This window comes from Medicago sativa, chromosome 1 (assembly GCF_051527215.1).
Source record: "Medicago sativa cultivar Bolivia chromosome 1, Bolivia_mono, whole genome shotgun sequence".
NCBI lineage: Eukaryota > Viridiplantae > Streptophyta > Magnoliopsida > Fabales > Fabaceae > Medicago > Medicago sativa.
This window is the reverse complement of record NC_140749.1, coordinates 64394463-64682820: the sequence shown is the minus strand read 5'-3', so window position 1 is coordinate 64682820 and position 288358 is coordinate 64394463. Positions and strand designations below refer to the sequence as shown.

At 33.3% G+C, this 288358-nt stretch overlaps 20 protein-coding genes, 6 long non-coding RNA genes and 9 pseudogenes across 34 annotated transcripts in view; 25 read left to right on the top strand and 10 right to left on the bottom strand.

Moving 5' to 3' along the window:
* The window catches only part of LOC146956398 (alpha/beta-Hydrolases superfamily protein), a 5865-nt gene extending 3503 nt beyond the window's left edge, over positions 1–2362 (bottom strand). Inside the window, exons 1-2 of the mRNA XM_085728730.1 lie at positions 2164–2362; positions 201–506 (exon numbers count right to left, since the gene is read on the bottom strand). Coding sequence (XP_085584856.1) covers positions 201–506; positions 2164–2203 — 346 coding nt within the window. The 5' untranslated portion in view covers positions 2204–2362. The remainder of the gene's footprint in view (positions 1–200; positions 507–2163) is intronic.
* A 23375-nt stretch (positions 2363–25737) lies between these two features.
* On the top strand, positions 25738–32238 carry LOC146956396 (uncharacterized). Of its 2 annotated transcripts, none has more exons than XM_085728716.1 (5): positions 25738–26356; positions 30843–30957; positions 31471–31560; positions 31651–31749; positions 31839–32238. In XM_085728716.1, the coding sequence occupies exons 1-5, from the start codon at positions 26175–26177 to the stop codon at positions 31935–31937; spliced, it is 585 nt and encodes a 194-aa protein (XP_085584842.1). In that variant the 5' UTR covers positions 25738–26174; the 3' UTR covers positions 31938–32238. The 2 variants fall into 2 exon arrangements, with proteins under 2 accessions (XP_085584842.1, XP_085584844.1); XM_085728718.1 differs by lacking the exon at positions 25738–26356 and adding an exon at positions 28888–29055.
* LOC146956397 (uncharacterized) lies at positions 27317–28651 on the bottom strand. The gene is made up of 2 exons (XR_015020143.1): positions 28523–28651; positions 27317–28174 (listed from the first exon to the last, which is right to left on the bottom strand). It is a non-coding gene; the product is annotated as an uncharacterized LOC146956397 (long non-coding RNA).
* A 4817-nt stretch (positions 32239–37055) lies between the features above and the next one.
* On the top strand, positions 37056–40705 carry LOC146956395 (1-aminocyclopropane-1-carboxylate oxidase homolog 1-like). Its single transcript, XM_085728711.1, has 3 exons — positions 37056–38401; positions 39412–39733; positions 40361–40705. The coding sequence occupies exons 1-3, from the start codon at positions 37863–37865 to the stop codon at positions 40601–40603; spliced, it is 1104 nt and encodes a 367-aa protein (XP_085584837.1). The 5' UTR covers positions 37056–37862; the 3' UTR covers positions 40604–40705.
* A 944-nt stretch (positions 40706–41649) lies between these two features.
* On the bottom strand, positions 41650–47324 carry LOC146956394 (transcription factor EMB1444-like). The gene is made up of 9 exons (XM_085728709.1): positions 46505–47324; positions 45663–45833; positions 45484–45568; positions 45286–45345; positions 43502–44623; positions 43276–43383; positions 42465–42611; positions 42236–42361; positions 41650–42039 (listed from the first exon to the last, which is right to left on the bottom strand). The coding sequence occupies exons 1-9, from the start codon at positions 46597–46599 to the stop codon at positions 41953–41955; spliced, it is 2001 nt and encodes a 666-aa protein (XP_085584835.1). The 5' UTR covers positions 46600–47324; the 3' UTR covers positions 41650–41952.
* Positions 47325–55888: 8564 nt separating this feature from the next.
* On the top strand, positions 55889–59000 carry LOC146956393 (WAT1-related protein At1g44800-like; annotated as a pseudogene). The gene is made up of 7 exons (XR_015020142.1): positions 55889–56094; positions 56830–56892; positions 57010–57126; positions 57238–57466; positions 57928–58086; positions 58210–58361; positions 58440–59000. The product of XR_015020142.1 is annotated as a WAT1-related protein At1g44800-like (transcript).
* Positions 59001–59053: 53 nt separating this feature from the next.
* On the bottom strand, positions 59054–62233 carry CDT1A (CDT1-like protein A). The gene is made up of 7 exons (XM_085728697.1): positions 61857–62233; positions 61570–61689; positions 61245–61479; positions 59919–60713; positions 59627–59828; positions 59453–59543; positions 59054–59355 (listed from the first exon to the last, which is right to left on the bottom strand). Exons 1-7 carry the CDS (start codon positions 62183–62185, stop codon positions 59298–59300), a joined length of 1830 nt encoding a protein of 609 aa, XP_085584823.1. The 5' UTR covers positions 62186–62233; the 3' UTR covers positions 59054–59297.
* A 3068-nt stretch (positions 62234–65301) lies between these two features.
* LOC146956391 (autophagy-related protein 9-like) lies at positions 65302–72146 on the top strand. The gene is made up of 10 exons (XM_085728682.1): positions 65302–65494; positions 66398–67045; positions 67140–67460; positions 68927–69149; positions 69871–70050; positions 70179–70385; positions 70500–70577; positions 70682–70752; positions 70913–71023; positions 71141–72146. The coding sequence occupies exons 2-10, from the start codon at positions 66471–66473 to the stop codon at positions 71973–71975; spliced, it is 2601 nt and encodes an 866-aa protein (XP_085584808.1). The 5' UTR covers positions 65302–65494; positions 66398–66470; the 3' UTR covers positions 71976–72146.
* A 9874-nt stretch (positions 72147–82020) lies between these two features.
* On the top strand, positions 82021–83320 carry LOC146956390 (uncharacterized). The gene has a single exon (XM_085728687.1). It carries the CDS (start codon positions 82138–82140, stop codon positions 83281–83283), a length of 1146 nt encoding a protein of 381 aa, XP_085584813.1. The 5' UTR covers positions 82021–82137; the 3' UTR covers positions 83284–83320.
* A 7335-nt stretch (positions 83321–90655) lies between these two features.
* LOC146956389 (Tetratricopeptide repeat (TPR)-like superfamily protein) lies at positions 90656–94140 on the top strand. Its single transcript, XM_085728677.1, has 2 exons — positions 90656–92332; positions 93620–94140. Exons 1-2 carry the CDS (start codon positions 90732–90734, stop codon positions 93918–93920), a joined length of 1902 nt encoding a protein of 633 aa, XP_085584803.1. The 5' UTR covers positions 90656–90731; the 3' UTR covers positions 93921–94140.
* A 1889-nt stretch (positions 94141–96029) lies between these two features.
* Positions 96030–97457, bottom strand: LOC146956388 (RING-H2 finger protein ATL16 pseudogene; annotated as a pseudogene). Its single transcript, XR_015015506.1, has one exon. The product of XR_015015506.1 is annotated as an RING-H2 finger protein ATL16 pseudogene (transcript).
* A 1361-nt stretch (positions 97458–98818) lies between these two features.
* On the top strand, positions 98819–100764 carry LOC146956387 (hyoscyamine 6-beta-hydroxylase-like). 2 transcript variants are annotated; one of them, XM_085728667.1, is made up of 4 exons: positions 98819–99129; positions 99245–99495; positions 99654–99987; positions 100320–100764. In XM_085728667.1, exons 1-4 carry the CDS (start codon positions 98923–98925, stop codon positions 100569–100571), a joined length of 1044 nt encoding a protein of 347 aa, XP_085584793.1. In that variant the 5' UTR covers positions 98819–98922; the 3' UTR covers positions 100572–100764. The 2 variants fall into 2 exon arrangements, with proteins under 2 accessions (XP_085584793.1, XP_085584796.1); XM_085728670.1 differs by having other exon boundaries at positions 98822–99129; positions 99669–99987.
* A 4997-nt stretch (positions 100765–105761) lies between these two features.
* LOC146956386 (uncharacterized) lies at positions 105762–107051 on the top strand. Its single transcript, XM_085749319.1, has one exon. It carries the CDS (start codon positions 105762–105764, stop codon positions 107049–107051), a length of 1290 nt encoding a protein of 429 aa, XP_085605445.1.
* Positions 107052–112727: 5676 nt separating this feature from the next.
* LOC146956385 (hyoscyamine 6-beta-hydroxylase-like) lies at positions 112728–115358 on the top strand. The gene is made up of 4 exons (XM_085728636.1): positions 112728–113193; positions 113291–113541; positions 113776–114094; positions 114918–115358. Exons 1-4 carry the CDS (start codon positions 112987–112989, stop codon positions 115167–115169), a joined length of 1029 nt encoding a protein of 342 aa, XP_085584762.1. The 5' UTR covers positions 112728–112986; the 3' UTR covers positions 115170–115358.
* Positions 115359–117740: 2382 nt separating this feature from the next.
* On the top strand, positions 117741–122200 carry LOC146956384 (protein DOWNY MILDEW RESISTANCE 6-like). Its single transcript, XM_085728662.1, has 4 exons — positions 117741–118102; positions 119498–119748; positions 119896–120214; positions 121701–122200. Exons 1-4 carry the CDS (start codon positions 117899–117901, stop codon positions 121950–121952), a joined length of 1026 nt encoding a protein of 341 aa, XP_085584788.1. The 5' UTR covers positions 117741–117898; the 3' UTR covers positions 121953–122200.
* A 2122-nt stretch (positions 122201–124322) lies between these two features.
* LOC146956383 (uncharacterized) lies at positions 124323–127313 on the bottom strand (annotated as a pseudogene).
* Positions 127314–131474: 4161 nt separating this feature from the next.
* Positions 131475–133754, top strand: LOC146956382 (uncharacterized). The gene is made up of 2 exons (XR_015015482.1): positions 131475–131547; positions 133463–133754. It is a non-coding gene; the product is annotated as an uncharacterized LOC146956382 (long non-coding RNA).
* A 109-nt stretch (positions 133755–133863) lies between these two features.
* On the top strand, positions 133864–137588 carry LOC146956381 (uncharacterized; annotated as a pseudogene).
* A 13461-nt stretch (positions 137589–151049) lies between these two features.
* On the top strand, positions 151050–156053 carry LOC146956380 (hyoscyamine 6-beta-hydroxylase-like). The gene is made up of 4 exons (XM_085728656.1): positions 151050–151341; positions 153020–153270; positions 154975–155296; positions 155545–156053. The coding sequence occupies exons 1-4, from the start codon at positions 151138–151140 to the stop codon at positions 155800–155802; spliced, it is 1035 nt and encodes a 344-aa protein (XP_085584782.1). The 5' UTR covers positions 151050–151137; the 3' UTR covers positions 155803–156053.
* A 7829-nt stretch (positions 156054–163882) lies between these two features.
* Positions 163883–169306, top strand: LOC146956379 (hyoscyamine 6-beta-hydroxylase-like). Its single transcript, XM_085728652.1, has 4 exons — positions 163883–164140; positions 164691–164941; positions 167597–167918; positions 168918–169306. Exons 1-4 carry the CDS (start codon positions 163937–163939, stop codon positions 169173–169175), a joined length of 1035 nt encoding a protein of 344 aa, XP_085584778.1. The 5' UTR covers positions 163883–163936; the 3' UTR covers positions 169176–169306.
* A 4489-nt stretch (positions 169307–173795) lies between these two features.
* Positions 173796–177637, top strand: LOC146956378 (protein DMR6-LIKE OXYGENASE 2-like). Of its 3 annotated transcripts, XR_015020137.1 has the most exons (4): positions 173796–174050; positions 174231–174481; positions 176097–176406; positions 177223–177637. XR_015020137.1 is itself a non-coding variant. In XM_085728646.1 (3 exons), the coding sequence occupies exons 1-3, from the start codon at positions 173844–173846 to the stop codon at positions 177224–177226; spliced, it is 462 nt and encodes a 153-aa protein (XP_085584772.1). In that variant the 5' UTR covers positions 173796–173843; the 3' UTR covers positions 177227–177637. The 3 variants fall into 3 exon arrangements, 2 of the variants coding, with proteins under 2 accessions (XP_085584772.1, XP_085584767.1); XM_085728646.1 differs by lacking the exon at positions 176097–176406; XM_085728641.1 differs by lacking the exons at positions 173796–174050; positions 174231–174481 and having other exon boundaries at positions 176139–176406.
* A 7882-nt stretch (positions 177638–185519) lies between these two features.
* Positions 185520–186475, top strand: LOC146956377 (uncharacterized). Its single transcript, XM_085749303.1, has 2 exons — positions 185520–185702; positions 185831–186475. Exons 1-2 carry the CDS (start codon positions 185520–185522, stop codon positions 186473–186475), a joined length of 828 nt encoding a protein of 275 aa, XP_085605429.1.
* A 1968-nt stretch (positions 186476–188443) lies between these two features.
* LOC146956376 (ethylene-responsive transcription factor ERF098 pseudogene) lies at positions 188444–189056 on the top strand (annotated as a pseudogene).
* An 8196-nt stretch (positions 189057–197252) lies between these two features.
* Positions 197253–201711, top strand: LOC146956374 (uncharacterized). The gene is made up of 4 exons (XM_085749290.1): positions 197253–197776; positions 197922–198013; positions 199023–201286; positions 201363–201711. The coding sequence occupies exons 3-4, from the start codon at positions 200514–200516 to the stop codon at positions 201709–201711; spliced, it is 1122 nt and encodes a 373-aa protein (XP_085605416.1). The 5' UTR covers positions 197253–197776; positions 197922–198013; positions 199023–200513.
* Positions 199026–200411, top strand: LOC146956375 (uncharacterized). Its single transcript, XM_085749297.1, has one exon. The coding sequence runs from the start codon at positions 199026–199028 to the stop codon at positions 200409–200411; it is 1386 nt and encodes a 461-aa protein (XP_085605423.1).
* Positions 201712–207008: 5297 nt separating the features above from the next.
* Positions 207009–207719, top strand: LOC146956373 (ethylene-responsive transcription factor 1B pseudogene; annotated as a pseudogene).
* Positions 207720–214243: 6524 nt separating this feature from the next.
* LOC146956372 (ethylene-response factor C3 pseudogene) lies at positions 214244–215066 on the top strand (annotated as a pseudogene).
* Positions 215067–215258: 192 nt separating this feature from the next.
* LOC146956371 (uncharacterized) lies at positions 215259–220049 on the bottom strand. Its single transcript, XR_015020134.1, has 2 exons — positions 218224–220049; positions 215259–215566 (listed from the first exon to the last, which is right to left on the bottom strand). It is a non-coding gene; the product is annotated as an uncharacterized LOC146956371 (long non-coding RNA).
* A 13792-nt stretch (positions 220050–233841) lies between these two features.
* Positions 233842–242921, bottom strand: LOC146956369 (uncharacterized). Its single transcript, XR_015020132.1, has 4 exons — positions 242168–242921; positions 241967–242053; positions 235858–235911; positions 233842–234465 (listed from the first exon to the last, which is right to left on the bottom strand). It is a non-coding gene; the product is annotated as an uncharacterized LOC146956369 (long non-coding RNA).
* LOC146956370 (ethylene-responsive transcription factor 1B pseudogene) lies at positions 234893–235863 on the top strand (annotated as a pseudogene). Its single transcript, XR_015020131.1, has one exon. The product of XR_015020131.1 is annotated as an ethylene-responsive transcription factor 1B pseudogene (transcript).
* A 3587-nt stretch (positions 242922–246508) lies between the features above and the next one.
* Positions 246509–247075, top strand: LOC146956368 (uncharacterized). The gene is made up of 2 exons (XM_085718725.1): positions 246509–246714; positions 246815–247075. Exons 1-2 carry the CDS (start codon positions 246538–246540, stop codon positions 247073–247075), a joined length of 438 nt encoding a protein of 145 aa, XP_085574851.1. The 5' UTR covers positions 246509–246537.
* Positions 247076–247807: 732 nt separating this feature from the next.
* On the bottom strand, positions 247808–271505 carry LOC146956367 (uncharacterized). The gene is made up of 5 exons (XM_085728601.1): positions 271367–271505; positions 269833–271056; positions 249446–249780; positions 248184–249326; positions 247808–248088 (listed from the first exon to the last, which is right to left on the bottom strand). The coding sequence occupies exons 1-5, from the start codon at positions 271428–271430 to the stop codon at positions 247825–247827; spliced, it is 3030 nt and encodes a 1009-aa protein (XP_085584727.1). The 5' UTR covers positions 271431–271505; the 3' UTR covers positions 247808–247824.
* A 1187-nt stretch (positions 271506–272692) lies between these two features.
* On the top strand, positions 272693–273528 carry LOC146956366 (ethylene-responsive transcription factor 1B pseudogene; annotated as a pseudogene). The gene has a single exon (XR_015020127.1). The product of XR_015020127.1 is annotated as an ethylene-responsive transcription factor 1B pseudogene (transcript).
* A 4025-nt stretch (positions 273529–277553) lies between these two features.
* Positions 277554–280655, top strand: LOC146956365 (uncharacterized). The gene is made up of 2 exons (XR_015020130.1): positions 277554–277694; positions 277741–280655. It is a non-coding gene; the product is annotated as an uncharacterized LOC146956365 (long non-coding RNA).
* Positions 280656–281428: 773 nt separating this feature from the next.
* LOC146956364 (uncharacterized) lies at positions 281429–282684 on the bottom strand. The gene is made up of 2 exons (XR_015020129.1): positions 282538–282684; positions 281429–281695 (listed from the first exon to the last, which is right to left on the bottom strand). It is a non-coding gene; the product is annotated as an uncharacterized LOC146956364 (long non-coding RNA).
* Between the last annotated feature and the right edge of the window lie 5674 nt (positions 282685–288358).

The following is a 288358-nucleotide window of genomic DNA, read 5'->3' as shown; positions in this document are numbered from 1 at the left end:
GTTATTATAAAGAAAACTGGAACGTTATATGATCAAGTTTTTATGGAAAATGCAGAAAATTACATGCAAATGATCTAAATAAGTGTTCTATATAGCTTGTTTCTAACATGATTTAAAGAAAGGTGCTTGCAATTTGCAGTCATGCTGGCTGTGTCTAACTCCATCACATGAAACATGTTATGAAGTTAATATTAACAGACCTGTTGGCAAAGCCCACCTACAAAATTGCAGAGCTGGTTCAAGTGCCTTAGTGAGCCAAGCCAGCTCTAACTTCCACTTATTGTCTGATGGATCTTCCTCGTCAGAACTGTATTTGCTAATCCCATTATTGTCATCTGCTTTCTTAACATTTGACTTGAGAGAAAACTGACTTTTTCCTTGCTCATCTTTTAGCTTATCTTTTTCTACCTTGTCTGCTCTTGACCTTTGCAATTGAAGTCGGTTAAAAACACTATGAATATAGTTCCGATATGGTTCTTCTCTGTTGAGAAAATATTTAGTACAATCTGCACATTGAATAAAGAAAATAGATATGAATACTCGGATAGTATTTATTAGCAACACAATTGTATTAATGAGAATGACAAAAGTTAAAACTATCTATGGGAACCATTCAAATAAGACATTTGGTGATATCAGTTCTTCTTAAACCCTTGGGTAAGATATTACTGCATCAACTGTGACAAGATTTATACCAAAAAACTCATGTTGGAGACAAGCCATGAATCAGTTCTCTTGCATAAACGCCGAGAGGAAACTTAGTTAATAGAGTTGTGAAACATATAACTAGGAATTCATACCCCACATAACTAGAAATTCTTACCCCATATCTAGATATGGTTCAAACCCAATAATGCTGTCTCTACTTCTTTTCCCATCCCTTCTTCCTCCGTTATCATGGGGTCCCGAGGGCTTCCTCGAGGTCCAAAACAGTGGCAGACCCTCTCTTGAACAAAAGTTATTGACGTTCTACCACACCTAATAACTATGTGAAATGATTATTTGCAAAATGTTTGCAAGGATTAGTATTACAGCCAATGTTGTCAAATACTATGGAGCACAGACTCACGCGGACACCTGACACCAATGTAGTCAGGATCGAGTTCCTACGTAGGATCGGTCGGCCGGTGAAAGAACGTAAACACGAGGAACCTAACACGGTTCGTAAGTAGGATCGATAGGTTGTCGATAGAATTGAGAGAACCATCGTGACACGCCTAATCTTAGAGGTGTATATGCTACTCAAATATCTAGCCATGACGGCACCATTGCATATTGCGGTGGAGAATTTTTTTACAACCACCACGGCAAACTTTTGAAGGATAGCAGCGATGTGGCGTTTTATCAGTGTTGTCAATAGCGAATCGCAGAAAATAGCAGTTTGTTCAAACTCCTCTACTCAATAATGCTATATTGGCGCTATTTGACATCATTTGGTACTAAATAGCATATCGCATAACAAAAGTGATTTGTTCAAATTCCAATATGTATAGCATTGTTAAAGCCACTACTTAACAACAATGCATTTTATGGCAGAGATGGCAGGTTAAAATTGCGGGTTTTTGGCTTTCTGCCATCAATCCATAACACTAATCAAAACAACAAAAACAATAGTTTCACGTGGTAAGGTTAGCTACAAGATCAAACAATGTCAAATATCATATTCTAAGGGTGCGTTTGATCTGCTAAAAAACATGGGACAACTAAACAACTTCTTTTGTGCCTGTTTGATTTAGAAATTGGTCATGGACCGTACAAAAACATGAATTCTTGTCCCTCACTAAACCATGGGACAACTTTTTTGCCTAAAGTACAGACTATCAAAAATACCAAAATACCCTTTTTATGTTCCAACATGAGCCTCTCTATCTCTCTCAAGTACAGTTATGTCTTGTCTTGTATTATTCTGTCCAATACTTATTGTGTTTCGAATCAAACGCACCTAAGTCATCATATCTATAATACAATCCTATTTCACAAATCAAAACCAGTAATATTTGATACGAATCAGGGAAATGCAACAAGAGTAACACAATTTGACAGCAATTATGAACTACATCACAATTAAGAAATAACCAAATGGATTCAGTGGCAGCATTCCTACAAAATAAATTATGATGCAATTGAAAAGAAAAGAATGCATGAAGGAAATGGAGGAATTACAGATATTGCGGAGGAGTTGCTTGACGTAACGAGTGTTCATTGGGAAGAGAAACTGAAAAAGTTGATAGCGTAGTTCTCTTCTCACTCGGAAGTGATTGTTGTTCGAGTTGCAGAAATAAATAAGTCACCACCACCGCACCGACTCCAAAGGGAATATACTTGCCCTCTTCTCTTCTATATGGAACGATTCTTTCACTTCACACGCTTCTGCAAGTAACTAATCACTCTACCACATGTTACTAGTAAGGCTTAATTGGACTTTTGGTCCCCTAACTAATTTGTTGTTTTCATTTTAGTCCCATAAATTCTAAAATCAACGTTTTGGTCCCTCAACTTTTGCACCAGTTTTTAAAAACATCCTTTCCGTCAAATAAGTCACTGTTTCCGTCAAACATTGTTAAATTTTTTTTTTTAAAAAAACAAAAACATTAGAGAAAATAAAATAAATGAAAAACCAGATTACACCACCTACTTCCCTCTCATGTAAAAAACTCTTCTTCTCTCTCAAACACCACCACCACCTACTTCCAACCACCACCGCCACCATCATTATCCTCATCACCGCCACAACTACCAGCACCACCACCAAATCACAATGGGTTTGACAGAACCCAAAATCATCTTCACCAACACTAATTTATTCACTCCATCTTCTCATTTTTCACTACAACAACTCGTATGATTCCAGATCTGAAGCCAACAACATTTTTTTTAATCAACCCTTATTTATCTTTTAATTGCAAAGAGGATAAATACATTATGATTGTTGTTGCAATTCGTTGGTACGTGTGTGTGATAAATAAAGGGGATAAAGAGGATTTTGACTAAAACGAAAACTGCCCAGTTTTCCAGCGCGGCTGACAACTTTGTCGGCACGGTGGTCCGCCGGTGAAGTTACTGTAATTATGAAATAAATATAGGGCTTTTGTAGAGGTTATCATAGGGAACAAGATTGTCATTTTCGTTTCTCAAAAAGAGTTTCATGGTGGCCGAAATTTAGAGACAAAGTGGTGATTGGGGTATTTCAAATTCTCACCAATCTAAAAATAAGTTAATGGTTATTGAAGAGGAAGAAGACAGTGTTGGAACAAAATGTGTTTAACAATGAACCTTAAGGAGTTTTGATGATAACAAGATATTAAAAATTGTAAATTGGACTAGCTAATATTTGTTCAAGTGTACAGGACCATAATTAAAAAGTTATATCATTTATTGGTTCTGAATGAGCAAATAAAGAGCAAAAAGGATCAACAAAATTGAAGCTTAGACGCTCTTGAAGGCAACTTGCTCCTGAAGAGAATAAGCGCTCCTAAGGTAAAGCCGCTCCTGAAGTTAGTAAAGTGCTCCTGAAGAATAGTGCTCCTGAAGACAAGAGGTCCAGAAGCTGCATCATCAGAAGCTGCGTTATCAGAAGCTGCCTCATCAGAAGCCATTTCACCAGAAGCTGAAGATCAACTGAATTTGAGAAATTCAAGGATTCAAGAGTTGTGTCACGGATCGAAATTCATCAAAGGACAACAAAAGATCAGTGGAATTTTGCAACGGTCATTTCAAAGGTGTTTGAAGACATGTGCTTGCAATTTTGGACGAAAGCGTTGACATTGTACTTTGTACGAACTGTACAACCACCTTCTCCACTACTCTGTTTTGTGTCCACGCTACAAGACAAGAAAACAGCTCCAGAATACGGCTTCGCCTGCATAGATGTTCCTTTGGATAAGGAATGGATTTCAAATTGGTTCTTCATATGACAACAACCAAATCAGGCAAAAGATCATTGGTGAAAGATCAAGCTTCAACAACGACTCTTTGATGTGCTGGCAATTTCACAACGTCTCTTTCACACCTCTATATAAAGGAGTGAAGACTTAGAGAATTGGCAATGCTGAACGAAAGACTCACAACATTTTTACAAGTGTCAAACCTCTGCTGAAATTGTTCTGCATTCACTTAGAATTTCTGTGTCTCAAAGTTTTATCTTAGAAATTCTTAAGTTATTGAGTCTGTATCTGATTTGTATTGTGAGCACCTCTGATTGTATATCAAGTGTTCAACCTTGAACAATTTTCTGTGTAATTTTGTTTAGTTAGAAGTCTCTTGCAGTTGTGCTTGAGCAGGGAAGTCTCTTGATTGTGTTCTTGAGCAAAGGAAGACTCTTGCAAAGTGTGCTTGAGCAAAGGAAGTCTCTTGCAGGTGTGCTTGAGCAATTGTAATCAGATATTACTCTTAGTGAAATCTCCTTGGAAGTGCAAGGGGGACTGGACTACTTCCGTATTGTGAAGGAACCAGTATAATTGCTTTGTGTCGTTCTTCTTCTCTCTCTCTGTTTTATTCCGCTGCATTTAGATTCTGATTACCACTTCAGAAGCTGTCTCACTTAGCTTCTGACCAGTGTGTTCAGTTTTTAGGAGAAACGAAGAATTTCCCAAAAACACAATTCAACCCCCCTTCTTGTGTATTTCTCACCTTCAGACAGAAATTTAATGGTGGTGGTGGGGTTGCCAAAGGAGTCCGGACAGAGAAGTAATGGTGGCTGGAAGTGGGTGGTGGTGGTGGTTTTTGAGGAGAGAAGAAGAGATTCTGTTGCTGTTGTATACGTGAGTGTGAGAGAGAAGAAGAGTTTTTTCTATTTTGTTTTTGTTTTTTTGAAAATCAGAAAAATGGACACAAAAGGAAAATAATAGTAATAAAATTTATGTTTTTGATTAAGTATTGATGGTATACCATAAGATATCATGGACCTTCATGATCATCCAATCACTTTTTGATTAAAAAAGATCGAACGGTTAAAATTATAAGAATTAATAAGGTCTATAGTGGACCAACATTGTTTGTGTTTCACTTTAGACATTTAAAGTTAAAGTTAACAGCTAAGGACCTTTTTGACTAACAGAGCAAAAGCAAAGGGACCAAAACGTTGATTTTAGAACTTATGGGACCAAAATGAAAACAACAAATTAGTTAGGGGATCAAAAATCCAATTAAGCCTACTAGTAAGGTACCCATTTATGATCTGTTTGGCAAGACATGTCTTTTTTAGCTTTTCTTATAGTTTATAATTTATGTTTTATAAGTTTGTTTATCCAAAAGGATTTGTTTGATAATCGTCACTTGCTCACAAGATTATAACTTATTTTAAAAAACTTATCGCAATTTTTTATAAGCTTGTTAAAGTAGCTTATAGCTTATCATTTTTTTATCTCAATTTTAGCCCTATAATTTTAATTGAAAAAATTGAATCTTAATTAATATATCTTCTTTAGGTCATTGTAAGTTTATAAGCTAGTTCAACAACTAATATTATCAAACACTACAAATTCAATTAACTAGTTTAATTGTTATCAGCTATAGGCTAGCTTATAAGATCATTCATTTTTTTATAAGTTATAAGATCGTCCATACTTGAGTGTAAAACATGCGAAAATGTGTTCTTCATTTGGACAATACAACATATATGTAAAAAATAATACTAATTGGCAATCAATTTTAGCATTACTAGAGATCTTATTTTATCTTAAATCTTGAAGTTTAAGTTTGGATGTCAAAAAACGAGTTAGGTTGGATTGTTTGTGAATCAAATCCAACACTGATATTGACTCGATTAATTTGAAAATTCGGATCCGATAAATTACAAGTTCTAAGAAGAAGTACCAAGACAAGACCATGTTGGTCTCAAGACAAGTCACAATACATAAACTTTTTTTTCTTTGAAAAAGAATCAATCAACAATTTTTTTAATTTTAGGACAACAACGACATAATTCAAAAAAACGTAAGCTTTTTCATTACAGTTTTTTGGCTCATTTTTTATATATATATATAAAAACTGTTGCCGCTCCCTTTGTGATGGATTTTGTCGGCGTTGGTTGAGAATTCTTCCCCCCTGTACGTTTTGTCTTTGCCTTGTGTCATTCCTACTTCGGTATTCACTCTCGTATCTATGCTTGCATCCAAGTGTCACCATATATCTTTTGAATCAAGGTGTCATCCCTTCAATTACAGCTAATCGTAGAGTTCAAGGTTGGTGTGATGTTACCTTTTGCCTTCTGTAATTATATATCTCGTATCTTGATTAACTCAAATTGCCACAATCCATGTATTAATTCAAGGTATTGTTTCACTCGTGTATGCTATTGGGTTCTTTTTCATTACCATTGTTATTCGTGATTAAGGGTTATTGTTGGATGTATTGATACAATTAGTGGTGACTACTATGAATAGCCTTTTGCTTGATGAAATGGATATATTGCTACGAGTCTAATATGTAGGAACTGTTGAGGCTTAGGGAATCTGAGTGTAGTTTCAAGATTGAAGTACCTCGTTGGATTTATAAACCAGGTGTTTTCTTTCTTTGCGAGACATTAGCCTCTTCCGATAAAAATGAAGATTTTTGTTATGTGCTTGGTTTTGACGGTTGTTTTGCGATTAGTAGTTCCAGTAGATGTGGAGGATTGACACTATAATGGAATAATTCTTTCATTTGTTCTCTTGTAAATTATTCGTTCAATCATATTTTTGTTAATATTGTTGATCTAGACAAATGTCCTTCGTAATTTATAGGTTATTATGGGTTCTCGAAAATGGGACGACGAAGAGATGTCTGTAATTTTCTAAGAGGTCTTTATCGTGATATTGCTTTATCATGATGCATTAGTGGAGATTTTAATGATATACTATTTGATCAGGAGAAAAGGGGCACACACATGAAAGAGAGAGTTTGTTAACTAACGGTTTTCGTCAAGTAGTTTCAGCACGGGGTTAACAAATGTCTCTTTGATTGGTTACCAGTATACTTGGTGAAAGAGCTTGGGTACCGTACGAGAGGTGGAGGAGCATTTGGACATAGTTACGGCAAGAGAAAGCTGACACTCTATGTTTTCGAATGCACATGTGGAAAACTTAGTTGCTCCGGCATCTGATCAGTATCCCATATTGTTATCTCTGGAACCACGAATTAGAGGACGCTCGAGGTGGAATTTTAAAATATGAAAATGCTTGGTCAATGGAACCTGGTTTTTGTTATGTTGCAATTGATGGAACCTGGTTTTCGTTATGTTGCAATTGATTGTTTGTATAATAATAATAATAGTCATGCAGTGGTTCCTCGGTTGGAGTTACGCACATATGAGTTGAGTGCCTGGAGCAAGAGTGTTTGTAATAGGTTCAAGGTGGAGATCGTGGATTTTCATAAATTTGAATCGCTGTTGTGATTATGGTAGTGCTTGTGACTCCTAACAAGTTGCTGTCTTATGACAACAAATGAACAAGTTATTGATTCTGGAGGATAAGTATTGGAGGCAGCACGCTAAAGCAAATTGGTATCAGGATGGTCATCTCAACACAAAGTTCTTCCACGCATCTGCAACAACGCGGAAGAAAGTGAATTAAATTTTATCATTAGAATCAGCGGAAGTGACATGGGGTACAAATGAAACAGATATGTGTCAACTAGCCAGAGAGTGAATAGCACGTATGACCCGGTCATTTCAACCTTCGCACCAATCATTGATGATAATGATAACCACGAGCTTACGACACCGTTCCATGTCGAAGAATTCAAAGCAACTATGTTTTATATTAAGGGTGGCAATTGGATCCATGAAATTCATATCCATCCGATCCAACCACTACAGAATCCATCCAATCCATCCATAAAGCAAATTTCTTTTTTAATGGATTGTATCCAATCCATCCATTAAAAAATATGGATGGATCCAATCCATCCAATTGATTTTAAAGATCCAATGGATTACTCTTTATTGTTTATTTTTTTATCCAATGGATCACTTTAATTAAAAAAATAACAAATTAAAACAAAAGAAACAAACAATTAAAAGCTAAATAGTGAATAGCTTATTTCTTCCCCAATTAAAAACCCAACCCTAATTTCTTCCCCAAATTAAAAACTGAACCCTAATTTCTTCCCCAAATTTCTCTTCAAATCTGAAATTCGTTCTACACTTATCAACGATTATCCAACTGCAATTATCAGCGATTATCCAAGCATTCGTGTAGCAATCATCAGCGATTATATTGTCTCTTCCGACGATTCTTAAAATCTTCCGACGATTCTTCAACTCTTCTGACGATTCGACTGGAAGTTTCAATTATATTGGGAAGTTGTCTATAAAAGAAGATCAGTGTAGTCTAGGTGAAGGCATAAACTCGACTCCGACATGGCTAATGGGAAAGCTCGGAAATATTCAGGTACAACCATCCACTGTCAATCTAACATGTGCAGATGGATCAATCAAAAATTCAAATGGAGTGATGAACAACATAGTGGTGCAAGAAAATACTTCATCAAACATCGTAACATCAGAGACTCAAAACAAGACTCACTTGCTACAAAAGTCTCAGTGTCACGTGAGGAGGACGAGCACATATTCAACAAAACACCTGTAAAAATGACAAATATAACATAAAAAAAACATGTCATTCGTTAACTTGAACACGGTCATCTTGGTCACCTAACCATCCCTATCATACTCTCGCTCAACAGATATTCCAGTCATCAAATCAATTACATCTACACAAAAATAAACGAGGGATAACAAAAATAACTGTATAAAATCTATTCCAGTACCAAACAAAAGAAACTCACCAACCAAATAATCATAGTCAGTATTCTGAGAACATACTTCACTGATCTTGGTTGGAGACAGACCATGTTGTGGGATAAGGGAATTCTCAACCCTTGTCTTCATTTGAAAGATTAACTTGTAAGGATGAAGTATGGTACGGGATGCACAAAACCCTAGGGCAACAGAGAAGTATGGCATCTTGAAAACCTCCCCTTCCACCAGCTTCTTCTGGAAAACATACAACAGTTGTTTCCTAATAGTAGTAGGATTCTTGGCACCCTATCGTAAACAAAAAAAAAATAAAGGATTCAATCTGCCATTCGACAGTTAAAGCATCAACATAGCAATTTAAAAAAAAAAACCTTTTGATCAATCAAAACCGTCTCCAGTGAGTTAGTTTTATTAGGATTGAGAAATACCGTAAATTCCCACATCCTAAGCACACACACCTTGATTCCTCCATGTCTCTCGACCAGGAACAATGTCAGACAGACAATCAACTGATTTTTCCATCAAAGGATGATGAACCTAAAACTCAATTGAAGATCAAACTAACAAGCAAATACAACACACAATTTCAAATTTAAAGTCAGTGATAAGTAGATATCTAGTCAACTCGATTCCCAAATACATACTTATATAGAGTTCAAGCAAAGGGGGGAAACAGAGATATCAAAACAAATTATAATCTCCTTTAGACAATTTCTGAACAAAAACAACAAAATACTTAAAAGATAGAACCAGATTTGCTGAATACCACTGACACTACTACAAACAAACAAAAAATTTGAATTTTCTGTCAGATATCGACCCACCGCATACAAAAAAGAAACATCTCTGCACACATTACATCTTCTACCATCCATTCTCCAGGAAAACGCTAAATTAGAAACCCTTGCTCTGGGCTTACCTCGTCCTATCTCGACAGAGCTTGGAGGGATGATTTAATTTCAAAAAATAAATTGATCATATGCTTGAAGCATGCTCTACGTTTGAGCAATTATAATACAAGTTGCTTAGTGTTCAATTTCTTCATATACTTGACAGATGCAGAATTAATCATTGTTGTTGAAAGGTATCATCTTTTACTTACAATTTGTATGTCATGTAGGACAATATATTTCTCTTTTTCCTATCTCATTTTGTTCATCTCCTTAATTAATGAAAATTAAGGAGATGAACAAAATGAGATAGGAAAAAGAGAAGTATATTGTCCTACATGACATACAAATTGTAAGTAAAAGATGATACCTTTCAACAATGATGATTAATTATGCATCTGTCAAGTATATGAAGAAATTGAACACTAAGCAACTTGTATTATAATTGCTCAAACGTAGAGCATACTTCAAGCATATGATCAATTTATTTTTTGACATTAAATTATCCCTCCAAGCTCAGTCGAGATAGGACGAGGTATGCCCATAGCAAGGGGTTACGACAAATTGCATTCCATGATTTGCAAACCATGGAGACAACTGAAAGTTAAACAACATTAAGTTTTAAGAAATCTCTAATAAGGATATCATAGAACATATATTCAATGGAGATTCTACTAGCTGAATTGTTTTTCTTCATTGTTAACGTTTTAGACATTAATAAATATTGTTGTTGTAACCAATGTGCAACAGCTACCACTACACTTTCATGGTATGACGTGGAGAAATAGTTAATTCACATTGGATGTTAGTGTACATTATTAATTAATTAATACTCATAGAAATATAAAATCATATTTCTATCGATTCAAAGTTTGGTCTCATCCTTTAATTTTCGATTCCCTGCTGATTTTTTACCAAAACAAATTCCTTACGTGGAAAAGATAAATAATAAAATTAAATTTAGTAAAAAAAACCTAGACAATTGTCATTATATATAATCTCATTCACTATTCATTAGCCGCAACAGAGTGAGTGAGACATCACTTTATATTTTTCATTTTCATTTTTCATAAAATTTCCCAACCACTCCACTTCATCCCTCCCATGGTCCCGAATTCAGTTCTCTCAGCATGAAATTTCCTCAATTGCTTTGAAGGTAGTATATTATTATTTACATTTGTTCCCTTCATGTTACATATATTCTCTTAAATTTTTGTTACAGAGAGAAATGAATTCAGGACCTTGGGAGTGATGAAGTGGAGTGGATGGGAAATTCCAGAGAATATATGTAACATGAAGGGAACAAATGTAAATAATAATATATTACCTTCAAAGCAATTGAGGGGGGAAATTCATGCAGAGAGAAATGAATTCGGGACCATGGGAGTGATGAAGTGGAGTGGATGGGAAATTTTATGAAAAATGAAAATGAAAAATGTAAAATGATGTCTCACTCACTCTGCTGCGGCTAATTAATAGTGAATGAGATTATATATAATGACAATTACCTAGGTTTTTCTTACTAATTTTTATTTTATTATTTATCTTTTCCACCTAAGGAATTTGTTTTGGTAAAAATTCACCTAGGAATCGAAAATTAAATGATGAGACAAATATTTGATTCGATGGAAATATGATTTTATTTTTCTATGAGTATTATTTAATTAATAATTTACACTAACATGCAATGTTAATTAACTATTTCTCCACATCATACCATTAGAGTGTAGTGTAGTGGGGTGATTTTTCCACTTAAAATCTTTGTGTTAATAAGTGTTTTTTGTACTAGTGACATAACTCAATCTTAACAAAATATATTCATATAATTAATAATGAACAACATCAAAACTATCAACATTAGCTTAAATGATTCAAAACAGAAAGCAAATAATATGATATGTATATCAATTTATATTTATATAATGGAAAATGAATATAATTAAGATTGGATATTTGGTATTAATGACATACCTTTTGTACTTCGTTGTCTTGATAATAGACATTTAATCTCATTTTCATAACAGAATCGCCAACGTCATGTTCAACTTAATCTTAATTAATTGTAATTCAAACTGGGATTGATCGAGAGGACATAGAATCTTGACTAGAAACCAACCACATAACTAGGTCAAATAATCAGATCGAGAGTGCCGCCAACCCGATGTTGATTTATAAAATCAAATCCAAAATGGATTTAATAAATTCTACTTAAAAACCTAGTTTGCTTATGAGTTTGATTGAATATTAATACAGTAGTAATTGTCGGATTTATATGTTGTATTTTGTTTCTTGGTATCTCGATTGTTTCAAAAAATAAAAATAAAAAGCTTAGAACAATCGAGATACTAAAAAACAAAATACAAAATACAACATATATCAAGAAAAAAAATGAAGAAGAAACGAGGTATAAACATAGTGGGAGAAGAAACTGCGAAAACGAGATGCAGCGGCGTCTAATATATAGAACAATGGTGACTTTAGGGTTAGGAACAAGTTTGGGTCGGGTCTAGCAAACTCGATTTAACTATTACAGTTAAATATATGGGCTTGGAATTGGGCCTATAAATTGGATTTAATAAACTTATTTTATCGGCATCTTTTTAGATTTTCTCCTTCGAGATTTTACTAAAACTGCCATTATTTTTTAACTAAAAAGTTAAATTCTAGATAACAAATGTCTAGAAAAAGTGTTTGTAAAAAGTTATTTTAGTTTACCAATGAAAAATTGTTTGTAAAACTCACCAATGAAATGTTCGATGGTCTCATCAAGCACAATGGATGTTCATAATGAGGCTGATTTTACCAATTCCATTGAGATATTTTTCTTGGTTTTAAAAGTTTCTTCTTTTGATATTCATCTTTAATGATACGTTTCTTCTGGCGTGATTCCTCTCACTAACTTTCAAAAGCTTTCTCTCACTAACTTTCAAAAGCTCTGATCTCTCTCTAACTTTCACAGAACCGCCTCCCTCCCCTTTAATCCAAACCGTGTCCTTCCAAGATGTAGAGGTGGTCAGCAGTGGTGCGATGGGTGGCTTTATGTCCTCCGCACCACTCTTCTCCTCAATGGGCTTCTGTTTTCCAGATCGACGATGGCTAACTGGTTTTGACGGCGAAGCTCAGTCGTGGCTGCTCCGATACCGGCGGCGGCAGATTTCATGATTAATCCTCCTTCTCGCAACTTTCGGATCGTTCGTGTCGTATGGATCGTTGCGGATTGTGGTTGTGCCGGTGGGTGTGGTTTTGCCGGTGGCTGGGTTGCTTTTCAGATCCTGTTTCTCTGTTTTGCTTGTTGTGGTGGCAGAATCCCTCCGAGGTATTTGTGTGTTTTGTTTTTGCGGGATCGCTGTTTGTGTTTCAGTTTTGGTGGTCTCGGTGTGGGTCGGTTGTGCCGGTTGAGTCGTTGGTGGTGTTTGTGGGTGGCTGCCTTTCGTCGCTGTCGTCGTGTTGTTCGCTGTTTGGGTCTTCGTGAGTATGGTATGTGTTTTCTTAGCTCTTGTTCAATACAGGATGGGGTGGTTGCAGATCTGGTCTCCTTTTGCAGTGGTTGAGTTTCAAAAACCCGTAAGGGTCTGTTTGTTTAACCCGAAAGGGTCCGGTTCGTTTAACCCGTAAGGGTCTGGTGTAACAACCCAATTTTCGCTAGATTTATTTTATTATTTATTTATGTGTGTTATATGTGCTCGTATGTGAATATTTGCCTCTGTGTGTATTCTTGGTTGGGGATTGTAGAATTCGGTGTTAGAAGGGTATTTTAGTCACTTTGGACTTAGGGGCATGTTGGTCATTTCATGAGTGGGGGTAATTTTGTAATTTTTTTGAGAATTATTTTTAGTGCTTAGTGAGAGTTGTTATTTTACTAAGTTACTGGAGAGAGTAGTAATTATTTTATTTACCGGTAAATAACCGTTGTTATTACATTTTACCGATAAGTGAGTAGTAACATTTTGGGTTAGAATAGAAATGGGTTAAGCCCATTAAGGATTGTTAGTTGAGCCCAATTAAGTAAAGCCTATTTAAACACTAGAGTTACTAGAGGAATAGGGTTTTACCAACATTTTAACATTTGGGGAAGAGATAGAGACAAGAGGAGAGAAAGGGTTTGAAGGAGGAAAGCTAGAGAGAGCTAAAGGGAGGAAGAATTCAAGGGGATTGGAGCTAAAGTGAAGCCTTAGCTTGAGTTTGTGGATAATTAAGGTAAGGGGGTTAGTCTTTACTCATAATCACTTAGTTGTAGCTTCTACCCTAATTTCCTCTATAAGTGCTTATTTGAATAATTGATTATTTGTGAAATTAATGGTGAAATTCGTGTTTATGTTGTGATGCAATGTTTGGGTATGTAAATTGGATGTTAATTGAGTGGTTGTTGATGAAATCACAAGCTTAAATCATGTACATATGTATGCTTTGTGTTTTACCCAAAAATTGATGATATGAGATGTTGTTGTTGATGAATTGTGATGAATTCATGATTGGTTGTTGTTGTTGATGTTGTGAGGTGTTGTTGATGTTAGAAACCTTGGGTAACCATAATCTTTGATGTTGTTATGAATTTGTGTTGTTCATGAAGTTTTCATAAAAATGGGTCAAATGATGATTTTTGTTGTAAGGATGTTTTGATGCAAGTTTTACATGATTTTGAGTGTCTTTTCATGTTTAGAAATGTTTAAACAAACTTTGGGATCAAATTTGAGCTTTGGGAAGTCAAAATTGGGGTTTTGGGGTGAAAATGAGGTTTTTTCCCGAGACTGGACTATCATAACTCGCTGTTGCAAGTAAAGTTACTCGCAGTTGCGAGTTGCACAGGACAGCACCCCCTGTTTCGCATTCTTGCGTCTTTTTCTCCTGTTTCTGTTTTGAATTGGTTTTCGGTGTAAACATGAAAGTTGTAGATAATTTCGTTAGCTTTCCAATGACTTTGGTTTGACTTATGATGAAAATACTCCAAGGTGGTCTTGGTGAAATTTTACGAAAATTCCGTATAACTATTTCTAAGTCGACCCAAACCTTATGGATTGTTTCCAATCTTTGAAACTTGAGTTTTATGAGTTCAATTAAGGTGTTTAATGGCATTTAAACTATGATGTGGTGAATCTAACTTATTTTGATTTGAAAATGGAAATTTTCTCGAAAAGTGATAAAGTGAGACGAACTTTGTGATTTTTATGATTTCGTCGTGTTTGGCCGGTGAAACGCCAAGGTATCCGCCTGTTCTTACACGAAATCAGAAACAAAAGCTTAAGGTACAACACATCTTATCAAAGCAGCCATCCAAATCTCGTGCACGGGGTGACACTCAACCGTCTGATCAATGAATTTTCTCTCGAACTCTTCTTCCAGATGAGGTGAAGATTGGTTTTTTTAGGGTCAGATGTGGGTTACCTAATTATAGATTCCCTTAATCTATTTTTGGGTTGTTTTGTTGTTTTTGTTTCTTTTTCTGTTCTTAGCTGTTTTTTGGGAGGGTTTTGGTATAGTCCCCCCTCCTTTTGTAAATTTATTTTCCCCCTTTTTTAATAAATTTTTCGAGATTGGCGGCATAGGATGGAGGTATCTCGGGGTGCCAACCTAGTTGGGATGTCGATGATGTCTCCTGATGCCTGTCCTCTTTCCTTGCTTATCAAAGAAAAAAAACAAATTTGATACTTACTTTAGAGTTAATTAATATTTAAAAAAAAATCACATTATTTATTCGTACTAAAATCACATTATTACTAATTAGAGTAAAAAAAGTATATTTTGAATTGGGAGTTTCATTAATGTCTTTGGAGTGACGCAAAATGACTTTGGAATGACCTAAATGAAGATGTATATGTTTTAACCAAGTATTTAAATGGTTAATGAACTCTACAAATGACGAATGAATTGTTCAGTAGAACTTGAGTTTGATTATGAGTGAAATAATTTTTAATTAAACTTTACTAATGTAGATTACAAAGAAAGAGAGGATGTGAAAAATCGGATTTAGAAATCAGTAGCATGTTTGATTCTAACAACACGGGAATAGAATCCTTTTGTTTGAAGTATTTTATTACTTAGGACAGTGGTGTATATCTTTTTTCATAAAGAACATAAAAGAATATTTTATCACTATTTTTGAGTCAAAAAATAAATAAATTGTATAATTATTTACCTATAGCCAACATCATAACTCGTAGTAAAGTTTTTTAATAATTAAAAAATAGTAGTAAATCTCAATATCCATGATAATTTTGGTTTTTTTTAACAACAATTTTGGGTTATTGATCATGTTGTAAGGACATTTTAGGTGGAATACGTGTTTGAACTTGGGTCCTTTTATAACATATATTTTTATTTTTATTGCACAAGGAAAAGTTGCAAAATGTTAGATATCTTTTCTTTCTTCTTTTTTTAGGGAAAAATGTTAGATATCTAAGTGAACGAAAAATGGAGATTTGGAAGATACATTATTTTTGTCCTCTTTCTATTAAACTAATTCTCTAAAAAAATTGATCAGGTTGTAAGGACATTTTAGGTGGAATACGTGTTTGAACTCGGGTCCTTTTATAACATATATTTTTATTTTTATTGTACAAGGAAAAGTTGCAAAATGTTAGATATCTTTTCTTTCTTTCTATTTTTTAGGGAAAAATGTTAGATATCTAAGTGAACGAAATATGAAGATTTGGAAGATACATTATTTTTGTCCTCTTTCTATTAAATTAATTCTCTAAAAAAATTGATCAGGTTGTAAGGACATTTTAGGTGGAATACGTGTTTGAACTCGGGTCCTTTTATAACATATATTTTTATTTTTATTGTACAAGGAAAAGTTGCAAAATGTTAGATATCTTTTCTTTCTTTCTTTTTTTTTAGGGAAAAATGTTAGATATCTAAGTGAACGAAATATGGAGATTCGGAAGATACATTATTTTTGTCCTCTTTCTATTAAACTAATTCTCTAAAAAAAAATGGTATACTTAATTCATCTGTGTTCGTCATGAATTTGGAAGGAAGGAAAGGAAAGAATGAAAAAAAAAAAAGAGTAGAAAATTAATCATTCATTATAACTAATTGTCAAAAAAAAAAAAAATTACCTTTTAAAAAATAACAATTAAAACTAATCGGCAAAATTATTATTTGAGATTATTTCTTTCCTTTTTAGTTGATTCTATTTTTAATTGGCTTAATTAGATTATAGAGTTTTAACTACATTACCATAGTTAACCCATTTGGGGTTGACCCAGTGGTTGGCTTGGGATCTTCAAGTTTGCTCCTCTCAAGGTTTCAGGTTCGATTTCCGTGCAAATTTCGGTGGGCTAAGTCCATATAGACCTATGTTCTGGCTTTAAACGGGGCCCCCGCAAATGAGCGGTGGGATTGGTCTCTTCGAATTAGTCGATTCTCGAATCGGATACCGAGTTTTAAAAAAAAAAAACTATATTACCATAGTTTTTGTGTATAATTTTCAATTAATACCGTTGATTCTAAGTATACGTGTGAAAAAATGATAGTTTTGTCACTTGTCAAATATTCCTCCGATAATTTGATGCAGATTTCATCACTAATAGAAAATACTTATATGACTTTAATATTGGTTTTTTTTTTAATAATGACTATAATATTGGTAACTTTTTATAAGTGACAACTCGTTTAGCATGTTTGCTCAAAAAAAACTTGCCTGCTGTATGAAATTTAACTTTATCAGTGACAACTGATCACTTTTTTCATGCATTGTCGTTAAAGAGAGCTTAATATCGTCGTATAATAAAAGTTTATCAGAGTTAATTTCATTTGTGAAAACTTATCCCGTACATTTGAGTTATTTCTAAGATTTTATAAGTGACAACTTGTCTTTTCTATCTGAGTTAATTTCATTTGTGACAACTGATCCCGTACATTATAGTTATTTCTAAGATTTTATAAGTGACAACTGGTTTAGCGTATTAACTTCTAAAAAAAACGTGTACGTCGTATGAAATTTAACTTTATTAGTGACAACTTATCACTTTTTTCATGCATTTTAGTTAAAAAGAGCTTAATATCGTTGTATAATAAAAGTTTATCAGAGTTAATTTCATTTGTGACAACTGATCCCGTACTTTCGAGTTATTTCTAAGATTTAACTTTATTAGTGACAACTTATCACTTTTTTCATGCATTTTAGTATCAAAGATGTTTTTTTTACAATATGAAAACTTTTCTTGTTAGCAAAATAGTATCAAAGATTAGATCTGAAGCAAGTTTATTTTTAAGTTTTCTATCTTGTATTTTTTCCTACACTTTCTTGGATTTTATTAAAAAATATAAAAAAAAAATGTTGTTCTTGCTGCTATTGATTAAAAAGGCTTGTATTTGTTAGAATGACAACTTGTCATTCTAACAACTTATTTTAAAGATTTTATAAGTGACAACTTGTCTTCTTATTAGAGTTAATTCCTTTTGTGACGACTGATCCCGTACATTTGAGATATTTCTAAGATTTTATAAGTGACAACTCGTTTAGCGTGTTTGCTCCTAAAAAAAACTTGTCTGCTGTATGAAATTTAACTTTATTAGTGACAACTTATCACTTTTTCATGCATTTTAGTCAAAGAGAGCTTAATATCGTTGTATAATAAAAGTTTATCAGAGTTAATTACATTAGTGAAAACTTATCCCGTATATTTGAGTTATATCTAAGATTTTATAAGTGACAACTTGTCTTTTTTCTCTGAGTTAATTCCATTTGTGACAACTGATCCCGTACATTATAGTTATTTCTAAGATTTTATAACTGACAACTGGTTTAGCATATTAACTCCTAAAAAAACGTGTATGTCGTATGAAGTTTAACTTTATTAGTGACAACTTATCACTTTTTTCATGCATTTTAGTTAAAGAAGGCTTAATATCGTTCTATAATAAAAGTTTATCAGAGTTAATTTCATTTGTGAAAACTTATCCCGTGCATTTGAGTAATTTCTAAGATTTTATAAGTGACAACTTGTCTTTTTAATCTAAGTTAATTCCATTTGTGACAACTGATCCCGTACATTATAGTTATTTCTAAGATTTTATAAGTGACAACTGGTTTAGTGTATTAACTCTTACAAAAAACGTGTATATCGTATGAAATTTAACTTTATTAGTGACAACTTATCACTTTTTTCATTCATTTTAGTTAAAGAGAGCTTAATATCGTTGTATAATAAAAGTTTATCAGAGTTAATTTGATTTGTGAAAACTTATCCCGTACATTTGAGTTATTTTAAAGATTGTATAATAAAAGTTATGGTATAAATAATAGGAAAATTGTTACAGTGATATCATGTTTTGTTTTATATATCAGTGAAGAAGATATTTTACATTGAATAGTATTTAATATATCGATGAAAAATATTTTTTTATCAATGACCACTCAATAAAATTATTTTATCCGTGACAACTTGTCTCTTTTTATTGAAGTTAATTTAATTTGTGACAACTTATCCCGTGCATTTGATTTATTTCTATGATTTTATCAGTGACAACTTGCCTAGTGTATTTGTTCCGAAAATAAAAACTTGTCTTCTGTATGAAATTTGACTTTATCAGTTACAACTTATAACTTTTGTTTTGCATTTTAGTTAATGAGAGTTTAATATCATTGTATAATAACAATTATGGCTTAAATAATAGGAACTTCGTTTTTTTTTTCTTTCAAAAACTGTAATATATTTTGCCTCATAGAAATTATAGGAATTTCGTTATAGTGATATCATCTTTTTTTATATATCAATAAAAGAAGATATTCTACGCTGAATATTATGTGATATATCGATGAAAAATATTATTTTATTAATGACCACTCAACAAATATTATTTTATCAATGACAGTTTGTCTCTTTTGTCGGAGTTTATTTCAATTATGACAACTTATCCCGTGCATTTGAGTTATTTCTAAGATTTTATAGGTGACAACTTGCCTATCGTATTTGCTACTAAAAAAAACGTTTTTTATATATGAAATTTAACTTTATCAGTGACAACTTATCACTTTTTTTTACGCATTTTAGTTATATATGAAATTTAACTTTTTTTATATATGAAATTTAACTTTAAAGAGAGTTTAACATGGTTCTATAATAAAATTAATGGTCTAAATAAATGGAACAACTAAAGGGTGTGATATGTTTTTTTTATATATATATATTTTGAAAAAAGATACTCTATATTGAATTTAATATATCGATGAAAAATATTATTTTATCAATGACCACTCAACAAAAATTATTATATCAATGACAACTTTTCTCTTTTATCTGAGTTAATTTCATTTATAACAATTTATCCGTGTATTTGAGTTGTTTCTAAGATTTTATAAGTGACACCTTATCCAGAGTACTTGCTCCTCAAAAAAACATGTTTTCTGTATGAAATTTACCTTTATCAGTGACAACTTATCACTTTATTCATGCATTTTAGTTAAAGAGAGTTTAATATCGTTGTACAATAAACGTTATCGTCTAAATAATAGGAACATCGTTATAGTGATATAATTTTTGTATATATCAGTGAAAGAAGATGCTCTGCATTCAATATTATTTAATAATTCGATGAAAATATTATTTTTCAATGAGTACTCAACAAAAATTATTTTATCAATGAAAGATTTTCTCTTTTACCAGCGTTAATTTCATCTGTGACAATTTATCCGTGCATTTGATTTATTTATAAGATTTTATAAGTGACAAATGATTTAACGTATTGGCTCTTAAAAAAAAAGTTGTCTTCTATATAAATTTTAACTTTATTAGTGACAATTTATCACTTTTTTCATGCATTTTAGTTAAAGAGAGTTTAATATCGTTGTATAATAAAAGTTTATCAGAGTTAATTTCATTTGTGAAAACTTATCCCGTACATTTGAGTTATCTCTAAGATTTTATAAGTGACAACTTGTCTTTTCTATCTGAGTTAATTCCATTTGTGACAACCAATCCCGTACATTATAGTTATTTTTAAGATTTTATAAGTGACAACTGGTTTAGCGTATTAACTCCTAAGAAAAATGTGTACGTCGTATGAAATTTAACTTTATTAGTGAAAACTTATCACTTTTTTCATGCATTTTAGTTAAAGAGAGCTTAATATCGTTGTATAATAAAAGTTTATCAGAGTTAATTTCATTTGTGAAAACTTATCCCGTACATTTGAGTTATTTCTATGATTTTATAGTGACAACTTGACATTTTTATCTGAGTTAATTCCTTTTGTGACAACTGATCCCGTACTTTTGAGCTATTTCTAAGATTTTATAAGTGACAACTCGTTTAGCGTATTTCTTCCTAAACAAACTTGTCTGTTGTATGAAATTTAACTTTATTAGTGACAACTTGTCACTTTTTTCATGCATTTTAGTTAAAGAGAGCTTAATATCGTTGTATAATAATAGTTATTAGAGTTAATTTCATTTGTGAAAACTTATCCCGTACATTTGAGTTATTTCTCAGATTTTATAAGTGACAACTTGTCTTTTTTATCTGAGTTAATTCCTTTTGTGACAATTGATCCCGTTCATTTGAGCTATTTCTACGATTTTATAAGTGACAACTCGTTTAACGTGTTTGCTCCTAAAAAACTTGTATGCTATATGAAATTTAATTTTATTAGTGACAACTTATCATTTTTTTCATGCGTTATAGTTAAAGAGAGCTTAATATCGTTGTATAATAAAAGTTTATCAAAGTTAATTTCGTTTGTGAAAACTTATCCCATACATTTGTGTTATTTCTAAGATTTTATAGTGACAACTTGTCTTTTTTATCTGAGTTAATTCCTTAGGTGACAACTGACCCCGTACATTTGAGCTATTTCTACGATTTTATAAGTGACAACTCGTTTAGCGTGTTTGCTCCTAAAAAAAAACCTGTCTGCTGTATAAAATTTAATTTTATAGTGACAACTTATCATTTTTTTCATGCATTATACTTAAAGCGAGCTTAATATCGTTGTATAATAAAAGTTTATCACAGTTAATTTCGTTTGTGAAAACTTATCCCATACATTTGAGTAATTTCTAAGATTTTATAAGTGACAGCTTGTCTTTTTAATCTAAGTTAATTCCATTTGTGACAACTGATCCCGTACATTATAGTTATTGCTAAGATTTTATAAGTGACAACTGGTTTAGTGTATTAACTCTTACAAAAAACGTGTATATCGTATGAAATTTAACTTTATTAGTGACAACTTATCACTTTTTTCATTCATTTTAGTTAAAGAGAGCTTAATATCGTTGTATAATAAAAGTTTATCAGAGTTAATTTGATTTGTGAAAACTTATCCCGTACATCGAATATTATTTAATACATCGTTGAAAAATATAATTTTATCAATGAAAGCTCAACAAAAATAATTTTATAAATGCCTGCTTGTCTCTTTTATCATGGTTAATTTCATTTGTGACAATTTATCTAGCGTATTTGCCCTTAAAATAATCTTGTATTATGTATGAAATTTAGCTTTATGAGTGACAACTGAACACTTTTTTCATGCATTTTAGTTAAAGATAGTTTAATATCGTTGTATAATAAAAGTTATGATATAAATAATAGGAACATCGTTACAGTGATATCATATTTTTTTTATATATCAGTGAAAAGAGATACTCTACATTCAATGTTATTTAATAATTCGATGAAAAATATTATTTTATCAATGACCACGCAACAAAAATTATTTTATCAATGACCGCTTGTCTCTTTTATCATAGTTGTGACATCTTACCCCATGTATTTGAGTTTTTTTAAGATTTTATAAGTGAGACCTTATCCAACATATGTGCTCCTCGAAAAAACTTGTCTTATGTATAAAATTTTACTTTATTAGTGACAACTTATCACTTTATTCATGCATTTTAATTAAAGAGAGTTTAGTATCGTTGTAGAATAAAAATTATGGTCTAAATAACAGGAACATCGTTATAGTGATATTATATTATTTATATACCAGTGATAGAAGATACTCAACACTTAATATTATTTAATATAGACCTGATAGATCATTTGTTGGATAAATTTAAAAGATAATTTTTGTTTTGTAATTTTTTCTCTTATAATATGATAGAGAAAGAGTATGAGAATTTAAGAACAATCGTTTGTTTTTCCCCATGAAAAATCTTTTTTCACTATTTTTATTACCTCTCTCTCCTTTTTACCAAATCAACTAATTTTTTGTCTTTACTGCTGTCTCTCCCACGTGAAAACTGTCGTCTACACTTGCATCAATAATAACTCCTTCCAATATTATTAGTTTTTTTTTTTATTTTTTTGTGTTCAAACCAATATTATTATTTTTTGGTTACACTCCTTTCCTGTATTTTTTTTGGTTGCAACTCCTTCCAGTATTTAATTTCACATCGCATTTTATTTTTTAATTATTTTTTATAGTTATTTTTGAGAAGTGAAAAGTCTCATTTATCTTTGGCAGCTCTCTCTCACTCCCATCATCACTCTTTTTTAATTTTCATCTTTTAGTCTCTCTCTTATAATTGAAGAGAGTTATCTTTCTCCCTCTAAACCAGTCCCTATAGTTTGGGCCGGGTACAACAACATCTTTGTATAATAAAAGTTATGGTATAAATAATTGGAACATCTTTATAGTGATATCATGTTTTTTTATTTATATGTAAAAGAAGATATTCTACATTGAATATTATTTAATGTATCGATGGAAAATATTATTTTATCAATGACCGCTCAACAAAAATTATTTTATTAGTGACAACTTGTATCTTTTATCAGAGTTAATTTCATTTGTAACAACTTATTTCATCTATTTGAGTTACGTTATTTCTAAGATCTTATAAGTGACAATTTGTCTAGCGTGTTTGCTCCTAAAAAAACTTGTCTTCAGTATGAAATTTAACTCTATTAGTGATAACTTATCATTTGCATCTGAGTTATTTTTGTAATTGCACTAGTGTGTTAACCCGTGCAATGCACGGGCGCTAGGCTATTTTTTTATTCTCTTAAATATATTATATTTTTTCAAAGAAAAAAAAAAAACTGGTTACATTTTTTTTAGTCTGTAAAATAATTATATTTTTTGTTCTATTTTATTTTTGAAACAAAAAATTTAGAAATTTTTTGGCATATTCTTTGTTTGGTTCCCTTTTCTTTCTGATAATATTAACCTAGAATACATAAGAATAAGTTAGACTTGCCTAACTTTAGATTTAATTCTTTTTGAAAAGGTGTTGAACTATTTTCCATTTTCTTTCTTTGTATTTCTCATTTTTTTAATGAATTTTGATAATGAATCTTGCATTAGTTTGGTTCTAAAAAAAGTAATATTTATCAATGACAAATAGTTTCCCCGTATTTTTTCATGATTCAGTGATTAATTTTTTTTTGAAAGATGATTCAGGGGTTAATATTTGTGGCATATTTTTTTAATACTTATCACTCCTAAATATTTGTCCCGTGTTTTTATGTATCAATGAAAAATAACACATGTGTTTTTGTTCCGGTGATATATATTTCTTCAACATTTTATTGTGTATTAGGGGTAAATATTATACATGTACTTATTTATTTATTTATTGAAAATATATGTTTCATGTTTTTTATGTATAAGAGACGAATATTTGTCCTTTTTTTTTAATATTTACCAGTGATGAATATTTGTCTTGTATTTTGTTTAAAGTAATGATGGTAAAAAATATTTGTCTTGTGTTATTTTGATTCTTATATCTTGTTTTTCTTTTTATGTATCAATAACAATATTTTTCAGTTTTATTTTTTAAATATTTCTAAATGAATATATATATATATATATATATATTTGTATATAGCATTGGAAAATATTTATCCCTCCCTCAAAAAAAAAATATTTATCACGAGTTTTATTATGTATCAGTTACTAATTATCTTTGTTTTTTTATTACATGTATTTATCAGCTATAAGTATGTGTCCGGTACTTTTTAATATTTGTTAGTGAAAAATATTTGTCTCGGGTTTTTTTTAATATTAATTAGCAACAAAAAAAAATTGGTGTGGTCTTAGTCTTTTCTGTAAAGTTGAGACAATATATATGCGATGTTGTCATGACTTCTTGAATTTCATTGACACTGACTCGAAAATTATACATGATATAGACAAACTCTTCTTTCAAAGAAAGTTTTAACTTGTTAAAAAGTTTGCTTACAACCATTGCATGAATCTTGTGACCTTGCATGTGAAAATAATTAAAAAAATATTCATATAACATACCAATCTTTTATAAATTACGACAACTTAATAGTATCAAAATATAAATTCTAAAAAACTCACATAGTTATCCATTAAAATCAAATGGATGGTCAATGGTTTCTCAGAGTTCATCGAATCGGTTGATGTCCATAGATATTGTCATTTAAAAAAGGAAAAAAAGAATTAGATAAAAATGATTCTGTGAGTGGTACAACATTATTGAGTATGTCCCTAAAAAAAACATTATTGAGTATGAAAACTATTTATAGCCCGAGTGGTAGGCAAAATTCATTCTATGTTAATGTGAATTTATTAGGCTCAACGTCAATGATATGAATATGAATTGCTTTCTATAAATAAAAAATGAATTTGAATGGTTTATACAAAAATGAATTGCTTTCTATAAATAAATTCTTTTTGTGTGATTTGTTTTCTAATAATAGGACATGTGGCATTGAATTTGTTAGAGGATTTTGGATTTGCCATGTGGATTATTCATTTTGAACATTCTCAAATGTATGTATAGAGGATTGACAACTTGTTCCGCGCATCAAATTTAGTTATATTCAAAGATAACTTATCTCGTGCATTTGAATTAATTTTGAAATTTTATCAATGACAACTTGTCAAGCGCATGTCAAACTGAAGAAAAATATTTGAATGATTTTTTATGCTTGAGGTTTCCTACTCGTTATATGGACCCACTTTAATTTATAACATATGAAATAATAATAATTATTTGATCTTTATTCAAAAAAAAATAATTATTTGATCTTATAAGTTTGGCAAAAAATACCATATTAAACTTTGTTAATTCATAGAAAGATTGCCAAAAAAATACCAGGTTAGACTTTGTTAATTCATAGAATTTGTAAAATAACATATAATTTGGAACAATAAAATTTAATTAGAATTAGAATGAGATATAATTGAAGAAAGAAATAAATAACATTAAAAACAATTAATAAGTTGACAAAAAAATTTAAAAACAATTAGCTAACACTACTCTCACACGTGCAGACTCCACACCCACATACATTTATTTATTTATTTTTATTTTTTATTCCTTCAACTCACACCACATCTACAAACATTTCATTTCATTTTTCTCTCTCTTCTTCTTCACTTACCAGAGAAAGCTCTCTCTTCCCTTAAACAAACCCTAGCCGCCGCTCCGTCTCCTTCTGTTTGCGGTGGCCGCGCCTCCACCAACATATGACTTTCGACGTCCATTACAACACTACCAATCTAATGATATCATCATTTACTTTCTTCTTGTGATTATTTTTTCGAAATCTTCATGGTTGACACCGTAGATCTGATACTTTGGTCTCATTCATTTTCTTTAGCAGCAGATCTGACACTTCATCATGTTAGCCCTCTTTTTGATCTTTTTCATCCCACCAAATCGCAGACTTCTTTCAAACATGCAACAACAACAACTGCAAATCAAAGTTTACATCTCTTGCTATCATACATGCAACTTCAACAACAACAACAACAACAATCAAAAGATGAAGTTAGATGTGATTTTGTTGTATTTTCAAGAGATGTAAGCATAATTTTTGTTGATTAGTGAATCTGTTTTTGCTTTTATAGATCTGATACCAATGGTAGCCTTTTAGTAATCCTTCTATTAGATCTTTGATAGTAAAAGTTCCTTTTTTTGCATAATCATATAAAAAGAAACTACTTTTTAATTAAAATTTAGGACTTTTCTTGTTAGGAGTCAAGAAGTTTTTTTTGATAGATAAATGATATTTTTGTTATTCTTTATAAAAAAATGCAAGATTATTTTAGATCAATGAATCTGTTTTGGTATTCTTTGATAATACTTCTATTGGATCATTGATAAAAATATATTCCTTTGTTTTCTTTTCATGCAAATTCATTGAAGATGAAAAAATAGTATACACAGAAGACATAAAAATGAATCTGTTTTAACTTCTTAGATCTGATACTTACAATATTCTTTTGGTAATTCTTCTATTGAATTTTTTAGAATTTTTTTTTCTTCTCCTGCAAAATCATTGAAGAATTCTTTTCAAGTTTTTTTTTTCTTCATATGATAGAAGTCTTTTTTTTTTTTTTTTAACTTCAGAATAAGGACTTTTTTTGTCAAGTTTTTTTTTTTATTTTTATTTAAAGTATAAATAGATGACACTTTTCTTGAACCCAAATAATAAAGATTTGATTTTGATTTGATTTTTTATACAATAAAAATATATTATAAGATCTGGTGTATTTATTTTCTATTAACACATGTTTGTATTTATTTTATTTTCTCGTTTTTTTTAATACACTCTTTGTAAAAAAATTATTTTTGTTTCTATTAATTGTTTTAAGTTTTGACAAAAAAACATATCGTTTATTAATTGTAAAAAAAAAATATGTTCATAAAAAAATTCAATAAATCAAATTAAATGGACTTAAATTGGGTCTTCATATTTTTTAAATTGTAGAGAATTACAATACCATGAGTCCTAACAGTGTGATATTCTTTTCCATAACCTTTTTTTTGTAGAGGTATTCCATAACTTTTTATTACACATAATAATGATATTAAAATTTCCAAAAAAGAGGTAAATCTATAATTTGTTACCCATTGCTGTAATAAAAATTTCTTTCATGGTGATATTCAATTTAGAAAACTCTTAATTGTTACTTTTCCTATCCAGACTTGCACACTTGATACAATTACGAATCTATATTTTTTCCCTTTTATCTTGCTACTTCAATGATTCATTCATATAATCACAACAAATAAGTTTGCTATTTCTTTTGATATTTGTATTCATCTTCCTTCTCTTGTTGTTCTTACTCTTGCAAAACTATAAAGACATAACTTTGTTATAGTTTGAATATCAATGTTGTTTGGTATACTTTGAAGTACAGTTTGTTATGTTTGTGCAGTTGAAAAAAGTTATCTTTATTTAGATTAAGATGATGATATGAAGGACATAGAGAAGAAAGAAGAATTGTGTTCTTGTTACCTTACATTTTCTGCAAAAATAAGAAAATGATTAAAAAGATAGAGTAGATAATGAAACATAGATGATATACATGATATTCTATTGCAATTTATTGCCTCTTAATTTTCTCTTTTTTTGTAACTATTTCTTTGTCTTTCTGTTTTTCTTCCAATAAAAATAAGGAAAAAGTAATAGAAATACACATTATGAATGGAGTTTGTATACCTTGATGTAGATCATATAAGACAGAAAAAGCTGTAGTCAGTTTTACATGTTGATATGAACAAAAAATTATGAAAAAAATTACTATTTAGCAAAGTAAAAGAAGAGTTATTGGTACCTTTCCCATGTTCTCCTTTTCTTTTACACTGTCGGCAATCAAAAGAGGAAATTTATACCTGCATAATAAGAGAAGGAAATGAAGATTAGAAACAGAGAAAAGATTGAAATAAAAATAAGAAATGGTGAGAGAGAAAGATGATCAATGTGTGAAATAGACTATTGAATCTTGCATATAAAAGTGTGTTGAGAATAAAATGAGTTTTGAATTTGTATTTCTAATTAAAGAGCCAAAAGTTTGGAGTAGAGAGAGTGTGAATTTTGATTGAAAAAGTTCTGACTTTATTTTGCACTAAAGCAATAAGTTTAATATTTTATGTTTGGAATTTGAAATTCAAATTTTGAAGAATGAAGAAAGTGTGGGAAAAGTTTCAGGGAAGAGAAAGTTTTGCGTTTTTGAAACTCACATCAGAGAAAGACTTTTCTCCTTTTGAAGCCAATGTGAAAAACTAAATTGCACACGTGTCAATTAAAGGAGCTATTCACTTGTCAAGCAAAGCCGCAGCCAAATGGCACACATACACGCTGCCAGATGTCGCCTTGTGGTGCAGCGTGCACTCCTATCTTATATTATAAGAGAAAATAGCATAGTGTATTTTTTTGGCTGCAGACATTTTGTCGGGTATATGGGGCCCGATGGGCCATGTGGGACTTAAAGATGCCCAGTTGTCACCAAAGGAGATCTCGAGCTTTCAAAATCATACCATCATCATCCCTCTTTACTTTCAAAAAATATTACTATTTATTTCCTTTCTCTTCTTTCTCTCTTTCTATTCTATTCTATTCACAAAAAGAAACAACATTTTCACACTTCACCCTAGATTTCCTCTTCTTCTTAGCAACAAAGAGGAACAACAACAACAACAACAACAATGGCTTTCTCTTCCTTTCTCGGAAGAGTTCTCTTCGCTTCCATTTTCATTCTCTCTGCTTACCAAGAGTTAGTTCTTTCCTTCTTTATTGATTTCTATTTGTACCGTTTAATTTTCCCTTTTTTTTTTTATTTCTTTTTAAGAAATTAGACTTAGTTTTTGAATTCTGATTATGTTTTTTTTTCCTATAGATTTGGTTGTTGAAATAGTAACATTTGATATGAAAAATGTCACTAAACAAAAACATAGATCTAATCAAATAGTTTAAACCTTAAAAACATAACGGATCCAACAACCTTAACAAGTTATGTTTTTACTCAGTTAAAGTGTAAGGAAACAGATTCATGCTTTTTATTTCTTTTCGAAACATCTTAGTAACACGAAATCAAACGATTGATTTCGTTGTGGGTTGACCCGGTGGTGTAGACTAGGGATATGCTCCTCTATAGGTATTGGGTCAGTCCATACAAGGCTTTACTCTAGTTTCAATTGGGCCTGCTAGTGGACGCTAGGATTAATCCCGGATTAGATGGTACTTGAGCAGCGATTAAGTTGCTTTTCTAGGTTGTTGATTTATTTGCTTTCGTTTAATTTTTTATGGTATTGAATTTTATAGGAAATGTATGAAACTGTTGCAAATCTTTTGTAGGAAATCTAACCTTGCATTTTCTTCTGTATTGAATTTTAATAATTTTGCTATAGCTGCTGGTTATTCTTTCTTGTCTGGATATGGTATGTGGTTCGTTGGATTGACTATATGGTTATTATCGGCTAACATGTTAGCTTGGCATAGTGTGATAATGCTATTCATATTATTAAACAACGGGTAACATTGAATTCAGGGGTGGTTAAATTCATAATTCATCTCTGTCATTATGTTATTGTGCATGAATGTTTTTGAGGAGGATCAATATTGTTGCATGAATTGTAAATGCATGGATATGATGGACCACAAACTCCTCAGTTCCTAATAACAAAGTTGCTTTGGTGCCCGCTAACACTAAATCACCGCACAATGAACCAATTGTAGTACACTATGTTTAATCATTCACTGTTTTTCATTGAAAACCTTCCCCTACATCACATTCAATATTTCTAGCAGTCTATTGGTCAAACCACCTTGGCACTAGGTCCATAAGCTATTTCCTAACAATATATGTAAATTGTTTTTAAATAGTAATGTTTTTTTGGATAAGCATAAAACATGCAATAACTACTTATGGAGAATGCTATTGAGTCCATTCAGAACACTAATTATGGAAACAAAAGTAGGTAGTATTTAATGAAATGGAAAACACTGTATATATGGAATCACAATCATATTAAATACTTGCCATTTTAAGTGATTGAAAACTTTGATGTAGTGATTTATATGTTTCTTAACCAGTGCATTTGGACATCTATTAGCAAGACCATTCTTTTATATAAGAAGCATGATGTTAGCCTGGTAAACTTTTTCTATTGTTGAATTTTTGAGCTGGAAGGCTTATGTCATTATGTGGATTACTGCCTCATCCGTTCTATGTAATGTGCTATTATACATTGCCTTGGCCATGTTTTAATTCTTACTGAATTAGATTACTTTGAATTTTTGTGTAAACATCTTCATGATAACGATACTTTCTATTGCACTTGATTTAAGAACCATTATCTGTGTCTGCAAAAGTTGATGTTGTTAGCATTGCACTTTATAAGCTGGATTAAGAGCTATAAGCTAAAAGTTTCTTCCATTTGATATTATAATTGTTCAAACACTCCTTATTTAATAATCCTGACAGCGGTTCTCTCTTCATCCCCTATTTTTATGCTTTAGTGAAGTTTCTTGCTTATGTATCTTCTGTTCTTTGCTATATAGATATAACGAATTTGGAGTTGAGGGGGGACCTTCTGCAACAGCACTGAAACCAAAGCTTGATTCCTTTGCACATCGAATCCATTCTCAAGTTGGCTTTCAACTTCCAGAGATTGATGTTAGTCTCTCTCTCTCTCTCTCTCTCTCTCTCTCTCTCTCTCTCTCTCTCTCTGTGTGTGTGTGTGTGTGTGTGTTTGTACGAATGTTTATGTTGTGTTAATTTTTTAAGAAAAACATGATCTGTCCTTCAGGTAACACTGGATTAGTTTTTAATTTAAAATTCATAAAACTCCACAATAAATATTTGTGCCATACAATTTCATCACAAATTAATTTTTTTTGAATGATGACTGTACCCTTCAATAAAGTACAAGAGCTGTGCCTCGTTCGGAAAAGAATAATAAGGACAAGGTGGTTAAGTTAAATTGAAAAGACCGGTATGCCAGTGGATATTACATGTCCATTTGTTAACTTTTTTGCATTTTTCTGTTATTATGCTAAATTGCCGATCTGGCATAAAAAATGAAATTGTCTGCTGATGAAATTATGAACATTACATGCAGAGTTTTCCTCCCTTTTGCTCGTTATTTTCTATGCCAGTGTTCCCTAATATAACTGATGTGATGTGCAGATTAAACTTGTAATTACTGGGGCTATTGCTCTGAAGGGCCTTGGAGGGGTTCTTTTCATATTCGGAAACTCTTTCGGAGCTTTGCTGCTGGTTTGTCAGATTCTCTATTGGATTCCATATTCATCTCATTTGCTCAGTTTTTTTAGTTACGATCTTTTTTTTTTTTTTGTTTTGTTGTAGCTTCTGCATCAGTTGATTGCTACTCCAATTCGTTATGATTTTTACAATTATGACAACGAGGACAAAGAATTTACTCAACTTTTCATCAAATTTACACAGGTCAGAGCAGTGAATTATTTTTTATTTGAGAATTAGTTTAAGCCTGTGCGCCATTGTTGCAATTGCTTATTGAATATCACTCCTTGCAGAACATGGCTCTTTTTGGAGCTTTGTTGTTTTTCATTGGGATGAAAAACTCCATTCCTAGAAGACAACCAAAGAAGGCTCCAAAAACAAAAACATATTAGATGCAGCACTGTACGACCTCTCTTCAAAGAGTGTCTTGGGTTGTTTCCCGGTTCTTCATTGTATCCGTTCTTCGATCATCCAGGTTTCGACTTGGTATACTCTCTGGTTCAGAATTAGTCTCTCTTTGTTTGAGTTTTGTAATTTTGTCTTCACTCAGATTAAATTATTGGCTAGTAAGTATTATTGTTTTATAATTATTTTTGTATGAATGTTAGCACGGCTTTAGGAACTATCTTTAAATTGCTAAACTTGTGTTTCAAGTGGTGAAAACAAAAGGATCAGAGCCTTTGCGTTCTTAAACTTCAGAGAGCCAATTTCATTACAGTTGAAGTTACCATTTCACTTAATTAGACTTTGGCCCAAGGCTTTTTTTTTTCTCTGTTTAATGCCTTCCATGAAAATGGCTGCTTTCCAAGTTGCTCACAGAATGTTTATGGAGTAATTGGTGTGTTAAAATATAGAGTGGTAAGACTAGATAGAATAATATTTGTATATTTAGATAATTTATATTTATATTTTAAATATAAAATGCATTTGATGCGAAAAGCTGTTAAAAATGACAATACAGACCTTAGTAGTGGAAGAATGGGATATCAATTTAATGCGAAAAGTCACCAAATCTCAAAGTCACTCACGTATTTTCCCAATTGTGTGATTTTATACGATGTTATGTTAACCGGGCAATGAAAAACGGTGCGACAATGCAAAAGTTTAATGATTGTGACATGGTGGAAAAGACACCAAGAGGATGAACTGAGAAGTGATACCTTGACATCAAAATTCCGATGTGCTTATATAAGATAAAGAGTATGAGATGAAGATAAACAAACATAGTCACGTTAATTGTTTGTATTTTGATGTTTAAATAACACGATTGTATAAAGGTATGGACGTTTGCATTTGAATGATAGATATCAATCAGCCTTTTAAAATTTGACAATTTTTATCCGTCTATTTTTACCATTTTTTGGATTTGGTTCCCCTATTTTAAAAATTGGCGATTTCATATATTTTAAACGATGTGATATATGTTTTAAATTAATGGAAAGTTCCTTATAAATGTCATATCACTATATTTTAGATTAATTACTTGATAGAAAAACCAAAATTTTCAAATTTTAATATAAGGGAACCAATTCCGTGAAATGGTTAAGTATCTGTTTGCTTTAGCGGAGGGAAAGTAAAAAACATACGTTTGGATTTAATATAAGGGAACCAATTCCGTGAAATGGTTAAGTATCTGTTTGCTTTAGCGGTGGGAAAGTAAAAAACGTACGTTGGAGAGAAGTTGAAAATTTGAGCTTCAGAAAGTCACGCTTTAACGCCAAACCAAACACACTATAAATATTTGCCATTCAAAAAAAAAAAAACACTATAAATAGAATACCATAACTACGATAAAAGAATCATATACACTTTACTTCTGTGGAGAATGTTGGAACAAAATGTGTTTAACAATGAACCTTAAAGAGTTTTGATGATAACAAGGTATTAAAAATTGTAAATTGGACTAGCTAATATTTGTTCAAGTGTACAGGACCATAGTTAAAAATTTACATCATATAAAGGTTTTGAAGAACAAATAGAGAGTTATGGACTAAAGAAAAGGAAGCTTGAAAGCATCTGAAAAGAAGTGCATCTGAAGTCATAAGTGCTATTGAAGAATGATGACGTCATCAGAAGCTGAAGATCATTAGAAGCTGAAAGTCATCAGAAGCTGAAGGTCATAAGAAGTTGAAGGTCGACAGAAGCGTATAGCCATCAGAAGCAGATAGTTCAGAAGCAACTTCATCAAAAGCTGAAGCTCATCAGAAGCTGATTATCACCACAAGCTGAAGATTCAAAGATCAACACTTCAAAAGCTGTCTATTGGATTCGAAAACACTGCAGAAGATTAGTGGATGGTTGCAACGGTCATTTTGGTGAAGATTTGAAGGCCTTGGAACCTTATCTTCAAAAAGCGTTGACATTGTACTTTGTACGAACTGTACAACCACCTTCTCCACTACTCTGTTTTGTGTCCACGCTACAGGACAAGAAAACAGCTCCAGAATAACAGCTATGCCTGTAAAGATGTTCCTTCACAATGGGAATGGATTTCAAATTAGTTCTTCATAGGACAACAACTAAATCAGGCAAAAGATCATTGGTGAAAGATCAAGCTTCAACAACGACTCTTTGATGTGCTGGCAATTTCACAACGTCTCTTTCACACCTCTATATAAAGGAGTGAAGACTTAGAGATTTGGTAATGCTGAACGAAAGACTCACAACATTTTTACAAGTGCCAAACCTCTGCTGAAATTGTTCTGCATTCACTTAGAATTTCTGTGTCTCAAAGTTTCATCTTAGAAATTCTTAAGTTATTGAGTCTGTATCTGATCTGTATTGTGAGCACCTCTGATTGTATATCAAGTGTTCAACCTTAAACAATTTTCTGTGTAATTTTGTTTAGTTAGAAGTCTCTTGCAGTTGTGCTTGAGCAGGGAAGTCTCTTGATTGTGTTCTTGAGCATAGGAAGACTCTTGCAAAGTGTGCTTGAGCAAAGGAAGTCTCTTGCAGGTGTGCTTGAGCAATTGTAATCAGATATTACTCTTAGTGAAATCTCCTTGGAAGTGCAAGGGGGATTGGACTACTTCCGGATTGTGGAAGGAACCAGTATAATTGCTTTGTGTCGTTCCTCTTCTCTCTCTGTTTTATTCCGCTGCATTTAGATTCTGATTACCACTTCAGAAGCTGTCTCACATAGCTTCTGACCAGTGTGTTCAGTTTTTAGGAGAAACGAAGAATTTTCTAAAACACAATTCAACCCCCCCTTCTTGTGTTTTTCTCACCTTCAGAGAATCCCCAGACCAATGCGCTAGCTAATACTTTCTCCGTCTCAAAATATAAGCAAAAATTGGTCAACAAAAGTTAATGTATTTGGTTCAAAATTTATACCAAATACATCAACTTATGTTGACTCATTTTTGCTTACATTTTGGGACGGAGGGAGTACAACTAATATGTTTTTCCTCTATGGTTTGATTCAAAGAGAATGTGTGGACAATAAGAATGACCAACAAGGATATTATTTATACTCCCATCATTTCAATTAACTACTTGCCTTGAATATTTGATATTTTCAAAATCTATCAAAGACAGTAAAAGTTGTCTCATCAAGTGTGTGGCAAAACAAACGTAATTAAATTCACAAAGGACACCACAAATACAGACAAAAAAAGTACTCCAAACTCTCAATCAAAACACTTCACAACCAAGCAATTTTCAAGTAAAGAAATGAAATCCGAATCATTGGCAATTATGAAAGTAAAGAAATATTTGTTTTTTCAATTTTATGCTTTGTTTATTAATCTGAATCTGGTGCTCTTCATCATTGAGGTTGGAGATTTGATTTCTTTTGTAAAAACACAAATATCATGCACAAAATAATAAAAACATGCCCATTGTCCTTGTGTGGGATAATTTAAAAGCTAAAATTGAAATTTGGTGTCATAATTTAATTAATCTAAAAAGAAACACATCGTTTTATCCTTCTTTTTTTTTCCTCCAAATACTCTTGAGTGGGAGAGGCTATTTCCTTTTCGAACAAAAAAAGCATCGAAGTCTGGAAAGAAAAAACAACTATTAAATTAATCAAAATATTTGTGTAAACTTCAATAATATCATCTAAAAGTAAATGACGAATATGAGCCGGACATTACTCAAATAATCAGAGAAGGATCATCAAACTCGTTTCAAACTTGTCAGGGCATCACAATAAGATTGACAAACCTGAATTTCTTAACCCATCTTCAACATAGGAATACGTTGAATTATCTGTTTCCTTGCGTAACTACCACCAAATTGAAGCCTTAACATATTCACCACCACAATCGAATCCACATGAAGCTCGGCCCAAGTAAATCCATGAACCCAAGTAGGGGTGGACATGGTTCAGTTCGGAATGAAAACTGAACCGAACCAAACTGAACTGTTTGCTAAATTTAAAATAACTGAACTGAACCGTTTTCATTTCGAATTGAACTGAACTGTTTCAAACCGAACTAAACTGTTTCGAACTGTTGTTATTGACACCTTCAAAAAAAATATGAAAAAAAACAAAGGAAATCGAATTTTAGTTTTTTTTTTTTTTTGACAAAAAAGGAAATCGAATTTTAGTTACCGAACTGAACGGAACTGTTTCAAACTGAACCGAACCGTTTTGAATCGAACTGAATTGTTTTGAACCGAACTGAACTGTTTCAATTCAGTTTCAGAATTGTTACTAATAGTTAAGTTTTTGCTGGTTCAGTTCAGTTCAGTTCGATTTTTTGGTTTTTTGCTTACTCCTAGACCCTCCAAAACTTTCCAAAGCTAAGCCGCATCAGCACTACAAATACAATCAACCAAATATTTTGTATACGTTCAACAACCAACTACAATCATTCATTACCAATTTGTGCCGTATTTTAATAATTTACACGCTAGTTTTAATAATGTGGAAACAAATAGCGTTATCCACATATCATTCTAATTCTTTTACACATAAACCATACCTCATAAATATGTTAATTAAAAAATAAAAACCAGACAATTAAGAATAGTTAATGTCGTCCACAAGTTCAAGATCAATGATAAAAATGTCAAAATTATTAAGTTGGATATCATAATCAAGACTACTATCCTCCATAAAACCTAATTTAACCGACGATATTATTAGACTAGACGTTTCGATTTCAAAACGTTGCAGTTATGAGTTTCGACTTTCCGTATAGCTTGTCACTTCTTCTACCGACAAATAAAAAAACTAGCCACTATTGAATACACATAATCAGACATGACATTCCACAAATAGTTGTAAACTCAAGTCATGATCAGTTCAACGATCATTCACGTGGGTACGGAATAAATGAATCCAAAATATCATTAATGTTTGACATTGATGAAGGGATACCATTTGCTATTGATATGCCAATACATTGAACATGAAAGTACGTCAAAGATTCCAGTTGGTGAAAGTGAATGGCATTGCCCAATTTGCAGCTTTGTATAGGACAAAAATTCAGAAATGGCAAAATGTTTTGAAAGCATCTCCCTACAATTTAAGCTAAACAACATCAATGCCTATGTTTATTATATTATATTGTAGTGTTATGGGTGGATACATGCCAAAAGTGGGTATCTCATAACATTGGCCTTTCATTGCAGCTTTTATACACCTTCTCTTAATATAATCTTTTTATTCATAATGATTATATTCTTTTCAATAACCATGTTATTCGTATAAAATTGTTTAATCTCCGTCAGAAAACCCTATTAGACACGTAAGTGAGTCGTCTTTTTCTCCAATTTGATTTTCTTCATACACAAGAAACAAAGATTAAGCTCATGTTTGTGTTTGCGGTGAATACAAGCTTAACGTGCGTTTTCTCTAAAGCTACAAAATGCAGCTTCTTCATTTTACGTTAAATATGCCTCAGGACGTGAGAAATGCAAATCTACCGCTATTCCAAACAAGCAATAAACATATAATCTCATGTTTAAAGTGTTTGAGTCTCTATTGGACACACAAGTGAGTCGTCCTTTTCTCCGATTGAATTTTTTTCATACACAAGAAAAAAAGATTAAACATATAACAACTTGCTTTTGACCATTGATATTTTTTCTTTTTATGAATCAAAAGCGAAGGAAGGCATCAAAAGATAATTAGACATCCCAACTAGATTGGCACCCCAAGGATACCCCATCCTCTACCACTTTGACCATTGATATATTGGCATTCATAATAAAATTATAAGCATCTTGTTGTCACGTTTCTTTATATTTGTATTATTATTTGCTACATTCAAGGTTAGGCATCTTGTACCATTCTATATATAATGGCCACCACGTTTCAACTTTGAAGCAAACCCTTTTTCAGTCACTATCTGAGCCAAGAGAAAATGTCTAGAATCATGAAAGAACAAATGTTTCCCTTTGGTGAAGATGTTAACTATGATAGAGCCAAAGAAGTGAAAGAATTTGATGAATCTAAAACTGGAGTGAAAGGACTACTAGACTCTGGAATTACCAAGCTTCCAAGATTCTTTATCCATCCAAAAGAGTCTGTTCCAAAGCATGATGCAACTTCTTCATGCTTATTTCATGTTCCTGTGATAGATTTCACAGGATATGAAAAGTGTAGAAGGTTAGAGATACTTAATGAGATTAAGGAAGCATCAGAAACATGGGGTTTCTTTCAAATGGTGAATCATGGTGTTCCAGTTTGTGTTATGGATGACATGTTAAAGGCTATAAAAGAGTTTCATGAGCAACCTAGTGAGGTGAAGAAAAAATGGTATTCACGTGATCATAAGCTGAAAGTTAGATACTTTAGTAATGGTGATCTTCTTGTTGCTAAAGCAGCTAATTGGAGGGATACCATTATGTTTGACTTTCATGATGGTCCTCTTCATCCACAAGCATATCCCTTAGTGTGCAGGTAGGAAGCATTTCTTACTAGTATCAAAGTTTTAACTCCTTCGAGTCGCGATTATTGATGTTGCGTAGAATCACGGTCAAATACAATTAATATAGTCTTAGTGGCATGCCTTTTTTTTTTCTTTCTAAAACCTCCTAATGTCTTATTTAATTAATGTTTTAAAAATCTGACTGAATCAACCGATTCAATCGATTGAATAAGGAATCGTCCAATTCATCGGTAGGTATGGTTTTGATTACATTGCAGTCTGGTTGAACTAGATTGAATTAGGTTTGAAGCGCGGTTGGATATACCAGTTCAACCATGGTTTGAACTGATTGAACCAATTTAACTATAACTTGAAGATCTCACTCGCTCGAGTCGAACACAACTAGTATCAAAGTTTTAACTCGCTCGAGTCGCGATCATTGATGTTACGTAGAATCACAGTCAAATACAACTGGTATACTATATTCTTAGTGGCATACCTTCTTTTCTTCTTTCTAAAACCTTCTTATGTCTGTTTTAATCAATGTTTTAAAAACTGGTTGAATCGACAAGTTCAATCGATTGAATAAGGAATCGTCCATTTTGTCGGTAGGTTTGGTTTTGATTACATTGTAGTCTGGTTGAACCAGGGTTGAATTAGGTTTAAACTACGGTTGGGTATACCAGCTCAACCATGGTTGAACCGATTGAACAAATTTAACTATAACATGAAGATCTCACTTCGGTCCGACTTTCAAAACATCGATTTTAATGTTTGAATATTTTTAAATGACTTTTGTGTTTTATTTTATTCTAATAAATATTATTGTGTGGGATTGTATCCTCTCTAACAATTGCACAAATTAGCAACAACCATAGAACATTGAATCTAAGTACAAGATCAAACTGCACCATTTGTACTTAGATCGAATGGTTCTATGGTTGCTGCATATGATCTATATAATAATTTGTTTGTAGATTAAACTATGTTAAATACCTTTAGAATAGGAGAGTAATGAAAGTTGTTTGTCTTTTTCCTGCAGGGAAGCAGTGATAAAATTCATGGAACATATTCTAAAACTAAGGGAAATATTATCAGAATTAATGTCGGAAGCATTAGGGCTAAAAAGGGACTATCTTGCAAATATAGAGTGCATGAAAAGTGAAACAGTAGTGTGTCACTATTACCCTACGTGTCCTGAACCAGAACTGACATTTGGTGCCACAAAGCATTCAGATCCATCATCCCTCACAATTCTCCTCCAAGATACTATTGGTGGCCTACAGGTTCTCCATCAAAATCATTGGGTTGATATTAACCCAATTCATGGTGCATTAGTGGCAAACATAGGTGACTTCATGCAGGTACTACTAACATTTGATTTGATGAGATTCTTTTATACTTATTCTCACTTTTTTTTTATAAATAAAAAATTAGATTAGGGGAGGCCCACTCTCATGTAAAGTCAGAGAGAACCACCAATCTCATTAAAGATTTACAATGAAATTTACGTATAATTTACCAATTATAGAATTTCGGACTAAAACTCAAATCACAGGTAGTGTAAACTGAAAGTCAAACCATCTCTGCTAACCAAAATGGATTCATTTATATCTCTTCTCTTCAGATTTGATTATAAGAAAAAAAAAGTATTCATAATTTTTGTCTAAAATATAAGTAACTATTATATTGAATGCTTACTATTTCTAGAAATACTCTCCTTTTAATCAAATTTTATTTTGCAATACCCTTTAAACATTCAATAACATAAAGTTTACTTTTGAAAACAAGTTTTTTTTTTTAGATTAAGAAGATTAATTTTATTTCACTAAACTTTATAACAAATATGATATTAAAAATTATTGTTTATAATTGAGATCGGATGAAGTATATGTTTTACTGACAAATGAGAATCTTTCATTTTAGTTTTGGAGTGAAAGTGAGCATAAACTAAGTGATTGATTATAGTTCCATGTCATTTTCTTGTGTAGCTTATCAGCAATGACAAGTTCAAAAGTGTTGAGCATAGAGTACTTGCTGGAAGTGTTGGGCCAAGGGCATCAGTTGCTTGCCACGTGTACCCCAACGCAAGCAAAAAATATAGACCTATAGAGGAGTTCATATCTGATGAAAATCCACCAAAATACAGGGAAACAGATATTACTGAATATCTTACTCACTTTAGGTCTAAAGGGCTTGATGGATGTAAAGCTCTCCCTTATTTTAGGCTATAACATTAACATGCATGAGTGGTGATAGTATTTAACTATGTATAATAATGAGTGTTACTTTCTTAATCAATAATAAAAATGAAAAATCCCTTATGTTTTAGAAAATGTGGATTCAAACTATGCAAATTATTCTGAAGTACACATCCAGACCGCACAAATTTGATAGTTTTTTTGGATGCATACATCTGGATAAGGAATGTTATGATATGAACACTCTCTTTTCAATACTCCATCTAACTTTCCCTCTCTTATTAGATGAAATCAATGTATGTCTCACCACTTTATGTAGTTTCATTTCTAAAATGTAGAACTCACATTGATTTACCTAATAAATTTAACCTAATAAGAAAGTGAGTGTCTGAGATAGTATTCAAAAGAGAGTATTACAAGCGATACTCTGCATCTGATTAAATGTATGCATTCAGGCCACTCAAACTTGATAGTTTTTCTTGATGCATACGTCCAGACTAATGTTGAGGGTGAGAATAGTAATGCCTTAATAAAGAGACAAAATATATGTTGCACAAGTCTTCTCCACCATTCAATACTCGACAGAGCTCTGGTTGTGCTAACTAGTACTAGTAGTAGGACTGAAACATAATGTGTCTCATTAGGCTCTGGTCATGTCAGTCCTATATTTTAACTTACTAGATTTTAAATTCATGCAAATCTATCCAATTTTTTGTTTTGATTCATGTAATGCATCCAGTTTTTTTGTTTTTTTGTTGAATATTATTTTAGAATTATTCTAGTAATATTTTTAGTCTAACTTAATCTGTTTTGTTTTAGTCTATGCAATTTGTTTTAACCCTAAAATATTTGGTTCATGTATAAGTATTTAAGTACTCTCTATAACTTAGATATTGGTATAATCTCAGAAAATGTTAGACTAAAATGAAACGAAAAAATATATATTATAGAGACAACTATGAAACAAAAATTATATCAAGGAGCAAAACAAAAAAGTATATTACAAAAGTTAAAAACATTTAAACAGCAGATTACTATATAGTTTTAAACTCACTAAAGACTTGGTAAACACAACAATATGGTTGGAACATTATAAGTATTTTCATTTTCAAGCACTTACACATAAGATAAAAACATACACAGTCCAATATAAACACAAAAAGACAAAATAATGGAGAACTCACACACTTAAAGCCTCCATGAAATTGGTATCAAAATGCTAAGGATTTTTTTTCCTAAGCTCCCAACAAGTTTCCTTCTCCCAAGACTTCTTTGCTTGGGGAAAGCAGGGAGGAAGGGAAGAAACATAAGCTTAATTTCAAATATCAAGTAACAGCAATCGAAGAAGCAGCGTATAGAACTTTCTGAGAATGAAACATTTATCATGAATGTGTGGTGCTCTTGGACTGCAATAATTGAACAAGCGGCCATAAGATGTCCAGTCTATGTACATTTCTGTTGTTTTGGCCCTGTGACAGACAATTCATCGATCAATATCTAAAGTTTTCAGTCATGAATAACCATAATGCATAATAGTTTTACGACATATTTTTATTTTATTTAAAGAACATGATGTCATTACTTCTATGTTATTATTACGAAAACAAAAACAGTGCAATGAGCTGATTTAACTGAATAAGAAACGAATCTAACTTCTGATCCTACCTCAACCACAAAACACATGCATGTCTTCTCACCACGAGCTTCACTTGCACCGTTCAAAATCGTCAGTCCCAAGCTTCTTACGGCTTCTGCTATCTCAAGAAAATGGCTGCACTCCTCACAGAGCATCTGTAGCATGATTCATGATAATGAGCGTAAGGGATAAGTACTCAATGTAAGTGTATTCTAGAAAGAGTATATGTAAAGGTTGCAATTTTCAACTTCTACATACCTCAACAAGCATCTGCCCATTCTTACTAAGATTTTCTACTAATACTGAATGAATTTTCAGATGGCCTCCTACCTCCATTGCCCAACTTGAACCCTGTTGTTGTTGATAATCAGAGGATCCATGAATGTCATTTTCCATATGATGCAACTGCGCAGTTGTAGGTAGTATTAAAAAAATGAAGATAATATATAATAAAATATAATATAATGTCCTCATTGTAAAATTGTTGTAGGGAGCAAATCAACATTTACTGAATTGCTCATATGATGCTAAAAAACTTGCTTTAGTTAATACTTTCCATTTCATACTTATTGATGTTTATAAAATTAAGGGTCCGTTTGTTTCTATTTTCACTGATAAAATAAATATTAGAGAATACATTGTAGAAATTTCTGAAAATGCACTTTAAAAATAGATTGAAAATTTTCAAAACATTGTTTTCGGTATCTCCAAAAATGCATTTTCTCTAACTAGCTTCCATATTCTCTATCACAGTTAAGAAAAATCAATAACCAAATGAAATTCCAGCTACCCTGGGTTACAATGGCATAGGTGTGAGGTATCCATTGGCTTCAGTGATAACTAATGTTCATCAAGGAACCTGGCTATTCACAAAGCTTAAACTCTGAGATCTAACTTAACCGATCAAAGCCTAATTCCACTCAAATCAATGTATGTAATAAATAAATACAATTTAATTGTTTCTTAATAAATGCCATTATTTTATTATTGGGAAGACATTCTTGATGCATAAGCCTAAATAGCAATTGAACAAGCAAGCATAACCATCTCAAAGCCAATAAGACGTTACCTTTGTCTTTGTTTTAGAAAATTTATTTATCTTGTCAGCATGCTTAGTTACGCTTTGGAGAAAGAGCATGTGCTTTATTGTGCACTCCAACAGTGAATCAATACTGCACTGTTAAAAGTTAAAATAAAACCTTCAGCCACAAGAATTGGAACTACAAGTTGACCGCTATCAAAAAACCAAAGCCTACTGAGACAGGATTAGAAAAATAAATATTTGAGCAAGATACCTTTGCTCCGTTTGGCACCAGTTCTCTTAACTCCTTAATACGGTCTTGGATCAGTTGTCTGTCCCTTGGTCTAGGCCTACAACTTTCACCTGGCCTAGCCCTCTTTTTGCTGTTTTTAGATGGTTCAGAAGACCTCTCAAACTGGTTACTACACGAGCTAGGACATGTAGAAGAAAAACTTTTGGGGGATATCACACCGCAGATCCCTGACAAACTCAAACTATGATGGTGCATATCCTCTTTAATATGAGATGGTTGATCAATTGAATAGCCTTCTGAATTAATATTTCGGTCATTATGAACAGAAACTTCAGGTTTTCTTCCAGAGACCATTGTGTCCTGCACTGATGTAGAAAATGATACCTCATTATCTACAATATCATTATTACTATGGCAAACTTTGGTCACCACTGCTTCCAAAAGATGTTCCGGACGAGATTCAAAAGTCAATTGGCTGCAGCTAATCTCATCTGACATCTCAGAAGCTTTACTATCTTGATTTCCTTGTACCGTCCAATCAAAATATTTACTCTCTTTGAGAAAACCTGGTCCAAGTGCTTCATGTAACTCATAACCAGCAGGAAATTTCAATGTGTATGAGGTATCCTCGTAAAAAGACTCGGTCTGAAACTTTGACATCTCAGTATCAGCTTCTACATTTTCTGATGGACTTGTTAAATCTTTGGTACTATTATAATCCATGACTGAATTGTGTAAAAACGATGAGACATTTTTGTCTGGTTTCAAACTAGTATCTTTGCAGCCATTATTGTTCCCTTCACACATCCTTTCATTTGAAGGTTTCATCCCTACTTGTTTCGTATTCTCTGCAGTCATCATATTTGACATCGATTGAAGCAAGATGGAACCTTGATCGCTGTCAATTTCAAGCCCCTCGTGTTTGGCCACATCAATAGTCATTTTCTGATAAACAGTAGGAGATGAATAGCTTTTCCCAGGACATTGGAAGGGCGTTACCATATCAAGTGTTTCACCCGTCATGGTTTTCTGTGTGTTACGTTTCACGCTTTGGATTTGACTAGGAAGGCAACCTAATGTGTGATCACGAATAGACAAAAAGAGACTTCTTATGTGAGTTACAAACCCCATGTCTTCACCAACCTGCATTCACAGATGACAGAAAAGGAACGAATCATTAACATTTTGCTAACAAATGGACTTCTGCATAAAAGATTCTACGTATGTCCAAACTATTATACAATCCGTCAAATTTATTCAACTACATTTTAAGCAGAACACCGAGCACAATAATTACATGCTAACTAAACATTTGCCTGTCAACATGTAAGGCTTGGTAAGTCAGGGTCATGATGCGAGAAATTGTATTTGCATACTCACCACTAAAAATTATATGCCTTTGTATTTTATGTCAAATATATTAGTTTTGGAGACTAATTTAGTAAATTAAATTAATATGCTTTCAGTCTTGCATTGACTATTAAGCTCTCATTGATTTCTCTTGAAGATTTTTTATTTGCTTATTATGTATAATAAGGACTGACAGGGATTTAATTTAACCAATGCTTCAATCACCACCAAGCAATTACCGAAATTAGGAGATTATATAAATGGGATGTCATATTATCTGAATATATTAAAGTAGCAAAAGAGTGAAAATAATCTTCAAAATGCTGAAGAAGTTGAAAAGAAAAACATTATAAAGAATAATGGATTCTCTTTTGAACCGCATTGGCAACAACATTCACAAGAAGCAAGAAATTTAAGCATTAAAAGGGACAAGGAGAAGACTATAGTCAGCATACTTTATTTAAGGAGCCAAGTTGAACAACTCCAAGTGGTAGTACTGCTACGACAACAATTGTCTGTAAATGCAAGGCAAAGCTCTATTAATGAAAAATGTGATTGCAAAGAAGTCATATTTTCAAACCAATTACACGCCTTCAAATCTTACTATACAGGACCAAATGCAAGTTGCATCATTGAAGAATAAGGATCCTCACCTTAAAAGATGGACTAGAAATTGTAACTTGATTATCTGCACAGATCCACTGATGTTTTCCAGTAACAGCTACCTGTCCAACCATACTGTAGAAACAGGACATTAGGCTAAAAGTTATACAAAAGATAAATTTAATCTTAAACTGCATCTAGGTTCATTAGTTTATTCATAGTTTCATACCCTTCCCCTAACGAATATACATGATACGGCATCTTCGCAACAGATAATCCTAGAGGGTCATGTGAAAAATCTCCAACATAGATCTGCTCCAAGGTGTTCTGAGAGCACATACTTTGGGAAGAATCACAATTATCAGGGTTGTCATAGTAAGCATCCTCCCATGTCAAGATCCTGCAAGCAATTGCCACACCAATAAAACATGTTAAGATAAGACATATGAAATTTAACTCATTGGGCTAAATACAATTGAAACCTAACAACATAACAAATGCAAGTCTCAACAAATTTATGTCAAGACTTGACATCTGGAGGGTGACCCTGGAGGGTGACCCAGGTGATCTGATAGCAGTGGCCCAACAGATATTGAATAGGCTCTGATACCAACTAAAAATTTGGGTTGGCCTAACTCAACCCCACAAAACCAACTTGTAAGGTGAGACACCCCGTTTCTAAACTCATTTTGACGTCATATCTGATTGGAACTCTCAACAATTACATATTGCACTCTTACTAGAAAGATTATACTCCAAACAAAATGCTTGTAGAACAAACTAATTTTCCTTAAAACCAAATCTAAAATTGATTCTTGACATACAAGCCATGCCCTTCTTAATTCAATATCTAAAAGGAGTTATTGAAACAAGCATCATACATATGTTCTAATCCAATCACCAAGAAACCTCTATAACATGAAAATCAGCAAACATTATGGAAATTAGAAAGGAAAAAAATAAACTTAAGAATAGTGACAAATAACTTCAACACTAAAAGTAATACATCATCATCACATAAATAAATTTGAAAGACAAAATCAAATAAGAAAATGAAAACACAAACCATACATTCTAGCACAACGTTGTAGCTTCCAAAAGATAGCATACTTCCAATCAGTATCCAAACAAAGGCTTCTTAGTAGTTGATGCAAATTGGTACCCATCTTCTTCACCTTCTTCCACAAAAACCAAAACTTTAACACCCTCCAAATAAAGGGTTATTATAAATCACTCTCCCTAGTCCCTAGTCCCTAGTCTCTCTCCCACCACCACCCCCTCAAAAAAAGAAACCAACAACAAAAAAAGCAACAAAAACCCTTTGCTTTAGCTTCCTCTATAAGACCCTCTTCCAGCTTGTTTCCTCCTCAACCCTGCTCGCCGTTTTAATGGCGGTCCGACCGTTGCCAATAACAACCTATCCCTACCCATCACACCTCTCACTCACTTCCTCCCAACCTTCGAACCTCAAATTCTTCAAAAAATTCTACAATGATTCACAATTGCAACAAACATAAACAGAACCAATAAAACTATCACAAGCATTGAAATTGCAAGCTTCCATGGATTAAAAATACAATTTTTTTAGCTTATATCTGAAGACATGGATGACCCAGATGAGAATTTTCAAAAATATGTATGAAATTGAGTGTTTAAGGGAAAGTGAAGATGAAAAAATTGTGAACTGAGTAAAAGGGGTGTGAAAGAAAGTGTAAAGTTTAAGGCTTTATTTAGAAGCTAAAAATGTGAAACCAGAAAATTTATATAATCTTTGAGCTACATTTGTCAACAAAATTGAAAGAAAAGCTCACTGTTTTGGTTTGCTTTTTTCTGCTTTCTCTTGCTTTCGGCAGTAGAGAAGAAAGAGAGTGTGTTTTGTCAGCTGTTGAATGCAAGAGAGGAAGTGGGAGGACTATTTTATACTGCAAATTTGGAATGTAACCATGAGGGGCATTTTAGTAACAATGGTGTTATTTATGCCGCTGTTTTTAAAACCGGACCGAACCGGTTGGTTCAATCGGATGAGCCGTGGAAGATCAATATAGCGATTGATTTGATCTCGGTTGTATTGTAGCCAATGTTTGTATTGGCGGTAGATGTGTTGTAAACGTGCGTTTGGAGAGATCCTACCATTTGTAGCTTTTGTATTATCACATCTCAAGGCTCTCGAACGCACTGTGGCAGTGGTGAAACGCCAAAACAAACACGTGGTTGGTTTAACGATTTTCATTTTTATCTGGTTTAACTATGATTGAATTTGAAGCAATTAAACAATGATTTAAAGGTTTTACTTATTTGATCTCATGTCTTATTTTAAAACGTTGATTTCATTTTCGTAAATCTTATATATGTGAATCTTTTATAAGCATACGTCTATGGTAAATGTGGGCATGATTAGAAGAGAAAGAGACCAATTAAACACAATTGTATGAATGTGGGTTTCGATCAGTTTATGAACAAGAAATTTCTCGTCCCAATGTTATCTTAACGTGAAAATGAAGAAGCTACAAAACCAAGCTTCTATCAAACTCACCGCAAAAATGATAAAAGTCATTGGTAAACCAAAGAATAATTAATCATATGTTATCAACAATACTTAAGTCTAAAAAATTTCATTTTTGTTTGACTAAGAAGGACTTGGATTCTTTGTCATCATACATAATTATTGGAAATAGATAAGGTAATTCATATTGTAATTTTAATTAAATGAAAACTCGAAATCTCAATTGTTTAACGGGTCTTGTTAACGAGTATCCCCGAGACATTTTTTAAGCATTCTAAAATAATCAATTATTCTTTAAAAAAGTCAAATATTTCGATTTCCAATACATTGATTACACACATGTTGATAAATAATTACTATTTATGGTCCTTAAAGAGTGCTTCGGGGGTAGTCGTTAACATTTTCCTTCTTTAATGTTGATCAATAGTTGAAATGATTGACTAGATGTCAATTAACCATAGATAAATCTATTTCCCTCACAATATGAAGGGTTATTAGAGGTTAATTTGTGTTTACATGACTTTAACAAATAACGACCCTTCAAGAGAACAAAGGAGATGAAATAATGAGAAAATGGAACAATCCAATTAAGCAATGAGTAGTGTCAAATGATGTGGCCAACAACATCATATCATATAGTGGAAATGCATTCCTATCTTTTCAGCCCTCAAAATTTTCCAATCCATTTTTGAAACCAATGTGAAGTTTACTCACTCTTAAGGTCGTTTTCAACAATGATCTTATTGCCCTAAAGTTGTGACACCCACAATTCATCACTTTAAATCTTTTTTCCTATTTTATTATATACTCCTACCTCATTATAATTCATAATATTCTTTGAGGATACCATATCTTAATAATAATTCACATTTTTCTTAAGGGTTCTATTTGGGCCAACCCTATATGTCATATTGTTTAGGGCAACTTCAATTTGATCCTTGCTCTCATTTCAAATGGGTTAAGTCAAGCACATCAATGAATTAATTTTGTTCCAAGATGTTTCTTGTCCTACCACCAGCTTAAAATAAGTACGTTCCCTTGCCCCGTACCAACTCAACATCATTTTTGGAATCCCATTATTTGTTTTTGGACTGCAATATTCAAGAGTGATTATTGCCACTGATTTCTAATCACTTTTTTCTTTTTTTATTGCTTCATTTTTTATTATATTTTTTTGTAATTTAGAGTAAAGTCTCAAGGGTACGTTACGTAGCATTAGTAGCATGTATATGCTATCTAAATTAGTCATTATTATTTACAAAAAAAATAAAAAAAAAATAGTCATTGTTTTAATAACTCATAAAGGACAAATTAGGATAACAAAATAACTAATAAGGTTAAAAGAGAAGAGAGGTGACCCTATTGTTCCTTCTTTCATTGAAGAGGCCCTATTGTTTCATTAGGGTAAATTATTGAATGTTGTTGATTTGATGGTAATGTGATGATTTCAACTGCTATCCTAAAGACTATAGCAATATTAAGGCACAAAGCAACCTTGTATTTAATTTGTTGCTTAAATAGTCCTAAGATAGTAGTACTATCCCACTAGTCATGGGTTTCATCAATAATCTATCACTACAAATCCTAATAATGATCTACCTGGCTACTATCTATCATCCCATATTTTGCTTGAAACTAGTCTTATCTTGGGTCAAAACCCACAAACAAAGTAATCATATTGGTCTCTAAAATATAGAAATAAATTCAAGGCATAAAATAAAGAAAAATGGATTATTACTACTATTCAATCGCCGAATGAAAAAATCTTAAATAGCTGTTATGAAGTCAACTTGATGCATGAATTTGATAAGTTACCGATAAAGGAATGGCCGTTATCATGAATACAATGAGACAAAAAACAATGATTTATTTCTCTTGTTTTTTCTCCATGTTACTATTACATTAGACTAATGACAGGTTTTTACTTTTTCATTCGTGTTTACTATTAGACTATATATATTTTAAACTCGATACCCGTCGTAAGGACCGACTAATCTGAACGATCAATTCAATCCTCCACTAGCAAATGTTAATTGAAGTGAGTCATAGCAAATCTTTGTATGGATTGACTAAATCACAAAAATTATTGGGGTATGCGGGATTCAAATCTAAGGTCTAATATTGAGGAGACTCTCAAGTTTCAAACCTTCATTGCCCGGTAAAGGTTCGTGGGTTATATATTGGAGTATATTAGATTGTCTACCCATGCAATGCAATTGCATGTAAAAATTATATTTTAATATTATTATTTACATTTTAAAATAAAAATAATAAAGCCTTCAAAACAAAAAATAAAATAAAATAATTAGAAGCATGAGGAGACATTCATGGTGTTAAAGTGTTGCGGTGGAGCAGCGCTCCTGACACATCTTTTATTTGTTGATGATTTTTTTTTTTTCTGAGACCAAAGAGAGTGAAGTTAGAGATTTACTTGATACTCTGTGCATTTATGAGGAGATATTAGGTGACGCCATTAATATGCAAAAATCCGAAAATTATTTCATCAAAAGTACTAGTGCTCGGAAGAAGGAACAACTGCAAGGTGTATTTTTCAAGTGACTGAATGTGTGGGCTCAAGAAAGTATCTTGATCTTCCCTCCATTATTTGATAGAAGAAGGCTATTTTAACTTGGAAAATGTTAACTTGTACCCTAAAGACACAAGTTAATGAATCAAAAGTAGAAATAGTTTATTGTAATGTGTGCATTTCATTTAATCTTTAACTTTTTAATGGATTGAATGCACAAAATTTTATAGAATATTTCTTCTTTTGAGTTTCTTAACATGTGCCCTAAGGGCACAAGTTAACACTACCTTTTTAACTTTATATGTGATCATACTTAGAAACGGATACAAAGTTGGTTAAATAAACATTTTTCAAAAATGGACATAGATGTACGCATTAAATAATTTCCTCAATCAATTCCAATGTATTCCATGAGTTCTTTTCTTATAGTGTCTAATTTAGGAGATGAGATTCAATGTATGTTAAATTCATCCTGGTGGGGTTCGAATAGAAACAATGGAAGAGGTATCAACTAGTTAAGTTAAGATAAATTAACCATGAGAATGAAACATAATCTAAGTTTTATATGGCGCAGTATCCATACTTCACAGGTAGTGGTAAAGGGGGGAGGAGATGTGCGGAAAACTAAGGTGTTGAGTGATGCTTGGCTAAGGGAGTAAAATAACTCCCATGTGACTAGTCCAAAAAATCTGTTTTTTCAAAGTTTGTATGTTTCAGACCTTATTGAACTAAATAGAAAGGAATAGAGAAGGATTTTCATTGAGGAAAATTTATTGCAACTTGCAAGGGATGGTTCTAGCATATTGTCGATATCACTCTATGATGAAGAACAAGAAGATGTAGTGAATTGGAAACTTACTCCCACCAGAGTATATAGTGTTAAATCTGGATGTGCTATATTATGGAGCATTTGATGGATAATAGTGAGTATCGAGTGGTTGATAATTGGAAAAATTTATGGGGTTTGAAGATTCCTTAAAGAATGAAGGTGTTTCTTTGGAGGGAAGCAAGAAGGTGTTCATCCACATGCAACAATATCAACAGAGGATTAAACTACACTGATAAATGTGTGTGTTTTTTAGGCTCTAACATGTGTAAATAGGGTTCAGGCCCTCTCCTGGTTCTTTATTGCATTTTCTTTGCTTTGATTAAAAAAAAAACAAGTATATTATATCTTGTATTATGACAATTTTGATTAATGAAATGAGTTAACTTTATCATGTAAAAAATAAAAGTGAATATGAGTAAAATTTGGTCGTTATATCACGGTCAACGTCAACGTTGACTAACCATTGACCAGCTGTTCTTTAACATAAGAACCCAATTGAAAAAAAAAATATAGTAGTTCAAATATCTAATTACAACTTTTTATAGTTCATGGATTTATTTAAAAATTCTGGAATAGTTTCATGGACCTACAAATTAATTCAATTTATTTTGGAATTATGCTCTTTACCCAACAGTTATTGCTCGCTCCCAACTGAACTTTCCAAAATACCCCTGCGTGAGTTAACTAACGCAAGTGTTAATTTCCAGCGTGAGTTAACTCAGGCAAGTGTTAATTCCAGCGTAAGTTAAGTTGAGCAGCACATGTTAAGATGCGCAGATTTTAACACTTGCGTTACTTAACTAACGCATATGTATTTTCGGTATTTCAGTTGGGCACGAACATTTGTGTTGGGAGAAGAGCAGAATTTTTTATTTTGAAGGATTCATTTCTAACATGTTTAAATGGATCATTATATGAATCTTCCTACCATGTTCAAATGTCAAAATGGGAGCCAAAATCTTCTCAATAGATCTCGTAGTTGAGCTTTTTACTAACACGTCATTTAAGGATGACACCATAGCCTCTAAAGCCATGAGTACTAGTTTGATATCCTCCAAAGCCATGGGGAGTAGTCAATATTGATGGGCGTGAAATTAATGGAACACCCATATATAAGAAAATTCAATCTGGTCAACAAAATTCCAATTTTAAATGTGACAAACAAGTTTATTCAAAGAAAAAATATGACGAATAAGTAACCTCAGTGTCCACTACTCGAATGAATTATATATTAGCTACAAGTTAAGCAACACCAAGATTTACACTAATAATGTTTAGGAAGATTTTCTTTACTTTAACTTGCTTGGAGATTTGCCATGGTACATTAGTTAAATAATATTAATTATTGTTTTGAATTTTTATTTGGAAGTGACCATCAAATGATAAAACAAGGAATCCAAAGATGTCTTTAATTAAATTATTTTTCTTTTCACTATATAATTTTGTAATAGTGATATTATTTCTTTCATAAAAAATAATATAATATAGATTTCAATCTTAAATGTATATTGACCACTCAAAAAATAATCCTAAGTGTAAATAAGGAATTCTAAAAAAGATGAGTCTATATAGGAGTAAAAAAAACTCATAATTATATGTGCAAATTTTGTAGTCCATTTTTGGATCATTAATAATTACTTAATGGTTTATGATTATGATGATAACGACAACTATGTAAATGTGGTCCGAAATCTAGTTGATCACTTTCGACAAAGTTAAATTTCAGGTAGAATTATGGAGTGCCATTGATTTCTATGGGGATATGTACAAGAAGATATTGACCATATCTAACAGCATTTAATCTTCAATGATACTGTTACAAGGAAAAGTCAAGCATGATGTTTTAATTAAAAGGTTATTCCTACCACCATTATGAAAACCCTACATGATCAATTTCTAACCACACGTAATTTAGGTAAGATAATTAGAGTGTTTAATTTAAATCTATGCCATTGGAGATAAGGTAGCTAGGTTTAATTAGTGGCAATCGTCATTCAGTTAGCTCTCACCCACATTGTATCCATGAATCAAAAGCTATTAATGTAATTTTGTTATTCAAGATTTCAATTAGTATAATATAATTTTGGGGCTGTTTACTTTTTAAAAGTATTGAATTTTTCTTTACCTAAAATTTGTGTTTATCATAAATTCCTAATAAGAAGATAAAAAAACTCTTGTAGTAAACAAAAAAGAGTATAATTTTTAGTGCAAGAAAACATAAGAAATGAGAGAATTTGAATTGTTTCGAACAAAATTTTTTTGTGCTTGACTAAAATTAACAAATACTGAAATTGTGGTCAGACTAAGACATCAACCAAACACCTTCTCCATTTTACTGAAAAATTCATTTGCATCATAAAATCATGTGGTTGACCTAAATCTATCGAATCATAGACTTTTCTAGACATGGCAAAAAAACCCGTCCTCGCTCAGACCCGGCCGCTCCCGCTCCGAATTTAATGGGGAAAAGCCGATTTAACTGGGTGCGGGTGCGGGTGTGGGGGAAATTTGGGTTTTTAGTACAGGGGCGGGGCCGAGGGCGGGGGATGCTTATACCCGTCCCACACCCGCCCCTTCCCCGCACCCATTTTTGAAATTTACTTTATTGAATTTTATAATCTTATTTCCATAAGCACCAACCTATTTTAATATATTATTACTCTTTAGAAACATGTTTCTTATAATTATTTTGTTCTTTTGAAAAAGTTTATTAGATATTTAATTATTGGGTCATGCTACCTTGCGCCCTAAGGGCACAAGTTATGGAGCTTAAAATGGAAATTAAAAATAAATTTTATATTAAAAGTATAACTTTTGCAACTTTTAAGACATTGAATGTACAAGTTTCAAGATTTATTTGGTCTTATTTAGATATTTTTGGTATCCTAAGCAACTACAAAGATAATTTTGTTAACAATAAAAAGTATTGCAAAATTATCTTTTAAGACATTGAATGTACATGTTCAACTGCCACATTAAATTTTTAGCTTCACAAGTTCACGTTGAGTATTGCCTTGGAAAGTGAAAACGACATGTTTGACGTCAGTGGCAAAGCTGGCCAACTTTTTATGAGGGTGACCAAATAAAATGAAATTGAATAAAATAATTTTTTTTGATGGAAAGATAATTTTTTTTTGACAAGAAATAAAATTTATTTTTAAAATTAATATATTAAATTTAATCCTTAAGGAAAAAGCACAACAATTTTACTTATGTGAAATGCAAGTTAAAGATGCATTTTACTTAAATAAAATCACAACTAAGAGTCAATTACAAGAAATTCATTGTTCATTTTATATTTAAGTTTTGTCTTTATAAATTTTATTGTTAACAAAATTATCTTTGTAGTTGCTTAGGATACCAAAAATATCTAAATAAGACCAAATAAATCTATCAAATAAGTGATAATCATTTCAGTATCAATTTTAAATGTAAATTCTCCACCCACACAAGTTTTGGGGCCTTAAACAAAACAAAAAACCCTGTTCTATACAGTTGAATTTCATTACGGTCTCAAATGTCCTATAGTCAAAGTCTTAATTTAATTTTATCGTTATTATACCTCATTTACAACATAAACAATTTTACTAGGAGTATTAGTCAATGGTTGTATGTTTTCTGCAACTTTTGCCCCGAGGCAGTACAAAGAGTTCTCAGACTATTTGCACTTTTTTTCTTTTGAAGAAGCTAAATTAACCCATCAAAATTGTCCTTACTTGAATTATCTTATTTTTGATGAATAAAAAGGGCCAAGAAACCTCTAGGAAAGCCAATACACGGCATCTCTATACGTATAGAAAGTGAATAATAGTATGATTTTTGTGTGTGTGTAAGTAATCAACCATGGTTCATAGCCTCATAGGCATAGGCAAGTAATGAAGTGAAAATAAAGTATTTATTGCGAGTGAAGCTATTGGTTCGATTTCTATCCAGACAAATCAACCTGCCCAATTTTGTGCAATGCCTTTTAAGTAAGCTTTTCCATTTTGAGGTAGCTAGAAAGGATCAAATTCCTAATGGGAACTAAGTTATTTATTTAGGAAGATTGAGACTTATACTAGAGACATATATATAGGGTAGGATGACTACTTCAACAGCTGGATTATGCAAAAGTTGATTTGTATTAAGCCAAAAACAAGGTCCATAAGGTTATTAAAGGGTCACATTTGATCTTAATGGAACAAACAAAGATCTAATATGATTTTTGTTCCTTTATTTATTCTGTTATATGACTTATGATTTGTAAAACACATGAGTTTCGTGTAAGTAAATACTTGGACCTTCTCATTTCAAGTACATGTTATGTTAGCCATATGAATGTATTTTTTTTTGTTACAATTAGCCATATGAAAAAAAAAATTAAGATATAGGTAAGTGTAATGAAGCTGTCAATATTCTATGATGATAATATATTGTCGAAGAATTACTTTCAATTCTTTGATAGACCATTTAATCAAATTAGTTTTCACCTTTCAAATCAATTTCCATTAGGAATTTGATGCAAGCATGCATGTATATATAAATAAGTCTATAACTTTTGTCTTTTGCACACAAATAATCAAGGTGAACTTAAGTTCAGCACAAAATTTTAAAGCCATGACTAACAATGAACACACATTTTGGAGGATGTATGAGAAATTTAAGCCTCACCTTTTTATGGTTCTTGTTCAGGTGGCTCTTGTGCTTCAATATTTCCTAGTAGAGGCTTCATTTAATAATGGAATGGACCCTCATGTCTTTGTTACTTATCGTCATGCTATTGGGGGCATAGTAGTGCTTCCTTTTGCTTATTTTCTTGAAAGGTGAATTACTTATCCATCTATTGTGTCATGCCTTCAATAAATTTGATAAATTAAGATCTTTATTGGATAAATAACTTAGTTAAGCGCTTATAACATAAATGTTTATTATATAAGTTCTTATTTATAAACTATTTTTATAACAAAAGATATAATAAGGTAAACTATTTTCATGAGTTATTTTGAAAAGCTTACGAAAATAAGCTGATAACTGTGAAGCATGGACACCAGATACAACACAGGCACCGATACACTGACAACAATAATAATTTGAGAAAATGACATAATTCAATGTAATCATATGTGTTGGTGTCGTGTCAGTGTCAGACACCAACGTGTGTCCGACATTGGGACACACCTAATCTGAGGAGTATTTGTGCTTCATAGGCTGAGAATAGCTTATGAACATGACATAAGTTGTTTTCACAAGCTCTCTCTGAGAGTCTCACATTTGCTTAAGTCGGTAGATAAACTAAAATAAGTCAATTCAAACTGACTTTGAGTCCTGTTGATAATACAAATCAAATATGTCAAAATCAACACCCCCTAAGTCATGTTGATACTTGCAAAAACACTCATGTTAAACCTATGACATTATGTGTGTTCATAAAAAGAATACATATTTTGATATCCTTCATTGAGTTATGATCTAGAGCATGAACTTTTGTGAGAAAAATCATTCTCATATTATAAGTGCTAACTTTCATCCATACCTATTTTTTTTTCTTTTCTTTGTAGAGAAGCAAGGCCAAAGTTGACAATGACAATGTTCACGGGGCTCTTTCTTCTTCCCCTATTCGGGTACTGTTGTAAAATGATGATACTTTTTCTTAAACAGAAACACATTCATTTAGTTCTAATAACCAAATCTTGAAGAAACTCACATCTATCTTTGTTTACTTTCACTACGAAGAACAGAATCGGTCTTACCCTGAACATGTTTTTCGCAAGCTTGAAATATACCACTCCTTCCTTTGCAACATCAATGATCAACACGATCTCATCAATTACATTTATATTTGCAATTGCATTCAGGTGAGTAATTGAGTTTCTAATGTTATTTTTCAACACTGGTTCTATTTTTCTTCTTCTATGAATCAATGTTCATTTCTTGTTGATTATTTTGTTCATGATTCATTTTAATAGGCTAGAGGCTATTGATGTTAAGAGCCCTCGTGGGCTGGCGAAAATCGTTGGAACTGTATTATCTTTGACTGGTGCTTAGGTAATGATTTTGTATAAAGGACATACGATACAAAGCTTAAAGGGTGCCCCATTCCATCTTGGAGGCAAAATGGCTCATAATAACTGGATTAAAGGAACAATTTGGACTGTTGTGAGCTGCATATCATGGTCTTTATGGTACATACTGCAGGTACATTCATCCATAATCAAGTACACATATACTTTCTATTTCCTGTTTTTCAATGTTACCATGATGAAGAATTTAGGCCCAGATTGAATGTGGTTAGAGTATGGTGCATTTGTTAAGAAAACATGATGGATGAAGATCGAGCTGTTTATATTTTAAACTCGGTAAATTGGATTTAAAAAGTAGACTGTGAACATGAGTCGTTGAATTTTGATATTGTGACTGCATGAAATCTATTTCCAAGGAATTCCCCTATAATATTCTTTACCTTAGCTAGGGATCAACAATTCTTTTGGTTTGATTTGATAATTTTGTTTCCAATTTTAAAACACGATGTCAAAAATGAAATTGTTTTTCACGAAACTGAATCAAACTTGCACATTGAGAGATTTTGTAATGGTACAAACAAAAAGGAAAACAAACCACATACATCAAAGCTCATAGTTATTTTGCTTGCCTTGTAGGCAATCATCGTGAAGAAATATCCAGCAAAACTGTCACTAACAGCATGGATAAATTGCATTGGTGCAGCACAATCGGCTGTTTTTACAGTAATCATGCAACGCAAACCTAGAGCATGGTTCATAACATCAACTACTGAACTCTGCTGCATTTTATACGCAGTGAGTAAAGCTTTTATATGGTTTATCAACACACAAAAAAGAGTAAAGCATTTAGATGCTGAAACTTTAATATAAGTCAACTTAAACAAAAATTTGAATTCAATCATGTATGAGTGATGACAGGGAGTTATATGTGGTGGTTTGCTTATCTACATTCAAATCTGGACCATGGTACAAAAAGGGCCAGTCTTTGTGAGTATGTTTAATCCCCTTGGAACAATTTTGGTGTCAATGCTAGCATATTTTGTTTTGGGGGAACAACTTCACATTGGCAGGTAAATGCATTTGACTGTCTAAGCACATTATAATTTTTATGTCCATGTTTCAAAGGTTTTAAAGTTTGGTTGTTTCAGTATATTGGGAGTGCTCATTGTTATCATGGGTCTTTACTTACTGTTGTGGGGAAAAGAAAGTGATAGATATTACAAGTCACAGGAGTCCTTTCCAGCACATGTTGAGGAGAAAGATAGCAAGACACAGATACAGACTTCAGTAACAGAGGAAGCATAAAAGAACCAAGCACAGAACTCAAATTAACAAATGTTGAAAAGTGCACCTATTATTTACTGTGACGGACTAATCAGTCTCTCTATGCTGTGAATAACTGAAGGATATATAGGAATAGAGTGCATGGCTAGCATTACTTTCACTGTATGCTGCTTGTTTAGATTATGAATTGATATAAGAACTCAGCAGTATTTGGTTGTAGGTATAGATATCAGAATTTAGTTGCTGAAGTAAATTTTGTCTGGTGTTATTGTAAAAGAAATTTCCCTCAACATTCTAAAAAGGTGGAAAGAATCTTTGAAATGCATTTTAACAGAAATTAAGAAAAAGAGAGCATCAGCTACCATGATCCATTAGTCACTTGTGACTAGTAAGGATAAAAGAATATATTTTCTATTTTGCTTTTACATGGATATGAAAAAGATAATTGATCATCAGTTACTAAGCATATGGATTCTTCTGCAACAAGAAATATTTCCGGTCCATTCTTAATTAATTTCATGGTCTAGTTGTATTCTGATTACACCATTTGCCCAAAAAGATGAATTGATCTACCAAATTTACCTCTCCTAAATATCCAATAAGAAAGTAGATCAAACCAACTACGCGGAATGTCAAAAAAAAATAGATCGAACATTTACAAGCAGCCCAAAAGAAAAAAACGATATACTTTTAAGCTCCAATGTGTCTAAGCTCCTCCTTACTCATTTTGCTTTTTCAAGTGATGCTCTTAAGGATTCAGGGTTCAGCATTTTGTTTACACTACAAAAAAACATAATATAATCAATACAATGGCAAATGGTATATTGTTGGAATTGTAATTTCAGAACGGGCTATATTTTTTAAAAAAGAAACTTACGAGACTAGCATATCTCCACTGGAGGCCGCCTTCTCAGAAATCCATTCGGGAACTAATTCTAACAACAAATGCAACTGTTCGTCAACTTCACCTATGAAAACAAACAAGAAAGGTTTAATATTCAGAAGATTATAAAATAGCCAGTCAATTTTTTTTTATAGAAATGTGTCTTACTTCTATCAACAATATCACGGTGGCTTGAGATTATCTTGCTCATCAGCTCCTCTTTTGTGATAACAGAACGGTTTATTGAATGAAACATCATGTGAATCATGTTAAAGAGCTTAGGGAGGCTGGCAATAATTTTCTTCCGCTTCTTAGCTTGTGAGATAGCTGGATCCCTTTCCTCCATTGCTATTCTTTCTTTTTCCTGAATCTGCAGAAGGAATGGTTAATCTTGATTTCACTCAAAAAATAAATAAAGGATCTTAAAAGTTTTCTTCAGGTAGCAAAAGAAAGGCCATACCGAATGGAGAAGATTATCCGGGAGGATATCAAAAATGTCATCATCAATTGACAAACCACCAGCATCATTTTCATTTTTCATAGGAGTGTCAAATTTCAATGACCTTGAACGAGGTGGGCGCTTAACCAATTTGTCCGGCGAGCTGGTAGAGTTGTCATCTGGGGTCATAAAACTTCTTTTAGGTGGCTTCAATGCAGGTGTAGCTGACATCAGCCTGGCTGGAGTAGATACAAATTTAGCTGGAGTTGACATAGCATCAACGGTTTTGAAGGACCCATCTTTGCTTTCTGTATACTCAATGGTTTTGCTAGGTGTAGCTAGTGTAACTCTGGATGGTGTGAAGCAGTCTGAAGAACCATGAATCGCAGGATGTGCTTCACTACTGGATGATTCTGTAACCAACTCGGATGGGGATATTTTAGGGACCTCAGAGGTGGAATTTATCCTCAAGATTGACTCTGAAAGAGGCACAACTGAGGGTTGGACTGAATCAGATGGAAGTAGTGGCTGTACATTTTCCTTTAATTTCTGAGAAAACCGCCTTCTGAAGGATTGAGGCATAAGAGAGGCAACTGCCGGCTTCTGGTTAAGAGCTTCAACTGATGTCTCAGCAGGCACTGACACATGACTTTCTGAGTTAGCAGGGTCTGTATTATCCGCAATGTCACTAGAAGCACGTGCAACAGATAATTTCACTGCAGAGAATGATGAGGGAGGTTTCATCATGTGTACAAGAGGATCATGCTTTGGACGACTGAATGGCTCAGGCAGCATTTCCTCTGGAACTTCATCAGCCTATACATAAAAGCATCATTTAGACTAAATAATATGCAATTTCTAAAAGGACTCACAATTGTGCTAGCATTAGCCTCAACTCATCATCAAAAGTTAACATCATTGCTTAAAATTATCATTCCTTAGACTTTAAGTTACTTTCACACTGTTGAACTTGAACAAAGTGTCCTACAGACTTGGCCTTTTACTCAGAATTAGCATTAAAGCAAATTTCATAAAATAATTTTCAAATAGCAAATATCATACCATCAAAATCTCATAGTGACAAACTAAATGGAAATTGAACATTAACTGTTTAGTATGACACCCACCACAGCTGACTATTCTTTCTACCAAACCAATCAACATAATAAGTGGAACCACCAATCAATGTATGAAATTTCTCTTGTCCCACAAATAAAATGCAAAACTAGATAATCATTGATAACACAAAGCAAATCCACAAGCAAAATGAAATATCAAATAGTATTGCTTCATAATAAATCTATCAAACAGATAAGCAAAACTTAAAATTCATGCACACTATCATACCTCTGGGTGGGATTTCCAAAACTCATTGAGTCGCGCACGAAACAACTTCCTCAGAGACATAGTCCCAGATTCAGACAACAACTTAGCATCAAACTCTACTGCATCAGGGTTTATACTAACATGAAGATCCGGCTTCATACAACTAGTTCGCTCATCAAACACCAACAACTTCTTAATAGCAATCGCTTCGGGTAAGATAAACTTCAACTGAGCCAAATGAGCATGAGTAAACCTCCTAAAAACTCATTCAAAACCACAATCAGAAAAAAAATCCAAAATATCAAATTTTGAAGTAAATTGAAATTAAATCTATTATAAAACAAACCTATCAGTTAAAGTTTCAATCTTTGGCCTGATATTATTAAACGACGTCATCGATCCTTTTAATCGCAACAATCTAATCGAACTATCCAAGCTATCAAAAAACTCCCCCAAATTCTCATACCTGCAACAAAAAAAACCCATTAAATAAATCAACAAAAAATTCAAAATTTCCAAAAACCTAGATCCAAAATTTCAAAATGCTTAAGAAATTTATAAACCACATCAAACAAATCATAAAAAAAATCACAATTACCAAAAACCCTAGATCTGAAAATTCAAAATGCTTACTTTTCAGGAAGATTAGATGATTCATTGCTCTTCCGAGGAGAAGCCAATGTGATTTGCCTTCTAGCAGATTTTCCCTTCAACGACGTCATTTCATTGCTTTGTTTTTTCTGATCTTGAAGACCCTTAGCAACTTTTCTAATATCCGATATCGAAAGCGCAACGCCGCGGTTGCGGGTTCGCATGGGTGGTGGCTTCTCCAGTGATTTTTCTGGGGTTTTTGAGGTTAGTTCAATTGGATCTTTGAATAAAGATTTTGAGCTACGAAGATTGGGTTTTTTGGATCTGGTGTTGTGTGAGGATTGTGAAGGAGTTTCTGAAGAAGTTTTCATGGTTATGGATCTGAGAATGAGTGAAGAAGAAGAATTTTGGGTGAATGTAAGAGAAATTGGGGGTGGATTTTATTTATTAGGGTTTAATAGCGCGGGAAAATTGAGGGGTATTTCTCGCGTGCGATGATAGTGACGTTGCTTCCCGCCAAATAGACCCGTTGGGTGCCGCGATTGTGAGTTTGGGCCTAATGGGCTTTCTTGATATGACCCAGTTCGATTTTTTGGGCCTTGTGGGTTTTCTTGATGTGGCCCAGTTCGATTTGTTGGGCCTAGTGGGTTTTCTTGATGTGGCCCAATTCGATTAAAAGTGGAATATTCGCTTTGAGTCATTGCTTCTTCTAAATATAATCTGAAATTGGAAACTTGTGGGACAGGTTACCTATAGAGACTTATATCCATATAAGGAACTGACCGTCAACTTTGATTAGGCATTATAGACTATACTAAAAAAATATTGTAATTATAATAATAAATGAAATTTTATATTTTAAGTTTTGATAGATAGGTCATGATTCGTTCCACTTTTAAGCACGTCACACCGTGTTTTGAGGTATTGTCCGTTTTAGATATGAGTCTTCACGGTTTTGTCTTTTTGTAAAAGATGTCTTGTTGATTTGAGGAGTGTGAATATTGTGTATAAACTATCATTGATTTTGACTCCAAAGCTTTGTGAGACTTTTAAATACACCGGAACATTTCATATTTTATGAAGTATCTATGACTTTATTTTTAATTTATAATTTTTTTTTTGACGTTAAAGACAATTTCAATAACCAAAGTCTGGCAATAAATCAAATGTCAAGACTGTAGAAATACAAAGCGGAGTTTCTTCTACCCATATGCAATCTAAATTCTTAAGAGCATATTTAGCTAAATAATGAGCAGCTTGGTTGGCTTCACGCCGAACATGCAAAAAATTTAAACTACGAAAACTACCCTTAAAACTAATACAATCTCGAATAATAGAGCTAACATAGTTGGAAGATTGTTGGTGAGCATTCAACGCTAAAACCACATTAGAAGCATCTGATTCTGCGATAAGATTCAGAAAAGACATGTCTTTTGCAAATTCCAAACCCTTCCGCATAGCTAAAGCTTCTGCAACCTCTGAATCTGGTAATGAACAAACTTGCCAACAACTAGCACCAACGACAACACCTTCATTATCTCTCACCACAACACCAATACCCCACTTGTCACCCTCTATCGGACCTGCCGCGTCAACATTAAGCTTATAGAAACCACTAAACGGAGGTGTCCAATGAACATCAGATATTGGCATAATTGGACCGCTACTCAGTGTCTCCACTAACATCGTACTAGCACTCTTAAAATTCACAATAGATCTTTGTGCCTTTTGAGTAATGGCAATCACATCAACATCAGTCCCCTCAAAACATTTCTTATTTCTAACACACCATATCTCATAACACAAGGCCAAAACATGGACTATAATATCCTCATCGACATCAACAATATTTTTCTCTAACCACTTATGAAAAGGAACATGCCTGAATTCATGCGAATCAAATACCACCCCTAAAGAGGAAGCAAACCATATCTGCTTTGACCAATGACATTCCATAAAGAGATGTGAAATTGTCTCATTATGTTCCCCACAAAGAACACACAATGGGTCACTGCTTATTCCTCTTTTAAACAGATCATTTTTTAGTGCTTATAATTTAAAATATACAATAGATAGAATTTATAATTTTTTATTTATTTTAAGAATATAAGTAACATATTAATTATTTTAATAAATAACTAAGTAATAAATTTTGTAATTATTATTTCGATTTATATTAAAATAAAATTGGCATAAAAATGAAAAATAATAATAAACAAGAGAACAACCATGGGCACTAGTTGTTTCAAAAATAAAAATCATGGGACTAGTGTCTTGGAGAGTATCATGGATCATGATAGATTTTCGTATATATTTTTTTTTCGTATATATTTTATTTATTTTTCATAATCATTGGATTGATATGATTTTAATCGAAGTTTATGAATATTACCTATTTTATATATTATAACATTTTAATTTTGATTTGGTCCAATATACTTTCTATTAATCTATATTTTTGATGGAGTTTTTTTTTTTTTTTCAAGTAGTTTAGTGGCTAGAATTCACCTTTTCCAAGGTGAATAAGTGGGTGTCTGGGGTTCGAACCCCAGCCTCTGCATATAATAATGCATGTCCCTGCCAACTGAGCTATGCTCACAGAGTTTTTTTAGCGTTTGTATGATTATCTTTACGGAAATTATATGAAATATATCGTATGTAGAATCTCTTTGAAAACTTTTATTTACTGTCCTATATATAGAGCAGTAAATAAAATAAATATTTTATTTTTACAAAAGATATAAAATAATTCTTAAATATTTTAAATGTAAATATTTTTTTGGGTTTACATTTTAAATATAAATTATAATGATATCTTATTTTACATCTAAAATATTTTTTTGAGAGGATCTAAGATATACTTAAATATTAAATATTTAAAACAAATATATAACATTCTCCTAAAAAAAATGTGACATTATTCTAAACATTTTTTTCGGTGGGCCTTATTAAATTGGGTTGGACTCTAGTTTTTTTTAGGGTCAATAAGCCTAATAGTGAAAATAAGAAAACATCACATTATAATATGAATAAGTCAGAAATCGAAGATTCAAATCCGCGTTTCTAACTTTTTACAGTTAAATATCTTGACTGCTATCAAGTGAAAACAAAAGGACCCGAGTTTTATAACCCTTCTATTTATGCCATAAACATTATTTGTACAATATAGTTTATTAAATCGACGTATTAGGCGATGTCATCGATAAAAAATATATATGAAATTATTAGAGAAAATTATTATTTAAATCTTAAAAAAATAAAAATAAAAATAAAAATGTAGCCCTTGTTTATGACGTTTGGGAGTCATACATACCCTACCCAATGGTTCCTTCCTCTCCTCTCTTCCTAAATCCTATAATCCTATTTTGGCAATAACTCTGCAAAAAAGATAAAAAGATTGAAAAATCGAATAGAATAAAAAAAAATCCCATAATTTTCGTACGAATTTGTTCTTCTTCTTCTCACTCCAATTTCATTCCTCTTCTCCACGCAACAAAACTACAAATACAAAACCCTGTTTTCTTCTTCTTCTTCTTCTTTTCGCCCCTTTCCTCCTTTGTCCCCTTATACTCAATCATCACTCCCAATAACAAATTTCTTAACTTTCACTGCTTTTTCCCCCAAATTCCTTTCTGGGTATCCTTAATTTCCTTTCTCCCATGTTTTCTTCTTAGTCCAAGGTAACTTTTTTTTTTTTTATCCCTTTTCACCCCTCTTTTGTTTTTCTGCTGAAAAACCTTTCTTTTAACTCTTGTATTTATTCTGCTTTTTGTTGAAACGCCGTTTTTCAATACTATTTTGTTTTTATTAGTGTTTGTTGTTGCCAAAACTGGGTTTTTTTTTTTTTTTACCTGTGAAATTCTGCTTATTAGCAATACACTGTGTTATTGCAATGTAATTGTTCTGTGATGCCACACTGGATTATTCAGCTCAATTTCAGATTATGATTCTTGTTTGTTTTTAATGTGCAAACAAAAAAAATCATTGCTTTTTCACCTGTTTCTTTTAAAGAAGTATAAAAAGTAAAGGAATTTTTTATCATGTGCTTACTTAGTTAAATTTGTTGCTTACTGAAATTGAAAATTGAATTCTTTACCTGTCTCTTGGAGTTTGGTGTGTGTGTGTATGATCATATTGATGTAGCTGGATTTTGGTTTAGCATGTATGTTGAATCTGGTGTCTATGTGTCTCATCATAATATCATTCGATTTTTGATTTTTAAGGCCCGCATGATAGGAGTGTATATGACCTTGTTGAGCTGATCATATTTTGATTGTTGATTTTTTAACCTTTTAATACCTTTAGTAGAGCCTGTGAATAATAGCAATCACAGTTATGTTGTGGTTACAATGTAAGCAAATGCGGCTACAATCACAGTTGCAATGCCGTTGCAGATGTCCCTAAGCCTGTTATATTGCGGATCATAATTTAGAACCGCGTTTTGATTGCATGATTGCAGCATAAAGCTTTAAATTCTGTCCTCCGTGTTTGATTTCAATGTTCATTAGGGTAAATTTTGAAATACTATCACTTTCAGTGCTGCCTTTGGAAGATACTAAATATTGATTGTGTTTTATCTGTAGAACCTGGTCATAACTATTTGGGTCTCTGGGGCATGGACTGGCTGTTTATGCCATTTTTCAGTATCTGTGAACAATGCTTACCAGGTCAAGAAATGCTAGTGCTTTTGGTATATTCAAATGGAAACGTCAAGGTGAATCGTCGGTGACAGAAGGTCTACTTCAGGACGTTCCTCCAGAGATTGAATTGTCTGACTACAGAAGGATCCCAAGTCCAGGAAGCGAGAGCCCTTCTGGGCTACTTAATGGTGATAGCCCTAATATCGAGCCAATTGGTGACTTGGATCTCTTCTTCGAAAGACTTTACAGCTACTACTGTGAGAAAGGGCTATGGTGCATCATCATAAAGTGGATTGTCGAACTTCTGAGTCTCGGATTCACTATATGTTTTTCAGCATTTTTTTTACTTTATGTTGATTGGAATGGACTCCGTAATGCTAAATGTGGGATGGATGCTGTGGAATCCGGGAGGAAGCCCTGCGATCTCGCTAAAGAAGCTCTTCATCAGCACCCTTTAACCCCGTTAACACTTAGCAAAGCTATTATTGTTGGATACTTAGGAATATTTTCTATCTATTGGATATTTTGCTTCTTAAGATTCTTTGCTCAACTAAAGGACACTATGGAAATCCGAGAGTTTTTCTACAATAGGTATATGTGAATGATAAAATGTATTAACGGGATTGATTAATGATTTTGTTTATGATTGAAGTATTTGACTTAATTTACCATGATCTTCTTGCAGTCTCCATGTTACCGACAGTGAAATTCAAACAATGCCGTGGGCTACAGTTCTTGAAAAGGTTGTTCTCGTGCAAAGCTCAAGACAACTCTGTGTTGTAAAGGATCTTAATGCTCATGACATCGTGATGAGGTTAATGCGGAAGGAGAACTACTTGATTGGAATGCTCAACAAGGGTGTGCTTGCTTTTCCCATATCTCAGTGGGTTCCAGGTGCTGGTCCAACAGTGAAATCCAGTACCAATGGAACACAATATCGCCTAGTACTAACCAAGACCCTTGAGTGGACTTTGAATTGGTGCATCCTGCAAAGCATGTTTGATCGGTATGTTAATTATTACAAATATAAAAATACCAATTCCTGTACAGTTATTATGTTTAGTAGCATTTTGTCTTGTAACTTGTGATGATATGGCCTTTCATCATCTCAGATGTAGATATCAAATTTTCTTTATAAACCAGTTTGAGAATAATGATTTTTTGGTTTGAACTTTAAAGGATGCAATGATCATTTAGTTGTAGGATTATGAATCACAGATATAAAGCTATCTAGTGTTTATGCTTGAAATTATTCAGAGATATACATTTTGTGAAAATAACAAGGTTTCTGGAATCTGGATTATAAATTGCAAAAGATCATGCGTGCTTATTTTATGTTCTGTTGAAATTCAGGGCCTAACTCATCCTTACAAAACCAGCTTTGTAAGGTGAGGAGTGCCTCCTCTTTATAAACTCTTGTCAAGTGTCCTATCTTAACCGATGTGGGACTAAATCCACCTTCTCAAAGACAAGCCAACACAAGGCAACTAGGGGCAGATCGCAATTAAGGCGGGATTACCAAGTTTTAATTGTTTTTTTTTTATTGAGTGGGAGGGTACAGAAGCTTCTCTTATATCAGAAGCTTTATAACATGCTTGACAGAAATTATCCCATGACTGTGAAAATAAGTTTCAATTTTTTTTTTTTTGAGGAATAAGTTTCAATTAAATGGACAAGAGATTGAACATTATCAAACTTTTGCGGATATAGTTAAGTCAAACCGATAAATGATATTATATAGCTCGTGACCTGGCTAATTTTTGTGATAGATACCACCGTATGCATCACTTGGAGATGTATATATTAGATGAAAAGATAAGGCTTTATACTACTCGCGTAGCCATTCTAGCCAAGAGTGTTGGGAAGCCATAGATGGTGTTAACAAATATTTAATCTTAACTCTGTTCCACATATTTTATCAGTGTTGTCAAATAGCGGATATGGCTAACAGAATTCAAACAATAGAGAGTTGGGGTAGCACCTGTAGTAGAAAAGATGGTGGAAACTAGACTTAGGTGTTTTGGTCGTGTAGAGAGAAGACTTGCGGATTCTATAGTAAGGAGAGTAGATCAGATGGAAGGTAGTCAAATCGATAGAGGGAGAGGAAGACCTAGAAAAGCTATAAGAGAAACTATTAAGAAAGATCTAGAGATTAATGAGTTGGATAGAAATATAGTATTTGATGGAACATTATGGCGTCATTTAAACCATGTAGCAGACCTCATTTTGAGGGATAAGGCTTGATTGTTTGTTGTTGTTGTTGTGGTCAAGTGGCGGTGTTATAGCAATGTAGCATAGCGTAATTTAACAAACTGTATTTCTGCAGTATTCGATTGACAACATGAATTTTATCTTCCATGTGAATTCATGTAGATTATGATGATTTGGTTAAGTAATTTGCATGATAATATGTTAACCATACTATTCCAATTCCAATGATGGTTTTCTCTTTTGAACACGTATTCTCTGCAGAAACTTTTGTGTCAAAAGGGATTTTGTGTCAAATCCAAGGACATTAAAGAAAAGGCTTATGGTAGTTGGGCTTGCAATGCTTTTACTCTCTCCATTTCTCATCATATTCATGCTGGTATATCTCTTTCTGAGGCATGCTGAACAATTCTACAATCACCCAAGCACAGCGTCATCTCGAAGATGGTCAAATTTGTCAAGATGGGTCTTTAGGGGATTCAATGAGGTATATTGTCATTCTTCTCTTGGTCTGTTTTTGCGGCTCATTTACTACTTCTATGGGTTTCATGTTAAATATCTGAAATAATCATAATGCAAGAATGATTTAAAGTTACAAGTGATTACCGAATAATGTTTTAGCTTTGCCATTGGCCCAATATCTTATCTCGGGCTGTTACAACTATTCTCACCAAAGTACACCAACGTATTCTTTGCAATACAAAATGACAGGGTGATAGAGTTAGATGTCAACCACTGATATAAGCAGGGTGTATGAAATGAAAGAATGTTTCCAGTGTAACTTGCGATACAAAAGTATCACTCAAAATTATAAGGAAAATTTACCGTGCAAATATAAGACTTATGATGTTCTATAGAACAAATGTTGGGTTGTAAAGACAGTTGACTAGATAGAAGATAGTCCAGTAGTTGCAGGTATAGGGAGACCAAAAGAAAACTATAGGTAAAATCGTTGAGAGAGATTTAGAGAGGTAAATGATCGTTAAAAAGATTTGGTTGCTGTTGTTGTAACTGGATAACATTTTTTAAATTGTGTTGTAAATGTGCTCTCTTGGTCTTGCATGATAAGAGTTACTTGTTTGAAAATGGTATCATATTATTAACTATTAATTAGTTGAAACAAGCACCAAGTTATCCTTTTAGCATAATGTCATTTATATTTCTTTTGCTTTTGTGCTAAAGCTTACAAATAAAACTTGTTTTTATAGGTTGACCATCTCTTCAGGCATCGAATTAATAGCAGTGTATTACATGCTTCTGATTATCTCAAGCAATTTCCTTCACCCATCATATCCATCATCGCAAAATTCATCTCATTTGTATCAGGTGGCTTTGCTGCAATTCTGATCATCATTGCTTTTCTAGAGGAATCTCTACTGGAGGGCCATGTAATGATTTTTCTATGCCTTCATCAAAGATAAATTATACAGACACATCATGATAATCATTAACAAATTATTTCATTTTTCCTTATTTTCCTTATATTCATTTTTTTTTTATACAAAAATCAACGCAGATATTTGGTCGGAACTTGTTGTGGTATGCTGCTGTTTTTGGAACTATAACTGCTATTAGCCGGGCTGCAATTGTTAATGAGCTTCTGGTCATAGACCCTGAAGGAGCAATGTCTATGGTAGTTCAGCATACACATTATATGCCAAAGAGATGGCGTGGCAAAGAAAGTACTGAAATGGTCCGAATTGAGTTTGAAACATTATTCCAGGTACATCTAGGTGTTGGTTTAATGTAAATGACCTAACATTATGTTCGTTGATGTTTTCATGATAGTAAAGGTTTAAATACTACAACTTACACTAATCTCTTTTTGATGGTGCAGTATACTGGGATGATGTTACTTGAAGAGATGGCCTCAATTTTCCTTACTCCATACTTACTCCTGTTGGTTGTCCCAAAGGTCATTTGCTGTATTTTGACATTACCATATTTACACACTATAAAGGGTATCTTTCTTTAAATGCTATACAGTGTAACTTAATGTGTTTCTTTTCATTTTTTCAGCACGTTGATGATATCTTGCAGTTTATTGAAGATTTTACTGTGGATGTTGAAGGTGTTGGTCATGTATGCAGGTTAGAATTGATTGTTGTAATATTCATATATTTTAGGTTGAATCCCTTGGTTGCTGGCAATTGTTTGGGCTGCTTATATTATATGAAATTCTCTTTATTTGCAATTTTAATGTGTTGATGGTAGTCAATAATTATGCTTTGTTGTACTATACTATTGCAGTTTTAGTGTCTTTGATTTTCAAAAGCATGGAAACAGTAGGTATGGTTCCCCGTACGATTCACCTCGCAGCCAAAGGAGTTCCCAGGGGAAGCTGGAGAAATCATTTTTGAGGTATGTTAACGGCAGAGCTCATCAGAGTTATGAGACTAATTGATTCAATTACTCTCCAGTTGCCTTCATCCTTCCTGATTATTTGTTTGGTTTTAACATTTATCATTGTCATTGTAGCTTCCAAACTAGTTATCCTTCATGGGAACCAAATGCTGCGGGGAAGCAGTTTTTGCTAAATCTGAGAACATTCAGAGAGCAAAAGTTATCAGGACATGTAAACAGACAAGGATTTTCCCCTCTCAGAACATGGAGAGGTAGTCCCAACACGAGAAGCAATTTAGACAACAGAAATAGGTTTTTATCCAGAGATATGTCAAACAGCACTTTTGCCACTGGCAATCACTTAGGTTCATTGTGGTTTATTGAAGCCAACAATCAAAACAATCATCCTTATCTTCTCGACTGGTACTATACTTCCGGACCTCGTGATTCAACTTCAAGAGATGTTCCAACAGATCCATTTGAAGAAACTCGACATCCCTCCAGAGATTGGATGCCGTCCAATTTGACACGGAATGAACCTGAGTATGAAGAATACATAAACACGTTTCACGATGATCGTACCGCTTCCCATTTCGAGGCTTCCACATCCGCTCCCATCTTTAAGGAAAGCATAATTCAGGATCAAGATTCCAATGATCTACACCACCCTACCAGGAGTCATTGGTGGGCTAGAAGTCATCATCAGGAGGGTGGACATGGTCAAACAAGCTTTTTTGAGCCTCCGAATTTCAATCACGAAAGAACATACAATATTTACAATGATAAATTATCTGATATAGGGTCAGAGAATGAAGATCAGGAACAGGAGATGTACTGGAGTTATCACAAATCATCTGATAAAGAACATATAGATGACTTAGAATCAGGAGAATATAATCTACATTTTGATGATATTTATAGCAGACCTCCAGAAAATTCCACTGTAAATCCAAACACTACAATCTTTTGAGTGATGGTTTTATTTTGATTAATTTATTTGGGAGGGTAATGGTTTCATGAATCTGGATTGCAAGAATTTCCAAGTCATGATTGTCCCTTCTATATTGTGTGGAAAGTGGAAACTCTATTCTTTGCTGTATATAGATTCATTGACACGTGGTTAGTTTGTTGATGATCCTCAGCATTATGTTTTCTCAGAAAGTTTCATAAACATTATCATAAAAAAAAAAATCATCAAAATTTAATAATCGAACTTTTTACAGCAATTTTACGGGAGTGCCAAAAGTTTGTTAAAAAAAAAAACATTATTGAGAAGGCTTAAGGTCGTGTTTGGCGTAAAAAAATAACAGTAGACATCAAACATGCGTTCAGGTAGAAACTACACTTGCTAGCTTTTGATAATTTTTTTTTTTTTGATAAATTACATTCTACTTTTTTTGAAGGGAAATTACATTCTACTTGAAAGTTGAAATATAAATATGCCAGAAAAACTGTAATTATATTTTAATCTACTATAATAATATTGATTGAATTCTTAATGGTAATGAGCAACTTTATTATCCATCTGTTTCAAAATACATGTCGCAATTTTACAATGTGCACTATTCATATAGCTTACTTGGACCATATTTTTTTAACTAATATATAAATACAAATGTTAGCATCTTTGGTTTCCTTTTCAAATAAATATTCATCGAGACCTATTCAAAGGAAACCAAAGATGTTTGATTTGTCTCGATGAATCTTTATATAATACAAAAACATACATCTATAAGCGATAGTACACGTGGCATCTTCTTGCTCTTCATCTCATTTAATGTTTTTCTGTCAACCAATCAAAATGGATATTGAATCATTTACTTTTTGTTAGCCAATCAAAATGGATCAATGACTCATTTACTTTTCATGAGCCAATCAAAATTGATAATGACATGATTTTTTTTCCTATATATAGAGACAATTTGTTTTTCATTATTTTCATCTACATCTTCCTCCCATAAAAAATCATTGTTTTCATCCCCATTCTCTTTTCTTTTATTTGTTTATTTCTTAATGACATGTTACTTTTTATTGTGATTTCTTATGTTGCTATTTTCTACTCATATTTTCTTTTAAATTTTTCTTTTGGTGCTTTTTTCTATATTCTTTGTTTTTGACCGAATCTCTATTCATGTTTCTATTTTCTTTTGTAGATAACAAAAAAAAATTGTTTTTATGGCTCATTTGATTTATTTAAAACAGACAATAACAAAACTAATATTTTATAATTAAAACAAATAGATATTTGAGTGGACAAAGTTAATTAATTAATGGGCGTATAAATAAAAAAACAAAAACAAGACCTTGCGTTAGTGTATAATGTTTTTGATTTTTTTAGTTTTATTTCCTTCATCCTTATGAAATATTTAAATGAATTCATACTATTATTAAAAATAATATTCTAATTAATGATTATTAAATTATTAAAATTTTTTAGAAAAAAATATTAATGTTTTATTCAACACCATATCTTTGTATTCATTCTTTTTTTTTTAAGGAGCATCAATTCTATTATTAAAACTTATAATCGCAAATGGTTTAAAAACGACTCCATATTTAATTCTTTCCACAATATTCGTTCCATCCTTGACTTCTACGGAAAAACAATTCTTTTAAAACACTTCTCCAAACTTGAAAAATTAAAATTGATTGATTTTGAAATCGTAATCATAGTAATTTAAAAAAATAAATATGAAAATCACTTATTTTGGCTCAAGTTGTTTATGAACTCCATCAAATGATTTTTTTTGGGAAAACTCAAATTTTAGTTACGTCACGGTTGAACTCTTCTCTTAGGAACCATATGGTTAACAAAAAAAAAAATATAAAGACACCTAAATACCCATTATTAATATTTTAGTGAATAAATGCTCATTATCATTTTCCCTAAAAATAATCATACAATATACAACAATATAATTTCCACTAAACGGTCTTTATTACTTTTCTAAAAATAATGAAATTGAATATGTCATCATATTTTTACACCTATTCCTTTTTTAAAAGAAGATATTCCATAGGTTTGTACTACATATAAATTTGCTTCTATTTAATGGTGCTTTTTTTGTTAATGATACTAACAAAGTTTAATCTGGTTATATGATAAAGGATCAAGTTGCACTAACTTACACAAGTTAAGAGATCAATTTGACTTATATTAAAATTAAGGGACCAAACTGAGATTTTAAAATAAGTTTATGGGTTAAATTGATCAATTTTAAAGTTATAGGACTAAATTAAACTTTAAAATTAGTTACAGGGCCAAAGTGACATTTAAGCCAAAGAAAAAAAATTAACAATACGGAAAAATCATATAATTATAGAAATAGTAATAACAACAATATTTAAAAGGAGAATTGAATGATATTATTAGTATTAATATTTGCTATCATGTTTTTTTTTAAATATGGTAACATGTCTTTAAATTTTTTTTTTATAAGTTAATACTAAATTACTAATAGTAGCATTACAAAGGAAGGTAGACTCAATTGGTAAAGAATTGACTTAACTGCAAGGTAATTGATTTAATTTATGGTGTGCTTGCGCGAGGACTTCTTTAGTGAATGATTTACAGGTACCTCTCTAAATGCTCTTCGAGCCATGAGATTTGTTTTGACCCTGATGAGCTTCCGAAGCCTAACTCATCTAAACATTTTATCATTTTTTTTAAATTGTAAATTTAAAAAAAAAAAAAAATGAAAAATCTCAACTTTTTGATTCAAAATGAAAGCCTAAATTTTAGCATATTATAAAAGAAAAAAGATCAATCGAAAACATTTTTTAGGAAAGATTATTCAATAAAATGGAAAAATCATATAATTATAGAAACAATAATAATAAAGTTTTGAAGAAGAATCGAATGTTACCCAAAATTAAATTTGAGCAATAACCGGTGATTTTTTAAATTCCAATTTTACTAATTTTCTACAAAGTCTGTATTTCAATTTTTTTTTAAAGTATATATGTCGTGTCCTTTTAATAGCATAATGCATGTAAAAGTCTTTTAATAACACTTTTTTTAATTTGTCAAAAAAAAACACTTTTTTTAATGCCTTTTTGTCTAATTTTATAAATAAAAATGTACATGGGATAACTCTTTAATGATCATTGCACTAACGATTTTTGAGGTATAATATTTAATGAAGTTAATAAAATAAGAAACAAAAATCATATTGACTTTATTTTTAATAAAAAAAATATGTCGACGAATGTTGATTTTGTGAAAGGTATGAAATATGATTTCATCTATCTCCAATGATACTAGCCTAAATCTAAAATTTGTCTTTTTACTACTAGATTAAACCCTGAGAGTTGGAAAATCACAATTAACTAGACTAAATCCCGAGAGTTTATCATAATGTCGGGATTTCCAGTGGAGCCTACATTGGGTTGGGTAATCATGTTAGGTCAATAGCAATCACGCAAGTTAATTTGACACTACATCTTCACGCAGAACCTTAAAGCCCTAGACATATGGGTAATCTCATTTATATGTTGATCAAATTCTACTCTTTCTTCCGATATGTAGAACGTTAACTCACACTTCATACATTAACGTATTTTAATCAAGTGTGTAAATTTATGCATTCATAATTATGTGACGTAGTCATAAAAAGTAAAATAGAGACACAAACATGTTCAAAAATGTGGGTTAGTGGTGATTTCATGGATGTAGGTTTACGCTCCTTTCTTTCATGAGAAGGGATAAATGAAATTAGAAGGAAAGTGAATACGAAAAAGGACATTGATTATGAGAGAAATGATAAGAGAAAAAGATATGCAATGGGTTTTCTGTTATCAGTTGGAACCTTTAAATCCAAAGTTTTTCTTTTTACCACTAGATTAAACCCTTAGAGTCGGAAAATCACAATGAAGTAGAAAATGCATTTTTAATTCAAATTAATCATGATAAATAGCATATTCATTATACATGAACCATCTCTCATCTTGATTTTTTACTGAAAAAAGTTTATTGGTTTAATTGTTCTTGATTATTGGAATTACATTATGAAACACATTTTTCAAAAGTTGTTGGTAATTTTATGAGTTTCTTGAAAGGGTTGAGAATTTCTCGATAATTAATTTACCAAAACATTAGACTCAATTAAAAACAAACCACATCATTTAAAAATGTATAATAAACATGTATGTTGTCAACTTAACATAACATAAAAGTGCTTTTCTAAGGTTAAATCCTACCAAAGACCAAAAATAAAAGAATTTGAAATAATACAAGTTGAATGAAATAAATGGTATGAAAGAGAACAACATGGAAAAACTTAAATTTAATATTTTCTAGAAGAAGAATTAGACTAAACCAAAAAAAGTGTTATATCATTTTAAATTTTTTAATAAGCATATATTTTATCAACTTAGCATAATACATCTGCATTTGTCTAATGTAAAATCCCATCAAATGCCAAAAGTAAATGAATTTGAAAAAAAATATTAAGTTTGAATAAAAAATATAGCATTAAAGCGAATGACATCTACTAACTAAAATTTAAGATAAAAAAAAAATCAAACAAATGACATTCAAAAACTAACAAATCAGTTTATCATAATGTTAGGCCTTCCAATAGAGCCTACATTAGGTTGGATAATCATGTTATGTTATTAGCAACCAAACAAGTTAGATTGACACTACGTCTTCACAAAAAACCTTAAGGCACTAGGTAAATGGGTCATCTCATTTCTATCTTGATCAAAATCTACTCTTTCATCCAATATGTAGAACGTTAACTCACACTTGAAAATGTTACCATATTTTAACCAACTGTGTGGTTACATGTGTTCTTAATTATGTGACACGGTCATGGAAAGTAAAATAGAGACACAACATGTTCAAAAATTTGGGTTGATGATTATTTCGTGGATGTATGTTTATGTAATTCCTTTCTTTCACGAGAAGAGCTAAAGAAAATTAGAAGAAACACAATGAATACGAAAAAGGACATTGGATATGAGAGAAATAATAAGAGAAAAAAATATGCAGTGTGTTTTGTCCATAAGAGAGTGGTGAGTAATACGAGTTGTCGTTAATTTTATAGATTTGTTGAAGGAATTGAGGAATCTTGAGTAATTATTTTACCAACAAATTAGACTTAATTAAAAAAACTCAATATAATTTTAAAATGTTTAATAAGCATGTATTTTCTAAACTCAACATAACACATCTGCATTTTTCGATTGTTACATCCCACCTAATATCAAAATTAAAGGAATTTAAAATAATAGAAGTTGAATAAAAATATAGTATGAAAATGAATTTTAACATTAGAGAAATGATAAGGGAAAAAAATTAAGGAGTGTGTGCTTTGTCTGTGAAAGTATACGGAATATATTGAGTTGTTGGGGGACTACCGGGGATCCAAAAACTAACAAAAAAATTCATCATAATTTTGGAACTACCAGGGAATCCTACACTGGGTATGATTCCCACAGTATACTAGAAACCACACGAGTGAGATTGATACCACATCCTTACAAAATATCTTATAGCATCAAGTATATGAGTCTTTTTACTGATACCTTCTTCGAAATCTACTATTCCATCCAATATAGAGCTTTAAGGAATTAACTAGGTATATGGGTATATCATTTAAATGTTCTTTAAAATTTACTCTAGCGTTCATGCAAAACTTTAACTCACAATTGACACATTAACATCTCTTCTTCAAGTATGAGACTCTTTGCATCTGTGATCTACCACCTTGAATCACTCCCGCTTTCCCTACAAAGTTGAATCGAATAGAGAGGAACCACACAAATAAGAATGATACCACATTTTCATCCAATATTTTAAGGCACTAAGTGTATGAATTTTTTCACTTATATGTTGTTCAACCTTCAATCCTCTACTCAATGTTAGACTATAACTTACATTTGATACATCACAACATTATCTCCCTTAAATATGAAAAAATTTTAGCCCGTGCAGCACGGGTATCCATACTAGTATTTTCAAAATATCAAATTTTTATAATTTTTCATTATATATAATTAAAGATATTAATGGTCAAAATTGTGTATTGGTATCATCTTTGGTTTCCTTTTCAAAGCTTTAATATGTGTCTGGGTCAATTCCAGCTGAACCACGTGTGACATTTTGGAGATGGAAGAAATGTCAATTTTCAGTCCCATGCAACTCCATTCCTTTCCTTAATGACTTTTAACAAGTCATCACAAGAGCAACTGGGGTGTCAATGTTTTTTCATATGTCCTTGTTAATGTCATGTTCTGGAGGAGGGAATTGTTCTTTTTTTTTTTTTTTTGAAATGCATGTATATGCAACCCAAGTTTAGACCATGTTTGTTCCTTCTAATCTTGTTTGTTACTCCCTTATTTTCTTTGAATTGCATGGCATGAATTTTCGACAATAACATAGATCTAGTGCGTGGAGCTCACAAGGACAGCTCTAAAACTACGTTCATGACTTTCATGACTGCTTGGTGGCACCTAAGGGCGGGGCGAAACAAAACAGTCTTCGAGAAAAATTTCCAATACCTGACAGACTCCCACCTATGTCATCCAAAAGTTTGTTAGAAAAAATTGATGGTTGCACACTTAGGCGTTTGAACAAAAGACTATGCCAAATTGATATGTTCTTTATCGAATGGAAATGATCACAATTCACAGGAGGGGCGGGTAAAGTTCAATTGAGTCGAATGTTGAGTCTAAGTCCTTAGGTCTTGTAGGATATTATTATTTTCTGCGTGACTCGAACAACTTATGAGTTAAATGTTATTTGAAAGATTGGTGTTTGTGATGCTCTCCTGGTGAAAATGTGAGCATGTTCTTAAGAATGATTTTGGCCTGGAGAGAGAGTATCTCTCGCCTTATTGTAGAAAGTGACTTCAAAGTTCCAATTGATATGAACGACGAGAGATGCAAGCATCATGGTATGGTGATGTCCCTACTTTGATCCGTTGAATTCTCAAGTTAATGATTTTAGATTTACATGTTTTCATTTGGGTTACAAGAGGGTTTAAGCTCGGAAAAAGAAATAACTCATAACTAAATGAGGTGACGCAACGTCAACGTTATCAGCTAAAAATAAAATACTTAAATGAACGAGACATGTTCAAATATTATCAAAGAAGGACCATCTTTGCAAGCTCAGTTTGCAATAGTATTTGCACAAACATTTGCTTCAGGGAGAATATGCCAAACTCGAACCTCCCAATTCAATTCCAACAATCAACGAATATTGAGTAATAAACTCCAACCACCTATAATCCCACCTTTTTCGGAAAAAGAAAGATAATTACTAATTGACTAATACTTCAATTTTACTGTAAATTCTTCTAGTATGCATTTGTTAGAGACTCTTTTTAATAAGCTTTAAAGTGTTTCTTTGATAATTTATTTAGAACTTGCATGTTTAATTTCTTAGTTTTCCATTATCATTTTCTTGACTTTCCCCTATTTTATGCCCAAAAAAAAACTTTCAATAATAATTAATTTTAAAATACCATTTATGATATACCCATGATGGGTAAAATTGGAAGAAGAAAAATTGGTAAAAAAATAATTAAATGAAGAGTAAAATTGGAAGAAAAAGTATACAACAAAACACAATATTGAAAAGAAAAATTGGGAATATTATTGAATTGAAAGTATACTCCTTTTACTTCAAAAAAAAAAAAACAAAAGGAAAGGAAGTATAAAATCGTATAAAACCATAGTTTCAACTCTTAAACTCTTGATCTTGCAGAAATTTAAGATTAGTTTAGAAAGGCGAAACCAATTTCCATTTCAGTTTAGGAATATTTTGGTTATGTAGATGTAACTAGTTTAGGAGTATAATCCTGCCCCAAGATACATACCGATTGCAAATGTTTGTTTGGGTTTGGTTTGAGTTGGTGGTCGTTCTTTACAATTTTTCCATCAATAACACAATGTTACACAATTATAATTGTACGCTAAAATCATGTCATAATAATAATAGGGTTAATATAATACACATATTAGCATAAATTAGAAAGCATCAAGTTACAAAAATATACTTGTATCCTCAATTCCTTCTATTTGTATGTTAACTTTTTCTCATCCTTTAACCGTTAACTTAAAAGCTGATTTGACTCGTTTGAGAGATCATTCTTAAAAGAGAAATGATATTTGTATAACTATTTTGTAACAACTTTATCTCTCATACTCACGTTATATTTTTACTTTTCCTCTCTGTTGCTTTGGTTTCCATGTCAATATCCACTTTTCTTTGAAAATTTATGCTTGTCACAGAAGTTGTCTCATAAATGGTTGTTCAAATAACACACTCTTTTTAAATATTGTTTGGTTGAATCACTCCTTCGTATTCAACAGGAATATTCTATGACCTTATATATATTTGAACAAAAATAGATAACAAACTCAACTCAACATAGAAGAATAATAAAATGGAAGTTCTGTAGGGTAGATTTTTTTTGTTGATACATACATACATACAAGATCAATTTAGCAAATTAAGGAATCAGAGCCAACTTGAACTTCAATTGCAAACATATCAACAAAATTAAAGACAAAATCACAAAGCAGTTAAAGAATTTCATAAGCTCAGAGACATTTTGAACTCCTCTTATTTACACGTTAACAAGAACATTCACACCCAAAAATTTCTAAAATTGTATCTCTACATAGGAGAACATAAATATCATTGATGTCCAAATAATTAGACTTGCTTGTGAAGTGTTTCTGCGACATTTCCTTCCTTAGAGTTCATAAATTTGCTCTTAATTTTCGGAGTCACAAATGGGCTGACCATTGAATACAACATGCTTAAATACCCTTAAAATCGGGAAAATTGCTCTTCTCCTATAAAATATTGCTCAATTCCATACAAACTGACAAAAATACCATCAACGTAAATTAACCCACGTTTGATATCGAACGTGAGTTAACTCGCGTCTGAACCTCACGTGAGTTGCCCAGTAACTAAACTAATTCTATTGAAAAATCTTCCTAAACCCTTACCACTAGTTTACTTCCTTGTACTATGGTAATAGCAAAACATAAAAATGTTTTCTACTAAGCACAAAATGAAGTCTCGGACTCGCATTTGTTTTTGATTTAATTATGGACAAGAATGTTCTTTTCCAACTTTGTTTCATGATAAGATTTCCACATCCAACATATTCATTAACAAACCACAACATAATAATATACGTTCCTTCTTTCAAAAAAATAAAATAATATACGTCCCATTACACAAGCCAGATTTAGGGTCTATGTTTCGCAACAACATTAAATTCTTGCATTCTTCGGCTGAAAAAATTAAACCCTATGAGTTTTTTATTTTTTATTTTTCAACTTTAACATTTTTAACCGAAAAATGCATGATTTTATTCTATCAATGCATTAATGTGATATTTTTTTAGGCGAAAATCAAATATTTTTGTTATTCGTCATCAAATTGTAGAACAACAACATATTTAAAAAAAATAAAAAATCTAGAAAAGGATCCATATATAAATTTGAAATCATCAAACTTTTAAAAAAAAGGGAAATAAACTAAATAGAACAAATATTAACAATTTCATAATAATTCCAAAATAAAATATTTTTTTTTGTTTTTATTTTATTTTACGATGATAATGATCTCAGAACACGAATTAGTGAAAAGAGAAACAAAATTTTGTTTTGGCAACTTGATTTCATAACCAATGATCCAAGAATAAATATTTTATCTCACATATGTTAAGAGAACTTACCTTTAAGAGGATGGATATGATAAGAGTCAATATTTCACTCTCTAATGGCTCAATTGAAAATATTTTATCTCAGTGCATCGATGATGATTTTTCTTTTTTTTATTGACTATATATATAGTGACATATATTTGATCAAGTTTGTTACAATTTTTGTAAGGATAAAGAAAAAAAAACTGAACATATACTCACATCGTATTTGTTATACGATAAGAAAAAAAAATATTATGTTTGTTACACTTTTTAATTCACTCTCATCCATTAGAAAAAAATATTATTTTGTTTATATGGATGGAAGCATGAATTAGCGATATCTATCTACCAAGTAAACGAAACCCTTATGTTATTTCTAAACATAAACCATCTTGTAACCAAAAAAAAAAAAAACATAAACCATCTATCAATGAATTGTTCGATCGATCTAGCATGAGAACCGGCTACACTCAAACTCTGTCAATGAAAAGGAAAAAGACAAGTTCATCAGATTCATCATCATATTTACCTTTAACTGATGACTGTTTGGAGATTATAATGAGATTATCTGAAATTGACTTGAACTCTCTATCACTCGTCTCCAAACAGTTTCTCTCCATCACCCATCGTCTTCGATCATCAATCACCGTCAAAGATGCAACACGTCCTTACCTTCCTCGTCTCTTCAAAAGGTTCACCAATCTCACCTCCCTCGACCTCTCCCCCTACAAGTATCCACTCGACGAACTTCTCATCAAAATCTCTACTTTCCCATTGAAACAACTCACATCACTCAAACTCCCTCTTGAATCCGATTTCCCCGCAAATGGCTTGCAGACTTTCTCCCAGACCATTACATCCCTAACCTCTCTCACTTGTCCCCATGCTTATTTTGATAACGACCACCTCTTGTTACCCATTGCCGATTCTTTCCCTTTGCTCAAACAACTCAACCTCTCTCACCCTTTGTTTGAATCCACGCACCTCAACAACGTTCACATTAATGGAATTCATTCTCTCTTATCACACTCTCCATATATACAACATTTGGATCTTAGTTACACTTGTTTTCTCAATGATCAACATGTTGCCGACTTCTCTTTGCTTCTTCCTCATTTAGTGTCTATAAACCTTACTCGATGTTGGAAGCTAACAGAATCAGCTTTGTTTTCGCTCGTTACAAACTGTCCTTCACTTACCGACATCAAAATGGTTCACACAACTATTGGGAAAGATGATATTTCTAATTCTAATTCTTTTGCTTCTGTCAAAAGCCCGAAATTAAAGTCTCTTTCTTTGGCTGGCTGTCAATACTTGAAAGATGAAAACATCCTATTGTTTGCTTCTATTTTCCCCAATTTGGAGGTGCTTGATTTGAGCTATTGTAACGATGTCACAGAGAAGGGAGCTAATCATGTCGTTCAAAATTGCACACAACTCAAGGAGATCAATATGAGATCTTGTGATCAAGTGCAAAATCATGTTGTTTCCTCAATGGTATTATCAAGGCCGTCATTAAAAAAGATCGTCGCTCCATTTGTTTTAAGTGACAGAAAGAGGAAAGTCTTCATGCTTCGTCATGGATGTAATGTTTCCTAGTAATAATAGAATAGTATAGATAGTATTCTCAAACTGCTATGCTCAAGTTTGTTTCATTCAACTTTGTATTCAAAGATTTACTTCTCTCATGCGAAATTTACTTCTAAGATTTCGCAGTTGGACTGCCTTCATTTTTCAATTACAGTACAACAAACTATTAATTTACATCAAATATCAATTAGAGTATCGTGTTAATAAATTTACAGCATTTTTTGTTAAAACTTTCTGTTGTCACTGAACTAAGAAAAGACACTTGTTGTGGTCGGTCTATTCATAATTTTCATCGACAATAATAGTATGAGGAATACATAAACACGTATCACGATGATCGCGCCGCTTCCCATCTCGGGGCTTCCACATCTGCTCCCATCTTTGGGGAAAGAATAATTCAGGATCAAGATTCCAATGATTTACACCACCCTACCAGAAGTCATTGATGGGCTAGAAGTCATCATCAGCAGGGTGGACATGGTCAAACAAGCTTTTTTGAGAATAAAGATCAGGAGCAAGAGATGTACTGGAGTTATCACAAATCATCTGATACAGCACATATAGATGACTTAGAATCAGGAGAATTAAATCTACATTTTGATGATATTTATAGCAGATCGGTTTGTTGATTCTGAAAACAATTGGTTCTGGGCACACTTATCATATTACCCTGATATATCTATTAGTGTGTGATCCAGATTCCATTGGAACAATTATTGTGAAACTTCTGGATGGCTGAATTCTTTTGCATTCAACTTTAACAATTTCTGAGATAAATAAGAGTGCCGTGTATAGTTAATATTCCTTCTTTTGTTCCCTCATTATGTTGATTCATTGTTTTGAAAGAAAATTAGGCTGTGTTTGGTTAATACCTCCTTTCTATCTGCAATTTCTAAGTCTATTTCAACTCATGTGTTGCCGTATTAGTAGTTTCGTTTCCTAGATATGTCCCTGTTAAACTGCTGGCGAATGCCCCTTCAATGTTGAAAACTGTTCTCTGTATAATCTTTTGGTTTAGTGATTAATGAAGCTAGTCTGTTTTATAAAGAAAAAAAAAAGAGAGAGATACAACATTTGGATTAACAAATAGTAAAGGTGCAACATCTCACACTTTAGGGATTCGTGTAATTTTATACTAGGTAAATTCTTAGTTACCCATAAACTTGGTTGGGTGCCGGTATCTTGTCGAGTGTCGACCAAACTCATTCAAAATTTGATTTGATTTTTAAACAAATTAATGCTAAAATGTGACATGTTATTGAATAATTGTATGATGAGTACATAACTAACCAAACTTTAATGATACCATTGTGTTCGCCATTATATTATACAAAAGAACTACTTGAATATGGTTTCGGATGTACACATACGAAAAAATGCATTTTTTGCATCCTGTAAAAGTATACTACCATAGAAATTATGCTGTCTAGAAATAAACACTCTTATCCGGAGGCAAAGCAATGTCAAGATGTTTTAGTGAATCTTAATTGCTCTTTAGATTCAAAAGAGCAATTACACACATCGAGAGTATTTTCAAGTATTAGCGAATACTCATATCATATCACACGATCAAATACTCTTTTAGATTTTCAATTTCAAGCACATACACATCATAAAAACATACACAGTCCAACCTGAAAACAAGAAGGGGAAATTACAATGACCTCCCTCCCGCAAGGTTTAACTAAACAACACAAACACCCCCTCTATTTTTAAAAATAACACCCACCTCCCCTCAAATTAACACCGTTAAAGCACAGTTAATGAGAAAACACATTTATACACTTTTGACTCTTAAATCCTTTAATTTACCTTTGAATTTCCCAGGTCACTTTCTTTGTTAAGTTTCGTTTCCTGTTAAACGGTATTTTTCGCTTTTGTATACCGTGTTAACAATTTTTTTTCTTGTTAATTGGAATTTCTTTGATTACTTTGGGTGAACCTTTCTAATTCTATTGCTTTTTTTTATTATTAGCATCACATAGGTGCTGCCATTTTTTTGAGCACTGCCAATTGCTCTTCTGTCATGTACTTGCATCATGATAGCAACTAATTGGTTTAAAGTGCATCCCGAAATTCCTACAGATACCAATTCCATATGACAAACCATTTTAAATTGGAATACAGAAACATAAAAAGTAGAAATAAAAGAGAATTTAGTGTGTGGAATTAAGAAAACAATCAACACTATTATTTCAAGAAAGGAGGAGGTCGTGATCCACTGCCAGTGGATCAAACAATGTATGTTTTAACGGAACTTAACAGTGTTTTAACGGAACCTAACAGTTGTATGGTTATTGACGTAACCATCTTCACCATAGTTGCTTCTAGGGATTTCAGCTTCTATTAGCAGCAACACATAAATAACTTTTATCATTGTAACAAGCAAAAAAACTAAAACATTATGCTTGAAGTTAAAAGCAAGCTTACATGTGGCTCAGCAGAGATACGGGGCAACTTGGTTGGAGCTACTAGGTTGGTGACACCTTGTCCCTTCTAAGAAAAACAAATTTGGCTCTTTGAACTCAAGCCTTGACCTGGTTTTTCGGCTCAAGTATACTGGACAGACATCATCAAATTTCAGCACATTCTTTTTGGTGTCTTTTCGAATGAGCCGTTTGAAATTGCAGTTACTAATATTTAGCATGTAAATCTAGTCATAATAACCACTTATGTGATAAAGGTGTCTCCTCTCTTTCATTCTAAAAATAGCTTATATTTTTTTGCTGAATCAAGAGCAATGGAAGACGACAGGAGGCGTCAAGACATCCCAACTAAGTTGCACCAAAGACCACCTCTACAACCATGCTCATAAAATTTTATTAAAAAAAGGAAAAACTGTACAAGCGGGGGGACCAAACCAGAACATGCAAAATAAAAATAAAAACAAACTGGAGACTTAAAGAACGGAGCCCAACCCGGTCTCTAAAAGAAAAAAAATTACTCATATTATAACCCGTATTTTATTAAATAAACTATTAGTATCTGCCTAAAATATAAAATAAATAAATTTTAGATTTTTTTGTTGATAAAAAAGTAAATAAATTATACTTATCTAAATTGAATAAATTATCGATAATATTAATTTTTTTAAAGTTATCAATAATATTAGTGTCTGTGTTATATGCATAATATTTATTGAAAATCTATATAATTTAAAATTAATAAAAGAAAAAAGATTGCCCATATTATAACACGTAATCCAAATGGACGGTGGGATTGGACCTCTAAGATCAGTCAATCATTGAGACAGATAATGAGTTTTTTTTTTAAACTAATTAAAATATAGAATAAATAAATTCTAGTTATCTATCTAAGTTCAAAAATTATCAAGAGTGCGTGTTTAAATAAAAAAATAGCACATGTAAGAAAAAAAATTATTTCATTATAAATATATAAAATTGATTACAACAAATAATTTATAAATAATCATCTAAAATTTTCTCTATCAATTTAATATTCAAAAAATGAATGAATTATCTATTAAATTTGACAAAATCTATGGTAAATGAAATATAATTTAAAATGAAAACAATGAAGGAGAAAACTGAGAAACAAATAAATCGTCTGAAATAAGGACAAAACTCATGTGAATTTATTTATGTGCTTTTTCGTATGATTCTTAGCTAAAAACATACTTTTCATGAGTAGTTTATTTATGAACCATATGAAAAGCACTATGCTCGTAAGTTTTTTGTTAACGTATGGATAAAACTTAGGTGCATTTTCTTAAATGTTTTTCGTGTGGTACTTCACATAAAATACTCACAACTACCTATGATTTCTCAAATTCATATTTTTTTTCAAAGTTTGTTATAACCACAAAAAATAAATTTTAATTATATGACGAACCATACGAAAATCATGAATGGAAAATGCACCTAAGTTTTACCCTTAAAATAAGCTTCTCGTCTTTTGAATAACACGTATTAACAATTAGTTGTTAAAAAAGAACACAAAGTATATAAATAAATAAATAAAATCAAATGAATATAATAGTAATAATAGACTTAAGAAGGGAAAACAAAATAAGGGTCTTGTTAACGAGTGCCCCCGGGGCACATTTTAAGGATCTCAAATTTAGTAATTATCCTCTTAAAAAGTTAATTATTATAATTTCCAATGCATTGAAAACACAATTTTTTATAAAAATTTATCATTTAAAGTGCTTAAAGATTTCTCCAGGGGCATTTGTTAACATTTCCCAAAAAATAATAGTAACATTAGTGGTGATTAGAGATGCCAAAAAATTTATATGCATGCTATCTACAGATAAAATCCACCATTGACACGAAATAGATAGCTTAACAAGTAAAATAAATTAATATTTCCAGTGCTTCAAATTAATGGTAATTAAGACGTTCGATTTCTGTAGAGATATTTATACTATATAAAACATCGATTTTTTGATTAAAAACTATTAATGAGTTAGAATAGTACATTCTCATAATAAACAAATTATAAAATTAAATAATGTTTTAATAAATATAAAAATTAAACTTATTGAATCAAATTAATAAATGGATTGTATACATGTTTATATGGTGGAATGATGATGAATCAATGATGATTGGATGATTAATATGATGGATGTCATGATGTTGTTGTTTGTCCGTCTTTTGTGCAAAATTTGAAATTGAGACGATGTTGTTTCTTTAAGTGATGTTGGGTGATGATTATGTTGATGATTTAAATGATGATGAATTATTATTAGCGATGAATTCTTACATGCAAAAGATGATGATATTGGCGATGAACGCATGTATGCAAAATGTTGAGGTTGATGATGATGATTGTTGAATGAACGTATTCATTATTGAGTCTTATGTTAATGCATTCATAAATGTTGAGTCGAATATTTATATCCATATTGGCGATGACTAGAATACTTTGAATTCATATTGACGTTGATAATGATACCGTGGTATCATATTGGCAATGAAAATGATATTGTTGTATCCTATTGGCGATGACCGGTACCACATGCATATAGAGTCGTGTCTTGAGCACATTGCATACATTAAAAGTGTCATGTTTGACTATGTGCTTGGTGAAGTTTGGTGAAAATGTGAAGATGTGAGACGTAGTTGTTGCAATATTACGCTTGTACGATTGATGTATGAATATACTGTGTGGTTGTTATGAATTAATTTTAACTAATTATTAATAATCATGTGAAATTAATTATGTTGTTTTACTTTCATTTGATTATGCTTTTATTGTGGAATGTAATTTAACCCCCAGTGGTCGTTTGGTTGACTGTCTACCTTATTCTTATGAATGGGTAGACGACGTGTAGTATTAGTTGCTTGATTTGCGGTGAGTATGCTTGAGGCTAGATTTGGAGCTACCTCGTCTTTTGCTTTGGAGTCGTAGCTTATGGCTCTGATTAGAGTGTCCGTTTTATTTCATATTTTGGATGTTTTGATTACTCTGTATGTGGAGACTTGAGAGTTACATTTGGTGATGTATTTTGATTATATGACATGGCTACTTTGGAGACTTGTGTTATCTGTTGATGAGATACTATGTTATTATTCCCGTGCGATGTTTTTGAAAAATTAAGTATGCATGTTTTTGATTTATGGAAGAAGTAACACCTAAATTCTTTATATGATTGTATCATTTGCGTGTTTTATCGCTTTTAGAGTTTATGGTGTTACAACAAGTGCAAAATTTTAGCCAAAAACAATGTGTTGAATCGAATTACACACATTCTAAATCGTATCAAACATGTGAAAAAGAGTGAATATGGAGCTATGAAGATTGATACAATTCATACTATATTTGAATCGATTCAACCTTTCCCAGACAAAGGTTGATACAATTTAAGGGTTTGTGAATCGTATCAATGCATTGAAAAACAAGTCCAGAACAAATTAATGATACGAATTAGAAGATTTTGAATCGACTCAACAATGATATGATTAAAAAAAACCATGAATCGTATCAAAATGCAGGACACAAGCCCTGCAATGGCAGAGATGGGAATTGATACGATTCAAAATCCTTTGAATCGAATCAAACATATAGAATAACCTTTTCCCACTCAAAAAGAAGATTTTTATGCATATGGAAAACTTTATTTGACATCCAAGAATCATATGACATGACAACAAAGAGTGCTAGGTGCTTTAACACAATTCTAGGCTATAGCTACTATTTATATATACATCATCAAAATAAACTATAGCTAATTTTATATCTAAACATCATCAAAACAAACCTAATGTTATATGCAACTTCAAAAACCCATAACCTTATCCAACTTTTTTTCAACCTCTCTATAAGCCTTCCTAGCAACCCCGACCTTCCGGTTAGCCTCATCTACCACTTCCTTCAGTCTTCAACTTTTTCAGCGCCTCCACATGATGTTTCTTAGCATCCTCTAGGGTCTTGAGAGCCTTATCCTTCTTGGACTCTCACATAAGATCCCCAAAGACACCAGTATCATTGGTAGCCAGCAGGGTGGAGATAGCATCCATTTGAAAAGAGCTCATGACGCTATTAGCGAGCATCTTCCTCTACTGTTCTTTCAATTTTGGCGTTTGGTGATGCAAATTCCGGTGACCAATGTGAGACATCTAAGCAATGATCGAAAATTAACCAGGGATCGCCAGAGATGACTTTCTCCTTATTAACCACTTGATCAAATTTCACCATATAGAAACCATTATCATTATCCATGATTTCAAAACCCCTATGGAATTTCCAGACTTTGTGCAGACGATCTTTCATGATGTTGTACCCGAGATTCTTACCCAGCAGCTTGACAACGAGGGCATCTTTCCAAGGAGTACAAATTTCTTGGAAGGTTTGTGGTTCTAGGTAGACTTTTGGAAGGAGGCGGTTGTCGTCTTCGAGTTCAATTCAGACAAGTTTTTTCTCTATCATGTCTTCTTTGGGACGGGGATGAGTTTCTTGTGAGGCACATAAGAGTTTTTCGCGGAAGGAAGGCTTGATAATGGTGGATTGTTGTCGATCAAGAGGCTTTTCGGTTTGTAGCATGTTGGTATCACCATGTGCGGAGAACACGAATTCAATGTCCATTGCCATAGACGCAATTTTCTTTACGGCAGCCAAAGAAGTGGACTGCTATCACAATCGCTAGTAAATACTCATTCCGTCCCTATTTGTAAGCACCCTTTGCCTTTAATAAGAGGGTGCTTAGATATAGGGACGGAGATAGTAGTAAACTAGTGGAGCTATGTTTTCGAATCAACTTTGAAATCGCAAATCGTAAACCCCTAAGAACTAGGATGTAAGTTGATATATTTATAGCACCTAAAGCACATTTAATTCGAGTATATAACAAAAAAACAAAATGTAACATCGTTTAAACGACAACGTTTACTTATTAAAAAAAAAATCCGACTACGTTGTTGAAATCACATTACCTCCATGAAAGAGGGTTTTGCGAAGGTTTAACCCAAAATCGAAGACGAAGCAAAATCAGCATGAGAAAACTCTTGAATTCTCTCACCTTTTTCTCTCACCTCGCTCGTCGAGCTTCATCTTCTCTCTCTCCTCTCCGCGATGCATCCATCAACCCTATTTTCACCCGCAACAAACCCCTCTACACCCCATTTCAAACCATGTCAACCCTCATCCAAAAACCCACTCAAATCTCTCCTAGACAACGCAAAATCATCGAAAAATCGCATCTTGAAGAAGCTTTTGAGTCCGCCAAAACAACCGAAGAAATGCTCAAAGCATTCAGTGAGATGGAAATTTCATTCAATGAAAAGGAGCTTGGTTTAGCTGCATTGAAAATTGGTCTGAAGCTTGATCGCGAAGGTGGGGATCATGAAAAAGCTCTTGAATTTGCTAATAGAGCTTTGAAAGTGTTTGAAAATGAAAAGAAAGATTCTTTTCCTTATGCTATGAGTTTGCAGTTAATGGGTAGTCTTAATTATGGTTTAAATAGGTTTAGTGATAGTTTAGGGTATCTTAATAAGGCTAATAGGGTTTTGGGTAGGTTAGAGAATGAGGGTGTTTGTGTTGATGATGTTAGGCCTGTGCTTCATGCTGTGCAATTTGAGTTGGCTAATGTTAAGACGGCGATGGGGAGGAGAGAAGAGGCGCTAGAGAATCTTCGGAAGTGTTTGGAGATTAAGGAGATGACTTTTGAGGAAGATAGTGAGGAGTTAGGGAAAGGGAATAGGGATTTAGCGGAAGCTTATGTTGCGGTTTTGAATTTTAAGGAGGCGCTTCCGTATTGTTTAACGGCGTTAGAGATACATACGAAGCGATTAGGGATGAATTCTGTTGAGGTTGCGCATGATAGGAAGCTTCTTGGGATTGTTTATAGTGGGATGGAGGATCATGAGAAGGCGTTGGAGCAGAATGTTTTGGCGCAGAAGATTTTGAAGAATTGGAATCTCAGTTCGGATTTGTTGCGCGCTGAAGTTGATGCTGCGAATATGATGATTGCTTTGGGGAGATACGATGAAGCTGTTGGTACTTTGAAGAACGTTGTGAATCAGACTGAGAAAGATAGTGAGACTCGAGCTCTTGTGCTTGTATCAATGGGGAAAGCGTTATGTAATCAGGAAAAGTTTGCAGACTGTAAAAGGTGTTTAGAGATTTCTATTGGGATTCTTGATAAAAGAGAACAGATTACACCGGTGGAAGTTTCTGAGGCATACTCGGAGATATCCATGCTATATGAAACTATGAACGAGTTCGAAACTGCGATTTCGTTGCTGAAGAGGGCACTAGCTTTGCTCGAGAAGCTCCCACAAGAGCAGCACTCGGAGGGAAGTGTATCTGCAAGAATAGGGTGGTTGTTGTTGCTTACAGGTAAGGTGAAGCAGGCTATTCCTTATTTGGAAAGTGCTGCTGAAAGGTTGAAAGAGAGCTTTGGTCCCAAACATTTTGGAGTTGGTTATATCTACAACAATTTGGGGGCAGCATATTTAGAGTTGGATAGACCTCAGTCAGCAGCGCAGATGTTTGCGGTAGCCAAGGATATCATGGAGGTTTCTCTTGGTCCACATCATGCAGATACAATTGAAGCATGTCAGAATCTTTCAAAGGCATATGGTGATATTGGAAGGTATGGATTGTTTTATTGCTTTGACTTTATTCCCTGATATTGTTTCTCTTGAAAACAATTGGTTTTGGGTACACTTTACTCTAGCAGTTTAAACATTTAACTTTTGGACATACACCTAATAGTGTGGGATTCATATTCCATTGGATCAATTATTTTGAAACTTAAGGATGGCTGAATTCTCTTGCATTCAAGTGTAACGATTTCTGACATAAAATAGAGTGCAGGGTATGATTAATATGTCTGCTTCTATTTCTTCATTGTGTTGATTGACTGATTTCAAAATAAAAATTAGGCTGTGTTTGGATCAACAACTTAATTAAGCGCTTATCATATAAGTACTTTATGTGTAAGCTTTGTCCATAACAAAAGATAAAATAAAGTTAAACTATTTTCATATAAGTAGCTATGTTGGAGAACTTATTGAAATAAGCTGAAAACATTTTATGAACATGTCATAAGCTGTTTATGTAAGCTCTCCAAACACTGTTGCTAGTTCTTATGCTAGTAGATAACCTCAAATAAGCCATTCCAAACTGGTCCTTATTCATGCTATGCTCATAATCCTTTTAGTTTCCATGTCTACCTCTCATATAGTTCTTTCCATCTATCAAACTAAGTTTTATTGCTTTCTAAGAGTGAGTTAATTGTTTAACCACTATATTCTCTTCTGTGCTCACCAAGAGAGTTCTGATTTGGTGTTTTGTGTTGTACACTGTAAATTTCTAGTCTTCACATATTAGATAAAATAAAGTGTATCTGAGTAGAATTTGAATGATGAAATTCTCGAGAGTAGATCTTGAGTACAAAGAGTTATGGCCTGAGCCCATAATTGCACATGGAATTGCTGCTAATGTAGTCACTAGTCAGACATCAATGTTTTGCTTGTTTTTGGACCTTTATGCAAACTTATTTCATTATTTAGATCGGTCCATTTCGAGCTCAATTGCATATGATTATTTTGTTTGCAGTCTACACAAATTTTATTTATGAAGTTTATGCACACATGATTTTTTTTCCTATATAGTATGTACTTGAATTACAAAAATATTTAGGAATCGGAAGGTATAATTTAGACTTGGTTGTTCCCGGTTCAGAGGTTCTCGTAAAGGAATTTAATGAATTCAACGTAACATACTGTGAGTGGAATGTGCAAACTTGTTTCTGTCCCTTGTTTTTGGATAATGTGCTTCTATTTTCACTAGTTTAATTTAATTGTCATTGCATTGTGAACTGTATATGTTTTTCCAACGGAAAAATTCATGTTTTCCTAAAATATTGGAATTGCAGCCATTCCCTTGCAATTGAGTTTCAGCAGCAAGTTATAGATGCTTGGGAAAGCCATGGAGCAAGTGCAGAAGAAGAACTAAGAGAAGCTCAGCGACTACTCGAACAATTAAAGAAAAAAGCCCGCGGTGTCTCTGCAAATGGGGTTCCTATGAAGGCTCTTCCCTTTCCTAATAATAATACACATGCAGCATCCAATAACTCCCAACCTGACATACCGTTACATCAATCCCATAATAGTACACCTGCAGCATCCAGTAACTCCCAACCTGACACACCGCCACGTCAATCCCGAACAGTTTAGCAGACATCCTCTTTCACAACAGCATATTTTGATGAATGCCTATGGTACTGGTATAAAGTTTGTTTGCCAATACCAATAAGCTAGCTTATATAATTTATTTGATTAGTTTATTAGTTTTATTTGACTGAATTGGTTGCTGGTTTTCAGATTTTACAGATTTGTGTAGGTAATTACTTAAATTATTTGTTGCTATATCAGTCATATATTTTGGGGGTTGTCATTATATTATGTTATATTATTTGTATTATATTTTCTTTTATATTCTAATTCAGTTCTGAAAAGTTGGCCATTGTACATTAAAATGGAATTTCCTCTTCAAATAGTGTAATACTTCCCCCGGACTTACTGAGGTACAATCGGTTTAGAATAATGCTAGAAACCCACTCTCCAACACACACATCACAAAGCACTTTTTTTTTTGTTAACATTCATGAGTTAAACCAAATTTAAGTGGGACACACATAATTTGATTGGACCCTTATGAATATGGACCAATAGAAGAAAGTGCGTGTTCTAGAATGTGTTGCTAACACTCTTCACGTGTTTAAGCTTTGGGGAATAGAGTTTATGAATATGTTGATGCTTGGTAAATGATTCCTGCTAGTAATAAGATACTCACTAAAGAACAAAGAGTGGGAAAGATAGTCACAATAATGAGATAGTCACAATAATGAGGTTAAGAACAAATTGCCCACCATAATTTATTATTGACTAATTTATGTCATGGAATCTATTGAATACAAGGTGGATTCTCTCATCTCAATTAGGTTTACATAAGAGTTAGAAATCGAACCTCTGATCACTTGGTTAAGGTGTCCGAGTCCCTTAGTATTACTATTAGATTAATTCAAATGAAAACCTATATCTTATTATAACGGTTAATACACACTTTTTAATAGAGTAAAATAATGTGTTAAGATTAAAATAGCTCACGTTTAAGTAGTCAATTTAGTTAAATGATAGTATTATTGAAAAAAGTTGATAAATATTGTTTTGGTATTTTAAAGGAACAAATAATTTAAGGGAAATGTTAACGAGTGCCTTCGGGGCACTCGTTAAGCACTTTAAATAGCAAATTTTTAATGAAAAGTTGTGTATTGAATGCATTGAAAATTGTAACAGTTGACTTTTCAAAAGAATAATTACTAATTTTAGGATGCTTAAAGAGTGCCTCGGGGGCACTCGTTAACAAGACCCATAATTTAAACATGACACTTATAACTAGAGAGTGAGAGTAATTGAACAGTTGGTGAGTTGAGTTGTAACAATGCACATGGAACAAGTAATATGTACGTTGTTCATCAATCCATTAATCTCTGGTACTTCAAATTAGAAAATTATATTCTAGATGGCAATCCTTGTGGCAGCTTTGTCCAAGTTACATTCTACAGAGAAAGAGGACCTCACATTTTAAATTATTTACTCAGAGAAACTGTTATCTTGATTTGATTCTTGGCATCTTTAGCATATATTATTGACAGTACCCTTCATGAGTTATTTTGGGATTACAGAAGGTCTAAATAATGCCTGGCCAGGGGGAATGTACTGGTGATTGAGACTTGAGAGGGACATAGAGAGGTAGAAAACCAACTTTTGTGTAAGGGTACTCTCTAACTTTTGAATTTTCTATCCATAGATAGGGACATATTTATTGCTGTATTATTATGCTGTTGTCCAACATCCATAATATCATTGCAGTGAGGCCTAAAGGAAGCAGTGATAATTTCCTTACATTGCATTTCTCATGCTGCTACTTATGGTTTCTCATTGTCTTGGTCCCTAAGTTCTTTGGTTCTGATATATAGCTTCTCCTAATTACAATTTACACATCACTAGGTCTGTACTTAGGACACCCTGTATTCACTATGAATATATCGGTAGCCGTTGGATCAAGATTGTACGGTTTCAAAAACATATATATATATATATTTTTTTCTCTTTCCAAAATATCAAATTTAAAATTTGAACCATCCTATCTTAATTCATCGGTTACAAATATGTTGATTGTGTGAACGCATGATATCTTGAGCGAATATGCCATAGCATGCTGGGAAGATGGACCCCCAAAACATAATGTTTACAACTTGTCAGTCAATTACTTGTTCTCAGTAAAAGAAAGAAAAAAGCATAGAAGATATATATATTGTGCTGACAATCATTCACAATCATTTACATTCACTTTTGAGTAAAACAAAACTTCAGAAAGGTAAAGAACCACACCTTGTAATTCAAGCAAGGTACTAAAGCTTAAAAGCATTTTTGTTAGGAAAAAAAAAGCTTTTAATTCACCACTATCACTTGCATAAGTCCCTCTACATTCTGCATTTGCCTCTGCTGTTAATCAATTATCACTACTAAGATTCAATTCAAAGATCTCTAACTTCATTTGGATGATAACTAGAAATAATGAAAACAAAACAGAAAAATACTAAAGCTTAAAAAATGGAAAATCTTCTTACTTTAAACATCATTATTCAAATGGAAGAACTGCATTTTTGGATCCCTTTCCATAGTAACAAAATGGAAAGAATTGTCTTCTACTTTTGCTATTACAATCCTCACTTGCACTAGCTTCATTCTGGTGGTGCCTATTTTGTTGTATAATGGCTTGAACATCCATGAAAACTTGTCTGTCATTTGCAGAATCCATCGAGAAAGATCTTCGAATCGGCTGAATTGAAAATGTGTCATCTTTCTTTCTGATGATATCAATGCACTCATCTCCCATGATGGAAACATGATGAAACTTATTTGGTTTCATTTTCCTTGTAGAGTGATAATTTCTACTATGTTCTATGCTTCCCCTTGACTCATTTCTTTCTTGTTCAACCTCATTTTCTCCTCCTCCTAATTCAATGACCACATAATCTTCATCACTACCTAAGTTAGAGAGTAACTGAGAATCCTGAGGAGAAGAACTTGGAGCTATGATAATGTCAAATTGAGTGTTTGTTGTATTTCCTAAAATGCTTGATCTACAAAGAGGACAATTAGAATTTGTTTGAAGCCAAATATCAATGCAATCCAAGTGAAAAGCATGGTTGCAATTTGGAAGAATTTTTATCACATCCTGTTCTTGAAACTCTGTCAAACAAACCACACAACCATACACACTTTGATCCTCACATTCTCCTTTTATAAACTGAAAAGATGGGATTTCTCTGATGACTGATTCGTCTAGTCCTCGGTTCCACAATGTAGGAGACAATGCTATGAAGTGATCTTCCTCGTTCTGTCGAACTCGAAGGACTGAAATCCATCTCGTTGGGTTAACTTGGTTCCAGTTTGAGCAGCATTTGGTTAAAAAGGTGAAGTAGCTAAGGAGCAACAAAATGGTAGCCATGATGCTAAGAACAACAATGGCAAATATTGGAAAAGCATAGTCTGAAACAGGTTGTGGAGGGTGAAGATGAAATGTATTATCCTGAGTTATAATAGGTGGTAGAGCCTGGTATCCAAGCTTGTAGAATTGGTTCTTGTTCATTGCCATGAGCAGAGATGTGAATTTGAGATATGGAATGGCCTTAAAAGGTAAGGTGCATAGAAAATAATAGGTTTGACTAATGAGGTCATATTGTATTGGGAGAAAAAGGATTCACTAAGAAAATTATATTAATTAGATACACAAGAATGATTAAATGAGATGATTCTTATCTCTTTCACGTTAACCAGAGGTTTTGAATTCAAATTCAGTGCTGGGAATACAACAACATTAAAACTCTTAAAGGAGAGCTTTGTCGTCCATTGTGGTCCTATCCAACTCGAAGAATTAGTCTTTGTAGTTCTAAACTAAAGGTACCATAGTGATAGATTTGTTAGTAAAAGAAGACTTGAGGAAATTGATTAATTCTTGGTAAAACAAAGACATGTGCATGTGCTGATTACAAGGTAAAAGGAACCACTTGAAGAGAAGCATGGGGGGCCAAGATTTGACTTAATCTGGAAGTACAGAAGGGTTTGGATTAATATAATTGTAGCAGCATTTGCCTCGACTTTTTGGTGTGTTACTTAATTACCTTTTGGTCTTTTCTCTCTACTGTTATCTGAATATTGCCTTTTTCTCCCCAATTTTAACATGTGTTGAGAATAGATTCTCTCGACTGAAATCCTTTTAATTTTTTTCAATTGTTCCATCTCAACCATTAAATATGAGAGAGAAAAGAAATCAAATTATACAAAAAAAGGAGATTGAGTTTAATGATCGAGAGATAACAATTGAAAAAAATTGAGAGGATTTCAACTGAGAGAATCCATTCCCGTCTTTGATGGTCCTACCACCCTTTGATAATCTCCAAACATGTGGTCAGGTGACACATTGATTACATTAACAGAAAATTAAATGAAAATATGAAGAGAAGAAAAAGGTGTATAACTTGATTATTCTATATCTTTTAAAAGAGAAATGATGGTAAATAATTCCAAACATCTTGTCATAGTATATTTGAGGGAAAGAGGTAATATATGTCCAATAGGATATTCTTTTCAAATGACATAAGCAGGGCAATTTCTATGCAACAAATAGTACACTAATTGTTAGGTATTATATTTTTAATTGGATTACAAAAATTTAGATGAGTTGCGAGGATCATCCACAAAAGAGGAGCTCACGTTGGCATTGAAAGTTAAACAATAAATCAACTTTTTATCAACTGAATCAACTTTCATCGACGATAAATATTAAATTGAAATAATAATGAAAAGCCGGCAACTTAACTATGCAAGCCGGCAACTTTATTCATAAAGGATATACAACATAAAACAAACCATGACTAGGATGAAGCTTATAAAATAATATTAAAAGATGCAACCACAAACACAATCCTTGTAAAAAACAAGAACATCACTTTCAAGCTCCCAATTGTTACAAAAAAATATAATTATGTTCGTCAAAATTAAGATATATTAATGCACAACATGTATTGCTCTTCTCCATCAACATACAACCCTTCCACTTTTAGCCTTTAATCTCATTTTGTCAAGCATAATCAAGCTATACTAAGCAATGGATAAACTTATTACAAGTTGTTGGTCCAATTTCCAATCTGTCCCTGAGGACTACATATTTCCACCAGAATCAAGACCAGGAAATCTCAAAATCCCATTCAACAGTAGCATTCCAGTGATTGATCTTAGTGAAGCACAAAAGGGTGATAGAGCTAATATAATTCAAAAAGTGATCAAAGCTTCAGAGGAGTTTGGATTCTTTCAGGTTCTTAGTTTATAACTTTGTCCAATGCACTAGTTAAATATTTATATATTATAGATTATTTAGCATGTTGCATACATATACATGTTTAATGGTAATTAAAGTTGGATTGAAGCAGATTATCAATCATGGAGTCCCAGTGAATCAAATGAAAGAAACAATGAATGTTTTCAAGGAGGTGTTTCATATGCCTGATGAGTACAAGAAAAGTTTGTGTTCCAATGACCCTTCCAAACCATGTAAGATGTTTACTAGTAGTATCAACTATGACAGTGAGAAGGTTCATCTTTGGAGAGACAATCTTAGGCACCAATGTTATCCTTTAGAGCAGTGGCAACACATATGGCCTGAAAATCCAACTACATACAGGTAAATGAATATAATTTGGAGCTATCACATAGATGTCATTGTTTTATAGCGTACGCGTTGATATATTTTATATAAATATTTATAATATATGAAATTGCTTTCACTAATCGAAATTTCTGAATTCGTCCTCGAGTACATATAGTAGCTCATTCGTATAGACCTTTTTTTGGCAGGCAGTGTGTTGGTGATTTCTCAACTGAAGTTAAGAAATTGGGTTCGAGGATCATGAATTTAATCGGTGAAGGGCTTGGCCTAGAGTATGGTTATTTTGACAATGATCTTACCGGCTCAATTCTTTTGTCAGTTAATCATTATCCACCATGTCCGGAACCAAATTTGACATTAGGAATTACCAAACACTCAGATCCTAACCTCATCACCATTTTACTACAAGATGATGTATCTGGCCTTCAAGTGTTTAAGGATGGAGAGTGGATCGCTGTTGAGGCTCTTCCTCATGCTTTTGTCATCAACGTAGGCTACCAATTGCAGGTACACTTATTTAGGCATTTTAACTTGAATACCGAAATTGATCCACCACCAACCGATAAATCGTCTCAAAAATCACATTACATATCATAAACAATTAGCCACTTACTATAACAACGGTCCTTTAGATTATGTCCAAAAAAAAAACTAACTTGCGATCCAAGTCAAAATGGTGCTATTTTAGTGTTTAGATTGAATGACTCTTTGCCTCAAAATCGATTCAAATTTCAAAATGAATCACTATATCGATCGCATTTTGGAAAATTTTTTGTTTCTCTTCCATTTTGCCTCTTTCATATATGAACCTTGACAAATTTTGTTGACTTGTGGTACAGATAATCAGTAATGGTAAGCTAAAAAGTGCTGAGCATAGGGCTGTGACAAATTCAAGTCATGCACGTACAACTGCTGCATTTTTTGTAGCTCCTTCAGATGATTGTAACGTCGAGCCAGCACAAGCTATCACTGATGAACATAATCCACCAATTTTTAAGTCCTTCAAATACAAGGATTTCAACTCTCACTACTTTAACAAATATGGTGACACAGATGTGGTGCTTAAATCATTTGAGGCACCAAATAATTAAATGAAATAAGTTTTTGGAAGAGATATGTAATAATATAATATAAAATTATTGGTATAAGAGATATGTAATAATATAAAATAACTCTGCTTAGAAAAAAAGTTTACTTATTCATGATTGAATGGTACAAAAGAAAGTATCTCTTTGTCCAGAAGTACAACACTAGACGGGTTTCCGTGTGTGGTATACTGGTATAAATGTTACTCCCTCCGTTTCAAAATGAGTGTCGCTTTAGCCAAAAAAATTTGTTTCAAAATGAATGTCGCTTTACATTTCCAATACAACTTTAATTTTTTTCTTCCAACTTTACCCTCAATAAATACTCCAACTTTTCTCTCACACAATTTCCAATGCAACTTTATGTTTGTCTTTTTCTTATAAAGTAAAGGGCAGTTTAGTAAAAGTGTTATATCTAATGATTATTTCATTCCATTTCTTAATCTGTGTGCCAACACCTAAAACGACACTCATTTTGAAACGGAGGGAGTATCATTTAGTTCATTGAATATCATGTAATTTGCATAATTAATAATTTGAATTAAAGCACACAACATCTTAATAATATGCTAACTCTCATTTTATTTCTCTCTTGCCAATGCATAAAAACAATAGGGTTTTTGAGTCACACAATGGAACTTTCAAAATAATCTGATTCATGGAGAGAGATCTAAGAGGTGCTAAAATCCTTTCATAAATAATTACCATTCCACTACCATCAAAAGTCATGTTCCAAACATTGTACAACTTTATATTTGCCTACTCCCTTATAAATCAACATTGATTTTTTTTTTTTCACAAATGCAATTTTTACATTACTTATATTTCTCATCACTCATATAATCCCTTTTCATATGAAGACTTAAAATTTCTAGAACACGTTTTTCAATTTTTTTTTTGAAACTGCCAATATTAATAAAGCAAGCCAGCACAAGAAGCGTGAGGCTAGCCAAAAACAACGAAATACAAGAAAGACAGGCGTCGTATATAGGCGGAACACCCGCTAAAAAGCATACAAACCCCAAAAAAACAGCCGATGCACAAACTGGGCTAAAAGGAAATAGAGCCCAGCACCAACCAAACCTGGACAGCAAAGCCTGCAGGCCTCCAAAAACCCAGCAGAAACCCAACTGCTGTCTGCACCCTATGAGGCCAGAAACACGTTTTTCAACTTAAAAAGGCATTGTGTGGTCCAGGGCTGTGTAGAGCAATTTTGGGACCTAAGTAAAAAAAAACAAGAGTGTTTGATGTAATATAAATCATCAATCCTCATATTTACATACAAATACATTATATATCTTTTTAGTTATAAAATTGTTTATCGAATTTTATGATTAAAATTCTAATATATCTCTATGCATAGGGGTTGATTCAATTATTTTGCAATATTGTTAATATTAAATGATTTAAACAATTTTAATTTTAAAAAACATCTTTTGAAAAAAAAGTGGAGATACTTAGTAGAGCCTTCTACAACTATCATGTAAAATTAAGCAATTTAGATGGACTACTTGCACCAAATTTCGTAAAAAAGAAGACTATCTATACCAAATTGCTAATAATTTTTATAAGAGTTTTGCTAACACGCGTCCTTTTGGCACTTGTTAAGAAAGCGAAAAGTACAAACTTTACATTGAAAATAACAACCTTTAAACATAAAAAAAAAAGATGAATATACCTACATTTTTTCACCATTTCCCAAAATAATATTTCTATTTTAATTTTCTTAACAAGTGTCCTAAGGACACTCTTTAACATTTCCTTTTTTATAAGGGTTCTTTAACATTTCCTTTTTTATAAGGGTTCACTGGGTGGGCTTAAGGCAACCGTTTCAATGGCCTTGCTGATACGAAAAAGTAAAGTGCACGCTTCGAGCAATGTCAAACTCCAAATTTCACTCACTAAATACTACTTATTTCTTGATCATGATGTTTCTTATTACTAAATTGTAACACACTAAGATAATAACTGCATTCCTATTTATTATTAGTTCATAACAAACTTTGCTATCCTATTGTTACTAGATAGTAACAGAACACTTCACTTTAGCATCGTCGGTTATCTCATCATTCACTTGTTATCCGTTGTTGCTTCCTCTTGGTTAATGCTATCACTACTCTGCTCCTCGAAATTGACCTTGTCCTCAAGGTCAAAGATTCCATAAATAGAGACGCACACACACACTCAGGTGGTTTTTGAGGTGGTGGCGACGACGGGAGTGGAGATAAAACATTTTTTTGATGGCGATTGTAGATTTGGTGGTTTCGATGGCGAGGATGACACTGCATGACGAGTACAAATTGACGATGGTGGTGGCTGAGTTTTGAGAAGATTCAATCGCTTCAATGGTGGATTCGGTGACTTCGATTGTGGCGAAGATGTTTGAGTTGTGGTAAAGTATTTGTGTGGTGGTGACCTCGGTGGTGGAACTGAAGTGTGGTTTTAGACCATGAGTTTCTTCTATATGTGGTTCAACTTCATTTTACTGAGCACTCTCCTCTTTCAAAATTTTTCCCAATTTTTCAAGCTTCTAGAAGATTTTTCCGCATGCTATTTTGAGAGACCGTTGGGAAGCTTTGTTTAACTCAGCTAAATCTCTTAAGATTTTTTTAGAAGTTTGCAACAATTTGTTTGTGGGTGGGTTAATTAGGTGATGGTGATGAAGGTAAAATTGTAGGCATGGTTGAATAAGATGGAGTAGTGTAGGATGGGTGATACATGTATGCCATTGGAGGTTCTCTCAATGAAAGCATCAGTTGATACGAATAAGTAAAGTGCACTCTTCGAGTCATTGCTAATATGGGTGTTCGTGTTGCGGTTTGGATTGGTTTTGAGGCAAAATGTCAACCGATCCAAAATAAAAATCATATGCGGTTCGGTTTGGTTTAGATGAGTTTTCTAAAAAAATCCGAACCGAACCGATCCAAATATATGTTGTTTAGTTTGGATCGGTTTTTGGATATCCAAAATGCAAAAAAAAAAAAAAATCTTTTCTCTTTTCTGAAGAATATAATTTTTTTATTAATATTAATATTACACAAACGCGGTAAAATAATAGGATTGATGCAAAATATATTCAAAAATTAAAATTATAGAATGAAAATTATCAATTATTTTTGAAACATATGAAGTAATAATAATATAGATTAAATTAGGGCAATATATATAATTAAAATTTAACAAGCAACATAATAATGAAATAAATAATACTAATAAAAGAATAAATAAGTATTAATATTTATTTTTGCGGTTCGGTTTGGTTCAGTTTTGAAAAAGTGATCCGAAATTCGATCTGATCTTAGCGGTTTTTACAAAACAACATCCAAACGCATCCAAATATAATCGGTTTTTTGCGGTTTTCGGTTTTTTGGATCGATTTGCGGTTTTATTTTGAATCGGTTTGAATTTGAACACCCCTAAATGCCAAACTCTAAGTTTTACTCACTAGATACTTCTTATTACTTCTTATTTCTTGATACCTTTCAAAGTTATTAAAGAGTTATTTATATACAAGGATATTCCATATTCCATATTACTCCTAATTAACATAACAAACGAATTTAAAACCAATCTCTCCTATTATTAACCGATATTCCATATTATTACTCCTAATCTAATAAACGAATTTAAAACTAATTTCCTATTATTAATAGATAGTAACAATCTTAATATATAATACTAAGGTTCACAATGCATGCTCATTGTGAAACCCTAAACCTAAACCTAATCCTGCCTTTTTTGAGAGGTTTAAAAAATCTTTCTGAAAAAAGTTTCTGCAGGGAGTTGAACTCGCAACCCATAGCCTCCATCCAAGCACTTTAACCACTAGACCAGTAGCTGTTTTAGTGTTATAATATCGCTTCCACTAATACATTATGATTGAAATGAATGAATAGCATATCATGAACAAACCAACAATGAATTAATACAGCAGTTGATATCAACAATTAAAAAGAATACACAAGGTCAAGTAATACATGACACAATTAACTTTTAATTTGACGTTATGCTTTTTGTTTCATTTTACGTTATACCTCCTTCACACATTCTTTACATGTTTATTATGGATTATGGATGGATGGATTCATTTCTATCACAACCTTTGAACTGCTTTTTTTTTTTTTTTTTTTATTTCGTAACTCATTTTTTAATTATGACCATACACTCACTCATTATATATACAACCAATAATATGATCTTAATATTTTTAGTTTCTACATTGAAAACATTGTGTATAAATATGTGATTTTGTGCATCATATTTTGGGTTTTGTTCATCATCACTTTCAAGTAACAATTGGATAGTTTATCTTCAATTTTGTATTGTTGTTTTTCCACTCACTTTTACTCTTCATCTTTTCATTTGATGAGTACTTCAATAGACATTTATTGATGACTGATTGACTTATGGAACGCTCTGCTAGGGCACTGCAACTAGCAAGCGCCGCCTCTTCATCATCATCATATACTAATCTCCCAATTCAACAATTTGTACGTATTTGATTTGCTTTTTCTCATTCAATCACGTGGGCTATTTTGCTTGTTTCATCACTATATCATATTTCATTGAACTGCTAATCAAGTTGAAACATTCACGGTGGAGGAAATTGATATTACGTATATCATATTTTTTCTCTTCCACTGCCGTTTTGCACCTTCACTTCCACGAGCCCTGCCATGGCTTTTGATTGGCAAAATGAATTGGCCTCTACGGTGAAGCCTCCCACCATCGTGGTTGCACCATCAAATAACAATCCACCTGCAAAATCATTTGCGCAGGCACTTGTAACTGCGACGGTGACAGATAACTTCTGTAACCCTCCAAAAAAATCGTTTGCACAGGCTTTGGTTGCTGCAACCGTGACAGACACCTCTTCACCGTTACCAACTCCGGTTATTCGTGGTGAAATTCTCTCCATCCCTATTTCTGATGAGTCTTACGAACAAGGGATAGATGCTTGTAAAAGAAATTTACGGGGCCGACTAATATTAAGCAAGGGCGACAAGCCTTATGGATTCCGGGAGGTTCAGACAAAGCTTCAGCAACTTTGGAAGAATGTTGGTCCATGGAAGATGACGCCCCTAGGCAAGGGGTATTTTGTTGTTCGAATGGTCCAAGGACTTTACTGCACGCACACAACGACAAACACACGCACAGGTCTGGATTCGATTACTTGAGCTGCCGCAAGAGTATTGGATGGACCGCACGTTGAGAGAGATTGCAAGTGCAATTGGAACACCGCTACTTATCGATTCAGCCACTCAAAATCGAGTATTCGGACATTATGCGCGTGTTTTGGTGGATATGGATCTGTCAAAGCATATTTTTAATGAGGTGATGGTTGAGAGAACAGGCTTTTCCTTCTCAATTGAAATTACCTATGAACGTTTGCCGGCGTTTTGTACTCATTGTGGGAATATTGGACACCATATCTCAAGTTGTAGATGGTTGCACCCCGTGAAAGAAACTGTTATTGACAAGAAGAAGAAAAGTATTGTTTCACAGAAACAGCAGCCCCCGAAGTGGCAACCTAAGGATAATATCGACGGTATAGGTTCATCCAAAGCCTTTGAAGCTCCGGTGGGTAACAAGGAAGCTGAGGACATTCCAACACCGCAAGAGGTAACTACAAATTTACCGGTTCAGGCTGATAATTCCAAGTCAGCAGATGCACAACACTCAGATGATGTTTCACCTCAAAATGTTACTGAGGCAGCAGCTATACATCTCTCAGATGATGATGTTACTGAAGCAGCAACTGCACATCACTCGGATGATGCCTCTCCTAAAGATGCTACCAAGGACCAGCATGATATTGAGTTCATACCAGAGGTGAGTGATGATATATGGAAGGATACGCTTCCCAGCACATCGATACATGTCTTGGAAAAAATTTCTGACACAGCAGAGGCTCAAGAAGGGGACACTACTGCAGCATCTCGGCCAATTTTTACGGATGTCATGGAATTAGAAGCACAAACACAAACACACAGTGCAGAAGTAGAGCAGGACACACTAGCTGTGCATATCACTGAAGGTACAAACATTGATGTCGACATTGTTAATAGGGAGGTCTCACCAACTGCTCAAATATTTGTTGACAACGACGGTGCAGAACTGGAGAATACAAACAGCAAGCGAATTGTCCGGGAGGAAGGAATGACACATCCTAATCCTCGAATTCAACATGATCTTGATCTTTGGCAGAAAATTAAGGATCATAATAACAACGAGGACACTGCTCAAATGGAAGGGTCTGTTGTCACAGATGATGCAGAGGTAAATTTACCCGTACAGCAACATGTTAGCAGGAACATACAAAATGGTCTCGACTTATGGGCCAGAGTCCGTGAATATGATCAACGAATGGCTGATGAAGGCTTCACTCAAGTTCTTACCAAGGCGCAGAAGCAAAATCGTAAAAAGCAAATCATTGGCACGCCCTATCAAACCCGTGCAAAGGGTGGTCTTCCATCTTCCAAATGATTTTTTTATTGGCTAATATGGGTCATGGGATTCAAAGTTCTCTTTGGTTTGAAACTCTTCCGGCTGTTCAGTTGCATATGGATTTCTTTGTGATGGAGTTGGTTTGTTTAACTACAGATTCTCTTAGTCTGTAGTAGTTTATTTCAGCATTTTTTGTTTGTTTTTCTTCTGAGGGTTTTGGCCTAGTCCCCCCTCCTCTTGTATATATTTTTCCTTTTTTTTAATAAAATTTTAGAGTTTGGCGGCATAGGACGGAGGTTTCCCAGATGACAACCTAGTTGGTATGTCGGTGTTTCCTCCCGATGTCTGCTTTTGCTCCTTGCTTAGCAAAAAAAAAAAAACTCTTCATCTTTTGATTATCAAAGTCTAAAACAAGAGTGTTCTATTTGTGGATTGGAGTTTGCAATAGGACAAGCTTTAGGTGGCTACATGAGGAGACATAGAGCTTCAAATATGAAAGGAAATAACAATATTCACAATTCTAATAATACTATGTCGTAATTATCATATCATATTTAAACATTGTGTATGATTTGGAGGGTGAATACTTGATTCGCTGCAAAAGATGAAAGCTAGAAACCAGTGAGTTTTGGTGTTGAATTTGGATTTGAATCCATTTTTCAATATTTCTTGGTATTAATTATATGACGATTTATTCATTAGTGTAGGTACAATTTTTCTCTTATCTCTTGATTATTAACTGGTTTCTATGATATGATAATTGATAGGGAGTCAAGTTACTCTTAGATTGATCAAATAGTTAAGCTTCAAATGTTTATTAGTCTATTTTTCGAACTTTCTTTTATATATTTTTTTATTCCTTAATGTGTATGTGGATTTTTGATTTTTTTTTTGTGAATTAGGATAAATGATGCTTCTATTTTTTATTTTGTTGCATCATTGATGGTGAGGAAGAAGCTTATTAAAAATGGTTGTTTATCGTCACTTTCTCCATGAAACTATTGGATGATTCCTCTTCAATTTGGTGTTATAGTTTTTCTTCTCTTTTTTACTCTTTATTTTTTGGCTATTAATTAATACAAATTGGTAATATAAATAAGGGGTATATTTATAAATAATACTGTTTTTTTATAAAGGTGAAGACAAGTGTCTACCATTTTTTCGTATAAAAATAATAATAAACATATTACTCCAAGTATAATGATAGAGATAAACATTGTGTATGTGTAATTAAGATAAAGATAGATAAAATTGAGATGAATAAAGAATAGTGCCTCTAAAAACAATATATAGAGAAGGTTAAAGGATATGATCCAAGTTACACATCTATCTCTCTATCTTCTATATATTTATATATCTTTGAATTTGTACATCTAAAAAAAATTTACACTATTAATTAACAACTTGACTTTCCAATTATCTTTGAAGAATTAAAGAATTAATTAATTATCAAATTGAATAGTTTCCTCCACTATTGAAAAAAAAAGGAACTTCCCATTCTGCATGTCACACAAAATAAAAGGAGAAAACAAAGACTTACTTGACAGTTAGTACTATATACCTCAAAGAAAAATATGTATGCTACAATTATTAAATAATTAAATCCATATGTCCACATAAAATAAATAAAAAAACGTATACACTAATCAAATTGTCAGAAAATTTAGGAAAAGTCAGTCCTAACATGGTAAGAAGATTAAAATGATTATGATATCCAAAAAAAGTTCCATTCATTAGATTGGAAACTCTAAAAATGAACGTTTTAATTTTTTCAATAAAATCTTGCCCCAACTTATCTTATATATGCATGATTGCCCAACTCTACTACCATGATCATTTATGCTTTTCTGCTTTGTTAAGGTGATGTGGTTCTCCTTTTACTTTCCTTTCCTTATTTTTTGTGTTTGGGTATACATTTTCGGTCCATAAATTGGTTTTTTTTTTTTTTAAAGGAAGGTCCGTAAATTGGTTGATAATTTTTCTCAAAAAGAAGTTCATATATCCCACACATATAGCATATAAGATTATACATTGAGAACACATTATTTTCTTAGACTAATACAGTTTTATTTTCATATTTTATCCATAACAACAGAGAGAGGTGTGATCACTAAGATGTACTTTCAAGGTTTGATACTTACAATTAAAATTTGCTTTTAGGATTGACACATATGCAATTTGTATGACCCGTGCGGCAGCACGGGTGCAAGGACTAGTTTTGCTAATCTCCCATTGTTACCAGAGGCGTGTAACCTCGTGTTTTTATAGTCGGTCATAAGAGTGGGGAGTTGAGGATTTTTTTAGGAGAGTGGAGAGTGGAAAGTGGAGGATTGGGAGGATTGTGGGATCCTCCACTATCCCATCTCTCTTAGACCGAGTCACACATATGTTTTATGTGCAGGGGCCGGGTTCGAACCCCGAATTTTCCACTTCTTCACACATAATGTGTATGAATCTAGCCACTAGGCTGCCTGACAAAAATAAAAAATAAAAAAATAAATATATAATACTCTATTTCATGTTCTATAGTCTAGTTCAAGTTCCACATTCATCAATCTATATATGTTTCCACACGCATACTTCTATTATTCTATATATGGGCATATGTATAGTCCAGCAATATTAGGGTTGACTGGGTGGCCTTAAGGCAACCGCTTCAATGGCCTTGCCCACTCCATGGTCCTGCTGTTGTCTTATACAAAAGGAATAGTGGACATGACATGACTATTTTATTTATGAAAAGTTCTCCTAAAAAAATTCTCTTATGTTGATGACGTCGTTATTTTTGCTGTAAGTATTCTATTCTTGAATACTTCTTGATTAACTGTCATTCCCATAAAGCTACGATTCATTATGCAAGTCAACTTGCTAAATCCTCCATGTGTTGGAGTAATTGTAATAAAAACAGTACTTTTAGAAGTAATCATGGCATATCTGGCATTTGCCAATTTTTTTGGCATTGCTTGTTCTTTTCATGTTGAGCTATCAACTATTATGAGTTGGATTGAGATAACCTACATGCTAAATTTGGTCTTGCCTTTGGATTGAATGTGAAATATACGTCTTATTGTTTAGTCTTTTTCTAAATGCCTTGCAAATTAAGAAATAGGTGGAGAAATTGTCTTTCTCATGCTAAGAAAATGAGCTTCCATTTTTCAAACCCTAGTTTTACTTGGTGGGACCTCCACCCTTCCCCTTATGTAATTACGTTGGTTAACTAATTTACTAAGCATAGAAACATTTTGTTATCATTGCTAATAAAAAAAAAAGGATGTATACGTTAAATGAAACCCATCTCTAATAAAACAAAAAAAATGAAGAAAGGTAATAAATGAAGATATAGCTTACAAGAGCAGTAGGTGAAGAAGCCAAGCTCGCACAACCAAAATCAATTTACACTGCCGCAGAAGCTATCCTTTCTTTCTTTTATTGGAATTGATTTTGAAGGATAGAACTGATTTCTCAGAAAACTTCCAAACACATATTTAGTAAAGTAAACTTACATTTGGACTTGCAAACTTATGTCTACCACATTTCAACGTGTAATCAAACAGCCTAAATGAAGTGTAGGTATTGGCTCCAAAACTAAAACAATAGAGATCAGAGAGAAGAAAAATACAATGAGACTATATGAGAGAGAATTGTCTAAAAAATTGTCATAAAATGATTGTATAAATATAATTTAGGTAACAACAATGACTTTTTGTTTCTTTCTTCCGAAAATTCATAGAAGTCGATCAAATCCAAATCTCATCGCCATAGTCGATTGCTCACATAGACCAATTCAAACTGATGCTAGAATACAAAATACAACAATTGTTGGTCTTCACAAGCTTCGACTAATGCCTCCGGCGGAGAGCAATTGAGAATTGAAACCCGACAACAAGGCGGTGGCGTTCCACAAACGACGCTCATGAGGTCAAACAGAAACAAAAAGGATATTATTATGAAATTGAAACGACGTTCGTTCATTACAAATTTTAATCGGGAAACAGTAAAAAAATACCTATGATATTCTAAGTAAGTTTTGTCCTTCAACTTTTTTTCTTCGCAAATGGTTGCCACAAGATCAATATCTTTTCTGGGTGTTGTAGATAATTATTGTCTTATTCATGTGCAGGGACATATGTAGGGGTGGAAATGGGTTAGGTCGGGCCGGACTTTGTAAGACCTAAGCCTGACCTACTTAAAAAATTATAGGTCTGAGCCCGGCCTATTACCCGTCATAGGCCCATTTTCAAGGCCTGGCTTGACCTTTTTAAAGGTCTGATTAAGCTTGAAAGCCTATTTAATAGCCTATTTTACACAAGCCTACCAACACCTATAAATCCTCTACTAAATAGGCCAAAACTTACGAAGGCCTAAAGCACACATATAGGTCTACTACTAAATAACGAAATCTTACGAAGGTTTAATCTCCCCAATATATCTACTACTAAATAACCAAATCATATGAAGGTTTGAGTTTATGAAAAAAACTTCAACAATATCAATAATGGAAGAGATATTATATACAAAAAGCTTAGTAGGCCGGCCTGACAGGCTTAATAGACTTTTTTGTAAGCCTTAGTATGACCTATTTAATTAAATTGACTTTTTTTTGAGGGAAATTAAATTGACTTTATAAAAAGCTTGAGCCTGACCTTTTTTTTAAACGAGTTGAGTCGAGTTAGGTTTTAAATATAAATCGTAGGCCCCTGTCGGACAGTCTGGCATGTTCCCACCCCTAGACATATGCACGTGCATCAAATTGATGCAGTTTTGCCACTAAATTTAAAAATGAACAAAAAATAATTATATGAACATAGGTAAACCATAAAAAAATTATAGGATCAAATATTTAATTTAGCCTATAGGATTTAATCTTGCCTCATCAATTCATAATGTTTGATCCATGATCCCTTAGACCATCCACAACAGAGCACCCTAAATTAGGTGTTTACATTTATTTCATATGTCCACATCACTTATTTTATGGTAATACTTAATAAGCACCACTTTTCTCCAACCCAACACCTCAAAATAAATTATTAAATAGGTCTCACAAATAATTTTATATCATTACATTTTAACAACATTTAATTTTATTAAGATTTATTAAATGGGACCCATGAAAAATGAAGAGAGAAGGTGCTTCCATAACCACCCTTCTAGCCACCTATATATTATTCTTCACACTCGGGGTGCCTATTTAATGTGGTGCTAAATAGGTGAAGCACCCACCCTTGTGGATGGTCTTAGTGCTGCCGCGATAGATATATTTGAATATCATTAAATTTTTATATTTGTTTAACTTATCCTTACAAAATTTGTTGGTAAGGTGAAGATAGTCACTCTTTATGATATCATTATAAGAAATGCTAACAAATGCATCTAGGGTATTCTTTAATGTCCTTAATAGCTTTGTCAAAAAAAAAAAATTAATGTCCTTAATAGCAAGTTTTTATGAAAATACATCTATTCAATCATTAAAATTTGTATATTTGATTTTTTAAATGAAGAATTTCTAAATTTACGATCCTTAAAGAGTGTCCTGGAATACTCGTTGGCAAAACCCTATCTTTATTCTATACGTAAAACTTGTGTTTTTTTTTTTATCAGATACCAACAAATTATAATGACCTGCTTCAAAAATAAATAAATTATAATTTTAATCACGTTGCGATTCCATTTTAATTTTGATTAAAAAAGTAGTATAGATAGCCGTGAAAAACCAGACCACGAATGCACCAACCCCCAATTTGCCAGCCAGAATAGGAAAACCATATCATGTGATGTACCAACACCCAAGAGAAATAAATTTAACTTGCTAGCCAGACACAAGAAAACTATGCCATGCGAACCACATGGGTATGCTTTAAAATATTAAGAGCAAAAGGTACAATATAATCATTATAAAAGTACACACATATTGCTCTTCTCCATCAACAAAAACCTTTCATTCTTCACCTTCAAAATTTCATTGTGTGAAGCAATGGAGAAACTTATTACAAATCGTTGGTCCAATATTCAATATGTCCCAGAGAACTATATATTTCCACCAGAATCAAGACCAGGGAATGTGAATATCCCATTTAGTAATAGCATCCCAGTGATTGATCTAAGTGAAGCATGTAAGGGTGATAGAAGCAATATAATCAAGAAAATGATCAAAGCTGCTGAGGAGTTTGGATTCTTTCAGGTTCATCTAGTTCATGCCATTTATCTTCTTGTTTTTAATTTAATACATTTTTTTTTTGTTTAGAGGCCTAATTAATTATTTAATGGGATTGAAACAGGTTATTAATCATGGGATTTCAATGGACCAAATGAAGGAAACAATGAGCATTTTTAAGGAGATTTTTAAGATGCCTGATGAGTACAGAAAAAACTTGTGTACTAATGACCCTTCCAAGCCATGCAAGATGTTTACTAGCAGTTTCAACTATGCAACTGAAAAGGTTCATCTATGGCGAGACAGTCTTAGACATCCATGTTATCCTTTGGAGCAGTGGCAACATTTATGGCCTGAATATCCAACTAGATACAGGTAAATAAAAATGAATGAATGACATAAAATGTTAGATTTTGTTTATACACACTATTGTTTTTTCTACAAAATCAAATTTTAAAGTTGGTATTCCCGTTTATAAACTATTTTCATACCTTATATATGTACTTTTCTGCCTTCTAAATATATCAATTTTTGTTTTTAGTCCTCGTAAAATATTGTTTTTAGTCCTTGCACATGTAGTAGTTTGATCTAATAAACCTTCTCTAACAGAGAACGTGTAGGGGATTTCTCAAACGAAGTTAAGCAATTAGGTTCAAGGCTCATGAATTTGATTGGGGAAGGGCTTGGTTTGAAGTATGGATATTTTGACAATGATCTTACAGGATCAATGATTCTGTCAGTTAATCATTATCCACGATGCCCTGAACCAAGTTTGGCATTGGGAATGAGTAAACACTCAGATCCAAACCTCATCACCATTTTAATGCAAGATGATGTATCTGGTCTTCAAGTATTGAAAGATGGAACATGGATTGCTCTTGAGGCTCGTCCTTATGCCTTTATCATAAATGTAGGCTACCAGCTGCAGGTACGCTTATTAATTATTATATATAAATATAAATGGAATATATTTTTTATTTCATCAATTATATGCAATCTTATTCATTTGTTCTTAAAGAGAGTCAGGGATATTGGAGGGTGCTCCCAACTTTTCGTTTCAGTCCCTCTATATTTTTTGTTAGACTTTTACTCTCTCAAGTTTTTCATCATTATTTTTAGTCCCCTACTTTTTGGTCAACTCATGTCTAACCTTCATATTTTTTAATGAAATTTTCCAAAAACGTGTAGAATATTATGACAATCTCCTCCAAAACAAATTAAAATTTTAAAACAAAATATAAATTAAATATGAATTTTTAAGCATTACATATATGTGTGTGTGTTTTTTTATCTTTTCAAAATGATCAAATATTTTTATAACTTAATTATGCTAAATTCGTCCCTAAATGTAGTCCCTTACTATAATTTCCAATTTTATGTTTTGAGAGGATAGTTTCCATCTTTTATATTATGTGAAAAACTAAATTGCTAGAGATTTTGCAAGGCCAATAATACTTTCTCAAAATATTAATTAGATACGCTATTCGGTATTTATTTATAAGAGAAAGTTGAGTCAACAAAAGTTGATGTATCTGATTTGAAATTCAGTCTAGATACATCAACTTTTGTTGACTCAACTTTATCTTATAAATAGGACAGGAGGGAGTACTAAACTTCAATAAGTCATCCCTTAACAAATATGCCATAAGTTTCTATTTTGGTGGTATAATACTTGTAATTGATTCCAATTACTTATGAATTGCGTTATATGTAGTTTGTTAAATTGTATTGACTTGTGATAATGATTGCAGATAATCAGTAATGATAAACTAAAAAGTGTAGAGCATAGAGTTGTGACAAATGCAAGTCAAGGTCGCACAACTGGTGCATTTTGCCTAGCTCCTTCAGATGATTGCGCCGTAGAGCCAGCACAATCTTTCATCGATGAACACAATCCACCAATGTGCAAACCTTACAAATACAAGGATTTCAGTTCCCACTACTTTAACAAATATGGTGACACCGATGTAGTGCTTAAATCATTTGAGGCAACAAAGAATTAAGGTTTTCCTTGCACGTGTTAACATAATTTATGTTATCATAGATGACATAAATTAAATTTCCAATTTGTTATTTTCATTTATAAACCTCTATGTATTTAAAGTACTATCTTTAGTCTTTACAAACATGTTATAGGACAAGTATTGACTCGTGATTGCGACAAATGATTAGTGAAAATCAATTATCACAAATGATGTCTCTACATTGCATTAGTCTTTTATCAACAAAAAAAAAAAAAAACTATTGTGAATTTGTGATGCACATGTGAAGATATATCACGTACATATATTATTTTGGTTAAATATATAGAGAAACTTATTTTTATAGTGTTGAGAATGAGCAAATATAAAATAACTTTAAAACATGAAGACACATGAAGAGCAATTATAATTGGCATGTTTATTTTTCTCTAATTTTAATTTTAATTCATCAATATTTAAAATAACTTCACTGTTTCCTCGTATGCTTGGTCATGAAGCAGAAGGTTATATTTGTCTTCTTAATATATTGAGACTATAATCACATCTGAATCCAGGGGATCAAGCACAATTTTTTTATTGATAATGAAGAATTAAGAGGAAGACGATTAACATTAGAGTAGAATATGTATTTGGATTTAGCCCTCTACAATCTAGATATGAATTTTTTGATGTTTTTGTAGTTCTTCAAAGCTTTTTTAGGGTGTGTTTGGATTGAGGGTTTCGAATGAGAGAATTTATTTTTATTTTTTAAATTATGGACTGTTTAACATGTTTTTTCTAAAATAATAAATTTAGTGTAATTGAAGTATTATATGATCATTTAGCATATTATTATTTTAATTTTGAGAAAAATATTTCGTAGCATACGTAATTTAAAAACAAAAAGTAAGCTCTCCCCTCCCTTTTCCTCTCAAACCCTCCATCCAAACACACGTAATTTATACGTTTCATATGCTAAACAATAAGTACTAGACAAAGTATAGCACAAGACAAAGCATCACAACACAAGTTTATTCTTGTTAATCAAGTTAGTTGTGGATTTACCTACACTGCATTAGTTGTGGGTGATTAGGAATTTTGCAAATTTCAGTTTCTTCTTTATTGTTTTCAGAACAAGTTAGAATAGAATATATATTAACCACACTAAGGTTTTCCCTAGCATAAATCCAATGGGTTGGCTTAATGATATTAACTTGAGACCTGAGAGTGTGTTCCTCCTTAAGATCTCAGGAGGCAGGAGACAAGACAAAAATCAAAATTCTTGTCCCTCACTCATCAACATCACAACTTTTTGCCTCACATGTAAGTTGTCTATAATATAAAAATAGTTTTCTGTCCACAAAAAAATCGTATAAGACAAAAATTTATTCAATATCATAAACTTAGGGGGACCAAAACATAAAAAAATATAATAATAGTAATAAAGTGAAATCATCATAAATAAGTTAAAGGATGAAATATGTAACTTAGCTTTAGCATATAGTCTTGCCGCCAATAATTCAAATTTTTAATTCGTCAAAAATAACTCATTTGTAAAGTAAAGATTTTCTCTCTTTATAAACTCTATTCATACTCTAGGGGCATTATGGTAGGCTCTAATAGCATTAGATTTTTATATTGAAACTAACCCATTTTTATAAGCAGATTTGTAAGATGAAAATTGTCAATCTTTGTAAATTTTATCGAGGTTCTATCTTTATTCTATGTGATATTTTTGTTTTCCTCAATAAGTACCAACGTAATTGGAATGTCAATAATTTAATATCAGACTAAAGACTCAATTTGATTCTTCATAATTTTGTTTTTCTGACATTTTTATAGAGAGACAAATTAGTTTCTTTGTTATAATAAATCAAAATCGATGACTTATTTGTCTCTGAAAATATTAAAAACTAGTTTTCATTAATTGGAATAAATTAATGATATTGCAATTCCAATTTGGTTGAAAAAGAGTAGTATGGATACCCGTGATAAACCATACCCTTTGAAGCACCAACATCAAATGAGAAAGACTATAACCGTCTAGCTAAAATAGGAAAACTATACCATGTGTTGTACCAACACTTGATGAGAAAAAAATGTGCATTGCCAGCCAGAATAGGAAATTTATACTCGTGAATCACATGGTATGGTTGACTGGTTGAAGATATTGGTATCAATATCAAAGGATACATTCTTATCATTATAATTAATAAATGTACACATTTATCACTATTGTGTGAAGTAGAGTCAAGCTATCTACACTAAAAAGCAATGGAGAAACTTATTACAAATCGTTGGTCAAATATTCAATCTATACCCGAAAACTACATATTCCAATAGTTGATTATGATAATTTGGTAAAATTGCTATGACATTTGACTACTTTATTCCATTCTTTAATCTGTGTGCAATTGGCTAAAACGACACTCATTTTAAAACGGAGGGAGTATGTTTTTATAGAAACTTGTGTATTTAATGTATCAAGACCCTTAATTCAAAAAAAAAAGAATTGAAGTCTTTGATATTTTCAATGAATAACTTCTTAATTGAAAATTCTTAAAGAATGCTCTTAGGACATTCGTTAACAAGACCCTTAATTTTTTAAGGGAGTGTTCATCACATTTAGTTGTTAAAATAAAATAAAATAACAATAAACGTGATTTAATTTATTGGTCTTTTCCGTCAACATATATACAGCCCTCCCAATTTTTGCCAATAAATATCATGGTGCACTGAAGTATAATCAAACTACTCAAATTAAAAGGGATATGGAGAAATTCATTTCAAACCGGTCAAGCATCGAATTTGTGCCTGAGGACTATATATTCCCACCAGAAACAAGACCAGGGAATCTCGAAATCCCAGTAAGTTGTAGCATCCCAATAATTGATATTGGTGAAGTACAAAATGATGATAGAACAAACACAATTCAGCAAATTATCAAGGCTGCTCAAGAGTTTGGATTCTTTCAGGTTCATAAAAATGGTTTATATGTTTTTCTTTGTTAATTATAAATATGTTAACTTTCATTTTTAATTTCTACGTAACCAACATAATTTTCGTTTACAAATTTATCAACATGTCTATATATTCGTTATATATCAGTTCAATGATAAGAATACTTCAAGATCCATAGTTCAAAACTCACATAAGATAATTGTAAAATATCCATTGGTGCAATTATTATTAAAATTAGGGTTATGCTAATCGGTGTCTTGGAGGCATTGGTTAAGGATACCAAAAAAGAAAGTTATTACTAAAAATGTAAATTTTTTTGACTTTTTATCAATTAATTACACAATTTTCAATACAATAACTATTATATAAATTTTTTGTCAAAAAAAACTATTAGTATATAGGGAAATGTTAACGAGTGCCCCCGGGGCACTCTTTAAGGGTCTAAAGTAGTAACTTTTTTATGAAAAGTTGTGTATTCAATGCCTTGGAAATTGAACTATTTAGCTTTTTTAATAAATAATTTCCTAATTTGGAATGCTTAAAGAGTGCCCCGGGGTCACTCGTTAACAAGACCCTAGTATATAATTTCTTTTTTTAGAGCACCCACATCCATACCACTCAATTTGATGGTATAAATGGACCCCACTTGATATATTATACTCCCTCCGTCCCTCAATACTTGACCTGTTTGGAAAAAATATTTGTCCCACAATACTTGACCTTCTCAGATTTTTAAGCAGGATTTGACAAATTTACCCCTTATAAATACTTTTTGTGGTCTCCATGTAAAAGTTTGTAGTGGAACAAATAAAGTAATCATTACTTAAAAGTGAAAGTTTAAAATTAATAACAAGGGCAATTCAGTAAAAATATCATTCTCTTTCTTTCATCTTTACATTTTTCTTAATCTGTGTGAAATGGTCAAATAGGTCAAGTATTGAGGGACGGAGGGAGTATTTCTTCACACTTTCCAATTATTTAAACAATTCAACTGCATTTTCTAAATATCCATACCACTCATCCAAAATTTTAAAACGCGTCCCATTAATTTCACAATAACCAATCACAACTCAAAAAGTATGTGTTCTTTTTAGTTTATGTATTATTTTATTCCAACACAAGCTTAAGACACGGTGGTAGTAAATTGCTACGGTAGCCATTTTAAAAGTGCTTTACAAAGGCAAATACTATCAATACTTTTCTGACACAGTGTCTTTATTGTCACTTAAGATACCACAAAATATGACCGATAATCATGCTCTTAGCATCCTTAATCAATGTCCGTGGGACACCGGTTAGCATTTCTGTTAAAATTAATTTCCACTTCCTCATTATTTTTCTTAAAACAACGTTTATTTAACATAAGCCCACGTGACAAGTGTCACATGACTTTTCTTTGATTGAAGTAGGTTATCAATCATGGAATCTCAATGAATGAAATGAAGGAAACAATGAGGGTTTTCAAGGAGGTGTTTGAGATGCCTACTGAGTACAAGCAAAACATGTATGCTAATGATGATTTGAAGGCATGTAAGAAGTTTACTAGCAGTCTTAGATATGAAACTGAAAAGGTTCATTTATGGAGGGATAGTCTTAGACACCCATCTTATCCTTTAGATCAGTGGATACACTTATGGCCTGAAAATCCAATTACATATAGGTAATGAAAAATGAGCTAATGGTGTCTAGTTAGTGTATTCAATCCATTTATATTGACTATTGTCACCCTTAATTTGCACATGTAGCTTTTTTAAAAGGTTTTCACATGTAGTTATAAATTCTAACAGATCAGTATATTTTCTTGCAGAGAGTGTGTTGGGGATTTCACAGTTAAAATTAAGGAGTTGGGTTCGAGGATCATGGATTTGATTAGTGAAGGGATTGGTCTGCAACGTGGATATTTTGACAACGATCTTACCGGATCATTGATTACCTCAATTAATCATTATCCACCATGCCCTGAACCAAGTTTGACATTAGGTTTATCCAAACACAAAGATCCTTACCTCATCACCATTTTGATGCAAGATGATATATGTGGTCTTCAAGTATTAAAGGATGGAAAGTGGATTACGGTTGAGCCTCTTCCTGGTGCATTTGTTGTCAACATAGGACATCTAATGGAGGTATACTTAATGAGTGACAACACATTGACAAAAAAATTATTTTCAAGATTTATTGAATAACTGATGTATGTGGTCTAAAATATAGACTTAATAAAATACATTATTTATTCAATAAATCTATAAAAAAAAAAAAATTGTCAGAATACATTATTTATTCAATAAATCTATAATTTTTTTTTTTTGTCAGGTAGCTTAGTGGTTAGAATTCACCTTATAAGGTGAATAAGTGGAGTGTCCGGGGTTCGAACCCCGGCCCCTGCAAAAAAAATTTTTTGTCAGGTAGCTTAGTGGTTAGAATTCACCTTATAAGGTGAATAGAATTCACCTTATAAGGTGAATAGAATTCACCTTATAAGGCAGGTAGCTTAGTGGTTAGAATTCACCTTATAAGGTGAATTCTAACCACTAAGCTACCTGACAAGGTGAATAGAATTCAGGTGAATTCTAACCACTAAGCTACCTGACAAGGTGAATAGAATTCACCTTATAAGGCGAATAAGTGGGGTGTCCGGGGTTCGAACCCCCGCCCCTGCATATAATAATGCATTGTCCTACCAATAATGCATTGTCCTACCAACTGAGCTATGCTCACGGGACTATAAAATATTTTTTTGCTTATATTAATGACTGAAAGAAGTACTATAAACTTTGTTTATTAAATTTTCATAACTATTTGATAATTCATCGAATAACTTCAGATAAATTTATGAAGGTAAGTGTTGATTTTATTTCAACTCTAGTTCATCGAATAACTGGCTAATAGTTTTCTTAAAATTTAAAATTTCATTATGATAGTTGTTCATGAATGTGTATGGTCAGATTTGTGTGTATCAACTCTACTGATTTTTTTCTTGTCAAAAAAAAAAAAAACTCTACTGATTTTCCAAAAAAATTATGAAGTGTTTTGTGTTATCATTTGCTTGAGCAGCAGCGGCCACAAATTATGCCAAAACAAGTACACTTGCGCAATAGAATTGTTTTCTTCTTTTGTCAAAAAAAAAAAAAAAAGAATTGTTTTCTTCTTAAAATATAATAAACAAATAATATTTAGGTGAACATTATAGTAACCCAAATTTCCTTAAAAAAAAAAAAAAATTGTGTTCGAAGTTTGGTTGAATATGTAATAATTATCCAATTATTCGTTGATATGTGATATTTTTGTATTTGTATTTTTAAATATAAAATCAAATTCTGAATGACTTTTAGACCAACTTCAGTTTATTAAGAATTTAACAAAAAAAAAAAAATTGGGTAGAAATTTAACAAATATTTAACGCATGTTAAAATAGGTTTGAAATTTAGTGACACATTAAAATAGGTTTGAATTTTGAATATGAGCAGTTTTGATTCTTATTGCTTCAAAACATCATTATCCAACACATGAAGGATTAAAAATACTGCTTCTTTTCATTTCTATTATGTATCTTTGTAATTTATGTACTTTATCATTTTGTTGATTTTTGATGGGTTACAATATTTGGTACAGATAATTAGCAAAGGTAAGTTAAAAAGTGCTGAGCATCGAGCTGTTACCAATTCAAGTCATACTCGCACATCTGCTGCTTTTTTCATAGCTCCATCAGATGATTGTCTCATAGAGCCAGCACAAGATCTCATTGATGAGAACAACCAACCTGTTTTACGGTCTTTCAAATATAAAGAGTTCCTCAAGCAATTCTTTAACACACTTGGTGACTCATACCTGCTGCTGAAATCATTTGAGGCACCAAAGAATTAAATGAAATATCGTGGAAGGCAAAAATAATGATGTAATAATTGGGCAGTTTAAATCGTTTAGTAAATTATATTACAACTATGGATTTACTCACTGGAAGAAATATCTTTTAAAAAATAATAGTGTTTGGTTTTACTGTTTATTTCATATTTTCATTTCTTGAAAATAAAAATGAGAAGGAGAAACAAACACATTCTCAAAAATATTGAAATGTGTTAGGTTTGACCAATTTAAATTATCATTTCATGAAATATTTTGTGTATGCAATTTGATTTTTTTTTATAATAATGATAGTGTGATAATTTTTTTTTAATATTCATGAACAATATAAATAAGCCCAATTTTTAATATGGACAACTAATTTAAAATGAAATAATAAAAATAATATTAACTTTTGTATATCCATTCGATCGTGATCCTAAGTATGATATATTGATCAACAATGACATGTTGTGTCATGCGTTTCATATAGTGTTATGATTGATCAAAGGAACTCTTTTGTGTTGGCTTAAAGCCAACAAGAATTGAAGTTTTTACGCTCTATTGTGAGATCTTTAACAACGATCAAGTTGAGACAGATTGATATTTGCCCCTGACTCAAGGAATGTGAATGTGGTGCCAGAGGCGCTTTATCTTTTACTCCCGGAGTTGTGGGAGTCTCACCATTTTTCTGCTCACAAAGAGCTTTCCCCTGTAATTGACTCTCGAGGTGGAATTTGTAAGTCTCCACTCTCCACATCAATTACACCTAAGGTGGGGTTATCGGTTCGATCTCAAGTGGTCATGTTGGACGTTACATCTTCCCCTAACAATTGAAGTATTTTATTCGTGGCATGTAGTTTTCCCTTAATCTTCATAAAATAAAATAAAAATTAGATTCTGACCTTGTGATTTCAGATTCCTTCAATTTTGGTAAAATCTGCATAAATTACGTCCTTGTAATTTCAGATTCCTTCACTTTTGGTCCCTCATTTCACGTACCACGTATGCAGATTCTACTGACGTGGTTAAATGAGGGATCAAAATTGGAGGGAATCTGAAATTATAAGGACATAATCTAATTTTCTTTTACAGGGACTAAAACCGGAATTCGCTAATATTACAAGGACCAAAACGGTATTAACCTAAAATTTAAATTTTTGCACTTGTAATGTTATTAAATCATCAAAATAAATTAGAACATAAAACTTGTATTGTTTTATAATTTTGTTGTTTGTTTCTTTATTGTTTATCTGATAAATAGAGGCATTGATTATGAGAATAGTTGTGGTCTCCTAAGTATCATGAATTTGCGATTTTGATCCTTTAACAAAATAAATTATAACCTAGCCCTATTGACCCTTTTACAGTTTTGACCCTCCAAACCAATTTTGACCAATTCAACTCACACGTTGACGCCACGTGTGTCATTTTCAAATTAAAAATAAATAAAAATGCCACATGTGTAATCCTTTAATTAAAAAAAAACAAACAAGAAAAAGCTCATTTCTCTTCTCTCTCGTCTATTTAATATTATCCTTTTCTCTTTCTCTCCAACCATTGTTGTGATCTCAAATATAACATTGAGAATGTGACGCGAAGACAAAATCCTTTATAATCCTGCGATTTTGCATGGATTTCACAGTTTTATGTGATTTTGATGCGTTTTTACTAGAATTTTTCTTATTTTGGGATTCCACTATGAATAAGTCATTGAAAGTAAATAAAATCGCAAAATCCTAGATTTTAAGATCTAAATCAAGATTTTAACATCAATGAGTGAAATAACATACCACTCGCAATAAAAGCATTAGAGATGTCAAATACAAGAGTGCAAATACAGTGATATAGATACAAGAAAATTGCTTTTCTGACATAGATAACTTCCAATTGACACAAGTAACTGACCAAAATACCCCCACCGGTATACGCGGGCAGTTAACAACCGCTGGATTCCAGCGGCAGTTAGCTACCGCTCGCACCAGTTACAGAACCAGTGCAGTCTGCACTGGTTTTTCCCAGGAAATGTGTCCTGTTTTACCTGTAATTTCAAACGGCAATTCCGGAGGAAATCAAACCGAAACAACAACATCCAGCAATCATAAACATCAACATTTCATAGTTTATCAATTATTCGGTAACATTACACAAAACCGATAATGCGTTAACGTTTCACAATTGTTTGAAATTCGTCAAATTTTCCACATTATGCGACACAATACACGTAAAGTACATTAATTACTAATAAATGTGAAACTCAAATATATTGATATACATATAAATAGTTAAAGGTTAGTTACATATCACCCAAAAAATTGGTCATTACATTATATATCCAAAAAAATACGTCGGCGCGTATCAACCAAAAAACGGATTAACACCGACCAAAAAGTGTCACATTTCATCTAATAAAAGCAAATCATCTAAATGTTCCAGAACATCTTCAAATTCGGTGTTTTCTTTAACCGGAGTGTCATCAAACATAATTGGATTGTCTTCATTTGTTGGCTTTTTTGGTGGAACCGGTCTCTCTTTGAGCTCAATGTCCATGAGTGTTCGGAAACGATCGTGTTGATCCAAGAATTCATCCTCCCATGTTGCCGCCTCTTCGCTCCTGTGATTTCTCCACTCCGGGGATGTTGGAGGTAGTGGGCAACCATCTTTTAATGAAAGAAGGACAAAATGATTTGGGATTAGACCAAGGCAAATCATGTTGCTTTTCGGGTTAACCGGAGGCCGTCCTCTAAGTGGGAAAAAAGTCTCGGAGATGTAGTCTTTCCATGTAGTCATCTCTAACACCGGCCTATTGTAACATGATGCAACGATGTGTCCCATATCCGGCAATGTCAACCATTTGTCGAGAGGTGCAAAGCTACTAGGATTTTTGGGAGGATACAATCCATCCAAGATGTAGTTGTAACGGTCCTCACTCGCATATACCTCAATGTATTTGCTCCTATGCTCTTTCAACTCTTGAATAACAGCTCTCCGCACCATAACATGACTTTCTTGCGTCAAACCCAAGGCTTCCGCTATAGCCCTAAACCCACAATGCCTGTCACCAATAACATCCACAACTCTCTCAATGTATGGTCTAATGAATTTTGACATGTAATACATAGGATTGGATGGATCATAACTTGTTGAAACCAAGCTAGGCTTAGGAATCGGAACCGGAGAAATGCCAATGCGAGCACCTTTTCTTTTAGTTTGTGAAGATTTTTTCCGTGGTGAAGATTGACTTTCCGGATGTTGAGAATCAATAATCTCCCACGAAGATGGGATCCTACGTGTAGTTTTGATTTTTTTGGGAGCTCCTTTGGTTGCCACCTTTCTTGGAGGTGGTGAAAACAATGTGGTCTCCGAAAACGCTAACAACCGCAAAGCCTCTTTGATTTCTAGTTTTATTTGGAACGGAACTCTTTGGAGACGTTCTTGGATACCACGCCACTCCTCCGCGACCGAAAACAAATCTTCATTACTTTGTTCTTCACCCATGTACAACTTATGCCAATGCGGGTGTATCTCATCCAATCGAATGGGCATGTTGTGACGGATTTTCATAGCAATGGAGCATGCACAAGGTAGGCCATACGACGTCCTTTGAACACAACCACAAGTTTTCTTCTCAATGCACAAGGTTTTCCTAGCACGCTCTTCTTCCACAAAAATAAAGTTCATGGCTTGTCTAGACACGTGACCCCCCAACCCGGAGTACAAAGTGACATCTTTGTAATTATGTTCCAAGACCGTAACACTCCTACCAAACGATGATTGTATCTCCCCAAATTGGTTTGCCAACATCTCATCTTTTTTTTGCTAACAAGTACCCAAATCACCCTTGGAGGTGGACAAATATTCCTTCACCACACCATGAGCTCCTTCAACTCTATTCGTGGTCCTACACCCAAGATGTAACACAAGGTCCGTCCATGCCCTTACTAGTTTGTCCTTAAAAGGGTTCAATATGGTTTCTTGAACATAGTGAAGAAACTTTGGATGATCCTTACAAGCATCTTGGAATTCCACTAGATTACCCGCATATAACTCTTGAGTAGGAGATTCAACCAATTTTTCTCATGCATCAAATATGGTATCAATCAACTTATTATGCTTCTCCTCGTCGACAATCTTCTTTTGCCCATCCACCACAACAACATTTTGTTTAACTTTGCAATCGATGATGATTCTCGATCTAACATTTTTGCCAACATGGAAATAACAAAGTATTGCACTACTACCGGGGAGAACATTTTTTACGGCATTCATCATACTCGTGTCCCTGTCGGTCACTACCACCTTAGGCATATCACTATTTGGTCCAAGAAGTTTAAGCAACATTTGCAAAGCCCAAGTAAAGTTATGCTCCTTCTCGGACGTCATAAATGCAAAACCAACCGAATAAGTCAAATAGGTTGAGGTGACTCCAACTATTTCAAACAATGGCATCCTATACAAGTTGGTTTTGTACGTTGAATCCATTATCAAAACAGTAGGAAAATTGTTAAACAACTTTACCGAAGTTGGATGAGTCCAAAATATGTCTTGAACAGTTTGACTTTCCATTTTTTCTCTTACGTAATAAACATATCCATTCTCTTCCAACTTTGTGATTAGATATTGCATCTCCGTCAACTCACCCCCTTTTGCCTTTTTGAATTTATGACGTTCATTGTAAACTTGCTTGATATTTGTCATGGACTCTTTCCTTTTATTCCTCAAATTTGTCAAAATATTTTTTGGTTTCACCGAAGAATCGGTCAAGTCATGTACAATCTTCTTGTCGTCCTCAGTTAATCTTCCGGCAAGAAGGTGCCCTGCTACATATGACACCATCTCGTGGTTGTGAACGCCATTAAGAATGGCCAATTTCCAAGCATTGTCCCTAACGACATATCCACGCACCTTGAACAAACACCCACACTTTCTTGATCCCATTCCTTCATGCTTCACTTTTGTCTTCGGTACTTTGTGCTCGCCGCTCCGTTCACAAACCAACTCCAACATATCATTTCTTCCTTCACAAGATCTTCTAATGACAACCGTAAATCCAGCCCTATTTGCTTGTCGACGGACCCAACCGAGCAATTCGTTTTTATCTTTCCATGTTTCTTGGGTTGAAAAGAAATGAGCCGTGTCCACTTCGTTGTCACGAAGTTTCCACACATCGAAATTGACGCTTGAAGCCTCAACTTTAACGGAGACTTCGACCTTAGCGGGAGCTTCAACCTTAATGGAATCGACAACTCTAGGTTTTCGATCACCTGGATCATCACCCGCATTCTCAACATTATCTATAAATAAACAACATACAATTACTAAACTAATTAATAAACATGTATCTAATATCATATAATAACATAAACAAACAAAAAAAACAAAAGAAAAAAATGGAATTTTTTTTTTGGCAGTAGCTACTGCACTTAGAAAATTTTGAAAATTTTTCTAAGTTACCAGCGGCAGTTAACAGCCGCTCACTCCCAGCGGTAGTTAACTGCCGCTACAACGCGTGTCAGAGCAAAAAAAAAAAAACCAGAAAAATCAATCAAATGCAATGGATTTTAACGTTGTAATACATGTTCTTTGATGTATTTTATGTGTAGAAACGTCTTAGCAATCGATCAGCAATGATTTGGAGGTATGATTTTAACACAAAATTTTTGAAATGGGGTTTTTTTTGGGTATGGTTTTGGAATGAGAAAGGTGATGAATGAATAGGTGAGGTAGTGGTTTGCAGGTTTTGGGGGGAAAGACTTTAGCGGTTGTTAACAACCACTTGGTACCAGCGGCAGTTAACTGCCGGCGTCTTTTCCAGCGGTAGTTAACTACCGCCAGGGACAATATGATCATTTACTTGTGTCAATTGGAAGTATTCTTTGTCAAAAAAGCAATTTTCTAGATACAAAACCACAACACCCAAAACTAGACACACAACAAAACAAGTAAACAACCACAATTTTATTGGAACATAGCAGCAATCAAGCCCATCAAAAGAGGGAACTAATGATGAATAAAAGACAACATATAGTACAATCGATAGACAGAAATCTGAGCAAATATAGCAGCTCTTGTCCGCCCACGAGGGAATTGTGATCTTACCCCATCTTTTTGGGTCCAATTTAAAACATGAGCTGTTGATTTAATATTAACAAATACTAAGGGGATATAATTGTTAAAAAAAATGTTCACGTGAAACTTGGATAGATATAAAATATGAATTTGATTCCTCCTCTAAAACGAACAACTAATTTTAAAGTGTAAATCAAATACTAACAACAATTAGTTAACAAAATAAAAGTAGATATATCATAAGTAATCATAATAAATAATAAGTTTGTTAAAATAACAACATTTGATTTTTTCACTTTATATTTTACTCATTTTAGAGGATTCAAATTTTTAAAATATTAATATAAATTTATACATTTTGAACAAATAGAAAACTGTGTTCTTTTATTTTTTGTTATCGGATTCGAATTTTACTTTCATAAAATAATACTTGATTGTTTTATGATCACAAAAAAATAAACACTTGATTGTATTTACAAATGTATTCACTAGGGTCGAGGCAAGACTCAAAACTAGTAAACATTTACAAATGTATCTATAGATCATTTACTAAAGATGTCATCACATCGACAACGAAAGTTGATCCGATAAATTGTGACTAAGTCAACTCCTTATCAACTGAGTCAACTTTTATTTGCATAGTGTTATTGACTTTTCTTAATAAAGTAAACATAATTTTAGTTAAAATTAATTTTATAATTACCTGTGTTTTCACTGATATGGTTCAATTCTTTATGACCACATGCCTTTCTGTCCAAATAACGTGTTCAATTGTTTATACCACTTAAATATTTTGTTTGAATGATGCCAAGAAATAATAGTTTTCTGACCAAAATTATTGTTATAAAGTCAAAAAATAGTTAAAATAACCTGACACACTTTATCTTTTGATCATCTAAAACCATTATGCTTGAATTTACATACAATTAATTTTGTACCAAAAAAAAAAAAAATACATACAATTAATTAGTTATTACTATGTTAGATACCGATTAATTTTTTGTTTTATAAGTATACTTCATCTGTTTCAAAATGAGTGTCGTTTTAGGTGTTTACACATATTAAGAAATGCAATGATTAAAAGAAAGATAATGGTTATTTTACCAAATTATCCTTATTAACTATTGGTTAGTTTTAAAAGTAATACTTTGGAAGTAGTGTGTAGAGTATTAATTGGAGGGTACAATTGAAAAGAAAAAGTTATTATTGCATTGGAAACTGAAAGCGACACTCATTTTGAAACAATTTTTTTTGGCTAAAGCGACACTCATTTTAAAACGGAGGGAGTAGTAAATAGTGAATTATAGTAAACAGAGGTGATGTTTGAGTCCCAACTCTTCCATTGATGGTGTTGTATCTACATCATCGTACTCTTAAATGTGACTACTCAAGTTGGACTAGATTGTTTTTAAACGTGAATGTGCTTCTTGCTGTAAATAGACAAAGAGTATTACTTTTCCCACCCTATGGCCTTCTCGCGCGCCCTATTTTTTTGACCAAAATACCCTTTATCCGGACTATGTTATCCGGACAAAATCCGGATCATATAATCTGAAATGTTTGAAAATCACCCTGCCTATTGGGACTTGCGAAAGTCTGGTTTGGTCAGGTGAAATATGTAACAGCCCGATTTTCGCTAGATTTATTTTATTATTTATTTATGTGTGTTGTTTGTGCTCTTATGTGATTATTTGCATCTGTGTGTATTTTTGGTTGGGAATTGTAGAATTTGGTGTAGAAGGGTATTTTAGTCATTTTGGACTTAGGGGCATTTTGGTCATTTTGAGAGTAGGGGTGTAACATCCCAGACTGCTTTTAGGATTGCCGACTAACCGCACAAACCAGCACGAGTCTTTTCAGCATGCTTTGTCCTCACTCACATGCTTACCGGGAAACTTCCCGGTAGGTCACCCATCCTAGTACTACTCCAAGCCAAGCACGCTTAACTGTGGAGTTCCTATGGATTGAGCTCCCGAAAAGAAGATGCATCTTGTTGATATGGGTAGTACCTAACAATTCTTATAAGCCTTCCTTCAACCATGTAGTCCCATACCTACACGGCCTCCAGATCCCTCTCATTCCGATGTGATTCGGTTCCTCATATCAACGTGGGGTCATCCTGTAACAGCCCGACTTCCCTGGGCTACCCGGCCTTGGCCGACTTCCACTATGGGCTACCCGGCACTGTTACTGGGCCACGTTGTGGGTGTTACATGCCCACCAGCTTCCGCCTGGTTCGTCCCCGAACCACACCGTACTGGGAGATGTCTGCTCTGATACCAAGTGTAACATCCCAGACTGCTTTTAGGATTGCCGACTAACCCCACAAACCAGCACGAGTCTTTTCAGCATGCTTTGTCCTCACTCACATGCTTACCGGGAAACTTCCCGGTAGGTCACCCATCCTAGTACTACTCCAAGCCAAGCACTCTTAACTGTGGAGTTCCTATGGATTGAGCTCCTGAAAAAAAGATGCATCTTGTTGATATGGGTAGTACCTGACAATTCTTATAAGCCTTCCTTCAACCATGTAGTCCCATACCTACACGGCCTCCGGATCCCTCTCATTCCGATGTGATTCGGTTCCTCATATCAACGTGGGGTCATCCTGTAACAGCCCGACTTCCCTGGGCTACCCGGCCTTGGCCGACTTCCACTATGGGCTACCCGGCACTGTAACTGGGCCACGTTGTGGGTGTTACAAGGGGTAATTTTGTAATTTTGGTTGAGGATTATTATTTTGAGTGTTAGTAAGAATGTTATTTTATCAAGTTACTAGAGAGGGTATAGTAATTATTTTATTTACCGGTAAGTGACCGTTAGTGTTGTAAATTACCGTTAAGTGAGTAGTGACACTTTGGAGGTTAGAATAGAAATGGGTTAGGCCCATTAAGGTTGTGAGATAAGCCCAATTGAATAGATCACATATATAAACTCTAGTTGTTGGTGAAATTAGGTTTTTACTAGGCATGGCAACAAAATCCATACCCGTGGTTACCCGCCCGAACCAAACCCAATTTGACGGGTTTTCCCCGTTTTGACTGGGTTTGGGTATGGGTATGGGTTTTCCCCGATTTCAAAACACGGGTATGGGACGGGTAACGGGTATATAGGTACCCACCCCGAACCCATACCCAAACCCGTCCCAAATGTAAAAAAATAATTTATGTTGATATGTCATGTTATTTTGTTTGATAATTGTCATGTTAATAAAACTACCATTGATATTTAAAGGATCAACTAAATCATTTCGTCTAACAAATGTTAAAGTGAGCGTATTGTTTGATAATGTATTACAACGTTGCTCTTGGGGATGCAAAAAAACTTATATTTTTTATTAAAAAATTTATTCAATGCGGGGACGGGGATGGGTCGGGAATACCCGAACCCGTCGGGGATGGGGATGGGATTCAATTTCTCATTTCATTAATTGAGAAGAGAAGGGATAGAAGCTAGAGAGAAGAACAAGAACAAGGGCTAGATCTAGAAGAGGGGATTCATCATCTAGGAGCTAAATTGAAGCTTGAATTAGAGATTCTTGGTGTTAGAGGTAAGGGGGTTAGATTTTAATCATAATTTCATCATTTTTCATTTATACCCATTTTTATGAAATTGATAAATTGAATCTAATTGCTCTGAATTCGTGCATGATTGTTGTTGTTATGATTGGAAACATGATTTGTATGATAATTGCATGTTATTATGTGAATTAGCATGTTGAAATGTGCATTTGTGGGTATATTGTGTTCTTGAGCAATTTTGATGAAAAATGAGGTTGTGATGTTGAATTGTGCATGAATTTGTGTTCATTAGTTGTTGTTGATGATTGTTGAACTGTTGGAATCGAATTTGTGTAACTGGAATCGTTGTTTATGGATTCATGAGGAGAATTGTGGTTATGTTGGTGTTTTGAGAAAATTTCATGATTTTGATGAACTAAGCCAATTTGTTGTTTCTAATGCATGATTCATGTTTGTTTAAGTGTATTGAACCTATTTTGACCCATAAACATTTTCTGGAACGTGTTTTGGGAGTTGGGGACTTGAAAAATGGGATTTTGGGTGAAAATGGTGTGAAAACCCGAAACTTCTGCATATTTTCGCAAGAACGGCGCTAATAGCGAAACTGTCTGGACAATTTTCGCTAATGGCAAAAATTTCGCTAATAGCGAAATTGTCTGGGGAATTTCGCTAATAGCGCAGATTTCGCTAATAGCGAAACTGCCCAGAAACAGTTTTCTGTTTTGATTGTTTTGAGCTTTGGGGGACCAATCCAATACTTCTAAAATGTTTCTTTGGACTTAATTAACATCTGTTTACACCTTTAATCCTACTGGAACACGATTTGAGTTGGTTTGGACTTGAATTCATGAAAATCGTCTAACTTTTGTAAAAACGGTCCAAGTGTCAATTTTTCCAAAAACTCGTTTTCTCCGGAAATTGAAGTGGGATTAGATTTTTATATTGTTTATATGATTTTTAAAAATGGATGTGATGGGTTCTATCAAGTTTGAACTTGTTTTGCTTTGAAAATGGAAAATTTTGTGAAAAGTGAAAGAGTGAGACGAACTTTGAGTTTTTCTTGAATTCGTCGTTTTTGGCCGATGAAATGCTTATGTAACCTCTACTGCACCTATAAGTGACTTGTGAGAATACATGGCATAGGCAATTGAGCTTGTGGAATTGGTTTTGGTTCATAATCTCTAGTATTTTTAAATGGTGACTTTTGGAGACGAACTTAGTAGAAATGACTCTTGTTGAACTAAAAGTCTTCTGAATCTTTTGTGAATGGTCACATATGACTAAATGATTGTATTTGAATGATTGCGGAAGGATGAGAATGATGTTTATCATAAATTGTTGTATTTTTCCATTTTACTTGGGTTATGTGATGTAAATGGAAATGAATTGTAAATCGATGTTGATGTATGTTGATGAATCTTATGTGAGATGTGATTGTTGAATGTGTGGGCATGATTACTTGATAATGCAATGTTGTTGAGTTGTTGAAATGTAAAAGGAGGTGTACTTCTACATTGTCTTTGATAGTTGTTATGTTGGAGTTGTGCATTATCGAGTCATTGCTATATGTCCATGCATCATACCATGTTGAGTTGTTGAAATGTAAAAGGATGTGTACTTTTACACAGTAAGAGGAGGTGTACTCTTACTTAGATGTGCGGTTGGCATCTATTGTTGTTGATTTGGTACCACATGCATATATGTGTCGAGTTTAGGCACATTGCATAAATTGAATTGTCAGATGGTTGTGTTTTGTGATTGTTAATGATGGGTGGTAAGTGTGGACTTGTATTGCTTGTATGATTGAATGTTGATGTTGGTCATGCATGCAAATACCTATGAACTCTTTATAATTGCATATCTGTTTATTATGATTTGATTATGATTAATGTAATACTTACCCCCAGTGGTTTCGACCGCCTACCTGTCTGTATGGACGGGTAGACGTTGTGCAGGATTAGACGCTTGGTGAGTTTGCTTGTTGGATGTTTGGACGACGGGAGCTTTCTCCGTTGTCGTGTCAGTGTCGTAGTATCTAGGCTCTGATTAGGCTTAGCGTCTATTTGTTGTTTTGGATTCTATTGCTATGTTGTTGCTATTGTCCACTTGTCGGACTTGGAGTATTTTCACATAAGGATATATTTGACCATGGCATGTATATATTGAAGTTTATGAATTGTATTCCGCTGTGACCGTTGAAATATTATATATATGCATGATGTTAGTTGGTTTTATTTTGAGACGTAGCGTCTATTTCTTGAATATTTGTTATATTCGCGTGTTTTATCGCTTTAATAGAAATAGGGCGTTACAAAATACAATCCGGAAAACATAATCCGGATATAATGGTTGCACTCCGGAGGAGGAAATCCGCACGCCCTGTGTTCAAACACCCTATGTTCAAACCAGGCAGGAAAAGTAGACGTTTAATTCCGGAAAATGTAATCCGGACAGTTAGGGTATATATAGTTCGCCATAACCTAGCTGAAGCAGACCACCTTTATCAAAAACACTCCCTACACCTCTAAAAAACCCTCCATTTGGGCGAAATCAAGTTTTGGAGCAGCAATCTGGCCATCAAGGGGGTTAACATCATCATTTTCGACTGAATGCAAAGGTAATGTGTATATAAACCTTTCCCTAGTCGATTTTTAGGCGATTAAGCTTTGATCACGTTGTATGATCTATGCAGTACTTTTCCGGAATATGTAATCCGGACTGCATTCATGTGCTCCGGATTTCGTGTTCCGGATTGTACCAGTGCAGAAACTGTGTTCATTTTCTGACTCTGTTTCACACTTTTCAGTCATGGTTGTTCCTGTTGATCCCCCAAATGATGATCTACCTCAGAATGAACCTCCTGTTGTGTTGCCGCTTCTTTTACTTCAAGATGGGCATGATTCCGAAAATGCCAAATCCGAGAATCCCCCACCACCACCCCCTAAAGTAGAGGATGATCCTCCTCCTATTCCTCCAGTTGTTGCTATTTGTATTGACCAGCGAGAACATTTTACCACCAAACACAGGTTTGCAACACGCAATGATTTGTTGGAGTGGGTTCGGAAGAAAGCTAGGAAGCTTGGTTTTTCCATTGTTATTGGTAAATCCGATAACGGTGGCAACGGAAGAAAGGCATTTGTTACTTTGATATGTGAAAGGGGAGGTTCATACACCGAGTACAAGAGAAAAAGTAGGCTTGAGATAGCTGGTTCGGTTAAATGCGAGTGTCCGTTTAGGCTGAGAGGTTACTTGTTGACTGGTGGTGAGTGGAGCCTCAAAGTTGGTGATGGTAAACACAACCATGGCATGACAGATGTGTTGAAAGGTCATAAAACCGCCGGTCGTCTAAACCCAAATGAACGTGTTCACCTTGAAGAGATGGTGGAATCAAATGTTCCTCCGAGGAAAATGCTTACCAACTTAAAGAAGAGGAACCGTACCAGTTCAACTACCATCAAACACGTTTATAATGCTACTTATAGGTATAGGCGGTCCATTAGGGGTACGAGGAATGACATGCAACATCTCTTGAAGTATTTGGTTGATAATGGTTACGTTTATCATTGTAGGAAGTATCATGATTCTGATGAAGTCAGTGATGTTTTTTGGGCACATCCAGAGTCTATCAAGTTGTTTAACACGTTCTCCACGGTGCTTGTGTTTGATTCCACATACAAGACAAACAAGTATCGTCTTCCATTGCTTGAATTTGTCGGTAACACCTCTACCATGAAAACATACTCTATTGCTTTTGCCTATATGATGTCTGAGAGGCAAGACAATGTTTATTGGGCTCTTGAGAGGTGTCGTGAGATGTTGTACTCCAAAGATCTCTATCCCAAAGTAGTTGTCACTGATAGGGACAATGCTTTGATCAATGCTGTGGAAAAGCTTTTCTCTAAAGCTACTACTTTGTTGTGCTCATATCACATTGGACAAAATGTGAAAGCAAAGTGTAAAGTGGATTGCAAAGTGACGGATCTCAAAGGCAAGAATGAGCAAGCGATTAAGCCTGGTTCGGTAGTGAAGACTGTGATGGCTGCATGGATGGATATTGTGGACTCCGACACAGAGGAAGCATATATTGATAATTGGACCCGGTTCAAAGTTGTATGCGCAAAATTTCCCAAATTTTTGGATTATGTTGAAAAGACAATTTTGGATCCGGTTAAGGAGAAGTTTGTGAGGTTTTGGGTTGACAAAAACCTTCATACGGGAAATACTACAACAAACAGAGCTGAATTTTCACACGCTCGGTTGAAAAAGTATCTGAGTAGTAGTATGGGTGATTTGAGCACAAACTGGAAATCCGTTCATGCCATGCTAGAGTTGCAACATACCGCAATACATGCTTCGTTTCAGACGAGCATTATCATGCTTGAACATCGGTTCAAATACAAGGTGTTGTGGACTAGGTTGATCCGGAACATTTCAAGGGAAGCTTTGCATCATCTCGTAGTGGAGTACAATAAAGCACTTGAAATTGGTACGGATAAATCAAGATGTGGTTGTTTGAGTTTGATCACATACGGGTTACCGTGTGCATGTATGCTAGCTTTGAAGATCAAGAACGGCACCGCCATTCGTTTGGAAGAAATTCACACCCACTGGAAGAGGTTGGGGTTCGAGTACGAGGTTGACCCAAAGCTTAAAAAAGAAGACATCTCTTTATTGCTAGAATGGGATATTCTCCAGGTATTTTTTTTCAAAACTGTCTCTGTTTATGTTCTGCCCAGGATTTCTGTTTCTGTATTCTGTTCTGGTGAAATCCGGATTATATAATCCGGATACAATCGACGGATTCCGGATTATGTAATCCGGAATTGTAGTATTTACGCCCCATGCAAGTGCATTTAAGGCTCATGCAAAGGGTGTATCGCGAAGTTCTGGATTATACATTCTGGATAACCAAGTGTATTTCGGATTGTATAATCCGGAAGTTATCAGTAATAGTCACAGGATACATGTTTCTGACTGTTTTCCATCAACAACAATAATGACAGTTTTTTACACATTGTAGGCCCGGTTCAAGGACGCCGATTACAACATGAAGGTGCATTTGAAAGAACAATTCCGACAATTTGTTTTACCGGAAACCACCTGTATGCGTCCACCGCCAAATAAGGTCATCACCAAAGGAGCTCCAAAGAAAGATAAGCAAAGCATTCGATCGACAAGGCGGTCCCCTTCCCTATGGGAGATTGTTGACTCCTAAGAGCAAGAAACACAGGGTTCACAGACACGGTCAACAGGGACGAGTAGAAAGAGTGCACGGAAAAGCAACATGTCTCCTACTCCTCCTAAGCCAATCCCAAAAAATCCAAAGAAGCCATCACCCGTTGAAGTCCGCATACCACACAAAGACCAAATCCCAATTTGGATGCATGGCTTTATTGAAAAGGTTACGGATGTACCCGGTGATGGCCATTGTGGGTTCCGAGCAGTTGCGGTCCTGCGTAACTTGACTATTGATGTTCACGTATTAGTCCGGTACAACCTTTACAAAGAGCTTATCGGTGTAGAAAATGCCCGCTATCGGAGGATGATTAATGATGATAGGCGGTATAAAGAGGTCTTGGACGCTCTATCCTACTCCGGTATTGGCAATGCACCACCGGATAAATGGATGACAATGCCGGATATGGGGTTCCTCATCGCACAGAAATTCAGCCAAACGGTTGTTGTGTTGTCCATTGGGAAATCAGAAACCTTTTTCCCTCTATGTGGTCCACTGCCGCCTCCAACTATCGATCCGTTGATATGTCTGGCATATGTGAATGACAACCATTTTATGGCCTTGAAATTGAAGGATGGTTGTCTGATTCCTTCCACTTCCGCTCTATGGAGACAATATCATCGAGAGGATGCAGACACATGGCCTGATAGATATGTCAGCCGGATGGCAGATTATAATGAGCTAAGTCGGGCGGCGGGTGTTGAGGTCATAGAAGATGATGAAGAGTTGTACGTTGTTGAAAATCTTGATCCCGATAAGAGGGTTGGTGCTGGTCCTGCTCCTGGTGTGAAGGTTGAAGTGGATGATAGTCCATTTGATCTTTCGGCGCCATAGATTAGATATATATCATTAGTTTAGTTGAAATGTATATCATTAGGTGAAATGTGTAATGATATAAATTCAACTTTTTTTGGTATAATGATATATATATATATATATATATATAATCATTTTTTGATATAATATTTAAGTTAATTGTCTTTTATACAAACATATATAATGATTTATTGAAAAAAAATGATAAAAACCACAATGACATGCAAATCTGTTTCAGTTCTGTTTCAGTTCTGTGCACTGATTCATTCCAGATTATATAATCCGGAACTCCCCGAGGGCAATTTTGGAAAAAAATAGGGCGCGCTAGGAAAGGTATAGGGTGGGAAAAGTAACTCCCATAGACAAATAATAGTAAAATTGCATGTGAAAGATCATTACGTTCAGTTCACCATGTGATGCCCCAATTCCAAAGAAAATTGATGTTGACACATTGCATAAGGCTGTGTCACACATATAAAATACAGTTTTGCCCCCTCGGCAGTTAACTACAGAGGAATTTAAAACCGGCTGCAGTTAACTGCCGAGGAAATCCTCGGTAGTTAACTGCCGAGGAATCAGAAAATTTCTTCATAAGCACTGTTCATCTTCTCTTCCTCTCTCTCGCACTGTTCGTAATGAAAAAGCTTTAAAGAAACAGATTTCACATCTAATACAAAGGAACAAATCTTCTATTGCTGTTACTACAAAGAAACAGATTTCACATCTTCTCTTCCTCTCTATCGCTCATTTAATTGCTGTTGAAACATTAGTCCACTTTTCCATCTATTGTTCTTCACTTCACATTACACAAAGGAAGAAGCTTAATGAAAAAAGCTATAATTGAAGGACTCATTTGTTCACGCTTTAAAGAAAAAAAATTAAAGGGTTAATTATTTTTAATCATAATTTATAAGTTTTTGAAGATTGAAAAAACAAAAAAAAAATCTCACAAGTTATAGTTTGTTCTCCGTGTATAAGTTTTTCATAGAAGTTCTTATGTAATATCATTTTCTTTTAGAACTTTCCTGCTATAAGGCTATTGTTATAGGATGGAAATGTTAGGTTTAATTCCTTTTGTTTTTTGGTATTTGCGAGAGAGAGAGGAAGAGAAAATGAACAGTGCTTGTGAAGAAATTTTCTGATTCCTCGACAGTTAACTACCGAGGATTTCCTCGGCAGTTAACTGCAGCCGGTTTTAAATTCCTCGACAGTTAACTGCCGAGGGGGCAGAACCGTATTTTACATGTGTGACACAACCTTATGCAATGTGTGAACAACAATTTTCAATTCCAAATGCGAAAGGAGTACACGCATGTGAAAACTGTGACATGGTTTCTTTTAACAAATGATTTGTTATTTAAACAACTATTTACATGACAATAAATTTACAAAAAAAAATAGGTATTGTTACAAAAATCAAAGTAATCGAGAGAGAAAATAAAAATATAATGTGAGTATAAGAGAAAAAGTTGTCACAAAAGTTGTTACAAAATGGTTGTACAAATATCTTTTATCTTAACAAATGCATCTGAGATTTCATGCCTGGTCATTCTAACAAATGAATTAGAGATACACCCTATTGTCTATAATAAAGATCATATACATCATTAATTGAATGAATATAAAATGTAAATTTTTGTTTATAATAATGACTGTAAGATGTATATCTTAAGGAAGGATGTTGCTAACAAATGCTTTTTTCTCACTAAGGAATTATAAATTAGGAAATGTTAACATATGCCTTTAAAGACATATGTTAAAGTATCAAAAATAAAAATTATTCATTGAAAATTGTGCCAATTTATGTCACGAAAGATAGAAATTTAATTTTTTTTTTCAATAAATACGTTTTTTTTAGAAACCTTAAGTTCCGGAACATTTGTTAGCATTTCTTAATCAATAGTATATATATAAAGTAAGGTTTTTTATGCCACGTGTCACTTCCACGTTTATTCTCAATATTTTTATTATTTTTTCTATATTTTATTTGACATAAATATCTCAACAAACTTTTGATTTTATCCACTGAATATTTTATTTAATTTTATATTTAATTTCTTATATTTTATGTAGCCAAAATATCTCAACAAACTATATATAATACTTTCAATATTATCCATCAATCAATCAATAGTATATATATAAAGTAAGATTTTTTATGCCACGTGTCGCTTCCACGTTTATTCTCAATATTTTTATATTTTTTTCTATATTTTATTTGACATCTTATTTGACATAAAAATCTCAGCAAACTTTTGATCTTATCCACTAAATATTTTATTTAATTTTATATTTAATTCCTAATGTTTTGTGTAGCCAAAATATCTCAACAAACTATATATAATACTTTCAATACTATCCATTAAATCTTCCTTTATTTTTTTTCTTTCTTTTTTTAGGAAAAGAAGTTTCTATTAGTTTTTTTCTTTGAGGAAAAAAAACGTTTCGATTTGTTTTTTTAACTATAAATAAAGGAGAATTTTTTAATCGCGTAAACACATATTTTGAGCAGAAACTGAAACTCAAACCTTCTTTTGATCTAAGCTTTTTCTTTCTTCAGGTTTGACAAACACATATACTATTGTTTCTTTTACTTATGCTTAGATTTTTATTTTTATATACAATATGAGAGGGAACTAACACCTATGAGTGAGTTTACCGATTGTTTTTTTTTCTTTCAGGTCCTTGAACTATTGTTGCTGGCATCCATTACAAACACCTACGAGTTTCAGGTCCTTGAACTAACACCTATACTATTGTTTCTGTTTAAAGTCCTTGAACTAACACATATACTATTTTTTTTTCCTTTTCGTTTCAACAGTAGCGTTTTAATATTATTAATCACCTATACTATTATCACCTATACTATTTTTTCAGGTCCTTTTCGTTTTAATATTATTAATGAGTAGCGTTTTGATTTTAATAATAATATTTCAAGACCTGAAATATTTTTATTTAATTTTATATTTAATTCCTAATATTTTATGTAGCCAAAATGTCTCAACAAACTATATGTAATACTTTCAATACTATCCATTAAATATTTCTTTTTTTTTTTTAGGAAAAGAAGTTTCAATTAGTTACTATCTGTTTTAGCACCATATTATTCAATTAGTTTTTTTCATTGAGGAAAAAAAGGCTTCGGTTTTTTTTAACTATAAATAAAGGAGAATTTTTTAATCGCGTAATCACATATTTTGAGCAGAAACTGAACCCAAACCTTCTTTTGATATAAGTTTTTTCTTTCTTCAGGTTTGACAAACACCTATACTATTGTTTCTTTTACTTTTACTTATGCTTAGATTTTTATTTTTATATATAATATAAGAAGCAACTAACACCTACGAGTGAGTTTACTGATTGTTTTTTTCCAGGTCCTTGAACTATTGTTGTTGGCATCCATTACAAACACCTACGAGTTTCAGGTGCTTGAACTAACGCCTATACTATTGTTTCTGTTTCACGTCCTTGAACTAACACATATACTATTTTTTTTCTCTTTTCGATTCAACAGTAGCGTTTTAATATTATTAATCACCTATACTATTATCACATATACTATTTTTTTAGGTCCTTTTCGTTTCAATATTATTAATCAGTAGCGTTTTGATTTTAATATTAATATTTCAGGTCCTAAAATATTATTATTTCACCAGTAGCGTTTTAATATTATTAATCACCTATACTATCATTTTATGATAACACCTTATTTCTAAATCAATCAATAGTATATATATAAAGTAAGTTTTGTTATGCCACGTGTCACTTCCACATTCATTCTCAATATTTTTATTATTTTTTCTATTTTTAAAAACCAATATTGTATTTAACATAAATATCTCAACAAACTTTTGATCTTATGCACTCAGTATTTTTTTTAATTTTTTTTTATTGAATTTCTAATATTTTATGTAGCAGAAATATCTCAACAAACTACACATCAATCAATCAATCAATCAATCAATAATATCAATCAATCAATCAATAGTATATATATAAAGTAAAGTTTTCTTATGTCACATGTCACTTCCACATTCATTCTCAATATTTCTATTATTTTTTCTATTTTGAAAAACCAATATTTTATTTAACATAAATATCTCAACAACATTTTGATCTTATCCACTCAATATTTTCTTTAAATTTTTTTTAAATTTCTAATATTTTATGTAGCAGAAATATCTCAACAAAGTTTACATGTATGATCTTATTTTATGATTAAAAGACTTCAATTTGTTTATTTGTTTTTAGGAAAAGAAACTTCAATTAGTTATTGCTAATCTTTTAGCACTGTATCATTCAATTAGTTTTTATGTTTGAGGAAAAAAAGGGTTCGATTAGTTTTTATTTTTGATAAAAAAAAAGGTTCGATTAGTTATTATGTTATCTTTTAGCAGCATATTCTAATGCAAATGTTAATTATAAATAAATAAATTTTTGTTAATCACATATTTACATACTTTGAGCACAAGCAGAAACCCCAAACCTTCTTTTCATCTAACATTTTTCCTTTTTCAGGTTTGCCAAACACCAATTTTATTCCCTTTCAATCGATTTTTTTTCTCTCATACGCATGAGCCACGAAACAAACTCATGACCACATGTTTAAAGGGACCCAAAACTCTTACCACTTGGACTAGTTCATTATTGATTTTGTTACACTTTTTATTCTTGCATTGGACATTCATCTCATCATTTTTTTTTTTTTTGATAAACCAGGAGAAAGGCGAGCATCAAGAGTCCTCATCGACATCCCAACTAGGTTGGCACCCCGAGAGACCTCCATCCTATACCTCCTAACTCAAAATATTATTAAAAAAGGGGAAAATACAAAAGGAGGGGGGACCAAACCAAAACCCTCCAAGGAAAAAAATATATACAATCAACAGAAAAAGAAACAGCCAAACTACAAAAACCAACTAGGGGAATCTATAATTTGGTAAGCCACATCTATCTCGAAAGAAGTCATATTTGAGATCAGCAGGAAGTGCATCTAACCAAATCTCTCCTACCATGGAATGTCCCATATTAGCTAGCTTGTCAGCACAACAGTTCCCTTCACGGAATATGTGAGATGAAATAACCTGAATCCCCAACTGTCTAGCATTGTGCCATCTGTTACGTAACTTAATCGGCACCAAAAGAGCATTCGAAAAAATCAAAATAGCACTAGATGAGTCACTTTCAACCCATATGTGCCTCCATCCCTTGCTGGCTGCAAATTCAATGGCAATAATAATGGCAAGGACCTCCGCATAAAACACAGACTGAGAACCAATGTTGCAGGAGAAAGCACCACGGAAAGTACCTAGACTGTCCCTAAACAGCCCCCCACAGGCGGCATTCTCACCAATGACAGAACCATCTGTGTTTACTTTAAGCCATGGTGCTGTAGGTGCTTTCCACAAAACCAAAATAATGTCTTTGACTTGACGACAATTAGGAGAAACCGCAAAAGAGTCAAGAAAAGCTAGATCGGAAGGAATACACTTACCTTTGGAAAAATTTCCAGTCATTGCAATAAAGGAGTGTATACGAATTTTGGCGGAATGCAACGATGGTGTCGAAGAAGAAAATCGCAAGGAATTTCTAACCCACCAAATAACCTGAAGCGTATGTAAAATAGCCGCCAAAAAAATATCCGAAACCTGAGAAGAGCATGTGGCCGGCCTGCAAGAGAGAAGAGAATCTACCGAGGAACAATCAATAACCCGGTGAAGCATGTTTCCTATCCAGTTCCAAAGCTGCATTGAAAAGGAACAACGGAGAAAAAGGTGCTCGGATGACTCTTCCGCACTCATACAAAGATTACAAATGGATACCATGTAGCAGCCCCGACTTCGAAGATTCTCATCCGTAGGCATCTTACCATGATGGAGTCTCCAATAAATACAAGAATGCGAAGGCGGTATTGCTGAACTCCAAATAGATTCCGCCCAAGGCAGCAAAGAGGCCCTTGGACGAAGAAAAGACAATGCATGTTTCGAACTCAGTTTGCCATCAGCAGCAGTTGGCCAAACCAAAACGTCATGTAGTTGCCCTCTAGGCAGCACCAAACCATTCACTCGCTCCTGCACATCCCCAAGAAGAAAAACCGATTGCGGCAGCACCAACTTTCCATCTACAATTGCTTCCGAAACCGTCCCTTTGAGATGTCGATGTAGATTATAATCAATGTTTATCAAATCTACAAGCGGCTCCCCTAGCCAATTATCCGTCCAGAAGTTAATATTCTCCCCCGTTCCTATAATCCAAAAAGAATTTGCCAAGACTGTGCCAATGTGCACCTTGATGCCCGACCATACCGACGATTTAAAATAACGTAAATTAGGCTTACCATTAGAGAAGTAACGCCTCTTGAAAAGCATGGACCATTGAGAATTGCCGTCCAATAAGTCCCACGACAACTTAAAAATTAGCGCTTCATTTATCAATCTCGTAGGCTTGAGATTCAGCCCACCTTCCTCCCAAGAACGACACATCACACTCCACGAAACAGTGCAGATTTTTTTAGTAAGCACATCGCCGCTCCAAATAAAATTCTTTAACCAAGTGTCCAGCAAACGCAGCAAGCGTGAAGGCCAAAGATAAACATGGAAGGAGTAAACCAGCATCCCATGTATTATTGATTTAACAAGCTGCACCCTGCCCATAATTGAGAGAATATTGCCTTTCCAAGTAGCTAATTTGTTCTTAATTTTGTCAGTAATCATTCGGAAATGAGCCACCTTTGGTTTTCCTTGAAATATAGGACACCCTAGATAAAGAAAAGGAACAGCCCCTGCATTGAAACCCAATAGACCAGCAATCATATTTTTACGAGATACAGACATGTTACCCGTGAAAAAACGGCTTTTAGCATTGTTCACCATCTGACCCGACACCTCTGAATATTTGCGAAAAATATGAAGAAGTTCTCGGACATTACTCTTTAACCCTGTGCAAAAAATCATAATGTCATCGGCATAAAGAACATGAGTTGGAAGATTAGTACCACGGCAGTATGACATAGGAATGAGGCGACCCCTTGCTGTAGAAACCGAGAGAGCTCTGCTAAGCACCTCCTCGGCTAAACAAAAAAGAAGAGGGGATAGGGGATCTCCTTGACGAACTCCACGAGAACAACTGAAAAATCCAACTGCTTTCCCATTGATCAAAATGGACAGACGAGCTGATTGTAAAATTTCAAGAATCCAATTCACAAAAATAGGAGAGAAGCCGAAATTATTCAACACCATTACCAGGAAATTCCAATCTAACGTATCAAATGCCTTTGAGATGTCAACTTTGAGAGCAATATTACCACCGTATTGTTTCCTATCAAGGGCATTTATCGCTTCTGAAGCCAGGATGATGCACTCTGAAATATTTCTATCCCGCACAAATCCCCTTTGTTCAACAGATATAATCCTCGAAGTAATAACAGATAACCTATCCGCCACAATCTTCGTAACTATTTTAAAATGAAAATTTGCGAGAGCTATAGGTCTATAATCTCCCATAGACTTAGCCCCTGGACATTTCGGAATTAACACAATCATATTAGAGTTAATATTTGCTGGAATCAATCCATTCCGGAAGAAATCTTCAACCGAGTTCACCACATCATCTCCTATCACATCCCAAAAGGTTTGATAGAAATGCCCACCAAACCCATCTGGACCCGGAGCTCCATCACCATTTAGGGAAAAAACTGCATCTTTAATCTCTTTTCTCAAGGGAAGCCGCCCCAACATAACATTGTCAGCATCCGTCACCAAAGTAGGAATCACCTCATCCACCAGAGTATTTTGAACACAATTATTGTCCATGCTGAAGATTGCCTGAAAATAAGAAAGAGCATGCAATTCTATCTCCGCGGAATCAGTAATAACATTGTTACCATCCTGCAAAAAAGAAATGGTCTTTGTAGCTTCACGAATTTTAGCGACCCTATGAAAATAAGCCGTATTGCGGTCACCATTAACAAAGTTTTGATCACGGGCCTTCTCTTTCCATAATTGCTCCTGTAAATTTAAAGCCTTTGTCAATAAAAGTTGCGCCTCCAAGTCTTGCATATATAGCTGATCTGAAAACCCTTCGGAATCAATTAAGTGTTGAATTCTATTCACTTCATCCACAGCAAGATGCACTTGTCTATCCACATCACCAAAAACCGTACGGTTCCAAACTCTAAAATCATTTTTAACATTTCTAAGCTTAGCTTGAAACCGCGCCATGCCCTGCCCTCTAACACCTTTGGACCAAGACTCCATCACTAAATTTCGACAATCATCATGAGCAGCCCACATTTTAAAGAACTTGAAAGGTGTTGCATGCTTAACCACGGAGAACACAACCGAGACCAACAATGGGTTGTGGTCAGACTGATGTCTAACCAAAGCTGTACAAGTAGAATTCCGCCAAAAGTTTAACCAATCATCATTACAAACAGCCCTATCGAGCCGAAGAGCCACATTATCATCACCAAATCTGCCATTTGTCCAAGTGAAAAAAGAACCTAATGTTGGAAGATGATGGAGAATATTTGCATTTGACCAATTTAAGAAATCTTCACAAGAAAGATTAGGAGGAGGACGCCTTCCCCTTTTCTCATGAGCTCCTAAAACCGCATTGAAATCACCAACAAACATCCACGGTCCTTGGAAACACCCTTGAAGATGCGTGAGGTCTGCCCAAATTTGCCTTCGCTTCAAATAATAGGTACTTGCATAAACCGCAGCAATAAAAACAGTTGACTGATAACAAGATATCTCCAAAGCAATGCACTGATCAGACACAAATATTACTGTTGCTAATAAATCATTTCCCCACAGAGCCCAGAGATTAGGCAACAAAGGGCCCCTGTTATTAATACAATATTTTGAAACACCTATAGTCGGCCAATACCAAGAAGGAATGCGATCAAAATTGACCATTGGCTCCGCAATAAAAATAACCACAGGTTTATGAGACAAAAATAAATTTTTTAAAGCAATCTGAGTATCATTGTTACCGATACCTCTAGCATTCCAATAGAGAAAATTCATTGGGAAGGCGGTTTTCTATCTCCCCGTGCACGGGGTTTGGATGGCTGCTGATTGAGGACTTGCTTAACCTTAACCTTCTGTTTCTGATTTCTAGTGAGAACCTGCATGCTACCCTCCGAAGCTTCAGCTGCTGAACGAGCATCATACTCACGAACTCTCTCCCACAAATCTAACCCATGTTGTATATTTTTACTGGGATGAACTTCCTGCCTTTGTAGAACTACCACATGCTGATCATGTGTTACGCTGCTGCCCCCAACTGCAACACAAGAAGTTGTTTCGGTTGGCAAAGGTTGAATTTGAGAAATAGGAACCTCAACTGTACCTTCCAAAGACCCATTAAAATTCTCAATAGTGACATCAATAACACGGGCTGGATTTTCTTGGTCTTCCTGTTTATCATCCAACTCTTCATGCATGCCGTCATGCGTATCCGTGAATGGTCTTGGAACAGTATCACGAGCACCCTTGGGACTCTCCTCCAGCTCCCGTGGGCTCACATGATCATGTTCCACACCATCCTGAAGTGTTGCAGACTTATCTTCTATCACGGGGTTCTCCAACACCGCCCGTGATGTCTGATGTGTCTGATCCACCCCGTTAGGTCGTACGTCCTCACGCCCAGGAGGGGATGAATATGCTCCACGCTCATTAGAAACCTTAGGACTCTCCCCCAGCTCCATAGGTCTCTCATGATTGTGTTGCACACTATCCAGAAGCGTATTGGAAGCATTAGTTACAACGGGGTTCTCCAACTCCTCCCGCTGCGTCTGATGCGACCTCCCCGCTTCTACAGATTGCACGTCAACGTGCGCTTCAAGGGAAACAGGCTCAAGCACTGGCATAGTATGTGACACCTCCCGAGGAGTTATTAAATCAAACACATTGTGTAAAGGGATGCTGAAGTTATTCGATCTATCAAATTGAGATGTGGCCACCAAAGATGAGCTAACCGGGTTCAAAAATGAAGTAGACAATGGAGCCGGTGATGCCAGTGAAACTGAAACCGATGATGTGGGTATAGGGGCAGTAGTTGCGGTGTCCGGAACTCTAAGAGTGGTAGTAACAGTCGAAACAACCGGAACCGGAACCCATGTGCTAGTGTTACCAGAAGAAGGACCCACATCATTTTTGCTTCCTTTTTGCCGAATAGGATGTTTAGGATCTGAGTCGGCAACGACAATCTGTTTCCCACGATCATTCTTGTCTTTCGGCGGTTGCGGATGCAACCAACGACATGATGAAATATTGTGCCCAATAGAGTGACAGTGTTGACAAAATAAAGGCATTCTCTCATATTGCACTTCCACTTTGAAAGCGAAGTCCTCTCTTTCGACTAGGATTTCATCATACAATTTCTTTGAAAGGTCAATGTCGACAAGAATTCTAGCATAGTGCCCAAAAGTACGGTTTCTAGTAGGTCCATCAATATCTATTGGAGTCCCAACCGCACTCGCAATTTCCTTCAACGTTCGCTCCCGCCAATATTCCTGTGGCAGCTCCACTAAACGGATCCAAAGTGATACATGTGTTTGCTTTTGTGTCTGATACTTGAAATCTTTAGTCCACTGTGATAACCTTAGCAAACCCGGCTTAAGATTAACGGTGCCTACTGCCCAAATCTTCCTATAATCCTCCGCCGAATTAAAGATAAAATCATAATACCCCTTACCAAGAGGCACCATCTTCCAACTGGCCATTGTTGTCCATAACTTACTAATCTTGCTGCTGAGATCACGGGCTGAATACGGCTTCTCCCCTTTGTTAAGAGTTAAACGAGCCCTTAATGCATATTTGCAATCTTCCACACCCTTACGGTACTCCTCTTGATTAATTTTTATGCTCAAAGTGTCGCCTTTAATGCATGGTGAGGGGTAGGGGCTGTCATCATTTATATATATTTTTAAGATATTATTATAACTGTAAATTTAAATAAATTCAATCTAATATACTTACATGTGTATTCGTGCACACAAACTTATAAAACTTACTATTTAATATCTAACCCGGGCAACGCCGGGTCTCTAAACTAGTAGTATATATATAAAGTAAGGTTTTTTATGCCACGTGTCACTTCCACGTTTATTCTCAATATTTTTATTATTTTTTCTATATTTTATTTGACATAAATATCTCAACAAACTTTTGATTTTATCCACTGAATATTTTATTTAATTTTATATTTAATTTCTAATATTTTATGTAGTCAAAATATCTCAACAAACTATACATAATACTTTCAATACTATCCATTAATTTTTTTTTTCTTTCTTTTAGGAAAAGAAGTTTTAATTAGTTACTATCTAATCTTTTAACACCATATTATTCAATTAGTTTTTTCATTGAGGAAAAAAAGGCTTCGTTTTTTTTAACTATAAATAAATGAGATTTTGTTAATCACCATAATCACATATTTTGAGCAGAAATCGAAACTCAAACCTTCTTTTGATCTAAACTTTTTCTTTCTTCAGGTTTGACACAAACACCTATACTATTATTTCTTCTAATTATGCTTAGCTATATATATATATATATATATATATATATATATATATATATATATATATATATATATATATATATAATATAAGATGGAACTAACACCTAAGTTTACTAATTGTTTTTTTTTTCTTTCAGGTCCTTGAACTATTGTTTCTGGCATCCATTACAAACACCTACGAGTTCTATTGTTTCTGGTCCTTGAACTAACACCTATCAATAGTATATATCATCAATAATATATATTATATATATAAAGTAAGGTTTTTTATGCCACGTGTCACTTCCACGTTTATTCTCAATATTTTTATTATTTTTTCTTTATTTTATTTGACATAAATATCTCAACAAACTTTTGATTTTATCCACTGAATATTTTATTTAATTTTATATTTAATTTCTAATATTTTATGTAGCCAAAATATCTCAACAAACTATATATAATACTTTCAATACTATCCATTAAAATTTTTCTTTCTTTCTTTATTTTAGGAAAAGAAGTTTCAATTAGTTACTATCTAATCTTTTAACACCATATTATTCAATTAGTTTTTTCATTGAGGAAAAAAAGGCTTCGTTTTTTTTAACTATAAATAAATGAGATTTTGTTAATCACCATAATCACATATTTTGAGCAGAAACCGAAACTCAAACCTTCTTTTGATCTAAGCTTTTTCTTTCTTCAGGTTTGACACAAACACCTATACTATTATTTCTTCTAATTATGCTTAGATTTTTATTTTTATATATATAATATAATATGGAACTAACACCTACGAGTAAGTTTACTGATTGTTTTTTTTTCTTTCAGGTCCTTGAACTATTGTTTCTGGCATCCATTACAAACACCTACAAGTTTCAGGTCCTTGAACTAACACCTATACTATTGTTTCTGTTTCAGGTCCTTGAACTAACACTTATACTATTTTTTTTCTTCTGATTCAACAATACCGCTCTTCTCTTCATTCTTATTCATTGGCATCCATTCCTATTTTGTTTTATTATTATTAATATATTATTATTATTATTATTATTATTATTATTATTATTATTATTATTATTATTATTATTATTATTATTATTATTATTATTATCACCAGTTCCGTAGTTTAGCAATAGGTATTTTTGCTTATGTTGATCTTTTATGTTGTTTTGTGTGTGAACCCAGTATAGCGGACATTCATAATTGGTGAGTGTCATTATAGCAGTATGGATTGACATCCATTCATAATTGGCGCATGCCATTATAGTGGACACCGTGAACCCAATAGTCTATAGGAACACACAGTCGTTTCTAAATTTTTGCAAGTCCAGATACTTAAAAAATGTTTATTTTATTCTATATATGTTAATAATTTTACTAAATCCAGTTAATTATATTTGTCTGTGGATATATAAATTTTCAATTATACAAAGTTATATGTCTAACCCGGGCAACGCCGGATAAATATACTAGTACTACTATAGAAAAATGTTAACTAATGCCACCAGGACATTAGCTAAGGAAACAAGTATAGTAAGAATTTTGTAAAACTTGTATAATTAAAAACTTAAAAGTGTGAAAAATGTTATTTTAAATACAAGGCTTAAATTTTTTGTTGAGGACACTATTCATTGAAAAAGTTTAATACTTTAATTTTTGAGAAGTTTCTATAAAAATTTACTATCTAAAATTCTTAAAAATTACCCTTAGTGCACTCCTTAACATATTCCTAATAATATAATGCCCCAATTCGAGATAATGTCTTGGTTTTAATTTTAATTCTTTAACAAGTGTTTCTCGTACATTTGTTTGCATTCCTTATTAATAATAATAATAACAACAATAATGCAACAATAATAATAAATTAATAATGCATCACATTTAGCTGTCAGAAAAAAATATAATAATGCAACGTGATTCATTGTTCTTCTCCATCATAAATACATCCCCTCCCCAGTTTTTACCATTACTAACACAGTGTATTGTATACTAATAAAGCATAATCAAGCTTGTACCAAAAAAAAAAAAAGCATAATCAAGCTACTTCAAAGGGGATATGGAGAAATTTATTTCAAACCGGTCAAGCATCAAATCTGTGCCTGAGGACTATGTATTCCCACCAGAAACAAGACCAGGGCATTTCAAAATCGCAATCAACAAAACCATCCCAATAATTGATCTTAGTGAAGCACAAAATGGGGATAGAACCAAATCAATTCAACAAATTATCAAGGCTGCTGAGGAGTTTGGATTCTTTCAGGTATTCATACTAAATTTTTTGATTTTCATTTTAAGATTAAATATATATATATATATATATATATATATATATATATATATATATATATATATATATTTTCCCTCTAAATATAGGCTAAATTGCATTTTTGGTCCCTTAACTATTTTTTTTTTTTTTGGTACAAGTCCCTTAACTATTTAATTAGTATCGCTTTGGTCCCTTAATTAAAATTTGATTTATTTTGGTATCTTAACTCTCTTTCCTTACACATTTTGGTCCTTTTTGTTAGTTTTAATTTAAAAACGTTACGTTTTCTTCATCTTCTTCTCCTCTTCTTCATCTTCATATCATATCCATCGACTTTCAACAGCAAAAATCCAAGAAAAATTCCAGAAGAAAATGAAGAAAACCTAATGTTTTTGAATTAAAACTAACGGAAATGACCAAAATGTGTAACAGAGAGAAGTTAAGATACCAAAATAAATCAAATTTTAATTAAGGGACCAAAACGATACTAATTAAATAGTTAAGGGACCAAAAACATAATTTAGCCCTAAGTATACTAAGCAACACAGGGCGTTGCTAGGACCCTAGATCAGGGTTCAAAATTTCAAACTACCAAATTTTTATCTTGAATGTGTATTTCGCTATCATATTAATCTCTGAATGTATCAAAATTGTAACTACATTCACAAATGTCTCTTTTAGTAATCATTTTGATCATCAAATTAGTTATTAGATAGTCAATTTTATCTTAGAATATGTTTTGTCATTGTTCAATTTAATCTATAAAATTACACAAAAAAAGATGCACTATATAAATATGTTTACAATTTCGATACATTTAAAGAGTACAGTAAAAGTGTCTTACACATTCATGGATCACCATATTTGTTTGCCTATTTAGAGACAATAGAAAAGTTAAATATTTAAAGATAAATGTCGTAAAATTATAAATATTAAAATATATTTATATTTTTTTAAGAAAAATTTCCACATCTTACATTTTTTTTCCATCATAGAATATTTATCAGTTAAAATTTGAAAACACAATGCTAAATATCTTATACATTTTCTATGCTAACTATACTTGAAACTACAGATATCATGTTCGTTATTATAGCCAGATTTAATTTCCATTCAAGGTATTTTGTTTTGATTCCAATCTATCATCAATTTATAATATAAAATGATATTTTTTACTTTGACTTAAACTTTGGGCAATCTGCATTGTATTACTGTCACAGTGTGTGCCCAGACACAACTTTGCCAACTTTTTCCTAGTAAGAGAGGAGAGAGTCAATGCAATATGGTGCAAGGCCTAATTTTGAGGGCAGGGCCGTATCTGGGGTAGGGCGAAGAGGGCGACCGCCCTAGGCCCTAAAAAATAAGTGTGAAATTTGAGCCCCAAATTTTTCTTTTTAGAGGTCTATTATGCCTTAAAAATATGTTTAATTTTTTGTATCAAGTTTGATGTTTATATATATTTATTAGTTGGGACCTAAATTGTAGGTTCGTCCCAGACCACTAAAATCTCAAAAACGGCCCTGTTTGAGGGGGTTCAAGACAATGAACATATAATAAAATAGGTGTAAATTTGAAGAGTTGAGAAGGTGCAATTGAACCCCCTGGCCATTATATATATGGCTCCGCCAATGTGTCTAATATAAATCCCGACATTTTTTTTTTATTAAAATAGGTTATCAATCATGGTCTCTCGTTGGATGAAATGAAGGAAACAATGAGTGTTTTTAAGGAGGTGTTTGAGAAGCCTAATGAATACAAGCACGACTTGTATCCTGAGGACAATTTGAAGACATGTAAGATGTTTTCTAGCACTTTCAAATATGAATTTGATAAGGTTCATCTATGGAGGGACACTCTTAGGCACCCAGCTTATCCTTTGGAGGAGTGGCAACACTTGTGGCCTGAATATCCAACTACATACAGGTAAATGCATGAAAACATTGATTATTACTTGAGAATATCAATTCAACATATATTAACTAGTCTTTAACTTAATTAAATAGTCGACATAACAATTTCACTACTTGCAACCTCTCTGATTAATACTAGCAATTGTTCAATGAATATAAAAAATAAAGTTTTGTTTATAATAGTGATTGAACGGAGTATATTAGTTTAGTTACAGGGACGGATCGAGACATAATGTTTAGGTGTGGCTGAATTATGAAAGAAACTATGAACTAAATCATCCTCCATTTGTTCCTAATTATAAGGTCCTTTTTAGAAAAATAATAGGAATTAAGAAAATTGAAAGTGATAATAAGTTTGTTTGTAATTGCTATTGTTTTTACAATTTTATCCTTTAAGAGAGAGTGTTAGTGTATGTTTCAACATAGTATTTAATGTTGATTGAAGAAAAAGATATAAAATAAGGAAAATGCTAACAAGTGCCCTAAGGGCATTGTTTAAACATTTAAAAGTAGCAACTTTTGCATTGGAAATTGTACGATTATAACTTTAACAATTGTTTGACTTGTATTTTCAAGACATAATTTCCTTTTGTGGGTTCCTTAAACAATGCCCTTAGGGCACTTGTTAGCAAGACCCACAAAATAAAGGGTCTTGCTAACCAGTGCCCTCAGGGCAATGGTTAAGGAAACCAAAAGTAGTATATTTACATCGAATTCAACAATATTTTGACTTTTAAAAAGTTAAATTCTTCACTTGTCATCATTTTCCAATGCAATGTTTCTATTTTTATCATCTTAACCAATGCCCCAAGGGCATTATTTAGCTTTTCCTTAAAATAAATAAGAGTGTATTGGTAAAGAATTAATTAATGTACTTGAAAATACCAAAATGGTCTTATAAAAAGAGACAAAAAATTTCTCAAAATAAACTTATATTTAGTGACGGAGGCAATACTAAAAATGCAGGAAAACGAGCACGATGGCAGTGAAACCAGGTCGCGCGTATTGATATAAGCAACCCATACATACCGATAGACCATATAAAGAATCTTCACATACTTTAGACATATATAGTATATAACGGTTATAACCAATTGTTTGAGACCTAGTATATGAAAGAAAAAGGAAAAAAAAGAGGGTATAATCATGTGTGGCTCCGCCCCTGATTAGTTAGATCAGTAAATTTATTAGTATATGCCCCAATTAAGATAAGTATAAGCTTGCTCACATTAGAATGTTTAGTAATTCATGAATTGTCATATTCTCTCTGAGCTTAATTATAAGACAATTTTAAAATTTTGTATGTCCATAATTATAAAACCCTCAACAAATTTTTAAATACATTTTTATATTCAGTTTCCAAATATTAATGCTATGGTTAAATATGTTTTTATCTCTAAAAATATATCAACTTTGTGTTTTAATCCCTCTAAAAAATTTCTTCAACTTTTGGTCTCCTAAAAAATTTCCATTACCACTTTTGGTCACTACCTTTAAGTCAACTCTTGTGTAGCCTTCATATTTGTAAATGAAATTTTCATTAAAAAATATGAAGGCTACACACATGAGTTGACTCAAAAGTATAGACTAAAAGTGATGCTTGTTTGAAATGGATGATGGTTTGATTTGATTGTTTTACTAAATTTTTGATGGATTATAAATAGATTGATGGGTTCTTCAATCCATCCAATAAATATATATATATTTTTTCTTGCAGAGAGTGTGTTGGGGATTATTCAACTAAAATTAAGGAGTTGGGTTCAAGGATCATGAATTTGATTAGTGAAGGGCTGGGTTTGGAGTGTGGATATTTCGACAATGATAATCTTAGTGATTCATTGGTTATCCAACTTAATCATTATCCACCATGCCCTGATCCAAGTTTAACACTTGGTATAACCAAACACTTTGATGCTTACCTCATCACCGTTTTACAACAAGAAGATATATGTGGGCTTCAAGTACTTAAGGATGGAGAGTGGATTGCTGTTGATGCTATTCCTCATGCATTTGTTATCAACATAGGCTACGCCTTGCAGGTACGCTTAATGCATTTATCATCACTTACTATCATTTTAATTCTTTAAATTATGTGGGAAAAGAACTATCTTGCTGACCATTTTGTAGATTTGAGAACTTTGAAATATTAATAACCCTATAGGGACTAATTTATTACTATCTCATGAAGGAAAATTTTTGTATTTTTTCATTTCAATCATGGCTCTTAATAATTTATGTAAATTGGCAAATTTTGTTGACTTGTGATGGATTACAATATTGGATACAGATAATCACTAATGGAAAGCTAAAAAGTGTGGAACATAGAGTTGTGACAAATTCAGAACAAGCTCGCACAACTGCTGCCTTTTTTATAGCTCCATCAGGTGATTGTTTCATTGAACCAACAAAAGATCTCATTGATGAACACAATCCACCTATTTATAAGTCTTACAAATACAAGGAGTTGCTCACTCGCTTCTTTAAGAAACATGGTGACATGGATATGGTGCTGAAATCCTATGAGGAAGAGGAACCAAAGGATTAAAGGAAATATTGTGAAAGGCAAAAAGTATCATTTGATTATGTTATGTTTTTTTGAATAAATTGATGATTTAATGCTGTTGGACACCTTATTTATTTTTTATTTTTTTTAATAATTCATGATTTATTTACATCCAAGAAAATTTCATTTACAAAAGGCTTAAATATGTAAATTGTCCATGTAAGTTCGCGTGTTTTTAACTTTCGTCTCTGTATTATTTTTCGTTCTAAAATAAACATTGTAAGTTATAAACATTTCGCTTTTGGTTCTTGTCGTCATTATCTGTTACAAAAACGCTTATGTGTCTATGGACGACTAACGTGACGATGTATGACATTGCAAGTAAGACTTATGTGTCGCTCCAGATAACCAATGACAAAGTTATATGGACCAAATCCAAATTAAAAACCTTGTTTTTTTTTATGGACCAAATCCAAATTAAAAACCTTGTTTTTTTTTTCTTCTTCATCTTCTTCCTCTATCTGCCATCTTTTTCCTCTGTTCCATCTTAAAAACCCTTATTTTCCTTTCTTCATCTTCTTCCTTCCTCTTCTTTATCATTTTCAACCTTACTTTCATCAACATTCATCAATCTTCATCAAACCCATAAAACATAAATTAAACATTCAAACTCTCTAATCAAAATTTCATTTCCCATTGATGGTCGGATTAAGGAGATCATGAATTTTAAAAAGGACGATTAAGAAATTTTGTTAGTAGATGTAAACGTAATTTTAGTTAACAAACGAGCTTTCTGTCCAAATATTAGTAAAAACATAATTGTTTATGTCCAAATAACAAGTCCAATTGTTTATGACCAACAAAATCTTTTCTTGGAATGATGCCAATAAATGATAATTTTTTGACTAAAATTATTGTGATAAGGTCAAAAAATTATTAAAATAACCTTACACGCTATATTTTGATCCATCTAAATTATTGTGCTTGAATTGTTATTACACTCAGGGCCGTCTTAACAAATTTGTTGGTCCTGTTTTATTTTTTTAGGACTGACAAAAAATTGAAATTTTGGCCCCCAAAATACTTAAAAAGGCACTATTAAAAAAATTATTATCTTATTTATAAAAGGTCTTAAGTTGTCTTAAACAACTTTTTGGAGCCAAAAATTGAGGTTAATTTTGTCATTTTAATTTTGACATCTCATTGTTATTATTATTTAATATATATTTAAGCAATTGAACAAACTTTTGCTAAATTTAATATTGACATCTCATTATTATTATTATTTAATATATATTTAAGCAATTGAACAAACTGTTGCTAAATTTGTGCCATAAACTACTAAATAGGTTTTTTTTTCTTCCATAATCTTAGTTAGTTTTTTTTTTCGTTTTTTTTTCTTTCATAATTTTATTTTGTTTTTCTTTCACATTATTATTTAATAATAATATATATTTAAGCAATTGAACAAACTTTTGTTAAATTTGTGCCATAAACTACTAAATACGTTTTTTTCTTCCATAATCTTAGTTTGTTATTTTTTGTTTTTTTTCCTTCATAATCTTATCTAAACAAACTTTTGCTAAAAAAAATTCTCATTAAATTCGTGCCACCAAAGAAAAGAAAAAACCTCATCTAACGTTTGTCTTTGGTAACTAATTTTGTCTACATCTGTGCCACTTTATGCCAAACTAATCATCTCTCAACTCTCTATATAAGTAACATCAAATAGTATTTATAAGTCATACTATATATTTAAGCAATTGAACAAACTTTTGCTAAATTTAATATTGACATCTCATTATTATTATTATTTAATATATATTTAAGCAATTGAACAAACTGTTGCTAAATTTGTGTCATAAACTACTAAATAGGTTTTTTTTTTCTTCCATAATCTTAGTTTGTTTTTTTTTTTCGTTTTTTTTTCTTTCATAATTTTATTTTGTTTTTCTTTCACATTATTATTTAATAATAATATATATTTAAGCAATTGAACAAACTTTTGTTAAATTTGTGCCATAAACTACTAAATACGTTTTTTTCTTCCATAATCTTAGTTTGTTATTTTTTGTTTTTTTTTCCTTCATAATCTTATTTAAACAAACTTTTGCTAAAAAAATTTCTCATTAAATTCGTGCCACCAAAGAAAAGAAAAAACCTCATCTAACGTTTGTCTTTGGTAACTAATTTTGTCTACATCTGTGCCACTTTATGCCAAACTAATCATCTCTCAACTCTCTATATAAGTAACATCAAATAGTATTTATAAGTCATACTATATATTTAAGCAATTGAACAAACTTTTGCTAAATTTAATATTGACATCTCATTATTATTATTATTTAATATATATTTAAGCAATTGAACAAACTGTTGCTAAATTTGTGCCATAAACTACTAAATAGGTTTTTTTTTCTTCCATAATCTTAGTTTGTTTTTTTTTTCGTTTTTTTCTTTCATAATTTTATTTTGTTTTTCTTTCACATTATTATTTAATAATAATATATATTTAAGCAATTGAACAAACTTTTGTTAAATTTGTGCCATAAACTACTAAATACGTTTTTTTTCTTCCATAATCTTAGTTTGTTATTTTTTGTTTTTTTTTTTCCTTCATAATCTTATCTAAACAAACTTTTGCTAAAAAAATTTCTCATTAAATTCGTGCCACCAAAGAAAAGAAAAAAGCTCATCTAACGTTTGTCTTTGGTAACTAATTTTGTCTACATCTGTGCCACTTTATGCCAAATTAATCATCTCTCAACTCTCTATATAAGTAACATCAAATAGTATTTATAAGTCATACTTCATCCTTCATCCTTCCATTAAATCATCTTGCTTCAAATTAATCATACGTCATATTTTTTTGCTTTGAATCTCTTTTTTTATTTCTAACTTCTTTTTTATATCAACGATTAAAGTATGTCTCTATTAATATTTTTAACTCTGTCTACCTTTCTATGATTTATTTCTTTTCAATTCTATGTAGGTTGAATAATGGCTTCTAATATTACTGATATTGATGACATTGTTGCTGGAAAAATCGATTGGAAGATACGTGTTCGTATAGTTAATCTTTGGAAAATTCTTGAATTCAACAAACCAAAACAGGCATCCAGTATTGAATTACTTTTGCTAGATGAAAAGATATGGTCATGCATGATATTCATATGGTTCTATTGTACCTATAAATTTTGTAGTTAAATATCTCTGATTTATACTACATCATGTCTATGTTATGTGATGAAAATGATTCCTATATATTAATTTTATACGGTTCTATTATACCTATCTATTTTTTATAAAATATCTTTGATTTATTCATGTAGTTCACAAGTCGCATCTTCTGTTTTTCATCACTGTTAAATTAGCCTGTTAAATTAAAAGAACCATATATGAACGTGTTAGTTAAACAATTAGCCTATTAAATTTAGAGGTGGGGACTTATTTGTTTTGGCAGGTGCTGTGCAGTTTTTGGGTTCGTGGGGTTCCTGTTCCTCCATTGTAATCTTTTTGCTATTTTGAGTTCACTACACTTTCTTTGTGGGTGGCTCTATTTTAATATAATATGCCGTTGGAAAAACAAAATTAAAACTACTATAAATTGATAATAAATGAAGTTCTTTACCGTGCTTCATGACTGAAATATGGACGTATTGATAAAAAATATTATCTGGTCATTGTTTTTTGTTTCAAGTTTATATTTCACATTATCTTTTTATCTTTTTTATTCACATAAAATCATATAATGTTTTATTGATTTCAGTTGTCAAAGATACAAACTTCTATTAAAAGCAAGGATTTCAAGCAACATGGAGATTCTTTTGAAGAGGGTGCTTCATATAATATAGAGAAGTTATTGGTCTCATTTAATAAAAGAGGCAATTTTAAACCAACAAATCTCAGATACAAGCTAATAACGTTGTTTTAATGGGTTAGTACTTTATACTAAACTTCACAAAATAAATATTAAACAGATTCCTTTATTTTTATATTTTTATAATTTTATAATTTCTTTTTTATGATTCTACAACCACGTTTATTTGCAGATGTCATTGCCAATGTAGTTGGAAGGACCGACGTTAAGGATATTCAAGTAAAAGGAAATATAACTAAACTCTTGGACTTACTCTTGAAGACCTTGAGTTAGTGGAGTTTTTTTTTTATCGTTTTTGTTAACTATGTATATAGATGTTTTTTTTTTATCTTGAAGACCTTGAGAATGGGTCAACTACCATTGTGTTGTTTGATAGAGTTATTTCACAACACTTTGGAAAGACTGCAAAAGAACTAATGGAATCGATAATGAACTTAAGTATATTATTTTTTGTATTTTTTTTGTAATATTATTAAAACAATAAACGTTGGTCTTAATTGTTTAATGATACAAATAAAAAACAGGGAAAGGCAACATATGATTATCCAACAGAATTTGACACCTTATGTGACAAGGACATGCTTTTCAAACTGGAAATCAATAAAAAAAATGTTGACCAGAGGTTTTATACCTATGCAGTCAAAAAGATGTCCGATAACAATGAAATCATTGATAAGTTTAAGAAATAGTATCATATTGAATGTCATGTTGCTCCTCATAATTGTGAAGAAGATGATGATGTTGACTTCATGGGTCTTATTACACCCCAAACAGGTGATAATATGAAGGTAGTTAAATATTCTTTATATCTACTTTAAAGGTATTCATAAAACTTATTAAATTAACCATTGCTATGAATGTTTATTCGTGTAGCTTCTTGGTGATGAAGCTAATTCTATCCCTAAGGATACTCATCCATCCATGTCTTTGAGAAAGAGAAATGCCGACATACCGACTCAGATGCAACACATATTGAGGTTGATTGTCGAACTCAGTCGTCAACCACTAAATTGTAGAAAGTTGTCAAAATTAAGCAAGAACATAAAGATTGATATTTTAGCTCTTCTCAGTCTAGACTACTTAGATTTATTTTGTTTCGATTTTTTTTTACTCATTAAGTACTTTCTTAATTGTTTTGGAAATTTATTTGCTTGACATTTGCTAATTTGATACTTTGGTACATGTGTCATACATCCAAAAATAACATGTTGACGTTTTTTTTGTGTGTACATTAATATCACTCTATCTATAAAAAAATAAAAAAAATATTTGTCTGTTGAAAGATGTGACGGTAACCAAAATCACTTGCGTTGGTGACCAAAATAACTCACCATACTTTTTTTATTGTGTTTCGTAACATGATCAATATTGCCTCTTCATATAGTGGTAAAAACTATATGCATGCCTAATCTTAAATAATATTTTGATCTTTTCCTTAAAGGTGGATGTCAAATTTAGATAACTAACACTCGATGTCTACCCTACTCTTCACTAATTAAGCAAGTGAAGACCACATCAAATAAAATTACCCTATGGTCGGCACATTACTTGCAGGAATCTTATTCACTAATTTTGAAATATCAATGAAATTATTTATACAATTTCAAGGTTGCTTATAACACTCCAAAGTCCTGATAGAAGCACTTTAAAAGTCCTAAATCAGGGACCACAAAGAAGGGGTTGAAGGTGTTGGTAGATCGTTGGTCTCCAAGCGGATCAAACAAAGCATGAATTGTTGGATGGTAAAAGCCAAAGAGAGGAATTGTGTTAAGATTATAGTAGTCTTAACTTTCATATGGGTGCATCAACCTTGCGTGATTGATATCATTTTTTTTACTAAGTGTGATTGGTATCAACTTGATCAACTTCTTAATCCATGTTCATGTATTAATACATGAGAGAAGCACATCATCCTCATGGCTTTCATCGCTGTCAACGTTGTTTAGAAACCAACAATATGTCACCTTAAATACTCATAATTCTACAAATAATCTCAAATCCACAAATTACTCATAGTTTGTTATAAGCACAAAGTAATTTTTATGTGAAAAACCAACTTTAGAAAGATGTTAATTCTACGAAGCGAGTGTTTGAATAATCATACCACTCACAAGAGTTCTTCTTTTTTTAACTTTTTTCTTTTCGAGGGAATTTCTTCATTTTTAACTTGAAATTTATACTTATCTAAATTTTCTTTCTTTACCTTAACAAAAATCAGCTTAAAAAAAGTTTGTTTGTTTGTTTGGATACAACTATATAAAAGGGATTATTTGTTATAAAATTGATTCAATATTTTGATTCTTATTTTAACATTTTTTTAGATTCTAATTTTTGTTAGGAGTTGTAACAATAGGATGCACACTCTTAAACTTGATTCTAATTTTTCTTCAAATTGGATCTTCCTGTTCTTATGTCAATGAACTAAAAGAGTTCTCAGACTGGATTTTAAATGTTGGAGATGGAAACATTGGAGAAAACAATGATGGGGAAGTTGAAATTGAAATACCAGATGACATGTTGATCAAGAATTCAGGTGACCCAATTGCTTCAATTGTTGATAACACATATCCATCACTGTTGGAGAGTATGAGTTATCTTTCATTTTTTCAAAGCAGGGCAATTTTAGCACCTATCAATGATATTGTTGATTCACTGAACAATTATATTTTATCAATGATACCTGGTGAGAAAAAAACGTACTTAAGTGCTTAAGGCGGAATTATATTAATAGTTGCATTTGGTTATTTTTCTTTATCTATCTCATGTGATAACGAGAATTCTAAATTAATTCAGGTTTTCATTGTCATTGTTTTGGAAGCATTAATTCATTTACAATTACCTTATTTATTAATCAAAACTATTATTTCATTTACAATTATCTTATTTTTTTATCAATGCCATAAAAATTACCTTATTTATTAGTTAATGAGATAATCAACTTCCCGTGCATCGCACGGGTCCAAATACTAGTATTAATAAAAAAGCTTAAGTGGGAGTTGAACCCACCAACCACACACCCTATAATCAAGGAGCATGCCACTGAAGCAAAGCAATTTATATGATACATTTTCGCATTAACTCTATATAAATGCTAATTACATGCTATACATATTAAAAAAAATATGCTTTGGGCCCCAAAAAAATCGAGGCCCGGTGACATAGCCCTACCCCGACGGGCTATGGGCCGGCCCTGATTACACTCTTAGATACCAATTGAATTTATAATTTAGAACATATCAAATATTAAATATATATTTACGTAGTTCACAAGTTCTAGTTTAATTGATGAAAATTTCAAAATTGCTAGACTTGAACGTTGTAAATAGAAATTTAAATTTCGACTCCTCCACTTATTATGTGGGTGAGTATCCAATAATTATTGTTGTTTTGTCTATTTTAAAAAAAAATACAATATACATTAATGTTAAGAAAAAAAATCTAGTCCAGCTTCGATTAGTTAGTGACATTTAAGAGTACATTGATGTAGATACAAAACCAGAACACCTAAAACCAAACACACACTAGAACCACAGACTCCACTTTGGTGCCATAGCTTGTGTGCCATTGGTGCTATAGCTTGCATCTCCACCACACACACACATCACACACACATCCCCACACACATCCACACACATCAATGGCCAGGATTTCCCTAATGGCACCAATGACACACAAGCTATGTCATGGAAGTATTTTCCCTAGAACCACCACAATTCCATGGGACCAGCAATCAGACCTATCCAAAGATGAAAACCTTTTACAAGTAACAACTACCAACCAGTTGCAAAATAAGGTACAAGACAGCCTAAGGTACAAGACATAAAACTGAGCAAGTATGGCATATCACTCCTAGTTTCTACAAATAATAGTAAAATTGCATGTGAAAGATCATCACGTGTTGGAATATCTAGGCAATATCCTCGTGAGCTTAGCTCAGTTGGTATGGATAATACATAAAATATGCAAGGTCCGGAGTTCAAACCCCAACCACCACCAAAACCCAGCCACCACCAAAAAAAGGAATATCTAGGCAGTCTCTTAATGTTTGAATTTCCTAATAATAATAATAATAATAATAATAATAATAATAATAATAATAATAATAATAATCCCCTAAAAAGAAATATAATGATAATGTTAATGATACATCACATTCAGCTGTCAGAAAAATATAATAACGCCAAAATACTAGGAATTATTGTTCTTCTCCATCATAAATACACCCCCTTCTTAGTTTTTGCCATTACCATCACTGTGAATTGTATACTAAAGCAAATCAAGGTACTTCAAGGGGATATGGAGAAATTTGTTTCAAACCGGTCAAGCATCAAATCTGTGCCTGGGGACTATGTATTCCCACCAGAAACAAGACCAGGGAATTTCAAAATCCCAATCAACAAAACCATCCCAATAATTGATCTTAGGGAAGCACAAAATGGGAATAGAACCAAAATAATTCAACAAATTATCAAGGCTGCTGAGGAGTTTGGATTCTTTCAGGTATTCATACTAAGTTTTTTGTTTTTCATTTTAAGATTAAATATATTTTCCCTTTAAAAATACTACTCCCTTCGTCCCGGATTAACTAAGTCATTTACTCATTTCGCACATATTAAGAAAAATATATAAATAAATGAGAGAAAAATGGGTTTAAGTGTTTGTGTATTCTCTACTATCATAAATGCAAAATGAAATATATTGAATTGAGAGCTATGAAACACGGACACTCCTCGGATAAGGCGTGTCCCCGTGTCAGACATGTGTCGTGTCCGACACCGACACGACGCCGACACATATAATTACACTGAATCATGTGATTTTCTAAAAAATTTGTGTGTCGACGTGTCGGTGTTCGTGTCGTGTCCGTGTCCGTGTCTATTTTCGTGCTTCATAGATTGAGAGTGATGAAAGTAGTATTAATTCGAGTTATAAAAGGAAAAAAAATTAATATTGTATTAAAAAATGATATGACTCAGTTATTTTGGGACACTTTTTTTTTGCAAATGACTCATGTCTAATAGAAGTCCCAAAATTTCTTTGATTTAAATAGGTTATCAATCATGGTCTCTCGTTGGATGAAATGAAGGAAACAATGAGCATTTTTAAGGAAGTGTTTGAGAAGCCTAATGAGTACAAGCACGACTTGTATCCTGATGACATTTTGAAGACATGCAAGATGTTTTCTAGCACCTTGAAATATGAATCTGATAAGGTTCATCTATGGAGGGACTCTCTTAGACATCCAGCTTATCCTTTGGAGCAGTGGCAACACTTGTGGCCTGAATATCCACCTACATACAGGTAAATGCATGAATATATATATTTGTATGTCAACTACATACAGATCTCATTTGATATTTCTGTCTCAAATTAATTATTACTTAGAAAATATCAATGCAACATCTATTAACCAGTCTACTGCTTAATTAAATAGTTGACATAACAATTTCACTACTTATACCTCCTTTCATTTTTCAAATATTAACTTATTAATGCTAGATTTAAATATGTTCTTTTTACCAAAAAAAAAATGTTTTTTGTCTTAATAAATATATCAACTTTTTGTTTAGTTCATTTAAAATTTTTCTTCGATCTTTAGTCTCCAAAATTTCCCATCATCACTTTTGGTCATTCCTTTTAAGTCAACTCTTGAATAAGCTTCTTATTTTGAAATAATATTTTTCAGGAATGTTTAGAATACTATAAGAATCTCTAAAAAAAATGTAGAATTTTTTAAACAAAACATGAATTTAAAATGTTTTTTTTTTTATATATTTTTGGTGCTTAAAATTTCTTATTTTGTTAATTTTTTTTTTAGAGATTCTTATAATATTTTAATCATTTCTCAAAAATTTCATTAAAAAAATATGAAAGTTACATATGAGTTGATTTAAAAGTAAGGAAAAAAAAGTGGTTATTGAAAACTTTTAGAGGGATTAAAAGTCAAAGAAAAGTTTTAGGGTGACTATAACAAAAAGTTTGTATATTTGTAATGACTAAACATATTTAACCCTTAATACTATCAACAAATTCAACTTTTGATTAGTTTACTTTACTCTCTCTCTCTTCTCTCTCTCACTCACACACACACCCACCCCACCACAACACAACAAAGAATCTATGAGGAATTCTGCTCTTTACCCAAACAGTTTTGCTCATTCCCAAAGTAAAAGTCCAAAATGCCCCTACGCAACTTAACATGTGTTAGTGTATTTTGTACTTATGTTAAGTCACGTTACGTGACTTAACATGCGCCAGTGCATTAAGAGCGTGACTTAAGTCACGCGCCACTTAGCACTAGCGCGAGTTAACTCACGCTAGTTGGCCGGTTAAGAACAAACGTTTTTCCAACTTTGGTCAGCTTTTCAACATTAAAGAAACACTTTTTTTTACCACTTTCACACGTTTTTTTTGACCACATTTATGTTAGATACAACCTAGGTTCCCATTTCTACCTATAAATACCCTCACATACTTCCTATATTCCTCACATTATCTCCTCCCACTCTCTCCCTCTAATTCTCTTCTTTCTTTGTTTTTTTCTTTTTCAATATTCTCTTTGGGGTAAAAAGTGATCAAAATTCGTCGGGGTAAAATAGTGAGTAGCCGACTTAGGGAAGTGATCGACCCTTGGGATAATTTTAAATCTGATTTTTTAACCGCAGAAACTTTTTACCGTGGGTAAAAAGAACTTCTTGTGGTAAAAAAAACCAGATTTAAATTTAGCCCAAGGGTTGATGATGTATTTTCCCCAAGAAGGCTGCTCACTATTTTACCCCACGAAGATTGATTATTTTTTACTCCAAAAATGAGAAAATAAGTAGATTTAGTGAATAAGTTCAAAATTATTGTATGACAATTGTTGTAATGTATGAATTATTAATAAAACAAGATATTGTTATATGCATCAATTTTATTCATTTATTTTATATTTGATTTTATTTTCTAATGTTGTATTTACTTTTATTAATATTTGTATTTATTTAAAGAATAATATCGAATCAATAATTTAGATTAATGTAAACAAAATAATTTCAGAATAATGTTAATAAAATAATTTAGACTAAAGTTAAGAAGTTAATTTAGATCAGAATTAAGTCACGCAACGTGACTTAAGTCACGTTTCTATTATAACTAGCGCAAGTTAACTCACGCAACGTGAGTTAACATGCGTAAGGGTTTTCGACTTTTACTTTGGGAGTGAGCAAAACCAAATGTAAAGAGCAGAATTCATCTATGAGTACCTTTGTGGAGATCCACTTACAACCACAATAGAGCTCTGGTTGCAACCATGGAGATGCTCTAGACGTGGTATTAAAAAAAAAAAAAATACTTGTAACAAGTTTTTACCTTCTAAAGTATTTTATGCATAGGTTGGATGTAGAATAGGAGAACTAGTGCAACATCACACTCCCTCCGTCCTATAATACTTGACACAGTTGACCTTATTACGCATGTCAATGCATAACTTTGAGCTTAAATATCTTGAATAATATATTAGAAAAAATTATGAAAATTTGATATTTTGAAAATACTCATCGAGACGAATCTAACGACATCTTATATAATATTATTTATCTTTGTATATTAGTAGAAAAATACGATCAAAGTAAGTTAGGTCAACACTGCACATTTTCAAATGGATCATGATCATCTATTGCGGGACGGAGGGAGTATATTATTGTGAGGAACACGCAGATCAAAATCAATTAAAAAATATTTAAAAACAACAAATAAGTTATCGGTTGTACAGACAAATGGGTATTTCATAAATCACTCCTCTTGTTTTTAATGGATGGTAGCTTGATTTGACTATTTTACACAGTTTTTATTGGATTATAAATAGATTAATGGGTTTCTTCAATCCATTCAATACAATCCAAGTTAAATCATATTCAATTTATTCACCTTGTCATTTGCACACGTAGTTAAAGATCTAATAGATTTTTTTTTCAGAGAGCGTGTTGGGGATTATTCAGTCAAAATTAAGGAGTTGGGTTCGAGGATCATGAATTTGATTAGTGAAGGGCTTGGTTTGGAGTGTGGATATTTCGACAATGATAATCTTAGTGACTCATTAGTTATCTCACTTAATCATTATCCACCATGCCCTGATCCAAGTTTAACACTTGGTATAATCAAACACTTTGATGCTTACCTCATCACCGTTTTACAACAAGAAGATATATGTGGGCTTCAAGTACTTAAGGACGGAGAGTGGATAGCTGTTGATGCCATTCCTCATGCATTTGTCATCAACATAGGCTGCGCCTTGCAGGTACACTTAATGCATTTGTCATCACTTACAGGAGATTATTTTGATGGTTTATGTTGGGTTGAAGAACTACACAATGTGAGGTGAATTGCAACTTTGAAGAAGAATAAGAGAGTATGAATAAAAATTGTGTAAATTGTTTTGCATAGAAGATTGTAGAGATACAATATGTACAATGCAATAACCGTGTGTATATATATATATATATATATATATATATATATATATATATATATATAGGTGGTTATGAAGGTTGTCAAAATTGAGATTTTACTTCAGGTCGAAAGGGAAGAGCAAAATCGAAAGATTTTACTCAACTAATTTTGTAGAATCGATATAAGAAATCATAAAATCGCAATCGAAATCGATTGATTTTATCAAAACAAAAATAATGGTAAATATATGTTATAAATTGTATATTGTCATAAATGACTTAGTTTAAAGTCCACAAAATACTTATACATAAATAACTAAAATTAATGGACAAAATCATTCAAAACCCTTTAAAATCTTGCGATTTTGTATAGATTTCACGATTTTGATGCGATTTTACTAGGATTTTGCCTATTTTGGGATTCTGCTTTGGATTTGTGTCGTTGAAGGTGAATAAAGTCACAAAATTCTAGACTTCAAGATTTAAGTCGGGATTTTGATAACCATAATGGTTATGCTAACTAATTATGGTATAGTTAATTTCTAACCGACTAACTAATGACAGCTAGCTATTAACTGTCAAGTAACTAATCTCTATCAACTTGTTATAATCTATAGTATATACATCATAACAACTGTAGACTATACTAGTTAACCATCACATCCTCTTTAGTGAACAAATATAGATTGCAATAGCAATGATTGGTTCCAATGACTTAAAAATATCACTATCAAACCCATGAAGGAAATCTTTCAATTTTTTTTTTTTCATTTCAATCATGTCTCTTTTTAATTTATGTAGGTTTGTAAATTTTGTTGACTTGTGATGGGTTACAATATTGAATACAGATACTTACTAATGGTAAGCTAAAAAGTGCTGAACATAGAGCTGTGACAAATTCAGAACAAGCTCGCACAACTGCTGCCTTTTTTATAGCTCCATCAGGTGATTGTTTCATTGAACCAACAAAAGATCTCATTGATGAACACAATCCACCTATTTATAAGTCTTACAAATACAAAGAGTTCCTCACTCGCTACTTTCAGAAACAATATGACATGGACATGGTGCTGAAATCCTATGAGGAAGAGGAACCAAAGGATTAAATGAAATATTGTGAAAAGCAAAAAGTATCATTTGATTATGTAATGTTGTTTTTTAATAAATTGATGATGTAATGTTGTTGGACACCTTAATTTTTTTTTTTTAATAATTCAGAATTTATTTACATCAAAAAGCTTTTATTTAGAAACTAATTATAAAGTTTCTCAATTTGGTACTATAATCTCATATTGTTATGTTTTACTCATGAGTGTCAATAAACTCGTATGGTTTTAAAGCATTGCATATGTCCAATTCATATGCAAATTAAACTTAAATTTTTTGGTACTTTACTATATATGTTCAGAGGAAAAAAAAATTAGGCCTCTTATATGATGCTAAAATGTTCTCTAACTCGGTTTAACTATATGCTCATCTTGCTCTTAAAAAAAAAAAAACTATATACTCATCGACACGGGTCCTATTAAATAAAATAAACACCAATTTATCTGTCCATAATACTTGTTAAAAAAACTATACCAAAATAAAAAATGTTTTCACATAAGTCGTATGATAAACATAGATCCACATTAATCATATCAATATAACATACATATGTTTGGAAAATAGTACAAACAACATTAGTTATGATAAATTATGAGTAGATCACATTTGATGTTACATTAGTATCTATACTGTCTTCATTGTTTATCAATATCTTCAACCCTTCTCTTGAAGTGACCCTTCATATTGCAACAACTGAACATGTGAGAACACATACGTTGGCAGATATAAATTATTTTAATGATTGACCTTGACTCTTATTAATAGTCATTGCAAATGAAACAACCAAATGTAATTGTCTCCATTAAAACTCAAAGGAATTCTTACGTCAAAAGGCGTCAGAGATAACCTGGGTATAAAGATTGTCTCTGATATTACTTCTAGATATCACTTTTCCCTCTGGCACATATTTTCTCATCCTTGTTATAATCAGTCTTGTCACATTGCATAATCCAAACTGTTGATCTATATTCATTAGTAGCATCATTGACTCTCCTACTTTTAGTCTCACCTTGTGATTTGGAAGTCCCGGTGTAGTTATTGTGTTGAGAAATTTAGAAGTGCGGACATCATCTACTACATCGTCCTCTACGTTTCGTGAATATGGAGAATTGTAACTCAAAGATGTATATTTTTCTGTTGTTTTGTAATAATGTCGGTTGTCAAGAGCAACCAAACCTTTTTGATTAGGGTTCCACGATGAACCCATTCTTATTTGTTGGATTATATTAATATAGTTTTTATTCATTATGATTCGAGTCATATTTTCTTTTCATAAGTTTCACCGTTTAAATATTTTGTAAACTAGGTTATGGTTCATGCATAGTTTTAAAAACCGGATCAGTCGTCAACTCGGTAAGGTCATTGAGTCACTGGGTCATTATTTCAACCACTGGGTCGTTGGTTGGTTATGGTTCATGCATAGTTTTAAAAACCAAACCAGTCGTCAACTCGGTAAGGTCATTGAGTCACTGGGTCATTATTTCAACCACTGGGTCGTTGGTTGAACCGTTCATGAACTAATTCTTGTGCTTTAACTGAATTGTTACATATGACTTTTGCTCAAGAGTCTTTAATTTTTTTAGGGACTCTTAGGGTATGAAGGTTAGACATATCTATGGAGTGTAATTCCTAGATGACAATTTAGGAGGCACGTGAGATGTTGACGTCAAAGGATATGTCCATGGCTTTCATAATTGAGTCATGTAGTTATGGAAGAATCCAACATTTGTAGGGATATTATTCCTATGAATAAACCATTGTTTATATAATCCTTAGGTCTTAAATAGTAGGTACTTTGAATTAATCCAACAAAGACTTAGGGGGGATTCAAGGATTCCCTAATCGCCGTTAAACTTCTGAATCAACAAAACTTAATCTCGCATTGGGCAGGACAATTAAAACCTTGCAACCACTTTCAAATCCATTTTCTTTTATTTGCTTTTTAAATAGATTTCATTAATTACCGAGTTGAACGACAATCCCTGTTGAGATAATTAACTTACTACTTTATTACTTGACATGATTTAGTACATTTGTCAATTCACCTAAATCACCATCATGAGACAAATTTCATTTTCTTCCCTAGAAAAAAAGAGAAAGAAAAACATTGATGGAAAATGAGAAGATGAAAAATTGGTCCTTTATGATTCTTTCTTCAATCAAAAATAAAACTTTGATTAGAATAAAATATTGTTGGTGGTGGTGATTCAATCCGATGTGGCGTAAACATGAAGGTTTTCCCGAAAAGTGCAACATCACAATCCAATTCAAAATCGACACCGGTAATACATTGACAAAGGCTTTGCTGGGAATCTTCGAGAAGAAATTTCGGCGTCTCCCACTGTCCCACACTTTTCAGCTGCGCGTTAGAACTTTCATTTCGATCATCCGTCTACGTGGCAGATGAAGAGGTGCATGATTGTTTCCGTTTTGTGGCGGAAAGGCGATTATTCCCACGTAGGAGATCCATCCATCGTGACGAAGATCGTGGTAAGGGATGGTGAATTGTTGGAATTGTCGCTTGATCAGTTTGAGCTTGAAATGTGGAGGTTTCAGTTATCGGATTCAACGTTGTCGAAGCTTGCTAGGCCAGATCTGCAAAAGTAGACTTCTGTTTGTACGACAATGGTGATTGTGATTGGAACGATGAAGATGGTGATAGTTATTTTGTTAACACCTTAAAATGAAATCTCTTTCTATAATTAATTAAAAAATTGGTAATTAATATGACAGAGAAAAAGTTAGAAAGGTTAATAAGTGAGAGAAAAAAAGGTACATTAATTATGATATAAGATGTGCGACATTGCACATGTTAAAAAAAAAAAACCCTTATAAAATTTATATAAACCCTTCAAAATCTTGATTCAATACAATTTTTATCTTTTCTAAGTTACGAGGATTTTGTATTATAACCCCAAAACCTCCCCTTACAAAATCTTCTTGTCCTTGCACCTAATTCTCATTCCTTTCCGACAAAGTTATTTACCCTTTTCTTCTAAATTCGGAAACAAAACCTTAAAAAATTGAATCTATCATACATCTATTTTTCTATTGTGATTTTTCTAAAGTTGTTTGGTATAACATTTGTGAAAAAAATATAAAAGAGAAATATTTTAGTTACATCCCTTAATATATTTACTTTTTAAATTTAATTATTTATGTGTACGACTAAATAAATTTTATTTAGAAACTTGTCTATGCATAAGTTGCTCTTCCAATGTAATATGTTGGACTAACATGTGTGCTCCCATTGTAATATGTTGGAGTAACTTGTGTGCTCCCATTACTACATTTCACTTATTAAACAAGTATCAACACTGCTATGAGGAGTGCTAGCAACACTCTCTTTTGAACACTCTCTCTAGCACTCACTCTTTTATTGAGTGAAATCAATGTAGGACCTACACTTTGGAAATGGAACCCACATAAAATGGTGGGACATACATTGATTTCATCCAATAAAGGAGTGAGTGTTAGAGAGAGTGTTCAAAAGAGAGTGTTGCTAGCATTCCTCATACTGCTATATACACCCTCCGGTCACTAATATAAGCAAAAGTTTGATTTTTAGATCCATTCATTAAATGACGTAAAAGGTGAATCTACGAACAAACTCACAACATCAAAGTTATTAGCATACAATGGCAATATGCCTACAAATAATATGATAAGATCTAAATCACCAGAATATCCATGTTTCTGGATCTGCAACGTTCACGCCAAAATCATTGATTGAATATGTGATTGACTGAAGCTGATCTTTCAATAAAAACCAAACAAACACCACAACAAGATACGAAATCAAACAACGCCGCACAAGATGATGAACAACACAACGTCGCACTCAAACGACAAAATCACAAAAAAATATAAAAGAAAATTTTAGGTTTCACTTTGGTCCACTCAATTCTTCCATTCATTTTGGTCCTTTATATTATAAATTTCGGACAATTTGACCCCTTAAGTACTGGATAAGAAGGAATGGGGGACTGACTACAATGATGGTCATAAGGGAGAAACGGAAGGAACAACATGGAGAAGGAGTTGCAATATAATTAGATAATCATGTCCTTTTTCTGATTATAACATAAGGGAAAATGACTGCAATGTTGCCTATTTTTTTGGTTACAATCCTGTTGTCCTTTTATTTTTTATAATCTCTTATTCCTTTTGTATTTTTAGAAAAAAAGTTCTATAACTTTAATTATGATCTAAATAATGATTTTGATTCTCACTACAAAAAAAAAAAAAAACAATATTGATGTGTTCCTTATACAATAAAATAGAAACATAGAGGCTAAATAAAATAGGCAATTTCACTTTCCAAATAATGATAAGCTATTGCGAATATAATATTCACAAGGGTGAATCGCTTTTCATGATTTAATATATTCCATTTTGACTTTTTTTTAAAAAAAATATTCTTTAGAGTGAAGCCAATTTCATTTTTTAATGTGTTTTACGAGTAATTTAATGTAGATTGTTTTTGAATTTTTTTTTTGAATTGAATTAATAAATCTCTAAAAAAAAACCTAAAATAATAATGCACGTGATTTAATTTATTGGTCTTCCCCGTCAACATTATACACCGCTCCCCATATTTTTTTGCCAATAAATATCAATATCATTGTGCACTGAAGTATAATCAAATCAAACTACTTACAAGGGATATGGAGAAACTTATTTCAAACTGGTCAAATGTCCAATCTGTGCCTGAGGACTACATATTCCCATTAGAAACAAGGCCAGGGGAGGATCTCAAAATCCCAGTCAACAACATCCCAATAATTGATCTCAATGAAGCTCAAATCGGTGATAGCAGAGAACACACAATTCAACAAATTATCAAGGCTGCCCAGGAGTTTGGATTCTTTCAGGTTCATACTAAATGCTTTGTTTTTTCTTTAAAAACAAGATTAAATAGGGTTTTTTTTTTTTATAAATATATTAGTTTTTCGTTGTCAGTCTCCAAAAAAAAAAAAAAACTTCAAACTTCTTAATATAGTGACACATGTCTAATGAAAATGGACTTGACATTTCTATGGTAAATTAAACAGGTTCTGAATCATGGAATCTCGGTGAATGAAATGAAGGAAACAATGAGTATTTTTAAGGAGGTGTTTCAGATGCGTGATGAATACAAGAAAAACTTATATCTTGATGATGATTTGAAGACATGTAAGATATTTACTAGTAGTCTAAGATATGAAAGTGAAAAGGTTCATTTATGGAGGGATAGTCTTAGACACCCATCTCATCCTTTGGAGCAGTGGATACACTTATGGCCTGAAAATCCTATGAGATACAGGTAAATGAAAACTACAAAACTACGCACTCTTATGAGAAAAATAGATTTAACTTTTAAAAGATATTCATAATTTTTTTGTTTATTGTTTTTAATTATAATTTTATTTTAATATTAAATCTTTAATTTTGTAAGATTGTTTAATATGACAAAATTACCTTTGTAACTTTGTAGATTTAACTTCGGGATTAACCTTCATTAACTAATCATCTAATGTCCTTCTTTAATCGATTTTATACTCCTCCTATTTCAATTTATATATTCACTTATCTCTCATCGTACGTTTCCATGCCTAACATAAGATTGGACAATATGTACGTGAATGAAAACCTAACCCTATGTCTAGGCATTAATATCTACACATGATTTAATTTAGATCTCTTAGATGAAAGATTGATGTCTCACACTTTTTAAATAAAAAATTTGTTTTCGGATTGCACGTCGGAAAAAGCAATAAAAACATAATTAAACCAAAAATATAACGAAATAGGATCTCTATATATAACCAATCAAATTAAATATCTACATCAAATTAATAGCAACTAGACCTAATCCCAACAATAGAGATGGTTAGTATATCCGTCTTCTAACTTTCAAGCAATTTCTTCCACCAATTTCTTCTTTGAATTTGAATTTTGGCAAGGAGCTAGTAACTGCTTGCTTGAAGACTTCTTGAAACAATCTTCTTTTGGAAGTTTTCAAAAGTTGTAGTTTCCTTCAAATAACTTTGACATTTCGGAGAGATGAGTAACTCATTTGGTTAAGGGTTTAATTGTTTAAAAGAGGTAAGGGGTAAAGGTCTAGGATTCGAATCCTGAAAAGATAGAAAATATCATCATAATAACTAACATATTAATATTCGCCATTAAAAAAACGTTGTTCTGAAATTTCAAAATATCTTAACCTCTCGAACTAAACTAATTAACATGATTCAAGAAAATAAGCAGTATCTAGCTCGAAATATAATTCAAATTTTACATGTAACTATTACTAAATTTTTATTGAATTTTCCATTCAAAAAAAGTTATTGAATTGTAAACTAGATTAATATGTTGATTCAAATAATCCAAATTATATTGTACTTAATCTATTCCTATATTTCACCCCTAATTCACACTTTGTAGTTATAAATTCTAATAAATAAATATATTTTTGGCTTAATTGCATCTTTGGTCCCTTATGTTTATTTTAGTTTTCAAGTTGGTCCCTTATGTTTTGAAAGTTTCAAGTTGGTCCCATACGTTTATTTTAGTTTTCAAGTTGGTCCCTTACGTTTTGAAAGTTTCAAGTTAGTCCCTTATGTTTATTTTAGTTTTCAAGTTGGTCCCTTATGTTTATTTTAGTTTTCAAGTTGGTCCCTTATGTTTATTTTAGTTTTCAAGTTGGTCCCTTATGTTTTGGACCGACTTGAAAACTAAAATAAACATAAGGGACCAACTTGAAAACTAAAATAAACATAAGGGACCAACTTGAAACTTTCAAAACGTAAGGGAACAACCTGAAAACTTTTAAAACGTAAGGGACCAACTTGAAACTTTCAAAACGTAAGGGACCAACTTGAAAACTAAAATAAACATAAGGGACCAAACATGCAATTAAGCCTATATTTTTCTTGCAGAAAATGTGTTGGGGATTTTTCGATTAAAATTAAGGAGTTGGGTTCGAGGATCTTGGATTCAGTGAAGGGATTGGTCTGAAGTGTGGATATTTTGAAAACGATCTTACCGGATCCATGATTATCTCAATTAATCATTATCCACCATGCCCTGAACCAAGTTTAACTTTAGGTTTACCCAAACACAAAGATGCTTACCTCATCACCAATGCAAGATGATGTAAGTGGCCTTCAAGTATTAAAAGATGGAAAGTGGATCACTGTCGAACCTCTTTCTCATGCATTTGTCGTCAATATAGGCCATCTGTTGGAGGTACTCATAATGATCAACGCCTCTCTCTCTCTCTCTCTCTCTCTCTCTCTCTCTCTCTCTCTCTCTCTCTAAATATATATATATATATATGGGTTTTGTTACAAGCCACCCTTTGGTGGTGTCTTTTAACAAGTCACACCTTAAGGTGTGATTTTCACTTTTTAGTTATAACTTTGCTAAAAGACACCTTCATAAAAGTAAGTTGGTGTCTTTTCGCAGATGCTCATAGAGTAACTTGATAAAAAACACCTTCATAAAAGGTGTGTTCTATCATGACCCTATATATATATATATATATATATATATATATATATATATATATATATATATATATATATATATATATATATATATATAAAGAAAATGCTAACGAGTGTCCTGAAGACACTCTTTATATGTATCGGAAATTTTTACAATGAAAAACTTTTTAATTAGAAATCCTTTAAGAGTGCCCTAAGGGCACTCGTTTATACAAAGTTATTTCACGTAATAGCATACTCTAAATGCTGAATATTACCAATCCAACTATTAAATTAACAGTTCTTATTTAATAGATAAGTTATAACAAATTTTCTTAAAATTTGAAATTAATAACTTTGAATCAATATTGTATAGCAAGTTTTTTGTGTGTATATCAACTCTTTAAATTTTCTTCAAATTTTAAATAGGAGAGCATGAGACTACTTTGATGACTGCTCGATCCAAGACATGTAGGAAAAAAAAATTAGTTTCTTCTCATTTCTATTATGTTTCTTTGTCATTTATGTTACTTGAAGAAGTTTGTTGATGTGTGGTGGGTTATACTATTGGTTACAGATAATCAGTAAAGGTAAGCTAAAAAGTGCAGAGCATCGAGCTGTGACTAATTCAAGTTATTCTCGCACAAGTGCTGCCTTTTTCATAGCTCCATCAGATGATTGTCTCATAGAGCCAGCACAAGATCTCACTGATGAGAACAACCAACCTATTTTAAGGTCTTTCAAATATAAGGAGTTCCTCAAGCAATTCTTTGACACAAATGGTGACACAGATCTACTGCTGAAACCATTCGAGGTTCCAAAGAATTGAATGAAATATTGTGGTAAGCAAAATGTACCATTTAGTGATGTAATAATCAACAGCCCCGTTCTTGATATTTTATGGGTCTAATGTTGATAAAATGACCTCCTTACATAGTACATCATAATTTTTTTTCATAAACGTTGATTGAGACATGTATTAATTATCGACATCCCAGATATGCTAGCAACCTAGATCACTATAATATGATGTTTTGAAATCTCAGCTATACTGACACCCCAAAATATCGTGTCTCGAATGCACCTCATCCTATATATTATTATTAAAAAAGAATAACTAAACAAAAAAAATTGGGGTGAACTAATAGGTAGGCATGTCAAACCTATCTAAAAAAAATCAAGCTTTATATCAAAACAAATAGCAATCAATAGCAACACCTACATAAATATCAAAACAAGCTTTATATAAGTTTCATTATCGAAACAAACTTTTCTATCTCTCTTTTTCCTTTTTGATTTGGATGCTTTTCACTTTTATTTTTTCTTTCTCCGTTTTGTTTTTGTACATTGCCGTCTTATCATTTGATACATAATTCAAACTCATCACTTTTCTTGGCATTCAAGTAAATCCACAACTTTCTAGTGAATTCATCTATGAATGATACAAAATTGCTATTACCTCCAAATGATTTGACCACAAATGGCCCACAAACATCAGAATGGATAGCTTCAAGCTTCCTTGCCTTTATTGATACTTTAGCTTTGTATGAATTTCTTGCTTGATTTCCATTGCAACACATATCACAAACTTGACTAGGTAGATTGATCTATGGTAATCCTTGCACTATCTTCTTCTCACACAGCTTGCTCAAATATCTTAAATTGAGATGTCAATGTCCTTGACAATTTCTGATAGCATATACTGACCCTCAATCACATTAATGTTAATCTTGAAAGTTCTCTACTTTAACAGCGGGGCTTTCAGGATCAACCTATATATCCTTGCAATAAAAAACCCTCATAGTTTGTGCTTCCATCTTCATAATATAACCCTTTTGCAGTAATTGACCTATACTAATGAGATTACTTCTCATATTTGGCAGATAGAACACATCAATGATATATGCTTTTTTTGCCATCTTTTCTATGAATCAACATTTTACCAATTCCTTCAACACAAACTATATTGTGGTCTACAAATCTTATCATTCTACTAGTTGAATCATCTAACTCAGAAAACCAAGATTTTTAATTACCTGTCATGTGATTTAAAAACCATTATCCAAATACCATTCACCATTATGCTCTTCATCTGAATTAGAGCTTTCATTATGAGCAAATTGTTCTTCATCACCTTTATTCCTTGAAACCTTCTTGGATTTACATTTAGATGCATAGCGTCCCCACCTCTGACAGTCATAACACTAAATATCCTTCTTATCAACTGTCGTTTTCTGACATGAGACATGCTTTGCCAGTTGCCTCATCTTTCTTGACTTTTACTGGAACCTTCACCGTTCTTGAGAGCTTGATTTTTCAAGTAATTATTTTCCTTCTTGTCTTTTCCCTTCTTTGCATATTGAGCTTGCAAAGCTTGATCTGATACATAACCTTTGGCCTTTTTTTGTTTCTATCAGTTAATCACAATTCATGTGCTTGAAGATTTTCTTGCAGTTCTTCAATCTTCATTGCATCCAAATCCAAAGATTCTAGTAACGCTACAATACAACAATATGATCAAACCTTTGGTCTTAAGGTACTGATAAGCTTCTATATCTTCATCAAATCAGTGATTGTATCACCATTCCTTATCATCTGATTTGCCAGATTCACCAACTTGTCAAAGTACTAACCATAGTCACAGAATTCATCAAAAACCTGGAGAACCGTGAACCGGTTCATACGAACCGGTTCACGGTACTTTCGCGAACCGGTTCGGCAAAATTTGCAAGGAAATTCGTTCAGAACGAGTACCAAACAAACCAGCTCCAAAAGACTTAGAAAAAAAATTAAACTAATTAACTTAATAAACGAGAATCAAGAAAAACAATTCTCGCCTTAAAGGCTGGCCCCAGTGGGCAGAGAATTCAATGGCCCCACCTATTAAAGGCATGAGAAGCGCTTTCAACTCTATGAGAAATGAAAAAATCTTGTGTGAACCAAGACCAAAATTTTTGATTTGGTCACACACAAAGAGAGAAGAGAGAGAAAATGTAGAAGAGAGAAGAGAAGAGAGAGAAGGAGAAAATCTTGTGTGTGTGACCAAACCAAAATTCTTGGTCCTGGTCCACACAAGTGTTTCTCATGAGAAATATGGTCGGAGGCTGCTTTATTTATAACTTTAGCTTTTCATTCCATGTTGCTAAGTAGCCGATGTGGGACTAACTCATCTTATATATTTCAACACTCTCATATCAGTGAGGTTCAACTATATCTCATATTTTTGTAAAAAGATTTATCATTTTGATTGATAGTATTAATATTTGCCTTATTTGTTTTATATTTTTAATTAATTAATTTTGTTATCCACGGTATACCGATTATTATATTTGAACCACGAACCCAAACGTACCGACTATGTATACCCCCTCACGTACCGAATTCTTTTAAAGTTGCGAACCGCGTACCCGAACCCGTACCAAGTACCGAAGCGAATTGCGAACCGTGTGACTATGGTACTGACTTATAGATTCACCTTCCTCCATAGTCAGCAGGGGCAGATCCCAACAGGGCATGGTGTGGCAAGTGCCACACCAGTATTTTTTTCTTTCAATTTTCTTATCAATTAATTGTATAATTTTACTCATATATTAATACAAACATCTATTTTTTTTTATGTTTATACATGTGTCTATATATTTACTCATATATTAATATGGTGTTATATATTTTTTTTTGTAATTTATACATGTGTTTATATTTTTACTCATATATTAATAAGAGAACCTATTTTTTTAAATTTATAAATGTGTCTATATTTTTACCCATATTTAATAAAGAAACAATTTTTTGTACAATTTATACATATGTCTATATTTTTATTCATATATCAATATAGAGATATTTTTTTTTTATAATTTCTACGCAATTGCGAATTACTTCCAAAAAAAAAAAAGCGCAACACGCTCATCCGTCCATATGTATAGGTATCCTGCTAGAGCATTTGATTCATCTCTTGTAATCTACATGAAAAGAGATGTTCGTAGAACAATTGGTAATGATATAATTTTAGTTTATTTTCAACAAATGAAAAGTAAATTATTTTCTTTGTAATTTTGGTTGCTACAAATAGTTTTAATATAACTTCTTATTAAATTTAATATTATTTAATTGTTTGACAAATAAAATTTGCCCCACTAATATTGTGAAGCCAGATCCGCCTCTGATAGTCAGCATCTCATATTGCTTTTTCAATGCTTGAAGCCTCGGTTTCTTCAGTTTTCCATCTCCTAACATACAACCTCTCAAGTGTTTCCCATGTATCTTTCACATTTTCACAATGCATGGACGGTCTTCTAAAAAATATCACCAATCACACACTGATGAATGATAAACATAGCTTTCTCATCCTTCTTTTTCGCATCTCTGTTTGAAATTTGTTGAACCTCTGTTGCGTTTCTTGTTAGTGATGGTACACCATCGTTAACAACATCAAGAACGTCTCGGTATCTGAAAATAACATTCATCTTCATGATCCATTGATCATACTTTTTTTTCATCTAAAACTGGTAGAGATGCAGGGAAATTTCCATTGTTATGAGTTGCCATCTTTCACATATTCGCCAACAATGATGATTGAACCAGACTCTTGAAGTCCTATTTTAAGATTTTTTTGATAAAATGATTTTTTTAAAAATCCAAAACAAACACTTAAAAATGAAAAAAGTGATTTTTCTAAAGGAAAAAATAGATTATTTTTGGAAAAAATCCAAAACAAACGCACCCTAAATTAATCAACTTCCAATAAGATGAAATTGATATTTTGAGCGAAATTAAAGGATGGATGAGAAGTAAATTGTTCTAATTGATTCTCGATGGTATTAGGAGAAGAAAGGATATGAAATGGTAATTTTGGTGAATACTTAATTATTGTGAACTGATAGTTCTTCTACCATCTGACTTAGCTTGGGGAGTTGTATATGTCATTAATTGATATTAATTTTTATTTATTTAGATAAATAATTAAAGAGAACATGTTCTTTCAAAAAAAGAAAATTAAAGAGTAAAATGCAATTATACATACATTTAAGCCTATGAAATTAGGCATGTAAGTAAGTTTATTGACGGTAATTAAGAAATTGGGGTGATAATTAATTTTCCATCAATATCTATATCTATACTATATATATAAAGACATTTTTGGGTTGGACTTTTCTTTCCAAAAATACCCTTAATTTTCAATACAAATAACGCATGTAACAAATAGATAAGAACAAATTTAATTTAAATATTAAAACAAATGTAACAAACGTGAGCAAAAAATAATGTTAAAGATTGGACTTTAAAACCTCTAAAAAAATATTAGTAACAAACGTGAGCAAAAAATAATGTTAAAGATTAGACTTGAAATCCTCTAAAAAATGATTAGTAACAAACGTGAGAAAAAAATATTGTTAAAGATTGGACTTTAAATCCTCTAAAAAAAGATTAGTAACAAACATGAGCAAAAAATAATGATAAAGATTGGACTTTAAATCCTCTAAAAAAAAATTAAGACTCAAAATATTTTAGAGAAAGGTCTGTTAGCACTATATTAAAAATATTAATAAGTAGGGTTCTCATAATTCATAGTTCGTTCCCACATTGTTTACTTTTTCTCAACCTCTCTCAAACCTCTGCATCATAATTCAGAATTAACCTGTAAGTTTTTTTCTTTTTCTTTCATGTTACAACTGATCAAAGTCGATTAATTTTATGAATTATTTGACTTTATTGGTTTATAAATGATTATGATTCAAACTAAAATATGTTGAGTTTATAAATAATTTTGTTATATACCTTGACAATATTTTGTTTATAAATTAATATATCAATAATTTCCATTAATATTTAAAAATTTAAAATTTTTAATCAAAATTATACAAACAAACATAATAAAATAATCACATGTGTTAGCGCAGCAGGAAAAGCGGACATACGGGCACTAGTGCCCGTTTTTCTGCTAGTCAATAGTATATATATAAAGTAAGGTTTTTTATGCCACACGTCACTTCCACATTCATTCTCAATATTTTTATTATCTTTTCTATTTTTAAAAACCAATATTTATTTAACATAAATATCTCAACAAACTTTTGATCTTATGCACTCAGTATTTTTTATCTCAACAAACTACACATCGATCAATCAATCAATCAATCAATCAATCAATCAATAGTATATATATAAAGTAAGGTTTTTTATGCCATGTGTGACTTCCATATTCATTCTCAATATTTTTATTATTTTTTCTATTTTTAAAAACCAATATTTTATTTAGCATAAATATCTCAACAAACTTTTGATCTTATGCACTCAGTATTTTTTATCTCAACAAACTACACATCAACCAATCAATCAATCAATCAATCAATCAATAGTATATATATAAAGTAAGGTTTTTTATGTCACGTGTCACTTCCACATTCATTCTCAATATATATAATCCGAACTGTATCAGCACAAATTCTAAACATGTTTGTAACATGGATAGTCATTTTAGGTACAATATTAATCTTCCTAACTCTCATCCTTCTGTTTTTGGGTCATTGTTACCTGTTCTTAATCAATAATCGGGTTTCCGCCCCTCAAAATTCAAAATTCCATCGTTTAGACCCATTTTTCATTTTTATTAATTTTTCATATTCTCAGAAAAATCTGAAATATTTTGCATTAGTTTTATTTGATTTTTAGAATTTTTTGGTACTATTTTTATATTTTTATGATTTTATTTGACAGGTTTTTAGCATTTTTTTACTTAGTTTTTTTGTTGTTTTTAAAAGCAAAACTCAAAACTGTTGAAATGTGAGAGAGTCTGATGGCTGATTATACATAAGAATTGTCCGGATTATAAAATTCGAAATAGTAAACATGAATCTGAATTTTAAAATCTGGAATGCACAAGGGCATTTTTGGAAATTTTACAGGGCGTGGGAGAAGGCAATAGGGTGGGAAAGTTATAGTCCATGTTTAAAGGGACCCAAAACTATTACCACTTGGACTAATTCATTATTGATTTTGTTACACTTTTTATTATTGCATTGGACATTCATCTCATCATTTATATTTATTTTTAATTCTTTTTGAAATATTTATATTTATTTTTATGATATTATTATAATTGTAAATTTAAATAAATTCAATCTAATATACTGACACGTGTATTCGTGAACACAAACTTATAAAACTTATTTAATATCTAACCCGGGCAACGCCGGGTTTCTAAACTAGTTATATATAAAGAAAACTACTCATGGTTTCTTGTCTGGTCGTAGACGCCACAACTCTATTAATGTGGTGTCTGTCGACGGCGCAAGAGTGGAAGGTGTGCATAATATTCGGGCGGCCATTTTTAATTATTTCTCTAATCATTATAAGTCTATTGCAACTCGCCGACCTGGTGTGGATGGTCTTATGTTTCGACAATTGTCTTATGGTGAAGCGGGTAATTTAACAAAACCTTTCACAATGGAGGAAATCAAACAGGCGGTTTGGGATTGCGACGGTTACAAAAGCCCGGGGCCTGATGGTATCAGTTTTGGTTTTATCAAGGAGTTTTGGGATATTCTTAAGGAAGACTTTTTGAGATTTATGGTGGATTTTCATCGTAATGGTAAATTGACAAAGGGCTTAAACTCTACTTTTATAGCTCTGATTCCGAAGGTTAACAGTCCTCAAAGGCTTAATGATTTCCGGCCTATTTCGTTAGTCGGATGCTTATATAAGGTGCTTGCCAAAGTTCTTGCAAATAGACTTCGAGAAGTGGTGGGTAGTGTGGTTTCCGAATCGCAATCAGCCTTTGTCAAAGGAAAGCAAATTTTGGATGGTATTTTGATAGCCAATGAAGTGGTCGATGAAGCTAGATGTTTGAATAGAGAGTTACTTCTGTTTAAAGTTGATTTTGAGAAGGCATACGACTCGATTGACTTACGTTACCTGGATGCAGTAATGAAGAATATGAATTTCCCAAGACTTTGGCGCAAGTGGATATCTGAATGTGTTGGGTCAGCAACGGCGTCAGTGTTGGTAAACGGCAGTCCGACAGATGAGTTTCTTATCGAGCGGGGTCTTCGTCAAGGAGATCCTTTGTCTCCTTTTTTATTTTTGTTAGCCGCGGAAGGGTTTAATGTGATTATGAACGCGGTGGTGGCGGCTCAGCGCTTTCATGGGTACGGGGTTGGTCATGCCAATGAGGTTCGGCTCACACACCTTCAGTTCGCAGATGATACCATTATTATAGGGGAAAAAAGTTGGTTGAACGTGCGTACCATGAGGGCTGTTTTGTTGTTGTTTGAGGAGGTGTCGGGTTTGAAAGTCAACTTCAACAAAAGTATGTTGACAGGTGTTAACATTTCTGATTCTTGGTTGTCGGAGGCGGCGGTGGTTATGAATTGCCGTAAGGGAACTGTTCCTTTTACTTACTTGGGTTTGCCTATCGGCGGTGATTCTAGGAAACTTCATTTCTAGAAACCTGTTTTCAATCGCATTGCTAATCGTCTCTCGTCGTGGAACAATAAATTCTTGTCTTTCGGTGGACGTCTGGTTCTCTTGAAGTCTGTCCTCTCTTCTCTTCCGGTTTACTTTCTTTCCTTTTTCAAAGCTCCTGCAGGTATAATCTCTTCTATTGAATCTCTTTTTAAAAGATTTTTTTGGGGGGGTGGTGAGGAAAATAGGAAAATTGCTTGGATAAATTGGGAGTCTATTTGTACTCCAAAGGAGGTTGGAGGGTTGGGGGTTAGGTGGATAGGTGCTTTTAATTTAGCCTTGCTGGGGAAGTGGTGTTGGAGGCTGTTGATTGATAAGGAGGGGTTGTGGTATCGGGTTTTAAAAGCTCGGTACGGTGAGGAAGGAGGGCAGTTGGTAGAGGGGGGCAGTCATAGCTCGTCTTGGTGGCGGATGTTGGGTAGAATCCGTGAGGGGGTCGGAGAGGGTGGTGGTAGATGGTTTGATAATAACATTCAGCGTGTTTTAGGTGACGGTCGTGACACTTTATTTTGGCATGATACCTGGGTGGGGGATATTCCGTTGAGTCACAAATTTCCCCGTCTCTTTGATTTGGCAGTGAATAAGGAGTGTTCGGTAGAGGAGATAAGTAGGTTAGGGTGGGAGGAGGGGGTGGAGCGTGGGTGTGGCGGCGACGTTTGTTGGCCTGGGAGGAGGAAAGTGTGAGGGAGTGTTCAGCTTTACTTCATAACATTGTTTTGCAGGGTAATGCTTCTGATAATTGGCGGTGGTATCTGGAGCCAACTCATGACTACTCAGTTAGGAGTGCATACCGTTTTCTTACCGATCCAGGTGATTTGGTGGTGAGAAATCATGACGATAATGTTTGGCATCAGTATATCCCGGTAAAGGTTTCTCTGTTTGTTTGGAGACTCCTTCGTAATAGGCTGCCAACTAGAGACAATTTGGTGCGTAGGAGTGTTCTTACATCAGCTAACGCGGCGTGTGTATCAGGGTGCGGACAGCAAGAAACGGCTAAGCATTTGTTTCTTGATTGTGTGTTTTTTGGTTCTTTATGGTATCATGTTTGGCATTGGTTGGGTATCTATTCTGTTTGTCCTGGAGATATTAGACATCATATGCATCAATTTATCAACATGGCAGGGTTACCAAGAGTTACTCTTTTGTTTCTGAAAACTATTTGGTTTGCTTCTGTTTGGGTTGTGTGGAAGGAGAGGAACAGCCAGGTCTTTCAACAGGTGGCCTCTACTCCTTCTGTTCTACTCGAAAAGGTGAAATTAAATTCTTTTTTGTGGATTAAAGCTAGACAGGCGACTTTCACCTATAGTTATCATGATTGGTGTATGAATCCGCTCCCTTGCATGGGAGTTTCTATTGTTAATTTTTGATTGTAGTGTTCCTGCCTGTGTTTTGCGGTGCTTCTGTTTGAGGGCACCTAGACTGTTGTAAATTTTGTTGGTTGGTTCACTCTTTGCACGCCTTGTGCGGGGTGAATCATTGAAGTTTATATATCATTTTAGCTTTTCCAAAAAAAAAAAAAAACTACTCATTTCATCACTTTTAGGTTGGATTTTTCTTTCCAAAAATGCTCTCAATTTTCAATACAAATAACACATGTAACAAATAGATAAGAATAAATTTAAATATTAAAAAAAGCAACAAACACTATATGAATATATATATATATATATATATATATATATATATGTCTTTTTTTTCTTTATCATTTAAAAAGTGTAACAAACTAAATAAGTGTATTTATACTTAGGGGGTGTTTCATGGTTACAAATTGAATTCCCAGGGATCTAGGATGAGAATTATTTATTCCCATGTTTGGTAGACATGCACACAAAAATATTCCAGGAAATGAATTATTCCCGACAATTTTCTTTTACACTATATACTGCATTGTTTTTATTCCCAACAAAAAGGATGTGTTTTATTTATTCCCAACGGTTAACATCCTTTGTGTTTTGAAAGACCATTTCTACCCTCCTAAGTAACCGCAATATACCCATGTTTTGTTTTAATTTGGTTTTTTTTTTTTTATGGTGGTGTCCGAGGTATGAACTCCGGACCTTGCATATTTTATGCATTGTCCTTACCAACTGAGTTAAGCTCACGAGGACAAACAGTTATAACTAGAAAGCAACAAACATTTATATTTTTAGTTTTAATCAAAATCAAAATTTCATAAAAAAAAAACATAGTTCATAATTTACAAATTTTAGCGCAGTAAAAAGAGCGGAAAGACAGGAGTAGATAGTTGAAGTGTCACCCATTGGTTTGTTAAGAAAAAATGACGTCGTATATATATAAAAAAAAAATATTAACAATTGTTCTTAGGACACTTTAAAAAGTCTTTAAATAGTAAGTTTTTGTAACCATTTTTTTAATTAGAAATCTTTAAATAGTGTCTTTAGGGCACTCGTTAACGAAACCAAGTTTATATAGAGAAGCTTTATCCTTATAAACATATATTATCTTTCAATATCTCGTTTTGTTTTTTTTAGAAATCTTTCACGATCTTTTGTATGTTTGAATCCGAAATTTATATACAACTATAATTATATCATGACACGATGTAAGACATGACGATGCTACATCTACATTTTTCTTCTTTTTGTCAAGTACATCTACATTTTTTATTTTTGATAGAACGATGCTACATCAAATATAATTTATATACAACTATTTTTGATAGAACGATGCTACATCAAATATAATTTATATACAACTAAAGTTCAATGTTTCAGGTGGTAATGAAATTTATTATTTCGTTTTACCGTTTCCACGAAACCAGTACCTTTTTATTTGACAAAACTAAACCACCAGCTTAACTAACGACAATATAATCAGTTAATTCAACAAAACAAAAAAATATAGGATAAAATCGTAACTGCAGTAAAATTGATCATGGGACATTTTAATCATCAAATATAGCAACAAGTGGCAGGAACAGAACAAATAAGTATTTCCTATCTTATTAATAACCATACAAATCTTAATTTTTAACTTATGTCCTCGCCTTGTATCTGGAATTGAGAACCAAGATACCAATGCAGCGACATAATTTACTAATAATTCCAAACATAACTTGGGTGGACCTTATGCATGCAATTTTATAGCCATCACCAAATTAAAATTTGTGATCCACATACTTTGAACTCGTCTAGAAAACAATCTCCATCAAGGGGTCTCAACAAATCGCTAATTTAATTTCTTCATCCATTGAATCTATTTACAATTTGACACTACACTACACTAGCCAATTGATTCATAATGTACTTTGGTATAGCATAGTATAAATTGCATAATGTAGCTATAAGATTGTTATCAAATGGCATTATAGACTATAGTAAGTTACAAAATTACTAATGGAAGAGGAAAATTCAAAGGAGAAGAATGACAAACAAGAGTCACCAAAAGAAATTCGATACCGAGGAGTGAGGCGTCGTCCGTGGGGAAAGTTCGCAGCTGAGATTCGGGACCCAGCTAGACGCGGTGCTCGCGTGTGGCTAGGCACATTTCTCACGGCGGAGGAAGCTGCAAGAGCTTATGATCGTGCTGCTTTTGAGATGAGAGGTGCTTTAGCAATTCTCAACTTTCCACATGAGTATGCAAATGTTAACTCATCTTCATCATCATTAGCACCTAATTCATCTTCAGCTTCTTGCATTGAATCATCATCAAAGTCAAATTACCAAAGTGAGCATGGAAAACAAGTCATTGAATTTGAGTATTTGGATGATAAATTGTTGGAGGATCTTCTTGATTGTGATGAAAGTGAAACCACTCGTAAAAACTTGCCAAAGTAGGTTACTTAGAAGTAAGAACATTTGGTATGATCTAAATTATTTTTTGGTGGGATATGTAGCAAATATAATGAAAAACGAAATGTGTTTACCACCCAAAAAAACGAAATGTGTTTTAAAGGCTACAAGGTTATCACAGTTGCATTTTGTATTAGTCAATTGATTTTCCTATATTTCCTAAAGGCAATATGGTTGTTTTCATGTGTCGTTTTAAGATTTTCCTAAAGGCAATATGGTTGTTTTCATGTGTCGTTTTAAGATTATTTGTAACATCCCAGACTGCTTTTTAGGATTGCCGACTAACCCCACAAACCAACACGAGTCTTTTCAGCGTGTTTTGTCCTCACTCGCATGCTTACCGGGAAACTTCCCGGTAGGTCACCCATCCTAGTACTACTCCAAGCCAATCACGCTTAACTGTGGAGTTTCTATGGATTGAGTTACCGAAAAGAAGATGCATCTTGTTGATATGGGTAGTACCTAACAATTCTTATAAGCCTTCCTTCAACCATGTAGTCCCATACCTACACGGCCTCCAGATCCCTCTCATTCCGTTGTGATTCGGTTCCTCTTATTAACGTGGGGTCATCCTTACGGATAGTGCCCGTTCCAACTGGCGGGAACCTTTCGTATCCAACTGGCGGGATATCGAAAGCCACGTCGTGGGTGTTACATGCCCACCAGCTTCCGCTTGCTTCGTCCCCGAACCACACCGTACTGGGAAAGGTCTGCTCTGATACCATTTTGTCCTTCTCTTAAATCTTTCAATGATAAAATTACTGATACTGAATTTTTACATGCGGGGTATTACACTCTACCCCTCTCAAAAAAATTTCGTCCTCGAAATTTAGAGATTACCTGAGAATAACTGTGGATAGCTCTCCAACATACGTTCATTACTAGCTGATTCTTCTTGTCCGACTAAATTATCGGTTTCCCATTGTTACATTAGATTCTAACGACATAACTATTAATATAAATTGACTTGAGCTGACATATGGAGGGAGATCTTAAAATCATAATTTTCAATTCCATATATTGAAAAGGAAATCAATAACACTTTCCTTAACTGTGATTCATGGGATATCTTATACATTCCAAACATAGTGGAAAGCAAAGTTAACTGATGCGTCTGATATTCTTCGAACAAATTCCTGGTTCCACATACTCTTTATAAATCTGACTTAGGTTACTAATACTTGTTTATTTTCACTGAGTTCTGGAAAAGTCTCATACGCTTATCAGAGTAACACTTTTATCGACTTCGTCGAATTTTTATCTTTTCTTGAACAGACCCAACCTTTGTGTGGTCCTTCATACCACGACTAATTCCAATAAAATTTATTTCTGAACTATACCCCACATAATGAGGTCTCATAATAATAATCACATCATTCTCTGTATAAGACCGTTTCTATTCGGAACATTATCTGACATTAAATTTACCTCAATGAATGCAACAATTGATTCAATTTCCTCCATTATTCAACACATGAATATGAGGTGTTATTGCTTATATCTACTATGTTTTCTGTGGAATGAATCCAAACATGGTACTACCTCAAACAGCTGATGGAAGTACTAACTGACGAGTACAATCCATATATCATATCTAAATACAAAATGTACTAACTGGCGAGTACATTAAATGTAATTCTTATATGAGTAATAGTGCACTAACTAACGAGTACACAATACACGAGGTAGTACGACTGATAACTAAATACATGACATATATCTGTAGTCATTCGACTATACTTCATCTGCACTAAGCTTTCAACATTCTTAAATTAATCAAATTACACTGTCAAAATAAATAAGATTCGTAATCATAAATTTTCTCATGAACTTACTCTTCCAAAATATACATTTCATCCTTGAACAATATTATTTTGTCTGTTACTATAAGGAACATATTATCTCAGTCTTTCTAATAATTCCATACTCGTTACCTGAATTGGTATAATTCCATACTGTATATCACATAAAATTTTCTAACTTGTATGATATCAATCTTTTCTTTTCCTTCAAAATATGGAGTTTAAAATTCCCAAACTTCACTGCAAAATTGTGTTTAAGCATCCGCATTCTTGTTCTGAATAGAATCCTTGCACTTAAATGCCTTTTACTATACCTGATATCCCTTGAGAGTATTTCAAACCAAAATAAAATCTTTTAGATACAACATTCATATTCGTTGCCTCATACATGACTCCTTTTTAACTAATCTGATACTTCTAAGTCATTCTTCGAAATCACCGCATCGATTAACTGGGTTACATATTATAGGTGATTCCAATTTCTTATATTTAATAAGGTAGGAACACCTTCATCCTACTCTTACTACTTGAACTTTTAATATCTGTGAATTATGCAGTTTGGAAAATTGTTTAATTCGTCTCTTAAGATTTCCCATGAATATCTCATTCAAAGTCTTAAACTTTTGCACATTCTATTACTTCTTTACCGATTAATTTTCCGCTGCGCTACTCTGATTTATCATTTTACTTCGGTTAGGTGTGCTGGTCTAACCATACGATAAAATTTCTCAATCTCATTACTACATTTTAGTCAATCTCCTAAGTCACCCTTTGGAGTTTACATGTTATGCACAGAGATGCTAACTTTACACTTCTTGTTGCTTCGAGCACTGACTTATATAATTAGCAGACTATTTCCAAGTATTGCACCTTTCCTTTAACATATACTATATAATTGTTATCACAAGGTGTTCCTTGAATGATTCCCACATTCACATTTTTTATGAACTAAAACATACTTGAATATTTGAAGCTTATTTCCATTTAGTTTGTTCTTGTCTGTAATGACAGTTACACTTACGATCTCCTCTGTAATAACTTCGACTTCCAAAATTCGATTTAGTTAACAAAATCATTCTTTTGGTTTTCAAGACACTTGCATAAGAAAAATCATCAGATAAAAATGTTTAACTCCTCAATACTTTACTTCGTTCTTAATTCTTTTACACTAGCGACAATTTTTCCTGTAGCAGAACCTTAAAAAATTTCAAATTCAAAAATCTTAATTAATCCCTAACACATCAACCTATTGTATTCATGCGTAACACATTCTATTGAAAGAACTTGACATCATCCAACCATTAGTTCACTGAACTCCCGCAACTTATTATTATTAAATCTTTATTTTCCATTTCGATCGAAAAATTACATCTTGTCTCTTACCGTTACCGGGATCTCTTTCCACTTACTGTTATACTTGTATTTCTTAGTTCGAAGAACAACTTAATATCATGATAAATGCAAGTGGTCTTATTCAATTTCCTTAGCGTACAATCCTTATTAGTTTAACTTTTCTGCAATTCCTTGCTAATAAAAAAATACATCAAAATCGTGCTCTAATCCATAAGGATCTTTCCACTACTATTTATTCATCCTTCTTGACTCTTATGCGGCATAGCATCTTCACTTTACTAATTCATAAATCTAGCACTTTAGATTTCGGGAGGTGCGGCTAATCCAACATAGTTTATCTGACTTACGTTGTCCATTCAATGCTCGCATTGTGGGGATTTCCTTGTCTGCTCCAAAATAAATAATTTACTTATTCCTTAATTAGTTCACTTAACACCTCAAACATCAAAAGTCGGCTTGTTTATGGCATTCGTGTCCTTCACTTCTTACATACTCTACATCCACTAAGAGTTTATGAATTCCATTGTTCGTCGGATAATTTTCTCATATCAAGTTGATCTTCTGATCCCGCAGTTCTAGTTACGCCTTTAGAAATACTCATTTCTTCTAGGTCCTATTCAGCTCTCAGACATTTGTTCTAACTGTTATATACTAGTCTGAGTTGATCAGGCTCAGCTAGACATGACATTTAGAATAAATATCCGGAACCCAATGGTCCCACTGCATTTATTGAATTCTAATGACCCAAGGCAAGATCTGAATCGACCTGCTCTGATACCAAATTGTAACACCCATACTAAACTTATCTAGAATATTTAGCATGTGCGTTAAATTTAGTACTGGATACATTAAAATTACAACATAATTTCGACCAGATGAAGATATATGTATTTGGCCATTGATATTTTATCTGATGTATGAACTTATATTGATGTATATATTCATTTGGTCGAAATTATGTTGTAATTTTAATGTATCCAGTACTAAATTTAACGCACATGCTAAATATTCTAGATAAGTTTAGTATGGGTGTGACATTATTTAAACACTTTAAAAAATGAATTAATTGTTGTATATATTTTTGGTTACAATTAATTGTTGTATTTGAAAAACTATTTGTCTTTTCTACATTATCATTGAGTGTTAAATATATTTTTTTTTTTACAAAAGCAAATTCAACTCATTTCATTAATAATAACGGTCTTAATTCAAGATGGCACATATGATTATGAGTTTGGGAACTAGCATAATATAATGACGCTCTAGCTAACAAATGTGCAACATTATTCGCTTATCGTCCAATGAAACTTATCTTAAAGTTTTGGTAAATTCTCAGTGAAGTTTTGCAGATCTCTAGAATAGCGCCGAACATGGAATTGGTGTTGAGTTTCCTAACGATGTCGTCAACCACTTGCTTGCAATCAAGAATAGACTTGTTAGACATACCGAAACTACCAAGCCACTTTATCGCTTCCTTTAATCTCATTGCTTCTACCTCATGAGGTTGTGGTAATCCTTGAAACCAAGTTGTCCTAGCTTTTATATATTCCCCATGCCTTCCTCGAAGACACATAACAATGCCATAACAACCTTCTTCTTGAAAATTGATGTGACAATATTGCACTTTACCTCCCCTTCTGTTGGTTTCCTCCATCTATTTTGTTCACGGCGGGAAGTCCTGTTGTTATTCAGCTCTTCTCCATTGTTATGGCCCTCCTTTGCGCGAGCTTGCTGCCATTGTAATAGGGTTTCGCACGCCATATGGACAAACATATGAGGGCTCGTGTCAATATCGCTCCAAAGCTTGTCATTTCTTCGCTTCCATATACACCATAAAGTCATGACAAAAGTGAGAAGTTGTTGTTGAGACTCCAATTCATCACAGCCAAAGAAAACATGCCAATCATTTTTATACGACCTCTCACACATCACACATCGATCGCTACATTAAACGCCTCTTATTTGCAAATGGTGCCGTGTTGGTAGGCATCCTTGACCCTCTGCAGAAAAACCTTCACCTTTTGAGGTACTTTAAGCTGCCAAAGCCTTGTCCAGTTTCCCTCCACACGCAAGTCATTATTATTAACGAGTGTTTCCATGATATAACGAAAAGCAGAACGAACACTATAATCCCCTTGGGGGTAAACAACTATGTTTGTTTGTCATCATTCACCTCATTAATAATATAGACATAACTAATATGTGATGCACATCTCTATCGTTGAACAACATATTGATGATGTCATGCTTCCATTTATGTTCAATATAATCAATTAAATCACTTACCCGCATCCCATGGCAACCAGACTTGTCACAAACCGTTACCACCATCGCAAATCCAAGTTTCAGACAACACCCTAACCTTCAAGCCGTCGCCCATCCGCCATATGAGACCTCCTCTGACCACTACCTGTGAAGCGTGGATACTGCACCAAACAAAACTTCGATTATGACCTAGTTTATCATTCACAAATTCCCCCTTGGAAAATATCTAGCTTTGAAAACTCGACCAACTATAGTATCATGGTTGGTTTCTAACCTCCAACCTTGCTTCCTTAGCATAGCTAAGTTAAATCCATACAAATGTCAGAAACTCATTCCTCCATATTCCTTTCTTATAGACATCTTCTCCCATCTTAACCAATTTATTCTTTTCTCGTTCTGTCGATTCGAACCCCACCAAAATGAATTCAACATTTTTTGGATGGCTTAATAGCACTTTTCACCCCCTAAATATTAGGAAGTTGCCATTTTGACCCCCCTAACAAAATAAAATACAATTCAGCCCCCTATGAGAGAAAAGAAGGTTATTTACCATATGAGAGAAAAGATAAAGAGAAGAGTGAACATACCGTTAAATCTAGAAGAAGGAGTCTTACAAGGGTGGGATGTGATGCAAATGCTGTTTTCAAATGGGTGGACGGAGGTAAGTATGAGTTCGCTCGATTTCATGATAGTCATGCACATGCACTTGTTTCACTTATGAAGAGGTCATTCTAAGATCAGTAAGAAAGGTGAATCCAATTCAGAAGATATTATTACATGCATATAGTAGAGCAAATATTGGGCCTTCAAAAATATTCCACTTATGAAATGAACATTTTGGTGGTTTTGAAAATGTTGGGTGCATGCAGACCGATCTTCAAAATTATTCGAGAGATATATAGACTTTGCTTAAAGATTTTGATGAAAATGTTCTTATTGATAACTTTAGCATAAGCAAGAAGTTAATCTATCATTCTTTTATGTGTATTAGGTAGATGAAGAATACTAACTAAGGCATGTTTTTTTTTTTGGACATATGGTATTTGTAAGAAAAATTATTCATTGTTTGGGGATGTGGTTTCATTTGATACTAAATATCGAACAAAAAAATGTTTAATGATTTTTGCACCTTTCACCAGTGTAAACCACCATAAACAATTTATTACTTTCGGAGCATGATTTTTTGCAAATGAGAAAATTGATTTATTCATATGGTTGTTTAAATTTTTTTGGAAGCAATGAGAGGATGTAAGCCAACTCTTTTAATAACTGATCAATATCTTGGAATGAAAGTGGCTTAAAAAATTACTTTTACCATTTCTATTCATAGATTGTTTGTTCAGAAAAAGGATTGCTCATGCAAACTGATCTGGACTGGCCAGAAGGCCAATCCTATGATGACATATGGACCAAACGTCCAGCAGACCAAAGTGCATCACCTGAATGAGCATGCTAGTATCGATAAATGCGATCCACCGTAAGGTACAGTGCGTTTAAGTGAATTATGGTGCACCATAAGGTACCATGAACATAAGTGTTTAGCTTGCTGACCACAAAAGTGATTCTATAAATAGAACCCTTGTGGTGAAGCTTTGTGTGCTTAACCTAATTCATAAAAGTTATGAAACCCTAGCCTCCGCTCTCTAAACCTTAATCCTCTGAATCTTCGTTGGAATTGGCTAGCATCGATCATCGGAGAAGTTATGTTAGTGTGGACTGAGTAGTGGCATCGCTACATTGCTTTTTTCGTGATCAGAAACAATTATGATACAAAGGTTATGCGCTTCAAGAGGTAAACACATGAATCCTTAAAGTGTTTAAGTTTGTGTTTGATTTGTGATTAATGATTTAATCAAGATCCGATTCAATGGGATTTGTTCTGCTAAGAGGATTAAAATTTTGAAAAACCCTCTTGAAATCACATTGGGATAGCCGTATAGGACCATTAAATCCCAGGCTTTTGAGAATGCATCATAGGAAAAGGTTATGTGTGGGTTTTATGTCATAGATAAAGTATAAAACTACAAGTCAATCTTGTTGAATATGAATTTTACTCCCATGCAAAGGTTCAAGTAAGAAGATAACCTTTATTTATGCAGAATCTTATATAAACATTAGACGTTACTTCTAAAACACTAGTTTTAATTCAATTGTGGGATTGTTGGAACATTGGAATTTGGTGGGAAACCAAAGAGTAAAGGCCATGTTTTTTAGACTTTTGACTAGTGTGTGCGAATTGAGAATAGTGAAAGTCCCATATTGGAAAATCAACACCAACTAGTACTGTTTATATACTAAAAATAGAACTTTTAAAGGTGTATCTTTGGGGTACCCACATTTGTGAACATAGTGAGCACACACTAAATTATACATTTCACATGAACGACATTGCTGCCGCCATAGTTCAACCGGGCATGAGTCTGGACTTGGGACTTAAGTCTTGGACTTGGCTAAATGGTATTTATTTTTTAGTACCAAAGCAATGAAAAAAATACTATTCTTAAAATATGTGCATATCTTTTGGCCCACGTTTTTTCACTAGTTGACCTAGTTGGTTCCATAAAATACTTGTTCGCCTCTATCTATTTGATATGGTTGGTTACCCATCCTTCAAGTCTGATCTGCGCGAGCCTTCTTCCCTAAGATTCGCTGAGATCAGTTGTGAAACCTCTCTATAAATAGAGGTTTGGCTCAGCCAAAAAAGTCTTATGAGTTATTGAAACTTTCCTTCTCTCCCCCCTATTATTGAGTGATTGAGCTGTTCTTTTCTTCTTCTTTCTTCTGTTCCTTTTGATTTTGAGTGGTATTCATACTAAATTAGAGTGGTCGAAATAGTGATAGAGGATTTAATTATATAACTGTTTTTTATTGTGAAATAGTGAACCAAAATAATGATCTGGACTATTTATCCACTACAAGAAAATGGCCATTTAGCTTCAGAAATTTTAGCTTCAGACCATTTCTGATGCTAGTAGCATCAGCTTAGCATCCACAAATTTTGAAGCAATTACACTTTTTCCAATTTATATTTCTTATAAAATTTAGCTTCAGTCATAGGGACGCTATAATTTATATTGTTGACGCTAATTTTTTTAAAAATTTTATCATCTAATTAGCATCCACAATTTCTGATGCAAAACTTTAGTAATTTTTAACTTTAAAAATAGCATCCACGATGAATGAAGCTAAAACTTTATATTAGTGGCAATATGGTAATTATAATCGGTTGAAGTAATGGCAAAAGGGGCAAAAAGGAGAGAGAAATTTCAGACCCTCTCTTTCATTCTCTCTCTCTATCGCGATCTTCTGTCTCTTGTCTCTTTTCTTTTTCACGGTTTCTCTCCCAAAATCCACACTCACCCAAAAAGTCCTCGATTTTAGACATCTTGAAGCTTGCATGTGTCATCCTCGTCGTTAATTTTTCATTGGAAGCAAGGTAAGTGAGAATAATTTCTTTCCCCTCTTTTCTTCCTCTCAAATCCGAAACTAACCCTAATTTTTTACCCAATTCCAATTTCTTCAATTACATTGAATTAAAGCCTTGAATGTGTGATTTTTCTTGTATTGAACATGAATAATAGGTGTTGTTAACAGCTGAAGACTTGGAGAAGAACAAGGAGTTTGAGGAAAGTTGGAGTGTTGAGCACTTTAAGCAATTGAAAGGTAATTTGAGGTGGGTTCCTAGTGGGATTTCAATTGATAAACTTGGATTTTTTATATTGATTTTAATTGATTTATGAATAAGTTTCAGCCTTTAGATCGAAACTACTCTTGGTGTAGTTAGATTCTTAATTGTTGTAGATTTATTTTAGCTTCTCCATGTTTATTGGATATGTATAGCTATATATACTTGTTAAAATACGAATATGTTTTAAGTACTTCATACATGAAGTGTGTTGCGCTCCTGGTGCCCATTGTAATGTTCATAAATCACTAGTTTAGGCTAAGTTAGATAATAAAATATATATGTAGGTATATTGCTGGAATTTTAATAAGAATAGATAGAGAAGGATAAAGGGAAACAAAGATAAAATAAAATTAAGTTTAGGTAATTAGGCAGTTTTGTGTGAAGATATATCATAGTTTTTGTCTTTTGGTTTTGTTCACATATAGTACATGATAAAGAAAAACAAATAAAAATGTTGACAACGACATGTAACCTATCTCCACAATTACTCAACTAATTAGCTAAGTTGGTTAATATATCTAATATTTCTACCTAAATCTTATATATATTCACATCTTTTTAACTTCTTTTTTGTATTTTCATCTTGATTCTTATATATATTCACATGTTTTTAACTACTACTATCAATTCACTCTCATTTACATTTCTTTAATTTTTTTCTTTTTCGTCTTGTTCTCTTCTTTCAAGTATTAAATCTCCAAAGAGTGTCACGGAGAATGTTTTTGAGGTGTTTTGTACTACTGAACTCATTTCTTTTTTCTTTTCGTTCTGTTCTTTCAAGTTTCAAATATTAAATCTCCAGAGAATGCTACATAGTGTTTTTGAGATGTTTTGTGTTACTGAACTAAAAAATGAAGATAAATACAGAAATGGAATTGCTAGTTTATAGTTAAAAATGTAGTGGTGTTAGTACTTCTGTTACTGTCGTTAACTGTTCACTCATTGTACATTTTTGCCAGCTGCATGATATGTTGAATGTTACTGTCCCATGTAGAAAATGCACCGTAGATGGATGTATGATGTGGGAAATCTTGATAGACATGGTTTAAAAGACCATTTTGTTTCTGGAGTAGCGGAATTTGTAGAAAAGGCTATGGCACATCCTAATTTTTTAGCTGAAGGAGGCATAAGGTGTCCATGTGTAAATTGCAAGTGTATAGACTTGGTGACTCCTAGGGAGGTCAATTTGCACTTGTACAGGGACGGCTTTATGCCAAACTATTATGTTTGGACCGAACATGGAGAAGTGAATTCGAATACGAACATCGGGGGTCATTCTAGCAGTGGAGGGAGTGTGGGTGATGAAGATCAATTTGCTGCAATGAACCAGATGGTTCATGATGCTATTTGGCCTTCTATCAATGTCCCGAATTCAAATTCTAATACAGGAAATGAGACATTCAGGGAGGATGAGGAGCCCAATTCAGAAGCTCGGCATTTTTATGATACATTGATATCTGCAAACCAACCCATCTATGAGGGAGCTACTGAATCCAGATTATCAATTTCTGTTAAGCTTTTGGCAGCCAGATCTATTTGGAAAGTTCCTCAAAAAGGCATAGATTATTTTGCACAAATGCTTGCCGATGTTTGTCCAATGAAAAAATGTCTTCCGAAAAATAACTACCAAGCAACGCAGTTGGTGTCTAAGTTAGGATTGAAGGCTAGGAAAATTGATTGTTGTGTGAATGGCTGCTTGTTATATTACAAAGAAAATAGCAATTTAACGGAGTGCAGAATTTGTGGAGCTGCTAGGTATGTTCCTCGTAAGAGTGGGATGGGAAAATTCAAAGATATTCCAGTGAAGAGAATGATCTATTTTCCCATAATTCCTCGTTTACAGAGGTTGTATGCGTCAATAGAGTCTGCGAGTCAAATGAGCTGGCATCATGAGAACATAAGGCCTCCAAATGTTTTGCGACACCCATCAGATGGGAAAGCATGGAAACACTTCGATACTGTTTATCCAGATTTTGCTAGAGACCCAAGAAACGTTCGATTGGGTTTGTGTTCTGATGGGTTTACACCCTACATTTGGCCAATAATAGTTACACCCTACAATCTTCCTCCTGAAATGTGTATGACCAAACTTTACCTGTTTTTGACTTGTCTTGTGCCCGGTCCATATAGCCCAAAAGCAAAAATAGATGTCTATTTGCAACCCTTGATTGATGATTTGCAGCAGTTGTGGAGTGACGGTGTTTGGACATATGATGTATCCAAGAAGCAAAACTTTTTATTGAGAGCAAGTTTAATGTGGACAATCAATGATTTTCCAGCCTATGGTATGCTATCTGGATGGGGAACACATGGTAGATTAGCTTGTCCTTATTGTATGGAAGAGACAAAAGCTTTTCACTTAAAATTTGGTGGGAAAAGTTGATGGTTTGATTGTACTCGTTGTTTTTTACCGAATGATCATTCTTTTAGAAGAAGTAAAAGGAGCTTTCGTAAAAGTAAGAATGAGAAAGATGATCCACCTTACATGTACACGGGGGAAGATGTGTGGCAAGCTGTTCGTTATTATCCAAAAGTGACAGATAATGGATGGCGAGCCAAACTTCCAGGGTATGGAGACACTCATCATTGGACCAAAAGAAGTATATTTTGGGATCTTCCATATTGGAAGGACAATTTGTTACGGCACAATCTTGATGTGATGCATATTGAAAAGAATGTCTTTGATAATGTGTTTAACACTGTCATGAATGTTGCTGGAAAAACAAAGGACAATGAAAAGGCGAGATTAGATTTACCTTTGCACTGTTTACGCGGTGACTTGGAGATGACCCCTCTTCCTAACGGAAAGATGGCAAAGCCAAAGGCAAGATACACTTTGACATCTGAAGAGGCAAAGTTGGTGTGTAAGTGGATTAAGGAACTAAAAATGCCTGATGGCTATGCTTCAAATCTTGCAAGGTGTGCTGATGTCTCCAAGGGTAGCATGCATGGTATGAAAAGTCATGATACCCATGTATTCATGGAGTGTTTAATACCAATTGCTTTTCGTTCTTTGCCAATAGAGATATGGAAGCCATTAACAGAATTAAGTCTTTCCTTTAAAGACTTATGTTCCAATACGTTGACGATGGAAGGCTTGGTTAAGCTGGAAAAAAACATTCCCATCATCATATGCAAGCTAGAAAAGATTTTTCCACCGGGTTTCTTTGACTCAATGGAGCATCTCCCAATTCACCTTCCTAGTGAAGCAATCCTTGGTGGTCCGGTACAATATCGATGGATGTATCCATTTGAAAGGTAATTGAAATATTAGCATTTTTTTTATATCATTGCATTTTATTTGATAGTAATTACATGAATATCTTTTGTGCAGAGTGATGGGAGATTCAAAGCGATCAGTGAGAAATAAGGCTAGAGTAGAAGGTTCCATTGCAAATAGCTATTTATACCGCGAGGCATCCCATTTTTTCTCTCACCACTTCAAGACCTTCAACTTGTTACCGACCACAAGTTTTAGAAATGATCCCCGATCTGCACATGAGGCAGTTCTACCAACTTTGTCTATCTTGAGCAAATGTGGTCGTCCTAGTGGGAAGCCTAAAGATTATTGGCTGACAGATAAAGAATGGAAATCTGCTCATGTGCATGTCCTTAACAGGTGTTTAGCTTCAATTTTAGCGTCCACTTTTGTAGATGTTATTTTAGCGTCAGCTGGATGCTAGTGTTTAGCTTCCAAGCTTTTACTGTCGTCAATTTTTTGGACTCTATACTGACTCTAAATGGCTGTTAGCATCCACAATTTGCATTTTAGCATCCATTTTTCAGCTGAATCTAAAACACCATTTTCTTGTAGTGATCCTAGAGCCATATTTGTTGATCGTCTATCTTGTACAATTTTGGTCAATTCCAAAAACGTCTTAAAGAGAGTGACCTAGTATGCGAATGTTAGCCTGTATTTTCAATATTTCTTTTCAACAGGAAAACTTTATAATCGAAGCTAATTTTCACTCTTGGTGTAAATCTAGACATAAGTTACTTCGACAGATTATGATAGTCTTGGCATATTCAAAATCATTCAGTTTTCAACAAAGGAAATTCAAATTTTCTGTGCAGAGGCAAGGTCGAAGGTTGAAAACACGTGGAGGCATGTTAGATTTGTTGAAGACTTACAGTTTTAAGACTGTTAGTTTCAGTAACTTTTTAGGCTTAATTGGTTCATTGGTCCCCTAATTAATTTCCAGTTTTCATTTTGATCTCATAACTCGTAAAATCAACATTTTGGTCCCTCTTCTTTCTCTCTATTATTCAAAAAATTCCATGACCTTTAACTTTAACCCCAAATGTATGTGGTAAACCAACCTTAAGAGTGGTCCACCAAAGACCTCATTAGTTTGTTTTGTATTAACCATTTGATTTTTTTGTTTTAAAATACATCCATTAGATCATGTATGTCTATTATTTCTAATTGTGCATCACCTACACCTTATCTTTTTTAACCTTTTTTCATCTTCTTCCGTTTTCCCCCTCTTCATCCTTATCATATTCATCAAAATAAACACAGGAAAAACCCAGAAAAAATAAACTGAAAATCATCATGTTTATCATCATCTTTCCATTCATAATTGAAAATCATGAATTTAAAACTTAGAAAACCAAAATAAACTAAATACAACCCCGATCATCATGCTTCCTAGCAACATAAATCTTGAAAACTCAAAACCAAATTATAAGAATCAACAAACAATTTTTCTATAATTTAAAATTTTGAATCTCAATCTCTCAACAGTGTGATATTTGGAATTGATGTTGTAAGCTTAAATTTTTTTTACAAGCACAAAAATATTGAGAACCGCGTCTCAAACATTTCACATGAGCTTCAGGTTGCAAAAGAATATATCAATAAGATGAACAAGGAAAGCGGGCAGTTACAGACAGATAAAAATCATCTGTTGGAGGAGCTGCAGGGTAAAAGGGAAGAGGAATAAACTCTGAGGGAAAAAGTTGAAAAGCTAGAGGCAAAGGAAACAAAAGGGGAATCAGAGAAGATGAATGTGACAACAATTGTTGTTGAATCTCAATCTCTCACGAATTGTTCTCAATCATTCTCATCCCCTTTGAATCTCAAAACCCGAAATTTTCTTTCAGATCCCTCGTATGCATCTCATTGTTATCATTCAAATTCTTTAAGATCCCTAACTTTCGAATTCTTGATTCCGACTTAAGAATGACCTAGCAACCAATTAATAAAAGCAGAATCCGGCGACGTACAAACCCAAAATCGGACAAACATACCAATTCTGAATTTTGAATTCTGAAAGTTTAATGAACCCAAAAAATTGTTGGATCTGAAGAATGTGAAGGTTGTTGTGTTATAGTTGTGGAAGTTAAGAAATGAAGAAACATTGTTGGCTGGTTAAGGTTGTTGATACGAGATTATTGGAGGGTTGGTGAGATAGTTCAATGTCTCACTTTTTTTTTTGTGTAAACGTTTTTGGAAGATATAAAAAATTATGGAAAATGATGATGAATTAGTTTCGAGGAAGAAGAAGAGAGAAGATGATGAGTAGTGAAAATAATTAGGTGTTGACAGTCCAGGCCACTATTAAATACAATGGACATACAATCAAATGGTTAAAATCATATCAAAAAATTTAGACATTAAAATTTGTGGTTAACTTGAGGGACCAAATTGTGGATTTTACAAGTTATAAGACCAAAATGAAAACTTGAAATTAGTTAGGGGATCAAAAGACCAATTAAGCCTACTTCTTATTATGTATATATAAGAGTTTCCATAAGATACAGGGGGTCACTAATCAATAATACATAATCTTTATGCTCAAAGTACCCAAGCCATAGAGAGAAACGAGTAACAAGATATGTATGTGTTTTGATGTACCAGTTTACCTTTTGCAAATCACAACGCTTTCTTTTTAAGATACTTTACTTTTATTTCTAAACTTGTACTCGGGTTAATTATGGAAATTTTGTCAATTCTGTCGAATATGACAGTTACATTCAATAAATCTAAAACTAGTGCTTGTTTACCAAAAAAAGTTTAGGCTTTCTTTATTTAAGAAAAAAGTATGGCTTGGTCTGGCCTATTAAAGGCTATGCCGTAGGTCGGTCTGTCGTATTCCCATCCCTAATCACATGTCTCATTATGGCTTCACAGTCACATGGTAGATCGGATTCTCATCGTGCAACAACAAGTAGCAAGCCTTTTCGTTTGCATCAAAGTCTGTTGGGTAGCAAATATCAGATTGGTAATGTGCAAACTTATCGTGTGGCAGATTTTGAGCTGGTATTTAATCTGTCGTGATATAGGGGTTCCTTTTATTTTTCAAATATACCAGAAAATCTTCAGTACATGGAATTAAAAAGGGTATGGAGGTATGTGGTATGTTGTCAGAAATGTTTGCTTCTAGAAATCACAATACTAGCGGTCAGGTGTATGGTTTTTCCTGGTACACGAATGTGAAGGATGTGGTGAAACTTAAAAAGGCCTTAAATAATGTATAATTTGGAGTTTGTAGAATGTTTGCAAATGTGGCTCGGTATGATAGGTTTGAGAAGGAAGGTAGAGGAGGCAAGTCGTTAGGTGAGTGAGAAAAAATACATAGTATTGACGATGGAAAAAAACTGAGGGAGTTTAGGAAGGCTGAGGTAGTGTTAGTGAGTTGGAGGAAAAAGAAGTTGGATTAGGTGAAGAAGGAAGCGATTAGGCGTGAAAAGGATATGAGGGTGAAGGAACCGATTTTGTCTTTGGTGGGTAAGAAGGCGACATATGCTGACTTGGTTGTAGGGAAAGTTGAGAAGGACAGGATGAGGAAGGAGAATGTGTTAGGGGTAGGTAAGGAGGAGAGGAGGTAATTTTCGGTAGCTAAAGATGTTGAATTGGATTGTAAAGGTATCACTTCTAGAATATGTAACAGTGTATGTGTGCCAGGGGGGATGGGAGAATGGACTGAGGTGCGAGTGCAGATCCAATCAATGACTTTGGTGTTGTCAACGTTACAGATCTGGAGGTATGAGTATTCTGAAGATTTCAATTTAGTCATATTTGTAGACTTTTGTACTTTGTTGTTTTATGTTATTAACATGGATGTTGTGAACTTATTCGCAAATTCATCCTTTTTGTTTTTAACGAATTTGTATTGTATCGATGTACTTTATAAATTTAAATGAATAAATATTTTTATTTATTGTAAAAAAAATCACAAAGTAAACATTTTCAATATTAAGTGTTTCATCCATGAGTCTTCTTTAACACATTTGATATGGAGATATGTTTTTCGAACAACCCTTTGATACAACTATACCGGACAACCAATATATACAAGCAAGTTAAATATAAACAATTTTCTTCTTAATCTAGTTTTTTCGGTTTGTATTTCGTATGATCAATCCCTAAAATTGTCATGCATATCTTGATTGTCCTGAATAGTTGTACTAAAGGGTTGTGCAAATAAACGTAAGTGTTCATTATGTAGGTGTTTGTTTTAGCCCATATTACATAGATTAATGTTTTTTTTTTAAAAGAATTACATAGATTAATGTTAAAAGGGTGCGTCAGCCTCCTATGTGGTTTGGTCCAAAAGAAAACCTTGTATTTGGTAGTTAATTTAACCTCGTATGTTGAAGTTAATTAATCTATTTGGACACAAATTTAGAGGAGCTAGTGACATGTGATTTGTTTGCTTGGATCTAAATTTTTTTTTTTTTTTGTTTGCTTGGAACTAAATTCTATTTGGTCAACTTTGTTCAAGCTTTAAGGCGGCGGTGTTATTATTGGGTTTTAAAATTATTTTCATTTTCAACATATTTCAATTCAATTTTAGTGATGACAGATGCTTTTTTGTCGTATATGTCTTCATTTTTTATATAATAAATATGTCGTATATGTCTTCATTATATAATAAATATGTCGTATATGTCTTCATTTTTTATATTTTATATAATAAATATTTCTGGGATTTATAGTTTTTTTTTGTGGTGGCTGAGGTTCGAACCCCGGACCGCATATTTTATGCATTGTCCATACTAACTGAGTTAAGCTCACAAGGACAACTGAGATTTATAGCTCTTTATAGTGACAATTTTTTATAATTAAGGTTTTTTGATTTGTTAATTTTTTATTGGCTTGTGAAATATTTATGGATATCCTCTTCTAAAATAAATTATCTATGGATATCCTGACGTGTTTATGTGGCTTTATTTTCAACACTGTCATTTTGATTATACCATGTTTCCAATATTTTCTTTTGAATGAAGCTTATTTATGTGGCTTTATTTTCAACACTGTCATTTTGATTATACCATGTTTCCAATATTTTCTTTTGAATGAAGCTTATTTTTTCTTTAAATCTGCAGTTTGGACTTCCAACTCTTCAATTTTAAACTAGTTGAGTTATATATATATATATAGTTTTTTTCTTTTTCATACCTTTTTTAATTAGAATTCGTATCTCGTTCATTGGAATTCCAATTTTTTTTTTGTAGCCTTTTTTAGCATTTCTCGAAAGAAGAACTACAATGCTATTTGTTTGAGGAGAAAAAAGGAGTTTTTTCTAAGCAAAAGAGACAAAAACTTAAGATAAAAATAAAATACTAAGGAGTTGAATAACTTCTATTTATCTACAGTGATTTTTTTTTTTTTGACAGAATGCATAATTAAATAAGAAAAATTAAAACTAAAGATAAATTTTGAGTGGATAATTATTTAAATAATCAATAGGAAATCATTTTCAGCTCAAACGTGCACCCAAAATCTCATGAATGATCAATGTGAAATTAAATTTTTCCTCAACATATATTACCATTATGGGTAAACCTCCTTAGAATATTCAATCTGAGTTATGAGTTTTATAACATTAGATTCTCTTAATAGATTTAGATTCTCTCAATAAAAATTATCCATTAGATTCTCTCATTAGAATAATCCAAATCCTTTCAAAAAAAAAATTAGAATAATCCAAATTGACATGTTAAATAAGGCAATGTAAGTTAAAGCCAGGAGTGGAAGACACAGAAGATTATAAGAACCAAACATAAAACAGTTTCCTAATGCATACGATGAGTAGCTCTTTTTTCCAAAACCCAGATTTGGAAATGTTGCAACAAGATCCTACTAATATTCTCTTTGATATTCATGATTATCTTTCCTTTGACATGGTTGACCAACAAGGACCAAACAAAAATGAACCAAATCAATCAGTGAATAATTCTGAACCTAAAGAAGAAAGATCATATATAGGTGTGAGGAAGAGACCTTGGGGGAAATTTGCTGCAGAGATCAGAGATACAACAAGGGGAGGAAGAAGGGTTTGGCTTGGAACATTTGATAGTGCCGAAGATGCTGCTTTGGCTTATGATCAAGCTGCATTTTCAATGAGAGGTAATAATGCTGTGCTCAATTTTTCTGTCCAAAGGGTCAAAGAATCTTTGCAAGAGATTCAATATGATTGCAGAGAAGGGTCTTCACCTGCACTTGTACTCAAGGAGAGACGCTATAATCAAAGAAAGATGTCATCAAAAGGTGTAAAGAATAATAAAGCAGGGAAACTAGATCAATCTGAAGGATCATGTGTTTTGGTGGTACAAGACTTAGGAGTTGAATATCTTGAGCAACTTCTATCCATATCTGATCAAAGTACTAGCACTAGCAGTTACTTCAAATCAACTTTTTATTTTAAGTAATTTATTTTATTGAGTTTTTTCCTTCTGTTTTTTTTTGGATTTTTTACAACATAATTTATTCTGCTTGTTTAGGTTTTGTATTCTCTTTTTATTTTTCACAAGAAGCAATTTATTCATGACTTAAAAGAGTATACTAGTATCCAGGGGCAGTTTTACCACCCGGCAAACCTAGACACATGTCTGGACTCAACCCATACTTTCTTTGTATAACCGCAAAAAATTTACAAAAAATTTGACTTTTAGTGACAGCCGAAATCCATCACTATAGGGCAAATTTCCGTAACTAAATCCGTCTGTCATTGCCAAATGGTTGTCACTGCATTTTTTTTCCACCTTTACCTACAGACAAAACCGTAGGTAATTTTAATGATATCATTTGAAAAACATTAAGGTCTCCTACCTACGGTTGCGACTGTCACTAAAACTTATCATTGTTTTATTTTTTTTTATATTTTTTATTCTACTATAAATTCTAAAAATGAATAATTCATAAAATTACCACTAAAATTAGTTTAATCAATATAATCAAATATTATAATCAATATAATTGGAATTTGAAATTGATTACTACAATCAATTTTTAGAATAAATTCTTGAAGTGACTTAAGTAGAATAATTCTCCCTAGCTGTGAACTATTTTACCATTTACCCAAACCAATACTCAATACTCACAGAAATGCTCAATACTCACAGAAATCAAAATCTATATATACTTCCATTTCTCGTTTAATTTATGGTAACAAATTTGAATTACTATTCGTAATAGCTTATTAGACAAAATGACATACTATCAAGTTACAACTTACAATCACTTCATACCTAAAAATACTTACAATCACTTATACAACAGCGCATAATAAATAAGATTTTAACTTCTAATTTGTGAATCTTAAACAATAGCGGGTGCACCAAAGCTATTACCAACATCAACAAAGGTTGGAAGTCCACCAAGTATCAAGCTCTGTCAATAAGCTAGTAAAATAATCTTATTATAAGCCTGTGAAAAAGAATTGTTACCAACAAGATCAACAATGGGTGGTTCAATGACTTAATGATATGTTACACCGAGCGGGAGATATTCAAGTCACTTGATGATGTTGATATTATTCGAACATTCACCGTAAAGAGGTCTCGGAAAGGGCATTAATACCTCATAATTTTTTTTTGGTAGAAACCTCATAATTTTATTTAGCACACTATTGGCAGATTATGTTTCATCTCTCTTATTTCAGATTGTACTTTTATGACTATTTTATATATTATATCACGTGTGAATTTTCGACTAAAATTTTGCCCAGACTCTGTAAAATCTCTGGCTTCCGCTACTGCTAGTATCCTTACATAAAACCAAACAACTACCTTCATATTAAGACAAAGACATAACATTTATGACATACAATGTGCCAACACATATTTAATTAGCATCACTCAACCTTAAAAATGCCAATGAAAAATCTACCTAGCTAGTACTTCTCCAAAAAAAAAATTGTTCAATATAATCATTGAAACTAATCAAGAGAAATTCAAACATGTAATACTATTCATGCAGGTTTTGTGTTTGAAATTCAAGTGAAGAATAGGAGTAAAATTAAACTGATCCTAATCATTATTAAGGTTTAAAATATTGTTAAGGTCACAATTTTGATCTCATTCCTTGATTAACAACTTAAAGGTATATATACAAAGGTGAAGAAAGATGTCAGCTCAATAATATCTAACTAACTTGATACATTTGCAAGTTGGACTGTTGGAGGGTGGAAAAGGTATATATACGACTCCTATGAACACCATAGTCATGCAATTGCAATTGTACATATAAGGTTTATGTACAGTGGTGAAGAAAGATGCCAGCTCAACAATCTTTAATCAACTTCCTAACTTAATATAAATATAAATAGAAAACCAACTAACTAAGAAAACTAACTATATATAACTTGAGACTTAACACCTAACTAACTCACACTGTTGTTGGTATTAAAAAAAGCATAATAACGTGGTCTTTTTTTCCCTTCTTGATCTATTTGGTTAATTATATGACAAGTTGTCTAAACCATGGGCGATAATATATTTATTCTCCTCATAATTAAATAGCTAATAAACAGCCTAACATACGCATTGCAAACTAACTAAACTCTTTAGAATGCGTTGAGAAGTTCTGCTATATATGTAATTCGCAGGCCCACATGTCATCATGCGTGCTTGAGACAAAATTGTTCTATTTTTGTCCTAGAATACTAAAAAAATATGATAAATGATATTTGCACAACAACTTTATAAGATAACTAGTAAGATAATTCTATCTCATATACTTGCATTGTTTTTTTAACTCTATATTGTTTGTCCCAAAAGAAGAGGGAAGAAAAATGTATTCTAAAAATTTGTCATAAGACGATGGTACAAGTATGATTGAGTGATCTCTCTTTATTGTTTGTCTCAAAAGAAAAGGGAAAAAATTGTTTTCCCAGAAATTGTCACAAAATGATTGTACAAGTATCATTACTCAATAATTATTTGTTGGTAAAGTATACAAAAATTGATTAAATATATTATGAGTATGATTTTTAATTAAATATTATGAACATGTTCCAAATTATTAGTCACTTTGAAAAAAAAATCCTAAATTATAATTCACTTTACAAAACCAAATGAAACAGTAATATTTTTTTTCTATCACATTTTTTACTATTGATTAATTTCTTTTCTTTTAATTTCTTTTGCTTATGTTATTAATGAAAGACAATTTTATAAAAGGGTTAAATATGTTTTTGGTCCCTATAAATATATCAATTTTTTATTAGTCCCTCTAAATTCTTTCGACTTTTAATCCCTATAAAATTTTCAATCGCAACTTTTGGTCCTATTTTTAAGTCAATTCATGTATACAATTTGTATTTTTTAACAAAATTGTAGAATATTATAAAAATCTCTCCCAAAAACTTTGAATTTTTCAACAAAACATTAATTTTTAACCGTCAAAAATATAAAAGTTCATATTTAATTCATGTTTGTTAAAGAATTCTAATTTTTTTTCGGAAGAGATTCTTATAATATTATAAACTTTTATGCAAAATTTTATTGAAAAATATGAGTTTACTTGAAAAAAAAAATGGGACCAAAAGTGGTGTTGGAAAACTTTTGGGGACTAAAAATCGAAGAAAATTTTTTAGAGGGACTAAAACTAAAAGTTGATATATTTATAGGGGCCAAAACATATTTAACACTTTAAAATCACCTTTGATTTCTCTTTCTTACATAAAATTAACCATATTTCGTAATTTATGTTAAACAATTTCATTCCTTGAAATCAAGAAATGAACACTTTTGAAACAACAGACAAGTGGAAGAGTCTCAAGTGATAATATTGATAGAGCGTGTATTGTGTTCTTCGTGAGTGAAGTTGGGCTCGAAATCGAGTTAGGATCCTCTTTATTTCATGTCCTCTCCATTTCTTCCGGTGAGATGCTTGAGTAATCACTGACCATGTGTATTATGCCTCTAGTGATTGCATGATTTTTTGTTTTGTTTGGAGAAGTGATATCACGAATTAATGATAAGCTAATTGTCTGGTTTTTGAGCTCGATCGAAGTGGATCCGGACATGTAATATTGTGGATTGTTTTATAATTTCGTGTAACTATCCTCCTTAATTTGTAAGCAAAACATTTTACATAAAATAATCACGAAAACTATAAGGTGGTTTTTGCAAGGATCCGCAAACGAATATAGTGGTTCATTCATTTTTTTTAAAGAAACATATAGCGGTTTATTCATTAGCTAGCTTGAGCCTATTTTTGTTTTATCCTTGTCCCCATCTTTTCTATAATCCTTCTGTATAGATGATAATATTTTTTATTAATAAAATGAATTATAACGCCTTCTCCTAAAAAACTATTCTTTGCATAGGTTCAATTTATACGTACGTGCAGTTCATCAACTAACTGATGAAGTTTTTTAATGAATAAAATAATTATTATGTTACTACATATGAGACACACACAGGTGTAGGGACATGTGATCATTTGTTTGAATCTTAATTCTTGTTTGGTTAACTTAATTATGTCACGCCTTCTAGATGGTCATGCTATGTATTATTGCCATATTAATACATTTTTTTTTGTAGGGAACAGAAACCTAGTACATAAATCTTTGATTTTGGTGAACTAGCTCTCTCTCTATGAGACACACACATATGTTTTGCTAGAAAAACACCTTTTATGAAAGTGTCTTTTAGCAAGTTATTCTATGAGCGTTTGTTAAAAGACACAAACTAATTTTTATGAAAGCGTCGTTAGCAAAGTTATAACTAAAAAGTGGAAATCACACCTTGAGGTGTGGAATGCTAAAAGACACCTTCATGAGTGGCTTCTAGCAAAACCCATATATATAGGGGTGTGCAAATGGTTTATCCAAACTGAACCAAACTAGATTTATGGATACAATTTGGATCAAAAAACTACTTTCACAAAATAAATGGATTTTTTTAAAACCGGTTTGATACAGTTCAGTCCAGTTCAGAACCGGTTCATGTTATCTGAACCGGATTTTATCCTGAACCGGTTTTTTTACTGAACCGGATTTTTTTACCTGAACCAATTTTTTTATCTGAACCGGATTTTCACCTGAACCGGTTTTTTTACCTGAACCGTTTTTTTACCTGCAGAATTTCTCATTTCTAAAAGGAAAATAACATTGACTTTGTGACCCAAAAGAGGACATGTTAGCTTGGAATCATAGAGGCAGAATTTATAAACATTTCTGTGTCTACTATTTTTCTCTCATTTCCGATCTGATTCCATTCTTTTCTTCCTTATCGGTACTTTTCCAGATTCATCATCTTCTTCCTATGTTTCTTAGGGTTTTTCAATTTCATCGATTCGATTCTAACTGAATCACTTTGTTTTTAACAATTTTTTTGTTTTGTTTAGTTTTGTTGATAATCTCGATGGTGCGTATTTGTCACTGCATATTCTGCAGATTATTTCACTGCCGTTTCTGTGTCTATCACACCGCCGTTGCGGTTGCCGTCGCCGTCGCCGTTTCTTTCTCCCTTTCTTCTCGCTATCACTTTCACCTTTCAATTGCATACACAGCAGAAAAATATTTTCGATTTCTTTGAATAATCCCTCTTTCTCTCTCTCTTCAAAATACAGAAAATAACGTGAGTTCCTTTTTTTTTTTTATTTCTTCAAGTGTGATGCAGTTATCATTTGGATCTCTGGTTTTTTGAAATGGGATCAGTTAACTGATTGTTTTTAATGAAATGGACCGGGTCAGTTTTGATCCAAAAAGAAGTGGGCTTTTACAAACAGTTCACCTAATTTTTCAAATCAGTTCATGGTATCCGGTTTTCCTGCACACCCCTACATATATATATATATATATATATATATATATATATATATATGGGGGCTGCTAACTTACACCCACCTAAAAACACTAAGGTGCAAGTTAGCAACCTACACCCACTTGATTATTTACACTCATTTTTATAAGTATTATTAAGGTGCAAGTTAGCAACCTTCACTAATTTACACTCACTTTCATCATTTCAAATATTGTTTTCTTAGAAGTTTGTCTTTATTACATGTTTTGTACCTTAAGCATGTCATTGTCTTTTTTGTTTCTTTTTTTAAGGATATTTTTTAAGCTAGTTACAAAATTGCCCTTCTATTTAAAATTAATTAGAATATAAACAAAAGGGTATTTTAGTAAATTATAAGTGGGTGCAGCTTGCTGACTTGCACCTTAGTGGTTTTAGGTGGGTGTAAGTTAGCAACCCCCTATATATATAGAGTATGAGTTTGCTAACTTATACCAACAAAAAACATGAAAGTTCAAGTTAGCAAGTGTGCACCTTTTCATTTGTACAAAAATATGCACATACTGCTATTATAAACCATTATTAAACGAAATGTGATTATGTAATTTTTTTTAAAAAAACTGTAACCATTTTTTGTCAAAATCGTTTTGTCTTTTTCTTAAGGTTGTCAAAACCGTTTTGTCTGTTTTTATTGGGTTGTTTAATTTTTGTAGTTATCACATAAATATATTTATAACAAAAGTGGGTTTAAGTTGGCAAATTGATGCAAGCCAACACATATTTTATAACGAGAATTATTAAATTAACCCTCAAGTTATTAGTTTTAAATAATAAAGATTAATGATATTTTTGTCTAAATAAAAAGGTGCATACTTGCTAGCTTGGATTTTCATGTTTTTTGTTGGTCTATGTTAAAAACCTCGTATATTTATGAAATTTTGTATTATTACTTAAATGATTAGTGCTTATGGTATTACAGGCCATATATGCATATCATAAGCCCTATTTGATCAATTAAAAAATAAAATAAACCTATTAGATCTAGATTCTCATAACTGTTTTTTTGACAAAAACTAAGCTTTTTTTTATCAGTACTAGATTCTCTTAACTAATAAATGGTTATAACTATATTTCTAGCCACATTAAGATAATCCAAATCCATAATTCATAATTGAATAACAACCTGAAGTGGGGTTTGACAATTAATCTGAAGCAATTATAAATATTATAGCCAAAAGGGCTAGCCAACACAAGAAGCAATAGAACAGCACTTATTGCCTAATAAGATATGAGCCTCCCCTTTTTCCTAAACTCAGATATAAAAATGCTGCAAAAATGTCCTTCAGAAATTCCCTTCGAATCGTTCGGTATTCATGATTGTCTTACCTTCGATATGGTTGATTTCTCATCGAGTTCGCAGACAGTAATTACCGAAAACGAGCCAAAACAATCAATGAAGTCATCTGAAGCTAAAGTAATGCAGAACAATTATAAGATTGATCAAAAGTCATATATAGGTGTTAGGAAAAGACCTTGGGGAAAATATGCTGCAGAAATCAGAGATACAACAAGAGGAGGAAGAAGGGTTTGGCTTGGAACTTTTGATAGTGCTGAAAATGCTGCTTTAGCTTATGATCAAGTTGCATTTTCAACGAGAGGTAATAATGTTGTTCTCAACTTTCCTGTTCAAAGGGTCAAAGAATCTTTGCAAGAGATTCAGTATGATTGCAGAAAAGGGTCTTCACCTGCACTTGCACTCAAAGAGAGACACTATAACCAAAGAAAATTAAGGTCGTCATCAAAAAGTAAGAAGGGTAAAGCAGGGAAATTTCAAGAAACAGCAGAGGGATCATCAAGTGTGTTGGTGTTAGAGGATTTAGGAGCTGAATATCTTGAGCAACTTCTAACAATATCTGATAATCAAAGTACAAGCAGCAACAGCTAGTTCAAATCATCAAGTTGTTAATTTCAGTAATTTTCTTTCATTTTTTTTGAGTTTTTTCCTTCTTGATATTTGGATATATATTCTGTGTAAACCTTTCTGATTTAATAAATAGTTCAAAATTAAGTTTATATCGAACTAACATGTTGCATGATTAAAATACACATCATAAAAAGAATTAAGGAATTAAATGAAATCAATTATAACTTTCAAATATTATTTCAAATTGTGAAAATTTAAGAGATACATTTCAAGATATGAAATGTTTCTAAATTTTTAGAGAAATGAAGTGAAGCTACTAAGAAAGATGAACCTCAACACAAAATAAAATGTTTCCAAATAATTAGTGTCACGGAACAAATACATGGAATACTAAAGGAACCTCAACACAATGAACCTGAACCGATACTTGAAATGTCCAAGTGACTAAGGTGGCAAATGCGATTGAAGGTGCAGCAACGCCGCAACCGAGAGGACAGTCCGGCACTTACTTCCATTTTTCATTGGAGAATGTTATATATATTGTGGAGCGCAACCCGATTGATACTTTGGGAACGATTCAGCACACAGAGGAAAATACTTCTATTTTAGAGTCGGTTCAACTGTTGAATACCCAACTGGAAATGATAACAAAATGCATAGGTTGTTAGAAGGAGATTGATTAAGCATATACAAATGCTATACCACAAAATTACCTTATTTCCCCTATGAAGGAATAAGAAAATTAAGGAACATGCGGCTATATATTGGAAAACTACAATTATTGTTAACCAAGGAAAATAATTCGTCATAAAAATAAGATACACTTGGGCTAGAAAAGCCCGTATTAAAAAAAATACAAAATATTTTTTGAGCACGGGTTTTTGCCAATCGAAAAAACGTATTTGTGTGCTGTTTTTTGAAACGTATCAATAAGCTAGACTCATACTTCAAGTTGTCTCATGCCTTAAATAAACTCGAACTCTTAAGAAATGTCGGACAAGCGGACTCACACCTCTTACAACCAACATAGTCCTCTGCGGGACAAGCTCTTACACATTGAGTACATCCTATACATGTATCATAAATCTTTATTGAATGTGACATTGTATCTATAGTAATTTTTGAACATAAAAAATGAAAATTGTCGTTCTAGTAAACTCGTAAATGAATCGTATATTTATATGCCAGATGAATCAATGATATGTTATAATATTGTTAATTGTTAATAAAAAAAAGATGTCTAGATAAATTTAGAAGAAGGAATAGAAGAGGACTAGGATACTTTGATTTCTTATGATTTAGGTATTGCAAACATGATCATAAGTTGTGTAGAATACATATTAATTTTTTTAGGGAACATATTAATTTGAATTGTTGAGTCATTACTTGATTTGCATGTAAACAAGTAGACACACCAGGAGATGTCGCAACAGGTATATGCAAATTAATATGTTCCCTAAATCATAACAGGTATTTTTTTTAGGGAACTTATTAATTTGCAAATCTTCATGGTCATGTTATTATAAATGCTGTTTGGTGGGATTCTTTGCCTATTTTTCCACTTTTGTTGTTATTCTTTTAGGGTTTTGGCCTAGTCCCCCCTCTTGTATAGTTTTCCATTAACAAAATTTCAGAGTAGATGGTAGAGGATGGGAGCAACTATGGAGTGTCGACCTTGTTGGGAGCAGCTATGGAGTGTCAACCTTGTTGGGATGTCTAGCTTCTCCTTAATACCTTCCTTGCTCTCTTGATTCTTAAAAAAAAAAAAAAAAACTAAGAAGGATAAGACAATTAATATCCACTAAGTTATATACACGAGTGAAAGACACTTTCTTATGAGAGATTCATGAAGCGTTGAAGTACCCCAAATCTTAGTTGATCATATAGAGAATTGGTGTTTCCCATTTTTTGGAGATCAAATGTGGAGAGTTTATATTGTATGATGAGTGTGGGCCATGTTAGTCAAAATGTTGACATATAGCATGTTATACTCAAAATGTTAACATATGGCATGTTATAGAACTCACAAAAAAAATTCCTCAAAATATAGTGCAGGCACATGTATGTCCACTGTGTGGGCTACATAGATCCATGTGTCTTATAGGAGTGAATCATTTCATATGTGGGATGTGAATGTTATCATTCTTTAAGTACTCTTTAAGGGAGTATTGTAGAGTGATACACTTAAGTTGGGTTACATTATTGTAATCTTGTTTGAAATAATAAATAAATTATCACCAGACGAAAAATGACATATACCTATGGAGGTTTATAGTGACGGCTCAAAAACCATAGGTATACAATACAACATATGTTAGTGTTCTCGCAGACATAGCAAGAAGGGTTGAACCACATAAGTCTATGTGTGCTATTACTTTTTTCTGATACGTCCATGTACATTCCATCTAAAATCTTTGGGCATGTAGATTAATCGTTGGCGTGTGTGGCTTTCCCCAAAAATTTAGGTAGTACTCCCTCCGGTCCTATTTACAAGAAACAATTTACTTTTTAGATACATTAAATAATTTATGTATTTGGTTTAGATTCTTGACTAGATACATACATTATTCAATGTATCTAAAAAATCAACTTTCTCTTGTAAATAGGACCGAAGGGAGTACTAATTTTTGTACTATTTCTTACAATTGTTTTACATGTCACATATCTAGCTTCTCCATTTTGCACAATATTCTGGAAAGGTGCCTAGCTTTTGGTAGTGGCCGGGGTTTGAACCCCGGACCTTGTATATTTTATGCATTGTCCCAACCAGCTGAGCTAAGCTCACGAGGACGGAAAGCCTTGGGGAATCCGAGGGAGTTCTAGAGTGACAATTGGAATACTGATGAAAACCACTAATAAACTTTGATACTATCTCCACCAAAATTCATAAAAGATTTGATCACATCGATCTTTTATATATATTTCAATTACCTCATTTTTAGATGATAGGCTAAAGTGCAACTTTGGCCCCCTATCTTTCAAAAAGTTGCGATTTTGACCCCCTAAGTATGAAAACTACAATTTTGGTCCCCCATGTTTAGGGAAATATGCTCTTTTAACCCCCTAACTTAAAGGAAATATGTCTATTGACCCCTTATCTTTTCAAAATGTTGCGATTATGGTCCCTTATCTTTTCAAAATGGCCCTTTTTTTGGACATGTGTCGCCTTCTCAGCAGTTTTCAAAGTTAGGGGGCCAAAATTGTAGTTTTCAAAGTTAGAGGGCCAAAATCGCAACTTTTTGAAAGATAAGGGGCCAAAGTTGCACTTTAGCCTAGATGATATGATACTTACCGCTCGTACTTGAACTCCAACAATCCCTTCTTCAAGTTTGAGTGTCTCACATCGCTACTTACACAGATGTTAAACACAAACAAAATGTCATGATTGTGGCTCCACCGCGAGGAAGACTGTGTTGGAAAATTGACACAAAATTAATTAATAAATAGAAATAATAATCAAGAAATATAGCAGCAATTATAGATATAATTCTCACTAAAATAAAGAAGAAAGAAAGAGCTTATCGATCGTTGGCTGAGGCGTGCAATTGCACTGGGCTTAAGAGCATTTCGCCACCACAGGTCAATCACCTGATGCAGTTGGCCTAAAAGCTAGCGCTCTCCAGATACAACAGTCACTCCTCGCTAACACCGCATGTGAACTAGCAAGGGCACAGAAACAACTATTGGATAATCTAAGAAACAATGACCCAACTCTCAAATATATGTGTAATAAGGGGATGTTTAGAGTGTGAGGAAATAGTGAAATTGCTCCTTCGTCTACTCATCAATGTACCGCTCCTTAGTATATATAACACAATCCCATTATAACGTTGCAATTTGTTTTCTAACTGATGCAACCATAAAGCTAAATTAAAGGATTGACCAAGTGAGTTAATTGCAACGTGGTCTATGGTGTAACGGGCATTGGCCAAGTAAATAAAAGAGGCATATTCACTTTATTGTTAATAACAATAAGTTAATATAAAATCATATTATAACTTTAAAATAAATTAATAATAAAAAATACAACAGACTGTTGATACAAGGACTCAAGACACGAGATCCACTCCCACTCTATCATAAAATTGAATGAAGAGTTTGATACTAGAGAGCCCAAAGGAGTACCAGGGCGACAACACAAGTTTCATACTACTTGTTGTGTCTAAAAGGGGATATATTCCTAGCAACAATTAGATTAGATGCATATTTCTAGCTAATTAATTCAGACGTGCCCTAAAAAATATAGAATGAAAAACTAAGGACATTTCACTTCGAAGGTGATATACTGACCATTAATATGATAGAAAAATTCAGGAAATGCATCTATGTATATGTTTGTTTCCTGAATAAGTTATTAAACTAACTAAACAAGTTTTTAATCTAACTAATTAACATAAAAAAAATATGCTAACTAAACTAAATGATTAATTTAATAGGGATATTTCATCATATATAACATAGTGGGTTGGGTAGCACAACTGGTTTGAGTTAAGAGATAAGGAATTTGTGATCTTGGGTTCAAACTTGGACAAATGAGAAGATTAATCTAACAACTAACTATTAACATTTGTTATTCAAAATTCAACACAAAAACAAAAAATTCATAAGAAAAGTATATCATATTGCGTGTTGTGTTGAGGATGGATAGCCAAAGAACCATACACAAACACACTCATAAGAAAAGTATATCATATTGTGTGTTGTGTTGAGGATGGATAGCCAAAGAACCATACACAAACACACACAAAAAAGAACTATGCAAATTAGAATCTTTTTTAGAAACAAAATGTTATTTTTCTTTCTTGCTAAACAAAATTAATTACCAGTCTTTTTATTATAAATCTATAAAGCATTAAGAATGAATGTATTTCAAATTCAATAATATATGCCATTCAAAAAAAAAAAAAGGTGAAACTAGTATCCGACCCTTCAAATATAAACTGCAAAATTAAACTAAAAATAGACTTTCGAGAATAAAGCATATAAGATAGAAAGGAAGCAGATATGTGAAGTCAAATATTTGATTCAAAATTCCATGTTGAATCTCACAATCAAGCAATAATACACAAGTATTATTTTCATGCTTAAATAAAATATGTGTCTTAAGAACTAATTGATAAATGAAATTTTCACCAAATTAAAATTAATATATATGAAATCACACAAATACCTGTCTTTATCTAATGCATTGTTCCTCCACCATGGATCTTAATTAATTCAATGAAATGACATTAGTTTCCTCTCCAAATATGTATATATATATATGATGAAAGGGTTTAATATGTAAATGAAAGGCACACAAAAGGGGTTTCATGAGAGAAAGTGTATGATAGGATAGATAGTGGCGCACCAGGGCCGGCTAGCATGTGTCCAAACAAGATGGGAAATGCGCTAAAGCTAAGCCATAAAAACACTAAAATGCCACAAGAAGTGTAAAACAGCTGCTTAAAGAGGACCAACAAAAAGTTGTCCAAAAGTGTGTGTGTGTGTGTGTGTGTGTGTGTGTGTATATATATACATGGAAGGTTTATCTTTCATATGCAAGCTATTGTTTTATGAAATCAAAATATTGATTCTTGATAATTGTCTAACGAACTACTAACTCAGTGTTCCTGTAAAAAAAAAAAAAAGTATTGCGAAACCAATTAATTAGTTAGTTAATTTTGCTCTCAAAAAATAATATAACATGGCTAACTCTTTTTTCTGTCTTGATGAAACGACGGACATTATCTCAAACTCAGCATTAAAAGTTGAGTTAGATCTGCCAAACACAACACTATATTATTTGTTCTATCTTATAACTATGAAATTTTAATTTTAGCAATAACAACTATCACACAATAATTTTTAGTAATATAACGCTTATAAACAAGTTATTAAAATTGCTTAGTAGTTTTTTTTTTTTTAACGGCAAAATTATTAAAAACTAGATTCTTGCTCAAGACGAACAGAGACCAATAAATTAGAGGCTACAAAATAAAGACACCGTATATAAGGAGAACAAAAAAAACACCATAAAAGACATCAATAGAGATCACCTAACCAAACCCTACTTTCAACAACAATGAGAACAACAACCACCAAAATCAACTTAACCACCTAAATCAAACTCCATTGCTAACAATCACTGGAAAAGAAGTTCATAGTCATCTATCGCCCGCTACTCACCCCAAATAAACCCCTCTAAATCAAACAAGCTCTTTTGATCAACATAGTTGAGCCATATTCGAAAATGTCCTATTCCAACACTCATACTGGTTCCACCACCACTCTACCCCGAGTTTATCGAAGAAAAACACCATAATTAGCCCAACCCAAAGCTAACTTGAATCAAAGAATTGATTATTCCTCTTCGTAACTCATGAGTAATAAAAAGTGCATAATTAAATGAAATATCACTTGCAAATAGAATGCATTCTTAATCAAAATGCTTATGGCATTATAAGATTTCAACAGCAACAACAAAAAATGTAGAAATGCAAAATAGGGTTTAACAGAACTAGTCAAGTTTTGAAGCAAATAAATTAAACTATAGTAAATTAATTAGTACTTACATGTATGTATATACAGTTGCTCAAGCCAGCCATTGTGTGCTTCAAGTACGCATCAGGTCCTGCAATCCCTTTATTTCCTGTATATAAGAAGATAGAGAAGATGAAGATATAGTCCAAGTTGTTTTGGTCTCTCTAGTAAAAATCTTACTATAATTTCAAAGTAAAAATGTGGTGGGACAGATGCAAACAAGTTGGTATATAAATACTCATATAAATTTATAAACATTGAAAATGATGAGAGGCTGCACTGCACGCGCCTCTGTCATATTACACTTGCATTGATGCAGGACGGATGGAATATCCTCTCATTCTAGAGGTAATTCAAGCAATCTCTCCCTCTCCCTCTCTCTTACTTTTCATCGCTTAAATATAAACTCAAGCCTGTTGTAAATAACCCAGTATTGAAAACAACCTTTTAGTTATCAAAAAAGAAGTCTAAATAAACATTAAACACTTGACTCATTAAAGGATTCAGGTGAGTGAGGATCTTTGATAAGATAATGTAGGAGCTTTAAAATAGACTCAAAGAGCTTGTTGATTCCATGATGTTTGAGTGCAAGAGACTTATAAGTTATGAATCATATACCTTGTGGAAAATTGAGGGTATAGCCATTTAGGAATAACATACTTTGGTGCTTGTATCGGTTCAGATTATAGCGGAAAAAGTCCTCTATTTTCTTGAGGCAAAGTCTCTCTTTAGTAAGAGAACTGTTGGAACATTGGTGTGAAGATGGAAAGAAAATGGAAGGTTGGAAGATTAAACACTAAGTAATTAAATTTGGTTTTTTCTAGATTACTCTCTCTTGTTTAGAGGGTATTTACCCCCTTATGATATCAACCAATCAAAATGTAATATACATTGGCAACATTAAATGTCAAATAAATGAGTAAATTTTTTGTATAAAAAAAAATCAAATTTAGGTAACTTTTAATACTTTTAATTTTTATTTAATTATAGACAAGATTACATTATAGGTCATTTATCTTATTTATTTGTAACACTTTGGTCATTTATCTTTATTTTTTTCCGTTTAGGTCTTTTATCTCTCATAAAAGCACATATACATCCTTTTTCTCATTTTTTTATTAAAAAAAATACATAATTTTATTTTTTAAAATATATTTTTATTAAAAATGAAAAAAAAAATCCAGAAATATGATGAAGATGTTCATCATCTCCATCTTCTTTCTTTGAATCTTCATCATCTTCATTGAATCAGAAAAAATTCAACACAAATATAACTCCAAATATCAAGAATTAATATTATGTTCACCACAAATCTTCTTTTAAACACAAAAATCAAAAGATATGGGAATTTAAAATCAATGTGGCATTTACCATGGGAAGGTTTAATCCTTTCCCACCATGGGAAAGGTGAATGTGAACCATTGATATATTAATAAAAATATTGAATGGTTGAGATTGTTCACTTGCAACTTATTTGTGACTTTTTGTTTTTAAAATTTTACAAAAAATTTGACCCCACATGATAAGGTTTAATGATATTTTATTTTATGGGCTATTGGCACAACCAAGGCCCAACCAAAACATTCTATTGGAACCCCAGCGTACATATTTCTGACTCTGCAAAAAACCAAAACATTAAGTATTATTTGGTAAAATAATTTCGACCTCCTGAACCATGTTCTCAGAACTTAAAGCATCGATAAAATAATTTTTTTATTAAAAAAATATGAATTCTTCATATGAGTTTATTTGAAAAGAGGTACCAAAAGTAACGATGAAAAACTTTTAGGGGATTAAAAATCGAAAAAAGATTTAGAGGGACTAAAACGAAAAGTTTGTATATTTATAGAGATAAAAAAAAACATATTTAACCCTATTTTAAAATATGGTTATATAATTTTTAGTATTGATAAAAAAAAATGTAAAAAAATTGAACACTCTTGCTTTATAAAATTAACAATATTTATGTGTAAACTTTTGCTAAAAAATTATACAATATTTGACAACTTATTAATATTAACAAAACAAAATTCAATCAATCTTGGTTGATGGTTAGATAATAAGCGTTTGAATTCTACGATTATATTTTCTTTTGTTGGCATGATGGATATTAATAAAACATATTTTTATGCACCAGTAGATTAAACCGGAAATTTTCAATTATAATGGTTGCTCCAATCCTAAAAATATGATTTAACCATCTAGCAGCAAGTTGAGTTAATTTATCACTTCATCTTCTCATACTGATACGTACAACCAACATTAAATACCAAACAAGTCCTACTTCAGTATTAAATCATAAAGGGGCACAATTTGGAATTAATAATGCCTCACGATTTGAAGAAGAAGAAGAAGAATCCTTGCAAATGCTGTCGATTGTGCTTATGGGTGTGGCAAGGTGGAATCCGCTACTCACCTCTTTTTAGAATGCGGAATTCCTTCTATGGTCTGGTTACAGGTACAAAATTGGGTAGGCATATCTACTGTTTTTCCTAGTCAGATGCGCGAACATTTTACACAATTTACTTTAATGGCTGGTATGCCTAGCAGCTCACATTATGTTTTCAAAGTAATTTGGTTTGCTTATGTATGGGTGATTTGGAAGGATCGCAACAACCGTGTCTTTAACAATACAGGTTCAAATCATTCGGTTTTATTTGAGAAGGTTAAGCTGAATTCCTTTTTTGTGGCTAAAAGCTAAGTGGCCGTCCCTCAATTTTTGTTATCATGATTGGTGGCAACACCCGTTCCCTTGTTTGGGTGTTCGAATGTAATTTTTATTTTTTGTTTGGAGGTGCCTCTCCTTTCTAGGCACGTGCCAGTTGTAAACTTTTGATCGTTGCCTCTCTTTAGCACACCTTGTGCGGGGATTGGCAGCGGTGATGTTAATATATACATATATCATTTTGGTTTGGGCAAAAAAAAAAAAATCGAAGCAAAAAAAAAAATTAATAATTTTCAGACCAAAGCCAATAGTACTTTTTTTAAAAGGGGGTGTAGTTCACAGTTTAGTACTATAATAATTCATTAATGATTTTTTGGCTGAATTGCAATACCAAACAAAGCCAATGCAACCTGTTTGACCTGCAGCTGCAGGTAAAAAACCACCTTTCCCATGGTGGGAAATAGGGGTGGCAAAACGGGTCTGACCCGCCGGGGCGGCCCGTTTGGCCCGCTATTATTGGCGGGTTGAGTCAAAGTTTTGAACTCGCTTTCTATAGTTGGCTCGGCTCGACTCGTCTCGTTAAAATACGGGGCGAGCACGGGGCGGGGCGGGGCGGCCCGCTTAACTCGTTGAAAACGGGACAGGCACGGGGCGTGGCGGGGCAGCCCGCTTAACTCGTGTTTCAATTTGTTATTTTGAGTCTTATTTTATGTTTTTGGATTTATTTTGGTTGTTAGATATATTTTGAGACTTATTTTATGCTTTTGGATTTATCTTGGTTGTTGAGTTTATTTATTTTGAGACTTATTTTATGATTTTGTTGTTGATTTATTTTATGATTTGTTTTATGTCGCGCATTTGCCTTATTTTGCTATTAGTTATGATGTTGAATTCGACAATTTGATAATTATCTTATTTTTCACAAATTTGCTTGCTACCTATTCTTTTATATTTTTTTACGATAAAAGCAATATAGTTTTTTTTGTAACAATTAAGTTGTAAAAAAAAATAAAAAATAAAAAAGTTTTGTTTGGCGGGCCGGCCGCCAACTCGCAAGCCCGCCACTAAACGGGGCGGGGTGAGATTTTGGACTCGGTCATAAAATTTGACTCGGCTCGTCTCGTCTCGTTTTTAGTGGGCTTAGACGGGGGGGCCTAAATGGGGCGGGCCGGCCCGCTTTTCCATCCCTAGTGGGAAAAGATTGGATCTTCCGATGGTAAATGCCACCTTTAACTATCTGATTTACCTGTTTCCAAAAAACATATTAATATTTCGGTGGCATTTCACATGGGAAAGGCCAATCCTTTCCCACCATGGGAAAGGTGGTTTTTTACCTGCAACAGCCAATCAAACAGGTTGCCATTGGTTTTGTTTGGATTTGCAGTTCAGACAAAAAAATGATTAATGACTTATTATATTATACTATGAACTACACCTCCCATATTATACTATCATGAGTTAAAGGTTTAATTAGCCTAAAATATAGAATAAGGTTAAGCGTAGCTTTCATCATATTTATTTAAGCATTGCTTTCAGGTGTTATTTACTATCATGCTTATTTGCAATAAGGTAATAATTTTGCTCTCCACCCAGCACATTTTGCTCGCGCCCTACAGCCATGCCAAAATTGCCCTTACGCATGTTAAGTAACGCAGCGTACGTTAACTCATGCTGCGCAAGTTAAGTGACGCGGCGCATGTTAAGTCACCCAGTGTTCCTGTTTTCGTACAAAACCCATCACTCTGGATATGGGTCACATTATTGCTTCTTGCTACAAAAGACCCGTTGTTCTATTGACTTTGCCCAAAACGGGTGGTGTATGTGAGACATATTTCTCAATCCGAAGTGCTCCTCCACTTAATCCACATTCCAACATCATGTGTCTTTGCTTAATTCCCGACCACTATCTTCATGTGATTTTGAAGGAAGGTTGTCTGTTACCACCGAGTTGTAAGGAGTGGGTGAACAACAAGATTGGTGAGGCGGAGAATTGAAATTTTGCGTTTTTGGATAGACAAAACGCTTTCAATGAACTCATGTCTAAGGAGCCGAAGTCGCCAAAGAAACCTACAAATGAGCACAATCCAAATGTTTGTGATGATACTCCCACCCCGCAAAAAAAGGAACAAGAATTTGAATGGACGGAAGACATGGAAGAAGACAACAATTTAGGAATGTCACTAGACCTCTTAGATAGGTTATTATAGGTTAGGACAGTTATAGGTCGGTCGGTGTTCGTCCTATTTTTTGGTGGTATTACACCCCGACGTATTTTTTGGTGGCCGGTTATGTAATTTGGATATTTGTGGCCAATATGTAACTAATATTATATGTATTAAATGAAATGAATTATTTTTTTGGTGGCCGGTTACGTCACACCAATTATTGCTCGCATTACTTACTTTGTCAATAATTATTCAACTACTTATTTTATCTCATTTCTCTCATATTTGTTTTTCAATATATTTTTGTGAAGTTTGTAAGGTGAAACATGTCTGAAGATGCACAAAATCCGGTTAAACTTGAAGTCTGTTATGTAGATGTGAAAAAGAGGGATTGGTTCACTGTAAACCCCACCGACAAGTTGGATGAGTTGAAGGCAAAGCTTGATGACTTCTTTATCCATATTGGTTCAAATCATAGAACACGTGATGTGATAGTAAATGTGTCACGCCTGGACTTGGGGGAGGATAAGGAAGAGGACTTCTAGAAGACCGTGTATTATCCACAACTTCTCAAAGATGATAGCGACGTTGATTTCATGTTTAGGGTAATGGTTGAGAATAATACTTTGTATCTTTTTGTCCGATCCGTTGTAATCATTATTTAAGTGTAATAGTGTACTGTTTGACCGTTTATGTGAGATTATGTAATTTTATAAATTTATGGACAAATTTGTGTAATTTGGATCGTTTACGTGTCATTAAGTGTGTTTAAATGATTACGGGTCATTACCGGCGAATTTGTGTAATTAGGACCGTTTGGATTGTTATGTGTGATTATGTGATTGTGAAAAAAATGATGTTTTAGTGTAATTTTGATCTATTGTGTCGTATTATCCAATAATATTGTTAAACTGGCGTAAGTAGGTTCAATTACGAGAATCTTAAGGTCACGGGTCGTTGATGACACAATATTGCATTTAATGCATATCAGACAGCATTTAATGCTTACTGATATAACAGTAGTGCGTGAGTTAACTCGCGCCAGTGTAAAACATTGCGTGAGTTAACTCACGTAGTGTTTTATACTATACGTGACTATGCGTAGTTAACTCACGCAGTGTTTTACACTTGCGCATCTTAATTGACGCAGCGTTACTTAACTAACGCATAGTTTTACACTTGCGTTAGTTAACTTGCGCAAGGGTAAATTTGGAACGGCTGCAGGGCGCGAGCAAAATGTGCAGGGTGAAGAGCAAAATTCATAAGGTAAAACCAAACATGTGAACCAACCCACTCAAACTCATGAACTGATTGGTATGAAACCATTCAAACCTGCACCTTTGTTTAATTAAACCCCCCTACGACTCAATTTCTCGCGACAACATTCTCCTCCATAATCAATATTTATGACAAAACAGTTAATTAACAAGAAAGCGAACATTTTAATAGTTATTTGTTGTTGGATAAAAAAATGTGATTTCTGACAATAATATTTTGTTTTAGTGCCACTTGGCAGGCTTCCAGGAATCCGATCTGAAAAATTCAAGTTTCTATATCCTTTTAGGTCTAAGAAGGTCATTTTGAACGGTCAGATTGACTGTACTTGTTGCCGTTAAGATGATAGGCACGTTTAGGTCCCCGGAGTAAACTAGTTCCTAAGTTGACTAGTTTCCGAGGGGATAGTTTGTAATGTTAATTTTTGTATTTTCAAATTATTAGAAAATGTGATAGAAATTTAGGTTCATACGAATTAAATCCAAAATTAAATCCGGTTCAAACCTTTGAAATTTGAAATTAAATCCGACTATTTAGACCAATCCGATGATTATATAAATCTTTTCCATTACTAACGTCGCTGGATTTTACAACATATATCTGGAACTGGTTGTATGAACTGTTCATCAACGCTAAATGATATTTTCTATTCATGCTTACCACATTGTAATTTTTCTAAAGCAAAAGTTTTTAATTTTTTTTAACTTTTATCATCAATAAAAATTCCATAACAATATCTTAAAATATTTCATCAATTCTCTATGCTTCGACATACTTCTGGAGGCCGAAATTATTTAACCAAAATTATTTATCCAAATTTTACTCAATGTTTTTGTTATATGTGGTGAGGCAAAAATTTGTAACGTGGGGGTTTCAATATAAATGTTCATTTGGGCTTGATGATTTTCGTTTAGCTACATAGGCCCATTGCTACATATGTCTAAAATTGTATATAAAACCCAATAATTAAAATAACATTTTCCCTATAGGTGGGGTCCGATTGTGGGGTCCGAATTTTTGTTAAATGCTGAAAATCAAAAAGTTATGAAAGGGTTATATGTGAACAATCATAGCCATTCCATTTGTTTATTAATATATCTATGGTCATAGTTCACCTTTCCCATGATGGGAAAGGAATCAACCTTCCCATGTGAAACGTTACCTAATATTTCTAATATGGTAGTAAATTCCTAAAATTTTGTTATCTATGTTCAATTCCGAAAATTTAACAGGGTGAATGGGTGTGATTTTGAAAAAGGTGAAAATTGCTATTTTTGAGAGTTTTTAAGGGTAGGAGATTAGGGAATTAAGATCCTATGGCAATATTCACCACTACAGTTTTGAAATATAAATGAATAATTAATGTCATATATTCTAGAAATATGTGCATTTATATCATGTATTTACACAAAAACTATAGTAATGGACATTAACATTTATTGTAGCAAATTGAGAGGATCTTAACTCGAGATTAGGAGTATTACTTTTGGGATATAGGATAAAAAATTCAATAATAAATAGGCGAAAATTGCTCTTCTCCCTTTTGTTTTTACTTATTCACCGATCTTTAGGGTTCGTTTGGCGCACATGATAAGAAGACAGGATATGATAAAATTATCATATCCCACTTAAATTCTTTGTTTGGTGCACCAATAGGATAGGATAAAATTATCTCATTGCTTATCCAATCCTATTCATCCTTCAATATTTTAATCCTTTATCTTTAGGGCCCGTTTGATGGTCAGGATAGAATAGAGGCAGGATATGATATAAAGCTGGATAGAGATAGGATATGATAAGGACATGATAAACATTAATCATATCATGTGTTTGATACGCACATAATAACAAACATGATATCCCTAAAAAAAAACATGATATCATTATAATTAAATGAAAAAATTGCTCTCATAATTAATTAAATATTATAAAAATGGAATGTTATTAATTATAATAGAAAATACATGCTATCATTATTTTAAAAATGACAATATTTTAAAAATGACATAATATCAGGATAATAAATAAGGAATGATCTTCTAATCCCATCAGAATAATTTCTAACCTAGCCTATACTCAGGATAGAAATTACAAAGGAAAGTCAGGATAGAATAGGAAAATGGTTTATTTTATCATATCCCTTTGGTGCATCAAACATGAGATTTAAGCAGGATATAATTAATGTATCATATCCTGTCTCCCTATCCTGACCATCAAACGCACACCTTCTTCGACTCCCTGTGACTCCCACTTTTATTTTTTAATGTCCATGACTCTCACTCTTCGACTCCTGCTTCTCTCCCATCTGTGACTGCCAGCCGTCTCTGGACCATTCTTCCCTTTGCCGGAACCAACTCCAATCTCTTTTCTTTTTCCAGCGACCTTTCTCTTTACGGAGCCAGAATCTATAAAGAATGAAAATAGCTGAAAATAGAGATATTTCAATGGATTAAATTTGTGATTGCAATTGCTTTTCAATATCAATTGATTCCTCTTCTTTTTAGCTTTGGTGTGGTGTTTTTGCTTGTTTTCCCTTCTGTTTATATCTTAGAGACGAATTGCGGTGGTATCTGCTGTGTTTTTTTATTAATATATTTGCATTTGCTTTTTAAAGAATTTTGCTTATTATAATACTTTTGTCATGGATTATGTACATGTCAATGAATTTTGCTTACTGTTGTAGTTATATTATATTTTCCCATAAAAAATTAATAATGTAACATTTTTGAATTTCCAGTAAAAAAATTAATAATGTAACTTAAAAAAAATGAATTTGTTTTACAAGGAAATTTTTGTCATTAGGAGTAGGACTGAGCATCGGACGGGTTCGGGCGGGTTCGGGACTGAATTTGTCATGATGGATGAAACCGAACATCACATTTCAAGAACCATTTCCGCCCACAAACATGCTCGGTTTGGGCGGTTCTCGGTCTGGTCGGTTCTCGGTTTGGTCGGATGGGTTGGTTCGGTTACAGGAAAAATGAAGCAAGCTGCGAAAGAAAAAAACTCCAAAACAAGGGAAAAAATCCATAGCAAAAATTCCAAGAAGAGAAGAAGAAAGGACACAGTTCGGCCATGGAAAAGGCTTGAAAAAAAGAGATCTAGTGTTTTGAAAAGATAAAATATTTAACTGAAAGCTTAACATATTTGAATTTGAGTTAGGTGACATTTCTATTTAAAAAAACAAAACTACTTTTGGTTTAATTGTTTTGTGAAAAGTGGTTTTGTGTGTGGATAAGACAATGTGTCCTCCAGTAGAAGCGTACTTTGACCGAACAGAAAACAAAAGAAGCTAGTAATGCCACGTGACAAGTTGCATACCCCAAGACATGTTATATTGTTATTATTTACAGCTGTGTCTATCCTTATAACTATCAGGAAATAGAAACACACAAGCTTTCAACTCGGTCGGACATGGTTTTCGATGGTTGCTATTTTACAAATCTGATTCTGACCGTTTGTAACTGTGTCAAACTGATTAGTTCAATTATGTAGATCCGTGGTCCGACCCGCACCCGCCCGTACCTTTTATTTTCCATCGGATTTATCGGGTACTGGTTGGGTTCGGTAAATCTGCTCAGTCCTAATTAGGGGTATGTTTGGAACCAAAGAGAGAAGAGGGAAAGATAGCTGCAAGGTCTGAAAGTTTTTTGAAATTTGGGATTGCATAGTTTGGATGCCATTATACTGTAGCAAGGAAAGATTGTTTTTGGTGGGGTTCATGCACAGATTTGTTTCCGCACAATATGCTATGGAAAGGTACAGAAAGGCTGAAAGTCTAACATAGCCTTGTCATTTTCTATTTTTTTAATGAATATGACCATACTTTGCTAACAGCAAATCAAAAGCATTATGTTTTTAAATGGCAAATCAAAAACATGTATAAATTATATATTTATTTCTATTTATTAATATATTCATTTATTTATGTAATATGTATATTAATAAAAATATTATATTATTTAATCAATAATGAAATCTATATTCACATATTCCATGTGTTTACAAGGATAGTTTTGTCATTTAACAAATATTCATATTTCTTTCTTCTAACTTTCCTTTCACTTTCACTTTCACTTTTACCAAACAACCCAACAAATCATCTCACTTTCAACTCACTTTCTTTCCTTTACTTTTCATTCCCTATACTATCTTTCCTTTTACTTTCTCTCCACATCCAAACAGACCCTAGATGTATATTTTATCATGTCAATATCAATATGAAGTGTGTATCAAAACATGAAAGGATAAAATAATATTATCATATTTCTTATCTTATCATGTGTGCACCAAACATGTGATATGATAAATGTTATCATGTCTTTATCATATCATATCCTTATCCATCTTTTTATCCTATAAAATGTGAGTTAACTCATGCTGGATATTTTTTAATGTGAGTTAGTCACATTGAAAAATGACAAACGTGAGATAACTCACGTCGAAAATTTTTCAGAGAATGAACAATTTTAAAAGAGAAAAGAACAATTTTTTAAATAGATCGATCCGTTTTGCTCATGTATGTAGTTGGACCGGATCGGACTGAACTGTGCTAGCCCACACTTAGCAAAGTTCATGTGGTTCAACCTGTGGTAGCTACATGATCTCAATCAATCATCATACTGATGGATGTTTTTTTCATTCAAAAATGGGAATCGTAAATTGGATCTAAATTCTTTTTTGGTCAAATTTAAGGTGGCGCTATTATTGTCCAAAGAAAATTTTAAAAATGTTTTCAACAGGGTCCGTTCATAATTTTAGTGACATCGCTATTAAATTCGGATGCTGTCATGACAGATACATTTTTGGCTCTATATGCCTGCCTTTTGTTCTTTATTACAGTATTATAAAAAATGAAAAATATTTCTGCGATTTTTTATGAGTGAAATTTCAATTTTCTTCGCTTTCTGGATATCCTTAAAAGAAAATAATTCTTTATTATGCCTGGATTTTTGGCTCATATGTCTGGATTCTTTATTATAAGAATAAATTCTTGGATTTTAAAGCTTTTGTTTTTGGTGGTGGTCGGGACTTGAACTCCGAACCTTGCATATATTATACATTATTTCTACCAATTGAGTTAAGTTCACGATCAGGGATTTTAAAGTTTTTAACGAGTGATAGTGTTTTGTCAAAAAAAAAAAAACGAGTGATACTGAATTTTTTTTTACGACTAAGATTGAATTTGGTTTTTTAGAGTTTACAATACTATTTCCCCCTACAAAAATATTATTTTAAGAGTAAACTTTCAATTTTTGGTTTTTTAGAGTTTACAATACTATTTCCCCCTACAAAAATATTATTTTAAGAGTAAACTTTCAATTTTCTTCGCTTTCTGGAAAGAAGTCCAAGATCAAGTATTTATTAGGTTAAAATTAAGCAAAAAATTTTGGTGAAAAAAATGGTTTTTCTTTAGACAACAAAAGGAGTTGAAGGACTTTTTTTTGTCGGTGAAAGGACTCATATTAATTATATAAAAGTGAGTTTTTATTTCTTTGAAGAGATATAAAAGTGAGTTAAATATTTTTTTTTTTGAACAAACGAAAAATGATATATATATATATATATGAGTTTTGCTAGAAGACACCCTTTAGAGGTGTCTTTTAGCAAGTCACACCTCAAGGTGTGATATCCACTTTTTAGTTATAACTTTGCTAAAAGAAACCTTCATAAAAATTAGTTGGTGTCTTTTAACAAATGCCGATAAGATAATTTGCTAAAAGACACCTTCATAAAAGGTGTCTTCTAACAAATATATATATATATATATATATATATATATATATATATATATATATATATATATATATATATATATAGGGGCTGCTAACTTACACCCATCTAAAAACACTAAGGTGCAAGTTAGCAAGCTGCACCCACTTATAATTTACTAAAACACCCTTTTGTTTATATTGTAATTAATTTTAAATAGAAGGGCAATTTTGTAACTAGCTTAAAAAAGATCCTTAAAAAAAGAATCAAAAAAGACAATGACATGCTTAAGGTACAAAACATGTAATAAAGACAAACTTTTAAGGAAACAATATTTGGAATGATGAAAGTGAGTGTAAATTAGTGAAGGCTGCTAACTTGCACCTGAATAATACTTATAAAAATGAGTGTAAATAATCAAGTGGGTGTAAGTTGCTAACTTGCACCTTAATAATTTTAAGTGGGTGTAGCTTGCTAACTTGCACCTTAGTGATTTTAGGTGGGTGCAAGTTAGCAGCCCTATATATATATATATTAACACTGACAAACAATCTCTTCAGCACAATGTGTATAAAATAGACCACAAAAAAATTATAAAGTTAACACCTAAATAGCCGATGTCCAAACATACAAGGGGGTTCAACCACCACATGAATCCCAAAAACAAAATGGACTTTCTTAGCTTGAAGCCACCATAAAGAATAAGACTTAACATTTTCTAATAATTGAAACATAGTATTTTCTTTCTGCTTAAATAACATGTTGTTAAGTTTATTCTATGCAATCCAGGCACACAGTAACAAAATCAACTGAAGAAAAAACCGCCGCGATTTCAAACCACCTGTGTAGTACATAAACTACTGAAAATGAGCTGTAATCACCTGAGAATCTGCACTATCAAACCCGATCGATGACTGCATTAGCTACCACAGAGTACCAAACGTGCTACACGAATGGAACAAATGTTGAACGTCATCCGCTTAACCGCACCCAGCCACACAAAATCGATATGTTGTAGTAATGATACTGCGCTTCACCAAATTCGCCTTAGTTGGCAATCTATCACGAAGCAACCGCCATACAAAAATGGAAGCCTTCAACAGAACATGTTTGTGCCAAATGAAATCAGAGACTGAACACATAGGCGAGTGCTCCTGAGTAATGAACATATCATAGACACCACGTTCTGAATACCCTTGAAAAAATTAAATAAAAATTTCAAAACTAATTTTGAGCAGATTATTAATAATTTTCCGACAACAAAATGACAATATTATTAAAGGATTGTCTCTAAGGACATTTGTTTTTTTTGAGAGAAAGTGCATTTGTTAAGAAATAAAAATAAGAATAAATTATAAGTTCTATATATAGAACAAGTCAATTTCTAAATTTCTAAAATGAAATGGGTCTTGAGATTTTCCTCAACAGTATTACCATTAAGGGTAAATCTTCTTCCAAAATATTTAACTTTACACGGACCCTTATTACTTATTAGTATCTGGACCATGAGTTTTATAACATTTGCATCCACATTAGAACTGGATTCTCTCAGTAAACTATTATTAAAATAATCCAAATTGACATTTAAATAACAAATCCAGTGGGGTTTGGCATTTGTTGCAAATCTAAATTATAGCCAAGAGTGCAAGACAGAGAAGAAAAAAAATCAAACAAAAAGCTATTTCTTCCTAATGCATATGATGAGTAGCTCTTTCTTCAATAACCCAGATTTGGAAATGTTGCAGCAAGATCCAACTAATATTCTCTTTGAATCATTTCATCATGACCCTAATATTCATGATTATCTTTCATTTGACATGGTTGACCAACAAGGACCAACAAAAAATGAACCAAATCATGAACTAGTGAAGAACTTTGAAACTAAAGAAGAAAGATCATATATAGGTGTGAGGAAAAGACCTTGGGGGAAATTTGCTGCAGAGATCAGAGACACAACAAGAGGAGGAAGAAGGGTTTGGTTAGGAACATTTGATAGTGCTGAAGATGCTGCTTTAGCTTATGATCAAGCTGCATTTTCAATGAGAGGTAATAATGCTGTGCTCAATTTTTCTGTTCAAAGGGTCAAAGAATCTTTGCAAGAGATTCAATATGATTGCAGAAAAGGATCTTCACCTGCACTTGCACTAAAAGAGAGGCACTATGAACAAAGAAAGATGTTATCAAAAGGTGTAAAAAATAAAGCAGGGAAACAGGATCAATCAGAGGGATCAAGTGTCTTGGTGTTAGAAGACTTGGGAGTTGAATATCTTGAGCAACTTCTAACAATATCTGATAATCAAAGTACAAGCAGCAACAAGTTCAAATCAAGTTGTTAATTTCAGTAATTTTCTTTCTTGATTTTTGAATTTCTACATCATCGCTTAATCTGCTCAGCGTGTTTAGGTTTTGTGATCTTTCTTTTTATTTTCACATGAAACCAAATTTTATTCGTAATTTGAGCTCAAAGAGTGAGCACTAGTAGTAGTATCCATTGAACAAAAAAAGAAAATGAAAAGTACCTTAATGCAAATAGACAGTATTTAGAAAAACACATCACATTTAAGACATAAAATGTGGCAACACATACCCTTAAAATGGTGATAAACTCACTTCTTTGATCTTCCATTTTGTTAGGGTAAATCTGCAGATACCAAAGATCTTAGATAAGAATACATACACCAAGAAAACAGTAAGAGAACACAAAAATTTATGTTGTTAGACACTTCTTGCATATCTTGAGCAACTAACCTGAATTGCATATCACTCTACAAATTTAAGTACTCTCACTTAGGAGTTACAAGAAATGATAAAACACTATCATTACAAGAAACTCTCACAATAGATCACACACTTGCTTTCTTCTCTTGCTATATGGATTGAGATGCTACAACACTTTGCAAGACCTCCAATTTATAGGAAAGAATAGCATTTCTATTCTTGAATGTTTTTTCTTATGTATTATTAATCTCATATCATGAAATGCATCTCTTAAATTACTACCATTTGCATTAGGATTTATTATAGTTTCAAAATTATAAAACTTATGTATAAAGACCTATCTCCCTTGATTCCTTTTGAGCTACCTCTCATCGCCTAACTCTATCGTCAATTCTATCCCTAGCTTACTTGCAAACAATAATAATAAACTCTTGAAGTAAAAAATTGTGTGCCATTTTTAGAAACAATGAAAATTGAAAAGAATACAATTTCATTATTTCCTTAAATGTTAGGTCACGAGGGGAGCCTGGCTAGAGCAACCACACAAGTGAGAGAGACATCACACTCTTACCCAAACTAATTTGTCTCTCCTTGTATTTAGAGAGAGGTCTTGTAATTTCTTCCATTTGGTGAAAGTTCTCTACTCTTTGCCCCGTGGTTTTTTCCCCTTATTTGTTGAGGGGTTTCCACGTAAATATTGTGTGTTCAGTTCCTCTTTTCTCGTCTCTTATTTTAGCCGCGAGATAATATTTTGTTACTCTAGTACCCAACATTAAATGTATGTATCATTCCTTGCTAGGATTTCATATTCTCTCCATCATAACGTTCACTTCAATAATCTCCCTTCAATAGAAAATGGTTTCATAAAGTAAACAGACGCTAGTTTTCCTAACTTTATATTTTTTTCTTTGATTCACACTGATAAAACATCTAATACTATGAATCACAAGAAAGAAAATATGATTTCTACTGGAATATATTAATTCTTCTGTTACACCTTCACATACACAATTTAATCGACATTCATTGCACAGCTATATCCTCAAAGGGATATTCACAAGCTATGAATCTATATATAAAAGTAGATATTCACAAGCTATACATCACTTTCTACCATAGTGGCAGTAGATATCTAACATGTTTGCCTGATGAAACTATACATATCACAAACACAATTAAAAAAAAAGAGAAATAATCACAGTGAGAGAAGTTGGAATGAGCTAAAAACTAATTTCAAGTTTGTCACTTAATAATGTTTTCATTAAATATTTTGAATCAATATTCCTTGATCTTAAGCAACCAAAAACATTGCAACTGTCATAACAACAATAAAAGCAATTTAATTAATATTTCATGATGTGAAACAACAAAACTGTTTAGCCAAAACAAGGGAAATTAGGAAGAAAACCTCGTGTATTCAGAACTACTGATTTTCGTAGATCAACTATCTTTGCTGAAATATACTATTAATCTGCAAAAATAGAGCAGAAAACGAAAGACCAACAGCCTATTTGGAAACAGTTTAAACTGACAGCATAAATTTGAGAGACAAGTAAATGGCGTTTGTTGTTTTGTTGGAGGAAGATAGATATTAGGGTTTAAAGGAGGCGCAGTGGGAAGAGAAGAATGGGTTTCGTGTTCGACTCTCACAGGAAGAAAACCCAACTATATTAATTAAATCCCACACTATGTTTAGTCCACCCATCCCTAAAAAAAAATGTTTAGTCCTCCCTATTCTCTCAAAAGAAGTCTTTCATTTACACTTTTCACACTTTTTTTTTTCTTTCTTCTTTTAAGAAACTAAATTAGTCAACCTAAATTTGTATTAGAGAGAATCAAATTTTTTTTTTCTTTCTTCTTTTAAGAAACTAAATTAGTCAACCTAAATTTGTATTAGAGAGAATCAAATTTGAGGAGGACTGCACTCCTAGATCCTAAGTCAAAACCACCAGACCAACCAAAATGGATTCTTTTTCAATTTTCACATTTATCTAAATCTAAAGACGGAACTCGAACCCAAAACCTCTAGATATAAAACTTATCCTTTTATCACTATATCAAATCTTTAAAGTTACGAATCACTGCTTACTAACTTTGTCACTCTTGTATCAATTATAAGAAAAAAGCTTGCGCTTGTTGAGAAATTTATTTAAGTAAAATAACTTTATGGTTTCTAAAAAAAGTAGTGATTGATGTTGGTTTCTATTATGTGGGATGCATATTGTATGCACCAGGGCTGTCCCTGGGGAGGTGCAAACAGCTCTATAGAGCTGGGCCTCCCCAATTTTGGGGCCCAAATTTTTTTTTTTTAAAAAAATATATAATGCACAAAAAATATTAATATATGCATGTTGCATTGTAACTTTAACATCAGTGAAGGTGTGTCCTAGTGGTAAAACACACGTGTGTTATGCTTGTTAACTGCGGTTCAACTGCCCTTGTGATGGCGATGGCAAATTTGTGATGGCGATGGCAAATTTTTTCATGTTTTATTATTTTTTTTATTTTTCAGCATGACAGGGTGTCTGGCCTAGTTTTAATGGATTTGAGGTCTATATTCTCAATACTCTCTCTTCTCCTTCTAATTTAGTTCAACTGTAATCTTTTTCTCCTTCTATTTGAGGTCTAATGGCTCCTTCTAATTTAGTTCAACTGTAATCTTTTTCTCCTTCTATTTGAGGTCTAATGGCCTTTGTCATATAAAATCGCAAAGTTCTAACAACAAACATTATAATTATTATCTGAAAAAATTAAATTAAAAAAACACTATAGTTTTTTTTTTCTCTCTTTTGCAAAAAATTGTATTTTTTTTAGGGGCCAATTTTAACTAAGAAAGCCGAGCCTCCGATTTTTTAAGAACGGCCCTGGTATGCAATCATGTAGTCGATGCATTTCTGGTTATCTCATTAAAATCGAACAATCCATATTTAAAGAAATTTTCTTCTTTTTATAGTCTAAAAATAGAGTTTTAAATATGAAAAGTTCGATCTTAATTGGAATACAAAAAATGAACTCACTACAATTGCATATTATTCAGTTGATTTTTGCATGAATCTTGCACTTTCTAGCTTGCTTTGAAAGTAATCCAATGGAAATCTCACAATTTACTATAACTATTAAATAGTTATGTTTATAGTATAAGGAAAATGCTAACTAGTGCCCCAAGGGTATTGGTTAAGCATCCAAAACAAGTAAGTTTTTATGGAAAAGTTGTGTAACAATTATGTGATCAAAAGTATCATCTTATATTTCCAAGACAAATTTTCTACTTGTAGATTCCTTAACCATTGCCCTGAGGGCACTGGTTAACAAGACCTATAGTATAATAATCAATACTAGTTGTGTCATATTTCCCTTTTTATTATAGTTATTTAATGTCAACAGATGCTTAGCAGCAATAAAACAGAGAAGTGAAACACACAACGATTCGCGCAAGGAATCCATAACGAGTGGGGAGATAGCGTGCTAGAGAGTTCAAAAGGTGAAAAAAGGAAATTCTTTTAGTGAGAAAGTATTTCACACTAAGTGAATATTAAGGCGGTATACGAACTCATAGATGAGTTGGCAGAAACTCACCTATGAGCAACAGGGCTCTGAGATCCAAGACACGAACAAAAAACGTTGAGAACACGTTCTTCAGACGAACCACCGTCTAAAAAACATGGACAAGAGGTGATGCGAATGGAAGACCCACCATCGCATCACCGCCACCATCCTTTACATCTTGGAACACAGGGATTTGGAACAGAGGGAAGGCGGTTTGGGTTTTTTTGTTAGAGAGAGGTCAGTGGAAAAAAATTAGCTAGAGAGAGAATGTTGACAGCCCATACTCGAATGTATGTTGTTCCTCTTTCACATATAGTTTATATTTAGCTACTCCTATATTATATATTTAGCTACCTCAAATAAGTGTATTTACCATAAATTAGTAAGAACAAGAACGTGAAGAGATTATCACTTGTTCGATAGATTTATTTCTTCCCTTTTTTACACTTTTGATCTCTTTAGTTTTTATAGATGGAATTTTGTTAGCATTGAAAATTATCATTACAAAGATTCAAAAATAAAATGGAGAATGAGTTTATTGCAAATAACTTAATTGTTATATTGAAAAATATATTGCTAGTCATTTTACTTTAATAATAAAATCAATTATAGATGAGTTTGATTATTTAAAAGTACTCAAACTCAAAAAAAAAATTAAATAGTTGTTGTCGGTTATTATTTTTTGCTGTTATTTTAATTTACATTTTAATAAACTAATTTTAAAAATCTTTGATTTTAACTTTTTATGATTGACCCTTAGTAAAGATGTTGCTAGCTTCGCCACTATGTGTAATAGGAGGAGATGAAAAATCTAAACAATAGAGAGAGAAAAAGGAAGAGAGAGATTAAGAATAGAGAAATGATATTTTGACAACCACTTTTTTACAACTTTTGGACAACTTTCTCTCTCATACTCACTTGATGTTGTTATCCTCTCTCTTCCTTTTTCTCTCTCCATTGTTTTTGACCAATAAGAAGTGAGAAAAACAAGGTTGTCAACAAAGTTGTCATCAAATGGATGTCAAAATATCATTACTCTTAAGAATATAATGTGAGTATGAGAGAGAAAGTTGTCAAAAAGTTGTCAAAAAGTGGATATACATATATCATTTCTCAAAGAAAAATAAGTTGCAAAAAAAATGTATTACGCAAACATGATTAATGATGGAGAAATTACATTGATACTAGTACAAAGAAACTAGGCAAAATGCAAAGGTAGTATGCAACAATTTTTTTACAATATTTAATTCCTTAACTAATGTCCCACAGATATTAGTTAGCATTTTTCAATAAAATATAGCCAGATTTATTTTATACTTTTAATTTATATTTTTGTTTTTGTCGTATAACTCAACCATTAGATTAATTCAACGGCTGAGAATAGGGCAGTAGGAAGCTATGGATAACTCCGTTGTTGAGGATCCAATTTCCTCTACATTCTGTTTTGATGTTTTTGCTATTAAAAAGGTTAATATTTTCCTTAAAAAAAGCATAATAACGTAGTCTTTTTTTCCGTCTTGATACATTTGGTTAATTAAATGACAAGTTGTCTAAACAATTGGCGATAATTAAGACGACAATATATGTTCTCCTCTAAATTAAACCATTAAACAACTTAACATTTTTGGTATGCAAACTAACTACTAAACTATCTAGAATATCACCTCCCCAACCAAACTCTCTAAAATCGGTTGAGAATGTCTGCTAAATATGTCATTGGCCAGCCCATGTGAGTGTGACCATGTCATCATGTGTGTACTATGTATAATTCATTCCTTTAGGGCTAAGGGAAAGTGAACTAATCAAATAGAGAAATAATATTTGTACAACCATTTTTTAACAATTTTTTGACAACTTTATCTCTCATACTCACATTATCTTCTTATTCTCTCTCTTCCTTTTTCTCTCCTTATTATTTTTGACCAATCAAAAGAGAGAAAATCAAAGTTGTCATAAAAGTTGTACCAAAGAGTTGTACAAATATCACTACTCAATCAAATATAGCTTAAAAAAAAAAAACAAAAGAAAAAACCTACTCCTTCCGTCCCATAAATTATTGATTTGTTTTCATTCTAATAATTGTACCAAAAAAAAAATGTAAAGCAGAAGTCCTTGTGAATATAACTTAGTTCGTAAGAATATTATACTAAATATGTAGGGGCCGAAATTCGAATCCAGATTTTCTAACTTATTTATTTTAATGGTAAATTTCTAACCACTAAATACTTAAAAAAAATGCAAAATAGAAAACAATAAGTTGATAATTTTGAATGATGCATATGATCATAATTGGAAAAAATTATTGTTTTATTTAAAATTAATAGTGACAATATTTTGAGACAATTATTATGGGCAGATGAGTTTTTTTCTTTATTTAACCGTGTAAAACTAAAAAATAACACTTAATTTAAGACGAAGGAAGTAATACTTACATGTATATATATGCTCACCGGGGCCTCAAGTTCAGCTAATGCAATTCCTTGTCTTCCTGACGGTTGATACAAAGCCAGCACATTATCCTATCAAAAACAAAATCCAGCAAATTATGGTTAAAATTATAAATTTATTTATACAAGTAAAGAAGAAAACAGAGGTGATGAAGATCTTATAATACGAGATTAGTTAAAACGTACCTTTAAATGCAAATCAAATCAAAGGAAAAATCGGAAAAAGAATTAGAGAAAAAGAAATTTAAAAAAGGGCAATCAAATTTCATATGTATGTATCACTCAATTGCCTAAGTTGGCAATCAAATTAAGAACATAGTTATTTTAAGAGGAAAATTCAGAACATACTAGTTGTATTAGCAATTTATACTAGTGAAATGCTCTGTTTTTATTAATAAATTATAATTTGAAAACAAGTGGGGGAAGATAGGTGCACGCACACACATACATTCATGAACATTGAAAATGTCGAAACTAGTTGCCTATGAAGAGAGGCTGCGCCACCGGGTACATACATTTACCTCACGTGGTTCATTTATTTTATTTTTAGGTTAGAAATCCTTGCAAATCCGATTTGCTACTCCCTCCGTCTCACAATATTAATCGTTTAAGGTTTGTACACAATTATTAAGGAAATGATTAATTGTGTTGATTTCAATGGTAAAATTAGTAGCATTTACTAAAACGCCCTTATTAATTGTAGCTGGTGAAGTAGTTAAGTTTGATGAAATCCAATAAATAAGGGTATAATAGTGGAAAAATATAATAAATGCTACATTGGTATTGTAAAGTGACAGTTATTTTGAGAAAAAGAAAAAATGCTAAAGAAACAATAATTGTGAGAAGGAAGAAATATTATATTTGAAAAAGTTACACACACTTATTTTATACTCCACAGTCTCAAATTAGGTGTCATCTTTACTACTCCCCCGATAACTTTTATAATTAAAACTTCGTTTTTTAGATAAGTTGAATAATAATTGTATCTAGTCTATAATAAAGACTAGTTACATTAATTATTCAATGTATCTAAAAAGTAAAATTTTATTTATAATAGTGATCGGATGAAGTATTTTTTCATTTAAATTATTCGTCTTTTTTAAAATACAAATACAACAATTATTATTCTTTTACATTAACATGCTTTAGTTTACTGCAATTCAATCATCTAACTACACATTCACTCTAATAAATAAGGTTGTTTTTGTGTAAGTAGTGATGAAATCCAATAAATAAGGGTATAATAGTGGAAAAATATAATAAATGCTACATTGGTATTGTAAAGTGACAGTTATTTTGAGAAAAAGAAAAAATGCTAAAGAAACAATAATTGTGAGAAGGAAGAAATATTATATTTGAAAAAGTTACACACACTTATTTTATACTCCACAGTCTCAAATTAGGTGTCATCTTTACTACTCCCCCGATAACTTTTATAATTAAAACTTCGTTTTTTAGATAAGTTGAATAATAATTGTATCTAGTCTATAATAAAGACTAGTTACATTAATTATTCAATGTATCTAAAAAGTAAAATTTTATTTATAATAGTGATCGGATGAAGTATTTTTTCATTTAAATTATTCGTCTTTTTTAAAATACAAATACAACAATTATTATTCTTTTACATTAACATGCTTTAGTTTACTGCAATTCAATCATCTAACTACACATTCACTCTAATAAATAAGGTTGTTTTTGTGTAAGAAACATTTTATTATTAAAATCAACACTATTAATTGTTTTTTTAATAAATGTGTAAAATTCAAAGGAACGCTTAATTTAAGATGGAGAGAGTGTCCCTTTTTAAATCTTATTTATAAAAGGTCTTAAGTTGTCTTAAACAGCTTTTTGGAGCCAAAATTTGAGGTTAATATTGTCATTTTAATATTGACACCTCATTATTCTTATTATTATTTAATATATATTTAAGCAATTGAACAAACTTTTGCTAAATTTAATATTGACAACTCATTATTGTTATTATTATTTAATATATATTTAAGCAATTGAACAAACTTTTGCTAAATTTGTGCCATAAACTACTAAATATGTTTTTTTTTCTTCCATAATCTTAGTTTTTTTTTCGTTTTTTTTTCTTTCATAATTTTATTTTGTTTTTCTTTCACATTATTATTTAATAATATATATTTAAGCAATTGAACAAACTTTTGTTAAATTTGTGCCATAAACTACTAAATACGTTTTTTTTCTTCCATAATCTTAGTTTGTTTTTTTTTGTTTTTTTTCCTTTCATAATCTTATTTTGTTTTTTGTTTGATGAACATCATAGTTTGTTTTCTATTTTCTCTATTTTTTTGGTAGTGCTATTTTCTCTATTTATTTGGCAATGTAAACACCGATCCCCATATGTTTTTTTTTTGTTTTTGTTAACTATGTTTTTCTAAAATTTCTCATTAAATTTGTGCCACCAAAGAAAAAAAAATCCTCATCTAACGTTTGTCTTTGGTAACCAACTCTGTCTACATCTGTGCCACTTTATGCCAAAATATAAGTAACATCAAATAGGATTTATAAGTCATACTTCATCCTTCATCCTTCGATTAAATCATCTTGCTTCAAATTAATCGTACGTCATATTTTTTTGCTTTGAATCTCTTTTTTTATTTCTAACTTCTTTTTTATATCAACGATTAAAGTATCTCTCTATTAATATTTTTAACTTTGTCTACCTTTCCATGATTTATTTCTTTTCAATTCTATGTAGATTGAATAATGGCTTCTCATATTACTGATATTGATGACATTGTTGCTGGAAAAATCGATTGGAAGATACGTGTTCGTATAGTTAATCTTTGGAAAATTCCTGATTTCAACAAACCAAAAGAGGCATCCAGTATTGAATTACTATAACATGTTTGTGTTATGTGTGATGAAACAGCATGCCTCTATATACTTTTATATTGTTCTGTTATACCTATCCATTTTTGTTATTAAAGATCTTTGATTTATTCATGTATTTCACAAGTTGTATCTTCTGTTTTTCATCACAGTTAAATTAGCCTATTAAATTAAAAGAACCATATATGAACATGTTAGTAAAACAATTAGCCTATTAAATTTAAACGATTAGCCTATTAAATTTAGAGGTGGGGATTTATTTGTTTTGGTTGGTGCTGTGCAGTTTTTGGGTGTGCGGGGTTCCTGTTCCTCCACTATAATCTTCTTTGTTATTTTGAATTCACTACACTTTCTTTTTGGGTGACTCTATTAAAAAAAAAATTAAACAGCCAAACTGCATAGCCGCATCTAACAGGACTGCCCAAAACACACCCGAAAAACAACCTAAACTATTATAAATTGATAATAAAAGAAGTTTTTTAATTTGATTCATGATTGTCCATACTATGGACGTGTTGATAAGATTATATCATTGTTTTTTTATGTTTCACCTTTATTTATTTTTTTGAAAGAATTTGTTTCAGTTTTATAATTCTCATTATCTTTTTATTCACATAAATTCACATAATATTTTATTTATTTCAGTTGTCAAAGATACAAGCTTCTATTAAAAGCAAGGATTTCAAACAACTTGGAGATTCTATTGAAGAGGGCGCTTCATATACTATAGAAAAGTTCTTGGTCCAGTTTAAGAAAAAGTATTATATTGAGTGTCATGCTGCTCCTCCGAATGGTAAGGAAGATGATGATGTTGATATCATAGATCCTATTACTCCCCAAACTGATGATAAGATTAAGGTAGTTAAATATTCTTTATATCTACTTTAATAGTATTCATAAAACTTATTAAATTAACTATTTCTATGAATGCTTATTATTCATGTAGCTTCTTGGTGATGAAGCTAATTCTATTCCTAAAGATACTCATCTATCCAAGTCTTTGAGAAAGAGAAACGCCGACTCAGATGCAACATATATTGACGTTGATTGTCAAACTCGGTCGTCCACCACTAAATTGCAGAAAGTTGTCAAAATTAAGCAAGAACCTCAAGATTGTTTGACACCTTATTTTTATTTGTCTATTCGATGTGATAACGAGAATTCTAAATTACTTCAAGTTTTTATTGGTTTTATTTTGGACACGTTAATTCATGCTCACTTACAACTATTATTGTTTCATTTACGATTACTTTATTTATTAATCAATGTCATATCTAACTTCCCGTGCATCGCACGGGTCTAAATACTAGTTAAAGGGTTAATTATGTTTTAGGTCCCTATAAATAGGCGTGTTTCCAACATTAGTCCCTACTTAAATTTTATTAAATTTTTGGTCCCCATTGTTTTTTACCGTTAGCAAAGTTGGTCCCTACGGTGAAATATTGCTGAATCAGCTAACGGTAAAGTAGACGTGGCTGCCACATTGGATTTTTTTTTGTTTGAAGTACAATTATTGCATTATTGGGCCATTGCATTGGGCCTCGACCCGACCCAACCCGACCCGAATATGATTATGACCCGGTCAGACCCAGTTATCATCTTCTTCTTCCTCTCTGCCGCAATAAAAATCCCTAAATTCCCAAACTGATTTTTTTTTTCAAACACTTCAGATCTGAGGTTGAAATTGGAGAACCATGGAACGACAAGGAAGCATAAATCGCCGAAACAATCGTTCATACTCAAACAGTGTTACATCTTCTTCAACTCGACCCAGGGGACAAAAATGTGGCTGTGGTATTCGAACCATTTTGATGACAGCTACAAAAGGGAAACATATAGGAAGACAGTTCTGGAGATGTCCATATTGGATGGTACTTATGAAAACGTTTTCATTTTTCTTCTCATTTACCAGTTCTCTCTTCTTTTCATATGTTTTTGTGTTTAATTCTGACATCTGGTAATTGAATGAAGATGAAGGATACTTGCAACATGTTTATCTGGGCTGATGAAGCAGAAGAGATTGATGACACTGATGAGATTGAGGATGTTGATGATGCTGGAGGTAAAGATGTAAGTGCCATTGCTTTAGGAATTGCTGAGGAAGCTAGGAGGAAGAATGTAAAGCTTTACAAGAGGTTTAACCAAGAAAGGCTGAAAGGAAAAGTTACCTTGACACTGCTAATTGTGTCATTGATTATCAATCTTGTACTTGTTATGAAGTTAATGTTCTAGGATTTTAGGTGTTTGTAATGAAGATAAGGTTCTAGAATTTTAGGCATTGCTAATGTATAAAATGATGTATCAGTGGTTTATTAGTAAGAAGTAATGTTATGGTATGAAAATCTTGTAATATTGGTGAGAACAGTAATGTTATGGTATCAATTTATCTTCTCAAAACTTGGTATCGAAAGTGACATGTTATGGTATCAATTTATTTTGCAAATTTATCTTGTAATAAGGTGCATTAAAACATCACAAAAGTAGTGCTCTTTGTAATGACATGTTATGATATCACTACTTTTTGTTATAATGGCAGTAGAGAAAATAATCTAAGTAGATTTTACCTTTGAAACAAATTAATACACACAAGGAAGAGCACAACAATTGATCACAAAATTTGTTGAACTGTGTTTTTTTTCCTTCTGTGATAGAGTGACTACTATAGTTTCCTATTATGAAATTGTTTATTTTTTCCTCCTACTAATAGATCATATAGAAATAATAGAATAAGAGTAGATCATAAAGCACCAAAACAGTTTGTGCATTAAAATGTGCATTTTAGTATCTCATAAGTGCACACTAGTACATATAGAAAATATCATATTGCACCAATTCAGTTCAAAAGGTGCACACCAAAAGGTGGTAGCAAAAAGACAAGTCTTAGTCAACTTAATACATATAAAAAACAGCACATAGCACCAAAACAGTTCAAAAGGTGCACACCAAAAGGTGCTAGCAAAAAAACATGACATCATAACAAACTACTCCTTTGCTACAGTATCTTCAACATCATCTCCTTTTCCTTTGTTCAACTGCCTAATAATTTCATCTAGCTGGTTTGGTGGAAGTGCCTTCAAGCCATTTAGCATCATATCAACATCATTGGTAGTAGTTTTTGCTTGAGCAGAAGCTGGTTGAGATGTGTTGACAGTCCTAGAGCTACTACCCAGTTCAACAATCTTCTTTGTTTTTTTCGGCATTGGAACTCCATTAGACTGCTTCTTACCAGATCCAACAGGTCTCCCCTAAGTAAGAAACAATGATAAATATTTTTAAATCAATTATTATGAAAAAAACAATCAATATCAATAAGTTTACTAAAAGGAATCATAATGTATACCCTTTTCTTAGGCGCTACTGCAGATTGGCTACTCTGACTTGCCTGAGTTGTTGGTTGTTGGAGTACAACTGCAGGATTGCTTCTAATACTTGCCTGAGTAGTTGGTGCTTGTTCATGGACAACAACAGCAGGTGGTGCACTAGTCTGATATGTTTGAGTTGGAACAACAACAACAGGTGTTGCACTAGTCTGAGATGTTTGAGTTGGAACAACAACAGCCGGATTTATGCAGGTTCTTTGATTGTGCCCATATTGCAAGCATTTCTTGCATCTGTTAGTAGTGTAACCCCTTTGCCACTTCCCATTCTCCATCCTGTCCTCATCAGGCTCTCTTCTTCTCAGCTTTTTGGGCCTGCCAGGCCCACGCTTGTAGACAGGGGGCAAGACCTCAACAAAATCAGTTTTAGGCCATTTATTCTGGCCATTAATAGGGGATATAACCTGAGCATAGCAATCCTCATAATACACCTTGCTGTAGTACCTATGCACATATTGTGCAGGATCATCACCCTTCATTACAATAGCTGCAATAGCATGCCTACAAGGGATCCCAACCAATTCCCAGAAATTGCAAGAGCATGTTTTTTTATCAATATCAACTACAAACTTATCATACATTAGGCTATGTGTAACCTCAAACTTCAACCCACCAGCCCAAGTAGCAAACCAATTACCACTCATCTCTATTTCCCTATCAAGTCTTCTCATAGGTTTAGGCATGATATCACCTCTATAATTCCCTACTTTTTCTTTCAACATAGCAAACCTCCCCATTAAGTAAGTTCTAATCCACTCAAACATGGTGATTACAGGCTTATCCCTTGGTAATAAAATGGTTGCATTAAAGGACTCACTGAGATTGTTCATCAAGACATCACATTTAGTATGAAAAGAAAAGGCATGCTTACACCATCCCCTTTTGTCAACAGCAGCTAACCATTCATGTGCCTTGGGATTAGCTTCCTTCAGCAACTGCATCTTTTCTTCCCAAGCTTCAACATAAGTAGCCTTGGCAGCACCCATCATTAAGTCCCTAATTAGTGTACCTCCACCAAACCTCTTCTTGAAGTTTGCATACAGATGCCTTAGGCAAAATCTGTGCTCCAGCCCACCACACAGTTCATCAAATGTTTGGAGTAATCCCTGTCATATCCAGATAACATAACAATAAAAAAAAAATGCTCACAATTACTAATACATAACAACTCATATTTTAATTGAAAATGTGCATCACAATTGGGTACATTAAAAATTAAAAATACCTTCTGTTGGTCAGAAATGAAGGTCCACCTAGAATCACCAATGTCTTCTAAAAGCAAGGTCAAAAACCAGTTCCATGTCTCCTTTGTTTCACTTTCTACAACTGCAAAAGCCACTGGTAGATACTGGTCATTGGGATCTCTCCCTACTGCAATCAACAACTGGCCACCATACTTGTTTTTTAAGTGACAACCATCAACCCCTATGAAAGGCCTGCAACTGGTCTTTAAAGCTCTCTTGCAACCATCAAAGCATACATAAAACCTACCAAATCTGGGTAACAAAGTTGGTACAGGTCTTTCCAAATGCAACTTACAAGTATTCCCGCTTGTTTTATCTTGGTTTTCGGGTGTCAAACATTAATTACGTTTGAACCTTTTAAACCGGTGATATCTTATTTTTTCTTGGGAAGGGAAAAAGTAAGCAAAACCCTTGAGAATCGAGGTCCGGGAGTTGTTTTCGCTACGGGAAGGTGTTAGGCACCCATAACGACTATAGTAACCTATAGGAACCGTCTTTAATTTCTACGCGCGCGCTTTATTTTTAAATGCTATTTTGAAAATGTTATTTACACCTAAAAGTTACTAAATGAAGAATTGGAGGGAGAAGAATGTTTTTGGAGTTTCATTTTAGTTGAATTGAAGGAATTTTGTTCCTTGCCTACGTACCCGTTTAAGGGATCAAATCCACCGTAGTTCTCTTTCAAAAATGTTTTTGTTTTTGTTGGTTGATTTTAAGTTTGAAAATGGAGTTTGAAGAATAGAAAGAGGCCTCAAGGGCATGAGATTGGAAAATAGTGAGGTTGAATTAGTGAATTGCAAAAGAAGTCAAAGTTTGATTATTTTCATTGAAATTTGATTAAGAAAATGGAAAAGAAAATACAATGGGATATTGGATCCCAAGGTTTATTTGGAAAAGGTTTGAGTGAGGTTGTTCACATTTGTTTGGAAAATTGGTTTTTTCTAAGTATGAATCCTAGGCATTCATCTAAACATACAATCCTAAACATACATCTAAACATGCATATTCTAGCTACTTAGTGATGTGTGTGCATGTGTCGGTGCTTGTGTCGGTGTACATTACTAGAGTCCATTGTCCTTTACATCATACCCTAGATACATTCTATGGCCTCTTTGCCAAGAAATTAAAAGCATAAGAAGAATATTACAAAATTTCCTAAGTGTTTACATTCTAACTTTGGTACAAATCATATTGCAAGAAGAATAGAGATGAAAATGGGATGAGATGATGATGCTTATGGTGAATATGAAATATGAAATGAAAAGGTTAGTAGCACAAGATATGAAACCAATCAAAGCTATCATAACAAAAGTAAGAAGATTAACATAAAAACAAGCAAAAATAATGCAAAGTAGGCCTAAAGATTTATTAATGATGCAAGGCTTGAACAAAACCTATAACTCCCATGGTTTATCACATTTTTAAGATGTGAAATCCAAGTTTAAAAATGAGAATTCAAGAGAATTAGCAAGCCTTACATTTTAATGTGAATTTTAGGCCTATTTTACACCACCTATTCACCAACATTACTTGCAAAGCAAGCAAGTGAGTAACCAAATGCACATGACCAGTAGGAAATATACTCAAACTATGGTAAATTCTTCACAAAAACACCCCTCATGAATCACGAATGTGCATCAAAAATAGAAACAAAAATTGAACCAATTTTACCCTAATTTTAACATGAAATTCAAGAAATGTAACAAGAAACTATCTCAACATTTTTTATCAAGTTCTCCAGTGCACAACCAACACAAAAGCATCACAAAAATACTAAGAGAATCCTATAAATTTCGCTAAGGCTTCTTAAAATGTTTCAAGCATGCCAGGGGTGTGATTATCAAACAATAACATGGAAATAGCAAAAACAAGCATTAGAACACAGGAAAAACGGGCTTAAGGCCCAAACCCACACACAAGTGGATCCTGGATCACCAGGCAGCCTGTGGACCGCAGGATTGATCCAGGAACCCTAAACCTAGATCTAACGGTGGGGATTCAGGTTTTAGGAGTGAACCAGACCGGTCTAACTGAACCAATCCGGTTCACTCCAGTATAAAAGTATGGAGACCGGTCCAAAATCATTCTAACCCTAGCTTTCTCTCTCTCTGCTTCAGATTCTCTCACACTCTCTCGTTCTTTCTTCATCGTTTCATTCATCTTCATGACTCTTGACTCATAAACATGATTTAAACCACAAACTAGCATGGATCTGACACAGAACGTTTCGCTTTGGTGATTTTCGAAGGATGAGGCTCTAACCGTTTCGAACTTGTGATTTTTTTGAAAGATGTTGTTTAAACCATTTCGAATTCGTAGTTTTTTGCAGGAAAGTATTCGGAACACTTCGATCTTGAAGTTTCTTGAAAGAAACTGTTCGAACTGCTTCGATTTTGACATTTTTGACATGAAATTGCTCGAAATAGTTTGAACTTGTTGTTTTTGGTGGAAAATTTGTTCGAAGCGATTCAAACTCTCACCGAATCGAAACGTTTTGGATATCTGGAGTTTTTTGGAATTGAAACCCTAATTCGATTCATCCTCTACGTTAATGATGAATTTACGCTTTGAATCAAAAGGTAAACGGTGAATTTTCGCTATTTTCGAAATTAGGGTTTCTTTTCAAAAAATTTTTTTGAGCTTTTCGAACTTTCACTCCAATTCACCGTTTAATCCTTTTCGTATAACCTTCGATGATGATTATGGATGAAAACGAGAAGGTTTATGCGAGTTTACCTGGATTTGTTTGGAGGTTCGAACAACGAAAGATCCTGCACTTGTTCTTGATCGTTCTGATAAACTCTATGGAGGCACTGAAAATAAATCAGTTCTTCTTACTTTTTCTTTCGCTGATTCAGAACAAACTTCGATTATCTCTTCTTCTCTTTTCCCTTTGCCTCTGTGATCGTATGATTCACCACTCCAATGGTGAATTCATGCTTGAATTGCAGGGGAACGAGCTCAATGATGAAGATTACGCAAGTAATCTCTGAGAGTTCGTTGAATTCGAAAACGTTTCTTGATGAATTGCAAATTTTTGATTTCAATCCTTGGAATTTTTTGTTGATTTCTTGTATTTGATGATGAACTGATAGATTTGTGGTGGTTTTTGTTCGAATTTGTGAAGAATAGGCGTAATGTGTGTTTGTTACGGTGGCCGGAATTCTGTTATGGTGGTTTTTGCGGTGGCTGTGATGTTGGTTACGGTGGCGAAGGTTTCTCTGAAGAGAGAGAGAAAGTTTGTTAGAATTTTGATGAGGTGTCTTTTTTGGAATGGGTGAATCTGACTCTTTGACCTGAGTTGGCACCATTTTATAGGTGCCAAGTGTTCCTCCTGCCCAATGAAATGCTGACACGTGTTTTGGACTCTAAAAAAAAGACTATGGACCTATTTGCAATTTACTAAAATTGAAGGACTGGACTGTAATTGAGAAAAAGGACTTAAAACGAAAAAAAGGATTTAAGGGACCTAAAGGACTAAAAAGTAAAACCTAAAAAAGGACATAAGATGGCATAAAAGGACCAAAGTGCAATTTCTAAAAGTTTAAGGACTAAAATAAAAAATGATAAAAATTGGAATAAAATTGGTAAATTGGAGAGAACGTAAGGTGAAACCAATAAAATTGACAAAACGGACTAAAATGAACCAATGGCCTAAATGAGGTACTTTAAAGTAACCTCTTTCTGCCGAAATTTCGTGTGAAATGACCAAAATGCCCCTGGGGCTAAAAACGACCAAAAAAAATGACTCAGATGCAAATTAAAATGGGTTTTTTAACAGAGAGATGAAACAAAGACTTATACAAGCAAAATTAAAAGACTCAGAGACAATTTCTTGGAATTTAAACAGTGACTTGACACTTGAAAAGACTAAAATGCCCCTAGGGGCAAAACTGGCATAAAATGACTTCAAATGCAACTTTTGAAATGGATTTTGACATAGAACTGAAACAAGGGCTTATTCACACTATTTGAAAGGACTTAAACACATTTTTGAAAGACTGAGAGAAATTTGACATAGGAAATGACTAAAATACCCTTGCATGTGAATTCTGCAAATAACATTGAAATAAAATGCAGAAGAAGATGCAATTGATCAGAGACAATTCAAATGACTTATAATGCAAAAAAAGAAGAATTAAACAAGTATTTTTAGGTCCAAAATTAGGGTATAACAGCTGCCCCTATTTAAGTTTCTTTGTCCGGGGAGTCAAGAGACGAAGTCTTAGAATTGACGGGACGAAGATACTTAAATATTAACATTTGCACTGCTTTTGGACATAAAAATACGCTTTCAGATTTTCAAAAACATGAATGCCATGCAACATTTCATTTATGAATGCAAGACAATCGAACCGGAATCTACGGGCTGTGTCACACCACCAAGGGATTTATAGACATCAAGGTAGAAAGAACGGGCAACAAACAGACAGGTACAAGCTGTTCTTTGGATCGAACTTGCCACTTGACCGAGAGATACAAACAAGAAATGGGTACAAGCTGCTCTTGGGATCGAACTTGACACTTGACCGGAAACATAGACATATAGGCAGATACAAGCTGTTCTTTGGATCGAACTTGACACTTGATTGAAAATACAAACAGATAGACAGACACAAACTGTTCTTGGGATCGAACTGGCCGTTCGGCTGGAGACATAGACAAAAGGGTTGATACAAGCTGTTTCTTTGGATCGAACTTGCTTGTTGGATTATCACCACATCATGTGGGAGAGTGCAGACTGTTCTCTTAGATCGAACTTGTCGTTTGACCGATAACAAAGCATAAGCTGGGTACAAACTGTTCTTCAGATTGAACTTGTCGTCTGACTGGTAACAAAACATAGACTGGGTACAAACTGTTCTATCGAACTTGCCGTTTGACCGATAACAAAGCATAGGCTGGGTACAAACTGTTCTATCGAACTTGCCGTTTGACCGATAACAAAGCATAGGCTGGGTACAAACTGTTCTATCGAACTTGCCGTTTGTCCGGAAGCATAGGTATACAAGCAGGTACAAGTGGTTCTTTTTTGGATCGAACCTGGCACTTGACCAGTGACAAGATACCAATTGAAAGTCTGGCTTAACAAGATACCAATTGAGGGTAAATTGTCATTGACTTGATTTGAAAATAGACATGACCATTTTTTGTTGGCCCAAGAGTAAACTGAGAGTTAATTGACATTGATTTGAATTGAAAATTGACATTGACATTGACATTGAAATTGGAATTGAATTTGACATTGGATATTGGAAAGTTGCAATTGACATTGAGATTGGATTGAAATTGGAATTTGACATTGGAATTGGATTGGAATTGGAATTTGACATTGGAATTGGATTGAAATTGGAATTTGACATTGGAATTGGATTGAAATTGGAATTGGAGATTGACATTGACATTGTCATTGGATGTCAACATTGGAATTGGAGATTGACATTGACATTGTCATTGGATGTCAATATTGGAATTGGAAATTGACATTGACATTGTCATTGGATGTCAATATTGGAATTGGAAATTGACATTGACATTGTCATTGGATGTCAACATTGGAATTGTTATTGAAGTTGAGATTGCTTTGAATTTTGACAATTGAAATTGAATTGGATTTGACAGTTGAATTTGAAATTGGAATTGACAGTTGAAATTGAGTTTGACAGTTGAAACTTTGATTGAATTTGGCAGTTGAAAGTTGAATATGCAACATGTATGTATGATATAGCAAGATTATTGGATGCATGAGCACGTAAAATGCATGATTATGCATGTATGAATGCTTGAAATGCATGATTGGCTTGGCAATTTGACAGAGAAGTTTCTCAAAGGCAGATGAGACATTGGAAGATTGGGCACGTAGTGGCTCGTGCTGCAACATATTCACAGGGGAAAAACCTCTTTTGGAGAGACCGTCGTTGAGAGACGTATCCAACCCATGGCTGAGGGCAATAAAATATGTAAAGGAGGGACCCTTGGAAGGTTCTTGGATACAGGTCGCCGTTGCTAGGCGTGTCAGTGCTGGGTAAACATTGGATGTTCGCATCTGTGGTCAATGCTTTCATATTTTTTCATTCTTTTCATTTTTCAACCCCACTTTTGCCTGAACCGCCCTTTCGGGTTTTCGATTCACCGGGGAATAACTTCTCTTCATTGCCCCATTTTTGCCTGATTTGCCTTCACAGGTTGTCAATCAGCGGGGTGCTCATTTTTGCCTAAGCCGCCCTTTCGGGTTTTCAACTTAGCGTGCTTTTCATTTTTCATTTTTCATTTTCATTCTATTTTTTTTCATTCTTGCCATTGACCACAGATCATCCTGGGGAGTAACCTGCTTGTAACATGTATTGAAATAGACATTGATATTCATTTATTCATGCATGTTTCATTGAAATGTACCCTATTGCTCAGGTTTGCTTTCAAAATAGACAGAAAAAGACTTTTCAATTTTCAAAAATGTTTGTTTCAGACATTAACATTATTCAAAATAGACAGAAAATGTTTTGCATATAGCATTGAAAGTAGAAAGAAAAATAGAGTTTCAAACAATAGAAAGGCTCAAATTGATGTAGAAGAGTGAAAGTCAGCCAAAGGCATGGCTTCACGGATTTGCAAAGCTTGGAAAATGGTAATTTTATTGGTTGGTGATACATTGAACACGATGACCGCTACATTTCATAGAAATTTTGAATTCACAAGTACAGAAGCCTCTGATGAAGACGCCTATTGACAGTTGCAGATGCCCCAAGGGGTGATGGTGACTTGCCAGATATAGTTACTTGTCTTTTATTGACCTCATTTTTGCATGAACCGCCCTTTCGGGTTTTCGGCTCATCGAGGCGCTCATTCTTGCCTGAGTTGCGTACAATCTCAGCGAGCTCTTTCATATTTATTTTTTTTTGTCCCTAACTTTTGCCTGGATCGCCCTTTCGGGTTTTCGATCCACCGGGAAGCGCATTTTTGCCTAGGCCGCCCTTTCGGGTTTTCGACCTACCACGCTGTTCTTTTCTTTCTAGACAAAGTATTTCTTGACTATATCGGCATTAACAGGATTTGGAAGCTCAACACCATCCATGTGTGTAAGAATCAAAGCACCACCAGAGAAAGCCTTCTTGACAACATAAGGACCTTCATAGTTAGGTGTCCACTTGCCCCTTGGGTCGGGTTGCTGACTTATTCTTCTTTTCAATACAAGTTCGCCTTCCTTGAATTCTCGAGGTCGGACTTTCTTGTCAAAAGCATTTTTCATTCGCACTTGATACAACTGTCCATGAGTCATAGCACCCATACGTTTCTCTTCAATCAGATTCAACTGGTCATACCGACTTTGACACCATTCAGCCTCAGTTAACTTTGCTTCCATGATCACTCGAAGAGATGGAATCTCCACTTCCAGAGGGAGAACTGCTTCCATACCATATACAAGAGAGAAGGGAGTTGCCCCGGTTGAACTGCGCACTGTAGTACGGTAACCATGCAAGGCAAAGGGTAGCATTTCATGCCAGTCTTTGTAAGTAGTGACCATCTTCTGAACAATCTTCTTGATGTTCTTGTTAGCGGCCTCAACTGCACCATTCATCTGAGGTCTGTAAGGAGAAGAGTTGTGATGTTCAATCTTGAATTCTTCACATAAAGCTTGCACCATGCTATTGTTCAGATTGGAACCATTGTCAGTGATGATCTTGTTGGGGACACCATATCGACAGATGATGTTATTCTTGATAAACTTGACAACCACTTGCTTGGTCACATTTGCATAGGAAGCAGCTTCAACCCACTTGGTGAAATAATCAATTGCCACTAGGATGAAACGATGTCCATTGGAAGCTTTTGGTTCAATTCTCCCGATCATGTCAATGCCCCACATAGAGAAAGGCCATGGGGAAGATGTAACATTGAGGGCATGTGGAGGCACGTGAATCTTGTCAGCATAAATTTGACATTTGTGGCATCTTTTGGCATGTTTGTGGCAGTCACGCTCCATAGTTATCCAGTAATAGCCGGCTCTTAACAGCTTTCTTGACATGGTGTGACCCGAAGCGTGGGTCCCAAAGGTACCATCATGTACATCATGCATCAACTTCTCAGCTTCTTGCTTATCAACACATCTCAACAAGACCATGTCATAGTTCCTCTTGTATAGGATTTCTCCGTCCAGAAGGAATCTGCTAGCCCATCTTCTCAAGGTCTTTTTATCCCTGTTGGAAGCACCAGGTGGGTATTCGCGATTCTGCAAGAATTGTTTGATGTTGTAATACCAAGGCTTTTTATCATTCACGTCTTTATCAGCTTGATCTGGCATATTTTCAATGGTAAACACATGAGCGGGTCTATCAAGACGCTGCACTTTGATTACGGGCACATCATTCCAGTGATTGACACGAAACATGGAAGACAGAGTAGCAAGAGCGTCAGCCATTTGATTTTCATCCCGAGGGATGTGGTGCAGTTCAACCTTTGTAAAGTATATCAACAGACGTCTTGCATAGTCACGGTATGGGATCAGCTTCTCATGATGAGTCTCCCATTCACCCTTTATCTGATTAATGACAAGTGCAGAATCTCCATAGATGTCAAGGTGCTTAATTCTCAAATCAAGGGCTTCTTCGATGCCCAAGATGCATGCTTCATATTCAGCTATGTTGTTTGTGCAGTCAAAGGTTATTCGAGCTGTGAAAGGAATGTGGTGCCCCTGCGGAGTTACAATGATGGCTCCAATTCCTTTACCATAAGCATTAACAGCACCATCAAACACCAATCCCCATTTGCTGTTGGGATCTGGCCCTTCATTGATCAGTGGCTCTTCACAATCTTTTGCTTTCAGATACATAATCTCTTCATCAGGGAAATCGAACTTAATTGGCTGGTAATCATCAAGAGGCTGACAAGCAAGATGCTCAGCAAGGACACTTCCTTTGATTGCTTTCTGAGCTTTGTACACAATATCATATTCAGACAACAACATTTGCCAACGTGCGATCTTTCCAGTAACAGCAGGCTTTTCAAAGATGTACTTGATTGGATCCATTCGGGATATCAACCAAGTTGTATGATTCACCATATAATGACGCAGGCGTTTGGCAGCCCAGGCTAAAGCACAACAAGTCTTTTCAAGCATTGTATACCGAGTCTCACAGTCGGTGAACTTCTTGCTCAGATAGTAGATAGCATGCTCTTTCTTGCCAGTCTCATCTTGTTGACCGAGAACACAACCAACTGAATCATCTAACACTGACAGATACATGATCAAAGGCCTTCCTTCCACTGGCGGGACAAGGATAGGTGGTTCCAACAGGTATTCTTTAATGCTATCGAAAGCTTCCTGACATTCATCATTCCATACAACAGGCTGATTCTTTCTGAGCAATTTGAAAATTGGTCCACAAGTAGTAGTCATGTGAGATATAAATCTTGAAATATAGTTCAGACGTCCGAGAAAACCTCGGACTTGCTTCTCAGTTTGAGGGGCCGGCATCTCTCTGATGGCTCGGACTTTGTCAGGGTCAACTTCAATGCCTCTTTGACTGACAATGAAGCCTAGCAACTTTCCAGATCTTACACCAAATGTGCACTTGTTAGGATTCAACCGTAGCTTGTACTTTCTCAACCTTTCAAACATCTTTCTCAAATACACAACATGCTGCTCTTCATCACTTGACTTCACAATCATATCATCAACATACACTTCAATCTCTTTGTGAATCATATCATGAAACAGAGTTGTCATACCTCTTTGATAGGTAGCACCAGCATTTATCAAGCCAAACGGCATCACTTTATAACAGAATGTTCCCCACGGAGTAATGAAGGACGTCTTTTCTCTATCTTCAGGAGACATCCGTATCTGGTTATAACCGGAGAAACCATCCATGAAAGAGAACACTTTGGATTGAGCAGTACTGTCAACGAGCACATCAATATGAGGCAATGGGAAGTTGTCTTTTGGACTAGCTTTATTCAAATCTCTGTAATCCACGCACATTCGAACTTTCCCATCTTTCTTTGGTACTGGTACGATGTTGGCAATCCATTCAGGATATTCAGCTGTCATGAGGAAACCCGCATCAATCTGCTTTTGTACTTCAGCCTTGATCTTAAGAGCCATGTCTGGACGAGACCTTCTCAACTTCTGCTTGACAGGAGGACATTCAGGCCTTGTCGGTATCCGATGTTCCACAATCTTGGGATCTAGACCCGGCATATCTTCATAGGACCATGCAAAGACATCTGGATAATCATGGAGAAGCTGAATGATCTTCTTTTTCACCTCTGGCTCAAGTGCAGCACCAATCTTGATCTCTCGCTTGTTCTCTTCAGTACCCAGGTTGATAAGCTCAATCTCTTCCTGGTGAGGCTGAATGGTTCTTCTTTCTTGCTCAAGCAGTCGAGTGATCCCATACGGTATCTCTTCATAATCATCATCCTCATCTTCAGCTTCATATACAGGGAATTCAAAATTTGGAGGAACCATAGGGTCACTGTGTTCAACGGGTTTATTATGGTTCAATCTGCATAATATGATTGGGATGATTTTTAGAAAAAGTTTTTCATGCAGATTTTTGAAATTAATAAGAAAACAACAAATGTTTTGGTTTTTTCTGGTATTACCATTATTTCCAAGAAAAAGGCACTAAAAAGTAAAAAACAAAGAGTCGTGAGAAAAGACGACAACTTTTTATTGATTAACGGCAATGCCGAAACAAACAAGCCCTTACAAAGATATCACTTTCGCCTTGGGCAGAGCGAAAGGATTGTTATTTTGAAAACAAGAAACACATGAGCAACAAAACACATTACATGGAAGCATGCATGAGTAAAGGAACATCAATGGCTTCCCAATTTCTCGCAGTGCCTCCTGGTATAACAAATGTTGGCACGTGACTACTTCCAGCAGCGTCTTCAGCAATAGCATTGATGAACCCAGCACTGTAGAAGGTTCCCTTTGAAACAGCAGATGTCGGGGAGAATCCAAGGCCTTCTTTACGCTTGTTTTCCAAGATCTGAATCACTTTGCCCCAGCCAGCAGCTTGCCCTGCCTGGACAGCCTTCTGAGCATCCTTCAGTGAAGCCATGCTAGCACCAGCCCTCCGGGGCTCTGCACCCTCAACAGTCAAGCCTTGAAACGACGTCCCTTCAGCGGACCCTGCTTCAACACAAGAGAAAGATGATATTTGGCTAACCAGAAATGCCTCCTCACCATATACGGTGACAACCTTACCGTTTCTCATGAACTTGAGCTTCTGATGCAAAGTGGATGTGACTGCTCCAGCGTCATGGATCCATGGTCTACCGAGGAGACAACTGTAGGAAGCATTGATGTCCATGACTTGGAAGGTAATCTGAAAGGTCTCAGGACCAATAGTAATTGGTGAGTCTACTTCCCCGAGAACATCTTTGCGGGACCCATCAAAAGCTTTAACCAGATAGCTGCTACCCCTCAGGGAGATTCCATGATGGCTCAATTGCCTTAGTGTGGACTCAGGCATTACATTCAGAGACGATCCAGTGTCTACCAAAACATTAGATATCATGTCAGATCCACAATGCACCGAGATATGTAGAGCCAAGTTGTGACGTTTCCCTGCCTCGGGGAGCTCATCATCTCCAAACCCCAAGTTGTTGCAGGCAGTAATATTGCTTACTATCCCATCAAACTGATCTACAGAGACTTCGTGGTCAACATAAGCTTGCTCAAGTATCTTCATTAACACCTTCCTGTGAGCTTCCGAGCTCATGAGCAGAGACAAGATGGATATCTTTGATGGGGTCTGTAGCAGCTGGTCAACAATCTTATAGTCACTTTTCTTGATAAGCCTCAGGATTTCGTCCATATTGGACTCTTCAATAGATTGGCCTGCTGGGCCGGGGTTCTTATCAACAGGAGGAACGACGGGTGGAGTTACTGTGGCAATGGGTGTGACCACCTGCCTTTGAAACAAGGGTGGACGGACTTTTCCACTTCTCAGAGTCGTAACTTCACTAGCAACATTGTCAACTGTTGCTGGGGATACCAGAGGTACCTCCACTCCGTTCTCAATCATGGTTGCATTGTACTTGTAGGGAATTGCTTTGGTAGAGGTATAAGATACCGGACCAGGCAGCCTGATCACCAAAGGCTCAACATTCTTTGCACTTTCAACAGGAGAGTCATGGAACACTGGGATAATCACACATACGTCACTAGCAATCAAGTACTTGTCATCCATCAGGCTCTGGATATCATCTTGTACCACACAGCACCCCATAGGATTCTGCAGACATTCTGAACAGGAAGCATGATCATGATTGAACAGAGAAGCCTGGCACAGCTTGACATGTAATGGTACCAAGGGAGTAACGACATTGCGGACATCCAACATGGGATCCTCTTGAGGAACGGGAACCCTTTCAAAGGCCTCAATCATATTGACAGCAGCGTGGTTTGGAAGCGGGTTGTCAAGGACATGAGGAACACTGTTCTCAAAGGTCAATCGTCCCTTTTCTATCAAGTCTTGCACAATATATTTCAGAGCAAAGCAATTTTCAATATCATGGCCTTGAGCACCCTGATGAAATTCACATGTTAGGTCCTGTCGGAACCTGGGAGGCAATGGATTAGGCGGAGGCTTGCCCGGTCTGGTGACACAGTGCCCCTTGGCCAGCAGAGTTGGGAGCAATTCACCATACCGCATCGGTATTGGTGGAAAAGAAGGCTTGGGTCGGGGACCCTGTTGTTGCTGCCGTTGCTGTTGAGCAGGAGGTTGTTGTTGTGCTTGCTGAGGAATGGCATTGACGGGCATTGGTGGTTGACCCGGTGGCAGAGGATATTGTTGGTAGAATGGTGGGAAGAACGGATGCTGAGAGTATTGCATGTAGTGATAAGGCAGAGGTAGTTGCATGGCTGCTGCAGATGGGTTACCAGACACCATTCCTACATCAGATTCCTTTCTCTTGTGATGACCATTACCGTATTTCTTTGGTGCGCTGGTTGAAGATTCACCTTTCTCGAGGACAATAATACCATCTCGGACGGCCTCTTCTAGGCGTGTTCCCATTGTAACCATATCAGAGAAGTTGTTTGGGGCAGAGACTATCATTCTCTCCTAATATACCTTCTTCAGAGTCTTCAGGAATGTCTGTGTCAGCTCTTCCTCATCCAGTCGAGGAGAAACACGAGCAGCTGCCCCTCTCCACCTCTGAGCATATTCGCGGAATGTTTCATCTGATTTCTGAGATAGGGCTTTAAGAGAGTCCCTGTTTGGCCTCAGACGAGTATTGAATTCATATTGACCTTCAAAGGCAGCAGCAAGTTCCTCAAAAGTGTGGATGTTGTCTTTGCTCAGACTAGTGTACCAATCTGCTGCATCATCTGTCAAGCTACTCTGAAAGCAGTGGATCATCAGTGCATCATTGTCCGCATAATTAGCCATCTTTCGGACATATCGGATAACATGGTTGTGTGGGCAAGAGGTCCCATTGTACTTGTCAAATTCTGGCTCTTTGAATTTCTTAGGAACCTCAAATCGGGATACCAAGCATAGATCACGAGCTTTAGTAGGGGCACCATTGCTTCCCCGGCTAGCCTTGACCTCACGGAGTTCTCCAGCCAACTCCTTCAACTGTCTCTTCATAGCTTCCAATGCGGGATCTTGTCCACGCGGAGTATCAACATCAATCACTTGTTGCACAGTGTGTACAATAGGGTCGGTAACGACGGTAGTCACCTGAGGCATAGCAGTGGACACAGGGATCTGTCCTTGACCAGCAAAACCAGAGACACCAGCAGCAGTATTAGGAGAATAGAAAGGTGGGAGTCCGTAAGGACGGCCGTTGGGCATAACAAAACGAGCATCAGTAGCCACAGTAGACAGTGGGATAGAGGGAATCACCTCAGCGGTAACCGGAATAGAAGTGGCTGGTTGTTCCTGTGCAGCCATCATAGTAGACATAGCGTCGTGAGCCTTAGCCAAGTCTTCTCTTATAGCGGCCAGTTCGGCACGGAGCTGACCATTTTCTTCTTCAAAGTTAGCCATAATCCTTCTCTTGTGAAATCTTGTCTGATGAATTCTATCTGGCTGGTAGACTTTGCGAACACGAGCCACTTTTCAGACTGCGGCGGACAAAACCAGGAGGCAATGAGCACGAGAGAAGTTCTTTGTGACCAATGAATGCATATGATGCATGAAATGTGTTAATGCAGATGCAAAAAAGGCTCTTTTTTGTGTTATCGAAGAGTTTTAGACAAATTATGAACTTGTAAACATTACTAAACAACAATTGACATAAACGGGAAACAAACAATCAACATATAGTTTTACAAGACAGTTTCAACATAAACAAAAGGAAATAACAACAGGAAGTGGAAATCCTCAAGCATAGGAAGTGGAAGCGTCGTCCTCAGAGTCGGACTCATAGTCGCAGTATCGTGCATAGAAGTCGCGGGCCCCCCTAGCTCTCTTGGAGTCCCTCATAAGCAGTCTATCTTTCTCCTCAATCTCTCTCTTAGCCTTAGCTAACTCTTTCTTCAGCGTCAAGACCTCATGAGTCTGCTGCTCACCTTTTCCATCCAAAGTCATGATCAAGTTCTCAGCCTCATAGTATCTAGCTCTCCACTGATGCTTCTCCCGACTCTCCATAGCTAGATGCTCCTGATACATCTCCTGGGTAGGTGGGAGTAGAGGCAAAGGCATGGTAGGAACAGTTGCAGACACATATCTCATAGAGGGGTAAGGCATACCAATCTCCTCAGCTTGGTTTATCACCCACTGCGTATAGGCCTCATGAGCGGTACCGGACCTCACACCCATATGCTTTACCTCTTTCTTCTGGAGCTTAGTCCAAGCATGCATGAAATCTTCTCTAATTCCGGTGGGAGCACTAGAGTAGTGAAAGAAGTAAGGAGCCGTAGCAAGATTGATGGGCCTATCTTTCATCGGGAAACCAAATTGTCGCAAAGCAAGCTCCGGGTTATAGTTGATTCCACCCCGGGTACCAAGAAGAGGTACATTAAGAAATTTTCCACCACCAAAGATGATTTCCTTGACCCTAGAAGCGGGAGTGAGCCAAACCACTTCATTAGGAGTGAGAGCCATAATCCTCTGTGAAATAGACCAATTCCTCGGATTGTCGTGGAAAGACTGCGGAAGGTGCGAAATAAACCACCTATAGAGGAGAGGCACACAACAAAGAATGTATCCACGACCTTTGCTGGACCGATCGTGAATAGCATGGTATGTGTCAGCTAGCAAAGTAGGAACCGGATTCTTGGAGTGGAAGATAATAATAGCATTCATGTCCACGAAGCCATCAAGATTCGGAAAGAGAATAAGCCCATAGATGAGAAGTGCAAGAATAGCCTCAAGAGTGTCCTGACAAGTGGTATTGAGGTTGGCTTTCCCAAGAAGATACTCTGAAGTGAACCCTCGGATATGTGCCTTAGTAACGAGATTCTTGGAGACGTCGGTGGTCTTGAGATAGAGATCTTTAGCAATAACCAATGGAGGAAGAGGATTTTCAGGTCCTGAGAAAGGTATCCCCTTAGCAATAGATAGACCTGTCAAGGAAGAATAAGCCTCTAGAGTAGGCACCAACTGAAAGTCTGGAAAAGTGAAGCACCGATACCCCGGATCATAGAATTGCACTAGAGTGTGCACAAGCTTCTCATCCACATTGGTATGGAGAATAGGCAGTAAAGCCCCGTAACGGCGTCGGAAACCAGTCGGATCCTCAATCTTGAGTGCCAAATCCCTCAAACTAGCCAAATTCACTTCCTTGAACTTGTAGGACTTGGTCATCTTCATCCTACAATGTTTACAAATTCAACTTGTCTAAGCCCTTCGATAACAATGCATGACAAAAGGTTTATGCATGTATGCATGTATGCATGAATGCATGATTATGTTCAAGTTCGGAGAAAACATGGTGGGTTTGAAGTTCAAAGTCGAGGAGTCATGGGTAGACACGGCGTCCGGTAAAACTAGGGTTTTAGGATAATAGTAACCGGGTTCTAAAAAGGTTCCCAAGTTGCAACCTCTCCGACGTATCTCATGGTGTCACGAGACAACTCTCGCTCCATGATTATACGTGGAAGGTCTAACTTGAGTGTAGTATCGCGTGACGACTAAAACTCGAGACGACACTCGGTTTAGCCTCCGCACTACGTCCTAGAAAATGGCCATGGATGGGTTTGGTTATCTACGGTCCATAGCGTCATAGAACAATTAGAAGTAAAGTGCCTAAACGCGACAACCCGCGCCGACAACATCACCTCCAAAATGCCTCAGCTATGTGGGATTGATCGCATAATCCAAAACACGAGGCAACCCCCGGAATGAATTGTCGATTATATCCCCTCTAAATCCTAAGTTCACTCAGCCCGGGTGCAGGACTTTTGATATTCTCACCCCACACGTTTGCAAGAATTTAAACATTTATTCACATAGGAAAGCAAGTAAAGGAAGCAAGTAAAAATACAAGCGCAAGCGTGGAAATAAAGACTAGGCGTAACTCTCGAATCTCCCCAGTGAAGTCGCCAGCTGTTTTATCTTGGTTTTCGGGTGTCAAACATTAATTACGTTTGAACCTTTTAAACCGGTGATATCTTATTTTTTCTTGGGAAGGGAAAAAGTAAGCAAAACCCTTGAGAATCGAGGTCCGGGAGTTGTTTTCGCTACGGGAAGGTGTTAGGCACCCATAACGACTATAGTAACCTATAGGAACCGTCTTTAATTTCTACGCGCGCGCTTTATTTTTAAATGCTATTTTGAAAATGTTATTTACACCTAAAAGTTACTAAATGAAGAATTGGAGGGAGAAGAATGTTTTTGGAGTTTCATTTTAGTTGAATTGAAGGAATTTTGTTCCTTGCCTACGTACCCGTTTAAGGGATCAAATCCACCGTAGTTCTCTTTCAAAAATGTTTTTGTTTTTGTTGGTTGATTTTAAGTTTGAAAATGGAGTTTGAAGAATAGAAAGAGGCCTCAAGGGCATGAGATTGGAAAATAGTGAGGTTGAATTAGTGAATTGCAAAAGAAGTCAAAGTTTGATTATTTTCATTGAAATTTGATTAAGAAAATGGAAAAGAAAATACAATGGGATATTGGATCCCAAGGTTTATTTGGAAAAGGTTTGAGTGAGGTTGTTCACATTTGTTTGGAAAATTGGTTTTTTCTAAGTATGAATCCTAGGCATTCATCTAAACATACATCTAAACATGCATATTCTAGCTACTTAGTGATGTGTGTGCATGTGTCGGTGCTTGTGTCGGTGTACATTACTAGAGTCCATTGTCCTTTACATCATACCCTAGATACATTCTATGGCCTCTTTGCCAAGAAATTAAAAGCATAAGAAGAATATTACAAAATTTCCTAAGTGTTTACATTCTAACTTTGGTACAAATCATATTGCAAGAAGAATAGAGATGAAAATGGGATGAGATGATGATGCTTATGGTGAATATGAAATATGAAATGAAAAGGTTAGTAGCACAAGATATGAAACCAATCAAAGCTATCATAACAAAAGTAAGAAGATTAACATAAAAACAAGCAAAAATAATGCAAAGTAGGCCTAAAGATTTATTAATGATGCAAGGCTTGAACAAAACCTATAACTCCCATGGTTTATCACATTTTTAAGATGTGAAATCCAAGTTTAAAAATGAGAATTCAAGAGAATTAGCAAGCCTTACATTTTAATGTGAATTTTAGGCCTATTTTACACCACCTATTCACCAACATTACTTGCAAAGCAAGCAAGTGAGTAACCAAATGCACATGACCAGTAGGAAATATACTCAAACTATGGTAAATTCTTCACAAAAACACCCCTCATGAATCACGAATGTGCATCAAAAATAGAAACAAAAATTGAACCAATTTTACCCTAATTTTAACATGAAATTCAAGAAATGTAACAAGAAACTATCTCAACATTTTTTATCAAGTTCTCCAGTGCACAACCAACACAAAAGCATCACAAAAATACTAAGAGAATCCTATAAATTTCGCTAAGGCTTCTTAAAATGTTTCAAGCATGCCAGGGGTGTGATTATCAAACAATAACATGGAAATAGCAAAAACAAGCATTAGAACACAGGAAAAACGGGCTTAAGGCCCAAACCCACACACAAGTGGATCCTGGATCACCAGGCAGCCTGTGGACCGCAGGATTGATCCAGGAACCCTAAACCTAGATCTAACGGTGGGGATTCAGGTTTTAGGAGTGAACCAGACCGGTCTAACTGAACCAATCCGGTTCACTCCAGTATAAAAGTATGGAGACCGGTCCAAAATCATTCTAACCCTAGCTTTCTCTCTCTCTGCTTCAGATTCTCTCACACTCTCTCGTTCTTTCTTCATCGTTTCATTCATCTTCATGACTCTTGACTCATAAACATGATTTAAACCACAAACTAGCATGGATCTGACACAGAACGTTTCGCTTTGGTGATTTTCGAAGGATGAGGCTCTAACCGTTTCGAACTTGTGATTTTTTTGAAAGATGTTGTTTAAACCATTTCGAATTCGTAGTTTTTTGCAGGAAAGTATTCGGAACACTTCGATCTTGAAGTTTCTTGAAAGAAACTGTTCGAACTGCTTCGATTTTGACATTTTTGACATGAAATTGCTCGAAATAGTTTGAACTTGTTGTTTTTGGTGGAAAATTTGTTCGAAGCGATTCAAACTCTCACCGAATCGAAACGTTTTGGATATCTGGAGTTTTTTGGAATTGAAACCCTAATTCGATTCATCCTCTACGTTAATGATGAATTTACGCTTTGAATCAAAAGGTAAACGGTGAATTTTCGCTATTTTCGAAATTAGGGTTTCTTTTCAAAAATTTTTTTTGAGCTTTTCGAACTTTCACTCCAATTCACCGTTTAATCCTTTTCGTATAACCTTCGATGATGATTATGGATGAAAACGAGAAGGTTTATGCGAGTTTACCTGGATTTGTTTGGAGGTTCGAACAACGAAAGATCCTGCACTTGTTCTTGATCGTTCTGATAAACTCTATGGAGGCACTGAAAATAAATCAGTTCTTCTTACTTTTTCTTTCGCTGATTCAGAACAAACTTCGATTATCTCTTCTTCTCTTTTCCCTTTGCCTCTGTGATCGTATGATTCACCACTCCAATGGTGAATTCATGCTTGAATTGCAGGGGAACGAGCTCAATGATGAAGATTACGCAAGTAATCTCTGAGAGTTCGTTGAATTCGAAAACGTTTCTTGATGAATTGCAAATTTTTGATTTCAATCCTTGGAATTTTTTGTTGATTTCTTGTATTTGATGATGAACTGATAGATTTGTGGTGGTTTTTGTTCGAATTTGTGAAGAATAGGCGTAATGTGTGTTTGTTACGGTGGCCGGAATTCTGTTATGGTGGTTTTTGCGGTGGCTGTGATGTTGGTTACGGTGGCGAAGGTTTCTCTGAAGAGAGAGAGAAAGTTTGTTAGAATTTTGATGAGGTGTCTTTTTTGGAATGGGTGAATCTGACTCTTTGACCTGAGTTGGCACCATTTTATAGGTGCCAAGTGTTCCTCCTGCCCAATGAAATGCTGACACGTGTTTTGGACTCTAAAAAAAAGACTATGGACCTATTTGCAATTTACTAAAATTGAAGGACTGGACTGTAATTGAGAAAAAGGACTTAAAACGAAAAAAAGGATTTAAGGGACCTAAAGGACTAAAAAGTAAAACCTAAAAAAGGACATAAGATGGCATAAAAGGACCAAAGTGCAATTTCTAAAAGTTTAAGGACTAAAATAAAAAATGATAAAAATTGGAATAAAATTGGTAAATTGGAGAGAACGTAAGGTGAAACCAATAAAATTGACAAAACGGACTAAAATGAACCAATGGCCTAAATGAGGTACTTTAAAGTAACCTCTTTCTGCCGAAATTTCGTGTGAAATGACCAAAATGCCCCTGGGGCTAAAAACGACCAAAAAAAATGACTCAGATGCAAATTAAAATGGGTTTTTTAACAGAGAGATGAAACAAAGACTTATACAAGCAAAATTAAAAGACTCAGAGACAATTTCTTGGAATTTAAACAGTGACTTGACACTTGAAAAGACTAAAATGCCCCTAGGGGCAAAACTGGCATAAAATGACTTCAAATGCAACTTTTGAAATGGATTTTGACATAGAACTGAAACAAGGGCTTATTCACACTATTTGAAAGGACTTAAACACATTTTTGAAAGACTGAGAGAAATTTGACATAGGAAATGACTAAAATACCCTTGCATGTGAATTCTGCAAATAACATTGAAATAAAATGCAGAAGAAGATGCAATTGATCAGAGACAATTCAAATGACTTATAATGCAAAAAAAGAAGAATTAAACAAGTATTTTTAGGTCCAAAATTAGGGTATAACACCGCTGCATGCTCTTTGTATCTCAGCACTATAAGACCAAATCATTGAATATTGTTTCTCAATATCACCATCCACTATTTTTCTTGCCATCTTCCTAGCCTTGAATGCCCTTGAAGGAGTTATGCCTGTAGAAAACATTGTCCTAATCTCACCTACAACTTGATTTATGTTGAATGTCTCTAAGTTTTTCATCTTTTCCACCAAGACCTTAGTAACCCATCCAGTAGTTGCACTTTTGTTGTCAAACACCCTCCCACATGTATGCTTCTGCACTAGAGTCTTCACCCTGAAGGTATGTGTCCTCACAACCCTACTCACAAACACCAAGTAGTTGCATGTATCAAAGCTCTTGCATATAACCCTACATCTGTTTTTGTCATTTTTCTTGAACTTAATATCTCTCCCATTCAGAACATTAAGCTCAAGAATAGCTTCTTTAAACTGCTTGAGAGAACAGAACTCCATACCAACAGTGAACTTAAAATCCTTGTTCAAGTCTTCTGCCTTAAACCTTGGATATATAGGCTTTACACCTTCAACATTGTCTGCATCAGAAGCACTATCTAAGTCATCAGTTACATAACCATCTTCAAGTCCACCATTGTCATCATGTTGGTCGACATTAAGTCCTTGTCCCTGATGTACATCATTCTCCACCACACCAGCACCAGCTACTAACTCTAACTCTAGAAATCCATCATCTTCAGCAAACATCCTTTCCTCTTCACTATCATCAAAGTGTACCTCATTAGCAATATAGTCACTATCTGAACTCTCATTTTCTGAAACATCTTCACCCTCAGCAGCAATCCCTTTCCCTTTGTAGTCAGATTTGCTTGCACCAGCACCATAGAGTTCAACACCCTCCACACACCTTGGAGACTCCTCATTACCTGAATCAGATGAGCTATTGTAGTCCACATATATGTCAACATCTTCTTGGTTTTCAACAGCAAAGTTAGCCAGCTCCGATGCATGAATATCAAGTGTTAGTTTCTTCAGACACTTATCCAATGCCATGTTGCTTGGTTTCCACCATAGTTTGACACTCTCAGTTTTACTTTCCAACTCTTTGTCCAAGTCTTTTGCATAACCAAGTGCCTCAAAATAAGACCACTTTTCTGGATCCAATCCCTTAAATACTCCAACCTCACCACCAAAATACTGTAGCTGAGGGTTTCTGACAAAAAAACCCTTGGTAAAAATGACAGCAGTAAATCCTCCACCTACCATATGCCATATGAGTACAATTAGTAATGGGGCAAAAAGGAAAACAATAATGCACATGCAAACAAACAACAACATTATAAAATGTTAATAAATTCATGATTAAAGACACACCAACCCACTTGCATTCAAGTTATTCCATAAAAGTCATACAAATTCCTATACCCCACATGCTTAAATCGAAACTGTTGCAAAACCCTGGTAATAAACAATACCCACATGCTTATATCCCAATAATGTATTATTTTACTTGTTTTCACTAACAAAAAGACAACAGAATTAAAATCAAAAAACAGAAAAGATTCATACCATGAGAATCTTCTTCTTCAATCTCGGGACCACCAAGCAAAGTGTCACCACAAAAACGAACCATCACGCTCAGACGGTTTTGGACCACAAACTAAGATTCCCAAACACTAGAAGACAACGATCTGAAGTTTTTCGAAAACGGAGAAGGGCATCGAGCGGCTAGGGTTTGTGTGGGTAGAGAAAAGGGTAAGAAACTGATAAGATAAGATTAGGGTTAAGGGGTTTTTATATTGGAATTTTTAAGGGTTCTTTTAATTAAAAAATATTATTATTTATTGAATAAAAAACAATTGTCTCACGTGTGTTATAATTGAAGCCACATGTGCTTTACCGTTAGCTGATTCAGCAATATTTCACCGTAGGGACCAACTTTGCTAACGGTAAAAAACAATGGGGACCAAAAATTTAATAAAATTTAAGTAGGGACTAATGTTGGAAACACGCCTATTTATAGGGACCTAAAACATAATTAACCCTAAATTAAACAAATACGTCTTCTAGATTGCTAGTAACATTTTTAACCAAATAAATTTAGGTCAAAAAGAAGAGGTTAAACTCCCACAATAGGACGAACGAATGTTCAAATATCAGCATACGTAAAGAAATATCTACAAATAGCATATGCTGCACCTCAAATAAGATTACTTCAAGTGGAGGCCACCTAGAAAATAACATGTGCATGTATGGAGTAATTAATTGAACTTGTTATTTATATGGATCAAAAATATGTTTAACCCTTAAACTTTTGAGTTGACATAGAGAATAATAAATGTTCATGACAAAGCATGTATATACCAATATAGCAATAACTTCAATAATATATATTAGGGTCCTGCTAACCGGTGCCCCCGGGGCACTGGTTAAGCATACCATAAAAGGGAATTATTACCATAAAAGGAAACTGTTTTTGACTTTATTATAAATTAATCACACAATTTCAATGCATTAACTATTATATAATTTCCTTTTTCATATCTTTAACCAGTGCCCAGGGGACACCGGTTAGCATTTTCCTGTATATTATAAGTAACATAAGCTTATTAGATCTTGCCTAAAAAAAATTTAAGCATATTAGATCTAGATTCTCTCAACCTGTTTCGGGACAAAAACTATGTTGTCTTATTAGCACTAGACTCTCTAACTAATAAATAATATTATTTTTCTGGCTACATTAGAATAATCCAAATCCATATCCATAATTGAATACAACCTGCAGTGGGGTACCCTTAATTTGAGGCAAATATAAATATTAATTTGGATACAACCTGCAGTGGGGTTTGACCAATAATTTGAAGGGGAAGACACCAAGAAGCATTAACAGAAACCATGCCTCATAGGAGTTGTTCCTCTTTGTTCCACAACCAAGATATAGAAATGCTGCAAGGCCCTTCAGAAATTTCCTTTGAATCATTTGGTATTAATCATGATTTTCTTTCCTTTGATATGATCGATTTCTCATCGAGTTCGCAGACACCAATTACCGAAGACGAGCCAAAACAATTGATGTTGGAGTCATCATCATCTGAAGCAAAAGAAGTATTGCAGAATAATACTAAGATGGATCAAAAGTCATCATATATAGGTGTGAGAAAAAGACCTTGGGGAAAGTATGCAGCTGAGATCAGAGACACAACAAGAGGAGGAAGAAGGGTTTGGCTAGGAACATTTGATAGTGCTGAAGATGCTGCTTTGGCTTATGATCAAGCTGCATTTTCAATGAGAGGTAATAATGCTGTGCTCAATTTTTCTGTTCAAAGGGTCAAAGAATCTTTGCAAGAGATTCAATATGATTGCAGAGAAGGGTCTTCACCTGCACTTGCACTCAAGGAGAGACACTGTGAACAAAGAAAGATGTCATCAAAAGGTGTAAACAATAATAAAGCAGGGAAACAAGATCAATCAGAAGGATCAAGTGTTTTGGTGTTAGAAGACTTGGGAGTTGAATATCTTGAGCAACTTCTAACAATATCTGATAATCAAAGTACAAGCAGCAACAGCTAGTTCAAATCATCAAGTTGTTAATTTCAGTAATTTTCTTTCATTTTTTGAGTTTTTTCCTTCTTGATATTTGGAGATTTTACATTATCACTTAATCCGTACAGCATATTGTTTAGGTTTTGACCAATTTATTTCCTAAATTAGAAACAAAATTTGAGCTCAAAGAGAGTACAGTAGTATTATTCATTGAACAAAAATATGACAAGTACCTTAATGCAGATAGACAGTATTAAGACAGAGTACATACATTAGGACATACAATGTGCCAACACATACCCTTAAAGATGCCCTTGAAAAATCTATCTAGTTCTCCAAATTCTTATTGTTCCTTATATAACCATTGAAAACCAATCAAGAGAAATTCAAATATATGCAATAATAATGCTCAGGGAGGTTTTGTGTGTGTGAAATTCAAGTGTGAGCCATGAAGTCCTATACTAGCTCATAATGGTAGAGAGAACAGAAGCAATATGGGGGGTCAACCTAGTTGAGATGTCTAATTGCTTCCTGATGCCTTCCTCGCTCTCTTGATTCATCAAAAAAAAAAAAAAAGTGAAGGAGGCAATAAGTGTGAAATTAAACTGATCCTAACCTTAACTAAGGTTTTAAAATGGTGTTAAACTCACTATTTTGATCTTCCATTTTGTTAGGGAAAATCTGCAGATACCAAAGATCTTAGATGAGAATACATGCACTAAAATGGTGTTAAACTCACTATTTTTCTTCCATACCAAAGATCTTAGATGAGAATACCAAAGATCTTAGATGAGAATACATGCACTAAAATGGTGTTAAACTCACTATTTTTCTTCCATACCAAAGATCTTAGATGAGAATACATGCACCAAGAAAACAGTAAGAGAACCGTTAGAAATTTGGGGGCCTAACTCATCCTTACAAAACCGGCTTGTAAGGTGAGGAGTGTCGCCTCTTTATAAACTCTTATCAAGAGTCCTATCTAACCGATGTGGGACTAAATCAACCCCCTCAAAGACAAGCCAACACAAGCCAACTAAGGGCAGACAACAATTAAGGTGTGATTACCAACACACCCCCTCACGCTCCCTCCCTCATGCTCAGACCCAATGGGCTTGAAGCGTGACAATGCAGAATTCCAACGGTAGATCTTGGATAGGCTCTGCTACCATATTGAAATTTGGGGTCTAACTCATCCTTACAAAACCGGCATGTAAGGTGAGGAGTGCCGCCTCTTTATAAACTCTTATCGAACGTCCTATCTAACCGATGTGAGACTAAATCCACCCCCTCAAGCCAACACAAGGCAACTAGGGGCAGATCGCTATTAAGGTGTGATTACCAACACACCCCCTCACGCTCAGGGCGTGATTTCCAACAAGAACACAAAAATTTATGTGGTTAGACACTTGTATATCTTGAACAACTAACCTGAACTGCGTATCACTCTACCAATTTAAGTCCTCTCACTTAAGTTAAGAGTTACAAGAAATGATAAAACACTATCATTACAAGAAACTCTCACACACTTGCTTTCTTCTCTTGCTATATGGATTGAGATGCTTCAACACTTTACAAGACCTCCAATTTATAGGAAAGAAGATCATTTCTATTCATGAATGTGATATACTATGTATTATTTATTAACCTCATATCATGAAATGCATCTCCTAACAAAGAGATAATAAAGTTTTGAAGTGAACAATTGTGTGCCATTTTTAGAAACAATGAAAATTGAAAAGAATACAATTTCATTATTTCCTTAAATGTATCATCCCTAGCTAGGATTTCATATTCTCTCCATCATAATGTTCACTTCAATAATCTCACTTCAAAAGAAAATGTTTTCACAAAGTAAACGGATGGTAGTTTGCCTAACTTTATATTTTTCTTTGATTCACACTGATAAAATATCTAATACTACGAATCACAAGAAAGAAAAGATTATTTCTATTGGAATCCATTAATTCTTCATGTTATCTGTTACACCTTCACATACACAATTTAATTGACATTCTTTGCACAGCTATATCTTCAAATGGATATTCACAAGGTATACATCTGTATATAAAAAAGGATAGTCAATTTTACACCAGTTTCTACCAAAGTGGCAGTAGATATCTAACATGTTGCCTAATGAAACTATAAAAATCACAAACACAATTTAAAAACCAGGGAAATAATCACAGTGAGAGAACTTGAAATGAGCTAAGAACTAATTTCAATTTTGTCACTTAATAATTTTTTTCATTAAAAATATATTTTGAATCAATTTGACAATTAATTCCATACCTTGATCAAAAGCAACCAAAAACATTGCAACCTTCATAACAACAGTACAATCAATTTAATTAATATTCCATAATGTTGAAACAACAAAACTGTTTAGCCAAAACAAGAGAAATTAAGAAGAAAACCTCGCATGTATTCTGCTTAAATAGAGCAGAAAACGAGAGACCAACAACCTATATGGAAACAGTTTAAACTGACAGCATAAATTTGAGAGAAAAGTAAATGGTGTTTGTTGTTTTGTTGGAGGAAGATAGATATTAGGGTTTAAAGGAGGCGCAGTGGGAAGAGAAAAAATGGATTTCGTGTTCGACCCTGACAGGAAGATAAAATCCAGCTATATTAAATAATTTTCTTTTAATGTATATTAAATAATTATTTAAATCCCACACTATGTTTAGTGCTCCCTTCCCTAAAAAAATAAGAAACTTTTTAGTGTTACCTCCATCTCATAGAAAGTCTTTCATTTGCATTAATTTTTTCTGTTTTAAAATAATTGTCAGGTTAAAATATTAATATAACAATATTTTCCACTAATGTATTTTTATTTGTTGAATTTTAGTTCATTTAACTATTCATTAACAAAAATTAATAAAGATATTTTAATAACTAATTTTAATTTTAACATGACAAATCAACATAATTAATCATTTTCTTAAGAACCGTCCAGAACCTAAATAAGACATTTTGTATGAGATAGAGGGACTACTACATCTTTTTTTTATAGAAGAGGGACTCTGCTTCCTAACATATCACTTATTTTTTATAAAGAGAAATTTAAGATGACGGGTACTAGATAGAGAAGACATTAAAGTACAAAAAACATTTATAAATTAATTTATATTTATCTCCATCCAATTTCAAAGACACTAACAAAACTTAAACCTGAAACCTCCAGATCTCAACCATGTTTGTTTACCACTAAATTAAATCCTTAAAGTTATATCGTTGCTTACTAACTTCGTAACTCGAATATCAATTATAAGAAAAATGTTGTGCTTGTTGAAAAATTTATTTAAGTACAAATAACTTCATAGAATTCATTAACAAATAATGATTGATTTTGGTCTCTATTATGTGGGATCCGGATTGTATCCATTCATGTAGTTGATGCATTTTTGGTTGTCTCATTAAAATCGAACAATCTATATGTAAAGAAAAATTATTCTTTTTATAATCTAAAAATAGGAGTTTTAGATATAGATTGTTTGATCTTAATCAAAATACAAAAAGTGCACTCACTACAATTGCAAATTATTCTGTTGGTTTTACATGAATCTTGCCATTATTTAATGTTTATGAAGTTACAGAGTGAAATGATCAAGGTCATATTTTAACCAGAGTGTTAACTACTTGACTAAATAAAACCTACCTTATGAGATAGTGATCCATTGTTACCCCTTTGTGCCTTAAAATGAATAAAAATTGTTTTTTAAAATAATAGCCCTTAACCAATAAAAAGAAAAATAAACTTTATGTCGTCTAGTCTTAGGATAGCAGAACATTTATTCTTAATATGGTTTCATTTAAGTTGGGGGGAGAGTTAGCATATTACAAAAAGAAAAAACATTTGAGAAACCATGTATGGGAGAATTGGTGATAAAATGAAAAGAAAAAGACGAGCATTTCGAAGTTATCTTGTAAATTAGAAATCAAAGAAAAATCTTCATAATAGAGAAAGAAAAGAAAAGTTGTAAAGGAAGTGAATGTTGGAAGTGGTAAGAAAATAAGAGTGTATGATGTGTATGTAATTGTAAGTAGCAAATAAATGCTCTCTTATTCTTAAGGCTTGTTGAAACCGAAGAAAAACAGAAAAATTATGTAGTATGGCTACATTACAACCTTAATAAAGAACTTAACAATCCATGACTAATTGCATGTTTTGTGATGTTTTTCTTTTAAGTATTTCGAAATTGATCCCTTGTATATGCATTGTCTAGAGTGAGAAAAACATCACCTTCTTTTTGAAGAAGAAAAAAAAAACAACATCACCTTCTTAAGTGCATACAATCCTTGGACATTGAAGACTTTGCTACAATCTTTGGACATTGAAGATTGCTAAGAGGTTGAAGACTTTGCTACAATCTTTGGACATTGAAGATTGCTAAGAGGTTTTGAGATGGTGTCAAATTTGAAAGTCACTTTTTTTCAAAAGTTGTTTGATAGGGGTGAATGTTGAAAGGGAATTCATGGATATGGCATGTAATTTTTCAAATTGTTAAGGAGTGGTTGTTCCTTTCAAGTATATAGGTTTACCGGTGTGGGAGAATCCAAGGAATTTATCTACTTGGGAGCCTTTGTTGAATCAAGTGAGAAGAAGGTTAAACTTTTGGATTTAATCATGATTATCCATCTTTCTTATATGAAGTTACCTAAGAGGGTGTGGAGGATGGTTGTGAAGATTCAAAGAGATTCCTTTGAGGTGGTGTGTTGGGAGGACAGAGGATTAATTAGGTAAAGTGGAGCCTGATTTGTCAACCGAAAAACAGAGGTCTTGGTGTTAAAGATGTAAGGGTGATGAATTTGAGTCTTTTAACAAAATGGAGGTTGAGGCTAATACAAGTTGTAATTCTCTTTGGAAGGATGTGATTGTGGAAAAATATGGGCCTAGTACTAGAGGCTTGGTGGATGGGGGGTATAGTTGTTTGGCCTACGTATGCGTCAAGGTGGTGGAAAGACATAGTTTCTTTAGAGGAGTCGGTAGGGAAAAATTGGTTCTGTATGGAAGTGGTGAGAAAGGTGGGTAATGGAAGGAATACCAGTTTTGGGAAAAATTGTTGGGTGTCGGGTGGGCCTCTTTATGATATTTTCCCGCAAATTTTTTCGATCTCAAATCAAAGTATGCCAATGTGGGGGATTTGTGGGAGGCGGAGGTAGGCGATGGGGGTGTCGTCTTTATCTTGGTGTAGGTATCTTATTGTTTGGAATGTGGAGTTGTTTGATAATATCATGAAGATGATACGGGGGTTTAGAGGATTAGAAGTGGATGATACTTGAAGTTGGCGTCCGGAGGGTGATGCTGACTGTAAAGACTACAATGACTTTGGAAAAGTCTAGGGTCATTCAACGCAGCGTTTGTCTCATGGAAAATTCTTCATGACTGTACACCCACTAGATCGAACTATTCAAAGATGAATACTTTGGATCCGAATATCTCAATAAATTGCCCCTTTTGTGGTGATAATGTGGAAACATTGACTCGTCTTTTCGTGCATTGTCATGTAGCTTCCAATGTTTGGTTCCATGTGTTGAAGTGGCTTGACGTTGCTTTCATCACACCCCAAAATTTGTTTGCTCATATGGAATGTTGGAGTGGGGAGGTAAGGGATAGAAAGCTTCAGAATGAATTTTGGTTAATTTGGCATGGCGTGATTTGGTTGATTTGGAGAACACAAAATGATAGGATTTTTTAAGATTCTATTAAGGTAGTTGATGAAGTGTTGAATGAAATTAAGGTGTTATATTGGCATTAGAGTTTGAATAGATTGAAGATTGCCTCTTGTTTGTTTTATGAGCGGTGTTGGAATCTGAGGGATTTCCTAAAATGGTAAACATGAGTGTTTGTTTGTGTTGATGCCATGACTGAGTCGATGAGTTGCTATTGAGGCTTATCTAATTTGGGTTTTTGGGTTGTGCAGTGTATTGCGTGGTAATACTGGGGTGGTTATTACATTATATATATATATATATATATATATATATATATATATATATATATATATATATAAATTCGATGATTAAAAATAAATTATGTTATTCTCTCATACATGGAGATGTATGGTGAGCAATAGGTGAATGTAAAGTTGTAACATCAGAATTATATATCTCATTCAAGGAAAAGCATTCGTTACTATAACAATAAACTCATTGAATCCCTAACTTAATTTTTTTTTTAAATAATTTGCTGAACGATACAATTATTTGCAAGTCTATGTGGATGCGATACAAATGCTTTGATTGCCGCTCTAGTTATCATGTTCTTGGCGGCTAAAAGCCGCCGCTAAAGTTCAAAATGATTGTTCTAGTTATTAAGGGGGTTCTAAGCCATTGCTAGTGTGAGTGATTCCAAAATGTTCCCACTTTTTGGCCATTTTTAAGTGCCAAAAGCCGCCTAACATGTTTTTGGATGTTCAAAACCGCTGGAAATGAAAAAAATTGTTTCTTAATATTGTAGTTAAAGATCATAAATCTTACGATTTCATTGTTGAGACTAAAATTGCCATATTTCCAAAGGTCTTTAGGCCTCCGAACAGACCACACAAAATTAATGTTTTTCTTTTAGTGAAAGAAAAATAATAAAAAAAGGATTTGCCTAAATTTTTCACATCTCGAGGAAACTACATTGCTCTTTTAGTATATATTAGAGGTTGTTGGGCGCTTGAGAATGAAAGGAAAAGACCACAAACGCAAGTTGGAGGTGAACCAATAACCGTGACTTATTCGTAGAGAGGAGCGACTCAATGGAAGACACCACCATCAAGTGGCGACCCAAATGGTAGAAATTGCTTTGCAGCTATGACGGAGAAAGTCGACTCAGTTGTAGTGACGATCTTTTGTTTTCTAATTGATATTGTTTTTAATATATTCTGCAAAATTGGAGTTGGATATTACTATTGATTATGCTGCAAAACTTTTACTTTTGATGAAAAAACTAAAGAAAAGTGAGTTGCAAACAAATGTTTTGCAAATAACTGATTGAAGTATTGTATAAAATTAAAATCAAAAAGATAATTAATCCAAATGTAGAGATGAGGAAATTAGTGCAATAGCATTTACAAAGAAACTAGGAAAAATGCAGAAAAGTTTGCAAAGGAAGAGATATTCACCGGATATCCTTTTTTAACTTTTTTTATTTATATATTTTAGTTTAGTTTTTGTCTTATAACTTAACCATTAGATTAATCCAATGGCTGAGAATGGTGAAGTAGGAAGCATTGGATAACTCGGTTGTTGAGGATTCAATTTCCTCTACATTCTATTTGGTATTTTTGCTATTAACAATGCATAATAACGTAGTCTTTTTTTCCGTCTTTATCTATTTAGTTAATTAAATGACAAGTTGTCTAAACCATGGGCGATAATTAAGACCATGATGAACAAGACGACAATATATGTTCTCCTCTAAATTCTTCAAAAAAAAAAAATGTTCTCCTCTAAATTAAATAATTAAACAACTTAACATTTAGAATGCAAACTATCTTTAAAAAAAAATAAAAAATAGAATGCAAACTAACTAAACTCTCTGGTTTGTCTGCTATATATGTCATTGGCCAGCCCACATGTAATCATGCGTGCTTAAGACAAAATAGTTTTATATTTTTTGTCTCAAAGCACCTAAAAATTATTTGTTGCCTCTAAAGTATACAGAAATCAATTCAATATATTAGTTCATGTGTACGATGTTATATGAGTAGGACTTCCTTCCTTTAGCGCTAAGGGAAAGTGAAAGTGAATGAAAGAGATTAACTATTTTAGCAAATTAATCTTATTAATTATTGATTGATTTTCATTATCGTAAATGTAAAGTAGACAATAATAACTATGAGTGATGTTCTTTAAAAAAAAAAAAAAAAAAACTATGAGTGATGTATATAGTTTTAATTGGAATGTATATGTATAATTGAAAAAAAGTAATTAATGTTTTATTAAAAATTAAAAATGACAATTTATTTTGAGACAAATTATTATGGACAGAAAAAGAAATTATATATATATATATATATATATATATATATATATATATATATATATATATATATATATATATATATATATATATATATATATATATATATAAAGAAGAGTGAATGTACAAGAGTATATGATCTCAAAAAGAACCCAGAGCAAAAAAGGGATCTGACTAAAAATAATTTGTAGTATATGTGAACTGAGGAACAAGCTTAGGTACTGGATGGAACAAATAAAATTAGAAGTAATTCATCAAGTTGCACATAATTAATACTTACAGGTATATGTTCTGTTGCTGTGTCTGCTCGCCAGTGCTTCAAGTGTAGGTTGTGCAATTCCTTGTCTTCTTGACGGTTGACACAATGACAACAAACTATCCTAAAAAAAGACAGCAAATAATGAATTTTATTTATGTTTACAATTAAAATTATGAATAGATTTACACTAGCAAAGAAGAAAACAGAGGTGATTAAGATCTTACAGTATAATGGTCCATTTTTTTTAGTTTTTTTTTTTTTGAGAAATAATTTACTTTTTTAACCAAAAATCACTTTTATTATTTTTAAGTGTATATTGAAAAGTTATTTTTAATAAATTTTTCAAAATCTATTTTTTTTTTAAAAACAAAAAATTTAAGTGTAAGGGTTCAAATATAAAAAAAAAAAAAAAATCATAATCATAAACAATCAGAAATAAACATTTTTTTCTTTTCTTAAATCTCTAAAACAAAACGCAGCCAATATAAGAATAATGTTAACTATTGCCCTCGAGGCACTAGTTAACGATCTTAAATGATAATTTTTCATAAAAGCTTGTGCAATCGTTCACAAGACTGTCAGAATAAATAGGCTCTGTTTGGTAAAATTAGCTGATAGCTGATAAGCTAGCTGATAGCTTTTAGCTGATAAGCTAGTTGAAGTGTTTGGTAAAATTAGCTGATAGCTTTTGCTTTGAATAATAAGGGTAAATATGGAAGAAAAAATGAGAAGCTAAAAGCTATAAGCTCAAAAGCTACTTGAAGTAGCTTCTGAAAAATAGCTTATAAGCTCCTGAAATAAGCTATAAGCTCGTTGTACCAAACAGAGCTAAAGTGTTACCAAACAAAGCTTTTTTTGTCAAATGAGTTTATAAGCTAAAAGCTAAAAGCTCTTTTTGGTGGTTTACCAAATAGAGCCAAAAACTCTTTTTTTGGGTTTACAAAACAGAGCCATAATACGCACCTTTCTTGTGTAGTGGTATACTTTCTCATCCAAATCAAATCAAATCAAAGTAAAAATTGGAAAGAAAAAAATAAAAAAATGAAATTCAAATTTTTTTTTTTTATCTGTATCTCTCAATTGCTTGAGTTGGCAATCAAATTCAGAACATACTTGTAATTGGCAATTTATACTAAAGGCATGCTCGGTTTTTATTAATTATAATTTGAAAACAAGTGGGAAGATAGGTGCACGGACGCATACATTCATGAACATTGAAATTGTCGAAACAAGTTGCTTATAAGGAGAGGCTGCGCCACCGGGTACATACATTTACCTCACGTGGTTCATTTATTTTGTTTAGGTTTGAACCTTTTCAAATCCATTTGTTTTTATATTGAGAAAATTATACACAAGTACTTCATCCGGTCTTATTTATAAGAAAAAGTTGATTTTTTACAATATTTAGAATGTTAAGTAATTTAATGCGTTAATTGATTTATTTATTTATTTTTTTTGTTGGGTAAAGTAATTAAATAAAATTTAATATTTTGTGTTAGAACAATTTTTACAAGTTTGAAAATATTTTAAGATAAAAGTATAGACAAATAAAGAAATTTGGTTCAAAGGTTAATTAAAAAAAAATTGGGCTAAAGTTGAAATTTTAGAAAAATTAAGGAACCAATTTGTAAAATAAGAAATGCGTAAATACCAATCTACAAAATTTGCAAAATGTAGGGACCAATATGCAGTCTTGGGAAAAAGGACCGGTCTAGAAAATAAAAGATCAATAGGACTTAGAAAATATAAGAATCAATCTTCATAATTTGAAAGAAAAAAAAAATTATAAAGACCAATTTGAGATTCACTTTTATATGTTATGGAAGAAATTTCAAGTTTTTAGTATTTTGAATATATTTCAAAATTTAGCGTTTTTAGTATTTTGAAGATATTTCAAAATTTAGCTTTAACAAAATATTTTATAAATTTGTCAAAAAAAATTATAAATATTCTCCAAAATTATATTATCTCATAAAAAAAATTGGAAAATTTTTATACACTCGTTAGGAGTGGTTGATATCAGGATTGCGGTCTTCAACCAATTTGCTGATCACATCCCCCAATGCTAATGTGGATAGGCCTAATGTGGAGAATCTAATTTCAAAACTGTTACTCGGGAACAGAATGGTGATTTAACAAAACCATTTTTGTTGAAGAGGTGAAATAGACAGTGTGGAACTCTATGATAGTTTGAAGAGTCTGGGGTTTGGTGGAATTAATTTTGGTTTCATTAAGGATTTTTGAAGTGAAGCTAAAGATGATTTTATGTGCTTCATCTCATAATTTCATCGGAGTGAGAAGTTATCTAAAAGAATAAACAATGCTTTTATAACTCTTATTCCTAAAGTTGAAAGCCTCCAACGCATATCAGACATCAGGCCATTATCTTTGGTTGAGACTTTATATAAAGTGTTGGCTAAGGTGTTATCTAATAGACTGCGTTGTGTTATCGGAAGAGTTATTTTAGAGTCTCAATCAGCTTTTGTTCTTAGCAGACAAAATTTTTATGGTATTTTGATTGCAAATGAGATGGTGGATGATGCACATCGTCTGGAAAAAAAAAAAGAGTTGTTACTTTTTAAAGTCAATTTTGAGAAGACTTTTGATTCTGTTGACTGACGTTACCTTAATGCTGTTGAAATGGAAGAAACAGTCACAAGAAATGGGGGTTTGAATTGTGACCCTTTTCAAATTTAGTCCTGCAACTTAAAAAATTTATTTACTCAAGAAATTCTTGGTAGAGGTTAGAAAAATAAGATTAGAATGTCTTAGATATTAAACAATTGTTTTATCAAGTACAAAATGTTCTAGATAAAGCAAAATCAAATATTTAAGTAGTTTAAATAAGGACCAAAATGTTCTGAAAAATGATTAAATTATATGTAGAATGATTAAAACAATTAAGTGTGAAATTTAAACAATAATATTACCAAGGACCAAAATATTCTGGATAACAGTTATATAGTTAATTTATAATGATTAAAACAATATTAATGATTAATTAGGGACAAGAGTACTCTGGATAAATATTGAGCAATAATATTAAATTAGGACCAGAATATTCTGGAGATGTTAAAGATATCATGATTGTGATAGTGTGTGAATAGTGTTTTAAGACAAATATTAAAAGAGTGAGTGTAAGAAGATCACACAAGAGATTTATCCCTGTTCACCCAAAGCAATCTACCTCCAGTCCCCATACTTCCTAAGAGATTATCCATTATAGTATTCAGCTATCAAAAACTTCTGAATAAAACTATATGTTCTCGATCACACCAGATCAGTCTGTTACACTTTGTATTATCAACCTCAGTAGACTTATATAATTCTTTACTTTTACATAAGAAAGGTTGGAACAATTCTTTGTCAAACTATTGTAACGAATATTCACCAAAAAAAAAACTATTGTAACGAATAAATGATGGACAAAATTGGCAAGTGCACCAAATCGTAACAATTAATAAAGTAGTAATTTTATCGTTCTCCACAGGGATTGTCGTTCAACTTAGAAATTAGTAAAACTTATTTCAAAGAGTGAAATTAAAAGAGTAATAAATAGAGTTGCAGGGTTTAATTGCCCTTTCCAAAAACGATATTAGGTTTGTGATTCAGATTATTAACGACGATTAGGAAATCCTAGAATAACCCTTTGTCTTTGTTGAAATTAACTTAGAAAACAATCATTTATGTGGCGTCTACTCATGATTTACTGAAACTAAGGTTTAAAAACTCCATTAAAACATCTTACAGCAACATATGTTCCAAGTTAACCTAGTTAAACTACGGCGTTCCCCAAAGAAGAGAGTAGAAAACATTAGGGTTCAAACTTGAATTTCATTAACATAACTATGAAATAAGTACTTAGAACAGTCATACACGGATAAATAATTTATGGTTGTCAATCCTAATTTTCATTTACGGATCAATTTTCAAGATTACGATACGGAGATATCTTTTTAAAAAGCATTAAGAACAGACAAGAACTAATTTAAATCTTAAATCGGACATAAGAAAAGCATAACTGAATGAAAACTTTATTAATTGAATCCAACAAATAAGAAAGGGTTCATCTTAGAACCTTAATATAGAGGTTTAGTTGCTCATGGCAACATACATCATAACAAAATAATAGAAACATACCCTAGAGAGAATAAGAGGAGAATGGAGATCCTACCTTGAAACTATGATGCATGACCCTTGCCTTGAACTGCTAGCTTTCTGAATGAAAAATAATGAGTGCAAGGGTCTCTATTTATAGCATATGATAACTTAGGGTTTGAGAGAAGAAAATTGGGCTTTTTTACATCTTTTCTGCTTGAAAAAGAGCTACGGGCGTTTTTTTTGCTTTCAACCCTGCCCAGGTTGCACATACAGGCGCGCATGTGGCAGCCCCTGTGGTGTGAAATCTTGCGTTTTCATCCCGTTTCGATCGTTCTTCCGTATGGAAACTCCTATGAACTTGAAATTAATTTTCTTCACTTTGTATTGTCTTCAAAAACCTTCTAAGAACCATTGACTTCAATGATAATATCCTTGATCCTTCACATAATGTCTTGAATTGTTGATTTACATGATTTCTCACCACAAAACACTCAAAACACCTATGAAGTTGCATGATTATTTAGGATAAAAGTGAATTACAACGACTCGAGTGAAAACAATACAATATGTTCCTCAAATCATTGACAACTCCTTTAATTCTCATCTTATTTGTCTACAAAGGAAAAGAAAAAAACTAAAAACATAGCCAAAAATATCTTATAATGCTCCATCATCACAATCCCAAACTTAAACTGTTGTTTGTCCTCAAGCGACACAATAGCAAGAAGTTAGATTTTACATGAATTTTAAAAGAATAGAACATACATTTTCGGAGATTTTACTCATATTATCATTCTTCCAACCATCAGACTTAACTAGCTTACCACTTCCATGCAAGTGGAACAAACTTATAGAAGATACGTAGTAACGTGAATGTGCAAGATAGAGAGAATTTTGAAAGCTTACAAAAAAAACTTTAAGTGGGAGATTATGGACGCTGCATGTGGTAATTGATTCAAGCATTTGTAAAGCAATTTTGTGGTTAGTCAAATGTTAATTCTTCAACGTTGTTTAGTCATTGCAATTTGTTGACTCAAGATCCGTATGCATTTGGTGCAATTAATGATACATGTGGAAATAGTGCAAATCCACTAGTATAATTAGAACCTCATTTGGACCATTCGATCTAATCATCACAAACACAAAGTAACACAACAACAATAATTAGAGTTTGTTTTTTTTTTTGGTTACATAATTAGAGTTTGTTGAGAGTGAGAGAAAAAATTCAAAGAGAAAAATAGTTTTTTCCTTGTAAGACTTTCCCCAGTGTTAAGTATTTTTCTATTACAAGAGAGAATGTAATTGTTCTCTCCTTGTTTTTAGAGAGGTTATATATGTAATTTCTTCCACTTAGTGAAAAGTCATTTATTCTCACCCCGTGATTTTTTCCCTTATTTGTTGAAGGATTTTCACGTAAATATTGTGTGTTCAATTCTACTATTCTCATATCTTTTTTTAGGTGCGTAATTCTATCTTGTTACTATGATACCCAACCATTCAAACCCCGACGGTGGTGTGCAAGTATTTTCCAAGAAGTATATATGGCAGGAGTGCAGGAGGTAAAATCCGGACCAAACATGCCGGTTGTCATACCTAGTTCAATTTCTGCGTACGGATGTGCTGCTTATTTTCTAACTATGAAATTTTCATTTTTTTTAAATAAAATCATAAATATGTTACTACATACGAGACACACACAGGTGCATGGACATGTGATCATTTGTTTGGATCGAAATTCTAATTTTGTCAACTTAATTAGATCAAGCTTCTATGTGGTCATGCTATGTGTTCGCAGTCCGGTTTGGATCGGTTTTGAGACAAAAAGTCAACCAATCCAAAATAAAAATCAAATACGGTTCGGTTCGGTTTGGATGATTATTAAAAAAATTCCAATCCGATCCGATCCAAATATATGTGGTTTAATTTGGATCGGTTTTTTGATATCCAAAGTGAAACATGTAATTTTTTTATCAATATCAATATTACACATACACAATAAAATAATAGGTTTGATACAAAATATGACACAAATGTATTAAAAAAAGTTAACATTACACAATGAAAATGATTGATTATATTTGAAATAGATGAAGTAGTAATAATATAGATTAAATTAATGCAATATATAAGATTAAATATCAACAAGCAATATATTAATGCAATATATAATACTAATAAAATAATAAATAAGTATTAAAATTTACTTTCGCGGTTCGGTTTGGTTCGGTTTTGAAAAGACGATCCGAAATCCGATCCAATCATAGCGGTTTTTCCAAAACAACATCCAAACACATCCAAAAATATTCGATTTTTTGCGATTTTTGTTTTTTTTTTGGATCGGTTTGCGGTTTTATTTTGGATCGGTTTGGATTTGAACACCCCATTGCTATATAGTACTCGAATATAGTCAAACAACATTGAAGTTATTTGGTCAAATACATCTTTTGGTCCTTTAAGTTTAACAAAAATATTAGGCTAATCTTTTAAGTTTTAAATAAGTTCTTTCAATTGTTAATTTAATATACCTCTTTGAAGTTTTTTAAGTTTTAAATAGGTCTTCGAAAGGGTAACAGTGTATTAAATTAACAACTTAAGGACCTATTTAAAATTTAAAAAATTTAAAGGATTAACTTGATATTTTTGTCAAACTTAAAGGATGAGAAGATGTATTCGGTCAAGATAT

Bases quoted from the DNA above. Each gene is read 5' to 3' on its own strand.
- LOC146956384 (XM_085728662.1), top strand. From the start codon at position 117,899: ATGGAGAAATTCATTTCAAACCGGTCAAGCATCGAATTTGTGCCTGAG. The intron at 118,103-119,497 runs GTTCATAAAAAT...TGATTGAAGTAG, and splicing joins AAGAGTTTGGATTCTTTCAG to GTTATCAATCATGGAATCTC. The intron at 119,749-119,895 runs GTAATGAAAAAT...ATTTTCTTGCAG, and splicing joins GAAAATCCAATTACATATAG to AGAGTGTGTTGGGGATTTCA.
- LOC146956386 (XM_085749319.1), top strand. From the start codon at position 105,762: ATGGACCGCACGTTGAGAGAGATTGCAAGTGCAATTGGAACACCGCTA.
- LOC146956389 (XM_085728677.1), top strand. From the start codon at position 90,732: ATGAGAAAACTCTTGAATTCTCTCACCTTTTTCTCTCACCTCGCTCGT. The intron at 92,333-93,619 runs GTATGGATTGTT...TTGGAATTGCAG, and splicing joins GCATATGGTGATATTGGAAG to CCATTCCCTTGCAATTGAGT.
- LOC146956385 (XM_085728636.1), top strand. From the start codon at position 112,987: ATGGAGAAACTTATTACAAATCGTTGGTCCAATATTCAATATGTCCCA. The intron at 113,194-113,290 runs GTTCATCTAGTT...GGATTGAAACAG, and splicing joins AGGAGTTTGGATTCTTTCAG to GTTATTAATCATGGGATTTC. The intron at 113,542-113,775 runs GTAAATAAAAAT...CTTCTCTAACAG, and splicing joins GAATATCCAACTAGATACAG to AGAACGTGTAGGGGATTTCT.
- CDT1A (XM_085728697.1), bottom strand. From the start codon at position 62,185: ATGAAAACTTCTTCAGAAACTCCTTCACAATCCTCACACAACACCAGA. The intron at 60,714-61,244 runs GTATGATAGTGT...TTTTATGTATAG, and splicing joins TTTGGAAATCCCACCCAGAG to GCTGATGAAGTTCCAGAGGA. The intron at 59,356-59,452 runs GTAAGTTTCTTT...GTTTTTTTGTAG, and splicing joins AGTGGAGATATGCTAGTCTC to TGTAAACAAAATGCTGAACC.
- LOC146956391 (XM_085728682.1), top strand. From the start codon at position 66,471: ATGCTTACCAGGTCAAGAAATGCTAGTGCTTTTGGTATATTCAAATGG. The intron at 69,150-69,870 runs GTATATTGTCAT...TTGTTTTTATAG, and splicing joins TCTTTAGGGGATTCAATGAG to GTTGACCATCTCTTCAGGCA. The intron at 70,753-70,912 runs GTTAGAATTGAT...ATACTATTGCAG, and splicing joins GGTGTTGGTCATGTATGCAG to TTTTAGTGTCTTTGATTTTC.
- LOC146956390 (XM_085728687.1), top strand. From the start codon at position 82,138: ATGAGAACCGGCTACACTCAAACTCTGTCAATGAAAAGGAAAAAGACA.
- LOC146956378 (XM_085728646.1), top strand. From the start codon at position 173,844: ATGGAGAAACTTATTTCAAACTGGTCAAATGTCCAATCTGTGCCTGAG. The intron at 174,051-174,230 runs GTTCATACTAAA...TAAATTAAACAG, and splicing joins AGGAGTTTGGATTCTTTCAG to GTTCTGAATCATGGAATCTC.
- LOC146956377 (XM_085749303.1), top strand. From the start codon at position 185,520: ATGTTGGGTAGAATCCGTGAGGGGGTCGGAGAGGGTGGTGGTAGATGG. The intron at 185,703-185,830 runs GTAGAGGAGATA...ATTGTTTTGCAG, and splicing joins CAGTGAATAAGGAGTGTTCG to GGTAATGCTTCTGATAATTG.
- LOC146956394 (XM_085728709.1), bottom strand. From the start codon at position 46,599: ATGGGTACCAATTTGCATCAACTACTAAGAAGCCTTTGTTTGGATACT. The intron at 45,834-46,504 runs GTATGGTTTGTG...AATTGCTTGCAG, and splicing joins CTACAACGTTGTGCTAGAAT to GATCTTGACATGGGAGGATG. The intron at 42,612-43,275 runs GTAACGTCTTAT...ACAACTGCGCAG, and splicing joins TTTCTAAAACAAAGACAAAG to TTGCATCATATGGAAAATGA.
- LOC146956374 (XM_085749290.1), top strand. From the start codon at position 200,514: ATGTACACGGGGGAAGATGTGTGGCAAGCTGTTCGTTATTATCCAAAA. The intron at 201,287-201,362 runs GTAATTGAAATA...TCTTTTGTGCAG, and splicing joins TGGATGTATCCATTTGAAAG to AGTGATGGGAGATTCAAAGC.
- LOC146956375 (XM_085749297.1), top strand. From the start codon at position 199,026: ATGCACCGTAGATGGATGTATGATGTGGGAAATCTTGATAGACATGGT.
- LOC146956379 (XM_085728652.1), top strand. From the start codon at position 163,937: ATGGAGAAATTTGTTTCAAACCGGTCAAGCATCAAATCTGTGCCTGGG. The intron at 164,141-164,690 runs GTATTCATACTA...TGATTTAAATAG, and splicing joins AGGAGTTTGGATTCTTTCAG to GTTATCAATCATGGTCTCTC. The intron at 164,942-167,596 runs GTAAATGCATGA...TTTTTTTTTCAG, and splicing joins GAATATCCACCTACATACAG to AGAGCGTGTTGGGGATTATT.
- LOC146956368 (XM_085718725.1), top strand. From the start codon at position 246,538: ATGGAACGACAAGGAAGCATAAATCGCCGAAACAATCGTTCATACTCA. The intron at 246,715-246,814 runs GTACTTATGAAA...AATTGAATGAAG, and splicing joins GGAGATGTCCATATTGGATG to ATGAAGGATACTTGCAACAT.
- LOC146956380 (XM_085728656.1), top strand. From the start codon at position 151,138: ATGGAGAAATTTATTTCAAACCGGTCAAGCATCAAATCTGTGCCTGAG. The intron at 153,271-154,974 runs GTAAATGCATGA...TTTTTCTTGCAG, and splicing joins GAATATCCAACTACATACAG to AGAGTGTGTTGGGGATTATT. The intron at 155,297-155,544 runs GTACGCTTAATG...TATTGGATACAG, and splicing joins ACATAGGCTACGCCTTGCAG to ATAATCACTAATGGAAAGCT.
- LOC146956387 (XM_085728667.1), top strand. From the start codon at position 98,923: ATGGATAAACTTATTACAAGTTGTTGGTCCAATTTCCAATCTGTCCCT. The intron at 99,130-99,244 runs GTTCTTAGTTTA...GGATTGAAGCAG, and splicing joins AGGAGTTTGGATTCTTTCAG to ATTATCAATCATGGAGTCCC. The intron at 99,988-100,319 runs GTACACTTATTT...CTTGTGGTACAG, and splicing joins ACGTAGGCTACCAATTGCAG to ATAATCAGTAATGGTAAGCT.
- LOC146956367 (XM_085728601.1), bottom strand. From the start codon at position 271,430: ATGGTTCGTTTTTGTGGTGACACTTTGCTTGGTGGTCCCGAGATTGAA. The intron at 271,057-271,366 runs GTATGAATCTTT...GGCATATGGTAG, and splicing joins TGAAGAAGAAGATTCTCATG to GTGGAGGATTTACTGCTGTC. The intron at 249,327-249,445 runs GTATTTTTAATT...TGGATATGACAG, and splicing joins TCATTTCTGACCAACAGAAG to GGATTACTCCAAACATTTGA.
- LOC146956396 (XM_085728716.1), top strand. From the start codon at position 26,175: ATGTTAGCCCTCTTTTTGATCTTTTTCATCCCACCAAATCGCAGACTT. The intron at 31,561-31,650 runs GTTTGTCAGATT...GTTTTGTTGTAG, and splicing joins CTTTCGGAGCTTTGCTGCTG to CTTCTGCATCAGTTGATTGC. The intron at 31,750-31,838 runs GTCAGAGCAGTG...CACTCCTTGCAG, and splicing joins TTTTCATCAAATTTACACAG to AACATGGCTCTTTTTGGAGC.
- LOC146956395 (XM_085728711.1), top strand. From the start codon at position 37,863: ATGTCTAGAATCATGAAAGAACAAATGTTTCCCTTTGGTGAAGATGTT. The intron at 38,402-39,411 runs GTAGGAAGCATT...TTTTTCCTGCAG, and splicing joins GCATATCCCTTAGTGTGCAG to GGAAGCAGTGATAAAATTCA. The intron at 39,734-40,360 runs GTACTACTAACA...TTTCTTGTGTAG, and splicing joins ACATAGGTGACTTCATGCAG to CTTATCAGCAATGACAAGTT.